The sequence below is a fragment of the Cetorhinus maximus genome, chromosome 21, assembly GCF_964194155.1.
Source record: "Cetorhinus maximus chromosome 21, sCetMax3.hap1.1, whole genome shotgun sequence".
Taxonomy (NCBI): domain Eukaryota; kingdom Metazoa; phylum Chordata; class Chondrichthyes; order Lamniformes; family Cetorhinidae; genus Cetorhinus; species Cetorhinus maximus.
Window position 1 is genome coordinate 71,104,743 of NC_135899.1, and position 288,358 is coordinate 71,393,100.

Below are 288,358 nucleotides of genomic sequence, written 5' to 3' on the forward strand. Positions count from 1 at the left end.
CTTCTTGAAGATTGTGACTCACACTTAGTATGCAGCTCTCTGCCATCAGCCTGCCCAATTGACTATTCTTCCTGTTTGACAGCATCTGTGGCCTATTCAACCTTGAAGGTTGCACAGCCGGGTTTAGTACTATCCTGTTATCACCAGTCTCTCACAAGCAAGTCCTTTCTAGTAGACAGGAGTCACTGACAAGTGAACAAGAACAAAAAAAACCTGACTGATTTTAATCCTCCCAGCCCCAGGACATCAAGACTGATTGTAGTGGACTTTCTGACATCCAGATGACACAAGCTTATTCAGGGCAAGACCGTGGCTGGGTCTGAGCCTTCCCTGGTCTATGGAGGTCTGGACAATACTGAGTGGCATGTTTACTTCTGAAACAACCAGGAGAAATCATACATTAAATGCTGCAGAGAGAAAATTACTTTTTTCCTACGTATTTTGCTATAATTATTACAAATGAATTTAAAATTTATTTGCTAATGCCAAGCATAGACATAAATTCATTAATTCAAAGTCGAATTATGCCTTAGTCTTGGACGCCAGAGTTTTCTTGTTTTGTCTTTATTAAGCTCAGCATGGAGAGAAGCAGAGTACAATCGAGCATAGTTGTGTACTTTTCAAATTTGGATACGCTTCAGATATGACACCAGGTACTTCTTTGGTTATTGTGCCACTAAAAACTAAACATTGCAGCCTCTTTATATGTTAATGAGTTCCACCCAAGTGCCTTGTTCTCCCCTTTAGCTCCTTTCTGCCTCATGAACACCAACAGTGCTTCTCCTTTAGTAATTTCTCTTCATGCTTTGACTCGCCTTTCATCCTGTCCTTATGCGGCAATGGATCCAAACAACTGGTGCTAGGCTAATTCTCTCGAACTTTCTTCCTACCCCCCATGTCTCAACAAATATAGCAGAGATATTTCATTAGTTATAAGTTATTTTAGTTACTATTTAACAAGGATAAAACAAAATGTTTATGTATATGACTGTGAGTTTTGGTAATATCTGCACAACTAAAGTCATACGTATCTGGTTAACTTCATGTGTAAAACTTTCATAACTGTCATAACCCATTTCATAACTGGCCATGACATATTCTCTTGATAAGAAATACGATGCTTTATTTAAATTGAGGAGCCAAGTTGAAAGGACAAGGCCTTTGTGCTGGACAGTATTGAGCTTAAACAGTAGAATACGTCAAGACGTGATGGTTCACTTTGGATATTATAAGCCTATAGTTCAGGTGGAAATAAAGGATTCCATTGCACTATTCAAAAAAACATAGGGAGTTGGCCCGGTGTCATGTAGGGTTGTGTATTTAGCGTTGAGGGGTGTTTTATTTAGAAGTATTATTGTACTTTATGACCCATGGCTCCAGGTTATGCTTTTATGAACTAGCTGCTATGGCCTTTAGTCAGTTGTAACCTTTATGTATACTTCACTGCTCTCATTCATTTAGTTCTTTGGTGTTTCTCTTGGTGTCAGCTTGGCTCAGTTGTAGCGCTCTTCCTTCCGAGTCAAAACATTGTGGGTTCTTTCCACTGCAAAGTTCACTTGGCCCCTTGACTGCCGTCTTAACAGTTCATCAGTGTCCATTCTAAATAAAAAAAAGAGGCAGTTCCAGAAGCTTCCGTACGAGCTCAGTCAATGTGTAAAGTTACCAAGAAAATTCAGAAGGTATAGCCTTACGATGTATTTTCATCATCATGATGCTGTGCCAGGAAAAATATAATTTTTCTTTCCTCTGATGTTGTTTCTGCACATGATAATTGAGTAGTGCAAAGCTTCCACATTTGAAGGAATATTGATCGTGCAATATTTTCTTTTTATTTTATGGATGTTGGCATCAAGCTTCAAATCATTCTCGAATTTTAAGTGATAATTCATCAGGATGACTACACCACCAAACAGCACAAATAGTAATAGAAAGAACAAGTCATTATATATGAAAACGTGGAGAGGTCTCAAGATTCAAAAGGTACCATGTCTATAGGTGATTCTGGGACTGGAATGTTGCATGACTGCATGGGGCAGTTTAATGGGGCTGCACCTAACTTTATGGGCCGCAACTTCCTCGAAGTGGCAATCAGCGTTGGATTTCCACTCCGTGCCCATTTACCTTTGCCAGATTTCTTCCGTGCCTGCTTTGCCCGACGATCCAACTCAGGCCAGGCGTGATCCAGGCAGAGCAGCTGTCTTCAAAGTCCAGCATCGAAGTCCAGCACTGTCGAACTGAAGGAGGACATGCCCTTTTTTTTTACAGCACTAGCTGCTGTAAAGCAGGTAAGTTTAAAGGTCCCACTGAAATTGACGGGACAAGGTAAGTGCCTAAGGTAAGTGAAAAGGATTTGGGGAGTGAGGGTGTTCAGAGGTCGGGTGGGGATGGGGGGAGGGGGTCAGACGTTGGAGCGGGGTGCCGGGGGTGTCGGACATCGGGAGGGCGTGCAGCAGGCCAGACATTCGTGGGGGTGGGGTCAGACATTGGGAGGGGGTGGAGTGGACCAGACATTTGAGGGGAGCTGGGGGGCTGGGTGTATTGGACATCGGGAGGAGGTGGGGGGGGTCAGGCGTTCGGAGGGGGCTAGGGGTTGGAATTTTGGGGGCTGTGTCGGACATTTGGGGGGGTGGGAGGGGGTCAGATCAGGGGTTAAGAGTCGGGTCCACGGGGATGTCGGGTGAGGTGTCCCATGTGAGCGGGGGGAATCCAATGTGAGGGGGTCAGCAGGTGGGGACTACCATGGGAGGGTGGTTAGTCAAGAAGAGTCCCCTGGGGGGTCTGGGCTGTGGGGGGTGTCCCGTGGGGGGGATCAGTCTGGGTCTTTACTATAGTTACCCAGAAGTTAGAAGTGGTTTTAATTCTTTTAACTTTTTCTGGGTAATTATTGGTATAACCCTAGCGGAACCATCCGAAGTTTGTGATTTAAACCGCATTTTCGGAAGGTTCCTAGCACAGCGCCATTGTCCAGAAGAAGTGTGCATTTCTGGACAATTGTCGTGCAAACTGTTACCTGGAAACTTCCCAAATCCGACACTGGGGAGCTCAGAAGTTTTGGCCCTATATTACTACTAAACCCTCAGTAGTCCATAAGTAAAAAAATCACAGTACTTAGTCATGGGTAAGTGCAAATGAGTGGAATCTATTAAATATAGCAGGTTCATAAATTCCGATACTGCCTTTGAAAGGTCAAGCGAATGCTTATTGAATACAAATGCTTAAGCAAGCAGTTAATAAAACAACTTTAAAATCTTTGTCAGGAAGGCAGTGATACATTATTTAAAATAGGCTCAGAGAATCTGTAGTAAAATGAGAATGCATTAATACAAATACCCCCTCACCCCAGTTTAAATCCTTACCCTATGCCCAATTTTGCTGACATCTTTATCATAAAGTGCTATTGAGCAAAGAAAGACCGATCTGCAATGATGCAAGTAATAGACAACCCTGTACTCCCCTAGCAGCATTGGATAAAACTTGGCCACCAGATCTTCAGGTCAAAAATAAGATATCTTGAAAACGCAAAGCATAGCAAATTACTACCAAATCCAACCCAAATCCACTCAGAGCAGAGATTAGGTACTGCTGCCAAGAGTACTATATACCAAAATTTAGATGAAACTAAACCCCTTCCTCCAATGAAAAGTGCCCAGTCTACCTCAGATTACCCTGGAAGGTATCCCAAAAATTTGAGCAACAGGTGAAACTGTTTCACGCTGTAGTAACACAAGTGGTATTCACCACCATCAGGATGCTGTGGTCAAGCCAAAAAGACGTTCTGCCTATCGCACAAATGAGCAATGTGGTATATGAATTACAATGCCCGTGTGATGCTGGGTATGTAGGCCGTACCTCTCGAAGGCTGGTAGTCGTATAAAACAGCATGTCTCAGCCGCTGTTCGCAATGGGCAAGGTACAGACCTTACCCAACCAGCTTGTGCTTGCAAAACTCAAAATACAATGTCCAACATTAGATATGATTCTGCGATTGGACAACATTTGCTAAATAATCCTCAGTGTGCTAAGAATTATGCTGACAACCAATTTAAGATGGTCAGTTGAGTTTGCAATGTGGTGCATTTGCATGTACTGGAAGCTACAAATATTAATACACAGGGCCCTGTTCCTTGCAGACAGAAAGAGCATGTACACACATTGCGCCTGTTTCAGCTAAACAAAATAAGCGATAGCCATTCACTGTCTCATTCCTCAGGGCAATGCCTTGACTAATCTGGGTCAAGCTGCCTGATTTAAATTTCAAACAATGCTTGGCAATTAACTGTCAGTCACCATCACTGGTGCATTCTCCATGTCTCTTTTTTCAGCATTACTCAAGTTGCGTAATCAAACAACTATCCTCCTGCTTCTCGGTCCAGTTAACCCATCACTGTCGAACATGTTTGACATTCATAAATGGACTTGGTCTTGATTCCCAGTGTGAAAGTCATAGCAGATCAACTAATGAATATATAATTAGCGTGTTGTCATTCAGTTGAGCAATTCTGGTAATATCATAAGCTGGGAAAGTGTATTATTTTTTAGTTAATGCATAATGTTACAATCCCCATTGTTACCGATAACTTTATGAGATATGAATATCTCAGTGACCTACACAGAGTCACACGGCAAGTTTTCACGTTTTAAGACTTTCATTTTAACGAGCAAACTAAAATCAATGATAACTAAACATTACTTAGTAGGCAACTAATACATTAAACTACAGAAAAGGTATTGCTTACTTACTTCTTACACATTTAAAAACCAAAGAAATGTAGGGTTTTGGTGGGGGGGGGGTCCCAGGTGGTGAAGAAGGAAGAGGGGTTGTACACATAGGGTACCCACCCATGAATGAGGTGCCCCCCACTCCATTCCTTCTTGCTGTTTTGGCCTCCCCATCCTGCCCGCCTGCCCATGCCAACAGTATTATGGCACTGGCAGCATATTATCCTGGACAGTAGGCTTACTAACAAGCTTAATTGACCTTTAATTATTCATTTAAGTATGGCAGGCAGGCTGCTGATTTCAGCACCTGCCTACCTAGTGATTTATGGGAGTCAGCACGGGATGGGTGGCAAGGTGGTGGTGACATGTTTTACCTGCCCCCTCTCCCCATGAATACACGCCCAAGAGGGGTTGTAAAATCCAGCCTGTAGTCTTGTGTTTAAAAATCCCAAGCTGCTCCTGGCTTTGGCAGGATCTCCTCTCCATGCTCCAGCAGGGTGAATCTTCCTGTATTTTTAAAACACAGTTCCCTTCACTCAACCTTCTGAGTGTAATCAAATGGACTTCCAGTAGCAAGGCACCCTCTGATGATTCCTTGGTTTTTAACTCTCCACAATCCTTGCTTCCTTGAACAGAGCTTCCGTCTTCACCAGCCCCTCTGCTTAGTGCTTACCTCAAAAGCAGCCCTTTTCTTCTGCCTGGCAAAGCAGCATCTGCTTTTGGCCTTCTCTCCCAAAACCTTTGGTCTGACTGCCTCTGAGGGTCAGTGAGTCTGGGCAGCAGTGGGGCCAGCTGCTTCTTCCTTTGCCCAGATGTTAAACCTTGCACCTTACTTGAAATAAGTTTCAATTAGAGTTTCGGTCCCATAATAAGCAGGTCACATGCACTTGTCCCTGGGCAAATCCCGTATGAGATCCCATCCCCCTCTCCCAAGTATTCCATTTTACCTTGAATTAAAGGAGACAGTTTAAAACGTAACTGATATGATGTCCAGTGGTCATAACAATATAATGCAAGCTAATAAGGTACTGGGCTATTTTGTTAAATATATTTTCCAAGTTCTTTGCATAAATTCAGTCCTAAGCACAGTTTTACAGTGCGCTCTAAGTAGAAGTAACATTGGATCAGAAATTATCATACGTGACAGGAATTAACAGTAACTTAAAGTTCTTGGGAGCATGAGTTAACCTGGTAAATGATAACTTGAAATTATGCAGTGCAACTATTATTTCGATGCAATCATATCAAATTCCTCTATCCAATAATTTAGTAGAGATATACATCCGTTTAAATTAAATGTGGTAAATATTTGCCCATTACACTATTTGCCCAGTATAATTTAAGACTACATTACACTGTAATATAGGATGCATCAGTAATTTTTCTTGTTAAAAAAAGCAAAATATCCACAAATTATTATTTATTTTATGTAAGTAAAACATTCTGAAATTGAAATACAAATGGGGAGATACCTGTCTGTTTTATTTCACATTTGAAACAAACATAGAAACATAGAAATCAGGTGCAGGAGTAGGCCAATTGGCCCCTCGAGCCTGCTTCACCATTCATTATAATCATGGCTGATCATCCAACTCAATAGCTTGCTCCCACTTTCTCCCCATATCCTTTGATCCCTTTTGCCCCAAGAGCTATGTCTAACTCCTTCTTGAAAATATACAATGTTTTGGTCTCAACAACTTTTTGCAGTAGCGAATTCCACAGGCTCACCACTCTCTGAGTGAAGAAATTTCTTCTCATCTCAGTCCTAAATGGTCTACCCCATATCCTCAGACTGTGTCCCCTGATTCTGGACTCCTCCACCATTGGGAACATCCTTCCTGCATCTACCCTGTCTAGTCCTGTTAGAATTTTATAGGTTTCTATGAGATCCCCCCTCATTCTTCTGAACTCCAGCAAATATAATCCTAACCGACTCAATCTCTCCTCACATGTCAGTCCCGCCATCCCAGGAATCAGTCTGGTAAACCTTCGCTGCACTCCCTCTATAGCAAGAACATCCCTTCCTCAGATAAGGAGACCAAAACTGCACACAATATTCCAGGTGTGGTCTCACCCTGTATAATTGCAGCAAGACATCCATGCTCCTGTACTCGAATCCTCTCGCAATGAAGGCCAACATACCATTTGCCTTCTTTACCACCTGCTGCACCTGCATACTTACCTTCAGTGACTGGTGTACAAGGACACCCAGGTCTCGTTGCACATTCCCCTTTCAATTTATAGCCATTCGGATAACAATCTGCCTTCCTGTTTTTGCTACCAAAGTGGATAACATCACATTTATCCACATTATACTACATCTGCAATGCATTTGCCCACCCACTCAGCTTGTCCAAATCACACTGAAGCATCTCTGCATCCTCCTCACAGCTCACCCTCCCACCCAGCTTTGTGTCATCTGCAAATTTGGAGATATTACATTTAGTTCCCTCATCTAAATCATTAATATATATTGTGAATAGCTGGGGTGCCCCACTAGTCACTGCCTGCCATTTGGAAAACATTGGGATGAATCTCCCTGCACACGGCACACTTTCTCAGCATGCTTCTGCAATGCATCTGTCCAAGATTCTCTCTATCTGAATTTGGTTGGCCAAGTCACTTCTGTGGCCCAGTCCCGACTTGGCACAGGCCTGCTCCATGGCTGAGCCAAATGCCTGGCAGTGGAGCAGAAACTTTGGCTCCTGCTGCAAGCCTGCACAGGCTTCAAGACTGGCAACGCCTGCCATATTTGAGGTTTTGCAGGCTTTTTTAATTCTTTCATGGAATGTGGACATCACTGGCAAGGCCAGAATTTGTTGCACATCCCTAATTGCCCTTGAACTGAATGTCCTACTCGGCCATTTCAGAGGGCAGTTAGAGGTCAACTACATTGCTGTGGGTTTGGAGTCACATGTAGACCGGACCAGGCAAGGACAGCAAATTTCCTTCCCTAAAAGGCATTTGTGAACCAGATGTCGTTTTTTACAAAAATTGCCAATGGTTTAATGGTCACCATTACTGAGACTAACTTTTAATTTCAGATTTCATCATAGGTTCAAATCCCACCATGGAGGCTGGTGGAATTTAAATTCAATGTCCCCAAAGCATTAGTCTGAGTCTCTGGATTACGATTCCAGTAACATTACCACTACACCACCATCTCCTCCAATCAGCAGCAATGAGGATTCTAGTATAACCCTGGCCTCAGTCCCTTGGCAGGAGGATCTTATCTGCAAGGCTGTTGTCAGCCACTCTCCAAACTGCAAAGGACTTGGGTCATAGCCTTTCAGAAGGATTTTTCAGCCCCCATTCCCTCTCATCTCAGAGAATGATCTACAAATCTTCAGCCTATGTATAGGAGACAGGGACCTAAAGTCATTTATCTCTGTTTTATTTCCTGTCACTTAGCACCCGCTGAGAAACCATTCTGTGTGCGCTAGTGACTGAAAAAATAGTCCCAGTGTCATTATGACAGGGAAAGGAAAACAAGTTTACAGTTTTGCACAACTTTTTGTTACAATTGTAAACTTTCCAACCAGAGAGGAATTTTATGAGTGAAGTCTCTGCTAAGATCTAAAGGTGAAAATTATCTGAATTTGCTGGGAATTAAGATTTAGGTTCCCTGAAGTTTTAAAAAATCTTTTTAGATTTATTCTGTTTGATACCAAATGCAACAACAAATTATGGTGCTCACCACCATTTTTATTGTGTTTGTGCACCTGTTTTAATGCCTTCTTCTTAGGCAGTCCCTCAGGATCGAGGATGATTTATTTCCACTCTAGTTCAATGGTTCTGAGATGGTTGATAAGTCTAATGTGTGACCTGTAGACTCTGCCACATGCGGGCAGTTGGTGCTTGAAGGGTCGGGAAAATGAGGCGTTTGGAAGTTTTTACACTCTCTCTGATGCCTCGACTTCACCTCTGCATGCTCCCAACGAAGTCTCCCGATGTGTTCAGTGCCTTCCTGAATAAACCTTCTCCATTTTGGTCAGTCACAAGCCAGGGACTCCATGAGTTAATGGGGATGTTTGATCTCTTCAGTAATGCATTGAGGACATTCTTAAAGCATTTCCGCAATGGAGTTCCGTGTAGAACAGTTGCCTCGGGAGTTTGGTGTCAGGCTTACAAGCGACATGCCCCACCCAGTGCAGCTGGTTCTGAATGATTAACGCCTTAATGCTGGTTTAGTTTGGGAGAGGACACTGCTGTTGGACTGACTTTCTTGTCACTGGATTTGGAAGGTCTTGCAAAGGCATTGCTGATGGTACTTCTCCAGTGCTTTGGGATGCCTGCTGTAGATTGTCCGTCTTTGAAGCATAAAGGAGCGTGAGGATCACTGCTGCACAGTAAACCAAGACCTTAGAGATCCTGCTCCTCAAATACTCTTTCCCTCAGTCAGCCAAAGGCTGAGCTGGCACATTGGAGGCGATGATGAATTTAGTCGTCTATGTCTGCCTTCTTTGAGAGGAGGCTCCCAAGGTACGGAAAATGGTCCACAAATTCCAGGATCTTGCCATTGATCCTCATTGACGTGGGGAGGTCTTATACTGTGGGAGGTGGTTGGAAGAGGAGCTTAGTTTTCCAAGGGCAAGAATTCCTGGTCGGCGTGCGGGGGGCGGGACCCGCACACCGACGCGTAAAATGACGCAGGATGGCATCAGGTGGAACTCCACGTCACCCCGTGTCATTTCAATTTTCAGGTCGGCGAGGGCGCAGCCAAATCAGCTGTGCTCCTGCCGATCCGTCAATGCCAATTGAGGCCATTTAAAAAGTAATTGCAGTAGTTAATAGACCTACCCGTCCAAACTTAAGGCGGGCTTCAGAGAAAGCATGAAACCTCATCCACGGGCGGGATGAGGTTTCATGTATGTTTTTAAAAATTTAATAAAAGTTTAACTAAAAGTGATGGACATGTCCCAACTCAAGTGACAGTGTCACATGAGGGAACATGTCAGGAAAATTTTATTTTTCTATTTTTAACATTTTTAAATTTGGATCCGATCTCCCTGAGGCAGCGCTCTTGGCTTAGGGAATCCCCCCTGTCCGCACAAGGAGCACATAGCACTCCCTGGCAGACGTCACGCTGGGCGGGCCTTAATTGGCCCACCCACGTAAAATGGCGACGCACTCCCGATCGGGATCGCCGATCAGAGGCGCGCCTGCACGCGCCCGCTCCTGAATGTCCCTCCCAACGGGGGGAGAATTCTGCCCCAGGTGTTTAGTGAAAGGCCTGTTTTCTCATGTGCTTCAGAGAAGGAGTTGATACTGATCTGGAGCTCAGTTTCTGTGTATTGTACTAATATAATGAAGCTCTAACATTGCTGGCTGCTCCATGTGCATCTTCAGGTCCTAATATTAGTCCATGCTAACTCTAGTATGAAGGGTTAATAGCTATTGTCCTAATAGCTAGTATACATCATCAGTGATGTCAGATCACATCTCTAGAACTCAGAATGGCATGGCTCTGAAGAGAGCCTCATGCTTATCTGTCCCTGTACATAGTTGTAAATAGTTAATAAATGTTTGGAAGTTCCTGGGTTACTTGTCTCCAGTAGTCTTTGTTAAACACACCTGAGTCCAATTCTGATATTACTTCATGTTGGCAGCGGTAAAGTAGCTGATTCGCAAGATCCCTGGAGAAATTACTGGTGGCGGAATAGAAAAAGCTATCGAACATACAGTAGTGAGGAACGACTGCAGCAAGGAATTGAAAAGTAAAGTGCCAAAGGAATCCTAATCAATCGATTAAAGTAACAGTTGACCATTGAATAAGCCCCATCTCTACCCAACATTTTTTGACTAGGTGGAAGGCCCCAGCCAAGCAGCACACTGAAAAAACTGGCATTGCAGGTTCAATGGGTATAGGACCACTTCAGGTTTAGCACAGAAGTCTGAGAAAGAGCTTGTTAGCACATTCCTCTGTTTCATTGGTCGCAGCACAGGCAACATGCAAGAAAGACAGAACGTTAATGAGGACACAGCAACCTATGAAGAGGCTGTTAAGGTCTTCGATTCGTATTTCAGTCCTCGGAGGAACATTGTCCTTGATGAAGGCTTATCTGACTTTCTGCAGTCCAGAGAAGAGCTAACATTGTCCAAGACAGTTCAATTAGTGAGACAGGCTGAGCTTTGGAAGCAGAACCAAGTTTTAATCCGGGCTGATGGGGAACCTTAGCAGTGTCAGACGACTAACTCAGTCTAGTTTGTAAACAATAGAGTTACCAGTGCACCCGCTAAAAAAGTAGAGCCAGAATGAAGAAAGGGTGATGGGCACCATTATACAGTGTCTCCGTTGTGGGACCAAAAGACTCCACAGGCAGGAAGAATGTCCCAACATATGTGCAGCATTTCGTGTCTCCTGGAGGCGGGGTCATTTTAAAGCAGCATGCTGCAGCCGACAGCTTCCTACTCAAAAATTTATAGGGAGACCATTCAGATCAAGCAGTATCCAGGAATGGAAAATACAGAGGAGCACAAAGTGCCTTTCTTAGGTGAAGTTGCAAAATCCAGGGAGACCTTTTGTAATGTGGATATCATAGCCAATGGCCACAAACCAATTTTAAATTTGGACACAAGTGCAGGATGCAGTACAGTGGCTGAACCCTGAATTTCGCCAACCATTTACAACGCAACTTCATGGTCTAGGGGCACTCCAGTCAATGTGCAAGGGCAGATGACTGCCACATTTTGATGTAATGGAAGAGAAATTACCAATACTCTCTATGTTATTCATAATTATGATCCTTGGCCAGATCCCCAAATTGTTGATAAGATCCAGTTAGAGACCAATAATGTTTTATTTAAAGTAGAGAAAGTTTGAGAATTAAGACACTTGCTCAGTGAACAAAGCCACAAGATTCAATTGGGTTTGAACAAACAAAAGTAAACTTTACTATACAAGGCCAAAAAGATAAAACAATTTACAATGCCTATTTTATACTCTAACATTCAGGGTAAGTATGAGGTACATGCGAATTAACAGGCTCACTGTGGTCAAACACCATATTAAACAATAAATGGCAGATGCGACCCAAGACAGAGTTGATGGATTTCTCAACAACCCACCCAGAGGTCAGTAAACACTGTGAGTCAATCAATCTCACTGGAACTCTGTCCCTTTCTCTGATGAGGGATTCCAGGCTTCACCTTCGAAGATCTAATCTAGGAATTCTCACTAAAGTTACACAACTTGGACGGCATTAACAATGGCCCACCTCGCAGGATTTCAATCTCATCTCCTGAGATTCCATTCCCCTGGATTCCTGAGTATACACTCAAACACCAACTCAGAAACGTAACTTCAGCTCTTCGGTTGAACCAAGTAGAACGCCACTGCTCCAAAGGGGTACCTTTGTCCCAATGGCCCAAATGACCAGCTTCTCCTGAGTGCTCTTCAATTGCCAGGGCTTCCCCTGGATCTCCTTCATTTAAAGTCTGCTACCACAGACCTTTCCCTACTTGGAGCCTTTTTTCTCTGCTCTTTTCTTTTTAAACTGAACTGGGACCTCTTCCTGACCCTTTCTGGGACTCTTCTTTTGGGACCTCTCCCTATCACCTGCCCGAGACTCTTCTTCTTGGTGGTGCTTCACGCCATTTTTTTTCTTCTTGTGAAGACACGCTGGGCCCAAAGAACATAAAAATGCTGATCGTGCATGTGCAGCCACTCCTGGTATGCGCATGCGCAAAAGCTCTGAGGCCCGTTGAGAGTTGAAGCTCCCGACCTCCACTCTCAACAGTAAGTCTGACTTTCATAACAGGCTGTATACATTTGCAGTTTTATTATGCACCAGATGCAATGTAAACTCAAGACAACTCAAACTGGCTTGAAATAGCCAGAGGAGGAAATTCGGAATCTTGCATTGCTTTTTGAAGAGAGAGAGTGACGAGGATCATACCCAAAATACCATTAACGACTGTGACCAGGATGCCAATCCACCTGGCTATTCTGGTACAGACACCGATGACATAGAACAACCTTATGCAGGCACTGACTTTAACCAAGAGAAACCAGGAACAGAAGCTCCAATAATGGCCAGTGAGAGAAGTGCAGAACAAAAATGCTGACTACCCAAGACTGCAGAGGTCAAGACTGAAGAAATGACAGGAGCTGCTGATATACTAGCTACTGATCTCACACACGCTTCAGAGGTACAAGGAAGTGTAACTTCTCTGAATCTGGTTAAGGCAGCATAACAACCTGACCCAGTAAAACAATATACAGCAGAATTTTCTGTGCCTGCTGGCGTGTTGGGTGGCGTGAGCAGACAATACGGTGAGAAGGCCAAAAATCAGTTTCATGACGTTGTGAAACCAGTTTGCGATTGTGTGCACAGCCCATCAATGGCACACTGTGTTTCTCACCATCGGATGTCAGGAGCCTCATTGTAATACAGCAGCATATCATTATCAGGCTAGCCCACCGGACTCATCCCGCCCCACTGGATCATCCACCCACGTTGGCATGATTGCACGCTGATGTGTTTCACAACAGCATATAAAAGGCATGCACTTGGTGGGCTGCACTTTGAGGGGAAGTCAGAGGTGAGTGCACAGTAACATTGTGGAATGCTCGCGAGGGACGCCTGTTGGACTTTGGTTGGGGGGGGGTGGTGGGTGGCAAAGGCTGTCCTACAGTTGAGGTGACTTTAGGGGTGGGGGAGGGGCAAAGGCTGCTCTGTGGTAGAAGATAGCGCACAAGCACATGCAGGTTTGGGGGGGGGGGGGTGGTGAAAGGTGAGGGAGCGGCCACGCATTAGGGACACCTTGTATAAAGTGACCATTCCTCTGCACCTGAGAGAGTTCGGGCACAGCCACATTGATATGATTGGAGTTGGACCTCTAGCTTATCTGCCCACTCAAGCAACGCAGAAGCATCAAGGTGCCACCAAGTGCTCCAGAGCTTTTCACCCCTCGGGCACAGGCTGCAAACTAATGAGTGTTTTAGTGGACTGCAGAACAGTTGGACGACTGGGCATGTTGTACAATCTCCTTGCTAAAGCCGGTCATGGAGCAGTCACTGGTGGAGGCGCTCACAGCCCCTTGCAATGTCATAATTCAGGTTTGGACTAGTCTCCCCCTGATTCAAGCTAACAGGGCAGCTTTGCAGTGCGGGTTAGGAGAATGCCTGTGCCTGAGCTGAGAGCACAGCTTGCAGTCCAGTGGGCAAAGCTGCCGCCAATCGGTCAGGTGGAGTGGGACGGAGGTGGTTGGGGTTTCGGGCTGCCATGCTGCGCACCAAACTCTGGCCATCCAAGTGGTCGCCAGCACTCTCCGGGATGTGTTAAGGGACCTTCAGACTTAACCAAGAGAGGTTCTTAGTATACGCATGCTAACCCACACGTCTCTCTCTTTCATGCTGCAGGAGGAGTAAATCAGGATCATGGAGCCTGGTGAACTAGCTGTATGCCTCATGGTGTAGAGAGCGAAGATGACGGAGAAGAGAGCGACTGAGGCATGTGGCTGTGCAGAGGGAGGAGCAGCACCCTCTGGAAGAAGGGGTGGCTGGGGCTCCCCGCACGTCACTGAAGAGCCACAGCGAGCCATTGCTGGTCCACGCCTAGCTAGAACCAGGGTCTGTAGACGCTACCTTTCATTCCTGCAGATGACCAACAACCAGTGTCACCGAAGACTGTGCGTGTCTAGGGAGCTGGTCGGTCACATCTGCCACCTGCTGCAGGATTTGGCGCCACGGGGACAAGGAGGCTATCCACTGCCAGTGGCTGTGAAAGTGACTGTGCAGCTCAAAAGTGGCTCTTTTCAGGGCTCCGCAGGTGTCCTCTGTGGGATATCATAAGCCTCCATCCACAAATGAATCCATGAGCTCATGGATGCCATCTTCGTGAGGGCACACAAATTTGTGCAATTTGCCCAGGACCAGGAGAGCCAGGATGTAATACCGATTGGATTTGCCCAGATCTCAGGTTTACCACAGACTGCACTCAAGTGGCACTCAGATCTCAATCACAACACACTGTCAACTATGTCAACTGCAAGGGATTCCATTTGGTGAAAGTGCAGCTGGTGTGTGACCACCACAAATGCATCCTGCAAGCCTGCGCACGGTTTCCAGGGAGTGTGCACAACTCCTAATTCTGAGTCAGTCAGAGATCCCTGAAGTCTTCCAGGGTTCACAGAGGCTGCAGGGTTGGCTCCTCAGGGACAAGGGCTACTCACAGAGGACGTGGCTGATGACACCGGTGCGGCGGCCTCAGACTGCAGCAGAGCGATGCTATAATGAGGCTCATGCAGCAGCTCGCATCTTGGTGGAGCAGGTCATCCGGATGCTGAACATGAGGTTCTGGTCCCTGGACCAGTCTGGTGGAGCCCTGCGATATAGTCCACAGAGGGTGTCACACATCATCGTCGCCTGCTGCACCCTTTACGACCTGGCACCGCAACGGGGAGACGAGCTGGCTGAGGAGAAGATGGAGGAGCTGCATGTCCCCTCCGATGAGGAGGATACTGACAGGGGTGAGGGTGAGGAGGTCCTCGAAGGTGAGGATGATGGCGATGAGACCCTTGCACTGGCCAAATGAGGCAGGTGCGTTTGGGAGGCCCTCATAGCTGCTAGATTTGTGGAGGATGATGACGACATGCAGTGAGGTGACAGTATAAGATCCTCACATTGCATCTATGAATGTTTGACTCCAGTATGGCTTATGGCAGTATACATACCCTCTGAGATAATGCTCCTGGCATGGAGACACAGTGGAGGCCCTAATATTCACACGACTGCAGGAGGATGATGGCGACATGCAGTGAAGACACTCCATACATCTTCACATACCCTCTGAGAATGTCTGATTCCTGTCTGGCCGAGGGCAGCTCGCTTGCGCTATGTGATCTGGGTCATATCATAGAGACACAGACATGAAACTTTAGAAGCATCTGTTCCTGTGTCTGCCTTCAGCACCTGACCCCCTTCAGAAGCACAGCATCACTGGTCACAGATGCTGAAGAGATGGGGGCCAGCCCCACCTTAGAGGTGCTGAGAGCACACAGAGAGAATGAGAGAACTCTGTGACGCCTGCCCATTACATTCTGGCAGCAATGACCAACACTGCCGAGGTGCAGGCATTAGTAATGGGTCCAGGGAGTGAGAGGCCGGACCATCACTTTGGTCTGAAGGCTGCACAAAGCACAGGGAAGAGGCCCTGGACCGGGACACCTGCCTTTATCTTCATATCTGAGTGACAAGAACACTGCTCATCAGAACAAGGAGCCATAGGCAGGGAGACATTCTTGGGAGTTTATTGACAATAGTGAACATCATGTACAAGTGATTAACACCTGTGTCCAGGCTGTGCAAGTACATCTTCTTAACCTTCCTAAACTCTGCTGCTACGCCTTTGTGCTCCCTGGACATCCACAGCAGAGACGGAGGCAGCCTGCTGATTGCTACGCCCTGTCTGTGATGACCTTGGCGGGCATCCCCTGGAGGGGTGAGCCTGGAGGGCCCTGGCCTGCATTCGAGGTCCTGCTGTGTGGCAGTGGCACCCTTCTCGGCCTGAGGAGTTGAAGCTGCTGAGGTCACAGGAAGATGGGAGTCGAGTAGGCCAGACACTCCTGGGGTCACCTGGATGAACAACTGTGACATGACTGAGTCCAGAGGCTCGTCATCTGACTCAGAGTCAAGGAATTTCTGGCCTCCAGCAGTCCTCAGAGTGCTGCACACCTGGGAACTCCCCGCTACTGCCAGCTGTGGATCAGACAGTGCGATGTGCTCATCGATTGTGATCCAGAGACTACTCTAAAGCCAGGTCCCACTAAGGTGCATGTTTCTGCGCTGTTGGAGGGTGTGGGTACGCACTGTGATGGGACTTCAAGGAGGGTGCCTCCAGGTTCCTCTTCAAAGGTTTCTTCGGGGCTTGATTGGAGGCTCTGGGTCGTGGGCTCTGTCGGCTGTTTGGCAGATGTGCCTGTGAAAGCAAAGAGAGATAATTAGTGCATGGCAGTGGCCTGTGAAAGAGGACACATTGCTCACAACATGCTTGTCTGGTGGATGTTGCAGTGCTGGATCCTCACTTGGTAGAGTACCACTGACCTCACCTTCAGCACAGGAACGGTCCAGATCCTCGCTGACTAGCGGGATGGCTCTATTTTCAAAGTCCGTGAGGACCTTGATTTCAGGCATTCCACCATCGGTCTGTGACCTCTCCCTCTTGTGTGCCAGCTTGTCCTGCATGAAGAGAGATGGAGAGAGTGTAAGCAGGACACCTGCCAGGCCAAATGCTAAGTATGCCTGGCATGTGTGGGTGGTGAGTGGTCCCATAGATGGGATGAGGATAATGAAGGTGAGTGACTGGTGATGTCCCTTGAACTGGCAGTGAGTGAGTGAGGGCCCTGTGGATGTGTGATGCGTTTGTGAGTGTGAGTTGAGAGAGATGAGAAGAGTAACTTACCCATGCAGAATGGAGATCATTCATCCTCTTGCATCACTGGGTGGCTGTCCTCTTTGTAGTCAGTTGGCACTGACTACCGCTGCCACTGCCTCCCAAGCCAGACTGGAGATCTTGTTGCCCATCCTGCAGCCAGAGTGGGGGTAGAGGAGATCACAGCGAGCCTCCACTGCATCCAAAAGGCACTTGAGGGACACGTCATTGAACCTGGGGGCCGCAGTCTTTTTACCTTTCAGGGTCATGTCTTCTTTGCAGCTGTCATGGGCTGGGAGCACTGAGAGGTGTGCACATGGCTGAACTTTGAGTATGGCACCCAGCGTGCTGAAGCGGCCAGGTGATGGCGCGGTGGGTGAATGAGAGCCCGCCCGCCGTGAAAATGGTGTGTTTCCCAGAAATGCATAATTAATGTGGTGGGTTTAGGACGATACGGTGTGAAAAGCTGCCATTGTGGCTGGCGGGTAAAACGTCGTTTAACCCGCCCGCTACTGCACTTAGTGCAAATCTGAGACAATTCCGCCCATAGTCACAGAACTCAAGGTGACATTCTGTTCTCTTCCAGATGTCGCCCTCATTGCTGAAACTCTTGAAATGACAATACCTGGTGGACAGCAAGCTCACATTGATGTGGGAGCAGAGTGTGCACATGCTGAACAATCACATGCAGAAAGACAAACCCCTACAGTATTGACAGAAGTATCAGTAGCTCCACTTGGGAATGATCTTCATTCTTCTGTTTGTCCATCGGATTGATTCTTGAATGTGACATTGGGAGTGTACAACACTTCATTCAGGGCACAGGAGTCACTGAATGTACCTAACCAACAGCAACTTTTGCCAGGCAATGAAATAACTGGATCAGAAGATTGTAGACCCCCTACAGCTATACAAACCTTAACAGAAGCTGACCAGGTGTCATCCCTTCAAGAAAGAGCAGCCAGCAGCATGACCTCTATAGGGGGTACGAAGAAGAAGAAGAAACAGAGAACAGATGATCATCACCTTTACACTGTACACCAGGATCGGGAATCTGTCTACTGATTCAAGTGTGTTCCAGGAAGAATACACAGGGCCTTCTACATACTCTAAGAGAGCCGAGAACATAGTTGGAGATTGATGCCACTGGTGCAAGAGACTGTGGGGGCTGGGGGAGGGGTGTAGTAGGATGTGTAAATAGTTAATGTTAACAAATAGACTTAAAGACTTGGGAGAGATGTAGTATAAAAGGTTAATTGCTATTATGCTAATAGCTAGTATACATCATCAGTGATGTCAAATCACGTAACTCCAGAACTCAGAAGGAGATGCCTCTGGAAGGAGGCTCATGCTTATCTGTCCCTGTATAGCTAACACACATTTGGAAGTTCCTGGGTGCCTTGTTTCCAGTAGTCTCTGTTCAACACATCCTGGACCTGTTTCTGATGTTACATCACTAGCCAGGTGATACCTTGCACCAATCAGATCATTTGAAAATAAATGCTGACTTTTTGAGCCAGTATTTTATTTTCTCATCCAGTGTATTATATAATTAATAAATACAAAATTCCATCATTCGCTAAATTTTTTCCAACTTCCTCAAAAGTTTCCTTTATGCTTTTCCAATCAAATCATTGGCCTCACATCTTCCCACAACTCTGTAATCAAGGACTGGCTAAATTTCATCCCAACATTTTTCAGGCCCTCAAGTGAAGAATGTGCAAATGATAAATGCGAAAAATATGTGCAAACACAGCAGACCAAGCGCATGTTCATGCTGATGATTTTACCACTCCTTATTGTCTGGTGCTGACTCCAGCTGCTTTGTACTCATTTCCTCAGCCACTTTCTGGCTCCAGAAAGAGAACAAAGATAGAAAAAGAGAGGATAACATTAATGGGGAAAAAATACATAGAAAATTGTTAAGTAAATTGCTACTGATGCAGTAAAACAAGGAGCAACAGACACACATTACAAGAATAACAGACGAGTTGACTTGCAATAGAGAGAAAAGCATTTAAAACTCTCATGGCAAACCACATAATGGCTCCTTAGGGAATCCTAAACTTCCTGGCATGGATATGCACATTAGGTACATCCAAAATAATCACATGGCGCCACAGTGACAAAGCTGTGACCTCTGTTATTTAAATAGTCACAATTCAGAATGCACAAAGCAATCCTGAAGCAGCCACACACAGAACAGGTCCGAATTCAGCTTCGGTGGTCTGCCCATCCCCAGCGAAGTCAGCAACAATTGCTACGAGAGAAAGATGTGGCATCAGCTCAAAGTAGCTGATGTAGAACACTGCATTCCACGCCAGAAGCTACCTACGAGCATCGCCACATTAAAAAGCAAACGCAATGGTTTGGAAACGTGGGTGTCAACTTCAAAATAAGGGTGAGTTGGAATATCTACAATTACGTCAGATGTCATCACATAAAACTATCCTGTGCTTTAAGTTCAATTGTGCAAAAACATCCAAGTATTTGGTGAATAAAAGTAGTTTGCAAGACTGCTTTTGACAACGGTTCTAGCATCTGTATTTGCTCGACACATGCTGGGAAGCCACTTCTGGATCAGATTCTGGCGTGATAGTTCAACATAATAAATTATTTATAAATTCACTGTAGCAAACCACCGCATGAATATTCATCCCTATTAAGGGAACGAATTCAATTTAATTTTGCTGTATACAACTGCATTTTCGCTCTGGCCTGTAACTTGAGGCACAACCTGCATACGTGGAAGCCTCTGCACACTCCCCGGGCAATGCGCCTCCCAAATGCACGACAACCTAACCTGGCTGCTGCTTGTTAAAAAAAAATCCTCCCGCCCTCTCGGCTGTCGCCAATTGGTTTGGCGCGTTTGATTGACACCATCAGGGAGGCGGCGATTACTCAGACGCTGCGCCAATCATGCCCACTAAGCTTGTGTGACGCTTTGAAGTCAGCGCGCCTGCGTGATTTCTCCGTCTTTCTCTCTCTCTCTCTCCCCCACCCCCCCCACCCCCGACAACTTGACGTCTCAAAGTGCCCGCCCTTTACGTCCGTCTATTGGGTCACCCCGGATGATTGACAGCTACCTGGTGCGGGTGCCTCCGGCGCTGATAGGCGATCAGCCGTGGCAATCAGGAGGGACGGGCCCCTATTGGCCAGCCGGCCGTGTTACTCACAGTGATCAATGTAGACAAGCGGCCTAAGTCCCGCCCCCTCCCCTCCGCCAGCCAAGAGACAAGAGACAGAAAAAATATTGGCTTGGACCGAAAGGGGTTGGTTTCGTTTGATTTAATTCTTTGTTTGAAAGGAGAAGAAAGCGGATGGAGAGTGAGGAGGGGGGGGACCGGGGGGGAAATATTATTTTCAAAATTTAAATTTATTCCAAATTAATTTATTTTTTTCCATTTTTATGTTAAAATTATTTAAAAAAAGAGGAGGAAACTGTATTGAAGAAGGGAAAGGCAGCGAAGGACAATGAAGAGGCGCAATGCTGATTGCAGCAAGATCAGGAGGCCGTTAAAACGGAACAGAATCACTGAGGGGATATACGGCAGGTAACAAAAAGAAAAGACGAAATGCAAACCTTCGACAACTGAAAACGTTTTAATAATAATCATAATTTGTAAAACAAGGGACCATTCGCCCCCTGTTCCACTGAGGGGGAAGTGTTGGTGGCGCTGGCACTGGGGTGTGTTTCCTCTGGACTAGGCCGCACAGAAGCCTGGGACTCGCGTAATAGAGATTGGGGAGGGGGGGGCGGGTGGTGGTGGCGTGGGGAAGCAGCATTATTTTCTTATTTAGTATGGATGTTCTGGAAAACTGCTCCCTTTATTTCTTTGTGAAACGCGTCTCAAAAACAAACAAACAAAAAAAAAATATAGAGGAATTTACAACCAAGTGCTTGTCTCTTTGTCGGGCTGCTTGTTTCTGGTGACATTACAATAAAAGCAGTGTGAGATGTTGCTGCTTCTTGAGATACTTCAGTCAGAGCTGTCATAATGTGGTCTCTGACCTGCCAGCTAAGGTTCTAGTGCACTCCTGAACTGAATTGTAGAATATTTTTGAAGTTTACGTAATGCATAACTGGAAATTTGGAAAAAATTATTCTATATTACATTTTAAAAAAAATATAGGGCTTCACACAGTTGGTTCTTGGAAAGGTAGTAAACTCTTCTGGAATGCTCATAACTATACTATTTCTCTTTGGTTATTTCAGTGGGCAAGTTTCCTCCCTCCTACCTTGCCTATTCTTTCTCCCCGGTTTTATTTATGCTGTCACTTTCTGCTCTAGCCAAGTTAGATCATTTTAAGTATGGTTTTGGACATCGTTGGTGTTTTGTGCAGGGAAGACCCGTATAATTGGTTATAGATGTCATTGTTGTTGACCGCCATAACTTTCTGGAATTTTAATCTCACTTATGTAAAAGTGTCTTGTTTCAATTTCTTCATTTTCCTTTTTGGGGTGTGGAAATTGTACCATGAAATCTATTTATTCTTTCTCTTTTTTTTTGTCCCATTCCCACACTTTATATTTTGCTACTTAATCTTGCCACTCAAAAGTAATAAAATGCATTTAATTTTAAAAATTGGTAAAATTGAGGTTACCTGGCAATGCTACGAATTAGAAATCCTGATTCTTTGTAATTTTATTTATCAAAATGATTATTTACAATCAAACATAGTTGTATGTGACAGAACTGCAATGCTCCAAGCCTGTATTATTGAACTTAAATAACTCACAACCAATGAAGTATTTCTGAAATATAGTTATTGCTAAGTGAAGGGATAAATGGCTGCCAATTTGTGCACAGCAGGATCACACAAACAGTAGTCAAGTGAATGACTGGATTTTTTAGGGGCACTGGTTGAGGAATAAATGTTGGCCTGAACACCAGGAGAACTCCCCTGTTCAAATAGTGCTGCAAGCTCTTTTATGTACACGGGAGAGGTCATGTGGTATGTCATTTTTATGTCTCATCAGAAAGATGGCACTTCTGATAGTGTAGCACTCCCTCAGTACTGCATTGGAGTTTGTTTGGATTATGTACTCAAGTCTCTGGAGTGGGGCATGAACCCGCAGCCTTCTGACTCTGTGAGATTGCTACCACTGACAAAGGTGACACTTAATGTCCTTGAAACTCTGACCTGCACTTTTAGGGTAAGAGTTGAGAGGCTGTTGTCAACAAATGAGATCTTTCAACTGATAGCTTTTTAATTGTATTTTTGCAGTTAAATATTTACACTATATATGTGGATGTTAATATTTAATTAAGCCTTTAAAAATCTGAGTGGATTCTTTGAACAGCTGATTGGCAGTAATGTAATGTTGTTGAAATTGTAGGTTAACAGTGCTGATGGCTTGATATCTCAGAGTAAAATTTGATCCCTGTTGGAAGTAAAGTTACAATTCATATTTTGTTGATGAGAAACAAGTTTTATTTGGGAACAGTTAGAAACTGCAGCAATGTATTGAAGTAGGAAGGAGAAAGTTACAGTTCATGCTTCCTTTACTGCCCCATTTCAGTGCTTGAAAATAACAGTGCAAGTCTAGAAAAGAAAAGATTGAAGTCTGATGACCTGCAATTCAGTTAGATCCAATGTAGTTAAAGCTAGAAGTGACAGTTTGCTTTTCTCTCTCATGTAATTGGTGGCCTAGCCCATTATATGGTTAACGTTACACAAATTGGGACAAAAATGCTCTGTCAACCTAGTGTTTAAAAAAAAAAGAAACAACTTTTCAGTTGCCTCTTCCCTTCCTCTATCTGAATTTTAGAAGACCCCATTTTTATTGCAGTCTACAGTTTGGTAGCAAAGTTGGTGTGTGAAGGCACCCTAAAAATCATCAGCAGTAATCTTGTGAAGCCCTGCCTATTTATTTCATTGACACTAATGCACTTAGTAGGTTTGACCAAAATACTCCTTGATGGCAGTAATATATAATATTGGTTGGATTCTTTTGGTGTTTGGAATGAATAATATTTACATAAGATTAATTTACAAGTTGCCCAATAAAGCTGCTGTAAAATAAATACTTTAATAATGCTTAAAAGTTGGGGTTAGCTAAAAGGAAATTTGAATCTAATTTTTATACCTGACAAGGCACACAGATACAGAAGGCTTTTTGGTACTGCACTGATAGCAAAGTGATTAATTGTTTGAAATCTATATTGTTGTGCAGTGATTACATCATGATGTCCACAATAATGCAATGCAAATTTGTTTTAAGTCTTTAAAATTCAAATTATGTGGTATGTTTTGAATTGCAAACTCACTCGCTAACAGTATCCACACAATGGCAAGTACAAAGGTGCTAGCTTGTCAGTTTTCATTGTAACAGTTCTTAGTTGAGGTTCTTAGTTGAGATATTTAAAAATTGTAATCCATCATTGGCATGCCATGACATTGAGAGCCATATCTGGGATCCCCACATAGGGAGACACATCAGGTTATTTCAGCGCTTTGTCATTGCCTATTCGTGTACATGGAGAAAAGAAAATTGTTTATTCCATCCAGTTTACAATATCATTCAGCACGAGTACAGGTCATTTCATTTTCCTCCTGTCATATCACTATGTTGTATTGAATCTTAGTTGATAGTTAGCCTTTTCAACTTCTGTGTAAACATATGTTGAAGCTTTTAACTTGTTAATCTCAGGCTGGAATGAATTTAAATCAGTTAGGCTTCTGACCTGTAATTTTGTGCATTTTATTTGTTAATATACTATAAATTTTACAGAAAAATGTATGAAGAAAATCTGGCCTACAGGCTGTTTGTGGTTTACTCGACATGCAGAATAGAATAGTTAGCGCCCACTCCATTTGGTCCATTGAAACACGTTGAGACCAATAGCGAGATGCCTTTTCCTGCTTGTAATGCAAACTATCAGAAAAATATGGATGTAAATGTATGGGGCTGAACCTTGCTGGAAAAAAAACTATGTTAATGATGCACATCATTATTAATTGACCAGCAAGTTTGGGGATTGAGAGGTAAATCATGAATTGTGTTTTGCATAAGCAACATCTTGTCCTTGGCTTCTATTTCTTTGAAGCAGTTGCGGGATTTGCACATTAATTTCCCTTTTAAGCTTACCACAGAAAGTAGGAGCTGGAACTTAGCATAAGTACCTTTTTAACAAGTGATAATTGCTAATATAATGCTAATCAACCCCTCTGGCCCAGAAAAAGGAAAATTTGAACTGTTCTTTCATGTACTTAATTGTTAGAGATGTAAAAATGTTTAATTTTTACATTTTTTTTCCCTTTTTTATCTTTTTTCTCTCTTAATCTACCTCTTTTCCTCTTTCTCTTTCTATACCTGATTTGATTCTAATTCATCCTCCTTCTGTGTTCCTGTTTCTTTCGCAATCCTTAAATATCATTGTTTAATAGACTGATGGACCTGCCTTTCACTGTGCTCCAAGATGTTTCATTGCCCTTGCCATGCTTTTATGAGCTCACACTTCTAGCAAGTTACAGTGCAAAACATTACTGAGATGAAAAGTGCAAGAGGCAGTCTACTAGGCTACACCACGAGATGCCCTGGTCCAGCAAGATCGGGCCCATAAATGCAGTTTTCCCACAGTAGCATGGTTCTGAAATGATGGGCCTAGCATTGGAGCGTATTGTAGGTTTTTTTTCTAATTTTTTTTAGAAACATGTCAGATTTTGTTAAAATGTTAAATCTTCCATCAATACCTTCTCTCGATAACTTACCTGTTACAAATCTAATTTTTATCAAATTTGGCAGGGAATGGAAAATTGTTCTCATGCAGGTTTTAACAAAGCCTTGATTTTTTATTCTTATTTATTGACATGCAAGACTATTGATCCCTTCCTTAAATCTGTTTATGTAAATTTCTTGTATTAGACTTTTTTTTATCTATCCATATTGTAATGGCAGATGGTACAAAAGTAACAAACATAGTTGATTGGTAAAAGAACCAGAGGGAAGATGAGGAAGAATTCTTTTACACAACAATTTGTTATGGCCTGGAATGTAGTGCCTGAATGGGAACTGGAAATACACTTGAAAGGGGGAAAAAATTGCAGGGCTATGGGGCAAGAACAGACAGTGGAACTGCTTGGATAGTTTTTTCAGAGACAAGATGGGCTGAATGGCTCCCTATAAGACTGCATAATAATGGTATGATTCTGTTTTTGTAAGGAGGTGTGATTGGCTGGTTCTACCATCTTTTTTCAAATACGAGGTTTTAAGAAATTCCAGATGCACAGCTGTTTACGTTCATGTGTTGCTACATGAATTAAATACTATGAAGGTGCAATAAAATTAAATTAGTTGCACCAATAATAAAGAAAGTGGTCTGAGACTGTCCCACTTACATCATGTGCCTTTCATTACACAAAATCTGTTTTTATTGTTTCTTGCTTGCAGGTGTCTTTATTTGTGCCATTTTCAGTATGAGCTGGGGTCCTGAATTAGTTCTCTTACAATTTAATCACTAGTGCTGAGTTAACACATTAACTCATTAGCTGTTGTCTTGTCATATTACAGTTGTTGCTACACTCTGTATACTGTGTCAAACAGAATTAAAATGTTGCCTCCTATGCTACTTGAAATGCATTTTTGTTTTCTGGGCATCTGTATTTTATTTTGTGTGCAGAGTTAAGTCGTGAAACTAAATTATTTTAATTTATATTTGGTAGAATAGAATGATACAGTAAAACCAAAGCAAAATACTGCGGACGCTGGAAATCTGAAATAAAAACAGAAAATGCTGGAACTACTCAGCAGGTCAGGCAGCATCTGCAGAGAGAGAAACAGACCCAACATTTCAGGTTGGTGACCCTTCATCAGAACTGAGCTGTCAGATCTGAGTTTTTCCAGCATTTTTGTTTTTATTTCAAATTTCCAGCATCTGCAGTACTTTGCTCTTGAATTATATAGTGACCCTGATTAACAGTGACTGAAATATGTTCTTTTAGTATTCATGTGGACATTCTTTTATGGGGCACAGTTATTGTGTTTACTATTTACTGCATTGTCACTAAGAGCATGTAATATATGGATGCCAATTTCTAATGTTAATATCACACTTTGGACCAATATCCTTTTGCTATTTTGTAGAGTGCCCTTCTGCAGTCCCTGTCCATATTTCTATTGTGGTTTCTAGAAATAAGCTTTTGCTGTATCCTACAGAATTGCATGTTTTAAGATATTTTGTGAATTCTCTTCTGGATGTAAGGTAATTCTTAACACATTATACAATGATGTATGGCCCTGTTACATAAAATTAATTTATAGAAGCCATTTGATAAGAATCCCATGACAAACAAATCAAAGCATCTCTGAAGAAGTCATACAGACTTGAAACATTAATTCTGTTTCTCTCTCCACAGATGCTGCCAGATCTGCTGAGTTTTTCCTAGCATTTTCTATTTTTATTAAAGTATTTCATTTTATTCATTTACTCCTTTATTGTTTCTTGCTCTTTATCTTGCTCGCGTTGTATAAACTAAAAAGCAGCAGCTGAAGGGCACAGTAGATTTAACATTTCCAAAAGACAAAGGAAAGTAAAAGATTGTGCCAGCAATTCATGTGACCAATTTGATACCGCAGGCACATTAAAAGGATTTTCTGATTTGTAAATATACTGAAATGGCCATCCTTGCAGATAAAATGCAATATTTCTGGTATTTTTTAAACAGTTTCCACATCTGAAAAGTTTCACTGAACATACTATCATACTTTCTTGGTCTAGTGAAGTGATTGGTTGACTTGTTAGGGAGGCTTCCATTGTGGCCAAGCTCTAAACTTCGGGCACAATATCAAAGCTATGATGGATGATGGACACAAGCCTGGCCGGCTCAGCTGAATTGAGCCCCAGTATTCTGCTTTACAAATACAATTCAAAACACCTGATGTGCAGTTTATTCTTTGAATACCAGCATTCTCCTCAGAAGCCTACTGTTAGAAAATATTGTTTTATTTTGACAACAACACACCCAGCTTTTAAAATCCCAGTGCCTACAGCCCTTTATTCTTTTCTGACTTTTCACCTCTGACCCTGTCTCTAAGATGAAGCTGTCTGGTATCTCATGGGGTTGTTTTCATTTGTAAACCTAATGAGCGCTGGTGGACATTTCAACTATGGGAAGTATTGCAGCTGACCCAATCCTGTCTCCATCATTAAATTCAGCCATCCCATTACCTTAGCTGCCAATCTCCAACCAATTCAGTTCACTCCAATTGATTTTCAGCGGCTAAGTGAACTGTATGCAATGACTGCAATAGGCCCTAACAAAATCACTGCTGTAAATGTGAATATATATGAACCAGATAAAGCTGGCTCCTAGTCATGACACTGGTAACTATCTGACAATGCCCCATCCACAAAAAAGCAAAGCAAGCCTAAACTGGGGAAGAGACCAATAAAGCAGTAATTGACCAATCATCAGAGTTATGGGAGGAGCCATCAGGGATACGTACCTCACCAGTAACCTGGAGAGGTAATGCTCAGTTCTGGTTGCATTGGGATCATTCTGCTCCAAATCTTAGTACAGCTTTGATTGAAGAATGGACATGCGCTGAATGCTAGAGAAGAGGCATCAAGGGAGTATTTGATTATGGCACCAAGGAGCTTTAGCAAAGCTGATGTCGGGGGCAAAAATCCTTCTGCCACTGTAGTCATACCTGACACAAGAAGATTGCTGTGTTTGGTGGTCAATCCTTGCAGCCCTGGATTATCATTGCTGGATTTCCTCAGGGCACATCCTCGGTCCACCATTTTTAGCTCCTTCCTCAATGGCTTCCCTGTTAGAAGATCGGGGGGTTGTGGGGCTTGCTCACAATTTTAGAGTTTTGGTCCTATAATGAAATAAGCCATGCTAACATGCATTGGAACCTGGTCAACATCATAGAAATGTAGAAAATTTACAATACAGAAAGAAATCATTTGGCCTATCTTGCCTTAATTGGCTGAGAAAGAGCTACCCAACCCAATCCCACTTTCTAGCTCTTGGTCCATACCCTGTAGGTTGCAGCATCTCCAAGGACAGGAGAGTGACAGGTAATTACGTCATGAACCTGATGCTTGTGGACCTGACAATGGCTTTCCCCAATAAGAAAAAGTCCAATAACCTTCCCTGACCTTTATCATTCCATTGCCAAGATCCTCACTGGCAACCTCCTGGATTGGAGGTGGGGAGAGCAGTGGTGGCACGGTATATCATTGTCCAGAAGCTAAGCTGAACCAGTCATGTCAACATTGTCAGCATGGAGAATGAGTACTATGAGTGACTCACTGTCTGACCCTTGAGGCTTCTCTACCATTTACAAAGCTCAAGTCAGAAGTGTGAGAGAATACTTAGCATGCAGCAGTATCAATATTTAATAAGCTTGGTCCCACCCAGGACATAGCGGTGTGCTTGATCATTGCCTTGGTGCTGAACTCTATCTACCACTACCACTGCTGTATAGAGGCAACTGTACTAGTTATCCATAGGATGTACTTAAATAGCACCTCCCTCCCCTCTACCTCCATTGCCAAGGAGGGCCATAGCAGTAAATTCTTAACGCCATCCCAAATTATATGTAAATCCTCATTCCCTCATTGCTGTTGGATCATAGTCCTACTTGAGATCATTGAGGGAGCTCCATCAACACAAGGGCTGCTTTGGTTCCAGGATAAAGCTTACCAACATCAAGGAGGATGGGCAATGAAGGTAACTTTGACAGTGTCACCAGCTACCCAAGAACAACAATTTGGGGGGGCAGGGGGAGGATGGAAAAAGAGATTGCCGCAATAGTTCAGAATTATACGCTGCACCTATTAGTATGGACAAGTGTTCTACTGTAAATTATAACAACGCATTATGATGTGATTTTGATGCTGATGCAGTTCAAAGCCTTCCTTGGCTTTGTTTCTATACAAATAAACATGGACTCGCACCCTCTTCTTTCAAATGCAAAGTGTATGAACCTTCAAAGACCAGAAAAGGATTTGTTACAATCCTGTTACCAAATTTGGTATGACTAACAGCTAAATAAGCTAGCCTTCTCCCAAAAACTTGCCTGAAAAGTAAAAACAGGGAGAAAAAATGCTGCCTATTTATATTTTTAAATGTTCTTTTACCGTTCCAAATGATTTTGCCTCTAGCTCTTTTCTCTAATCTTCCTTCCCTTTTGACATTCATAAGTTAACTCTGCTCTATAATCCTTTGACTATGAAGATGACAGGTCGTGAGTTATTCATTTGTTAATGACTCACTCATGGCTGTGCTGTCAAATCCATGAAACATATGGTTGCCCTCAGTGTATGTATACAAGAACTTCATTTTGAGCATTTGGTTTTGTTGCTCCTATTATTCCTGCAGCAACTTTCTTTGATCATATTGTTGACTGCGCCAACTGTGGCTCACCTCTGAGTCAGTTGTGGGTTCAAGACCCACTCCAAGGTTTGAGCACAAAAATCAAGACTGTCATTCCAGTGCAGCACCCAGGGAGTGCTGCACTGTCGCAGATACCATCTTTTGGATAAGATGTTAAACTCTGGCCGTTTGCCCTCTCAGGTGGATGTACAAGGTCCCACGGCACTATTTTGAAGAAGAGCAAGGGCACTATTTAAATACAAACCTTTCATTTCAATTTGAGAGTATTAAATATCGGCTTAGTCTACTGCAAGCATGTCCTAGCCCTTTGTGTCATTCCCACATGCGCTAGGTTGCATTTCAATCTGCTGAGCAAAACCCACCTAGTGCACAAACACTTGCCTCACTTTATCTCTCTGCATGAAACTTGCTTGGACATGGTGTCATCTATCCAGTCATGTCCTATCCATAAGCTGACCTGTGCTTCTATTAGCATTTTGTGTTGTTTCATTGTCCACATTTTAACACATTGCAATTGAAAAAGTTGTCCAGTCATTTGATTTGCACAAGGTGGTACAGCTGAAAATTGCCAAGCACTTTGTCGTGACAGTAGTCATAGGACTGGTTTCAAACCATAAGAAGTTGAGGTAAGTGGTGTCACGCCCAGTACCAGCATGAAGATATCACAAATCTTTAAAGCTATATTTTAAAAGCTACATTTTAAAAGACTGAAAATCAAGGTGGCTTCCAAGGATCACCAGATGTCTTTTGTGGATTAAGAAACTATCTTGTCTCCAGGAAGAACAAGGAGGACACTCTTTCTGATATTGACTCAATATTTGTCAGACTAAAAGGTAATGAAAACTCCATTGACACCTTAATTATAATATTCTGGTGTATCTCAAATACACAAATCTTTGGCTGACTGGAACCACAATGCAGACTGCTTATTGAATTACTATAACACCTTATTTGGAAAATGACTTGGCACTTCATGTGAGGTCACATGATAAAGTGGCCATCTTTCCTCCTTGCTAAAAAAGATATAGCAGAATTCAAACTGGATTCAGAGCAGATTTCCATCAGCGTTCAGGAACATCATCAAAAGCCGTCGGACTGCAGCAGTCAACTAAGCAGCCAACAACAATATATTGAAAGACAAAGACTCCTATTATCTGTTCCAGCTTCAAGTTCACCTGAGAAATTAACCCTGAGAAATCTGCTTTTTTCAAGACCTTCATTCCAACTAAAGCATCAACTCATCTAAGGACCATCAGGTCTGCAATAAAATAAAGACTGAGTTAAATTTCATTATTATAATTACCTTTTTTGCTTTCATCTGTATCTAATTTGTGTTTGTGATTTGATTTGCCAAGTTTTCATTAACCTTTGGGGCGAATGTGTGAGAAATTAAAAAATCCTTTTTTAAATATACAAAAGTTTTCTGCTGGTTAATTAAAATTGAACCAACCACTTGGAAGGTAAGAAAATATATACATCCACACAGAATTATATTGATCATGGGCAAACCAAAAGGAAACACCTGAATTTTGTTCATTACACTGATACCTAGCTCACTCCAGTCTCATTCTTTCAGTTTTCCAGGAGTTAACTGTAATTCTCCAACACTATCACTTCTATTCACAATCGGATGCAGATTTTCTGCGCCGCTTCAAGCATTCTTTTTCTCTCTCTGGCCCTTGTCTGCGGATGCTTCATGAACAGGAATCAAACCTGCACTATTGGCGTTATTTTGAACCACATCTAAGCTAACTGACCTCCAATTTCAAGTATATATTTATCAATAACCAGTAGTTCGTGAATGACCTCCTCACTAACCTCGCCTTGGTTCCACAGTCAAATAAAGTTGAAAAGCTTGCTTGATGTAGGAAATCTGATTCGCACAACTGTATTCTGAACTTTTGTAATACTGTGTATATTCCATTGATCATCAATTAGTCCGAAATATCCTGCAGAAGTTATTGTGGTATAATTTCATAATCATTAAATTCGGATTGACAAAGATGTTAATGCATATTCCCTGACTTTTCATGTTGAGAGCTGGCAGCCTCAGCATAGGGTACTAGGATTGGTTTGATAAAAGCTTTTTGATTAATTTTTTGATTAAAGCTCATGATGCCTTCTGCATCTTAATGAGTGTTGCATTAAATGATCCTCTTGGCCTCAACATCAGTTTCCTCCTATTCTGGTGTCTATTGGGTCCTGATGATTGATCTTGTTACGTAGCTTAATTTTGGAGTTTGGATCTTTGCGGCATTGATCACAAACCATTTTGTTGGTTAGATTTTGCATTTTGTTGAAGAAATTGAGCTTAATTTTGTGATGTTCAGGCTAACATGGATTGCTTTAATGATTTTGGTGGCCTGTCTTGTCTTGTTGCTGAGTAATGACATAGTCAATAAGATGTCAGTGTTTTGAGGATATAATCAAAGCACCTACCACTGCATAGATAAATGAAAGATTGCATTTGATAGGACAGATTTGCATTTTAGATAGTTTATTCTGAGCAATGGAAGTTTATTATTTTTATATCTTAAAATGTAATCAATTGCTCCACACTAGGTGGTAATTGTCCATGTCACCTTAAGGTTGACGTTAGTGTCACTCTTGAGAAGCTTATCCTTTTCAGGAGTTTTAGAAATAGTGCCCTAAGAGTCACTCATAGAACTGTTCCTTCATAACTTTTCTGATTATGTTTGCATAATCTTTGATCTGGAATTATTAATGTTTTATCAGCTATTGAATACAGTTTTGACTGACTTATCAGCTGTGGTATTCTAGTAGGACTAATATTTAAGGTATTCTTTCTCGTACCTTGATAAAATGAGCGCTGTGATTCTGGATGGAACTTCCCTACTATCTTGGGTGCTGTTGGTAGTGTTTGCCTTAAAGGCCAACACCAAATTTCTAGTTACACCACATGACAGTGCTACATCTAATACTTTGCCACTAGCCCATCAACATAGGACTTTGTTTCCTTGAATAGCCTGCACATGAGTGAATTCAACTGGAGAAGATTAGTACTGGGTCATATCACAATAAAACAGCTGGTGAACATTAGGATCTAATCTTTTCAGTCAACAGGTATTCAAGTGACACTCCCTAGCCTTAAGGTGACAATAGATATTACCAATTCTACTGGTCAACAGCATATTTGCTGTCTCCAGTGTTACCCTCCATTTACCCTGCACATTGTCAGTGCCTTTTCTACTGTTGAAAATCACAAACCTCTTGTGGCAGATATAGTGCCAGCAGTTACAACCACCAGCAATGCTCACAGGTTTACTCGATAATCTGAGCTGGCTGCTTGGAAAATAGTTTTTGCTGCCCAGTAACAACTTCTTGGGGTTGCAAGTGAACTCTGAATCTTCCTAGCACCAAAGCTAACAGTTATTCTTAATGTGCCTCCAGGAACCTGTTGTATTGAGTACAAGGAAAACTAATGTCTTGCGCATCGTTGTAAATAGCTTTAACTATCTTGGGGAAAATTTTTTGAAGTTCAGTGACTATCATAATGTAGGAAATTACGGCTTCTAATTTTCACAGACCAGGGCCCCCCCAAATGGCAGAGAAAAATGACCACGTAATCTATATTAATGTTGGTTGAAGGAACTTCAGAATTTACTCATGAGTTTACTTTGCTTGGATTTTAGATGTACCTTTTACTCTTGGGATAAACTGTGTATCCTGCTCTGCTGTGTGGTGCATCCTGTCTGAGTGTGAAATAAATCCCCAGTGTTTGGTACTTAGGAGTCTAAAACAGTTCTCTGCACCTCTGGGAAATGCTTCACCTCCAGGATCCTTTTTACTGTGCAATCAGTTGTGTTGATCAGATTTGAACACTCAATGTTTGCATCATGCTTTTGTCCAATAATTGAGCATATGAAATATCAAGTATTAAGTCTAATGTTCTAGGAATTGAATATGACAAAGACTGAATTCTAAAGTGTTTTTAGGAAGTTGGTGTGTGCAAGATTTTATTCTTGACAGTGTTGCCATTTAAAATTTCAGCAATGGGTGTGTAATACTTTGTGCTCAATATGAATTTGGTGAAATATATTATAGTAGTACAATGAGAGATTTTGTCTGTACATTTTTCTCTTCACTCTAAGGGAGACCTGAAAGGTGCTAAATACATATGCAGTTCACTCCCACTCGACTCTCCCACAACCCCCCCTTCGCCCCCGCTCTTCCCCTCCCCCCACTCTCCCCCCTCCCCCACCCGCCTGTCCCGTTCTAACCCGTTCCCCTGCCCGCCCATGCCCACTCTCAATGTTCAAATGAGGCTATGAGTTATTATATTGAAAACACATAACTGAAGTAGTGGAATGTTGTTTCCTGCTCTTTGTCAGCTGTTATGAACGGATTCCTCAAAGGGAGCCATGCTTTGGAGAACATACGTGGTGAAGTGAATTTTTGTATGCTTCTGGCCCATCTATCATTGCCTTCAAAAGCTATTTTGCCATAAATTGGTAACTGCAGCATTTGCCATTACAGTACATTTGGTAGAGGTTTTATTAGAAAGTGCAGATGTCGTCTTATTCCACAAACCATAACTCTGCTTCAGATACCAGTAGTGTTAAGCACTGCTTGTTGTAATACGCCTGTTTACATCTGGTCCTTATCAGCGAAGATCTTGGGAAAGGGCACTGTCTGGATTAGCAGTTGTCTGAGACAAAATTTCCATTCGGAACACAAAACCTCGTCTTAATGACTGGCAATACAAAGCTGATTGGAGCTGTGAGTGTACAATCATTTGCCAAATGTCTAAGTATTTGACCTTTTTCAGAAGGTTCAGGCTAGAGTCATGAAAATAAAATTTGCTGGAGACTAACTTGGGTTTTGAAGTAATAAAAAGCACTTTGGTGCCAATCTCTGATTTTATTTTGAGCTTTGGTACCTTAAGATTAAAGTTGTCTCTGTTAATGGGAAAATTTAAAGAGATTTCTCCTGAATATTGGTTTTTGTGCCACTGAAGGTGATTTAGAGAATAATAGGTGCAACAAGAGTAAGTAGAGATGTGGGAGGGGCATGGTGGAAGCAATAGATGGGGGAAGAAGAAAGGGTATGAAGAACTAAAAATTCCAGTAGCCAGTGATAATATCCATCACCTGACTGTGCAAAAAACTCAACAAAGTACAAATGTAGAGGATGTCAGTCTTCTGTTTGAATGTATGTAGTTTTTGAGCTTATACATATTAAGTTTTGGATAATTGCATTAAAAAATAAGCTGAGACACCTCTTCTAAACTTAATGTAATTAGGAAAAGCACAGTTTCATTGTAAAATATTTTCTTGGAAGCTTTTTGGCATTTAAATGGAACACTCATAGGAGTACATCAGTACAACATATATTTCAGTTTGTAACAAGTTTCCATATTTAACCATTTAGGCATGATCTGTTTGGCAAAAATATCCTGAGAATTCTATTGTTTATGAATAGAGTAGGCAGACTTATGAAGAGTATAAAGGCCTGTCAGAAATTTGCCTTGTTAGGGAAAGCCTTAAACTGCCTCATTCATTGACTTGGAACTGCTAGTATAGTTTGGTGCCATACTTGACGTTGTGCAAAGATTTGTTACCATAACTTTTGGTTCTGTATGCTTAAAACTGGGTTGTTTGAAAATTATTTTTTTCTCATTCATGGGGTGTGGGCTTCGCTAGCTGGGCCAGCATTTATTGCCCATCCCTAATTGCCTTTGAGAAGGTGGTATTGAGCTGCCTTCTTGAACCACTGCAGTCCATGTGGTGTAGGTATGCCCACAGTGCTGTTAGGAAGGGAGTTCCAGGATTTTGACTCAATGACAGTGAAGGAACGGTGATATTTTTCCAAGTCAGGATGGTGAGTGACCTGGAGGGGTATTTCCATCTAGCTGCTGCCCTTGTCCTTCTAGGTGGCAGGTACTGTCTAAGAGGCCTTCATGTGTCCTTGCAGTGCATCTTGTAGATGATACATATTGCTGCTACTGTGCATCAGTGGTGGAGGGAGTGAATGTTTGTGGATGTGGTGCCAATCAAGTGGGCTACTTTGTGCTGGATGGTGTCAAGCTTTTTGAGTGTTGCGGGAGCTGCACTCATCCAGGCAAGTGGGGAATATTCCATCACACTCCTGACTTGTACCTTGTAGATGGTGGACAGGTTTTAGGGAGTCAGGAGGCGAGTTACTCGTCTCACTATTCCTAGCCTCTGACCTGCTCTTGTAGCCGCAGTATTTAGTCCAGTTCAGTTTCTGGTCGATGGTAACCCCCCCAGGATGTTGATAGCGAGGAATTTAGTGATGGTAATGCCATTGAACAACAAGGGGCGATGTTTGGATTCCCTCATTGGAAATGGCCATTGCCTAGCCACTGTTGTGCAACTTGTGCTTGAGATACTTGGACTGAGTATCTATGTTACAGAGAATTATTTGTTTGTGGTTCTGGCCAATGTTATTGTGACCCTATGGGTTAACTGCCAGGCAAACTATCACAACACACATGAGAAAAGGTTGTTCCCATTTTCTTGCCTCTTATTCATGTGGAATGTTTCAAAGATTATAGCATATTTTTTGGCGCTTAATAAAGTTGTCTTTGTCCATTTGAATTTTTGTGCATTTTTCTATGTTCTATCTCGGCAATGCCCCATTTATTCCCTGACTGAATTTTTAACCCTTTTTTCTGTAAATATTCCTCTACATATGCCATGGAATTGTAGCTCAAACAAAAATACTTTATTAATTTTGTTAGCCAAATGGTGTTGTGATTAGACTAGAAATAGAAACAGAAAATTTTATTGTTGTGCTTGAATAGAGATGATGATGAGTAAATCTGAAAAACTTTGATCAACTGGAGAATTAATTTTGGTGAAGTTTAATGTACATGTAAAATATAACTATTTGGTCAAATCTTTCTTGTTTAGTAAACTGCTGATAACCATTTCAGAGTTATTTTCATCATAAGGTATTAGCTAGATAGTTGTCCCATTAGCTGAAAACTCTAATCTGAACAAATTCATTACATTGATCACGTGCAACCTTCATGAAACACAAAGCAAATACACTATTATCTTTATTGTTTTATCAATGAACAAGTCTCTCAGTTGACATTTATTAAGAATTGGGAAAACAGTATGCTGAAGAAACATTACCTTGCTGACCAGGCAATCTTAGTTTGGGTAAGTTCAGGTCCAGATGTTTACATCTTTTGAAATGCTGATCATTAGGTTGGCTAATTTTCTATTGGAGAGATGTAACTACATCTCTGGCATAGGCACTTTGAGGGCTTCTCCCTGGAAATTAATGTTCTCAGTCAGTATGTTTGCAGCCCATGAAGAGTGCTGGATCTGGGTGAATGATTCAATGGGAGATCATTTGGGGAAAAAGTGATCATTATATCGTAAGGTTTAGAATGGTCATGAAAAAGGACAGTGTACAATCAAGTGTAAAATTGGAGAAAGACTTACTTAATTTATAAAGTATCTGGCTCTGGGGGATTGGAATCAAAAATTGGTAGACAAAACAGTAATTGAGCAGTGGTAAGCCTTCAAAGAAGAGATGGTTCGGGTATCCATTACTATGAGAAGGAAAAGAAGTGTCCTTTGGATGACTGAAGACATAGATGTGAAAATGAGACCAAAAATGGACACTAGTAACAATTGTATTACAGTAGATAACCAAGCTGAATGTAGAAATCACAGAGGAGGTCTAAAAAACAGAATAAGATAAACAGAGAGATTGAAAATAGATTAGTGACTAACATAGAAGGGATTCCAAAAGTCTTGTGTAAACACACAAAGAATAAAAGGGTAGTCAAAGGAAGAGTGGAGCCAGTTGAAGACTAATAAGTGTAACAACCTGGTTCGGGGCCATTAACATTTAAAACAAAATCTGAACACCTTGCTTTCACCAATAGAGCTACACCTCAAGATTTCACATGTTAAAAAAATCAAAACACCAACTTTATTATACACAAAAGAATTAAACAACAAGCACTATTAACGTAACAATACGGGTTATAACTCTCAGTGTTATGCACTCTGGTTTGCTTCTAACTTCCCCAAGAATTGTCTTATAAGACACATCAATCTTAAAAGTTATTTACTTATGCAGGGACCAACCATAGGTATGCCACAGCCCTCTAGAAAATTCTCCTCAGCTCCAGCTATTCTCAGAGGTAGAACTTTCTTTTGTCATCTGTTGACTGTGGATGCCCTAGTCCCTTGGACTGGTTACTTTTCCAATACTTCCAAGTTAATCAGCTGATTATTTTTCACAATAAGACACTGTGAGGCCCACTGTAGATTCTCCTACTAGCTTCAAGCCAGGCAATCTTCCAGTTTCTCTCCTAAAACCTGGGATTAAGCCTCACTTGCAATCCACGCGGTCAATGATGACAGTCATTACTCTGCTTACAGTGCAGGTCTATCTAACTGTCATTTACTTTGGTTAACTTATCTCAGTGAGCTGCAAACTGCATCAGGTCCAAACTGCAACTAACTCTTTCAGCAAACACCCAGATAAATTGAAATCAGAGAAACTCCCTAATTTCCATCCATTTCCATAATGACTTAGCCAGCTCTGGGCTGCCTTCAAACTGACCTTAAGTTAATTATCTCTCATTTACAATTTCTTCTTTAATCTGATGAAGTAAATGGTTTTACAACCTTTCAGGGTTTGCTGAATGCTTTTAAACTAATTTAGCTGCAACTCCCAAAACAAAAGCACCCCTCTGGACTGCTATTGCGTTTGCAAGCATTGCAGACATCGCAACTTCAGCTCCTTAGCTAAGTAAGCCCACTTGCTGATTTATAGCTCTGTTTCTTCTATACTGACTTTATTCAACAAACATAGGTCAACTTTTGAACTGTCATTCCTTTAGGTGTTCTGGCAATCTCTAAAGCCCAGCATTTTAATTCCTTTGCCTTTCTAGCTATTAATCTCTTATGGCAACATGACCCCAATCTTTTAAGTGTAATAGGCCCCAAGCTTGTTTTAATTGCATTTACCCCATTTTCTACAGTTAAATTTTAATTCCTGAAACTAAAAATTATATTCTAAAACACGTGGCCCATGAACTAAATATTCACAAAGAAAAATATTGTTTTGTGAGGTAGAGAGCATGGCTGAGGTATTGAATAACCAATGGCTCAAATCTAAGCTCTGCAGTCCTGCCACACCCTGTCGTGGTGGTGAACAATTAAACAACTAACTGGAGGAGGAGGCTCCACCAATATTCCCATCCTTAAATGATGGGAGAGCCCAGCACCTTAGTGCAAAAGACAAGGCTGAAGCATTTGCAACAATCTTCAGTCATAAGTGCAGAGTGGATGATCCATTGCAGCCTCCTCCTGCGGTCCTTAGCATCACAGATGCTAGTCTTCAGCAATTCGACACACTCCACTTGATATCAAGAAACAGCTGAAGGCACTGGATACTGCAAAGGCTATGGGCTTTAATCCAGCAAAAGGACTGAAGACTTGTGCTCCAGAGCTAGCTGCACCCATGGCCAAGCTGTTCCAGTACAGCTACAACACTGGCAGCTACCCAGCAATGTGTCCTGTGCACAAAAAGCGGACAAATCCAACCTGGCCAACTGCCGCATCAGCAAAGTGATGGATGGGGTCATCAACAGTGCTATCAAGCGGCACTTACTCAGAAGCAACCTGATCACCGATGCTCAGTTTGGGTTTTTCAAGGGCCACTTAGCTCCTGGCCTCGTTACAGCCTTTGTTCAAACATGGACAAAAAACTGCACTCCAGAGGTGAGGTGAGAGTGACTGCCCATGGCATTAAGGAGCCCTAACAAAGTGAGTCACTGGGAATCGGGGGGGCATTCTCCCCACTGGTTGGAGTCATACCTAGCACAAAGGAAGACGGTTATGGTTGTTGAAAATCAATTATCTCAGTTCCAGGACATCACTACGTGAGTTCCTCAGGGTAGTGTCCTAGGCCCAACTATCTTCAGATACTTCATCAGTGACCCTCCATCCATCATAAAGTCAGAGCTGGGGACATTTGCTGATGATTGCACAATGTTCAGCACCATTTGTGACTCATCATACACTCAAGCAGTCCGTGCCCTTATGCAGCAAGACCTGGACAATGTTCAGGCGTGGGCTGATAAGTTGCACATAACATTCATGCCACACAAGTGCCAGGCAATGACCGTCTCCAACAAGAGAGAATCCAACCATCTCCACTTGATGTTCAGTGGCATTGCCATCACTGAATCCCCCACTATCAACATCCTGGCTATTACCATTGACCAGAAACTGAACTGGACCAGCCACATAAATGCTGTGGCTACAAGAGCAAGTCAGAGGCTGGGAATTCTGTGGCAAGTAACTCGCCTCCTGACTCCCCAAAAGCCTGTCCACCATCTACAAGGCACAAGTCAGAAACGTGATGTAATACTCTCTGCTTTACTTGGATGAATGCAGCTCCATTGAGAAGTACAACGCCATCCAGGACAAAGCAGTTCACTTGATTGGCACCCCATCCACCACCTTCAACATCTAGTCTCTCCTCCACCAATGCACAGTGGCAGCAGTGTGCACCATCTACAAGATGCGTTGCAGCAACCCACCAAGGCTCCTTCAACAACACCTTCCAAACCCAAAACCTCTGCCACCTAGAAAGACAAGGGCAGCAGATGCATGGGAACATCACCCCCTCAAGTTCCCCTCCAAACCACACACCATCCTAACTTGGAACTATATTGCCATTCCTTTACTGTCGCTGGCTCAAATCCTGGAACTCTCTCCCTAACAGCACTGTCGGTGTACCTTCAACACGTGCACAGCAGCGGTTCAAGAAGGTAACTCACCACCACCACCTTAGTTGAAATGTAGTAAGGGTTGAAATTGTGGAGGCTCTGGCCATCATCTTCCTATTTGGACATGGGAGTAGTGCCAGAGAATTGGCGGATTGCTAATGTTACATTCCAGTTTTTAAAAAAGAGGGTTGTAAACCCTGCAACCACAGGCTAACCAGTCTAATGTTGGTGGAAGAGACAATAATATGGGTTAAAATTAATTGGCATTTGGAAAAACCTGAGCTGATAAATGAAAGCCAGCGTGGTTTTGTTAAAGACAAATTATTTTTAACTAATACGATTCAGTTATTTGATGAAGCGGCAGAGAGGGTTGATGAGGATATGCAGTTGATGATGTGCACATGAACTTTCAAGATTGCTTGGCAAGGTACCAGAAAAGAGACTTATTCACAAAACTAAAGGCCACGGGATTGAAGGGTCACTAGCACCATGGATATAAAATTGACCAAGGGACAAAAGCAGATAGTAGTTGTGAAGTTATGTTTCAGTCATTACACCTGCATTGTTACTATAACAAATAATGAGACCATAGAACTGCTCTATAATCAATTGAAATGAATTGTTTCACATTCACCTGTTAGTGATGCTGATCATCCTTGGTGTATAACATTAGAAAAGAGCCAGATTAGTTAACATGGAAAAACAGTCACCATGATTTAGCAAAGATCAATAATTATGATAAACTATTATTTAGTGCAGAACATGAATAGACTCTTAAATGTGCTAATATGCTTTTTCACCTTTCAACCATTCAGAATACGTGGATACATACACATTCTTAACAGTAGCATTTCATGAATTAACCTGGCTTCACAAACTGTTAAGATAATCATATCAATACACATGATAGAATGCTGTCATGAACACCTCTCCATGGATTCACTTCAAAATAGGACTCCTCAAACAATTTTAAGTCGAAGTAAAATTATTTAATCTTTTAAATGTAGTTAAACTGAAAAAAAAAAAGAAATTTTCCAGTGTGAAAAATCTGCACATGTACAATGCAGTAGTGTTCACTTCACTGCTTTATATCTGTGAAACCTTTTCAGCAGCATATGAAGCAGCTGTGTTATTGTCACAAAACACCTCTATGGTCTGTCTTGGAAGCTAAACGGCAAGACAGTGATGACCATTAACGTGCTGAGAAAGCCACCATAATTAGAATCAAACTTGCTTCCTTAAATATGGCTCCAATAGGTTAGACAAAGTTGTCTGAATTGCTGATTAATGGCTTCCTAATTCATTCTTCTACAGAAGGAACATTGTGGTGTGGTTATCAGAGGAGGCATTTGAATGATAACTGAAGCAAAGATTGAAGGAATGTGACAATTATACAGAACTCCAAGTTTAGTCAAAGGTTGCAAACTGTTGGGATATGGCAATATATATTTTGAGGTTAACAGAAGGAAAGTATTATTGCAAAATCTCAACCAGTGATGGTTGGGAAATTAAATAAGTTCCCCATGTGATATCACATGCTTTCGACTATGGAAAACAAGAGTTAACTAACTTCTTGGTGTCTTAACAATTAGGAAGTGGAGTGAGAGGGAAAAATCCCAGCAGTTCTGTGTCGCTGACTATTTGCATGACATATCTGATCCTATATCATTCAAGATAATATCAAGTGGTTCCCCTGACATGAGAAACGTGTAAATGTTTTGCTTGTCACGAAGCAGCACAGTTCAAAACAAAAACAGAATTACCTGGAAAAACTCAGCAGGTCTGGCAGCATCGGCGGAGAAGAAATCAGTTAATGTTTCGAGCCTTCATGGCCCTTCGGCAGAACTGAAGCATAGTTAGAAGAAGGGAGAAATATAAATTGGTTTAAGTGGGGTGGGGGGGGGGGGGAAAGAGACACATTGAGGGTGTGGTGATTGTGGAGATGAGCAGATAATCAAAAGATGTCACAGACAAAAGGGTCAAAGAGGTGTCGAAGGTGGTGACATTTGTCTGAGAAAAGTGCTAATTAAGAATGGAAGACAGGATATTCAAAGTGCAGCTCTAGTGGGGGTGGGGTGGAAAGACTAACATGGTTTTAGTTTAGATTTAAAAATAATGGAAATAGGTGGGGAAAGAAGAATCTATATAAATTATTGAAAAAAAAGGGGGTGGGGGGGGAAGAAACGGGGTGGGGATGGGGGGAGGGGGAGTTTAAGATCTAAAGTTGTTGAATTCAATATTCAGCCCGGAAGGCTGTAAAGTGCCTAGTCGGAAGATGAGGTGCTGTTCCTCCAGTTTGCGTTGGGCTTCACTGGAACAATGTAGCAAGCCAAGGACAGACATGTGGGCAAGAGAACAGGGTGGAGTGTTAAAATGGCAAGCGACAGGGAGGTTTGGGTCTTTCTTGCGGACAGACCGCAGGTGTTCCGCAAAACGGTCGCCCAGTTTGCGTTTGGTCTCTCCAATGTAGAGGAGACCGCATTGGGAGCAAGGAATGCAGTAGACTAAGTTAGGGGAAATGCAAGTGAAATGCTGCTTCACTTGAAAGGAGTGTTTGGGCCCTTGGACGGTGAGGAGAGAGGAAGTGAAGGGGCAGGTGTTGCATCTTCTGCGTGGGCATGGGGAGGTGCCATAAGTGGGGGTTGAGGAGTAGGGGGTGATGGAGGAGTGGACCAGGGTGTTCAAATATCGTTTTTGCTTTGGGATAGGTTAATATTAGGAAGTTGTCAATAAGGTTATGTTTTTTTCCCAGACCTGGTTGTTTCTCAGATGTTGTACCTATATTTAATGAGTAAATATGAAACAGCTAGGGAAGTTGATAAGGATATAAACTACAAAATGAATGAATGGTACTCTTATGGCTGTAGAAGACTAGTGCTTTTCTGTAACCCTAAAGATGAGGCAGTGTGTTCCATAGCATGGGTTTACGTCTTCCATTGTTAGTTGCAATGAGGAAGAAAATTCTGGTACTGTAGTACAAAGATTAGTCAGCATCTAAAGAGAAACTGGAATTGGAAGGCTCAGTTGGTTGGACTGAGTTTACATGTTCAGGAGCTGGATTCAAACCTGGGCTGGACTAATGGTGATAGGTCTCCACTGTCTTCTGGCTGTGTAAGTCTCTTGTGCAAAATGTGTTTGGTTAACATAAACCTGGTTTCTTGGAGCACGGGCTTATGGTAATAATTGGCACTACTTGGGAGTCTTAATAAAAAAAATAGAAAGAACTTGGTGTGGTAGGGGGTGCCTTTCTGAAGTTGAAGCTGAAACCTGCTGTGCATTTGGTTCTGCTATACCTTTCTTGGGCTCCTTTGACAGCACCTTCCAAACCCAAGACCACTACAATCTAGAAGGACAAGGGCAGCAGATAGAAGGGAACACCATCACCTGGAAGTTCTCCTCTGAGTCACTTACCACCCTGACTTGGAAATAAATCGCCGTTCCTTCACTGTCGCTGGGTCAAAATCCTGGAACTCCTTTCCTAACAGCACTGTGGGTGTACCTACACCATGTGGACTGCAGCGGTTCAAGAAGGTAGCTCACCACCACCTTCTCAAGGGCATCTAAGGATGGGCAATAAATGCTAGTTCAGCCAGTGTAGTCCACATCGCATGAATGAATAATAAAAAAAATACTTGGTGCTGACACTGGATCACTCAGCTTGATAGCATAAAAGCGTAAAGATCAGTGAATGATTTTAGATGTATTGCAGACATTGAACTTGGAAAATAAACAGGCTGATTTACACGACTGAACAAGCCAAACATATAAAAGGGCTTGCTTATCATTCAGTTTTTAGTTCTGATGAAGGGTTTACATACAATGTTAACCCACCTTTCAGGTACGAATGAAGCTGTTGTGCATTTCAGAATTTTCTATTTCCATTCAGATTTCCAATGCTTGCAGTCCTTTATTATTTTTAATGTCAGCGTAATGTACCTTCTCAAAGGCAATTAGGGACGGCAATAAATGCTGGCCTAGCCAGCGACGCCCACATCCCATGAATTTGATGTGGGGGAGGGGAGGGTGCCAGGAGACAATGGAGCAACTAACTCACTCCTCCTGTAATGAGGTTGCAACATGCTTGCATTTAAAAGTTACTTCTCCTGGAAAAAAAGACTTGTACCAACATGTCTGCAAACGGTGTTTAAGTGCGAAATGAAAGAAAAAGCAACATTTGCAATTTTTTCTGGAAACAGCTTCCTGATTGTATGCCAACCATTAATTTCTCAGTAAGGCTAGTTCAGTATTCTCCCAAGATGCTGCAAATGGCAAAGTTCATTACAAAAGGAAGCTGCTGAGTTGCTTTGACTTGGAGATATAAATGTTCAAGGTTAATTGTGGTTTCTAACCAGAATCCTTTTCTGAAAATTCTGGAAAACTTGCTTTACAAATATTGTGGAAACAAAAGGTTAAAATTTAAAATTTCTATACCAAGGCTATATACATGACAGCATATTATACAACTATAATGGCAATGCAGATATTGTAAATGCCTGAAACGTTCAGTGCTTTTAAAAGTTGATGGCTGAAACAGCAAGTACATTCTGTAAACTAGAACTTGTGCCACTAATACATAAATGCAGTTAAAAATATTTTTTCAGCTTTCCACAAAGTACATTTTTACATGAATGCAGTATTATAAAGAAATTGTATAGTGCAATGAAACAGGAGCTGAATATTATTGCAATTTACTCATTTTTGGAAAGCTGATTTAGATAAAATATTGTAATTCTTAAAGGATGTTGTGTTCAGGGTTAAGAGTCATAATTTGAAATACTCAACCTGTCTCCGAATCCAGATGCTAGAAAAAATGCCACTTAGCTCAATTAAAGGCTGGCCGCCCCAGGTGCAAATGCATTCATGTGTGCAGACAAAATGATTTTCTCAATTTTTAGTAATCAAGTACATGTCGTCTGCAGCTCTTCCATGTAATCCAATTCTTCATACCTGGTGAAATTGAAATGGTGCCACAAGGGCATTGATTCCAGCTACAAGGGTGGTTTGCCCTTGTAACTGAAATGTATGTGGTAGGTAACTGTATGACCAAGTGCTAAGTGGGTACAACTGCAGCTAGTGAGTCAGAAACTGAGTTCTATATGTGAACTGTCTTTCGACATTAAGCAAATGAGTTTGGCCAGAATTTCCCCGTCGGCAATTTGGGGGCGGGGCCCGCTCGCCGACGGGAAAATGACGTCGGGAGGAACCCCCAACATCATCCCAGTCCCTTTAAATTTTTAGGAAGGCGGGCGGACAGCGAAATCAGCTGTCCGCCTGCCGACTTGTCAATGGCCAATTAAGGCCATTGACAGGCTAATTAAGATCATTAAAGACCTGCCCGTCCAACCTTAAGGCTGGCGGGCAGGCCAGGAGCCCCAGTGGGCTCCTGATAATACATGAAACCTCATCCACTGGCGGGATGAGGTTTCATGTCCATTTTTAAAAAGTTTAATAAAGTTTATCTCGTTTTTATTAACATGTCCCATCTCGTGTGACATTGTCACATGAGGGGGACATGTTAATAATATTTTTATTTTTCTATTTTTTAACTTCTGTGCACAGTCACTAATCTCCCTGAGACAGCCCTTAGTCTCAGGGAGCAGTGTGCTCTTTCGCACGCATGCACAAAAGAGCGCACTTTGACAGCTGGGGATTTCCCCCCCAAAGGCAGCTGGGTGGGCCTTAATTGGCTTGTCCACTCAAAATGGCGGCGGGCCCCGTTTCGGCAGCGGGGGTCGGCTGTCTGCCCGCCGCCAAGCCGGTGGGGCCCGCACGCCCACCAAGGGCAAAATTCTGCCCTTCATCTGTGCACTGTTTATTCTTATCTGGACTGTAACAAAATTTGCACCACTTTTTTTTGAAGAGAGTGTCAATGTCCCAGCTACTGGACATGAGATAAAAAGTTAACATAAAATCCATTCTCCTACTAGTGTGGTGTCCTCATACAAGTTTGGGGACAAAGTGGACTGCTTGGGACATTCAGGTTGGTTGTGGCCATGTTTCTTTGAAGTTAATTTTTTCACTACTGCTACAGTTTGAAAGTGGTAAAGGGGGTTTAGGGCTTCTGACTTGAAATTGCAAAAAAAAATGATTTGCTATGCTTATGGTAAACAATTTCTTTGAGACCATCTGATAACCCAGTTGGTCAAGATTGTGAACAACTCGGCCACAGGCCAGGAACATCCCCAATGTGTGCTGAGTATGCTGTTCTCAGAGGTTGGATGTTAGCCTCAGCATCCCTGTGTCAGGAGAGGAAGAAATTCGCCAAGGTTTCCTCTCCTGATTGCTGTCCAATTAAAGAAACTCGGTAAATGTAACAGGCTGATCATTGATGACATCTTAGTTGTAGCATTACTAATCTATAAGCAAGCAAGACATTTTTCTGTGAAATTTGGGAGTGTGTATATGTGCTTTGCAGAAAAAATCTTTACATGGAAGATTTAAATTTTAAGATTGGTGTAAATATTTTGCTTATCATGTATTAGCTACTTTCTTCAAAATGATCCCTTCACTTCTACAAAATGTCCTGCTGTCTTTTTTCTAGAAAAAAAGTTTCCCAGCAATTTGTGTCATGAATAAATTCAGTACATTTTGTTTTTAAGTTTCTACTTTCTTAAAAAAGATTCAGCTACCCTGTTGAAGAAGGCTTGCATTCACAGGCAATGAAGTACTTCTGAAGTGTTTTCACTGTTGTAGGAAAGAAATGCCCAGCCAATTTGCACACAGCAAGCTCGCACAAAAAGCAATGTGACAATGACCAGATAATCTGTTTTTGCGATGTTGATTGAGGGATAAATATTGGCCAGGACATTGGGGATAATTCCCATTTTCTTCAAAATAGTGCAATGGGATCCGAGATGGATTATCTTGGATTAACGTTTCATCCAAAAGACTGCACCTCTGACAATCCGGCACTCCATTGGTACTGCACTGGAGTATCAGCCTTGGGTTTTGTGTTCAAGTCCAGGACTGTGACTTGACTCCACAACTTCCTGACTCAGAGGCAAGGGTGATACCAATTGAGCCACAGCTGACATTTAATTATTGATTTCATAGGTAAACTTATCACACTCATATTCTTAATCAAATGGGTGAAAAGAAGTCTTATGATCACTTGTCTCTGCTGGGAGATTGGCGGGAGCACCTCAGTTGTGCTCAATGTCTCTGGATTAGGAAGAGCAAAATTCATGCAGAGCTCTTAATTGCTACCCACTAACCTTTATTGGAAAGTGCCTGTGTGTGGATGAATGAAAGGATTACGAATGGTTGCTGTCCCCTCACTGATGAATAGTCTGCTTGTTGGATCATCTTGGGTGTTCATGGCCAGTATGAGTTGACACCTCCGGAGGGTGAATGGGAAAAATTGGAAAGTAAATCAGATTTGAAAAACCTTATTAGCAGAAAGGTCAAGTGAAAGATGGGAGAACAGCTTTCTTCAGATTTCCGGAAGCGACCAGTCTCTTCGCAGCCTTGGTGTCACATTTGACTCCGAGATCAACTACCCTTTTCATATATTCACACGATCAATAAGGCTGCTTAATTCCACCTCTGTAACATCATCTGAATTTGCCCCTGTTTCAGCTCATCTGCTGAAACCCTCATGCTCTCTTTGCCCCTCCCAATGCACTCCTATCTGGCCTCCCACGTTCTACTCTTCATAAACCTGAGATCATCCAAGACTCCGCTGCCCATGTCTTAACTTGCAACAAGTCCTGTACACCTATCACCCCTCTGCTCACCTACCTACATTGACTCCTGGTCAAGCAATGTCTTGATTTTAAAATTCCCATCCTTGTTTTCAAATCCCTTCTTGGCCTCACCGCCTCCCTATCTCTGTAATCTTTCTCCGGCCCTGCAGCCCTCTGAAATATCTGCAATCCTCTAATTCTGGCCTCTTGAGCATCCTAAATTTTATTGCTCCACCATTGATGGCCACACCTTCAGTTGTCTAGGCCCTAAGTTCTGGAATTCCCTCCCCCTACCTCTCTGCTTCTTTACCGCACTCTCCCCCTTTAAGACACTCCTTAAAATCTATCTCTTTAACCAATGTTTTGGTCGTCTGACCTAATATCCCTTTTTTTGGCATGGTGTCATATTTTGTTTTATAATGCTCCTGTGAAACACCTTAAGACACTTCAATACATTAGAAGTGCTACATAAGCTTGTTGGTAACTGGCTGCAAGTTATTTTCTTATTTAAATGGAATAAATCCTGTTATACATGTTTCAATAAAATTCACTACCTTGGAAGTGGTGGATTAGGTTTATAAGCCCATCTCTATAAAAGACCTGTGGGAGCATTGGATTGCAAAATTGAAATTAGATTTCATTTTGGCAGTTTCATAGATGGAAAATGCATGATTAGATACTTCATAACTTCCAAACAGGTATTAATTTAACTTTTATTCTGTTGATTTATTAAGCTACAACCTCATTTTAGCTCTGAACATAAATTAAGAAATAGGAACAGGAGTAGGCCATATGGTCCCTCAAACCTATACCAGCATTCAACAAGATCATGGCTGATCTGATCTTGACCTCAACTCTACTTTCTTGCATATTCCCCATAATTCTTGACTCCCCTATAATTCAAGAATCTGTCCATCATAGCCTTGAATATATTCAATGACCCATCCTCCATTCCTCTCAGGGTAGAGAATCCCAAAGAATCATGTCCCTTGGAGAAGTAATTCCTTTTCATCTGTCTTAAATAGACAACCCCTTATTTTGAAACTATAACTCTCTAATTCTAGAGTCACCCATGAGGGGAAGCATCCTCTCGACCTGTGCTGTCAAACATCCTCAGAACCTTATTTGTTTCAATAAGATCGCCATTCATTCTTCTAAACCCCAATGAGTATGGGCTCAACTTTTCCTCTTAAGTCAACCCTTTCATCCCAGGAATCAACCTAATGAGCCTTCTCTGAACTGCCACCGATGCAAGTATATTCCTCCTCAGGTAATGAGACCAAAACAGTACGCAGCTCTCTAAGTGTGGTCTCACTGCTGCCCTGTACAGTTGCAGCAAGAATCCCCTACTTTTATACTTCATCCCCCTTGCAATAAAAGCCAACATTCCATTTGCCTTCCTAATTGCTGTACCTACATGCCACCTTTTTGTGTTTTGTGTATGGAGTCAGCCAGATCCCTCTGTCCACAGCATTCTGTAATCTCTCTTGAAATAATATTTTCCTTTTCTATTTTTCCTATCAAAGTGGATAACCTCACATTTTCCTGCATTATATTCCATCTGCCAAATTTCTGCCTTCTCACTTGATCGATCTATATCCCTTTGCAGACTGTTTTCCTCACAACTTGTTTTCCTACTTATCTTTGTATCAGTAGCAAATTTGGCAATGAAACAGTGTCCCTTCCTCCAAGTCATTAATATTGATTGTAAATAGTTGAGACCCTAGTGCTGATCTCTCTGGCACCCACTAGTTACAGTTTGCCAACCTGAAAATGATCCATTTATCCCAATTCTATTTTCAGATCGTTAGCCAGTACCCCATCCATACTAATGTATCATCCCCCAACACCATGAGCTCTTGTTCAGTAACTTTTTATGTGGCACCTTATTGAATGCCTTTTGGAAATCCAAATGTACTGCATCGAGTTCTCCTTTCTCCACCCTGCTCAATATTTCCTCAAAACTTTGTAATAAATTTTTAAAACACAACTCCCCTTTCACAAAATTATGCTAACTCCGTTATGATTTTCTAAATGTTTAGCTACTACTTCTTGAATAATGAATTCCAGCATTTTCCCAAAGACAGATGTTAGGCTAACTGGCCTATAGTTTCCTACTTTCTGTCTCCCTCTTTTTGAATCAGGCTCATTATATTTGTGGATTTCCAATCCGCTGGAACTTTTCTAGAATTTGGGGAATTTTGTAAAATTACAACCAATGCATGCACTATCTCTGCAATCACTTCTTCTTGAGACCCTAGGATGCAGGCTGTCAGGTCCAGGGGATTTGTCAGCCTTCAGTTCCATTCATTTCCTCAGTACTTTTACGTCTTGCGAAAATTGTTTTAAGTTCCTCCATCCCTTTTGCCTTCATTTTCTACTATTATTGGAATGCTCTTAGTGCCTTCCACCATAGAGACAGGTGCAAAACACTTGTTCAAAAATGTTTACCATTGTTAATTCCCCAGCCTCATTCTCTAAAGGACCAACTTTAGCTACTCTCTTCCTTTTTATATAGAAGCTCTAACTGCCTGCTTTTTATATTTCTTGCTAGTTTACTCTCGTAATCTATTTCACCCTTTTTTAGTCACCCTTTACTGGTTTCCCCAATCTTCTGGTCTACCTCTGATCTTCTCAAACCTTGTATACCTTTTCTTTCAATTTTATATGATTTTTAACTTCCTTCGTTAGCTATGGATACTTCCCTCTTCTAATAGAGAGACTCTTTCTCACTGGAATACATCTTTGTTAATAGTGATAAAATATTTTTCCTAAATGTCTAACACTGTTTATCTACTGTCTCACCATTAATTTATTTCCCAGTCTACTCTTTTTGGTGAAATATTTTCTACTTTGGGTTATGATGAACATGATTTATCTTGACCAATTTCATATTTAAATAACTGGCAGAAAGGCTGTTATGAGCAGTGTTGAAGAATGTTGGTTATCTGCAGGCTATGTATGCAATAACACTGGTTTATGTAATTTGTTTACTTTGCCACGTGTTTTGTAAAATAAAGCTTTCCTTGTCATAGTGTCTTATAGCTCTAATTGTTGAACGGTTAGCATTCTTATGCTATAGTACTGTACTAAGTTTGATGTGGTTTTCAATCTCCAACTGTTGGTTTTCTTGGAAGGAATCTAGCACTGATGTGCATAATTAGTCTTTAGCTGGGAATTGGCTGAAAAATGTAGCATAAACCAGCTGAAACTTGCTTGTAAACATGCTGTTCATCCGATTTCATGTCTTGCTTAATATCTTGGCAGCTGCTAAATTCGGCAACAGTGGTTGATTATTTTAGTAATTATATAAATTAGTTGGGTATTGACTCCAAAAAAGCAAAATTATTGATCTGACAGAAATCTGATCGATAAAATTGGGTTTTTAATTTCTTCATGGAATTTAGACGTGCTGGGAAGGCCAACCTTTGTTGCCCATCCCTAATTCCCCTTGCGAAGGTAGTGGTGAACCACCTGCTTGAACCGCTGCTGTCCATCTGGTGCAGGCGCACCTAGAGAGCTGTTAGGCTGGGAGTTCCAGGATTTTAATCTGATGACAATGAAGGAACAGCAATATAGTCCCAAGTTAAGAAGGTGTGTGGCTTGGAGGGAAACATGCAGGTGATGGTGTTCCCATGCATCTGCTGCTCTCAACCTCCTAGGTGGCGGAGGTCGTTGGTTTGGAAGGTGTTGCCAACGGAACATCGGTGAGTTGCTGCAGTGTATCTTGTAGATGGCATACACTGATCCATTGCGCGTCAGCGGTAGAAGGATTGAATGTTGAAGGTGGTGGATGGGGTGCCGATCAAGCAGGCTGCTTTGTCCTGGGTGGTATTGAGTTTCTTGAGCATTGTTGGAGCTGCACTCATCCAGGCAGATGGAGAGTGTTCCATCACACTCCCGACTTGTGCCTTGTAGACGGTGGACAGGCTTTGGGGAGTCAGGAGGTGAGTTACTCGCTGCAGAATTCCCAGCTTCTGACTTGCTCTTGCAGCCACAGAATTTATATGGCTGGTTCAGCTTCTGATCAATGGTAACCACCCCCCCAGGATGTTGGTAGCGGGGGATTCAGCAATGATATGCCATTGAATGTCAAGGGGAGATGCTTAGATTCTCTGTTATTGGAGATGGTCATTGCCTGGCACTTGTTTGGCATGAATGTTACCTGCCACTGATCAGCCCAAGCCTGAATGTTGTCCAGGTCTTGCTGCATGTGGGCACAGCCTGCTGCAGTATTTTGGGACTTGTGAATAGCACTGAACATTGTGCAATCATCAGCGAACATCCCCATTTCTGACTCTATGATGGAAGGAAGGTAATTGATGAAGCAGATGAAGATAGCTGTGCCTGGAACATTACCCTGAAGTCCTGTAGCCTGGGGTTGAGATGATTGGCCTCCAATAACCACAACCATTTTCCTTTGTGCTAGGCATGACTCCAACTAGTGTAGAGTTTTCCCACTGATTCCCATTGACTTCAATTTTGCTAGGCTGTAATGAGGTCAGGAGCTGAGTGGCCCTGGCAGAACCCAAACTAGCATCAATGAGCAGGTTATTGCTGCGTAAATGCTGTCGATAGGACTGTCGAAGACACCTTCAATCACTTCGCTGATGATTGAGTGGGGACTGATGGGGCCATAATTGACTGAATTGAATTTGTTCTGCTTGTTGACATACCTGGGCAATTTTCCCACATGTCTGGGTAGATGCCGGTGTTGTAGCTGTACAGGAACAGCTTGGCTTGGGGTGCAGCTAGTTCTGGAGCACAAGTCTTCAGTACTACTGCTGGAATGTTGTCAGGGCCCATAACCTTTGTAGTATGCAGTGCCTTCAGCTGTTTCTTGATATCATGTGGAGTGAATTGAATTGGCTGCAGACTGGCATCCGCGATCTCAGGAAGAGGTTGAGATGGATCATCCAATCGGAACTCGGTGAAAATGGCTGCAAATACTTCAACCTTGTCTTTTGCACTGATGCGGTGAGCTTCCCCATCACTGAGGATGGGGATATTTTTGGAGCTGCCTCTTCTGGTTAGTTGTTTAATTGTCCACCACCATTCACGACTGGATGTTGCAGGATTTCAGATCTTTGATCTAATCCATTGGTTTTGGGTTCACTTGGCATGCAAGTAGTGATATTGCACTACTTCGTAGCTTCAGGTTGACTCTTCATTTTTAGGTATGCCTGGTGTTGCTCCTGGCACACCCTTCTGCACTCTTCATTGATATACAATGAAATACAAAAGCATTGTATGATATATTCATCAGTTAACTATAAAATTTAATACGATGTTATTGGAGCTGTGATTCCAGAAAAACTTCCTCAGACCTCTGAAACGTATATTCCTGACTGAAATAACATTTAATTGTTATTTTGACCATTGTAATAGTCTTCTGCCTGAAGAAATAATTTGCATTTATATAGTTCCTATCATAAGCACATGACATCATAAACTGCTTTACAACCTAATGGGCTGCGTTTGAATTTCCGTCACGCTGTTACATAGGTGAATGCAGCAACCAGTTTGAGCATTGGATGATTGGTGATTTGCATTGGATGGTTTCTTTTTTCCCCACAAGAAATAAAATTCATTTTGATGACTTTGAACTTTATCCAGCTGTAAAGTGATCTTTTCTGCAGACAACTGAATTGGAAATTACACTTCTGTGTAAATCAAGCCAAAATAATGAGGTTTAATTTTTCCATTAAACCTTCTTGTGCTTCGGCAGTGAAGATGAACAAATGCTGGTCAGGTTTTCCAATGTTATGTGTAGTATTTAGTTTGTCAGCTGTGATAACCCATTAATTACTCTCTGATGCTTGTATTTTTGAATATATCTTATTGAGAGTAATCTTCTATTAATCAAAACAATTTTACAGCATTAGTAAATTTAATTTAGTAAAATTATCTAAATAAAATATTTAAACTTGGCTTCATTAGCTACCCAATTTGATGCAGGGATGCAGTATTTTCAATTTATTAGCCAAATAAAAAATAATTTGTTCCACAAAGCCTAATATAAATGACTAGTTTAGTCCCCTGAAAACTCCTGCAGCAGTTCTAGTCGGTGTGCAGTAAGCTATTATTTTATCACTGTAGAACATTTGAATGCAATTAATGCAAGATCCAACCCTCAAGTTTCATTTTTGCTGGTTGGTTGAACTTATTACAGGTGAAAGCTTTGTACCCCAAAAAACATTGAACTGGAAAATGATTGCATTTACAAATTACAAATTAGAGCTTTTAATTGAATTTCAATTGCATCAAATAATGCTAAATATGTGTGTAGCTTGCATTAGTTTTTAACCGGAATTCTATTTTTGTGGCCTTGCAGCCAACAACATTGGCAGAGTTGAAATATTGGCTACAAACCACACCACAAAAACCCAATTACCTTATTATGATTTGTAACACCAATCTAATGTGAATAAAAACTTAATTTCCTGCAACTACAATACACATGAATCACGACGGATCAGTTGATAAGATGAAATGAAGTAAGATAATAGGAGATTTGCATGGGGCATACATGCTGCCATTGATCTGTTCAGGCGCATGGCCATGTCTATACCATGTATTTCTGTGTACAATACAGCAGATGAAATGTCTGAGCTAAATTCTTAGGAATATGATATAAATTTTAAAACAAATTTTATGCCAATGTCAAACAATCTACACACTTTCCTAACTGACATTATATTTTGCATTAAATTATCTGAAATTACAAAAATTCACTAGTACAACTTTGTAAATAAGCTGTATGAGCTTAAAATTGAGTCTCGTACTCAATTTCTGTTTTTTTTAACATATATCTTACTATATGGAGTCGTAAATCAGTTTTGCTCATTAAATCTGCTTCCTAGATGAAATCAAAGAACAATCCAGGATATTGAACTAACATGACTAATATGCTAATTAATCCTAATCACAGCTAATATTTTGTTGATCCCAACAAGACTGGAATCATTGTGTTTCATAAAATATAGCTGGTTCATCCCTGACTGAATTTATAACCCACCGCTTGTTACTCACCAGATATTCATCCAACTCTTTAAAGCAATTGGCTAAAACAGTTTTGACGGGAAACTTCTTTGTATATATTTCTAAATGTGGTTTTGGGTTGTAGGAAGCTGATCTGTACTCTTGATGCAGGAGGATGCAACCTCTTTCCTAAGTGTGTATATATATCTTTGCATCTTCCTCCAACAATCTTATGGATTTTTGAGACCACAAGAGCTTGGCTTCAAGAGACCATTACTGTAAATGTATTATTCCAGCATTGTTTGCTAACATTTCAATTCCTTACTTAGTTAATGATTCTAAGATTGCAAACTATTCCCATTGCTATACATCATCACAATGGAAGTATTGCAGACACTGAGTTTGATGTACCATGACAATTTTGCCATTGGCTGTTTCACTTGTACAGCAACTATAAGCACAAATATGAGATGACTGGTTTAACATTTAGTTGCAGCAAAGAGCCATCAAAATAACACTAGAATATTATTATTTTGTACAAAGGTAACAGCACCTCATTTTGATTATATTCAAATAGCTACAAAGCTAGAGATAAAGGCTTGTTTGTTCTTTTTTCATCAGCACAGTATTCCTTGTTTTGTAGAACTGGTTTTGATTGACAAAATGTAGGTTTCTTCATCCATGCTAGGGCTAGTTGACTCAATGTATATTCTGTAATGTGTGTGCATGTGCTGTCTGACTTGTTGGCCTGGATTTTGCTGTACTAATAACAGTGAGACTGGATATTACAGGATAAAACTGATAGCAACTTCTGGCATCCACGCATGTGCCGGTAAACATGGAAATCCAAAAGTTGATGTCAGTCATGTACAGCTCCCCCACAGGCTGCATTGTTGCCATCTTTGCTGATGGTATCGGTACAGAGATCAATGTAATGGCATGAATATAGGCTAATTACCTGCAATTCTCACACTGAAAACAGATGAAAAAATTAGGGCTTGTGTAATCGGGCGTAACAGATTTAAATTGTGTAATAAATGATAATTATTGATGAACAACCTCTCTGGGCCTGAAATTTTTTTTTTAAACAAATGCAGAGGCACATTCCCTAGAGGAAAATTAGTGTTGTAGATATTGAAACTTTTTTTTGCTTTTCTTTTGTGCCTATTCTTTAATCTCATGTGCAGGTCCCAATCCGTGTTTTACTTCCAGTATGATGATTTAAATGTAATTTATATTTCCTGTTTTTACTTGCTGCTTTGCAATGTGTGTGTTTCAGTGAGGATTCTTCAATCCGATTGGTTGATGAGCCTTCCTGTTGTTTGGCCTGCCCATATATACCACAGATGCCCTGTAGAGCACACCACTTTGGATCAGATAGCTGAAAACTGGCTATCTCTGCTGATAAGCCCAAACAGAATCTCTGAGCAACTGTTCATGAGATGAATGACAAAAGCCATTCCTTTGTCGCTCACAGCGAAATGTGGGCCATTAAATGGGAATTCAGGAGTAAAATGTGAGGTATCCAAAAATCAGATGTTTCCTGTAAATAATGAGTCTTGATATCAGGTTTAAACATAAAAACTATCTCAAACAATTAAGGTCATGATTATTTTGTGTGTTTTTGAACATGAATTTCTTTTTAACTGTCCATTCGATCAGATCATTTAACAAATTTGACAATGTGAAATAAGAGTTAATAGCTGTCGTGATACTACAAGAAGATTTAGTCTAGCCATTTCTAATGCATGTTACTTCACTTCCCTTATATCATCTGGGTCACTAAGTTCTTCAGCCAGTTTCCTCACTTTGGACTCACTGGGTTAACAAAAAAGCACAATCAAATGAATCCCTGATGGTTAAGACAGAGAGTACATAGGTTATACAGAGTAGGAAGGTTCTAAGTTTGATCCTGATATCTGCTAGGTTAACTGATCTCAGCTGGAGCAGCAATCGGGATGCTACAGTTGCCCTCGGCACCACTGAATTAAGGATTGGAATTTCAGGCAGTGTTCTTGTGCCTGATTGTTGATATGATTGCAGAGTTTTTTCTTATGAATTGCTTCTTGAAGGATGAACATGTGGACATTGTGTAAAGACAAATTGGGCTCAGTTGTGATGCATTCCATGTTTGATCTCCTGCTGAGATTTGCTGTCAAGGTTGTTTGCATGACAATGGCTACTGGAGGAGGCACGAGAGGGTGTCTAGTGCCAGTTAAATGATATATAGGAATATGTTTCTTTGAGAGAACAAGAGGAGGGTGGAAAATTGACAGGAAAATATCAAGGGGGAGAAATATTGAAATAAGTGGATGTTATATATTATTGTAATCTTTCAAGCTTACCTGACATTTGAAAAGTGTGTTTTGATGAAAGCTCACAGACTTGAAATGTTAACTGTTTCTCTCTCCACAGATGCTGCCAAACCTGCTGAGTATTTTCAACATTTTCTGGTAATATTTCAGATTTCCAGCATCCACGGTATTTTGCTTTTGTTGATATATATTTGAAAAGTGAGTTCCTGTTTCAAATTTTACTTGAAGCCCTACTCATACTTGCTAGTTAGCTCAGTATAGTCTTCTAGTGCACATTTTGCACATGTTGACTGATTTATAGCTAGGTTTCTTTGTATTTTGGTTCACAAAAAAGTTGAAAGTGCCCCAGAACATTAGGACATAATGGTCAGTGCTAGTGTTTGTTATTTTTAACAGGAAGGATGGCATACTTGGTTTAATGGAGAGAGGTATAGAATATAAGTTGAGATAAATCTATATTAGATGTTAGGTAAGACCACTAATATGTAGCAAAGTACTGCAATTACTGGAAATCTGAAATAAAAATAGAAAATGCTGAAAATACTCAACAGGTTGGGCAATATTTCTGGAGAGAGAAACGGAGTTAACATTTCAGGTCAGTGACCCTTTGTCAGAACTTCGCCCTTTTCTATTTTTATTATGTTAATAAGAGCATGGTTGGAGTATTGTGCAATTTTTGGTTCCACAGCTATAGGAGTAGGTTGAGGCAATAGAAATGGTGCAAATAGTGGCTTGGTAGTACAGAATGCAAGTATTGCTGAAAAAAGAGACATTCTGTTGAAGCTTTTTATCTTGCACTCATCAGGACAGATGTAAAAATACCAAATTTCAAAGGGAATAAATTTATATCGCATGAAAAAGGGTGTTGATTGGTTGGCAAGTGGACTCTGGTGGAGGTGTTGCCATATATTCCCTGGTGCATTCTCCATGGCAACGCCAGGACCATTCAGAGTCCACTTACAAATCAGTACCCTTTTCTCATGCAGTATAACTTATTGTTCCCTTTGAAATTTGGTATTCCCGTGTGTGTCCTGATGAGTGCAAAACAAAAAGCTTTGACAGCATGTCTCTTTCTTTCAGCAATACACAAAAAATGGTAAAGTGAAGATTCACTAGGATGCTGCCTGTTATGTCGAAATGCAAATATGAAGGGTTCCTTTCATTACAGAAATTATGGGATGATTTGATAGGAGTGTTTAAAGTTATGAAGAATTAGGGCAAAGTATGGAGAAATAGATTGATTTGAATGGTCTGGAACAAAGAGATACAAAAGATACAAAATTGAATTTAATAATTTATGACAGTGAGTTGGAAAAACTTGGCTTAGCACAGACTCTGCATTACCAGAGTGGATTATTGAAGCAGACAGCAATACGAACATTTAAGAATAGTTTAGATGAACTGGTTGGACTTAATTGTTTCTATCTTGTGATTTCTATATAATTTTATAAAGCGGTCTGATAAATGGATAACTTTCTAAACTCTGTGCACTTGATAACAAAGTTAATTAATTGAAAACTATAGTTCAGTGTCTGAAGTAACTTTTTTTTCCCCAATTGCAGCACTTTCTTGTACCTTAAATTCCTTGTTGTGTGGGCACTGGTGTTGCTGGCAGATTTTGTCCTTGAATTCCGCTTTGAATATCTTTGGCCTTTCTGGCTCTTCATCAGGAGTGTTTATGATTCCTTCAGATACCAGGGTCTGGTAAGTTGGTTAAAGATTTCTCTGTTTCTAAAATGTATCAGTTCTGTATGTTGTGATATGTTTAACACACACCACTGCCAAAATCTTTGAATATGGTACTTGATTTAGAAGCTCTGATGAAATGCCTTTAATAAATTGTATAATTTTAAAGGGGCTGCAGGATCAGGAGACTTCGGCGGGTGTAGATATTAAAGGTCTTCCAAGGTGGCATGAAACATTGAGAAAGCTGTCAAAAAAAACCTGTGGCAACCTTGGCTTTATACATCTAAGCATAAGAATGGAAAAACAAGGGAGTTATGCTAAACCTTAATAAAATAGTGGTTGAGCCCCAGCCGGAATATTATAGCCAATTTTAGGATCACACTTTAGTAAGGATTCAAGATTTTAAAGAGTGTGCAGAGGAGATCTACCACTGTAACGTGGAGACTAGAGAAACTGGGGTTTCTTTAAAACACCAAAGGGTAAGGGGATATTTGACCGGTGTTCAAAATCTTAAAGGGTTTTGGTAGAGCAAATAAGGTGAAACTGTTTCCAGTGGCAGAAGGGTCAGTAACCAGATGACTGAATTTTAAGATAATTGGGAAAAGAACCAGAGGTGGCATGAGGAAAAAAAAAATGCAGTACGACATGATCTGGAATGTACTGTCTGAAAGGGTGTTTGAAGAAAATTCAATAGTAAATTTCAAAAGGGAATTGGGTAAATACTTGAAAAAGAATAATTAGCAGGGCTATGGTGAAAGAGCAGTGAAAGAAGACTTCTTATATGCCTCTTAAAGAGCCAGCGTTGGTGTAATGTACCAAATGTGTTCCTCCTAAGCAGTGTCATTCTGATTCTAAATTCGAAAGCAGTTTTTTCTTAAACAAAATGGAGCAACTTTTCCTCAGGTAAATAATGACCTTTGAAGAATTCTTATTTGCCAGAAATCTTTGAAATTTAATATTTTTATTTTTAGATTACATAGTCACATTTAAAGTAACTATAAAATATGATTCAAAATGTTCCCAACTGGCATTCTACATGTTACAGACAGGAACGGGGTTAATTTAAACAGCACTAATTTCTCCCATCACCACCTGTCCATAAACAGAAAGGTGTTTTGATTTGTTTCTGCCTTTATAAGCGATGACGCATTTCCCAACCGTAATCCAATTTTCTATTAATAACCCCACAACAGACTTGAGATAAGATAAACTCAAAGGGTTAGTTTATTTGTACACATTCAAAATGTGGGAGGAGGGTTGCAGCGTCGCCTCAACACTCAGATAGTAAAGAGAGGGATGGGAAAAAGAAAGATTTACTGCACATAGACCATAGAGAAAATAAATATTTGGTTCACGTGGGTTCCAGCATCCAGAATCAAAGTTCAATGAGGTATCCCTTCACGGAGGTCGGCGGGTCAAAAGCGATGCTGTATAATTCACTTTTCCAGTGGTGTTGACTTTCACACGATGAGATAGGCATGTAGAGATGAATCAGTCTTGTAGGTGATGGTACAGAATTTCCAGCAGAAGCAGGGTAAGTGGGGCCAGGTGCCAGCCTGGGCCAGAGATCCTTTTCTATGAGCCTGCCAGTTGGATGGTCAACAGCAGACTGGGCTTTGCTGTTCAGCAAGGTAATATTTACTGGTTCCACAAGCCAGAGGCCCATGTCACATTGACTCCCACCTCCCCTCCAGGTCTTTGACAAAGGATGTGTATCCCTCGTCTGGGCCCCCGAGATTGTTTAATGTCTCAGCTATTAAGAATTGAAAGGAAGGTTGTGGGGCCCTTTGTCTTAGAAGACAAGCAGACTTCTGTTGGCCTGCCTGGGTGCAGATGGCCTTTGTATTGTTCTCTTTGAACTTGGCTTGTGCAGCCCTCAGGGAGTCATTAATGGCTTCCCAGAGATAACGATTTGCAAGTTCCCCCGATACTGTCAGACAGCTCCTTTTGTTCAGGGGTCACAGACAGACACAAATTCAGCCATTTTAAGGATCTTTGTTCAGTTTTTAAAATTTTAGACATAGCCATGAGGATACCTATATATATTTTATAAAAAATATGCAGGGTGAGGTCTTCGTCCCTCACATACATTAATTATGTATTAGAACCAATTGTAAGCTTGTTAAATTTTTGTATGGCACAGAAATATGTCCAACGGTATATCATCATATAATCACAATGTGGCCATTGATGTTAGCTTGTCAACTGGAGCACTCTTATTTGGTTTCAAATGCCTATCTAAACTTTACCTATTGTGCCTCAATTGCCATTTGTCGTAAGAGCATTCTTCTATTGATAAATGCTGTCTTTCTATGCAATTTTTACTGGCAATTTATTGGCTAGCACTAAAACAAATGGATTCAGACCTGTGGTGTCTCAAAGCTTCAGTTAAAACAAGGAAGAAATTTTCTACTGATTACCATGTTATGCTCCCAATACCACCACCCCCAAAACACAGCCTAGGTGCTTTCACGTAGGACGCCATTTGGAGGAAGCAGTGAGGGAAGCAAAGTCATGGAATATTCTGATCAAGCTAGTTGAATCCTGAGAAAACGTATGAATACACAAATTAGGAGTTAGTAGACACCCAACGGGGAATGATAAATGTAACAGTAGGAGAACAAGTGCTTTTGAATTGTAGTAAGGGTTTGCTTCAGATCGGGCATGGGAGGTCCGCCACTATCCAGCCACCTTCAACAACTACTTTCACAGTCTGAGTAGAGATAATTGAAGCCCCTCAAACCACACCGACTGACCCATCTGGTCCGACTATGCATCCAGGACCGGCAAATAGTTTGGTACTGGTTAATCAGAAGTTATGTATGAGGGGGCTTTTGGCCCCTCGAGTTTGCTCTGCCATTCATTAGATCTTGGCTGATCTGATTGTGGCCTCAACTCCACATTCCCTTGTTAGTCAAGAATCTATCTACCTCTGCATGAAAAATATTCTCATCTCTGTATTAAATGGGAGATCCCTTATTTTTAAACTGTGCCCCTTGGTTCTAGTCTCTCCCACAAAAGGAAACATCCTTCCAGCATCCATCCTGTCAAGTCCCCTCAGGATCTAATCTGTTTCACCTCGCAATCTTTTCAACTCCAATGGATACAGGCCCAGCCTGTCCAACTTTCCCTCATAAAATAACTGCCACTGGCCCCCCCACCCCACCATTCATTCCAGGCATCAGTCAAGTGAAGCTTCTCTGAACTGCTTCTGATGCATTCATATTAGTATTACAGGTAAAACGGATGAGTTAAGGGTGAGGATTGACACGTGGAATTGTGATATAGTAGCCATCACTGAGATGTGGTTGAGGGAGGGGCAGGATAGGCAGCTCAACATTCTGGGATATAGAATGTTTAGGCGAGACAGGGGAGGGGGTAAAAGAGGAGGAGACATTGCATTATTAGTTAAGGAGTCAGTTACTGCAGTAAGGAGAGATGATATCTTGGAGGGGGCATCGAATGAAGCTTTGTGGGTAGAGCTTATGAATAAAAAAGGGGCAGCCACATTGTTAGGTGTTTATTATAGACCCCCAGGTAGTCAGCGGGAAATTGAGGAGCAAATATGTGGAAATTGAGCAGCAAATATGTGCACAATTTGCGGAGGTATGTATAAACAATAACAATAGGGTAATTATATTAGGTGATTTCAACTTTCCCAACATTAATTGGGATAGACATAGTGTTAAGGGCTTGGATGGAGCGGATTTCTTGAAATGTGTACAGGAGAACTTTTTAGGTCAATATGTAGAGGGTCCAACAAGGGACGGTGCAGTGCTGGAACTAATTCTGGGTAATGAAGCCGGACAGATGGCTGAGGTGGTGGTGGGGGAGCATTTTAGTGATAGCAACCACAACATGGTACAATTTAAGCTTGTTATGGACAAAGAAATAGACAAGTTGCAAAGAAATGTTTTGGGCTGGGGGAGAACGGATTTTAGTAAAATAAGGCAGGATCTGGCCAAGGTAGACTGGGAACAGCTACTTGTGGAAGAATCTACAGAGGAGCAATGGGGGGGGCATTCAAAAAAGAAATAGGGAGGGTACAGGCTCAACATGTTCCCTGTGGGTGATAGGAAGGAACAATAAGCCCAGAGAACCATGGATGACCAGAGATATTCAGGTTACAATGAGAAGGAAAAGAGAGGCTTTTAGCAGGTACAAGCGAAGCAAATCAGCAGAGGCATTAGTGGAGTACAGAAAGTGCAGGGTGGAGCTTAAGAAAGCAATTAGGAGAGCAAAGAGGGGATATGAGAAAGCTCTGGCTGGTAAAAGTAAAGAAAATCCCAAGATATTCTATAAGTTTATCAATGAGAAGAGGATAACCAGGGAAAGAGTAGGGCCCATTAGGGACCATGGGGGCAATCTATGGATGAAGCCAGAGGATATCAGTAGAGTATTGAACAAACACTTCACATCCGTCTTCACCCAAGAGAATGAGGATGAAGGTATCGAACTCGGGGAGAAAGACTGCGAGGTTCTTAAGCAAATTGATATAGGGGATGACAAGGCATTGGAGGTGTTGGCAGGCTTAAAAGTGGACAAATCTGCAGGTCTGGATGATTTGTGTCCCAGACTGCTGAGGGAGGCAAGGAAGGAGATCGCAGGGGCTCTGACCCAAATTTTTAATTCCTCTCTGGCCACGGTAGAGGTGCCAGAGGACTGGAGAACAGCTAATGTGATTCCGCTATTTAAGAAGGGTTGTAGAGATAAGCCAGGGAACTACAGACCAGTGAGTCTCACGTCAGCGGTAGGGAAACTATTGGAGAAAATTCTGAAGGAGAGAATCTATCTCCACTTGGAGGGGCAAGCTTTGATCAGGGATAGTCAGCATGGCTTTGTCAGAGGGAGGCCATGCCTAACAAATTTGATTGAATTTTTTGAGGAGGTGATCAGGTGATTAGCTGAGGGTAGTGCAGTCGATGTAGTTTATCTGGGTTTCAGCAAAGCCTTTGACAAGGCCCCACACGGGGGATTTATGAAGAAGGCAAATGCACATGGGATACAGGGTAATTTGATAAAGTGGATTCAAAATTGGCTTAGTTGTAGGAGGCAGAGGGTGATGACAGAAAGATGCTTTAGTGACTGGAAGCCAGTGTCTAGTATACCACAGGGATCTATGCTGGGTCCCCTATTATTTGTCATTCATATAAACGACATAGATGACTATTTTGGGGGGTAGGATTAGTAAGTTTGTGGATGACACAAAGATTGGCCAGGTGGTTAAGAGTGAGGTTGAGTGTCTTGGGCTACAGGAAGGTATAGACGGGATGGTCAAATGGGCAGATAAGTGACAGATGGAATTTAACCCTGAAAAGTGTGAGGTGATACACTTTGGAAAGAGTAATTTGACAAGGAAGTAGTCAATGAACAGCATGACACTAGGAAGTTCTGAGGAACAAAGGGACCTTGGCGTGTGTGTCCATAGATCTCTGAAGGGGGAGGGGCATGTTAGTGGGGTGGTGAAAAGGGCATATGGGACACTTGCCTTTATCAGTCGAGGCATGGAATACAAAAGTAGGGAGATCATGTTGGAGTTGTATAGAACCTTGGGTGAGGCCACAGCTGGAGTACTGTGTGCAGTTCTGGTTGCCACATTATAGGAAGTATATGATTGCACTGGAGGGGGTGCAGAGGAGATTCACCAGGATGTTGCCTGGGATGAAGCATTTAAGTTATGAAGAGAGGTTAGATAGACTTGGGTTGTTTTCGTTGGAGCAGTGAAGACTGAGGGGCGACCTGATCGAGGTGTACAAGATTATGAGGGGCAAGGACAGGGTGGATAGGGAGCAGCTGTTCCCCTTAGTTGAAGGATCAGTCACGAGGGGACGTAAGTTCATGGTTAGGGGCAGGAGGTTTAAGGGGGATGTGAGGAAAAACCTTTTTACCCAGAGGGTGGTGACGGTCTGGAATGCACTGCCTGGGAGGGTGGTGGAGGCAGGTTGCCTTATATCCTTTAAAAAGTACCTGGATGAGCACTTGGCATGTCATAACATTCAAGGCTATGGGCCAAGTGCTGGTAAATGGGATTAGGCAAGTAGGTCAGGTGTTTCTCACGTGTCGGTGCAGACTCAATGGGCCGAAGGTCCTCTTCTGCACTGTGAGATTCTGTGATATCCTTTCTTAAATAAGGAGATGAAAACTGTACGCAGTACTCCAGATGTGGTCTCACCAATCCTCATAGAACTTTGGCAAAACATCCCTACTTTTATATTCCCTTGCAATAAGTGAAAACATTCCATTTGCCATCCTAGACACTTCCTATACCAGCATACTAATTTTTTAGTGATTCCTGTACCAGAACATCCGGATCCCTCTGTACCTCAGAATTCTTCAATCTCTCTCTATTTAAATAATTTGCTGTTTTTCTGTTCTTCCTACCAAAGTGATATTTTTATTTTCCCACAGTATACTCCATCTGCCAAATTTTTGCCCATTCACTTAACCTATCCGTATCCCTTTGCAGACTCCTTATGTCCTCTTCAAAACTTACACTCCTACCTGTCTTTGTGTCATCAGCAAATTTAGAAACCATACATTTGGTCCCTCATCCAAGACATTGATATGAATTGTAAAAAGTTGAGGCCCCAGCACTGTCACATTATGCCAACCTGAAAATGACCAACGTATGCCTACTGTCTTTTTCCTGTTAGTTAACCAATCCTGTATCCATGCTAATATGTTAGCCCTTACACCATGAGGTCTTATTTTACATAGTATCCTTTGGTGTGGCACCTTGTCAAATGCCTTCTGCAAAACTAAGTATAGCACACCCACAGGTTCCCCTTTATCCGTGTTGCTTGTTACTTCCTCAAATAAAACTAATAAATTATTCAAACGTGATTTCCCTTTCACAAAACTGTTGACTCTGCCTGATAGCATTGAGGTTTTTTAAGCGCCCCTCTATAACCTCCTTAATGATAGATTTTCCCTGTGAAAGCTGTTAAGCTAACTGGCCTGTAGTTTTCTGCTTTCTATCCCCCCCCCCCCCCCCCCCGCCCGCCTTTCTTGAATAGAAGAGTTACATTCACCATTTTCCAATTTGATGGGACCTTTCCAGAATCTAGGGAATTTTGAAAATTTGAAACCAATGCATCTGCTATCTCAGCAGCCACTTCTTTTAAGACCCTAGGATGAAGTCCATCAGGACTTCAGGTTTTAGTTCTAACAGTTTTGTCAGTACCCTTTCGTAATGGCTTTAAGTTCCTTCCTCCGTTTCACTATCCTATTCACAATTATTTCTTGGATGCTATTTGTATCCTCTAAAGCAGGCTTCTCCAACCTTTTCGGGTGGGGGGTGCCACATTTCAAATTTTTCTCACTCAAGGGACTGATGATCAAATTTCGATAAGATAAGGTTTCACACAACATTAAACATGAATTTCAAAAATATCAATGTCAAAGCAATAAATTTCAAAAAAGAGTAATTAATAAAAATACCCATTAAAATATACCAAGCAGAAGAGTTCACCAGTGAAACCTTTTTTTTTGCATTTTGCTTAAGAAGCAGAGCCAGAGAGAGACAGAGAGACTAGGCTCCACGGAAGGGAAGGGGCGGAAACCAGGCCTTAGCTAAGGAGTTGGGTTTAACAAACGCTGACCTTTCATTTGCTTCTGGTGGTGCACATACCATGCTGGCCTCGGTGGAATTCATACAAAAGCAGGAGTCGCAAGTGGGTTGCCTTTCAGCCTGATTTTTCTTCTTCACCCGACCTGCTTTCTGGATAGGTTTTTGGGGAGAGGGAACAGGGAAGGCCTCGCGTGTGTTTCCGGCTCACTCCAAGTCTCGGGGTTCTCACTCTCACAAAACTACCCAGAGACACCTGCTCACCCTCACAGGCGCACGCAGACATCACACGCACACACACTCACCCTCTCTCTCTTTCTCTCACACTCACGCACACAGACCCACACTCTCGTGCACCTACAGACCCCCTCTTCTCGCACGCCCACAGACCCCCTCATTCTCGCACGCCCACAGACCCGCTCACTCCCTCACTCTCGCGCACCCACAGACCCGCTCACTCCCTCACTCTCACACGCCCACAGACTTGTTCACTCCCTATGAAGTTTGGACGCTACTTTAGGAGCACTCGTTCAGGAGATGATGGACAAGCCAATTTCTCAATTGGCGGGCCCTCCCGACCCCCGGTCACTCCGCGGCCCGGCCGATCTTTGGCTGTTCTGGGGCTACCCACTCAAACACCAACTTGCAAGCGCAACTTCAGCTCTTTGGCTGTGCCGAATGGAACATTACTGCTCCAAAGGAGTAATTTCACTCCAATGGCACCCAGCACGGAGTCACCAATCTGCTGCCTCCTTTGATTGCCAGGGCTTCTCCCAGGGCTCCCTTCGATTGCCAAGGTTCTCCAGGGCCCCGTTGGATCACCATGGCTTCTCCTGGCCTGCTTTGGATCGTCAGGGCTTCTCCTCTTCACTTAAAGTCTGCTAACCACAGCCTTTTCCCTGCTTGGAACTTCTTTCTCTAGTTCTCTCTTTTTAACAACTGGGGACTTTTCCTGCCTCCTGTCTGGGACTCTTCTTTTGGGACCCTCCCTCCTCCTTTTCTGTCTGGGCTGCTTGTTTTCAAAGAGACTGCTCATATTCCCTCAGCATAAGCTCTTTTCTAGTTCTACCTATGTCATTGGTACCCACGTGGACAATGACCACTGGATCCACCCACCCTCGCTTTCACTGCAAGTTCCTCCCCAGCCCAGAACAGAACAGATGGCCTGAACCCTAGCACAGGGCAGGCAGCACAGCCACCTGGGCTCTCGCTTTCAGCTGCAGAGAACTGTATCTATCCCCCTGACTATACTGTTTCCTACTACCACTACATTCCTATTTATTCCCCCTGTTTGAATGGCCTCTTGTACCATGGTGTCATGGTCAGTTCACTCATCCACGTTGCAGCTCCCACTTTCGCCCATACAAGCTAACCTCGAACCCGTTGGACAATTGCAAAGGCCTGAGGTTTCTCCACTTCTACCTTCTCGATCCCCATACCTGCCTCATTTGCAGTTACATCTTTCTGTCCCTCCTGTCTCCTAGACTTGGCATGTGGTGAGAGAACTGACATAGAGGTTGATCTGGTCTTTACCAACCTGCCTATCACAAACATGTTGGTCCACCATAACATTTGTGGGACTGACCGCTGCATAGTCAATTTGAAAGCGTTTCATTTTTACAGTATGCCCTCCACCTGCAGATTAGCATTGCTACTGTGTTAAATGGGACAGATTAGGCAGCCCATTAAGCGCTTGGGATATCAAAAGCAGGGGAATTATATGCCACCATGCCATAGTTCCCACCATGATAGATGTCAGTCTTCAGGTAAATTGACAAATTCCGCATGATATTTAAGGAACAGCTGATTGGATTTACCACAGCAAGGGTAATAAGCTGTAACTATCTTTGCTGAAGACCTGAGCACCAGAACTAGTAGTCCTACTACCAAAGCTTCTTCAGTGTAGATATGAAAGTGGTGGTTACGTAATATGGAAAATTGCCTATTCACATAAATAAAGACTATTTTGTCAAGGCAGCCAAGTACTGCTCTATTGGCCTCTTCTCGATCATTAGCAAAGAAAACAAAAGAGTCATCAAGTGATATTGTCTCAACAAACCTGCTAACCAGCACTCCATTTCAATTCGACCAGCACCACACAGCTTCTGCACTTCACACAACCTTGATCTGGGTATATGCATGAACTGAATGCCAGTGCTTAGTTTAGCCATTTTTTGAGGATGTTTTGACATAATATTGACCATATCCTGACAGGCTTATATTGCAGGTCATAATAACCCATATTTGAATGCATTTCCCTTCAAATAGTACACCCACCAGTATTTATCATACTAAATTAGTGTACTGGGTCAGGCTGGCCATATTTAATCCATTTAGCATTTTTAATTAGCACCTTCAAGTAACATCAGTTGAAAGAAGCCAATCAGGATTATTAAAAAAACATCATTTGGCTTTCTTTCAAGATACTTAATGTCCTCCTTGCAATTTGAAAGAAAAATTGTACAAGTTTTGTTCCTCAAGTGAATTAACAAAATTTATCCCAGTAGTTAATTTGTGATTAGCTATTTTAGTTCTAAATATACAAGTTGGAAACAATGGGATTGCTCAAATTTTTATAATTCATTAAAATATAAAGTATGAAGCATGCTTCAGGTGTTGCTTACAATACCCGACAGAAATCAGCAAAATACTACCAGTGTAGTTATTTGTTGCTAGAAGTTCCAATGACAAGTTGTTACTACATTTATATACACATGCACACACTAAGCAATGTGGATAGCATCACTATTAAACATTAAGGCAACATTCAATTGAGTAAAGCAATAAGGAGCACCAGCAAAATCGTGGTCAATCCAGGTTATTGGAAATGCCTTCCATTGTCTGGGGTCATACTTGACGGACAGGAAGATGGTCATAGTTGTTTAAAGCCAGCCATTCCAGTCCCAGGACATCGTTGGAGGACCCCTCAAGGCGCCAAGCTCAGCCTAACTATATGCAGTCTACAGAATCCACTGAAACAATTCACCCAAACTTATTTCAGCAGTAACTCTGAGTTGTGTGACCTCTGCCACTAAGGAGAACAAACAACAAGGTCATGGGTACATGATCACTTCCAAATTCTCTGCCAAGTCATGCACTGTTCTGACTTAAACATATGCTGCTTGGCCCTTCATTGTCAGTGGGTTAAAAGCCTAAAATTCCCTATCTACATATCACTGTAGGAACAGCTTCAGTATGGAACCTACAGCAGCTCAAGGAGATGGTCTACCACTACCATCGAGTAAGTAGAAATGGATAAAAATGTAGCTTTGCTAGCATTGCCCACATCTCGAATAATTTTAAAAAAACAGTTGATCTACAATAACCAAAATAAAAATTGAACTCTAAAGCATAATAGTTATGGTTCTTCAGCAAATTTCATTAGAGGGCCTAAAATTTACTTCCCTGTCCTTTTTTTATTTTTTGATCCAGAATCTGGGTTTTGAGAGTAGTATGCTTTAAGAAAGTGGCTTTTAAATAGCTAGTTCTAAAGCTCCCTGAATGTTTTTTTGTCATGAAAAATGTCCCTTGCCGTAAATCTGTTCTTGTGACACCACTACTTGTGCAGACTTTATGCTGTTTTGTGCTAATATGACTCCACTTCTTATTCCTGTTTGCTCCTCTTGCTTATTCACATGCAAGTAATTACAGAATTTGACACAAACCTTATCACTGTCCTGGATAAAATGGAAACAAAATTAGATTTAGGCTTTTGATTGTTGCTGAAATTCATGTGCCACATCTCTTGTTCTGTGAAACAGTGTAATGAAATAATTCACTTAGATGTAGAATTAGTGTTTTATTGATACTGTAAAATCTTGTGTACAAATTGTATGTTTTCATGTACAGATAGAGAGGTGTGACTTATTTGAGGTTTGATGAGAAACCAGCCATATGCTAACTGCACTGTATATCCATTACATTTTTGCTAATCTTGTCATCTCCTGTAATTTTCCAAATAAAATATGCATCTAGACTTCCATAAACTAAAAGTTAAAATTGCTTTATCACCATGCATAATATGCAACTTTTGCAATACCACAGTCAAAGTGTTGTTATTCCTGGGGCATGACAGGCCAGTTCCAAGTGATGGATGTCAGCTGCGACAGGTTGGAGGCCTGTTTGAGTGTGCCAAATTCAGGAGGATTCCTGCACTGCCTACCTATTACATGTTTTAACATATAATATACTAATTAACATACCTGAACCATGACTATCAAAGTAGTCATCCCATTAAATGTTTTGGATGACATCCTACTACTTATGACGTCAGTTGAGTCCGTTGTGGATTAAAGCCTTGCAATCCCCTGATAGTTTGCCTCAGGAGAGCAGTCACCAAGCCAATCTTGAAATAAATGCTAAGGATGCACTGTTGCAGGGAACAATTTTCTTTTGTATTTTCTCCATTTCCTTGTGTGAGTTTCCATCCTTCTGCCCTTGTTACAGGCAGATCTGGCCTGATCTCCTCAAAGGGCCCAAAACTTCACTAGGGAAAGATTGTTGATCCCAAACCGCCTTCCCTGTGAGGCCCACTTGCCAGCTTCTGTGGTTTGTTACCATGTATAATATGCACCCTAACTTCTTGATCAATTTTTAGGGAAAAAATGTGTGTGGTTCAGTACCAGGAGTGGTGGGTATTATAGGCGTTATGATGTATACGCAGAATAGCTTGCATCCAGTTAACTTTCTGGTGTCAGTTGAATTCAGGAATTGTACTCCCTCTATGCAAAATCTGTAATAAATCTGTCACGTCCTTGACACCCTGTTTGACTCCATAGTTAATTTTGTGCAAACCTCTACTTGACTTGAATATCTATTCTACAATTGCTTGCTCATAGCAGTAGTAACAGGTGACCTCAATGAATTAATCTGTCTGTTCCAAGGACTTCTTAAAATTGCAGAGTCGGGCCTTTGATAGCTAGCAGCTTTTTGGAACTGACCTACTCTGAGGAGCATAGAGGTGGTTGTCAGCTGTGCTGGGAATCTGTCCTCCAGAATTAGCTGTACTGGAGTGATTCCAGGTACAGTACTGCTGTAAACAAAATTTCAGCGGTTGCTAAGTTTTCTTGAAGACATAGGTTGTATGAAATTTGAGAGAGGGGAATCTTGTTTATAAACAGCTCTAGCAGTCCTTGATTTAATCAAATGCTTGGCTAGATACTGTAAGACACCTTTTGGTTTCACTTTAGAGTTGTCAGTTTTGACTTTGTGGCTGTCGCAAATTTTTGGAAACTCCTGGATCACATGAAGCTTGTGGCTTTCTCAATTTTGTTCCTTGATCTCTGGGTCTGTTTCATCTCCCAATTTAGATCATGCTTCTGAGCCAAATCTCATGCTGGAGTGGGGTAAATGACACCCTCAGTTGGGTGAACATAATTTTTAGTAGAGCTACTCGTTTGCTGTAAAGCTTTAGATTAACTTGTCCAATCACGTAAATTTAAGCGAAGGTAGCCTTGCTGCTTTCCTCCCCTCCCAGCACATTCTGCCAGAAAAGGGATTAAAGCTTAACTTTTGAAACCTTTTTAATGCTGAAACTAGTAATTTCAACTGTCTGCAAAAGGCACCTTTCCTAATAATGGCTTCTGTGGTGGGATCATTTGATCAAAAAATCTTAAAAAATGAAACTTACTGAAAATTTTGTCACAATTAAATTAAGAATGGCCTTGTCATATAAATGACAATGTCCATATGCTTACTGTGTGACAGCTTGATCTTGACTGTACATAAAGAGAACTAATTGTAAACCAAAACTTATTCAGAGGGTTTTAATTGGAAAACTTGTTTACTGCTGCTAAGGTGCCTTAAATTTGTTTTTGTATTCTGCCATCCAGGCTATTTTAGATGTTTAGTTTGAAAATGTCTAAATTGAAGAACGTAAAGTCCAACATATACTTGTCAATAAAGACATGGTGCTGATTATTGCACAACTGTTAGGTTTGGCATCAAATGAGCTCTCATTTCCTTCTAAACCATTTGTGTATATCTTTTCTCCCACCTATCCCGAAGAAAAAGTACATTTTTGTTTATTTCTTTTTAAAACTGTCAGATTTCCCGTTTAACTGAAAGCAGCAGTTTGCCTAGTAAAAGTGCTGTACGATGGTTCTGTTGCCTTATGTCTACAGAACATGTCAGATTCCATGAATTGTCTTTATGCCATGTTCCATAGAGAATTTGTTTTGGAAATGATATAACAGTTGCAACTGTATGCAAATAGAAAAATGGAAGAGTGAAATGAATACTGCCCTCTTAAACCACAGTATTTCTTTGCCACCCGCCTCAGTCATGATCTCCTTTGATATGAAATCCTGCTTAACTAATTTTTTGTCCCTAGGAAATTAGAATTGATCTTCAGGAAGCTCAACCGTATTAGTTTGAATGACTGTAAGGATTGAGCTTGTAATGCATTCCTTTGTTCTGTTTTTCTTGCAGGCTTTTTCAGTATTTTTTGTTTGTGTAGCATTCACATCAGATATAATATGCCTACTCTTCATACCAGTGCAGTGGCTTTTCTTTGCTGCCAGTACATATGTATGGGTTCAGTACGTCTGGCACACAGGTATGTTCAATTTTCTTTTCCAATTCAAATTGTATCTTTTGTAGAAAAAAAGAGTAAACTTTAGAATTATGAATCGTATAAAGAAAGGCACGATTTGAATTGTGGTTGGACAACTGTTTGAAAGTCAAGTTTCTAGTTAGCCTTACTGCCACAACTGCTGATCCATGCCAGGTTACTGCAACAGCCTGGGAGGGAAGAAAGGCATGTTCCTCTCCAAAGAAGAGCAAACTATCTCTGTACATTGCTTGCAATATGTATCTCGATAACTAACTTGCAACAGTCAGATTAATTTTTGGATATGAGAATTGACAAATATATACATTATCTCTCCTGCTAAATTGTACTGCATAAGTTTCACTTTGCAACCTTATGGCTTTAATGATAGGCTGGTAATAACAAATTAGCTTTTCTTTCCCTGTTTTGGCATGTTGCTTTTATAGTACTGAATAAGCATACTAATGCTTTGTCATTTGCTAATTAAGATGTGGTTAAAAGCCCAGATATTGCATGCAAATCAATATTATTCTATATAGTGTGGTGTTTCATGCAAAATGGGGATAAAACTAATATTAACTTAAAGATGCACTTTTTCTGAGATCTGTCCTCAACCAAATTGTAATGCACTCTGCCTGGTTTTGGGATCAGTATGTCAAGGAACCAACTAAGGAACAGCTTATTCAAGATCTAGTTTTGTGCAATGAGACAGAGATAATTAACATTCTTGTAGTAAAGGAGCCTCTGGAGAAGGGTGATTGTAAGATTTTATCTTGAATTTGAAAGTTATTTAGTTAAGTTCGAAACTAGGGCCTTAAATCTAGACAAATCAAACTATTTAGGCATGAAGGGCGAGCTGCCTTATGTTGATTGGGAACTAGATTTAACAGATTTGATGGCAGACAGGCAATGGCAGACACTTAAGGAATTCATTCATAATTTGCAATGATTATACATTTCCTTAAGGACAAAAAATCCTTATAGGTAGTGGTTTTTCCATGCCTACTTGGGGAAGTTAAAGGTAGTATTTAATTTGAAAGAAAGAGTATTATAATATTGCCAAAAAGAATAGTAAGTCTGAGGATTGGGAGGGTTTTAAAATTCAGCAAAAGATGACATAGAAACTGATAGAGAAAATAAGGTGAGAATAAACAAGCTAGAGACAGGAAAAAAAGCTTGTAAAAGCCTCTATAGGTATATAGATAGGGAAGAGATTTGTGAGAGTAAATGTGGGTTCCTTTGAGGCATGCACAAGAGAATTTATAATGGGGACTAAGGAGTGTCAGAAATGTTAAATGAATACTTTGTATTGTAGCCATAGAAGGCACAAGAAACAAAATGAGGAAGTTAGGGATATTAGTTTAGTAAGAACAAAAGTAGTGGAGAAATGAATGAGATTAAAAGCCAACAAATCCCCTAGACTTGGCCAGCATCCTAGGGTTTTAGAAAAAGGTGGTTTTAGAGATACAGGAGGTATTGTTTTTAATCTTCCAGAATTTCCAAATTTTACATTAGAAGGTAGCAAAAATAATCCCTTATTCAGGAAAGGAGGAAGAGAGAAAGCAGGTGACTATGGACAAGTTAGCTTGGCATGAGTAGCCGAGAAACTGCTAGAATCTACTATTAAAGATATGATGACGGCATACTTAGAAAATTATATGATTTGGCAGGGTTAATGTGGTTTTATGAAAGGTAAATTATGTTTGCCAAATTGGTCAAAGTGTTTTGAAGTTTAAACCTGCAGGGTGGATAAGAGGAAAATAATGAATGTAATATATTTGGATTTTTAAAAAGCATTCAGTAAGATGCCGCATTGGAGGTTCTCACACAAAATTAGGGCTCATGGGAATTGGTGATATATTAGCATGGATTGAGGATTGGTTAATGGACAGAAAACAGTAGAATAAACAGGTCATTTTTAGCTTAGGTTCTATCTGGCGACATACTGCAAGGATCAGTGCTTGCCTCAGCTTGCACAGTCTACATCAATGACTTAGATGAAGGGACCAAGCATAATGTGTATAAGTTTGCTGACAAGACAGCATTGGGAGGCAAAGTAAGCTGATAGGAGGGCACAGAGAGGTTGCAAAAGGATTTAGAAAGGTTAAGTGAACAAAAATGTGACAAAAATGCAAAGTTATCTACTTTGGTTGGAAAAATAGAATAGCAGATTCTTTTTCAATGGTGAGGGACTGAAATTTTGGTATTCAAGAGGATTTGGTGCCCTTGTGCACAAATCACAAAGTTAACATGCAGGTACCACAACAATTAGGAAAGCATATGGTATGTTAGCTTTTATTACAAAGGGATTTGAGTTTAAGAGTAAAGAACGTTTACTGCAATTGTAGAGACCTTGTACGGAATTGGTGAGGCCACACTTGGCGTACTGTGTACAGCTTTAATCTCCTTACCTAAGGAAGGATATACTTGCCTCAGAAGGAGTGCAACAAGGTTTACTAAACTGATCCCTGGGATCTATGAGAGGAGATCGAGTAGACTAGGCCTATATTTCCTAGAGTTCAGAAGAATGAGATGTAATTTCATTGAAACATATAAAATACTTAAGGGGTTTGATGGGGCAGGTGAAGGGAAGATGTTTCCCCTAGCTAGGAAGTAAAGAACTAGGAATTACAACATTAGAATAAGGGGCCAGTCATTTATGATTGAGATGAAGAAGACATTTTGTTTAGTCAGAAGATTGTGAACCTCTGTAATTCTGTATCCCAGACACCTGTGAATGCTGTGTTGATGAGTATGTTCAAGTCAGAGATCGGCAGATTTTTGGATATTAAGGGATAAGGGAGTATGAGGATAGCTCATGAAGGTGTAGTTAAGGTAGGTGAATAGTTATAGTCTCACTGAATAACAGAGCATGCTCGAGGGGCCAAATGGCCCACTGCTCCTAACACTTGCATCAAAAAATTGTGCTGTAATGGTTGCCAATTGCCAAAGCCACTGTAGGTCTTGTTGCTAAGGGGGAGTCCTGGTTGACTTGTCCAGCAGCTCCTTCTTCCATTGGGGAAGAACTTAGCTTCCAGTTGATTTATCTACCTGAGTATAGCTGATGTTAGTGTTTTTATTTTATGGACTGCTGCTAATAGCAACCTTAAATTTGGTGAAAGTGTTTTAAGATAAATAGTGCCTCTGATGACAGATATACTAGAAAAAGAATCGGCATCTTTTCCAGCCAATGTGGACTCAGTGGTCAGCTCATTTATACAGGTCAGTGATGTGGTATGCATAGTTGTTTTCTGCTCTAGGCTGTGGAATCCACTTCATGGTATAAAAGCAGCAAATGTCACAATGCCACCATTCTTCAGTCATATTGCCAAACTTGTTTGTGAAGGACATTGGATTTACCAAGCATGATGGGCCAAATGCTAGAGTGAGGTGGAACGGTAGCTGACGTTATTTAATTGTCCTGGTTAACGTCAAGTAGATTGATGCCCAATTTAATCTGTGTGTCGTTTCTGCTAATTTCATCACTTTGCAAGTTTTATTTTAAAACTGAGTACATTGTGAGTCAAACCTGTGAAGCATCAAAATTGTTTATCCTATTAATCCACCAAGTAATGGAAACTCGACCAGTCTCTGTTGCCAAAACAATTAATGGATGCTCAATGTTCAAAAAAAGATTTTGGCTCTTCCGATCAGTGTATTATAAATTCTAGGGTGAAGGATGAAAGAAATTTTGAGGGTGAATTGCACTGCCTTATGAAGTGATGCATTTTTAAAATTATCTATTTGTCTTCACCACAGAGGCAACACTTGACTCAAATGATAAAATGTGTTGATATTCTTTGGGCAAATGCAGTGGTAAAATGCAAACATTTTAGAAATAAAAATCTTATTAGGCTGGATTTCTTCCTTCAACTCAGATTTTCTGGTTGACGTAAGTTTTTTCAGCTTGTGAAATGACCAGTCTAGCTCTATTATGTTAATCATTATGTTAACAAACAAGCATGAAAGTTATTGTAGAGGAAAGCTCTGCTAGTTGAATGCATAGTTTGCAAACTGATCTAATTTTGGATGACTCTTGCCATATGGAGAAAGGTTTCTAATATTCCCCAGTCCACCTGTTGCTTTACTAATGCCAAAATGATAGTGAATTATCCAGTAGTGGCTTTACGATCGGCTAAGTTCCCTGAAGAAAGCTCTTCATGTAATTTACAAGCTGGGTTCAAGCTTATTGAAAGGGGGAGAAAAGCAGAAGACAAATTCCTAGCTCATAAATGGCACAGCGCCCTTCCTGAGGAATCTAATTACTTTGTTTAAAATTTTTCTTTCAATATTTGCAATTGAAGGTTGCAAATTTCAAAAAGTAGGGTTAGGTACTAGCTCATAACTAATATTTCCATTTCCCTATACCAACCTTTGCAGCTTTTCTGAGTCTGTACATTAATTTCTAATGAATTACTGGCGATTTAATTCAATAGGGACCAAGTTAGGTTACAAAATCGCAATTCACAACCCTTAGAACTTGCAGAGAGAGAGAGTTTAATTCTATCTCAGAAGCCAAATCCTGGACCTGCTTTGACTCTATGCTAATCCACTGCATCATCCATTCCCCATAATTGACTTTTAACACCTGCTGGTAAGTGGCCTAAAAAGAAGGGTGATGTAAGAAAAACGTAGTCATTATCTCACAAACAAATGACTTCCTTTAAGCTTATTTACCTCATTTGCATTGAGAGGTCACTTGCTACATTTCCATTGCTGGAATGTGGATGACACCTTGGGAATCAGAGATTTGTGGAATTTGCAATAAAAACAAGTTTACTGTAGCAAATGGCCAAATGGGAAAAAATATTTGAAAGCATATTGATTCCTTCGTGGTATCCTAGTTTCTGAATTTTTAGATCCAAATTTTTATCTAATGTTACTAAATCTGATTTATGCAACTAATGAAAATCATTCTAGAATGCAGCAGTTTGAGTAGCCTTATTTTTGTAAAAAGGCTTTTGGCAAACTTTTAACGTGTTATATAGCTAGTATGTGATGCAAGAAAATGACAACTATCTTTCACTTTTTCGTGAGAAAGGCAGTAGTACTGCTTTCACTGGAATGTTAATGGAGCATTGTCTCATCAACTAAAAATTTCAATTATATGAATAATCTTATCATTTTTTTCAGAAAGAGGAGTGTGTTTACCGACTGTATCACTATGGATACTATTTGTTTATATAGAAGCAGCAATCAGATTTAAAGATTTAAAAAATTTTCATGTAGACCTTTGTCGCCCTTTTGCTGCACATTGGTAAGTTATCTCTGTCTTCTTGACACATTATTTGTGAAGCTCTATACCAGTACATGTTATTTATGATCATGATTATCTTTTCAGGATCTGTATACCAAGCAGTAAAGTGAATCCAGTATCCCTGCATAACAAATCTTTGATTTGTGTAAAATTGTATTTTTTATTACTGTCCACCCAACACTCCTGTCACATGCCATAAGTGAGAGTTATAAAATAAAGGTTGCTAAATATTACACAGAATAACTTGCTGTCTGAGAGACTCCAGAGTAACTCATTTTTTGGATTCTGACACCTTTCATAGCTCAAGCTCAGGTTTTGCCATTTGTGATATCTAAACATTCGGATTAGTCTTTTTAACACATAAATGTGTGTTCCAACCATTTTGGTTAATCTGATTAATTTGTAGTTCTAGGGAATTGTGACTAATACATTAAGTTTTTTAAACCAATGCGTTTTCTTATCTGTGCACTTTCTGGTTAAAGTATTACACTGTATTTGTATTATCCCAAATAAAGTGAGAACTAGTTTATTTGGAAATTAGTTGACAAGGATTGTTAAAATACTAATGGGAACTGAAAGAGTGGTGTACATTTCTACACTACTTGAAATCTAATTTTTGTCTTTGTGAATGCCAATTATGCCACAAGAAAGACATTTTTTACCTGTGTTTTGGTATAATTGCATAAATGGCTAAGAATAATGTCTAAGTAGAATGATCTGCAAGCAAAAGTAACATACTGTGTAGATTAACTGCTTCAAAATGTAGATGGATAAATATCTGGTTAGAAATAGAATTAAGAGATAATAAAGATAGTAAAGGCCGAAGGATAAATTCCTGAATGGGATATAATGAGGACAGTAAACCAGGGCTAAATAGTGGCAATTTAGGGATGAATAGCACTTTAATTTCTCTTTATTGTGTTTTGATAACTGTGGAGGACTTGAAAATAACTTTATTCTAGGAGATTGTACAAGTGTGGTAGAGTCATAATATGGCTTACAGGCTATGGAACGATTGGGCTTCATTTTCTGTTTTTATAACGCCTTTATCTTAGAGAATTTGTTTACTGCCTTAATCATATTTTATGAGCTGTCTCTTGTCTCTCTCCAAAGGTTTGAAGAGAGCTGGGGTGAATATAGACTAGCTGCCTAAGTCACTAACTTTTGTAACTTCATAGTGTTGTAGTTTGGGGGCATTCTGAGTGCTGATAAAGATCATCACTCTGCCTTTCTTTTAACACAAGTATAACCGTTCCAGAACTATTCAAATTTCAATGCTGTGATTTAATTTTTTTTCCTGCCAGTTTATTTATTCAAAAGTTCAATTTCATGTTATAAAACTTCATCTGGTATATCAATGAATAAGTTTGCAATGTGATGTCATGCTGAGCCATACAGCCAAAGAAATTTCAGGCTCCAAATTCATTGTCAGGGCACTGCCATTGACCTTAACATCTTCAGACTAGAGAAGTAAAAACTGAACAAGGTTCCTCCTTTTATCCCAATCTATTCATTTGTGCAGGAAAATGCATGTGAGGATGACTGGCTGTGATGGCTCTTGAGGTCATGGACCTATGGCCTAACAAAAGTTGCCACCTTTAGATAGGAATCAGTTAGAAGAGAAATGGGATGATGGGGAAAAAAATTACCTCCTAGGAATCAAGGTTTCTTTGTTTGATTATGGGCTGGAGAAGTGCAACATTGCTAATGAAGTTAGAGGTGTAATTTACTTAAAAAGCTTTGATTCTGTGAAATTTGGTGAATACTTTTTACTGAAAGGAGTCACAGAAATTTAATTTGCTCTGTCAAATGCAGATTGTTTTCCCTAATGTGGCTTTTAAAGGTTGAATTTTTAATTGCTTGGTGACCATGATTTAAGATACCTGTTAAGAGTGTCTCTATTTTCTTCCCTTCATAAATAAAGCATTGGTTATCCTGTGGTGACCCTGGGATTTGGCTTCAAAAGTTATGTAAGCTATAAAATGCGATTGAGAAAACAGAAGGAAGTCCAGAAGGAGAATGAATTCTACATGCAGCTCCTACAGCAGGCCCTACCGCCAGAGCAACAGATGCTACAGAGGCAAGAGAGGGAAGCTGAAGAAGGTAAGAATTGATTTAGGTAGTGTTCATGAACACACTAGTTCTTTGGAATAGTGCATGCTTTACATCAGGGAGCAAGTAATAAGGGTTGGTAATCAGTGAGGCATTAGATTCAAAGATACCTTGTTCCACCACTAGCTATAGCAGTGCTGTGCCAATTTCCTGAGCTATATAAGCTCCAACTTGGCCAAAGCTCTCTCCCTATCCCATATTCTGTGCCAAATCCTTCTCTCAACCATTTTTTGCCCTTGCCAGCCTTCTTTGAATTGACACCCTATAGTGCATTGAATTCAGAATTTTTGTTTCTTGGGAAAAAGTATTGTTTGGGGCAGGGAAAAAGTTATACCCCTAATATTTTGCAGTCCCACGAAGTTTGGTTATTTTTTTAAAGTCAGCTGTCTAAGCATTGATCCTTCTGAACATGAATACATGGTTTGCTAACAAAACTGAGGCTAGATGCATCACTTCACCTTCAAATGATACTTTCTCTTTGGGGAGGACCACTCAAGTCAAAAGGAATTTCCAAAATTGTTGAAATCTTTCATTATGAAGGCATGAAATATTTATTGAAAGAGGCTTCTCCTCAGCATTGAGACCAGAGCAATGAATCCCTAGGATTTTGATAATTCAAGCTACTAGCAAAGGCCACTAAACCGGGAACTGTATCTAGGCTGCTTGGGGTTTGTGTATTACTCATCTTTGAATATGCCTTTAGCTGAGCAATCTGAACACCGTATAATGTTCTAATTTTTGAGGAAACTGCAGCCAGACCCATTCGTGTAGATTTGAGTACTTAAAACTGTTATTGTACCACCAGTTATTTAGCACAAGAATGAATGTACTATGTGGTTCCCAATCCACTGGATCTTCTTTGGATTGAGCATAAAATAGTGATCAAATTATGCATACCAATTGTTTTAATCAGTTGTATCTATTTCACTTAATATATGATTCTAGAATTTTATCAGCTATGTTGAGAACACCATTCTGCCATTCACAGAGCTTTCATGTTTTAGATTAATGGCATGAAGAATGCCTTAGAATTCCTTTCCTATGAAGGCAAACTGTTACACCCATTTCTAAGCAGATGTTGGAGAATTGACTTCCAACTGTGCTCTTCATGTAAGGGTTACTGCATAGATTCACCAGAATGATACTGGTGTTTAAGAGTTTGAATTAAGAGGACAAGTTGCGTAAACTTGTCTTATATTCCCTTGAGTATAGAGTATGGAGGGATGATTTGATTGAGATGTTTAAAATGTTAAGAGGCGTTGGTAGGATAGGTACAGAGAAATTATTTCCTCCTGTGGGGAGTACAGAATAAAGGGACATAAATTAGAGCTACAGTAGCCCATTCAGGATTAAGTTCAGCTACCAATTTTGCACACCCAGGATATTGGAAGTCAGGAGCTCTCTTCCTCAAAATGTTGTGGAGGCTAGTGCTTTCAAGATTGAAGTAGATAGATTTTTTATGGCTAAGGGTATTGAACAATATGGAGCAAAGATAGGTGAATGGGGTTGAGATGCGCATCAGCCACAATCTAATTGCTTGGGGCTCAAGGGCTGAATGATCTGTTCCTGCCCCTATGTTCCTAGCCTTTACTTAATGGTGCCATTTTTGCTGCTGAGCCAGAAAATTGTGGGTTCAAGCCCCACTTCAGACTTGGGCATCTAACTTAGGCTGACACTTCAGTGTAATAATGAGGGTGTGCTGCGGTTTTGAGGTTATCATCTTTCAGATGAGACATTAAACCGAGGCTGGTAAAGAGTACGAATCAGTAAAGTGCGGGATGTTGGGAATGGGAAATGGAGCATTTTTTTTGACTACTTATTCCCAGTTTTTTAAAATAAAACCTCCAGGTAACTATATTGTGGTGAGATGCAAGGTAAAATCCCTACTCAGGCTCTATATGATCTTGCTCAAATGTTGTCTAAGCACTACTTATTGAACATGATTTTAAATGCACAAAATGCAGGAAACACTTAGCAGGTGTGGCAGCATCTGTGGAGAGAGAAACAAAGTTAACGTTTTAGGTTGGTGGTTCTGATGATGCATTTTTTGTTTTTATTTCAGATTTCCAGCATCTATAGTATTTTGCTTTTATGCTTTTAAGTGCAATAGTTTACCTTTAATTTGATCATGTTTTTAAAAAAAAATTGCTAGGAATGATAAAAAGAAAATCCTCTTAACTTAGGAAGGTATATTTAATGCCTGTTATGGCCCTGCCTGTACTTTGCTTCATACATATCTTTTTAAGCATTTTAAGGTTCTCTTTAAATTAGTACATATGGATCGAAGTGCTTCATGTATTGCATTTATATAAGACCTGTTTAGGTCTTATATAAATTTGCTTTTCTTGTCTGTACAGTAACTATTTTTCCATTTTCTCCCAGCTGCAGCAGCCAAAGGTATCACAGATATGGATTCTACACAGCTCCCGCAACACAATGGAGGAATTCCAGCAGGTAGAAAATTGACGACAGCTTTACCAGAACTAGAATACAAAGAAAAAGGGAAAGAGAAGGACAAAGAAGCCAAAAAACCGAACCTTGGGATAAACAATAATATTTTACAGCCAGTAGACTCAAAAATACAAGAAATTGAGTACATGGAAAATCATATCAATAAAAGATTGAATAATGAGCTTGTAGGGAGCACAGAAAACCTGTTAAAGGAGGACTCATTTACAGCTGCTTCAAAGAATTACAAGAATGCTACTGGGGGAATCAATTCTTCACCCAGAAGCCACTGCACGTCCAATGGCAGCATCCCTTCATCGTCATCATCTGCTAAGAATGAAAAGAAGCAAAAATGCACTAGCAAGAGCATGAGTACACACAAGGAAATAATGGAAAACTGTATACCTAACAACCAGCTCAGCAAGCCAGACACATTATTAAGGTAATATCTTTTTACAATATTTGCAAAACTTTTTTTTGCCTCGCATGACTGGGAGAAAATGAGTCTCACCTAGTCAGAGAACAGTTAATGCCACCTAGAGTTGTATATAACCTGAGAGCATTACCTGAGGGTATTGCTGTGAAGTAGCACAAAATAAATCAATTTATAACTAGGGTGAGCAAGGGAGCTGAATGAAACTTTTGACATCGGCCATCAATTGACAAAGTGACTGCCACTACTGAAACAGTTTTTGTCATTTTTAGTAAGTGTCTTAACATGTGTACATTATAAAAAAAAATTGTGTGTACTATTTAAGACCTTGTATCATTGTTGTATAACTTTGAGCTAAATCTCCTTTGTTATTTGTATACCTCTTGTCATTGTGCACATTTCAGTTGTGATGGATACGATTCAAATACTTCAACAGAATTTTCATCACTGCAGAAGCATCTTGGTGAGAAGCTATTGTGTAAACTGATCAAAGCCAGCTGTGTTTCTTCTAGGCCTATTTCCCTTTAGCAGAAGAGAGTTTCGAGTTAGTAACCATTTTTAAATTTAGGTATTGATAGAAATTTGAAATTCTTGATGCCTACCTATCTCTGCAATCTCTCCAGACCTACAATCCTCCAAGATATCTGCAATCACATTCCGACATAGCAGGTTTTAATTGCTCCACCATTGGTGACCATGCCTTCAGTTACCTAAGCTCTGGAATTCCCTCCCTACAGCTCTCTGCCTCTCTACCCAACTTTCTTCCTTTAAGACACTCCTTAAAACCTGCCTCTTTGACCAAGCTTTTGGTCACCTGACTTAATAGCTCCTTATGTGGCTCAATGTCATATTTTGTTTTATGATGCTCTTGTGAAGTGAATGGGAATGTTTTATTACTTAGAAGCGCTTTATAAACATATGTTGTTAACATGACGTTGAAGTAATGTATGCAGCTATTGGTATAAATTTGTGTCTGTCACATGCTTTATGTTTTAACGTAGGAAATATAAGTCATGTGGGCACCCACTTTGTGTTGATCCCAGAGCAAATGAATTTCTTTAGTAACCGCATCTTTTAGTTTGAAATAGCTGAATGTGTGGTGCAAAATCAGGTTGTGTGAATATAGGAGCAGGCCATTCAGCCTGTCGAGCCTGCCCCAACATTCAATTAGATCATAGCTGATCATCTACCTCAATGCCACTTTCCTTCGCTATCCCCATATCCCTTGATGTCATTAGTATCCAGAAATCAGTCGATTTTTGTCTTGAACATGCCTAATGATTGACCTTCCACAACCTTCTGGGGTAGAGAATTCCAGAATTTCACCACATTCTGAGTGAAGAAATTCTTACTCATCCCAGTCCTAAATAGCCTATCCCTTATTCTGAGACTGTGCCCTCTGGTTCTAGACTCACCAGTCAGGGGATACATCCTATCCACCTCTACCCTTTCACACCCTGTAAGAATTTGAAAGTTTCAATGAGATCACCTCTCATTCTTTAAAACTCCAGAGAATACAGGCCCAATTTCCGCAATCTCCCGTCATAAGACAATCCTGCTATCCCAGGGATTAGTCTGGTGAACCTCCGTTGTATTCACTCCATGGCAAGTATATCCTTCCATAGATAAGATACCAAAACTGTACACGGTACTCCAGATGTAGTCTCAACCAAGGCTGTATACAATTGTAGCAAGACATTTTTACTATTGTACTCAGATGCCCTTGTAATGAAGGCCAACATACCATTTGCCTTCCTAATTGCTTACTGCACCTGCATGCCAACTTTTAGTGACTCATGAACAAGGACTCCCAGGTCCCTATGGACATCAATACTTCCCAAACTCCCTCCATTTAATAAACACTCTGCCTTTCTGTTTTTTCACACTTATTCACATTATATTCCACCTGCCACATACTTGCCCACTCACTTAGCCTGTACAAATCCCCTTGAAGCCTCCTTGCATCCTCCTCACAACTTACATTCCCGCCTAATTTTGTATCAACAGCAAATTTAGAAATATTACATTTGGCCCCCATATACAAATAATTTATATGGATTGTTAACAGCTGTGGCCCCAGCACTGATCCTTTCAGTGCTCCACTAGTAACAGCCTGCCATCCTGAGAATGGCCCATCTATTCCTACCCTCTATTTTCTGTCCGTTAACCAATTCTCAATCCATACCAGTATACCACCCCTAATCTCATGTGCTGTAATTTTGTTTCCGAACCTTCGGGACCTTATCAAAAACCTTCTGAAAATCCAAAGACACCACATCCTCTGGTTCTCCTTTATCTATGCTGCAGGTAACATCCTCAAAAAACTCCAACAGGTTTGTTGAAATAGTTTCAACAGCTCATAAGTTGATATCAATGCAGAGGTGTTGAAGGTGTAGTGAAGGGGATCTGATGAGCAATTTCATATTTTATAATTACTCTCTTGGGTTTAGAATTTATATTCTGAGGACTATTATCAGGGATTATGTCTTGGTACTGTTAAAGAAGTGCTTGTCGGCTTCTTTATTTGAGTACATCCATAGTGTGCCGATTTGTTATGAGAATGAAATTTGTCAGAGGTGAGGGCAATTGGCCCTCCTGGTTTCTTTTTAAACTGATCAAGACCAGGTCGCAGATGGTTTTCAAGATAAATTATGTCACAAGAACTATGTAACAAGTTATTGTAGGAAGTGTAAAATACTGCTGCTTGTTAAAATGCATTACATTTCTGCCTTGGTGAAAGGAGTGTTTTAACTTTTAAAGGGTTGTTTGATATCTATCATTAACTCCTGACTAGCGGATGATGAAATGCCAACAGTTTTTTCTTTGTCCTATTGTTTATTCTTGGAGATTAAACATTGAGCGCAAGTTACTGGCCATGAGTACTGGAAATTTATTCAATACTTTTTCACTTTGGAGTTAACTGGCTACTTGTAGTAATCATGCCTATTTTGGATGAACCATGCAAATAGATGAAATGAAGAGTTACAAAGGCAATGGATTGCCAGCCATGCAAAAACTTTCAATCTTGTAGTACTCCTGTTCCACCCTTGTGATTTCTAAGACTTTGGGCACATTTGAAATATGTTTTAAGAAATCAAAACTTTTTAGTCATAAAATTTGAAAACATGAAGAATAGGCTGTAGGTCTGACAGCATCTGTGGAGAGAGAAACAGAGTTAACGTTTCGACTCCGTTTCAAGTAGAAATATGATGAAATTTGTACTGTTTAAGGAGGGTGGAGCAGGTGAAGCTGGATAGAAGGTCAGTGATAGGTGGGGGCTAAGGAGAGATTGACAAAGCTGTCTTGGACACAAGACAAAGGGAGTGTTAATGGTACTGATAAGGGCTAAAGAAGGTGCTGATGGTGGCATAAAGGTCAGTACAAATTTATCACATTCCTACTTCTCTTTAGCTCTGAAGAAGAGTCATGCAGACTTGAAACATTAACTGTTTCTCTCTCCACAGATGCTGTCTGACCTGCTGAGTTTTTCCAGCATTTTCTGTTTTTATTTCAGATTCCTGCATCCGCAGTATTTTGCGTTTATATAAAAATGGACTGTAACCAGGTAAAATGGCAAAGTAATGAGCAAGAGCAGTAAAAGGGAATCATGTTCCATATGCAAAAATGTAGGCACAAGTACACACGATTGGAGATTTAGAGAGGTTAAAAATTTCCTCTACCAGAGGAATAAAATTTCCCAAAGTTCCTAAGGAAGGAGCAAGCCAAATGATAACCATTTCATAAACTGTGGCTAATGCATGACTGAGTGTTTATGATGCTGTTTGAAAAGTAAGTAGAATCGTGTGATATATTTGGGTACTGCTTTGCAAAACAGTTGAGCTGTGCTGCATTTTACATAGCTAATTTACCTTATTTCCATCGTTGCAGCATTTGATGGCATGTTTTAAGAAAGGTGAGATCATGCCTGATTGACGTTTTTTTAAGGAAGTGACATCCCATGTAGGTATCAGAAAGCTGTGTTTACTTGTGCACAACAGCAAAAGGGAGCACCTCCTGCACATGCACACATGTCAGAGTGTCAGCTGGTTACATTTAAACACTAAGTTGGTTTGACACTGGCTAACAATAAAGTTGAAGTTACCCATTTTTAGGCCTGTGCAGGCCTTAACCAATTGCAAGTTCTTGTATCTAATTTAGCTATCATTTATCAACTGTTCCCTCTGTAAAACATGCTTCTGATGATTCAGTAAATGACGAAGATAAATAATCAAGAAATTGCAGTAAATGAGATTCCCAACTTCCAATGAGGAGAATTGATTGTAATATATTATGGTAAAATTCAATAAAAAAGTATTTTGAATAAAATAATTAAGAGAAAAATAGTTACCTCATGTAGGATCCAAAACTATGAATCTGGGATTAAGAGTCCCATTATCTACCAACAGGGCTTCCTAGGCTGTGTAGCAGCTCCCTGCACAAAACCTTAAAATGTTGGGGGGGGAAAATAACATTGGAAAAAAATCTAAACCTATTTATTTTGTTTATTTTCATGGTCTGATTTATTATGGATTGTGTCAAGTTCCTTGGTCTTGTGGTGGGGGGGATTAATTTCTCTAAGTGCAACCATTTCTCTTTCAAAGCCACTGGGTGCATTTTTCAGACACACACAAGAATGGGTGTGAGGCATGAAGTGTCAGTTCACTTTTGGGGGTAAAAAAAGTAGACTTAAACTGTCTGAGAGTTACAAGACGTCATCTGCTGGACTGTTTTGATTGACAGGCCATCTGGTATAGGTTAGGAAACAAAGAAGGACCACCTGTTTCAATGTTTCAATAGAATTCTTTGTTTCATTTCCCAAGGGTGGTTGTTATGTCATTTATGAATGCTTAGCTGAGTTTCAAAAGCTACAATTATCTCAGCAGGGTGTTCTGAGTTCACAGTTTGAGGTTATTAAGGATTAACTGTCTTTGAGGCTACTGAATCGTGTATGTTTGTTTTTATAACAGATTAACCACTTGAGGTTTAAAAGCTTTGAATGGGTTTCATGAATGGGATTTTTTGTTTCAATATTAAGTGAGTATGAGTGAGAGATGTACTAGATTGTTAGGTGTTTACTTTCATCTCCACATGACTGCTGAAGCCTGCCCATGGTGGATACTGAGTGAGTGGCTATGGCAGTAGCATGGGGGATATGAGAGGGGTGGGAGGCTGGTGAGGGCGAGAGGGCCTAACAGCTTCTAAGCAGCCCGCCTCAGCACTTGCCCGCCTCCGTGGCCACCTATGATCTGCTACTGGGATCAGCAGGCCCAAATCTATCCCACATTTGCCTGCCTGCCTGTCCATAGAGAAAAATAGGTCCTCTGGGACCCTCTAAACTGAGGCAAATCTTTTGCGTTGGGAAATTTTGGCCTCGTGTTGTTAACATCATATGCAAAAAAAAACTTTAGATTCAAAATAGAGGGGTCTGGACAGAGTATACTGGGAGAAACTATATCCATTGGCAGAAGGACCCAAGAACCATGGGACATTGATCTAAGTGATTGGCAAAAGAACCAGAGGGAAAGCTTTTTTATGCAGCAAGTGGTTAGGATTTGGAATGCGCTGCCTGAGAATGTGGTGAAGCCAGATTCAATTGTGGCTTTCAAAAGTGATTGGATAGCTTATCTGAAAAAAAAATCAGTGCTATGAGGAAAATGTGGGGGAATGGGATTAGGTGAGTCGCCCTTACAGAGAGTAGGCACAGATACGATGTGTCCTTCACCTGTGGTGTTACAGTTCTCTGACTCAGTTCCTGATTAGGCAGCCTCAATCAAGGTAATTATCCAGGCATTAGGCAAAAATTCCATCCTGTTGCTAACCAGGAAGGCATTAGGAACAGCTGTTCACGTAGTGGCAGCTATAGTAGGGGTTGAGTGTGGGTGCACAACTGTTCCTGATGCATAATAAAAACAGAAAATGCTGGAAAAACAGCAGGCCTGACAGCATCTGTGGAGAGAGAAACAATTAACGTTTCGAATCTGTATGACCCTTCTCTCTGCGCAGATGCTGTCAGACCTGAGTTTTTCCAGTATTTTCTGTTTTTATTTCCGATTTCCAGCATCCCCAGTATTTTGCATTTATCTTATGTTCCTGATGCATTTCTGGTCAGCAGCAGAGTTAGTAATGTTGGAAAGTCTTAAGATACAGTGCATTTTGGCTTCCAGAAAACCTTTGATAAAAGTTTTGTGTGATAGGCTACGGCAATAGATATGATAGACAAAATTTAGAAGCTCGTAAGGAATTCACTAAAAGAGAAGAACCAACAGTTAACCTTTGCGGCTTTGTTGTGGATCAGTGCTGGAACCTGTACTACTGCCGCTTGATATATAAATAAACAGTCTACATTAAAAATGGAATGCAACTTTGTCAGATTTGCAGGTGGAACTAAATTTGGGGAGAGGAAACTGCAGTCCATTCTGAAGGAGTAGAAAGAGACTACACAAGGGAAGGGGATGGTCATAATTTGCAAGTGTTTAGAATTATAGCGTGTAAAATTCAATCAAAATACATGCAAATGTTGCATTTGGAAGGAAAAAACATTTTTTCAGTGCAGGGTTTGGAACTAACTAGGTGTGACGACCTTTGACCTGGAAGCAGTACAGTAAAGAAATTTTGTAATTCCTTTAAAATGTCTGTTGAATCTTTAATTGGCTTTAAGAATGTTTGAAAAAGGACTTTTAAGAGTTTGCATCAATTGCAAAGGGATCAATTGTAATTTTCTTGAATAATAAATGCTGATCCATGTGGTCTGGTGACCCTTGACCTGGAAGCAGTACCAATAGGAAGGAGGTTGTGGGGCTGGCAGGTACAAAGGAGAGCTACAAGCAGAGGACTGGAGGATGAAGATGCTCAGCGTACAGATGCAGACACAAAGAGAAAGCAAATACAGATAGAAGGAGGAACACGGAGAAATCCTGTGAGGAGAATAAGCAAATCACTCTTGGGAGTAAGTCGTTTTTTCTGTTTGCCAGAAAAGGAAACAGGAGCTCTTGGAGGCAATGTGCAAGCTGGATGAAAAAGATCTAAAACAAGGAAAGCAGTGTGAATATCTCAGAAATACTAAAGTGCTGAGTCTTTTCCCAGAAATGGCCAAACCATGAACCGGGGTTATTAGTTGGTCGGTGAAAAAGAATGCCTGGAAAGCTGCACCATCAAGACTGTTGTGACCCGTAGGAGACAAGGTTTGTAGAAGTGTGCTTTGCTGATGAAAGTGAAAGTTGTTGTTGGATAGGACTCTTGACCTACCCTGCAAGAATAAAGAACAGCATATTGTGGAACTGTGTTGCTCTGTAGTGCCACATTTGTGCAAGGAGTGATGCAAATGCTTGTGTTGTATAAGATGTATCTTTGTTGTATTGACTAGTTAAAGTGAAATTTACCTATTTATCTGAAGTATCATTTGCTTGTTAATTCATGTTTAATTTAAATTGGTTCCAATTTGTGTTGAAGTTAAAATCTACAAAAAGTAGAATCTTGTTAATTTCTTCATTGGGGGGGTCATTCAGTAAATTTGGATATTTTGGTTTACAGTTCCCTCAGAGGAATCGTAATACCAGGATTAAAGAGACCTGAACTTGATGTTAGACTTAACACTTTTATTCATGAAACCAAATGTTGAGCTTATACAGTCCACTTCTGTTAATTCAAAAGCATTGCAAGAAATAAAATTAGATTTTTCAATGATAGAACAGAAAATGCTGGAAATACTCAGCAGGTGAGGCAGCATCAATGGAGAGAAACAGTTATCATTTCAGGTCGATGGCCTTTCATCATTGATCTGGTTGACTCTGTTTCTCTCTCCAAAGGTGCTGTCTGACCTACTGAGTATTTCCAGCATTTTCTGTTTTTGTATATGATTTCTAGCATCTGCAGTATTTTGTTTCTGTTTTCTGTTTTTCAATAATTTAATAAAAACAATTTAAATAAAAGAGTGAAATGCATTTTTTTAACTCAAAATTCAGATGGCAGATCCAATGAAATCGTGATGAGTCAAACTTGTCTGACACGAAATTCCAGCTGTCAAAGTTGTTGACCATTCCCGCTGGCAGAATAGCAAATCCCATAGAACAATGCCCATCATAAAACGAAATTCTGCACTGGTAACTCTGGATTAACTGAACTCGTCTAAGCTTGTCATGTAACCGGACCGACGAATTAGTTAGACCATACAAGTGCAAAATCATGAAGTGCTGGGTAAGCCATCATTTAATATCGATATCTTCCTGTGAAAGACATGCAAAGCCTGAGAGTGTGGCTAAACCTGTGAGAGAGTTAAGTGTTGTCAATTGGAGAGAAGGTGAAGTTGATACAGCAAGTGGAAAACCATGGCATGAAGTAGAAAGCGGACATTGCAAAGAAATGGGCGGTTCCACTATCAAGTTTGCCCACGATTATGAAACACAAGACAAACACCTCAGAACAGTTCGACAAGCAGGCATTCTCTTCAACAGGGAAGAGGATGAGTACGGCTGTCTATCCTGACATTGAAGAAGCTCTGCTTACATGATTCAAGGCAGCCCAAGCAGAGAACTTTCCCATCACTCGTCTAAACTGCATAAAAGGGGAGTGCCCTAGCAAAGTAGCTGGGGCCAGATGGAGTTCACCTGCAGCAATGAATGGCTGGACCGATTCAAGACATGGCATCATCTTCTGCATGGTAAGTGGTGAAGGTGCAGCTTTTACAGCAGCAATAACAGATGATTGACTCCAAAATGGCCTTGCCCATATCTTGAACAGTTGTGCACTACGAGACATTTTTAACGCGGATGAAACTGGACTATTTTACTGCCTTTTGGTAGACTGCTCTTTGATGTGTAAAGGTGTAACGTATAATGGTGGAAAGCAGAGCAAGGAACATGTCACTGCTATGGTCTGCACTAACATGGATTGCACCAAAAAGTGGCAGCTCCTTGTGCTGAGAAAGCCCAAGAAGTCATGTTGCTTCACGAATGTCAAGACACTACCCATGCAGTACGAGGCTAGCAAAATCGCTTGGATTTTTGAGGCCTAGATCAGGAAAGTGGGCAAAGAATCAATGAAAGAAAAGGAAGATTGTCATCACTACAGACAACTGCCTTGGGCACCCTGACATCACTGGCCTGAAGAGTGTCATACTGCTGTTCTTGCCACCCAATACCACTGCCAAGCTCCAGCCAATGGATCAGGGGGTAATTAGGAACCTGAAAACCCACTACCGATAGCAGCTCTCAGATTATCGAGGCCATTGATAAGGAGCAGGAGTACAATCCAACTGTATGAGAGGCCACATTCATGATAAAAAAAAAGGCGTGGAAGATGGTGATGGAAGCCACAATTCCAGCTGCTTGCACCACATGGGTTCAAGTAGGTTACGACTGCACAAGAATTGAGAATGTGGAGGAGCAGGGTGAGTCCAATCAAACCGATGATGAGGTACTTTTCTTTCAGCTGCAGGAGGCCGGCGTGAAAATTCCAGCTGAGACAGCCATGGAATCTTACGTGGAAGTGAACGCTGCCGTACTTGCACGATGGAACTGTCCTTAATAGATTCAGTACTCTTCAGCCGAGGAGGCCGATGTCCCTAAAGAGTCCAGTGAATACCCATCCACCTGTATCCCTAGCTACTCTGCTGAGGCCGTAGAGACGCTGGGGAATTTTGCACTGCAGCATGACAATACCGAAAACATGTTTGACTGCAGTGGCGACATGGCAGACTGTATCGCGCATATCCAAAACGGCACAGTAAGCAGAAAAAGATTAGAGTTTTTCCAGAGCTAACTCCTGACATTTTTCAATATCAAGCCCCGACCTTTTACAAGGCCAAGCCATTGTGAGGTGTGAACAAATTGAATAAAGACTTTTTCACACAATGACTGCTTTACTGTGTTTTCATTCGGAATGTAAACCTGTTTTAGACATAGACAGTGTTTGGAATCATATCGGGTTACATAGAGATACGTTCATTTGGGATGTTATGAAGCTTCGTTTAAAATGAATTTCAGGGGAATCCCCTGGGTTCGACTCAGATTTTACTGTAATTCTAGTTACACAACTTTGAATTATATGGAATAAATCATCTTGCAAAAAACAATAAGGTCTGAATCAACATCGTGCTCCAATCAGGTGTCACTTTGAGTACTGAGATACACAAAGCATTTGTTTGGAAGTAATGTGGAGTAGGCACAGTACATTGATCCATTGTATTGAAGGACTCATCACCGTTAAAAGGAGCAACTAACTTTGTAGAGATTTATAATGGCTTGAGTACATAATCTAAACTGGACAGTGCTGCATAATCAGAGATGCTGTCTTGTGGATGAGAAATTGAACAAGCAGAAGCAAGCCTTGTTTTAAATAAATGTAAAAGATTTTATAACACTATTCAGGGAAGACCAGTTTGTCCATCTTCTGGCTTTCCTCAACCATCATCACAAAACACTATTTTTTGCTGTTTGGAACCTTGATGTGAACAGAATGACTGACTGCAGTGTTTGCCTTCCAAATGCTGACTACTCTTCAGAACAAATTCACTGCCTGTGAAGTACTTTGGGATATCCTGAGGACATGAAAGGTGCTATATAAATGCAAGTTTTTCTTTACTAAATAGTAAGTAGTAGAAAAGGTTAATCTGAAGCTTTGTTTCAGGCTCACCTGTGACTGCAAAAACATGGGGCATTGATACAAACTGGTAAGTTCAGGACTGATGTCAGGAAGCACTTCACACAAAAGGGTGATTAGTACTATCAGTAACCTTCCAGACAAAGTGGAAGGGGCAAAATTTCAAGTCACTGAGAAATCAGTCAGGTGCTGGGATGGTAGATTTCTGTGTGGATGTATGTAGGCTGTTTTAGATCTCAAAAGAAGAAGAGGAAAACTTACCTTTTAAAAAGTGAAGATTGGGCCCTCGGAGTTGAGAACTACAGTTCCTGATGGGCCTCAGTGGCTTATGCGCATGTGCCGACCAGAGAATGGCTGCATATGCACAGTTTGTTCTTTTTGGTTTTTATTTAAAGCTAACCCTGCGCCTGTGCAGAAAAGAAAGACTACCCCAAAAGTGAAAAAGTGCAAAAAAGGGGTCAGATGACTGAAGAAAAAAGCCATTACACAGAGAGACACAAACGTGGGAGTTACAGAGAGCAGATTTCCCAGAAGAAAAGAGTAAAGTCCCAGAAACCAGGGAGAGAGACAGGAAAAAGTCCCAGGAAGGCAGATAACTCAAGTAACAAGAACAGGAATCAGGAGCAGGTCCTGTTCAGTGAAGTTAAATTAAGGAGCAGAGAAAAAGGCTCTGAATTAAAGAGAGATAGCTGCAGGGAGCAGAATAAAAGCAAAATGGGCTTGAGAGGCTAGAAGATCTGAGGAAAAAGCCAAAGGTTGCTGGCTGCTTACTACGGATCTGTGAAGCAGTGGTTTTCTGTTAGTTTGGCTGAGTCTCTGAGAGAGTGCTTGGAAGGCGAAGATTGAATGCATGTGGCAGTCCAGGGCAGGGGAACATTGGAAGGAGAGATTGAAACTCTGGAGGTGGATCCTTGTTGAAGACATCAGAAAGCATCGTATAGGAGAAAATTCCAAGGCAAATTCTCCGTGTGGAGATTGAAAACCCTGTGCGAAAAAACAGTTTCCATGAGACTGGTTGGCTCACGTATGAGCATCTGGGGGAGTTGATGAGAGATCCATAGCATCTGCTTTGGGTGGCATCTGTCATTTGCACTTGGAGCGCGGTGTGTCCAACCACAAGTCGCCTATTGGTTTACATGGACTGCATACTTACTGTGAACATTACAGTATATAGATTTTTGTAACTTGTGTTATTCTTATGAAACTATATATATCTGTAAAGATATGATTGTGGGTGAAAGAATAGTGTAATGTAGTTCATCTTTTTCTTGTTCAATAAATGTTTTATTCTTTTGTTATAAGTACATCAGCAGACTTTGACTCTTGTTCAGTAGCTGGCCTAAACAAAAAAAATAAAAGTTAGGATCCATCAAGCCAGGTTCCACACTGGAATCTGACTTGTCCAGTTGTAACATCTGCTGGGATCATAACATGACTTATGTCTGATATACTGATTTAGACATACTGATGTCTAAAATGCCCCTATTTGTTCAAATGGTTAAGGGTTTATGCAGATCCACTTATCTGATTCTATAAATAACTCGTGCCTTGTTATAATTGCTTAGTTCTGTGTGTTTACAAAAAGATTAGTACCGTCTTCAGGGCAGGTTAGATAACAGGGCTTGTTTAAGAGCACAAGTTATTAAAATGTTGTTTATATCTAAGTTGCACTTACAAAACTTTCTCATGTTTTGTATAATGGTAATGAATGAAAATAATTTGGTACCTTGGGGTTGGGTGTTTATGCCGTCAGTTAAGTGCTCTACACAGAGTCACAGAATTGTTACGGTGCAGAAGGAGGCCAGTCGGCCCATCGTGTCTGCACCAGTTCTCTGAGTTTAACTTAGTGTCAATCTCCTGCCTTTTCCCTGTAACCTTGTATATTATTTCCATTCAGATAACCATCCAATGCCCTCTTGAATGCCTCAGTTGAACCTGCCTCCACCACACTTCTAGGCAGTGCATTCCAAACTCTAACTACTCACCGTGTGAAAAAGTATTTTCTCACCTCGCATTTGCTTCTTTTGCAAAACACTTTAAAACTGTGCCCGCCGTTTATGAGCGGGAACAGCTTCTCCCTATCTACTCTGTCCAGACCCCTCATGATTTTGAAAACTTCTATCAAGTCTCCCCTTAGCTTTCCCCTCTCCAAGGAAAACAGCCCCAACTTCTCCCATCTTTCCTCATAACTGAAGTATCTCATCCCTGGAACCATTCTCGTAAACCTCTTCTGCACTCTCTCCAATGCGTTCATATCCTCCCTATAGTGTAGCGCCCAGAACTGTACACAATATTCCAGTTGAGGTCTAACCAGTGTCTTACATAAGGTCATCATAAGCTCCCTGCTCTTATACCCTATGTCCCTATTAATGAAGCCTAGAATACTGTATGCTTTAGAAACAGCTCTCTCACCCTGTCCTGCAACCTTTAATGACTTATATACATATACACCCAGGCCTCTCTGCTCCTGCACACCCTTTAGAATAGTATTCTTTATTTTATACTGTCTCTCCGTGTTCTTTTGTACTGAAGTGCATCACCTCACATTTCTCCGCATTGAACTTCATCTGCCACCTATCTACCCACTCCACCAATGTGTCAATGTCCTTTTGAAGTTCTATACTGTCCTCCTCACAGTTTACAATTCTCCCAAGCTTTGTGTGGTCTGCAAACTTTGAAATTGTCCCCAGCACACCAAGATCTAGATCATTTATAAATATCAGTCCCAATACTGACCCCTGGGGAACTCCACTACAAACCTTCTTCCAGCCCTCCCTGGCGCTACCACTATCCCAGTCTATGTACGGGTAATTAAAATCCCCCATTATAACTACTCTGTGATGTTTACACCTCTCTGTAATTTCCTTGCAGATCTGTTCCTCTATATCCTTACCACTAGCTGGTGGTCTATATATTATGCCGAGCAATGTAATTGCACCCTTCTTATTCCTTAGCTCTAGCCAAATCAATTCTGTCCTTGAATCTTCTGACACATCCTCTTTCTCCAGTGCCGCAATACTCTCCTTAACCAAAAATGCTACCCCTCCTTTTTTTCCATGACATACCTTTTCTGAACACCATGTAACCAGGAATATTGAACACCCAGATCTGCCCTTCCTTAAAAGGAAAGTGGCATCAGAACTAAAAGTTCTGTTGAATTAGTAAACAAAAGGGACATTCAAATATTGGAGACAGTCAAGAGGAGAGTCACAAGGCTGATCCCTTATGCCAACGCTCTTAAGTTATGAGGAACAACTGGACAAAGTTGGGCCTTTTAGTTTAGAAAGCATGTATCTGCGATATGATCTTAGAGATGTACAAGATAATTAAAGGATTAGGAAAGGTCATTCAGACTATTATTTTAAATTCAATAGCAAGAGTAAGACCAGGGGACTTGGCTTCAAAATAGAAAACATAAATTTAAGACCGATGTCAGGAAATTCTTTACATTGAGTAGTCAATGTATCAGATTGTTCCTGGAAATCTAAATGGTGACAAAGACCCTGGAACTTCTCAAAGAAACAATTGGATGCTGAAAGAGGGCAACTTTAAGATCCTTCTGATGGATGAACCAATTTGGTCCGATTTGCCTTCCCCATCCTTAACCTATCTTGTTAATCAGTTTTGTAACTATTAAAGATAGTCGGTGGGCTGCACACCATAACCAAGATCCTCATCATTGAGACAGTCCAGGGCACGTTTCCCCTTTCTGGAATGCCTGTATGATAATCAATGGTTACAGATCTCTCTGCATCACTATGTAGCTGTCCTCAATAAATGCAATAAATTGACCCTTTGATTGCATAAAACAAAATATATCAAGGAGTAGATTTCTGAGGAGTATTCAGCCTATTAATAACACTAGCTTGCATTTGCTTGAAGCAACTTGTACTGTTGTAGGGATAAATCATGAAGCCAAAGAAAATGATATGTAGAGTTGTCAAGAGTTGTGTTTTAAGATGGCTCTTGTAGGGAGAAGCTGGAGAGGCATAGCAGTTTGAGAGGGAATTCCAAAAAGTGGGGCTTTGAAACTGAAGGTACTGCTGCCAATGGAAGGGAGAAGTGTGAGGAAACACGCAAATGGCCAGCCAGAGGAAGCAGAGTGCTGGTATTGGTGAGTGGAGTGGTGATGGTGCTGGTTGGGATTAGTGTTAGCACTGGAGGGGGTTATGGAAATGGGGAAGGGGAGGCCATGGAGGGATTTAGACAAAGCTTAAAATATTAAATTTGAGGTGATGGGCGACTAGGAGCCAAGTAAGCGAGGTGCAGTATAGAACGCAGGAAGCAGAATTTTTGGGTGCCATGGTGTTTTATGGAGGATAAAAGGTAGGTGATTGTTCAGGAGTGCATTGGAATAATCGAGTCTGGGGATACAAAGATCAGGCTGAGGGCATTGGCAGAAATTGGGCTGAGATGGAGGTAACCTTTGGTCACCCCTCCTAATTTGGTACAGCATAGACTCAGTTTTACTCGTGTGTCCAAAATGCCTCGCGCTGTATTTCTATACCAAAGTGTTATAATCTCGGTAGAGACCAGTAACCTTTTTTAAAAAGAAATATGAAATCTCAGTTATTTACTAAAAGAATGAAGCCACAAGATTCCATAGTTTAGAACAAAAGAATTTTTACTATACAAGAGTCAAACAAAGCAAACACTAAATACTATCTTAGCTAACCACCCATACTCTAAAACCCAGAATCAACATAAGTTAAACATGAATTCACAAGCAAATTGCAGTCGATTATAAACTATATATTATGCATTAAATGACAGTTACAACTAAGAAAGATCTTATGAATTGGTTCAGCAGTCCACTCAGCATATTCTTTCATGGGATGTGGTTTTGCTGGCAAGGCCAGCATTTGTTGCCAGTCCCTCATTGCCCTTGAACTTAGTGGCTTCTTAGGCCATTTCAGAGGGCAGTTAAGAGTCAACCACATTGTTATGGGCCTAGAATCACATGTCGGCCAGAGCAGGTAAGGTTGGCAAAGTTCCTTTCCTGAAGGACATTATTGAACCAGATGGGTTTTTATGATAATCAAAGGTAGTTTCATGGTCACCAATATTGAGACTAGCTTTATATTCTAGGTTTATTAACTGAATTCACATTCTACCAGCTGATGTGTTGAGATTTGGACCCATGTTCCCAGATCATTAGCCTGTGTCTCTGGACTACTAGCCACTAGTACATTACCACTGTGCCACTGTCTCCCCACTTATGTATCATAAATCTCGATCTCAAAAGACCTTCAAAACGCTGTCTTCCTCATGAAGGATTTCAGCTGCTCTCCTACTAGGAGCTAGCCTGATGCCTGGCCAAGTTCCAAATTCTACGAGCACTGGCACAGTCTTCACCAAAAATGGCACACGTCTGCAGAATCTCCTTCAACTCAGTCTGGATGGCCTAGATCCATTCATGTTATCTTCAAGTAAGAGAAATAGCTGCAGCAACTCTCAGCTTCTGGATATAGCCTCCATCTTCTTCAGCTTGCCTGTACTGCACCACTGGACTCATCAGCTTCTTCTGAGTTTGGATTGATCTTGATTTCTTTTATATGCTTTCAACCAGGTTCAGTCTCCCTCGAAGTTTTGGTTTTTAATTGCAGTTTCAGTTTTTGTTTCCTTGGAAACCGGGAGGCCCAATTTCCTTTCTCTGTTTCCCTCTTCGGTTTCCCTTTTCACTTCTGGTCTGTCTCAAAAAAGAATACAAACTTTAAAACCACAGATTACATCACAAAAGGCACAATATAAATGCATTTTGTTGTAGTAGTAATAGCCATCATTGATTCCTCTTGATTTATAAATCCCATTTGCCATCTTTAATGGATTTTTTCAATTTATGCACCCACTTTTAAGCTTTAACATACTTGCACACTTAGATTGCCTTGCTCCTCTGCACTGGAATATCTGCTATTTAAGGAGTATTTCAATTCTTCATTTTTATTCCTAAAATGGATTACCTCGCAGTTTGATATATTAAACAGGATTTGCTACTTATTTGTCTTAGCCTTTTCATGTCTTCCTGTATTCCATAACATTCCTCCTGTCAATTTGCTGCTATTTCCATATGCACCCTTACTGCTAAATCCAAATTATTTTTAGTATATTTATCTCTCATTCTCTGTCTCTGCTTCTGTTGTGTGGCATTGCTCAGATGAGGGAGGATGCACTGATTTAGAACAATAGGGATGTTTTGCCATGAACCTTGTATATAAAAAAAAGAATGGAAGCTTACAAAATAAATCTCAAGTACAAATAATGAAGGACTTTTAATCCAGCTAGCTCATCCTTGAATAGAACATCACCCCTTCCCACGCACCTCCCTCATCATTACATTAAAGTGACTTCATTTTGTACCAAAGTTTAAATAGAAGTAATCCCCTGATTAGCCATTTGTATTTTCTTGGTATCCTTTATGCCCCTAGGTGCTTCCCTCATTTATCTCCATTCAAGTCTAAGAATTGAGTAGTTCCAAGTTCTTCAAAGATTACAAGCACAGGATCAAATATGATGGAAATTAAGTTTTATTGTCTCAAGCTGGGAGAATTACTTTTGAGTTGTTTTTTTTAAAAAATGGAATGCACCTGGCACATTGATGCACAGCAGTTTGTGTACCAATGTGTTGCATCTGGGAGAGGTGCGGTGTGCATTCTTGTCTGTGATTTCCTATATGGGAAGCTCTTGTTCTTGATGTTATCAGTGTACAATAACAAATGGAGGCCAAATATTCAGTAGAGAATATTTATTTTATCTCTTTTAGGTAACTAAAATGTGTAAGATATGTGAAAAATTCATATAAGTTGTGACGTGTGTAAAGGGTGCTGGGAATTGTCACATCTGTTGAAATATGCAATGTAAAATTCAACAATGTGAATAGTGTTGCAGCTTCACTTCTTGATTATCATTGATTCTCTGCTTCAGCATTTCTCCATTCTGTTTTACTGTGTTCAGTGCCAAATGATTAGTACTCAAGAACTAATGTCATCATATTTTGTGGAAATGAAAAATTGCTGTAACCTGTCAGAAGAACGTCCATTCCCTGAATTTTTCTGTCTTGTATTACTATCCTGTGTTGGAAAAGGCAAATGTCACAAACTTGCATGTGAAACTGGATTTGGTAGGAAGTTGTGAAACATGAGGCACAATCACCATGTTGGCAACAACTTGTTTAACAGCAAGCTGCTAAAGCTTTACTTGCATTGAAGATCATTTGCATTTGGTCAGAATAATGCTAAAGAGAAATTCCTTTAAACACAATTACAGGTTTTGCTAGTGATTAAGCAGAAGAGGTGTTTCCTGATCATTGAGGGCTGTTGTCACAACAAACTCCTACATCTGTTATGTTCCAACAAGCAGCGTGTAATTATTCTATGACAAAAAGCTGGTGAAGATCTATACAGAAAAATTCATTGCTACTCGTGCACACATTTGTTATATGGAGATATTTTCCAAGGAATGTTTGTACAATTATCTTTTCACCCTCCTATTGGCAAAACTGCTTTATTTGTGTTCAGGTGGTTTTACCAGTACGTGGAAAAAGCAACTTCAATTCCTTTTCTTCTAGTGGGGAACATAATTTTTTGGCTATTTTTGTGCTAATCAAATGGGTGGCATTGTCTGTTTTATGCTAAATATGGATATCTGAATGTACATAATCCAAAGCAGTTAATAATGGTTGATCTCTATCAAGTGGGAAAATATTTCACTTTTTTTTTAATTAGTATAAACTTTCTGAAGTGCTCATCCTTCTGATCAAAGTTTTAGTATACCTTTTTGGAACATTAAACATCTAACAAGAACAACTTGTATTTATAGTACCTTTTAGTGTAATGAAATGTTAAACAAGGTATTTTGTGGTTGATGTGGCTTATGTTGACAAATCATTGTTGCAGATTTGTTATTTGAGTTTCTTGATTTTCTGGTTTATGAGCATATGTGCACTTAAAATCCTGCCTGCAGGAGTTTTTTAAAATGTAAAGCGCCTCCAAGATTTCTGATTGTTCCTTGCTAATCACATGGTCAAGACCAGCCAGTTAGATTTCAAAGACTGATACCAACCAAGACAAAATCCCACCATTTTTCCTTCCATTTTGACAGTTGGTCCCAGGAATCTTTGTAAACGGGTGCTATAAAATGACTTGAGCTCACCCAAGGACCCGTTTTATTTTTGTGTCTTGACTGGTGGGGCATTTTACATGTATGCAGCTGGATTAACTTGCTGCAGAGCAGAATCAGAGATCTGAAGTGTCCACACACTCACTCTGTGTGAGGACTACAAGACCATTTGTTTTCACGAAGGCTGTTCCTGCCACTTTTTAAACTCATGAGCAGAATAAGCCCTCCACATTGAAGTCTGTTCAGCCTAAATTTCCCCCTCTTAATGAGCAGCACTGCAGAGGTTTTGTACTGATGATTTTGCTTTTTTCAGGCTGGAACAGGACATTAAGAAGCTGAAGGCAGACTTGCAGTCAAGCAGACAGTGTGAACAAGAACTACGCAGTCAGATCAACTCACTGACCAGCACTGAACGTAGTATCCGTTCAGAAGTAGGACAGCTCCGACAGGAGAATGAACTGCTACAGAACAAGTAAGATATTTTTGATATTTTGTGAAATTTTAATGCATATTTTAGAAATATTCAGACTAACTGAAATGTCCTCAACTTGTTAAAATTTTGGAAATTGAGATGTTAGGATACACTGAAGATATTCTTCAGAAGGTTAAATCTCATATATTAGATTTGGTTAGCTTAATCTTAGTCAGATTTTTTTTTAGGTGTCCAGCATTTCCGTTTTGCATCTGGCAACTTTCAGGCATGACAGTAATAATGACCTATTTGCATAAATTGTGAAAACTGTTTTGAAGATCACATATGTGAAACAAGACGGTATCTAGGTGCTGGAATAATAAACCCTGTTGAATAATTGAAAATCAAAGTTTGATAATGTAGCTCTTTAAGTGACAAACCTCTGACAATTCCTTTTTCAGTACAAGACCTAAGCAGAATTTGATTGGAACTCTGTTGACTTTTTAAATTGGACCCTACCTCATTTGGTCCTAGAAGTTGTCTGTAGTTTGAACTCTCGCTGTAATTTTTATTTTTATCCAGATTACATACTGCTGTGCAAGCCAAACAGAAGGACAAGCAAACTATAAGCCAGTTAGAGAAGAAACTCAAAGCAGAACAAGAGGCAAAGACCTACCTTGAAAAACAGTTGATGGACGAGAAGAAGAGAAAGAAGCTGGAGGAGGCAACTGCAGCTCGAGCTGTGGCACTTGCTGCAGCCACAAGGTAATAACACCAAAGTTTGCACGAAGCATATCAATTACTGTAAAATAAATACGCAGAATCTTTATTTAGACCTAATTACATTATTAATATGCATCACTATAAGTCTGTTTTTGATAGCCTACTGCTTAAATGAGTGTTTTACAACAGTGTGATTATTCTACCAGTTTGTATGCCACTTTACACTATGCAGTACTTCAATGTTATTTAATTTTGTATTTCACTTTAATTATCGTGCAACTAGAAACAAATTTTAACTTTTTAATAACTGGATATTTGGTGATCCATTTTCAAGTGTCTCACAGCTTGGTTGAAAGTGGGGAGAAAATGAGTCAGTATAATGGCGCCTATATGTTGAGATTCTTGCAGTGGTTCACCACTCTGTTGACTTCATGCTGTGGGGAGATAAGAAGCTAGACATTCCTCTTTAGTGGAGTGCAAGAATTCAATAAAGCTGTGTTTGCAGGCTTCTTGGTGGCTGATTCACAGTGCAGGAATGCCTTAATCTCAGTCCCAATCCTACTAGGCAAGAGTGAACAACATTGATTTGGAGCCTCACTTGGATGCCATGTGAATGGCTGGTGTCCAAAATTGTAAACCCATATAATTAGATAGTCATTGCCTCAGGATGTGACAAAGACGATGTGGTAGATAGAAACCTTTGACCTGCATTTAGCCTTTGCAGTATCTGAGATCTGAGTATCTTGGCACTACATTGCCTTCTCAAAGAATGGAAAAACAAACCGTCTCTTAATACTTGCAGCACACACCTAACATTTTTGAAAATATTCAGTTTTCCTCTTGCTAATTTTCTTGTGCACCATCTGACCTGATGACACAGGAATCAATAACTTGTTTTTTCTAACTAACATTATAATTGAATAAGATTGTCTGGATGCTTTCTTAGTTTCACGCTCCGGTGATTAAGTTCTGGGGTTTCACATTTCACAGATATGTAAAGTATTAACTCCCTCTACTACATAACAACAAGAAAGGTTTACATTTATGAATGCAGAAAATGAAGAATTTGACACAATTTTATTTTTAAGAGGGGAATGTACCGAAACTCTAAGAAGTCGTATTCGAGACCTGGAGACCGAGTGTAAGAAGTTAACAATTGACATGAAAGTCAAAGAAGACCAGATTCGTGAACTAGAGATGAAAGTACAGGTAAGTCTGCGGTCTAAATAACATTAGTACAAGGTCAAATAGCTAATCACTATCTATCTATCTAGAAATATCTATCTAGAAATAACTAAGTGATATAATTACAAATATCTATGTTGCAATTACCCACCAGCTTCAAAGTATTAAGAGTAGCTGTAACATTGGTTGATAGATCAGAGTAGAATTAATTTTTTTTTACTTTCCTCTCAGCCCTCTCCCAAGAAAAATTATCAATAAAAACAGAGAATGCTGGACAGACGAGGCAGCATCTGTGGAGAGAGAAACATGAGGTGACGTTTGACGAAAGGTCATCGACCTGAAACATTAGCTCTGTTTCTTTTGATGCTGCCTGACCTGCTGAGTATTTACAGCATCCTCTTGTTATTTCAGATTTTCAGCATTTTTGCTTTTAACTCAAATAAAACTGATACTTCCACCATCACATTCGCCTGCTAAAGCTCACTGTCTAAAATTGTGAAAATTGGCCACATGGTCAAAATACTAGAATACTGCTAATATGCCTGTACAACTAGATGTAACCAGTATCTAAAGTACCTGCTTCAGGGGAGGGAGGAAGTCAATTCTGCTGAAAAAATCCTTGTTTAACCAAAATATACACCGAAATGAAAAGAAAGCACCTATTCAGCATGTTGGGTTTAAAGTGTGATTTATATGTTGTCCGTAGTAGTTCATTTTATTTTCTTTATGCAGGAACTGCGTAAATATAAAGAGAATGAAAAAGACACAGAGGTATTGATGTCGGCACTTTCAGCCATGCAAGATAAAACACAGCACTTAGAAAATAGCCTGAGTGCTGAGACACGGATCAAGCTGGATCTCTTCTCTGCACTAGGGGATGCCAAACGGCAGCTGGAAATTGCACAAGGTAAGGAAGCTGACAGATAACTGGATGGTTTAATTCAAGTGTTGTCAACTGAAATTTACATACATTTTCCATAATGGGCTCAGCATCCCAGTAGTTTGTATGCTTATTTAATAAGTTGAAAATGGGAAGGCTGAGGGGAAAGGCATCTCTCTCCGCGCCCGCCCCCTCTCTCCGTGCACGCCCTCCCTCTCCGCACTCGCCCCCCCCTCCGCGCCCGCCCCCTCGCTCCACGCCCGCCCCTTCTCTCCGCGCCCGCCCCCCCTCCCCGCTCGCCCCCCCCTCTCCGCGCTCGCCCCCCCTCTCCGCGCCCGCCCCCTCGCTCCGCGCCCCCCCTCGCTCCGCGCCCCTCCCATGCTCCGCGCCCTCCCATGCTCCGCGCCCTCCCATGCTCCGCGCCCGCCCCCTCGCTCCGCGCCCGCCCCCTCGCTCCGCGCCCGCCCCCTCGCTCCGCGCTCGCTCCGCGCCCGCCCCCTCGCTCCGCGCCCCCCTCTCTCCGCGCCCGCCCCCTCTCTCCGCGCCCGCCCCCTCTCTCCGCGCCCGCCCCCTCTCTCTGCGCCCGCCCCCTCTCCGCGCCCGCCCCCCACTCTCCGCGCCCGCCCCCCACTCTCTGTGCCCGCATCCCCGTCCTCTGCACCTCCCCGCCCCTCCCGCGCGCATTCTGCGCGTTCCCCCAGAGCCCGCCCTGCGCCTCCCCCTGAGCCCACTCTGCCTCACTCACTTATAGTGAACTATGATAGTTCCAGTTCAAGTATTTTATTTGTACCTTTTGCAGGTATGTAATGAAATAACTGAAAAGACTTTGTGTGCAGCAGAGAATCCCGAGATTTAGCTTCATTCAATTTTATCAGAGCTTTTACACTCAAGTTTTTATTTTAACATCTTTATCTGTTTCCCATAGATTTTATAATTCAGTGACATTATTCTACTAATGCCTAGATTTTCTCCCACTCTCTCTTGCCCTTTTCTTCCCTGATTTCCTCCTTCCTTTAAGTTGGCTGCTATCCTTCCTGCCTCCTCCATCACATAGATACATCTCATTTTTAATTTTCTTATAGTTACCCAACTAGTAATTTTTCGACAAACATTTGGTTACTATCAAAGGTCAGAAATTCCTCTCACTCTATTCCATAAATTATGCCACCTGCTGTACTGACCATGAGGATGTGCAGTGTCTGTTTACTGCTTCAGGTTCTCTTCAACAAAATGGAATATTTTAAAATAAGGAATAGTGTGGATCAATAGAGTGGCAATAGATTAATCATAACTTGTGCCAATATTTCTTTAACCAGGGACTTTATACAACTGCCTTTCATTCTGTAAATAAAATGCCAATGCTTTTTTTACTTAAAGAATTTTTTGTTAAACTTGAATGCTAGGAATTGACAAATTAGAGCTCATCTTTCTGAATATTCTCTGATCTTAATTGTGTATGTGTTATCTTTCTAGGGCAAATTATTCAGAAGGATCAGGAGATCAAGGAGTTGAAACAGAAAATTGCTGAGGTCATGGCTGTAATGCCCAGCATTGCATACACAGCAGCAACCAGCACACTGAGCCCTGTGACACCGCATTATTCCTCCAAATTTGTGGAAACTAGCCCTTCAGGACTTGATCCCAATGCCTCAGTTTATCAGCCAATGAAGAAGTGACTGCGCAGCTCTTTCTCCTGCCCTTCCTTCTCCCCCATCCTTTCCCAGACTTTATCGATGTGGTGACATCATGCAAGAGTGTTCTGCAGTCAAGATGACAATGTAACGTGTGACTGTACGTACTAGTTGTAGTCAAAAAAAAACAAAAATACAAAAAATGACATCATGGTGTCGACTAGAACTGCCCGATGGCTTCTTCCTTTCCTGTAAATTTTTAGAAAACCTCCCAGAACTTTGCAGTTTTTTTTTTTGGAAAGTCTGGTCAGTGCATTGTGACTTCTTCTAGGTTCGTTCTTCTGCCTTTTATTTTTTGTTTGGTTTCCTCTCGGAGAATTTTTTTAAAAAACAGATCTGCGAACCCACACTCATGCAAAAGGGTTGGAAACACGGCAATAAATTTTAGATTGATTTTGAATCATTGTTGCTGACTAGCTCTTTCACTGTTGGCCCATTTAATCTGTTGAATACCATAACCACCTGTTCTACCACAAGTGTAGGAGTTCAGAACGTTGAATAAATTTGCTCAACAAATTCATGTGTATCAGTCAGTGAATTGAACTATTTTACTGTAATCGCCTCAGCCCCTGCAACTCTCAGAACTAACATACATTTCTAGCTCTAAGCCAAAGTGGTGCTGATAAATATTGTTTAAAAAATCATATACTTTTTAACAGTGACTTTGTCACTATGTGCCTGAAATTGAGCAGTGTTTCAGTTCCACATTAGCCACGTTGAGGAATTGAAATCAGGAGGTGGGTGTACTCAGTTCATGTGTTTTGAATATATACAGTACCAGTTAGGCATGGAAATAGAAAACTAAATCTGCTCTGCCTACTAATTTGGTTGGTGATTTGGGACTAGTTGTATTCTAACTTTTTAGTTCCTATCTTCAATTAGAGGATATCCAAAATGGCGGCTAAAATGCCCAGAGAGAGAGATGAAGGCCTTTTCTAATGAAAGTACTGAAAAGTATCATTGCTTCCTCCTTGTTTATAAATGACTTGAATTTAAAATTAATATATTTTATACCACACTTGTAACATAAACACTCAACAATAAGTTATTGGCAACTGAATTTATCTGTGTGAGGAGGATGCTATGCAACACTAATAAGTTATGGCTTCTCTCCTTCCTCAGTTCTCATCCACCCACCCAAATGCATGCTTTTCTGTGGGATTACATTTATAGTTGATGATTTGCCAATCAGTATGCTATTGAGACAAATATTAATAAATTCATCACTATTCATGGACAAAGCTAGGGCGAGATGTTCAATAGCCAATTAGAACTAACCAATAGTTAAAAGTGGCTAAGGTGGAAAATGAGTGAAATGGATTGGGTGTCCAGTCTGGTGTAGTATCACTTTTGACTGTTTTGTTATGACTATTGCAAATGTACCTTTTTCCAAAAAGGACTTAGGTAAAATGATTATAAACACATTTATATCATTTTGCAGAGGTCAAATACTTCACTCGTTTAGCTGGACAGTTTGAAAGGCTAATTGATCATTTCACACAATTGATTTAGCTAAGATTTCCCATATAATTCTACGTATGAAACATGTCTTAATTTTGTTTTGACTTCAGAGATACAACACTATGGTAGGCCAAACAGGTTGTAATTTATAAAACCTGCATCAAACCTTGGCAGTTAAGTGGTTAATGGCATAACCAAAGGGGAATGGGTCATCTGGTTGTTTTCCAGTAAAATTTATAGAAAAGGAAACCAATGTAATCTCAAAGGTGCCATTTTCTTCTTCCATGGACGAATCATTAAATTGTAAATCTGTGAGTAACTGGTTAAATTACTACCATATTACTTTTTTAAAGTTGCTGTTTTCGAAAACCTGAGTACTTCTATTATACCATAAAAACTCTACCATGATATTTCTCAATTAACAACATAGTTCAGTTTTAATGAAAACTTTTCAAGTATTCTAGAAAGTTTAATGTATTACCATCTAAGGCCAAACTTCCTCCTATACTTTAGGACCAAACGAAGCTTGAAGCAGTGTTGCAGGCTTTAATGGATAACAACGTGTAACAAAGCCTTGTGATTAAGAGTAAAATATTTGGGAATCTCTGTTTCAAAATAGTAGTGATTGTAGTGCCTTCAAAATTTGTATCCAGAGGAAACCACATTTTCAGTAATGCACTCATTCTTTTCCTTTGCCGTATTCAGGGGTTCAAGTCAGACTTTTAAGCATATCTCCAGTGAAGACTGCTTGACACATATTTGAAACTAAAGTGTTATGCTTTATACAACCTTGAGTTATTGACACAGATATCTTTTCGTATGCTTGTCATCGCTTCCTCATTGTTAAACAAGAAGTATTAGTTTTTTTGTATTTTTTTGCACAGGTCAGCAACAGAGTTGTTAGATATTCTCTTTTCATTTGTCACTTAGCAATTCTGTTGAGGCGTGCTCATTTGAACCTTACTTTCTTTCTCTTCCAATATAATGCAGTCAACCACAAATTGGACTGTGCTAGATCCACCCAAAAAGAATAGTATAAATGATCATTGTTCATCGTGGATAAAGACAGGTGTTATTATTTAAAACCTTTGATTAACGATCTCTCTTAGTTTTAGAACAGCTTGTTGGATACTTATTACGTCCTGCAAAACTTGGATTAGAGGACAATATACAAACTACTTGAAATGTAAATTTATCCTGAAGGTACACTTCAAATTATATATCCTGATCTGGTACAGAGATCCAGTTTAAGTCCTCAAGAGCTAAATGCCTAGTGTTTTTTTTCCCATGAGGAATCTGCATTGTCATTACCTTAACAGTATACCAGAGTGTGAGTGTTTTGAGTGCAATAAGGGAAGGGGAAATCTATTTTGTTCAAAGGATGATGATTTATAAAACAGGCTGTAGATTTGCCAGTGAATGCTTTGTTTTAATTTTTTTTTTCTGTAGTGCTTAGACATAATCTAATTTTATTTAAATTCATCCTATTAGCTCAAAATTATAATCCGATTTCGTTGTGCCAAGGAAGACTTTTTAAAAAAGAAAGTGAGAAAAAAATGTTACTAAAGTGCACAAAATGTGTTTTTATTTTGAAATGGTTACAGCTATTTCATGGTATATAAAAGGTGCTTAAAGTGAGTAATTGTTCTTGAGAGGTTATACATAGGAGAGAATGAATTGGGTGATGAGAAAATTGTCCACTAAATGCTTCTTGCACTTAATCTGCCCAACTCCAGCCCCAGAAGTAAAGCCTTTTTTTTTTGCACGAGTTGAGTATGATTGACCCTCAGTTACTATCCAACAAGACATGTGCTTCTGGAAGGCACGACAGATTCAAACAGCTGCTTTTTCCAGTTCACTTCCCCTTCCAATATTGAATACTCAAATTTGATGAAACTTGCCTTTTAAAGCAGGTGAGAATTTGCCAGACCTCAACCACTTGTGTTGAAATTCTGCTTAAATCTCCATGAAATGAATCTTATTTTTTTTAAAATTTGAAGCTCTTTGTTTCGTCTGTAATTACTTGATGTTACTTTCATATCACAGAACAATATGTGATTTGTAATTGATTTGAAAAGAATGTTGGCTTTGTTCCCTGTCCTACAGTGAAATGGCATCATGAATGACACTGTTTTTTGAGCAGTGTAGAAAAAAACTTGAAATTTGAAGATATTTATTATCCAAAATATGGATATAAATTGAAATTGCTGCTGGAAATAGATATTTTCTCAGTAATATTGGTATAAGAATGAAAAATTGAGTTGTGTGATTATCTATAAATTTTATAATTTCTTCCTGACCTGCTATCGGCATTGAGAAGCAATGATTGGTTGCTATAATGATACAAGATGTATTATTTTTGAACTTCATTGTTCCCCCAAATCATTTGGTGTGATACTTTTTGGCAATTCAAACCTGTTGAGTTTCTATCCAAAGGAATTTTTCACCCATTTGTAAACATCTATAGCCAAAGCGTCCTCCATCAGAATAACAATGTGACAAGGTTTGCTTTGCACACTGAAATTTAACATTGCCCCTAGTTAACTATTTAGTAAATGGCTGCAGGATTGGACTAATTTGGGATTTAAAACGTTGTCCAGCAATATACTGAGCAATCTGTGGTAAGGAAAGCTCTAACCTTGCTTCCAATTTTGATTCTTGATTATTAAAAAGATGCAAGTATAGCTATTGTTCAGTGGTCCATGTCTTGTAGACATCTCTCCCTGTAAACATAAAGTACATACGTTTGGTGCTACAGAGAAAACTATCCCATCGTGATTGACATTATGTATCAAGCTGTGTTGGAATTTCAAACTCTGAACACAAACATGGGAGATAAGTATTCATCTATCTGTATAAAATGATTGGCCTTGGTAAGTTACAGTGAAACACATTTACAATGACAAAAGCAGTCGCTTTTGAGATTTTAAGTGTTCTATAATATTGTGAGTATTGATTATATTGTAGTACTGTCCCAATCTGGTTTACGAAAGACCTCAGAAACAATATTAGCCACATCTACACAAAACTTATTTAAGTGGTTCAAATAAAATTATTAAAGTGCGTCCAAGTAAAGTTGTTATAAGTGCGTCTTCTAGTCAAGAGCAAAGTTTTTTTATCTTGGGTTTTTGTCCATCCTTGCAGATAATATCATTTATACTTTGGAAATTGAGTAGTTAGTCCTGTGAGGTAATCTGGTAGCAACATTGCTACGTTTTAAAAGATTTTGAAATCCACAAAAGTATGCGATGAATCTTGTGGTCCACATTTCACACACACTTTCCATTGCTCTCAAGGTTCAACACTTATTTTGAATCCCAGGCTGTAATAAGAACACTTTGTATGCTTGCAGTAGACCTTGAGTGAATTAGCTATTTCCAGATTTATTTTTCTAAAGTTTTGTGTTTGATATTTGTCCCTCGGTTCAAAATGAAGACCCTGTTTAAACGTCAAATCAGGTTCTTAAGAACATAACTCTGTTGCAACCAGCAAAAAATTGCTCAGTTTAACTCATTTCCTTTTGACAGGATATTGACAGGATATTAGCTTCCGCCAAATCTGTGCAGTTTTGGCTGTCATTTTGGATTTTTGAATCACTTTGTGTAATTGTCATCATAAAAATGTTGCAGAAAATTGTCTCATGGATTCTTTGAGCATTGTGCAGAACATGAAGTATTGTCACTGACTTTTTGTGTTGAAATTAATAACTCCGTCTCCCCCTCGTTGCCACTTTGGCACTTTTCTTTATATAACTGGTCTTGGCTGCATTCTCTTTCTGTGGGGTTTACAAGGAATAAACGTTTTTCTTGCAGATAGATTCTGCTGTGTTTCATTAATTACAAAATGCATGTCTCGGGCACATTCACCCTGATAGTTTGCATTTCACTTACATCGATCTACATGCTTAGAAAAATACCTTTTCTTGTATACATTTGTTTTCTCTGTGAATAGCTGTTTTTTAATAGCCATTTTTATAAGCTTGCCTATAAAATTGGAGATAAATTGGTGTGTCTCAGCATATAGTATGTTCACAAGCAATAAGAGGAGAAACTAACTTAAAAATGAAAATGCTCAGGTTTTCCATATAGAACTTGGGACAAGATTTACTGTGCCACATCGATAGGTTCTTGTGCCAGTACTCTCTAAGCATAGATCAAGACATCTGACTGGATCTTTTCTTAAAACTTCAGAAAGTGAAATTTTGCGGTACCTATTAAAATGTTGACAAACACTTAACACTATTGGAAACTTCGGACTAACATTTGCAGTGCTCGTTTATATTTAAACTGTTCCGGCTTAATGGGGCACTTCTGTGGAATTAGGGAAAACATTTTGCAGATGGACTTTATAAAAATAATCTCGTACATAAATCATAAATTAAGATTTGGCTATAAAATTGACAATCTACTGAATTGAAAAATAGTTTTCCAAGCTGTCTCCTCAGCAAAATTGAATGCAAAGCAGGATGATGGAGCATTGCATTGGATCATCATGTTTAGAACATTAACAGAAGTGTTGAATGTATAATTCCCTTCAATCTCTTGTTACATTCACCAAGTGAAAAGTTAGGGATACATGTCTTCTGCCAGCCAGATAATATAGGATGTTTTTTTTCCCTAGTTCAGTGAATTAGGTTTTGGGGCTTTGTGATCACTCTGGTATCTACCAGTGACAAGCTTGATTATCAGTAGCAATCTAGAAGTTTGCAGTTTTGCAGATCACTGGGTTGTGATCATTGATGCTTAGTCAGTGGAATTCATCAGTCAGAGATATATAATTTACTTCAAAGGTCAACATTTTTGCTGGTTTCTGTAGGTGTTTGTTTAATAGTGTTAAATGTTTAAATGGACAGCTAAAAAAGCAGTCTCACTTTCAGGCTTTTGAAGTTTCCAGTAAATCTAAGTAATTTTCAGATGTGACCGCCCAAGGAAATAATTATGAACAATAGACCATTCCAATGTAGGTACTGGAAACCAACGCCTTTTAGTGCTGGGGGGGGCAGATTGCATCTTGGGGTCACCTGCACAACTTTTTCATTCTTGGTGAAAACGACACTTTGAAAAAATGCTAGTCCATGTTTTATAAGCCTCCACCTTGTTGCAGTCAGGTAAACTGTGAAGGTGCAGAGGGATACAAATTGGTTATCCTGAAGACATCTTACAGATCGGACCCAGAATTTGTGGTAAGTTTCCCAAATTTCAGGACTGATGTCTCCGTGGTATTAAGTTGATTTTGTTGCTAATATTCTTGTCTCCAAGTCTAAAAGTTGCAAGCTTCACTCCAAAACTTGAGCAAAACGTTCAAGCTGACTGGAAATGTATTGTTGGGAACTGTGTCCTTTGGATTACATTATTAGAATATGGTGGCACAGTGGACTTAGAAGATCCCTTGGCACTATTCAAAGAGCAGAGTGTACCTATATCTTGACTATTGCTCCTATAAGAGCACCATTGGTAAACTGATCATTCATCTCATTTTACATTTTGACTCCATACCAGCAGTGAATGTAAAGTAATTTTACTATATGCAAAGTATCTTGAGATCTGAGATTTAATTGGGTGCTGTATGAATGCAAGCCTTTTCCAACAATATTCAGCTCTTTGCCATCTAGATGTGATGCTTCCAGTTTTATTTTTAACCATGCCAAGTTCAACTAGTTTAGTTCGCTCTAGCACTACTTAAACCGTAAATAATTGCTATATTAATTAGTAGGATCTATTAGGATAGCAAATTTCAACTACATTTACTAGAAGAATGCAATTTACTATTTGAGTGTATTAAATCTGGCCAAATTATTAAGAGCATTACATAAAGTGAAACTTGATTACCATTCCACTCTTTCTGATGTTTTTTTCTCCCAAGATTTTACTAGAATTTGTTCTTTATGGCAGAGAAAACAGCTGTGAAGGGGTGGGACAAGGGTGAGCTATAATTTTGTGTATAGTTCTTAAGGTTTCAATTGTGTACTCATTATTCCACCATAACTGATACAGTGCCTCTTCACAATTGTTACCTTGGCTCATGCAGGAAGAATGTCCAGAGGTGCTATGATCACTGTACCATTAACTACTGCTCTTTGGATTTTTCTTATATATTTCATCAACCTTGCTTCCAGTTTCCACCCTTCCCTTGCCTTCAAGGGTATATTTCAGACTTGTTCCTTCCCTTCCCCAACGCCTCTGCTCCATTTCTGGGGATAGGCTATCGACCAATGTCCACTATAAGCCCACTGACTCCCACAGCTACCTTCACTACACTTTCTGTTAAGGAAGCAGGGTAGGAGACTATTTCTCCCAGATTCTGTCCATGTAACCTGTTCTGACAATGCCGCCTTCCATGCCAATAACTTTCAGTATGTCTTCCATTTTCCCCTCAACTGAGGATTTCCCTACCCCGCAGATGACCTCTTGACCATGTCTGTTCCATCATCTGCACTTGTGCTCCCCACCTGTTCCCCTCCCTTAGAGAACTGTGATAAGGTTTTCCTTGTCCTCACCTTCCACCCCATCAGCCTCTGCATTCAGTGTCTCATTCTCCATTTCCACCACCCCCAGCATGATGCAACCATTAAACACATCATCTCTCTCTCTCTCTCTCTCTCTCCCCCCCCCCCCACAACCCCCCCCACCCCCGTGCATTGAGAAGGGAGAGTTCCCTTCACAATACACTTAACTACCCCCTCGCATTCACGCAGCACCTTCCAATGCAAATGCAGGAGATGCAACTTCTGTCCTTCTACTTCCTCCCTTTCCACCACCCAGGGTCCCAACCATTGTTTCCAGATGATACAGCAACTTGCTAGTACTTTGGCTTCCTTCTGGGTCATGATGACTTTCAGTCCACTAAGTCCCTGCTTGTTCTGTATATCCAGAGATATCCAGTCAATGCCATTCCTCCTGCTATATCCCCACAGTCTTGCAAGTTTATTTCCCTCAAGTACCTATCCAATTGCTTTTTAAAATCATTGATCATCTCTGCTTCCACCATCCTCGTAGGCAGCAAGATTCAAGTTACTTGCTCGTCCTGCTTTCTATCCTTAATGTCACTATTAGCACATTCTTTAGCTAATCACCACCATCAACACCCATTTGCACTTTTGTCTATGAAATCTTTGACAATCTCTTCTTTGCCTCCACCTATCACTGGCCCTCTATCCAGCTCCACCTGTCCCACCCCCCTCAACCAGCTTATATTTCACCTCATTTCTATATTTCCTCAGTTCAGATGAAGAGTCATATGGACTCGAAATGTTAACTGTATTCCTCTCCGCAGATGCTGTCAGACCTGCTGAGTTTTTCCAGCTATTTTTATTTTTGATTCGGATTTCCAGCATCCGCAGTATTTTGCTTTTATTTAAGTTATCACTGTTCACTTTATTTTAAAAAAAAAGTTCTTTCTCACATCACCCCCTGCATCTCATACCCAAACCCTTAAATCTGTGTTCCTAGTCCTCGTACCATCAGATTATGGGACAATAAATCTGTCATAATCTTGTACACCTCCATCAAATCTCCCCTCCATCTCCTTCACTCCAAGGGGAACAATCCCAGCTTCTCCAATCTAGTCTTGGAGCTACAATCCCTCATCTCTGGAACCATTCTGCTAAATCTCTGCATCCTCTCAAGGACTTCTTTCAATTTCAAATGCTGTATTCACTGCTTATAACGGGAGACCAAATGCAGATTGAATAACTGCTTTGTGGAACACATCCATCAGTATGCAAGTATGACCCCCAAGCCGCTGGTCGCCTGTCATTTTAATTCTCCGCCCCACTCACATTCTGACCTCTCTGGAATAGTGTGAGACACCGAGGACAATGAAGTTCAATGAAGTGTTTTGGATTTAACATTGAGTTCAACAATTTCAGATATAAGCCACTGCCTCCAATTTCTTGTACAGCAGCTGTTGATGGCCCTGCTATTCCCATTTGCCCCACCTCCACCTATCCTTTGTACCTTTATTTACCCCATAGCTACCCCTTTTTTGCCTTGCCACCACCATCTTATTTGTCAAGTGCCTTCCACACGGTCACAGACCTTTCCTTTTTGACCTTTCACTACTTCTGTTTTGCTTGAACCCTGTTACATTACTAACTTTTTCCTGTTCCGATGAAGGACCATTGACTGAAATGTTAACTTTGGTAGCATCTTTTGGAGGCGTACAATTCTGCTGAGTATATCCACCATTTTCTGTTTTTACTTATGATTTCCAGTATCCACAGTATGTTTGATTCTTTTTTAAAAAAATTATGGGTTGACAACATGGGTGTTAGTTTAATTCTTTCATTTTAAAAATATAATTTATGTATTTACAAAATAGCAAGTTAAGCAGAAGAATCACAATCTTCTGTGCTGAGGGACGTGGGCTGTGCGAGCATTTATGCTTTAATCAAAACTTGCCGTTGTAAGGGTGAAGGTTGCCATCTAGTGAGACTTGCTGCGTAATGCATGCAAGCTCAAGATTTGTCCAAAATATAGTAAAGGCACAGGCATTCTCATAAGTTACTGGGTAGTTGGGAGATTGATCTTCTGATAGATGGAATAACTTTAATTGAAGAACTATGCCAGCTACAAATCATGCAAATTTTTTTTTTGCTTAAAAGCCCTAATAAGGCTTGGCCATAGGCAGGAGAAAAGGAGTACCATTCCAGGAAGTTTTTAAAAAATGGATTCCTTTCACATTTGTAACAACATTAATTTTATATTCATTGACCAAAAATAAAACTTCAACGATTAGCTGAGAGTGGTATTTGGATTTGAGGGAAAGGGAAATTAGTAAGTCATGCTACCCTTTTAGAAGGACCGGCATTTTTTGCTCTGTGGCATTTTCTAATTTTGAATTATTAATATTGACACAATGGAAATTCTTTGACTTACAACCTCTTACATGTAAAAGAAAATCCCTGTGTTATAATTTACCAAGCGCACCAACTTCAGTTAAAACTCTTAAGTAAGCTTTTTTTTATTTGGGAGGGCAAAGGAGTCTAAAGTGCATTGCTTTATCTTCACCATCATGCAAAAAAACCATCTTACAGTGTAGGGCAATTTGTAACATTCGTTGTCAACATAAAGGTTTGGCAGACAATCATGATGGTGGATGTGGCCTTAAAAATAACAAGGCTTCAATCTACTTGTTTTGAGTAAAAGTGCTTGGCAGGGAAATGATAATTTATTTGATTTATTATGGAAGTATGCCAAGAGTCAAAATTTAAAATTAATGTTTTATGTGGCTAGAGCAATCTTTTGGCTATACAGATCAGGCACTGCTCGCAAATTGGAATGAACATTAATTAGTACTATTGCGTTATGAACATGAGTAATGTGAAATAATTTTTAAATTTATCAAAAGCCAACAATTTTGAGTTTATTTTATGTACAGCTGAATTTTTAATTAAAAGGAAAGTTGGTACTGTGCCTGATATTAGGAATTAAACTCTAAATATATGAATAGAAAGACTTGGAGGTGGGACCTCTTGGAAATTTATATTAATTTGCAAGTTTCATGTTACTAACTATGGTCAGAATGCTCTCTGAGGAAGCCTGAACAGTTATTTACTATAATTGTGGCTTGAGTTGAAACATCTCCCTCCAAAGTTACTACAAAGTTAGTGATGTGGATCACGATTGTAAATTTACCGTGCTGCTTTCCAAGAATTGAATCTATAGGCAATAACTCAGGCTTTCGAAAATACCTGAGATATGAATTGAATAAATAGCTTCCCATATAAACTGCCACAGATTAAATCAACTTGATTCAAGTTGAATATGATTTCTGAGGTGTAAGTGGTCGTCCAACATTCCTGATCTTTGGCTATCAGGCACAGAGTGGAGCAGGCAGATCGGAGGGCTTCCTCATGGTACTATTGGTCCTGGCTAAGGTGGCTATGAACAGGTACAGGCAGCAGGCGGTTGAAGGGATCATTCAGCCCGGCTACCTGCCTCTCTTCCATGGCTATATCCATGCCCAAATGTCCCTGGAGAGGGAGCAAGTGGTGCCTGCTGGTACAATTCAGGACTTATGCAACTGCCGAGCACTGGGGGAGGCTCCAGTACATCATTACCCCTGGAAATGTCACTTTAATATGATTAGCTAAGTTTCCTTTAAGGTTTCTGGTATTTTTGTTGCTGTGTATTACAGGTGCCCCTTTCAGAAGAGGCACTTAGTTCCTCTTAGGTAAAAGCAAAATATTGCGGGTGCTGGAAATCTGGAATTAAAACAGAAAATGCTGGAAAACTAAGCAGGTCTGGCAGCATCTGTGGAGAGTTAACGTTTTGAGTCTATATGACTCTGGAAGACGAGTCTGCAAGTCGACCATGCAATCGAGATAAAAAAGCCAAACCGTGAAAGTGGGAGAAGGATTTGCTCCCAGTCTGTCCCGTGTTCAAGTTCACCTGAAAGTCAAGCTCCTGACCATTCAAGCTTACTGAGGATCCTCTGCTTTTACCTGACCTCAACTCCTGCTAAAGCATCAATTCAGCTAAATAACTACAGGCCTGCTGTAGGAGAGATTGAAATCATTTTAACATGTAATTGTATTGTCCTTTTCCCAAACCTGTATCAGTTCTTTGTGTGTATGACAGTATGTGTGGGATGTCGCATTAAAACCTCAGCATGGGGCAGGAGTGTAATAAATAATTTTCTTAATTTCCAGCAGCAGCCTTTTGTGAATTTAAAAATAATTTAAATTGGGACAAACCATTCTGAGGGTAAAAGAACACACTAACTTCACACACAAAAACACTGACCATAGACAGAGTTTGTGTTTTCTTTTATCCATGACACTAAAATAAGGCACATCGAAGCTATGTTGCGGGATAATGGCCACCCTGATCAGATCATTGATCACTGTATATCGCGATGCTCACGAATAGGCCAAAGACTGCCACTTTTGGACCTGAAAAGTGCCCAATCTACTTCAAATTACCCTGGAAAGATAAAGTGTCTTAAACATTTGAGCAAAAGGTGTGACTAGCCATTTCACACTGCTACTATGCAGTGGCAATATCAGTGGCGTGCTTTCCCGCTAACAGTTTGCTTCCAAACACGCAAATGAGTAATGTGGTATGTGAATTTCAGTGCCAGTGTGATGCCAGGTATGTAGGCCATACATCCCAAAGACTGGTCAGTCATATCACCATCAGTCAGGCTCACAATGTAGCTCACTTATACTTTCTAGAAGCTACATATATTCATATGCAGCGACCTGTACCCTTCAGCTGTTCAGAATAGGCAGAATGTTGACCTTGCTCTATAAACCTGTGCTTGCAAAACTCAGAATATAATCTCTAATGTTAGATGTGATTCCTTTATTGGGCAGCATTTGCTGAACAATCTCAAGTGTGCAAAAAAAAATTGCACTAACAACCAATTTAAGATTATCAGTCAGGCTCACAATGTAGCTCACTTATACTTTCTAGAAGCTACATATATTCATATGCAGCGACCTGTACTCTTCAGGCAAAAGGGATATGTCCAGACATTGCACCTTTCTTGAATAAACAAAAGCCTGGGGGATAATAGGTCCCTGGTGCAATGCCATGACCAATCAGAGTTCTTTTTCTCATGCAGTATAAATTGTTGTTCCCTTTGAAATTTAGTATCTGCCCATCTGTCCCGATGCAAGGTGAAAAGCTTCGACAGTCTCTCTCATCAGCAATGCTCGATTCCAAATTGGTTAGGTTATTCAATCACGATGAATACTTAGTTACCTCTACATATTCAAGTTGTCCAAGGGCCTGAATATTTGCTAATGAAGTTGGTTTGCTATCATTCTAGATATGGATGGGGGACAAGATAGACAACGTCCCTCATTATTCATTCTGCCAATGGCCTCGTTATTGTCGAAAACCCAATTCTATCTGTGTAAATGCTGAAGCTCCACCCATTACACCTGATAGGTATTTCCTATAAATTCATCCTCTTCGTTTGATGAAACATAGAAATCACAATTGGATGCCATCCTAGGCCTTTAGCTCCACTGAATGTCCTTCAACCTATTTTCCCAGCAGTTAGTTAAGGCCAACCCAATCTCTGTAGTGTTGATTAAAAAATACACAGATTTTACCTTTTCACCAACCATCCTTCTTTCATCATACACCAATCATTGTACCTTAACTAAGATTCCAATTAAACAACCAAATTTCATATGAGAAACCTTGTATTTATATAGCACCTTTCAGGACCACTGGATGTCCTAAAAGAATTTACAGCCAATTAAGTAATCTCTAGGTGTAGTCATTGTTATAATTAATAAACACAGCAATTGATGTATGCACAGAAAACTCTCACAAGCAGCAATGTGATAATGTGCAAATAACCTGCCTTTGTAATGTTGATTGAGAGATAAATATTGACTAGGACTACTAGGTCTTCTTTGAATAGTGCCATGCGGTCTTTTATGCTCCTCTGGAAGGGCAGATGGGGCCTGAGTTTAACATTTCATCCACAAGATAGCACCTCTAACTGTGCAGTGCTGCACTATCAGCCTTGATTGGTGTGCTCAAGTCCCAGAGTGGGAGTCAAGCTGACAACCTTCTGACTCCGAGATGAGAGTGCTACCAGCTGAGCCATGTCTAACATTCAGCATAGAGTCATAGAGGTCTACAGCACAGACAAAGCTGTGATGCCATGGTGTACAAGGCTATGGGTCTAGTGCTGGAAAATGGGATTAGAATAGTTAGGTACTTGTTTGACCAGCACATACCAAATTACATCATAAAACTAGTGTTCTGGGAAGAGAAGATGAGAGTGTGGTGTGCAGCTTGCAGAACCACAGAATTGCTGCAGCACAGAAGGAGGTCTCTGAAGGGGCAATTTACCTAGTGCTACCGCCCCCCCCCCCCCCCCACCTTCTGGCATTGAAAGCTAGTGTCAAATACGAGAGGTGGACCTGTCGGCTGCTCGGAACCGGCCCGCGCTGAGTTCAAAAGGAGAGTGAAAGAAACAAATTGTGATATGACAGGAAAGAAGCAATTTGATTGGTTGGAGAAGAAGCTAGCTGTTTTGTGAGTATCTGGTGAGTATCTAGTAAGTGTTTAAGGTTTATCCTATTCCTAAGGTTTAAAATAAAGTAGGATCTGCATCTGAAGCGCTGAAACCTGCAAGGCTACAGACCAGGTGCTGGAAAGTGGGATTACAATGAAGGGCTAGTTTCTTTTTCATCCTTTAATGGCCAACACAGACATGATGGGCTGAATAGCCTCTTTCTGAGCCATAATTTTTCTATAGTTCTATGGTACTATCATTGATTGTTGTAAAAACCCATCTGGTTCACTAACATCCTTTAGGGAAGGAAATCTGCCATCCTTACCTTGCCTGGCCTACATGTGACTCCAAACCCACAGCAATGTGGTTGAATCTTAACTTCCTTCTGAAATGGTCTCGCAATCCATGTGGCTCAAGGGAAACTTGGGATGGGCAACAAATGCTGGCCTTGCAAGGACACCCACTGCCCATCAAAGTATTAAAAAGGGTTGTTGGAGTACTACAACCGTAGCTGGAGTGAGTACAAAATTTACACAAGTTTCTGTGTTAACAAGTCTACTGCTTACTCAAACTGCAGTAAACATTGAAACACCTTCACATAGATTTTCCTCAGTTATTGATGCAATGTCAATGTTAAATGCCAATTCCATTAAATAATTTGGCAGATAATTGGACAATGGATACCTGGTATTGGGAATATATCCAGGTAAAAGCAGGTTAACGGCAAAAATTGCACCAATACGTTCTCAATCCCTCATTTCACAGAAAGCAGCAATGTTACTACATGGAGCTTATTCTGTTTCTTTTATATTTGTCTTTGGCTGATAGGGGGCAGGTGTTAATTGATGTGCTACTATGGTTATGTCAGCTATGAACGTCCTTTGCTTAAGCCACATGCAGACTACAAATGTCACACATTCAACCACTGGTCACTTGCCGAATTGATGTTAGTCGCAGCCATGCTGATAGTGGATACTACAACTGGCCTCTATCACTAGACTCAGAGGACAGTAACATATTGGTAATGTTACTGGGCTAGTAAGCCAGGGGCCCAAACTAATGCTCTGGAACCATGAGTTTAAATCCCAGTTGAGCATTAAGGAATCGGGAAGAAAAGGCTAGTCTCATTAATAATGTTGTAAAAACCCATCTGGCTCACTAATGCCCTTCAGGGAAGGAAATCTACTATCCTTACCTGGTCTGGCCTACACGTGACTCCAGACCCACAGCAATGTGGTTAACTCTAAACTGTTCCCTGAAAAGGTCTAGCAATCTATTCAGTTGTACCAAACTATTACAGAAAAGTTGAATAAGAATAAAATTGAATGAACCAGGTGACATTGATCTAGGCACTAGAAACCACAGTGGCACACACTTCCCAGTTGACCTCACTAACATTTGGGGTTCCTGTCAAAATTGGGAGAACTGTCACACAGACTAGTCAAACAACAGTCTGGAAAAATCATTCTCATTGAATCATACCTTACAGCCAATGTCCAAGGGGTTAGAGTCATACCCAACACAAGAGAAGATGGTTGTGAGTGCTGCAGGCCAATCATTTCAGTCCCAGTATCTTGCTGCATGAGTTCCTCAGAGCAGTGTCTTAGGCCTAACCATCTAGCTGCTTCATTAATGGCTTTCCCTTCAACATAAGGTCAGAGTGCACAGGTTCATTGATGATTGCACTGGGTTCAGCACCATTCAGAACTCCTCAGGTACTGAAGCAGTCCATGCCTGCATGCAGAAAGATCTGGATAACATTCAGGCTAATGCTAATAAGTGGCAAGTAATATTTGTGCCACACAAATGCCAGGCAATGACCATCTCCAACAAGAGAATCTAACCATCTCCCCTTGACATTCAATGACATTACAATTGCTGAATTCCCCACTATCAACATCCTGGTTACCTCCGATCAGAAACTTACTTGGACCAACCATATAAATACTGTGGTTACAAGAGCAAGTCACAGCCTGGGATTTCTGTGGAGAATAACTTGCCTGACTTCCTATTCACGATCTACAAGACATAAGATAGGAGTGTGATGGAATACTCTCCACGTGCTTGGGCGATTGCAGCTCAAAAACACTCAAGGAACTCGACACCATCCATAACAAAGTAGCCCGCTTGCTCAGCATCCCATGCACGACCTTAAACATTCATTTCACCACCGGCACATAGTGGCATCAGTGCGCACCATCTAGAAGACACACTGCAATAACTCACTGAGCTTCCTTCATCAGCACCTTCCAAACCTACAACCTCTACCATTTAGAAGAACAAGGGCAGCAGATGCATGGGAGCACCACCAACTGCAAGTTCCCCTCCAAGCTACACAGCATCCTGACCTGGAAATATATCACTGTTCCTTCACTGCTGCTGGAGCAAATTCCTGGAACTCCCTCCCTACCAGTATTGTGGGTATAGCTACACCACATGGACTGCAGTGGAACAGGAATCCACCACCTGCCCAAGGGCAATTAGGGATGGGCAATAAATGCTAGCAGGACACAGCCAATCATCTTTAATCTGAAATGTATCTTTTGTGTAGCTGACTGAAATATTCCATTCAGCATGACTGGTTAATATCCACCAGTGATATTGATTTTTTATAACCTTCAAGACTTTCCTAAAATGTCCCCTATGTGACAGTTAAAGCTGCGAATGTGGATTAGTTCCAAGAATGAGTCAAAGAAAAGGAAAATTCAGATTTCTGTTCCTAAACTGCTTTCAAAGAAGCAGCTGTGATGTTTCTACATGTTAGGAATTCCTGCCAATAGCTGTTTGGGCAAGCTCTCAATCCGCTTGTGTCCCTGTAGAGGCAAACAATTAGGTGCTGCCTTTAAAAAAGAACGAAAAGAGGAAAAGAAGAACAACAGCTGACAGACGAATATTGATGCTCATTTACTGAAAAGCTGCAGGCGATACAACACAGGGAAACCAAAGGGAAAGTAAACAGCTGGGGTGTTTTTTTTGTTTAAGCTTGAACTATCAGAACATCAGCCACTTTTAATATGAAATGTATCTTTTGTACAGCTTATTGAATATTCCATTCAATGAGACTAATTCACTTATCTTCCAACAGTGAGATTGATGTTTTCTTATCTAACCTTGAGCACTGGCCTAGAATGGCTCAAGTGGAGCTGTGAATGTGGATGGCTTCCAAATTTGCAGCTGATGCAAACTTGCAAGTGATCCATACTGCAGTTCCTTCTTGGTATCACATGTAAATCAAACTGGAGGGAGGAAGAGGAAAATACAACAATACAGCTTCAGACAGCCAAAACAGCAATGTGCCTTTAGTATCAGGCATGCTGTCACCTTTCTGGGTGTGTTGACTGCTTTCCCACAGCAAGGATTTGGAAAAAGAGTTACTTTAAAGGAGCGAGTTTTAAATGTGAAGCATATTCTCAATTTTTTTTTAAAGAAACCACCTGGAGAAAAGATGGTTCATTTGATGAGCGATTCATTAGTTCGCATTTCCTCTTCCTCATCTGCAGACAAGGGGCCAACTATCACATGTATACCCAGTGCTACCTCTCCACCACCTATCCTGACCCCTTTCACTATTTTTTATACTACATGTCTCTCCTATATCCAATCATTAATGAGCTACAATTTACTCCATCTAAACAACAGGAAGCCTGAAGCTATCACCATTGGCACCTAGTATAAATTCCATTCCCCTGCCACTGACCTCGTCCTCCTCCTTAGTAAGGGCCACAGGTTGAATCAGGCTATTTGCATCCTATTTGACCCTGAGTTGAGTTTCTGAGCCTGTGTCTTTTTCATCACAATTACTACTTCCAATTACATAATATTGGTTGAGGTGGGGCAGTTTTCCAGATATTTATCCCTAACTCACTCTGGGTTTTGTACGTCTTCCATGAGAATGTGAGGGTTTTGTGGCCTCAATCTCCTCCCTGGACAGTGCATTCCAAAAATTTCCCATTGTCGGTGTGATATTATATCGGATCTATCCATCGACCTTTCCTCAAGTAAGTTTCGTTCCCTGTTCCTTTGACTTTGGGGCAATGGTGCACAGTTACTCGGAGTTCAATTTGTTGATATATTTTAAAATCTGCAATATCTCAATAAGATCTCCTCTTAGTCTTTTTTCCAGTTTAAAGAGATCATACTTTTGCCTGTTGTTGAAGCTCATGCCTGATAGCACATGTGGCCCTTTATCACAGCAGTGCCATAATGTCCTCCTGTAATAGGGTGAGTAGAGCTGCAGGAAATGCTCCAGCTAGATACAAAAGAACAATGCTTTGTATAGATTCAATACCCTGTCCTGGGATTGTGTTCTAGTCCAAGTGCAGTGCAGCCCAAGATCTTATCTGCTTTACTTACTGCTGCCCTGTAGAATGCAGATGATATCAATGATTTAGTCTATCGGTACAGTGGGGTTAACTGTAAATTAATACAATTTAGTTTATAGCCCAATGCTGATAGTTTTCTCAACTCTTCACTTTGCATTTTTCAGCACCATATTTATGAAGGCATTAGAGAGGGTGCTGAAAAGATTAAGAGAATGGTTCTGGGAGTGTGAGACTTTAGCTACATGGATAGATTGGCAAAGCTGAGTCTTATATCCTTAGAGAAAAGAAGGTTGAGGAGATATTTGACACATATCCAAAATCACGAGGGGTCTGGACAGAATTGGCGGGGAGAAACTGTTCCCACTGGGGGAATTGTCGAGAACCAGAGGACACTGACTTACATTGATTGGCAAAAGAATCAGAGCCAAAATGAGAGAAAACAGTTTTCACACAAGTGAGTGTTTAGGATTTGGAATGCACTGCCTGAGCGTCTGGTGGAGGCAGAATCAATCATGGGCTTTCAAAAAAGAATTGGAAAATTATCTGAAGAGAAAAATAATGTGTGGGGTTATGGGGAAAAGGAGAGGGAGCAGAACTAGCTGAGTTGCTCTTGCAAAGAACTTACATGAACTTGATGGGCTGAATGGCCTCTTTTTGGGCTGTAACCATTCTGAGTCTATGATTGTCACTCTCTTTGGCCTTGCACCATGAAACCTTTTGTTTTTTAATCTCCACTGCTCCACACTACCACTGACCTTCCCTTTTGTTCTTTTTCCCACCGTCCCTTTTCACCTGCTCAAAACCTAATACACCTCTAACTTTCCCCAGTTCTGATGAAAGGTCACAGACCTGATATGTTAACTCTGTTTCTCTCTCCACGGACGCTGCCAGATCTGTAGAGTATTTTCAGCCTTTTCTGTTTTTAAATAGCTAATAACCCAGTTTACCATTGAAGTTTAAGGTTGATGAATAGGTTAATGTTGCCATAATGGTGGAGGAAAGAGACAAACACTAACTACTTTAGGATCTGAAGTCCGAACGTTATCGCCAAGTGACTCTGTGAAGAAAACAACTACCTTCATCTTCACTCAACATGGTGGCAAAGATGTGGCTAAAAATACGTGGGAAACATAAGGTCGATGCATCAAATGTCAAATATTTTCACCTCCAGCATTTCACACTATTAGGATACTGTAAGGAACATATCTTTTTATTTCTGTTGGACTGTTGTAGAGAGCATATCTTCTTATTTTCTTGGACTGTGACTTTAAAAAACTAACGTGGCTGCAGTTGAAAGATGTTCACTGGAGCAGATGAGGAATATCTACAACGTTGCTATCCTGGAACATAGGGTGCCATAGATGGTGCCAGAAAGGAGTTCTGGACTAAGGGGAACTGCCTGACAACAGCATTTTAATTGGCTCCTGACCCGGTGACCAGGGTTTTGTGTGGTAATAGTGCCAGCAGAATAGTTCATAGCCTGATAAGAGGGAAGACCTGAAACCTCTCTCTCCCGTGTTTGTAAGATTCAAGCAATTCTGCCATAATAGCTAGCTGGCTATCCCTCACATCTCTGTAACCTGCCTTCTCTGAAAATCCCTGTCAAGAGGAAAAGGGGGAAAATCACCAGACGAGACACTGAAAAGCAAGTTTTTCAATCAGTGAACCATAGACTGAAAGTGCTAGGACACCACCTCATTTCCTCAACAACAAACTGCAAGGAATTCGGAAGACATTAATCAGAATCAGCCCATCGAATCCTGTACTCCAGATTGGTGCTATTGAACTGTTTTATCTCACCCTTAAAATCCATGTTTTGTGTGTCATGTGTGTGTGTGTGTGTTTGTGTATAGGGGTTTAAGAAGGGGTAGGGTTTAAGTTATTGAGTTAGAAGTTAGCAGTTCATATTTCTTTCTTTTGTCACTAATTAAAGACAATTTGTTCAACAAAAAGTTATTTACTTATTAAGTTTACAAACCTGGTGCTCGTATTCTGTTAACTTAAATTAAACAGTTAGGTAGAATTGGGGCAATCTGATGGTTTGGTCAATCTTCTCACATTTGTCTCGGTTTGGGGAGCAGTGGAGCTTGATATTACAGCGCACTATCCCCAATGAGTCGTGACAAAGCTTGGGGGCTTGAGTTCAGGATATTTTGGAACAAAAGACAACAACGATTTGGGTGTAGATTTAGTAAGTAATAAAGTCTAAAAGGAAACACCAGTTTTCTATTATCAAAAATAAGATGGCACTGGAAACTGCTAAAGCTTTCCTGCAAGTGGAAGAGATGTCCCTGACAATTTTACAAGAGATCCCAAAAGCCAGGCTAATTGAATTGGCAAGTAAATTAAGAGTTGGGTTACCTGCCAAAGCTATGAAGGCAGAGATATACAAACAGGTAGCACAGCATTTAAAACTGGAAGGAATATCTAAGAGATCAAGTTCTCCGAGGGGTGATTCATTGGAATGTGCTCAATTTCAGTTGCAAATTTAAAAAGTGGTACTAGAGGCAGCAGAAAAGGAAAGAGAAAGGGCATTCCAAAGGGGACAGGCAGGAAGGCAGGAGAAAGAAAGAAAACAAGAAAGGGAATTAGACATGGTGAGGATAGGAGACAAGAAAAGAGAAAGAGAATTCCAGCTGAGAATGCTGGCATTTAAAAAAGAGACACGAGGAGGTGAGGCAGGACTTATGTCCAGATCAGAATCCAACGGGGGGATGTTTAAATTTGTACAAGCTCTTCCAAAATTTGAAGAAAGAGATGTTGAAGCATCCCTTATTTCATTTGAGAAGGTAGCTAAACAGATGAACTGGCCAAAAGAAAACTGGACATTGCCCATGCAGAGCAAATTGACAGGTAGAGCACAGGAAATTTATGCTTCACTGTCAGAGGAGGTTTATAGGGATTATGATGTGGTGAAAAAGGCCATTTTAAGTGCATTTAAATTGGTCCCTGAAGCATACAGACAATAGTTTTGAAATTTAAGGAATCGGCATGGGGGCAAACTTACATTCAATTTGAAAGGATTAAGCAAAATAGTTTTGACAGGTGGATACAAGGATTAGGAGTCAAAACTACCTATGAGGTTCTCGGAGAGACCAGCAGATACGTAAAATTAAACCTTTTTTCCATCACCCCCATAAATTTGAAGAGGATAGAAAGTGGGAGGGTGAAAGGAAGGCAAGTAGCCAGGGTAAAGAATGGATAGCTGGGAATACCCTGAGATCTCCTCCCCAGATCAGGAAGGAAAGTTCTGAGGATGGAGGTAAAACTTGAAGGCCTAAGTGATTCCACTTTAATAAAGTGGGACACATTTGCTTAGGATGCTGGAAGTTGCAAGGGAAGCCAATGGGACTTATTGGAGTTCGTAAGAGTGAGTCTGAAAAGGGAGCTCAAAAAGAAAATGCCACAAATCAAATTTTAGTTTTAACTACAAATAAGGGTATGGAGGTAACCACTGCTGTGAATGCTGGTGAAGTGAATAAGGTAGATGAGAGAAATAAAGGGTTTTTATCTAAAGGAAAGATAATCCCTTTTTCATCAAATGATGCAGCTAAACCCATAACTATATTAAGGGACACAGGAGCTACTCAAATTCTTTTGCTGGAGAAGGACCTAGTTTTCCCTTCAGAGAGTTCAATGAAAGCTAAAGTATTGGTAAACGGGATAAGTGGAGAGTATATCCCAGTTCCATTGTACAAAATGCAATTGGAATGTGATTTGTTGTCTGGATCGCTGGTTGTAGGAGTGGTTAAGAAATTAACCATGGATGGAGTTGATTTACTCCTGGGGAATGATTTGGCAGGAGTGAAGGTTATAGCTTTGCCCATAATTACGGAAAGTCCCAGAGAGGCTAAAGAGACGGAGCAGTTACAAGAACAGGTTCCTGGTATCTTTCCATCATGTGTGGTGACCAGAGCAATGGCTAAACAAAGTCCATTACCAGAGGTCAAAGTAGTGCTATGAGCAGATGTTAGAGTAGCCAAAACTTTCTTTAAAGATGAGGATAATTCAGAGGAAGTGTTTGGCACGTCTTCATTAATTGAGGCTCAGAAAGCAGATCCAGGGTTAAACAAGTTAACACAGTCAGCTCACACTGAAGCTGAGACAGGAGTTCCAGAGTGCTATTACCTTAAAAACAGAGTTCTGATGTGGAAGTGGAGATGCCCTCACAGACCTGTGGATGAGGAATGGATGGTTGTTCATCAGATAATGGTACTGCCCAAACATTGCAAGGAGATATTGCGAGTAGCACATGAAATCCCTATGGCAGGGCATGTAGGAACACAGAAAACCAAGCATCGATAAACAAGCATTTTACCTGGCCAAGATGTAGTGCAATTTTGCAGAACATGTTATACATGTCAAGTAGTCGGTAAACCTCAACATGTAATCAAACCAGCACCTTTAATACCCATACCAGTTTTTGAAGAACCATTTAGTCAGGTATTAGCAGATTGTGTAGGGCCATTACCCATTACAAAACAGGAGCATGTAGAGTAGCACCAGAGCAGACTAATGGAAAAGAGTTGGAGAAACAAGTCAAGTCAAAATCCAGCAGATGTGACCCAGAGCAGAGTAATGGTAAAGAGGGGAAATCCAGAAGTAGAGATCGTAAACAGAGCAAAAGCAAAGAGAGAGCAAAACGTGCCAAATCAAAATCTAAAAGTCGAGAATGAAGTAAAAGCAGAGAGCAAGAAAAAAGGGCCAAATCAAAATCTAGAAGCTGAGATAGAGAACAGAGCAAAGACAAAGATAGAGAGAAGAGGGACAAGAATCTAGAAGTAAAGATAGGGTAAAAGAAATAATAGAGAAAGAGAAAAAACATGCGAACTCAAGAAGCAGAGGCAGGGAACAAAAACACAAAGAAAACTGGGTTAAATCCAGTAGTAATGATGTGGAACAGGGCAAGAGTAAAGATCAAGAAAAAAAGAACCAAATCCAAAAGCAAGGAAAGGGATACTTTTCCAGGAAACTAAATCAATATCAGAGGAAGTTATCTACAGTAGAAAAAGAAACTCTAGCATTGTTGTTATCTCTTCAACACTTTGAAGTTTATACCTGACATGATATCAAAGAAACACTAATCTACACTGACCATAAACCGCTGGTGTTCCTGGGGAGGTTTAAAATTCGAAACGTGAGACTGTTTAGGTGGAGTCTATTGTTTCAACCATTCAATGTAAAGATTGTTCACATCGCTGCTAAGGATAATGTGATCGTGGATGCATTGTCCTGGGTGTAAAGTACTGAAATAAGTATAAGGGGGAAGGATGGCTGAATGAATGTAGGTCGCGTGTTTTGTTGTCCATGTCTCACATACTTTGTGATGAAACGCATTTTTGAAATGGCATTTCATCTCTTTTAAAGGTGGAGGCATGTAGGGGCCATATCTTTTTATTTCTGTTGGACTGTTGTATAGAACATATCTTCTTATTTTCTTGGACTGTGGCTTTAACATTGGACTATGGCTTTAAAAAGCTACCATGGCTGTAGTCGAAAGATTTCCACTGGAGCAGGATGAGGAATATCTACAATGTTGCTATTCTGGAACATAGGGTGCCATAAGAGAACAGGATGGTGCCGGAAAGGAGTTCTGGACTAAGGGGAACTGCCTGACAACAGCATTTTAATTGGCTCCTGACCCGGTGACCAGGGTTTTGTGTGGTAATAGTGCAAGCAGAATAGTTCATAGCCTGAAAAGAGGGAAGACCTGAAACCTGTCTCTCCTGTGTTTGTAAGATTCCAGCAATTCTGCCATAATAGCTAGCTGGCTATACCTCACATCTCTGTAACCTGCTTTCTCTGAAAACCCCTGTCAATAGGAAAAGGGGAAAAATCACCAGACGAGACATTGAAAAACAAGATTTTCAACCAGTGAATGACAGACTGAAAGCGCTGGGAGACCAGCTCATGTCATCAACAACAAACTGCAAGGAATTTGGAAGGCATCAATCAGAATCAACCTATCTAATCCTGTACTCCGGATTGGTGATATGGAACTGTTTTATCTCACCCTTAAAATCCATGTTTTGTGTGTCGTGTGTATGTTTGTGTATAGGGGTTTAAGAAGGGGTAGAGTTTAAGTTATTGAGTTAGAAGTTAGCAGTTCATATTTCTTTCTTTTGCCACTAATTAAAGACAATTTGTTCAATAAAAAGTTATTTACTTATTAAGTTTACAAACCTGGTGCTCGTATTCTGTTAACCTAAATTAAACAGTTAGGTAGAATTGGGGCAATCTGATGGTTTGGTCAAACTTTTCACATTTGTCACAGATCAGGGAGCAGTGGGGCTTGATAGTACAGCGCACTATCCCCAATGAGTCATGACAATACTTTAATAAAAATTGTTCTTTAGAAACAGTGCAATCCCAAAAATACAGAACTTAATAAACTAATTACAAGTACTGAGAACGAAGCTATACAAATGCTCATGGATTACAGGGAATTAAAGGCCTTGCCCAGTGTATCTCTGTGGTGGGCTTCTCTGTTTAGAAACATTGCTGCACATAGATTCCAGTTGCTGATAGTACAATGTATTTGCTCCAGGAGTACTGCTGCATAATGGTTATGTTGTTAGACTAATGATTCAGAGACTTGAGTTCAAATCCCACCATGGCCTCTGGGAAATTTAAATCCAGTTAATTAAATAAATCTGGAATAAGAAGCTAGTATTAGAAATTGACTTATGACTCTAACAGATTGTTGTAAAAAACCATCTGGTTCACTTAATGCCCTTGATGGAAAGGAATCTGCTATTCAGGCAGTCTGGCCTGCATGTAACTCCAGACCAACAGCAACATGGTTGATTTGTAACTGCCCTTTGGAATGACCTAGTCAAGAATGTGGCTCCCCAGCACCACCTCCTAAAGGCAAAGAATGGCAGAAAATGCCTGCATCCCATGAATGAGTTAAAAAGTAAAAACATTGATAAATGCTGTTTTGCTGTAAATACAACTTTGCAACCACCAAGTGATTGTGTGAGGAAAACAACTACCTTCATCTTCACTCGACGAGGTAGTAAAGATCTTGCTAAATATACATCGGAAACTGAGGTCGATGCATCAGGCAAGTAACACACCCTTGCACTTTGATGTAAAAGTGCATTTGTAAATAACAGCCTAACATTTTTGATCGGAAAATCGAGGCCATCTTATTTATGTGTTAGAATTCGCAATTAATTAGAAAATCTCTACATCAGCTCTATCTTTTGTTTATGTCAACTCACCTCTTTTTGAATGGGTAGATTTAAGTCACTGATGCCTTTCGTTTTCTGAAGGTTTTCACAAACTCTCTGTTGCACAACCAGAAAATGAACATCGTTTCCTGCAACAGGAAATTCAAGGTCGGCTTAAATCAAATCCTTTGTAACTGAGACCTTGTTGTTAATTTAGTCCAACTCATTATATTTAGTAGTGGACACTGAGGCAAAGGCTATTTTGAATTCATTACCAGCACCATAAACGCCACATCGGGTTTGTTCCACTGTTTCCATGTATTTTCTATATTGTAGGACAAAAGGTCAGCGTAAAGTGAAATCCACATTTTAAAATAGATTCGAAGTAATGAATCACTGCTAACTCATCTTCCATATTCACATGTGGTTTGCTTTTTGTTTGTGAAGCAAGGGCAATATGTGGTGAAATGGTAAAAAAATGTTCTGTCTAATTGTGTTTATTGTATCATTATACATAGAATGCAACCCCCGCACCACGCACCCAACTGCTACCTCAAGTGATGGTAAACTATTAGTTTGTGACATTGATCAATTCAGCTCATCTGCTGATGAAATCCTCATTTATGCTCCTTATCTCTTTTGTTGTACAAGATGTCACAATCCTTTAACTAAATACACTAGGTACTTCAGCACAAAATCAAGGCTGACACTCCAGTGCAATACTGAGGGAGCGCTGCATGATTGGAGGTGCCTTCTTTCAGATGAGACGATAAACCGAGGCCCCATCTGCCTGCTTGAGTGGATGTAAAAGACCCCATGGCAGTGTTTTGAAGAGGAGCAAGGGGGTTACACCCAGTCCTGGCCAATATTTATCCATCAATCAACATTACAAAAACAGGTTATCTGGTCGCTGTTACTTTGCTGTTTGTGGGAGCTTGCTGTGTGCAAATTGCCTGCTGTGCTTACTGCATTACAAAAATGACTACACTTCAAGAGTACTTCATTGGCTGTAAAGCACTTTGAGACATCTAGTGGTCATGTAAAGATCCTGAACCATTTGACTAGTGAAGGACTGAGGTTGATTAAATGGTTACAGCTGTATCAAAAAATAAATAAGGCATTGTTGCATCCTGTGCAAAGTAAAATCAGATTTAAGCAGAGCCTGGGAGAGGGAATGAAGATGGTCCTAATCACTGGGGTCCATGCCTGCAGGGGAGCCCGGACTCATGGCCAAGTATCAATCTGATAAAAGCAAAATACTGTGGATGCTGGAAATCCAAAACAAAACCAAAAATAGCTGGAAAAACTCAGCAGGTCTGACAGCATCTGCAGAGAGGAACACAGTTAACATTTCGAGTCCGAATTACTCTTCACCAGAACTAAGAAATTCCACCTCATTTCTATATTTCTTAGTTCCGATGAAGAGTCATTCGGACTGGAAACGTTAACTGTATCCCTCTCCCCAGATGCTGTCAGACTTGCTGAGTTTTTCCCAGGTATTTTTGTTTTTGAGCCTGTCAATCTGGGTGGTCAGTGTCCGAAGCACCCAATCTGGCTCATAGATCACCCCGACTGACAGGCTGACTGACCAATTATTGCTGTTGTTCTGAACGACAGCGATCGTTGTTCGAGTAGGAGGACGCACCAGATCCCTTTCTTATCTTGTGGAGTTCTGTTTGGGCCTTGTCAACATGGAGTGCTTCTTCCTTAATCATCACTCTTTTTTCTTCAGACCTGGGTGGAGGTTGTGGAGCGCAAGTAGGTTGGTGATGGTTGTTTCAAAGCAGGTTCCCCTCACACCCACGGCCCTCACCACCACCACCACCCCCCGCCCCATCATCCCCCACCTATTCCCCCTGTTAAGTGCAGGCAAGTTGGGCTAGACTTCTGTATTTCAAACCCCCAGTTTACTGGAAACAACTCCTGGGTCCAGGCTGTTTTGCGATATAAACACTGCTCCGTCTGCCTCTCCTTCTCCCAGCTCTGTGCGTCTGGCCGTTTTTGATGGCAACAAATGGTGGGTTGGGTGGCACTGGGTAAGAGCGGTGATGGCACGAGACAGGCAGCTCGAGGCTGCCAAGTTTGGCCATAAACGGAATTCGAGCCTGCCTTCAAATTCCTTCCAGTTAGGTGGAGCAAAAGGTGGTAAATTGAGAACTGGATGTCTGATCATCATTGAGAGCTTACCATGGGAAGTTCTATTGAATAGGCAGCTGCCTTGATGTCATCATCCTCTGGAAGTCCAGGCTGCCGCAGCTCTTATGTCCGAAAACCTGTGGATGGATTCTAGGGGGCAAGGGGTCTCCCTTGAAAGGATGGCTTCTCACCCCTTTATGTGACCACTAGATGGAGCCACAGAGAAGCTACAACTGTAGCCATCAGCTCACAAAGACCAGATCAATGTGGTTCCAATGCCTTGCCCGATCATATGGCACCCTACAATATACCCCTGCTCTTGCTCATCGTGATGGCCTGCTGTGCTCTCCATAACATGGTCCTTCAGAGAGGAATGAACCTTGAAGAGGGTGAGGAGGAGGATGATATGGATTGTGCCCGTGCAATGCATGGGGGCAGCCGGGCCTGCCTCAGGAGTCAAAGCACTCGTCAGGGCACCAGGCACATCTGATCCAGGCGCATTTCTCCTGAACGCTACTCATCCGGCTGTAAGGCATGCTCTGGCACTTAATTTGTTCTGCCTGTGAGAATGCACAGTTGAAAACACAATCTTGAAGAGATCCATTCTTAACACCAGCATATGGTGTACATCCATCCAGAGGTCTCATTGTTCTCATTCAAAAGACCATGGCTTCCCTTCAGCACTTCATCCCTCTATTGCAGTCGTGCCATGAAAGGATGGAGGCTCACCCTTCTGGGATCATGACTTGCCATTTCCAGTGTTAATAATAAATTACAATGTGCACATTGACAAGGTAAACAAACCCCAGTGAACCCAGTGCTCTGACCGACATGGTGGCAGCTGCTCTCGAACATTCCTATGCTGTACTCCCCTAGTGGCCTCGGATGAGGTGGAGGCAGCCTGCTCATGTGTGTATGCTTGCGGCTGAGATACACATGGAAGTCATCCTCACTGCACCCTCAGAAGCTGCTACACTGGCGTCAATACAGGGGCAACCTCCGACTCTGGACCATGTTGCATAGCTTTCTCTCAGTCAGAGGCGTGATGACGATGATGCTGCCCTGTGAGGGGTGGCTCCCTCGTCCTCATTGGTGACTGTCTTCCCCCTTGGATTGCTAGAGGGCCCCACCATCTGGGGTGCAACTGGCAGCCACTTCATGCCCCTTTGCATCATCAGCATCAACTAATCAGCCAAGGTTACAAAGAACTGCATGTACTCTGTGCATATCAGTGCGAATTCCTATGTCTACTCCGAGGGCTGCCACATATGGTTCTCCATATGGTGTTAACATCACCCTGATTAAGAGGTCACATAGAGGGGCGAGGAGCCATCTCTTCAAGGCGTATCCCTTGTCCCTTAGAATCCACCCACGGAGTTCTGGTGGTGACATAAGAGCAGCGGCAGCCTGGACTGCCGGAGGATGAAGATGTCAAGGCAGCTGCCAGGAACAGCTGTGAGTACACATGCAGGAAGCACTTGCTGAGGCAAAGTGGCTGCATACCAGCAGAATAATAAGTGAGTGGAAACATTTCCTTGTGATGAATTCCACTGGGTGCTGATTCAGTGTCCTGTCAGACATGAGTGCAATTGATGATGCCCTTCACCTGCGAGAATCCAGCAATGGAGATAAATCCTACAGTTCTTTGCTCTTGCAAAGCCCCTTCTGTTTGAAATTGTATGGCCCAGTTTTCACAAATAGGGCATTAGTGGCCTTTGAGATACAATGGTGCACCGCTGCTTGAGAGGTGCCATCAAGATCCACTGCTGACCTGTGGGAGAAGCTGAGGCAAAGAAGTTCAAGGCCACAGTGACTTTGATGCTACTGGCAAGGTGTGAGGTCATCTTCAATGAGATTGGCCACTCTCTCAATGGAGGAGCTCACTTTGTATCCATGAGTCAGGATGGTGTGTGTGTGTGTGTGTGCGTGTGCGTGTGTGTGTGGGTCTGACTGTCTGTGATCTGCGAGTTAATTAACTCCTCACTTGGACACACTGCCTCAGGGAAGTCCAACATATGGGCACACAGCTCGTGCTGCTGGTCAACATAAAGCCACCTTGCTTGTGACTCCCAAGGCCGTGCATCTGAGCATTGGCTGTGTCTGTGCTCCATCCTCTGAGGAGAATTTCCCACAGCTGTCTCTGCCTTCATCACTTCTCTTCCTCACTGGTGCTGTGCTCTTCACCCAGTACCACCCTTTCTAAATGGGCGAGGGGCCGCTGACGTGAGTGTATCTGTTGGAGGGTGTACTTGAATGATGTGACAGTGCTGGCTCTGCTGGTTTAGTTTCTTCAGGGGCTGTTGCAGTGGCAACCTCCCACTCCATGACTGGCCTGTGGGAGACAAAAGAAGATCACGAGAACCCTCGTATGATAGCAGACGCCCCTGCAGGGATGAGGATTCCCAATTGTTATGGACAGGAAAGAAGCAAACTGAACTTCTTTATCTTCTCCCCATCTGTCCAAGAGCAGGGGTGTTTTTGAATTGTTTTTAAAATAGACTGTGGCATCTTTCCCCAAACCCTCAGTTTGTGTGGTCCAACTTTATAGGTAATACACAGCAAACTCTCTTTATGATTACCTCAGAAGGTTAGTTTATTTCATATTCAAACTAAGAGCGGGGTGGGGAGGGGAATTGTATACACACACACGCACATACACATACACAGACACAGACACAGACACACAGACACACACGCACCCCGGCACACAGACACAGGCAGACAGACAGACAGACACACACACACACACACGTGCGCACATATACACACAGACACACACACACTGGCACACAGACACAGGCAGACAGACAGACAGACACACACACACACACACACACACACACACAGACATACACACAGAACACACACACACACACACAGAGTAAGTGGGGGATAGAAAAGAGGGAGCTTTTACAACTATGGCTAACAACAATAAAAGAACCACAGAAATGAATATTAGTTCGCCTGATTTCCAGAGTCCGGGAAGTCAAAATCCAGAGGTTGTTTCCCTCATGGCAGAGTTCAGTCCAGATGAGTTTCTGGAAATGAATGACAATGCAGCATGATGGGATTTCTGTGCTTAGATCGCTTGGCAGGTGCTGAACAGAGACTTTTAAAATCAAACAGACTTTGAGGAGTTGAGCGATGGTGGCTGGCTGCTTGATCAGCCAAGAGATTTGCTGGAGTTCTTTTCAGTTGGTGTTAAATCAGCAGACTGAGCTGTGAGGATCGAAATGTAATATTAAAATAGTCCAAAAGGCTAGAAGCATGGGGTCATATGATGTGGTCCATTAATGAGTTAATTTCAGCCTTGCAAGTAGTTTTTCTGCTTCTGGCCAAAATCCATTGTTTCCCTTAGGAGCGAAATGGTGACTGTTAGTAATGGTGACTCTTCAGGTATAATGAATTTCGATGTCTCCGTCTTTGATATCATCCTGGCTGTGGTAGTCAGTTCATATGTTAATTGTCTAGTTTCATTATTATAATGTGGCATTACAATGGGGTGTGAGGTTACACAAAGATGAGAGTCGAAATCTTTGGTTCTTGCAATCTCGGTTGGAAGATTCCAGAACAGATAGCCAACCTTGCGAGTCATGTATCCTATTGCAGCCATCTTATAGTTCAGCAAAAATCCATTTTAAAATTGCAAAAAAGGATTAAGTTTTGAAAGACACAGTTTTGATTTCTTTTCATGTCTGACTGACATGACACAATGTAACCAAAGCTGTTGGGTCGAGGGGGGGTGGGGGGAGGATGCAATCCAATCCCTTCATCTACATATTTCAGTATCTTTCCATTCTCTCTTCCAGGTATTCCCATCTTGCCGTCTGACATGTGATCATGTTGCACTACCCTTGCCATGTGCATTGCTGTCTGCTCCATAGTTATGAGGATGGCGAGCTGGGAAACTCCTCCTCATGTGCACGCCCTCTCCCTTTCACTTTGCACCCTCTTCTCCTGTAGGGATAAAGAGATGGAGAAAAGGCAATGCTGGCCCTTCTCACCGAATGGCTCATTTAAATAAGAAGCCGCATATATCAGTGCTGCCAAGTCCTCCACAGTGCCAGGGCTCTAAGCTTTGTTGACGGGTCAGTAATTACCCTGAGCACACATTCCTCCCATGTTCAGGAGCACCATCTACCTTTAGGCTTCTCAACTGCTCTTCTACTGAAGGCTACAGACCTTTCATCTGGGTGTCATACTGCACTTACCTTGCCAGAGCCGAAAAGGTCAGTAAACCTTTTGCAGGCCTGAGTCCAGATCCTCTGGACAACACTGCAGCTGCTGACTTTTTCTTCTACCTCCAGCCAGACCCGCTGAGTTTGACTGGGTGGCCTTCTCCTCCCACCCGTTGGGAACAAGACCCATGACCTCTCGCATACTGTCAGGAACAGAACCCCAGGAGTTGCATCAAATCCATGGGACAGTCATACTATGGATGCCAGGCCTCTGCCTTTCCTCCTTATGACTTTGGTTTCCATCGCTAGGCAAGATGGCTGCCACTATAATGGCTGCTGTGATGCCTTTAAATTGGGCCCACACTTTTAGACTCCCACATTCACTACTTAGCCATCAAACCCACCCTCCAATCAATTAGCTGGGCAAAATGGCAGGCTGTGACTACTTCACCCCAGGACAGGGTTGGAACCTGGAAATGGTTCCAATGTCGGGTTCCTGATCTCAGTTGTTTTCAGGAGGGGATCACTGGCTGTGGGGAGCAGGGGTGTCGGAAGAAAGGGCAGGCGGCGGCTCTCAGTGGGCGCCCCCCTGCACCCCCGTACCCCCACTTCCCGATGCTGGGCCCCTCGTTCAGGCACTGAACCCCTGAATCCCACCCACCCCAGGAGCCAGCAAGTAAACCTGGTAGGATTTGCTTTCAGGTTCCCCAGATGCCAAAACTGGTTGAATACCATTGGCAGCAGGATGAGGTTCTTAATTGGGCATTAATTGCTCACTTAATGGCCTCAGTTAGTGTCAGGGTAGGATGGCTGTCCGTGAGCCTTCCCACTCCGGACTTACTTGGGGCAGAGATGGGCAGGCAGTGTGGTCCCAATTAAGTGCACCCCCTGCCTCTAAACCTACCTCAGGAGAGGGTATTAAATTCTGCCCATGATTATGTTGTACCTTAACCAGCACTTCAGCCACCTCCTTTACCGATTCACAAGTTCTTTGTGTCCATGATTTCTCTCCTTATGCCTCCTAATGCCTCATGCTAATACTACCTGCCATTCAACCATCTCCTGTTTACTACTTCAACATTTTACAGGTCTCCCTGTTTCTCCTCTCTTTTGTTTGTGTGCATCTCCCCGCCCCCACCGCATGTTCTTTTCTAAATTAAGTGTTAAATACTGTCCGTCAGTAATATCATCCAGTTTTGAAATAAGGTCCTCATCTGAAATGTCAACTTCCCTGTTCTCTTAGCACTCACAGAGGCTGCCTGAGCTGCTGAGCATTTCCAGTATGTTTTGTTTCAAGCTTTTTTCGTGATGTTGCTTAAGGAATAAATGTTGGCCAGGACACCGGGGTGGGGAGCTGCCCTGGGATTTTCTGCATCCACTTGGCTAACAATGGGCTTTTTCCAGCATTTTCTGTTCTTAATTAATGGGCTATTGAACCTATTTTTCCCTCAAGCTGATGGTACTGTCAATAACACTCTTAGAGTTATGACTTTGACTACTGACAATAGGTACATAGACATATTAACATATGGCTAAGCAGAATACCTGCTTATTAATGCTCTTGGATGTTGCATGTACATATTAATGTTTTCATTCCTAAAGTCCAATGATCAGTGGACAACAATTGCAATTATCAGTTGGAATTGCTAAACACCTTTTTGTTATTACCGGTAGCACCATCACAGTACATTATGCTATTAAAAATTCAGTCCTGTTGCTGTTTTCACCGATTGTGGTTGTTCCACAGTCTCCAGCTTTTCTGTTAACAAATCCTTTAGTGGCGCAGTATGGCTAAAAACACTAATAGTCAGATCGAATTTACATGCTAACAAAAGATTTTATCAATGTGTTTGGACAGGCTTTCAATTGACACAAACATTGTCATATTAAATAAAAAAGGAAAAATCTGGAAATACTCAGCAAGTCAGGCAGCACCTGTGGAGGGAGAAACAAATTTAACATTCAGGTAGGTCACCTTTCATCAAAAGTCACAAAACGGAAACGTTAATTCTGTTTCTCTCCACAGATGCTCCTGACCTGCTGGATATTTCCAGCTTCTTTTTGTTTTTGTTTTGGATTTTCAGCATCTGCAGTATTTTGCTTTTGTATTGACATTATGGCCAGAATCTATGGGTCGGCATGCATGGGCCCTGCTCGCCAATGCGTAAAGTGACGAGCGGTGACATTGGGTGTGCATCCCAACGTCACTGCGCGTCATTCAGATCTTTAGTTCGGCGGCGCGCATCGGAGTCGGCTGCGCATCTGCTGAACTGTCAAAGGCCTATTAAGGCCATTTAAATATCAATTAAAATAATTAACAGACCTGCCCATCCAACCTTAAGGTTGGCGGACAGGCGAAGAGCCCAGGCGGCCTTTTCATTTATCATGAAATTTCATCCACGGGCGGGATGAGGTTTCATGAAGGTTTTTAAACTTTAAGAAAAATTTTTAATAAAATTCATAGACATGTCCCAGCTCATGAGGGACATGTCTTAAAAATATTTTTTTCCTTATTTAAATTTTTCATAATCAAACTAATCTCCCTGAGGCAGCTCCGTGCCTCAGGGAGATTTCTGCGCTCTTTCACGCGCATGCGCGAAAGAGCGCAGGCCCCGACTCAGCCTCCTCCCCCCGCCTGCAGAGAGAGCGCTGAGTGCGTCCGAGTGCGCGTCACACTGGGTGGGCCTTAATTGGCCTGCCCATGTAAAATGGCGGCACACAGTTGATCACGGGCGGCGATCAGCTGCATCCCTGCCAGCACCCGGTCCCGCTCAGCCCCCACCGACGAGGAGAAAATTCTCCCCCATATTCCTGTTGCAACACCAGGTTCCAAGGTAAGATGGTGCAAGATCCACCTCCAACCCCAACATCACTCCCCACCCAGTTCCTTAACAGCCAACCACTTGGAACTCCACACATTTACATTTTGCACCCACTAACAAACTTTCAGGATGCTCTGGGTCAGTCAGAGCCTAGGATGCTGAAGACAAGTCTGATTGGGCAAACACTGACATGTGGATAGCACTCCAAAAACACTGGGTGCCTGTGCAAAAAAAATAGATGGCTGGGAACCATGACTGACAGTGAATCTACTCTCTGAGTCAACCTTGGCATAAAGTATGCCCACCATTAGGCAAGATTCAATTCCAGGAAAAATCTGGAGGCCACACCCTGTCAACAGAAAGCAGGTTTTATACCATTGCAGCCAATGTTGCATAGAATCTTCAGATCAGCTTTTTTTTTTGGTTAATCACATCCTGAGGTTGTTACAGAAACAATGTTCAAAGGCCCATTCAAGTGCAAGACTACATACTCAGAGTCAAATGTTACCTCGGTGTACAAGTTGTGACCTGCCAATCTTGCTTTCTCAGCAATGCTTTTTGTTTGATTTCTTAAAAAAACATGTATTTTCTTTATTCATTCCTGGGATGCGGTTGTTCCTGGCAAGGCCAGCATTTATTGCCCAATCCCTGTCATTTATGTTGCATCATAGTCACAATGGAGACTAAAACAGTTGCTCTTGCTACTTGTACATGCCCAAAGGTGTTAGTACACTTGTAAGATCATAGTGGTGCCATATTGGAGAACCAACAATGAAAACAAACAAGATGCCACCTGCACTTAAGCCAATGTCAGTGCAATCAAATGGGGAGTTCAAACTAAAACACCAAAGGTATAGACAAGTTATATGCAATAGCCACTTTACACTGCAGCATGCAGTTACAGCCCTGCCATTATCCACACCACTGTAAAGTATATGAAAAATGCAGCTGTCTCATGGAGATTCGAGAACCAATTCTTGACCTCAACTGGAGTGTTTCTTTCAAAAAGAAACACTAGCTGCTTTATATTGTGCTAAGACCATACTTGTGGCACTGGTATATGACGATGGGTATTGTAAGACTGAATGTAACCAAAAAGTATACCTGCAGTATTTGGTGAGGCTGTTTGATATTGGGCTTTCCTAACTGCTGACATTAATGAATCTGGGCAAGTTTACTTTCTGCGTGCAGTCAGCTGAGTAAAAACACAAGGATCAGAATCCAGCACCACTTGCGTGGGTTTAACATTATATAAGAGAAGATACTAGCAAAAGCAGCAATGTTCACCAGACTACCTTTACAAACTAGCAATGCTGTCTTCCAATTGTGCAGCAGACCTTCCACAGTGACCATGATAGTTCCAGAGAAACATTAGGATAGGTATGGCTTTTTATTGACATCAAATTCGACAATACTGGTAATTAAAAAGGTAGTATTGGGTTCCCCCAACATGGAACAGATATATATATATATTTATATATAATATATATGATGTATATATATGTATATATAATATATATACATATTGTTTATATATATAAAATATATATTTTAAAACTCTATCCTTATTTCTATTTCTTATTTTTAAACTGGACTTTTCGCTGAACACAGGCACTTAAGAGGGTTGACCCTCTGTCTGGGAGTTATCCCCAGCAGTCTACAGAACAAAAGAATTCTCCTATATAACATAAAAGCAAAATTTTGCAGATGCTGGAAACCTGAAACAAAAACAGAAAATGCTGGAAAAACTCAGCAGGTCTAACAGCATCTGTGGGGTGAAAGACAGGGTTAACGTTTCGAGTCCACATAATTCTTCATCAGAGCTAAAGAGAAGTAACCATGTGATGAAATATATACAAAAGTATAAGTAATTTATACAAAGGTATAAACAATTTATACAAAAGTATACGAAAGTATAAACTTCATCACATTTTTACTTTAGTTCTGAAGAAGAGTCATACGGACTTGAAATGTTAACTATCTTTCACTCCACAGATGCTGTTAGACCTAAATTAATTCTCCTCAGTTTCAGGAATGTTACACCTCGTTATGCCTAAGCAGCTACTATGCCTCAAAGAGCTACTAACAGACAACTTGGGACTGGGCAGACCAATTTCAAAGGAAGCTACAGGAAGGCTATTTGCATTTGATAAGCTAATCTTTCTAATTGAATCAGTGGGTCTACTGAGACCATGCCTTCCCAAACGCCAGACCCTCAACATAAATGGCACCCCTTTCAACGCATAGGGCTGAATTTTGCCGTCGGCGAGCAGGGGGCGGGGCCCACTCGCTGACGCATAAAATGATGCGGGTTGACGTCAGGCGGAACTCCCGATATCACTGCGCCCCATTTAAATTTTCAGGAAGACGGGGGCGCAGCAAACTAAGCTGTGGGCCCGCCGACCTGTCACTGGTCAATTGAGGCCATTGACAGGATCATTTAAACAATTAAAGGACCTGCCCATCCAACCTTAAGGTTGGCGGGCATGCCAGTATCCCCTGCGGTAACTAGAAAAAACATGAAACCTCATCCACTGGCGGGCTGAGGTTTCATGTAGGGATTTTAAAAGCTTAATAAAATTTTAGGATAATTTATGAAAAAGTCCCATCTCATGTGACATTGCCACATGAGGGGGACATGTTAAGGATTTTTTTTTCTATTTTTAATGTTTTTAAAAGTGTCACCCTGAGGCTGCACTTAGCCCCAGGGAGATGTGCGCTCTTTCGTGTGCATGTGTGAAAGAGCACACTCTCGCTTTTGGGGAAACCCCCCCCCCGCCCACACAGGAAGCGCATAGCGCTTTCCGCCAGGTGTCATGCTGGGCGGGTCTTAATTGCCCCACCCACTTAAAATGGTGGTGGGGCCTGCTTCTCCGGCGGGGATCGGCTCCCCACCCACCGGAGATTGGGTCGGGCCCGCCCGCCTGGTAGGCAGAAAATTCTGCCCATAATGACTGAGACATTATCAGTCCTGAAAACAAAGCCAATTCCAGACATTGGTTAAAATCCCTTTTTGAAGACATTGTGGAAAAGGAAGGTCACATGACCGAAAACTCTGGCCTTTTGAACAGTTTAATATTACCTTTCTGAGCTGCACACGCGGTTTGCTGTTTTACCATTTGACTGGCAAACCATGAAGAAGCCGGTTCTGTCTAGGCAAGACAACTGGCCCATCTAACCTGACTCTGCTGGAGGATTTCATACTATCGCTTACAGAAATGACTCAATTTCTGTGTGCCTACTTCAGCTTGCGACATCAGCACCAACTGAAAATTGAATCTTACAACACCAGTCTCCAGCTAGACGAACTCTAAATGCCTACGTGAAAGAATTCCTCATTGGACTCTGATTTTGGGACTCTGGAACACACGTGAACCAATATTCAGTTTTTTCAGTGGTCCTTGTACTGTAAACCTTCTTTTCTCTATCCCTCCCTTTACTGTGTGAATGCAGAGAGGGACTTTGCAGACATTCCTTTCGTGGATTTTGAATGTGTGAAATCAATTAACCTGCTGAGTTAACCCTAACTCGAGTTTGCTGTGGATTATTAGTAAAATTGGATCGTACAAAAATCAAGGGTTTGGGAAAAAATGGCACCACTTATTCTTTAAAACAAACTCATTCAAAACACCAAGATAAAAGCAAAATACTGCGGATGCTGGAAACCTGAAACAAAAACAGAAACAAAAACAGAAAATGCTGGAAAAACTCAGTAGGTCTGGCAGCTTCTGCGGAGAGAGAAACAGAGTTAACGTTTCGAGTCCGTATGACCCTTCTTCAGAGTTTTAATTCTAACCACCTTCTATTCACGGACAGGTAGTAAGAGGAAAACAGGGCTTCTTGACCTGACCGCCCCCCCTCCCCCCCCACCCCCCACTCCTGTCCATAACAATAGATTTATAGATTTTGCCTTTCTTAAGCAGAATCTTGGTTCACATTTTTTATTGTAATGGAGTCTACATGTGACTACATGAAAAACGAGTGACGGACAGATTTATAGAATCCAAATGCTTACGAGCTGAGCAAAAAGCTACTAACGTTATTGCAGATAACCTGTTCTCACCAAATATTTCTGAAAGAGGTTATAATTAAATATTATAGACACAATAAACTGATACAATCTGATTTTTTTTTATTCGTTCATGGGTTGTGGGCATCACTAGCTAGGCAGCATTTATTGCCCATCCCTAATTGTCCTTGTTCAGAGGGAATTTAAGAGTCAACCACATTGCTGTGGGTCAGGAGTTATATATAGGCCAGGGCGGCAGATTTGCTTCCCTAAAGGGCACTAATGAACCCAGATGGGTTTTTACAACAATCAGCAATGGTTTTGTGGTCATCGTCAGACTTATAATTCCAGATTTTTATTGAATTCAGATTTCACCATCTGCCATGGTGGGATTTGAACTCGGGGTCCCCAGAGCATTACCCTGGGTCTCTGAAATAACAGTCCAGTGACAATGCCGCTATGCCCCACCATGCAGATCATCGCATGAAAAGTATACTTTCAAAACATTAATACCATAAAGATTTTGTTCAACAAAAACATAGGCAATTATTTTAGGCAATTTTACTTTAAAGTGTCATTTTTCAAATCAAGTGGAAGTTTGCAAAATACTTATTGCTTAATGTTATTTTGCTTTGTCATCCACAGGGGTTAACTGCAGCCACCTGGCAGTACAACAATGGCCTGTCTCGCTAATGAAGCATATTTTAGTCTGATATGGTCAAAAGTTATTAGGAGAACATCCAGTTTGTTAAAGAAGATATGAGTGTGACTTTTAATGAAAAGGAGTGAAAACTAATTTGAGCAAAAGAAGAATTTTCGGAGTAAAGTTTTTTTTAAAGCAAGGCGAGTGAAGCTAAATACTATGCCTGGATAGAACTGGAAACTCGGATGCAGTGCATATGTTTATATAAATATTGTGAAATTGTTCCATCTGCAATGTTATCACAAAATCAAAACCATGTTTATCACATCAGAAATCAAAACATATGCTACATCATTAACAATATTACCAGCCTTTTCCTTGAATTATGTATGTGTATACACTTAAGATAAATAACTGGAATTGTAATCAGGTTTGTGTAGAATCTGGCATTGTATATCTGTTGCTATGCTATGTTGCAGGCAAAATGGGCAACAATTCTTGCAAATTTGTTAAAAGTTCAAATACATCTTAAAAATTATTCTGCTTCACCATTGTAATTGGAAAACGATGGGAATAATCCATTGCTATGAGAATAAATATATTTGAAGAAATGCTGGCAAGTCTAAAGATGCTTAAATTCTTGCCTGGATGAAACTGGAAACTGCATTAAATTCCATCTGCAAAGGTCACAGTAGTAAACATGAATGCAGCCATTAACAATCGAGTTGCAATTTAAAAATAAACACATTTTAAACGTTTCACCATTGTTTATATAATGTGAAACAGTGGAAGGACAGAACCATGTGTTGCAGCCTGGGATCTAAGTTTAGTGTGTGAGCTCTCGTATATTTCAAGTGAGAGTGGATCAAGAATCCAAGAATAGGGCTGGCCAGCAGTTTGAAGTTTATGTCAGTACAGAATCACATAGACACTATTTTAATGATTTGGCACAAGAGCCACGCACTTTGGCTCCTACTTGATTGGACGGAGCAGACAGTGAGGGGATGCACTTCAAACTCCATTTCTATGTTGTAGGTCGAGTATCCTTTATCCATAAATCTGGAAACAAAACACATCCAAAAGCTGCAATTCTTTTGAACCTCATCGGCCTTCACCACGGGAAGTCTGGTTGTTTGTCTGCACAGTTTACCTTGTGATTTTTGTGGTGAACATGTCAAAAAGAAACTGATTACAGGTACCCTATATTATTCAGTAATACATCTTAATTTTCTAGCCATTTAATTTACTTTAAACTATAGCTAGCCTAGGCTTAGGCTATTTTAATGTAAGTTTACATGCGGCATCCGAAAATCAAAATTACCTGAAATCCGAAATACAATCATAGAAACATAGAAAATAGGAGCAGGAGTAGGCCATTCGGCCCTTCGATCCTGCTCCACCATGCAATATGATCATGACTGATCCTCTATCTAAATGTCATATTCCTGCTTTCTCCCCATACCTCTTAATGCCTTTATAATCTAGAAACCTACCTATTTCCTTCTTAAATATATTCAGTGATTTGACCTCCACAGCCCCTCTGTGGTGGAGAATTCCACAGGTTTACCACCCTCTGAGTGAAGAAATTTCTCCTCATCTCAGTCCTACATTGCCTACCCTGTATCCTGAGGTTGTGATCCCTTGTTCTAGACCCCCATCCAGCCAGAGGAAACATCATCCCTGCATCCGGTCTGTCCAGCCCTGTCAGAATTTTATACATTTCAATCCTTCTAAACTCCAGTGAATACCGGCCTAGTCGACCCCATCTCTCCTCATATGACAATCCTGCCATCCCAGGAATCAACCTGGTGAACCTTTGCTGCACTCCTTCTATGGCAAGAGTATCCTTAGGTAAGGAGACCAAAACTGCATGCATTATTCCAGGTGTGGTCTCACCAAGGCCCTGTACAGCTGCAATAAGGCATCCTTGCTCCTGTACTCAAATCCGCTTGCAATGAAGGCCTACACACTGTTTACCTTCCTAACTGCCTGCTTCACCTGCATGCATGCTTTCAGTGACTGGCGTATCCCTTTGTACATCAACGTTTCCCAATCTATCTCCATTTAAATAATACTCTGCCATTCTGTTATTCCTACAAAAGTGGATAACTTCACTCTTATCCACATCATACTGCATCTGCCATGTATTTGCCCACTCACTCAACTTGTCTAAATTGTCATGAAGCCTCTTAACATCCTCCTCACCACTCACATTCCCATCTAGTTTGTGTCAACGGTAAACTTGGAAATATTACATTTGATTCCCTCATCCAAATCATTGATATATATTGTGAATAGCTGGGACCCAAGCCCTGATCCTTGAAGTACCCCACTAGTCAGCACCTGCCACTCTGAAAAAGACCCATTTATTCCTAATCTCTGTTTCCTGTCTGTTAACCAATTCTCAATCCATGCATATATAATTACCCCAGTCCCTTGTGCTTTAATTTTGCACACTAATCTCTTATGCGAGACCTTATCAAAAGCTTTCTGAAAATCCAAATGCATCACATCCAATTGTTCTCCATTATCTATTCTACTAGTTATGTCCTCAAAAAAACTATAGTAGGTTTGTCAAACATGATTTCTCATTCATAAATCCATGTTGACTTTTAGAAAATATCAATGGGATTAGACAAAGTCCTGTTATCTCATACTTTATAATAGACTCTAGTACTTTCCCTGCTACTGATGTTAGGCTAACCAATCTGTAAATCCCTGTTTTCTCCCTCCCTCCTTTTTTAAACAGTGGGGTTACATTTGCCATCCTCCAATCTGCTGGGACTGTTCCAGAATCTGTAGAATTTTGGAAGATAACAATCAATGCATCCACTATTTCCGTGGCACCTCCTTTAGTGCCCTAGGATGTAGATTATCAGGCCCTGGGGATTTATCGGCTTTCAGTCCCATTAATTTTTCCAGCACTATTTTTTTTAGCAAGATTTATTTCTTTCAATTCCTCCTTCTCACTAGAACCTTGGTTCTCTAGCATTTCTGGGAAGTTATTTGTGTCTTCCTCCATGAAGGCAGATTGGAAGTAATTATTTAATTGCTCTGCCAATTCCTTGTTCCCTATTCTAAATTCTTCCAAATCGGACTAAGGGACCTATATTTGTCTTTATTAATCTTTTGCTTTTTACATACTTATATAAACTTTTACAGTCCGCTTTTATGTTCCTTGTAAATTTAATCTCATTCTCTATTTTTCCCCTCTTAATCAATCTCTTGGTCCTCCTTTGCTAATTTCTAAGCTGCTTCCAATCCTCAGGCTTGCTTTTTCTAGCAACTTTATATGAGTCCTCTTTGGAATGTAATACTATCCTTAATTTCTTTTGTTAGCCATAGTTGGGCCACTTTCCTTGTCATGTTTTTGCACCAGAAAGGAATATATAACTGTTGCAATGCATGCATTAGTTCCTTAAGTATTAGCCATTGTTTATCCACTGTCATGCCTTTTAATGAAGTTCCCCAATCTTTCGTAGCCATCTCACCTCTCATACCTTTATAGTTTCCTTTGTTTAGATTTAGGAACCTAGTTTCGGATCGGACTACTTCACTTCCCATCCTAATGATGAAGTCTATCACGTTATGGCCACTGTTCCCTAAAGGACCGCACACAACAAGCTCATTAATTAACCCTTTCCCATTGCACAATATCAAATCTAGGATAGCCTGTCCCCTAGCTGGTTCCTCGATGTACTGGTCTGAAAAACTATCTCAAACACACTCCAGAAATTCATTCACCACAGTATTATTGCTAATTTGGTTTGCCCAGTCTATATGTAGATTAAATTCGCCCATGATTACTGCAGCACCCTTGTTACATGTATCTCTAATTTCCTGTTTATTGCCATCCCCTACCTTACCACTACTGTTTGGAGGCCTATAGAAAACTCCCACTAATGTTTTCTGCCCCTTGTTGCCTCTGAGCTCTACCCAGACTGATTCTACATATAAATTTTCTGAACCAATATCCTCTCTCTCTACTGCACTGATTTCATCCTTAACTAACAATGTCACCCACCTCCTTTTCCTTTTTAAAAACAAAAAACTACTGCGGATGCTGGAAATCCAAAACAAAAACAGAATTACCTGGAAAAACTCAGCAGGTCTGGCAGCATCGGCGGAGAAGAAAAGAGTTGACGTTTCGAGTCCTCATGACCCTTCAGCAGAACTCTGAACTCAGTTCTGCTGAAGGGTCATGAGGACTCGAAACGTCAACTCTTTTCTTCTCCGCTGATGCTGCCAGACCTGCTGAGTTTTTCCAGGTAATTCTGTTTTTGTTTTCCTTTTCCTTTTTGCCTATCCTTCCTCAAAATTGAATACCTTTGGATATTCAGTTCCCAATCTTGGTCACCCTACAACCACGTCTCCATAATCACAATCATATCATGCCCATTTACATCTATTTGCACTGTTAATTTGTCTACCTTATTGTGAATTCTCCATGCATTCAGATACAGTGCCTTTAGATTTATGATTTTTAACATTTTTACACTTTTTTTTATACTATGGCCCTATTTTCTGCTACCCCTTGTTTCCACTGCCTTCCATTTATGCTTTCTACTTTTCTGTCTTTCATTTCTATCTTTGTTTTCCTCTCTTGTGTCTCCCCGCTCAGGTTCCCACCCCCGTGCCACTCTAGTTTAAACCCTCCCCAAGGATAAAGGATATTCGGCTTGTAGTAGTAAACCAAAATTGGCTACTGATGGTAATGGCAGAACATACATATAAACATACATTCGAAATAGGAGCAGAAGTAGGCCATTCGGCCCCTCGAGCCTGCTCCACCATTCAATAAGATCATGGCTGATCTGTTTGTATTTCGAGTTCCACATTCCCATCTACCCCTAATAATCTTTGATTCCCTTGTCTAACAAGAATCTATCTACCACTACCTTAAAATTATTCAGTGACCCTGCTTCCACCGCCTTCTGAGGCAGAGAGTCCCAAAGCTGCACAACCCTCTGAGAGAAAAAATTTCTCCTCATCTATCCTAAAAGGGCGGCCCCTAATTTTAAAACAGTGCCTCCTAGTTCTGGACTCACCCACAAGAGGAAACATCCTTTCCACGACCACCTTGTCAAGACCATTCAGGATCTTATATACTTCAATCAAGTCACCCCTCACTCTTCTAAACACCAGTGGAAACATGGCCAGCCTGTCCAACCTTTCCTCATCAGCCAACCCGCTCATTCAATCTAGTAAATCTCCTCTGAACTGCCTCCAACGCATTTACACTCTTCCTTAAATAAGGGGACCAAAACTGCACACAATATTTGAGATGCGGAACTGGAAGATCCAATTTTTTGCCCATGCCAAGAGAATCAAAAGAACGTGCTAATACTCTTAATTTTGTACATTGTGGTATTCATTTAACTTCACCATTGCAGGGAAGACACCAAAGACATTAGCCAGTTATTTCTTCCTGCATGTATTCCATTTTTAATTAATGAATTCTACTTCACATGACTGGATTATGCCTCTTGGAAAAAATATGTCAGCCTTAATATTGTTTGTTATGTCTTCTGGTCTGTAGGAGTGTATTTTTCACAGTTCCCTATGTGGCTGGTGAACTGATACGTTGTTGCTCAGCACCCGAGTGTAGTGCAGCTGTAAATGTGGCACCCTGGATGTACATTCTTATAAACAATTCGTTCCTAAACTCTTTACAAATAATATAACAATATAGCATTGTTAAAGAGAGGCAGGCTATTGTGGTGAAGATGCCAAGTTCTATTTGCCATTATTCAGAACGACATAAAGGGAATTATATCACGGGTAGAATTTTGCCCTTGGCGGGTGGGCTCAGCGAAGGCGGACGGGGTGGGGGGGGGGGTGGTCGGGAAGCAGACTGCCACCCGTGATCGACACCGCACTCCGATTTCATGCTGGCGGCCAATTAAGGGCTGCCCAGCGTGAAACGTAAGCAGCAGTGCTGAGCGCTACCTGTGCTGCCGGGAGGTGAAGTGTGGGGGGGGGATTGCGAGTGGGCTGAGCGCGGGTGAGTGCTGCATCTCAGGGAGATGAAGCGATATTTTTAAAAAGTAAAGAAAAAAAAGTGGAATAAAACATGACCCCGCTGTCACATGAGCAGGTACATAGGTACGATACCAATGACAGTCAAAGAGACAAACAATTAATGAAAAATTAAAATTACTATTTTATTTTTATTTGCTTTTGAATGAGGTTTCCAAAAAAATGCAAAGGCCGCTTGGCCTTTTCACCTGCCCGCCAATCGTTAGGTTGGACGGGCAGTGAAAAATTTACCTTAATTGATTACTTAATGGCCTTAACAGGCTTTTAAATTGCCGGTGGGTGTGCTGCTGACTTTGGCGCGCGCCCGCTGACCGAACTATCGTGCGACTGCACGTTGATGTCAACGCACGTCATTTCACGCTCGAGCGGGTCGGGCGCGTGCCTGCCAGCCGAGCGAAAATTTCTGCCCATGGGTTAGCTGTGTTGGTATTTTCCCTAATTGTTGAACAGTTCTCTCTATCTCAGAGGCTTGTGTGAAAATCCTGATGTTCAGACAGGAACATATAGAAACTGCAGTGAAAATGAATTATTGTCGAGTGAAAAGTTTGAATGCAGCCTTATGCTCGAATTGGGGAAAACCTGTACATTGTACATTGAGTTTAAAGGTGAGCTATGGTAAATGTCTACATAATGAAAGTGTCTGTGTATCTCACAGGGTAAAAAAAAATATCGACTTACTCCCATTTTTGGCCATGTGTATCCTATTTATGCCACAGGTTTAAATCCAGACATCAAATTGAATCTAATTTAGAAGCAAATTCTCTCACTTCTCTGAATTTCTGCTTTATTTTTCCTTCTGATTCCTCCCATCACACTGTAGCTCACAATGAGGTACAGTTCGATGTTGCAAGTGGATAGGAATATGTTGAAAGGGGCAAGGCCTGGGAGAGAGGTGTACTCAAGGTGCAAAGTGCTGGGGCCCATGCCCCAGCGGGCCCGGACTCAGGCAAATAGTTTCCACATATACGATACCAATGACGTCAAAGAGACAAAACAGAAAATCCTGTCAGGAGTGGGTCACATGTTGGGCTGCGATGGAGGGAGGGTGGGTGGGTGGTGATTGGTGATGACGGGTTCACATGCTAGGGGGTGTGTTTGTTCAATGGGTCCTGACAGCCCTCACTCAAGTTTTTTTCCCCCCCTGACACATGGAGTGTTGATTGGCGATTCTGCCATGGGATGCATCACAAGGTGTCCTGGTTCCATCCTCACCAGAGCAGAGATTTCCACTTCTGTACTCGCCAGCAGGCAATTTCCCACCTTTTTAATTGAATGGGTGAGAAACCCACGGATTGGGCATTGCAGATGTCAAAAGGCCACAGACCTAGTATCTACACACTCATTTTCTCAGAGCAATCAATGCACATCAGTTGGGAGCAACGAAGCTTAGTCCTCCTTAAAATGAGGTGAATTACAGTGCCTGGAACACTGCCCTGGCTGATACTCGTGAGGCCAGTACAAATCAGGGGTCAAACCTGTAACATTGAGGCTTCAGGGGAGCCCCTGTCCAATGATTTTATGGACGAGTCACAATTTGTAACATCTGTGGCACCCACTTATACCAAAAAGAAATGAAAATGCCCAGTAAAGCTGCCAGATGCACAACTACACATGCTGAAATGCCTCTGAGAGTTAGGTTTTGGATAGATACCATGTAATTGTTATTGCCTTGTAGCACAGTCCAGTTTAATCCATCTCTCCAAAGAGGGGCTCTGAAGAAGAGACACATTGGAGTCGAAACGTAAACACTGTCCCTCTCTCCACAGATGTTGCCAGACCCGCTGAATTCCCCCCACCCCCCCTCAGCATTTCCTGTTTTTATTTCAGATTTCCAGCATCCGCAAGTGCTTTGTGCTTTCATTCTTATCCCTTATCTCACATTCGCCACTCTTCACACTTTGCTGTGAAGTTTGGCCGGGTGCTGTCACTTTAAGAGCAACGTTTCCACCGATGACCCATCGGCCACAGGACGGACCAACCAACCAACCAACCGGTCGGATGATCTCATCGTCTCACACACCCTTGTAAAAGTTTGGTGGTTTTGAATTTCCGTCCCATCCAGCAGGGGATAACTTTTGAGTGATCGACGGACGTGTTGCGTCACGACTGGACCCAAGTATTTTACATAAATGTCACCTCCCCCTAAACTCTATTGAGGGGTTTTTTTTTGTTTTAAAAGAAAGTTTACAGGAGGCGATTGGGATAGAAGACGCGGCTCAAGGCTTCTGCGAAATAGTTTTGTTTTTGTTTTGTTTTGGGGGGGGGGGGAGGTTTGGAAGGATTTAAGGAACATGGACGCTTTAAAGTCGGCGGGACGAGCGATTATAAGAAGTCCCAGCATCGCCAAACAAGGCTGGGGAAGTAGCAAACACAAAAGTAGGTTTATTTACAACCTTGACTTGAGGAGCTCGCGTTTTGGGGGGCTGAAGAGTGGTGGGCAAAGTGGCTCAGCACTGAACAAGGTGCCGGGCTTGTGGGAATGTTGTTGCGATTTCGAATCTTTGTTACAGAATGTGTCCCCTTTTCCCCGACTTTGGCCCCGGATCTCGGTGTTCCCGGGCCCGGGATAGAAAGTTACACTTTCTGCTCGTTTGTATTTGTAGGTAAAAAGTGAGCAATCAATTCGATCCAAAGCGCGGCTACAAATGGAGACACAGGGACCATCATGTCTCTTGCGGTTCGAACAAACGTGTCAACGTGTGTGTGTGTGTGTAACTGACCAGGAAACTGTCAGTTTCACAATTCGTGAATTTCATTTTGCGCTTCAGTTAAACTGCGATCGTATCGATTCCAAACCCCTCCCCTTGCATTGCTCCGACATTTAATGATTATTTTTTAATTTTTAAAACTGCTCTTTCTAAAGGCGTCTCCCTGAAGCTGAGTGACTCCTCCCCTCCCCTCTCCTCTCCTCTCCTGGGTAGGTTGATGTCTTACTCCACCAGCGCAAGTTCCGAGTTCCGATCAGAGTTCGTGACTCTCCCAGGGCCCTGGACGGAATTTCAAGAATGCCCTGCGTAACTTTCTCGGTGAGGCCACACGAGCAGCCCCCACACTCCAGTCCTTTCAGTTTCATTAGGAGCTCTTGTAACCCATCCATTTAGCTTATTGCTTTTCGAGTTTATATGCACCGTGCAGCCAGTGGTATTATATAATATGGTAGTGCTCCCTGGGGTGGGGGTGTGGGTGGGACTGCAGATGTGAAAATAATGTGTGGACAGAATGATCTCAGAATATCATTATATTATATAAGAATATCTGGTGGCTGGGGGAATGGACTGGCCTAATCCTCCCGGGGACATGGTGTGCGTGAAATTATAAGTGGGGGACTTTGGTTGATTTGTACCCTGGCTGTGCTGACACGGTTTACAGTGTGTAATCTGTTGGGCTTGTGTGTGAGCCTCTCTTTTTTTGCCATGCGCTGTTAGCTATCTGCTCCAGATTTGCACAGTTGCACATGACACAAAGCAAGTCTGTGTCGTCATTGCCAAAATATCTCAACTAATGTCACCTATGCCTTCTGCTAATGAGATTTTTAAATGAATAGGTAGGATGGCCCGTAAGCCTGTGATTATTGAGATGAACTGTGGTTGGTATTGTTTTATGCTGAGTATCATTTCATGGGGAGGGAGGGATGGTAGTGTAGGCTCCGGTTTGTTCTCAGAATGAAGTGAGTTGCTCTATTCAAACGGCAAAGTAAATCACCATAGTGAATGTTTTATAATTGTGTCCCTGTTGTACCTGTATTTGTCTCCTGCAATCTCACTAACGGTTTTGTATAGTTAAAGATATATATACTGTATGTACATGAGCATTTATACAGTCCTGTATGCCCTCAGGGCATACCTAATTTCTACATAATCCGATTAATGTACTTTGCAAAAACCCATGACCAGCAAATAATTTGGTGATGGTTGAGAGAATGAAGATACTAAGGACATAGAAAGTGCCACAGAAATTTTTTTGGCCCACCTGAAAAAGCACCTTGTCTGAAATATGAGAGCACCAACAATATAGCACTCCTGCAGCGTTGCATTAGATTACTTGCTCAAATCTGGATTAGGGCTTGAACCCACACCTTCTACTTCAAAGGCAAGAGTATAATGCTGCCAATTATGCTATGCTGACACTATAAAGTTTTTTTGGTAAAATTTTATTTGGGGAGGGGTGGAGGTGGCCCAGAAGGGTCATATTTATTTTGTTGTAATAATGTGCTTGAGCTGTAGTGTTTCAAAATAGCTTGCACGATTATGTTGTAAACAGATTTAAAGGGAAATTTGCTGGAGTTTTTCACTGGGGTGGCACTCCACCTGAGTGCAAGACAGATGCTGAAGCATAAACACTCCCTCTGATAAATTTGCAACTTTAATAATCTGATGTACAAATTGTCAGTGTATGGCCCTTTCCAACTGTTTCACTGTCAGTACAAAGGCAGAAAATAGTTTCTGCAGCATAAGTGCAAGAAGACAAAATGACAGAAAGACAATTAGATTAATGGTGGAGATAGTAGAATTTATTTTCTGTCTTTCCCTAGCCTAACACATTATTGAAGAGCAGAATTTTATCCCTGATACCTGAAGTTGGTTTTATATGAACCAAAATTGGAAGTTTGGAGTTCTCCTTTAACAAATAGAAGATTATTCCAGTTGAGCTGAAAGATTATAGAATCATGTGATGAGTAGTAAGGTATTAAAGGCTTTCCTTCAGTTGTTTGCAACAATATTTGATCACATTTAGCAATTTGACTTCAAAATTTGAAATTTAGTTTAAAGCAACCAGGATTGTATCTTTGTAGTGCTAGAATAGTTTACTCATTCTGGATGTAGCAAACCATGCATAGCAGTAACGCCAATTAACTGAACTAACTGTGAGCAAAATATATGGATCTCCCTAGACAAGGCACTAAGCTCTTTGTATGCTTACACAGTTTATCTATTTTATTTAAAGGCCACAAAATAACCTGAAGTATTACATTCCTAAACCAGAATGTATAAGTGTGATGATAGACTTCTTGTTTCCATGTAGGTTACTGTAAATGCAACTATGAAGCTGACCAATGTGTGAGTGAGCCAGTGAATTAATATCACTTTTTGGTAATATTTTGGAATGGTGGCAAGATTAGTTAAATATGCACTACTCAAATGTTTGTTCAAAGATTGCCTAACCATTACTTTCTGGTAGTGGGAGGCTCATAGTAACCAGGTAAAAGCAAAATACTGCAGATTCTGGAAATCTGGGATAAAAACAGAGCATGCTGGAAAAACTCAGCAGGTCTGGCAGCATCTGTGGAAACAGAAACAGAGTTAATGTTTTGAGCCCGTATGACTTCTTCATAACCCAGGGCCTGATTAATCAACATAAACAGGAGAGTTAGAAACAAGCTAAGAATGTTTTTAATTTTGAAATATTGTTTTAGGTCCAAGTACAATCCCCTAACAGCAGATGTACACTGCAAAAACACTAGCTTTATCTAATCCTGCATGCTGTGTCTGCTGTATGGAATATTGTAGAGGTAGGTTGTCTGCACTTTGGAATTGTCCCTCCAAAACAGCACAGCAAATGGTCAACTACTTTATTCACCTACTTAGTTTCATTCAGCCCACTAAGGCTTGTTTCTCATGTATAATCCTTTGTTTGTATCTGGTAAACAAGAGCCAAATTCTCCACTTGTTTTGAAAGTTTGATATCTTTTACATCAATGACCATTACGAATTAGTTCAAAATAAACTTGGAACCACATTGTTTTTGCTGGAGCCCATTAATACAATGCCTGGTTCCAGCCCATCGACCTTTTAATGGTTTTGTTAGCATTGACTTAGAATATGGTCCCCCTTAAGTGGTGTGCAATAAGATTGGGGTCAACATGCCACTGTCTGCACAGGTTTTTTGGAAAAAATAAATATATTAAAAGAAGTTCTGGCTGTAACTCACTCCTCATCATTTGCCAAATCAAAAACCCTTTGTTAAATGAATCAAGGATTTAACTGGTACTGGGTGTGTCTATTTTTTTAAAAAGCAATAGTTTTTTTCCACATTATTAATGAGGTAGCTGGCGCACTGAATGTTAAACACTGATATAGTGCCTGCTGCTGATTTTGCAACTATGTTGTGTTGATTTAAGTCCTTGTAACCTCTCCTGTAACAAACATTAGTGACTGATGCAGTAATTGACACTGGAATATAGTTTTGATCAAATTTAATACCATAAGTAGCTCTCCTATATCTTGCCATTCTTGTAAGCCTGTAGGATGAGTATTGCTGGGCTGTTGAGGATCACTTACTCAGCACAAACCAGGAACTGAACTTGGACTTGTCCTTGTCTGTATGAGTCCTACCTTTCATTAGATTGGCCCAATAGTAGCATTCTTGCCTCTTCAGTCAAAAGGTTGTGGGTTCATGTCCCATTTCAGGACTTTAGCACCTAATCTCAGCTGACACTGAAGTACAATACTGAGGGAGTGCTGCATTGTTGAATGTGCTGTCCATCAAATAAAATATAAAACCAAGGACTCACCTGTTTAGGTGAACATAATAAACGAAGTCCACAAAGTCCATGGCGCTTCTTTTGAAGAGTGGGGATTATCCCAGTTTCTGGCCAACATCCAGCCATCAGCTACCAAAACAAATTTGTTGGTTGTTCACCTCATTGTTGCTTGTGGGATATTGTGTGAACACTTGCTTCCATGCTTTCCTACAAAACAACAACTACATGTCAAAAAGTGATTAATTGGCTATGACATTTTTTCCTGGGGTGGGGGGGGTTGCGGAGAGGGTTGCTTTTGAGGATGGACAAACTATATAAATGCAAATCCTCCCTCTTGCTATATTCAGCCATTGCGCTTTTGCCTGAGCCAGCATTACTGAGAGTAAAACAGTACCGAGCTATGTTTTTCAAATCCTTACCTGTATTCACTTGAATTACCACTGACCTTTTTTTATGTTCTCATCTTTTCTATGCTTTGCAAATGTATTTTAATCTGCTTTTTAAAACCTGCATTACTGTGAATTTTAGGGGTATATGCCTATCACATCCATTTCCTGCCATGCAACCTGTTTACTGACACCTGGCAGAATTTGATTTCAAAAAGTGCTAAAGTGACACTAAAGCCCAGAACTTCTGACCTCCAGGGGGGCGTACCTTGGAGGTACTCCCAAAAGGAACTCCCCTTCCTCCAGAAGTCCCCACAAAAGGATTGCATGGGAATTTCCCAGAAAGTTCAAACTTTTCTGTTGGGTAATTACCCTGCACTGGGAACCACCTGAAATTCCGATTTAAATCGGAGACCTCAGATGGTTCTGATTCTCTTAGCAGAATAGTTACCCGGGAAAAGTTAGAAGGATTAAATCCACTTCTAACCCCTGCCTAACTATGGGACTGACTCCACCCCCCATCCCCCACAACTACCCTCCAACTATTCCCTACCCATCTGACTGACTATACCCCGACAACTCAATTGACTAGCTGACTCCACACCCCAGCCCCGGACACTCTAACCCCTCACCCCCTTACACATTTACCTGCCCAATGGAGTTTACTCTTAACTAACCACTGGAGTAGCTTGCTAGGCCACTTCTGTGGGTAGTTAAGAGTAAATTCCAATGGTGTGAGACTGACATTACAAAGGTCAGACCTGATGAGGACCATTTATTGTTGACTTCTCTTTTTAACTGTTACTAGTTCTTTATTCTATTTCCAGATTTTATTTATCTAACTGAATTCAAATTCTCAAACCTCTATGGTGGAGTTTGATTTTGTAATATTTAGATCACTAGTCCAGTAATGCAACCATTATGGTACCTGGTCCTTTACACATACAGTAATTTATATACATGTGTTTTTAATCTTTATGGTGTTCATGTAGCATGCTAAAGCTGCATCCATTAATCCTTGGCTTGTCACTTCCTGCATTTTTAGGAATATATGGGATGTTTATAAAATCCTTGTGCAACTTTAAACTTTAATAATTTTGGATGTGTACATGAAAACATAATTTATGAAGTTTTTAAAGTTAATGTTAATTTTTTAAAAAATGAGCAGCAACTAGAGGCTGTTCACCTGATTTCACAACTTGTTGAAGTGGATTTGTTTAAGCCTGGACATTTAAACTGCATTGTTTTAAAACTTTATGAATTATGCGTTCATGTGCCATTTACAATTTGTTTGATGCATCCAAAGCATTCAATGCAGGACTATGCTTGAAGTTCTAGTACTTGTGATCTGAGCAGGACACCCACCCATATTTAAGTGTACATTTTATACATCTTTTCATTTCATCTTGAGTGGGAAATGATTACCAATAATGCACAGTGGCAGGAACCTTCAGGTAATGAATAAACTGGTAGACATGGAACAAGGTCAAAGGTCAACACCATGAACTGGCTTACGCGCGATAAGCAGCTATTCAATCACACTGCAAAGATTAAAGGTTTTAAAGTTCGTATTCCTCATTTCTTTCCCAAAGGTGTGCCAGGCAGAGCCCGTTACATCATTCATGTGCCTGTTTATTAATGCAATTCAGTTTTGGACAGGAAATTCAATCATCAGTATTGAGCTCAGTTTTGTCCTTGGGCTACCCACTTATCAACAACTAGCGGGGAAAGAAAAACACTTTGCCTTTGGCCCCGAAGTGTTGAGGACTACCTTGATGCACCAGTCCTGTAGCCTTGGCTGTAAACAGCAACTAGCAAAGTCCAAGCAACTAACCTAGGTGCTCCCTGTCAGCATGACTCTTCTTCACACATAGCAGTGCACGTATTTAACTAACTTTCTAGACATTATAATTATCCTTTGAGAATTTCAGAAATTAAAAGTAACATTAAAAGATAATTATTGCTTGCAACTAGACAGCTGGTTAAGTCCCTGCTGCTGGAGAAGTTGTTGAATGTGCTGTTTCATTTCGCACCTAATAAAAATTTCATAACCCACAGTGATAAGCAGAAGTGTTTTATAGTTGGACTTTACTGTATGGATACACTATGTAACAAAAATAAACAAATGCATTAAAAATATATTTTTGAATCCAACTCTTGTGCCTTATTCCAGGCAAATAGCAATGAATGGGAAGGAGCGGAGGGAGACGGGCGTGCAGAAAGAGGAAAGCAAAAGGTCAAAGGGCAGAATTTTCTCCTTGGCGTGCGGGGACGGGCCCCGCAAGCTGACGCGTAAAATGAAGCGTGGTGACGTTGGGAGTGCGACCTTTCGTTTGGCGGGCACGCGCCAGAGTCGGCTGCGAACCCGCCGAACTGTCAAAGGCCTGTTAAGGCCATTAATCAGTCAATTAACCAAATTGACAGGGCTGCCTGTCCAACCTTAAGGTCGACAGGCAGGCGTAGAGCCCAGGCGGCCTTTGCATTTTTCATGAAACCTCATCCACAGGCGGGATGAGGTTTCATGAATGGTTTATTAAATTAATAAAATATTTTTCGAACATTTCAAAAACATGTCCCAGCTCATGTGACGCTGAGGGCACATGTGTAAATTATTTTTTACCTTTATTAATTTCGCAATGAGAATTTTTAATCTCCCTGAGGCAGCGCCCTGCCCCAGGGAGATTTCTGCACTCTTTCGCGCGCATGTGTGAAAGAGCACAGGCCCTGACTCTCCCTCCTTCCCCCGCCTGCACAGGTCGTGCTGAGCGCTACCAGGTGTACGTCACACTGGATGGGCTTTAATTGGCCCGCCCACGTAAAATGGCAGCTCGCACCCACTCCCGACTGGCCCACCCGATGGAGAGAAAATCCTCTCCAAAGGCGTATAAGAAAGCTGAAGGTCTCTTAATAAAATTGTGTAGGAAGGAGAGGGGAACTAGGAATTGAGTGCTGATCTGCCACTCACAGCGTCGGGCACTGAGAGTGTTACAATCCTTGGCCAGACCCCCAAGTTGTTGCTGAGATCTAGTTAGGGACCAATAATGTCTTATTTAAAGTTTGAGATTCATGACACTTGCTCAGTGTTGTAGGGTGGCCAAGTTGTGTTATTAATGATAGAGTTGATCTGCAGACACTTCTTGGGCGGAAATATTAAGTTGATTTACAATATACTCAGCAGCAATTTCCTATCTCCAGGGGGGCGTACCTTGGAGGCACTCCCAAAAGATGAGTGCGGAACCCCCCTCCTCCCACTCCCCCCCAGACTTTTCTGTTGGGCAATTACCCTGCACTGGGAACCACCTGATATTCCGATTTAAATCGGAGACCTCGGATGGTTCTGATTCTCTTAGCAGAACAGTTACCCGGGAAAGGTTAGAAGGATTAAATCCACTTCTAACCCCTGCCTAACTATGGGACTGACTTCACCCCCCCGACAACTACCCTCCAACTACTCCCCACCCATCCGCCACCTCAACGTGTACTTTCAACTCTAACTTCATCTCTACACTGACTGCTGAGGTAGCCGACGCTACTGTTATTGGTTACAACACATCATGTGATCTTCCTTAAGTATTATTCTTAAAGGTACATTGCACACTAAATAAAACCATAATTACTACACTCAGCGAAGAAAGCTACAAGATTCTACAGATTTTGAACAAACAAAAATAAACTTTACTATACAAGTTCAGAAAGATAAAACAATTCACAATATCTATCTTATATTAACCCTGAATGTTAGAGTATGACGTATATATGAATCAACAGGCAAACTGTGGTTGAACACACCACACTGCACAATAAATGGCAGATGTGATCAAAACAGATTCCACAGATTCCACAGATTTGTCAACAACCCACCCAGAAGTCAGTAACACTGAGTCACCAATCTCACTGAAGCTCCATCTCTCTCGGTAGGGATTCCAATCCTCACTATTGAAGATGTAGCCTTGGAATTTTCTCCAAACGTTGTTCCAGTCAGACGGTTTCAACAGTGGCCCACCTTGCAGGGTTTCAATCTTGCCTCCCGAGATTTCGTTCCTCTGGATTCCTGGGTCTACATTCAAGCACCAAATCACAAGCACAACTTCAGATCTTTGGCCACACCGAGCAGAACGTTTATTGCTCTAAAGGGGTGCCTTCGCCTCAATGGCCTTCAGCATGGAGTCACCAACCTTGGATCTTCAGGGCTTCTCCTGAGCCCACTTCATGTAAAGTCTGATACGCACAGCCATTTATCTAATTGGAGCCTCTTTCTCTGCTCCTCTCCATTTTTCCCTAACTTAACTAGGACCTGTTCTGTACCCTGTCTCTGTCCCTTACCTGGAAATTCCTTTTTGGAACTCTCCCTGTCCTCTACCTGAAACACATGCTGGCTATGGCTCTCTGCACCCAGTCATCTGACTCAGGTTTTCACGCCCTTTTTTTTTGATGCACAAGCACAATGGGCCTCAAAGAACATAAATGTAGAATTGTGCATGCACAGAAAACCCAAGATCCGTTGGGAGTTGAAGTTCCCAACCTCCGAGCTCAAAACACTAAGGTAAGTTTGGGTTTCGTAACAAGAGTCATGTGAAAGAAAGGTAATATTTGGATGGTTCAGCACAGCTTTTAATCAAAAATAAATGTGGATTTCTCTGGCTCCTGTTAGCTTGTATTCCTAAAATTAATGAACTGACTGTCGGCAGTTTTTTATATGGAGGAGATTCTGGGAGTTGAAATCATAGAAATTTCATTGCAGAATGGTTTTCCTGTCTGTGTTTTCACTGGAGCTCTGTAATCCCATTACTCTGCTCTCTTTGGCTCCTCCTTAATATTTGTCTGTGTTTAATTCTCCCTTGTGCTTTTATTAACCAGGCTTCAATCGACTTCTGCGATTTAAGCATTCCAAATCTAATAATCTATTTTTGGAGGGAGAAATGAGCCTTCTTCCTCAAGTTTCAAGTACTAGTCTTTAGTTTATGCCTCCATGTTACAGATTTTCTGACCAGTGGAAACCTTTCATTATGTGCTCTTCCAAAGCTTTTTGATTTATTAAGTTATCTGTTGGCATTCATTGAACAATGGCAATGCACTGGTGATATCTGAGAGGAAATTGGATCCATGGATTGCACTGCAGCAAGGGAAAAAATTTGCATCTTTATTTGTCAAGAAAATGGTTTGCTTGTGACAACTTAAGCTCCATGAAAGTGTTGAAGGTCAGAATTTCACTTTAACATTTACACACACCCGTACAACATTGAAATTTCCATTTCATGCATGTTGCTCGCATGACCCTTAATGTAAACACAATTTATGTTCCTTTTAACATGCAGCTTTGTATTTCATTCAGATATTTAAAACAATCTTTAGACAGTGAAGTGAATGAACCTGGGCTGTTGTTGTTCTATTGCTAAGAGTTAATACAATATTTAATGTGTAACACCAAAAGGGAGGTCTTGTGGTGCAATGGGTAGCATCCCTGCCTCTGAGCCAGAAGCTCTTGAGTTCAAGTCCCTCCCTAGGAGTTGATGGCCAAGGAAGGTGCACTCATAATGCAGCCAAATAGATTGAGTATCAACCTGCAAATCCTTCCAACACATGCTCATTGCAGTTGGTAAGAGTGGGAGAGAGTCCTGGTCAGCCATGTGATGGAAAGAATGTTGGAGCCTCTACCATGACTATCCATATCTCTGGACTACAACATGCATGTACAGAGTGTTGCCACAGCAACAAAGACTGCCTGAGTGAACTGTAACACACCACTACTTAAAAGGCACCGCATTAACCTAACTTTACAAATGGAGACCTAAGGATGTGAATGTAAATGCCAGCACTGTCAATATATTAGTGTCCTTAAAATATTAAGGGATAGTTCTGTGCAGTTTTAGAATCTGACTGCTTTAACATAAGAGTTTGACAGTCGGAAACTAGGTCAGTTACAGTAACAATTGTCTATGCAATTATGTCGTTTCATGACTAGATCTTTTGCGGATGATTCCAACACCTCTAGGCAAAAAGGTAAGTCCTTGATGTCACTGGGTTATAAAAGTATACTTTAAAAGTGCTTGAGAGGCAGCAAAATTATTGTTTTAAGCTTAAAGTGAAATGCACTGCATTGGCAGTCCTTCAATTAGGTAAGTACCTTTTTTAACATTATTAAAGTGCCTAGCCGATAAAGACAGCACACTGTGTGAGGCAATATACACATGAAGTACTGTATGTCAAGTTGGTAGACATACTCTGTGCTGAGCACAGGATCAACCTGACACTAGTTGATAACCACAAGATACTATATGAGTGGGTTGCCCCTTGCAAAATAGAAGGGAAAGCTTGCAAGGTTGTAAGCTGCAGCATGTGATGTTGTAAAGGATTATGACAAGATTCATGAACCAAGGTTGTAATTGATAACTATTTTGGTGGAAAACAATAACTCTTATACCCCATCTTGCCTAATTACTGCACTCATGCCCGAGGCTCCAAACCTCCTTCGAAGCATAAAAATAGAACCATAGGGACTGGCACAACATCTGATCAGTTATTGGCAATCTAATGTCAATATTTAAAAAATATATATGACGGATAGCTATATTGGCAGATGCATTGAGCATAGCTAGGTTTAGCTTTTAAGGAAGATGTCTATTTATTAATTAGATCTAAGGTTCCATAGTGCCAGATGGTAAAAATTGTAGATCTGCAGAGATACATCATTTCATAATTAATTCAATGGGCTGTGCTCAACATATTGCTAATGTTTGCTGTTTGTCATTATCGTCAAATTCTGATGTTTTGTGAGGGCTCTAACCTTCGTAAAGTTTGGTATTCTCCATTAATTCTCAACTTTCTTTTATTCCCATGGTGATGTAGTTTAATTTTTTGACTTTTTTTTTGTTCATATCTTTACTGAGAAGTTTTATATTTATCCCTAATCTCTGTCTTCTACCTCTCCAACCTATTTCCAATCCATGGTGCAAGGTTACCTCCGATTCTGTACATTTTGCAATCTTTTATGTAGGTTCTTCTGGGAGTCGGTTTACTTTTTGTCGTATTGTGAACACTGCTATGTAATGTTACATTGATGCATTAGTTAACCTTTAAATAAACTTTATACTTTTTCCATGTAAAATGGTTCTCAATACAGACAGACATTCTGGTGAGATTATACGTTTGTGTATTAATTTGGTTCTTCAAGTTAACATGTAATTTTACTTTAATGGGTTTGTTACATGGAATCTGGTGCATTAAGCAGAATTTCTGTTCATGGATTCAGATTTTCTTCTGATGTGCTATTACTCCGAGAAAGAATGCTTTTAGGGGGTTTGAAAGTTGTGTAATTATTTCAGATAGTGTGGTGGATGAGGGCTGTTTTCTAACTGAGATTTAATTTAAATATTGTGTTAGCTTGGGTGTGCTTTAAATTAATGTCTATATTAAGGTTTCAGGGTTTGGTCATTTTAAAATCCTGTCTCCAGTAAATTACCTGTTGCAGATATTCAGTCTTCTCGAAGAATCCCCAGAATTGAAGTTGGAGATTAAAATAACTACACTTCTTTGCAGACTTTTAAAAAAAAAAAGCAGAGTAAATTGTCCATGATTCTAGAATCTGCACTTCTAAGTTGGGTTTGTGTCATGGTGAACTTTCATGACTGAAAACTTTATCTTGGTACATTCAGTTTTTCACATTAGTCCATCTTGATTTTTTTTAATACACTGGATAAATGTCTAGTAAGAAGCAGGATTGAAGGCTCCAATAATAAATTTAGATTAAATATGCTAATCAATGGATTCCTGAGCTGCTGATGTCATGGACAGTAAAAGAAGAAGTATTTTGTGTTGTAAGGATAGATCTGCCCAACGAGTCTATTCCTTTCATGAACTATATACAATTGACTCCAATGTAAACTGGCTTTTGATCTCTGGAAGAACTTTTATTCCCATAGAATTGTATAATGCTACAGAATTTGGCCCATCAAGTCTGTGATCTAATCTAATCTAATCCCTGATCTGATCAAATCCCTGCACATTCCTGTGCAATCACCACAACCTTTTTAGTATTTCTTTTTCAAGCAACTATCAAATTCTTAGAAATCACAGACTCTGCTTCAACAATCATTTGTGGCAAGGTGGTCCACATTGTTAAACACCCTCTAAAAAGAAAATTTAGTAACTTTTAAATTATTTTTGTAATCATCTTTATTCTTAGAGCTGCCTTGTGGGAATAATCAACCCAGTAAACCTAAAATAACTGTTAACCAGCTGTGGTAATCTGATGTGTAATATACCTTTTAAGACAAATATTGTAATAGAAAATCACATGATCTTAGTATCCAATAGCAGAGTAGCACTGGCTACCACTGTAGTCAGTAGTCTTGAGTTAGAGTCTGAAGTGTAAAAACATAGTTTTGAGTTGTAAGCACACAAGTGTAGCTGCTGAGTTCCTTTTGTAAATAAACAGAATGTGTTTCTTCAAAGGACGGTCTACTGATCTTCTCTGTCTATGGTACCTACTCGGCCATCTCAAAACAAGGGTGCTACCTGGATCCTTAAGTCCCAAAAAACCAGGGTGCAAGATCCAACACCAGCTAAAGTAAAAATGTTGCAAATATGACTACCAATTGGGGAAAAAATATAATTTCAAGTAATGGTAGTCCTAGGTTAGTGCAAAATATGTTGAGTTAGTTTCATGTCGCGGGTTTATTTTGTATTTAGTTCCTAGCAATTGCAAAACTTTAGGTCACCTCCTCCACTTCCATTTAACTAATATTTGAGCCAAAAAAATTTCTTGACCTGAATTGTCATACATTAGCTGACTCCACTAAACCTATGGGTGTTATTGGAGTCCATGGTTTCCATGATTTGCACAGTGAAATGAGGGTTTTTCACTGCTGTATTCCTCAATTCAATTTTTTGTCCTTTTAACAATGTAGAGTTTATGCTCTAAGTAGGTTCTGGCGGTGAAACAAAAGACTTGAAGATCTGGTAGGAAGAGGTCCGAACTTTAAACTTCATTCTTTGAAACTTCAATTACTAAATATCAAACTACACAAGTAATTGACCTGACCTTTTAATAGGATTGTGTATGGGTGGGGAAGTGGCAGTGCAGAGTGGGAAAGGAGGAAGAGAAACGACTGAAATTGTTTTCTCACTACAACTCGTAACTTCAATTAGTCTTTTTCTTCAGGTCTGTGGTAAAGCACAATTGAAATTGTGATGTTGGATTGTTGTCACAAAATCTGAATTGGATACACAATCTGCCATTAAACCAGGGTTAAATTTTTAAAAAAAAAAACAGTCATTTTAAATTATGTTAAGGCTTCTTTCATTCTCCGCAGAACTGAATTATTGGGGAACCCTCAAGCAGTTTTCATCTATTCCGTTCACTTTAGTTGTAGGTTTAAAGCTTGATATGGATGTGATGTGAATTTTGTTTGTGAGCATTGTTGCCTGAAATTTAATACTGCGTCATTTGAGTCTTGGGGCTGACAAATTCCTGGAATGGCTTGCTATTGAAAATTTACTCAGGCTGTGAGAGTTCATAGAGTTGAACCAATTGGCGCTAATTCCCTCATTGGGAATAGATGCCATTGTAGCCCAATCCAACTTGGTAACACACAGATGACCATGTAACCTCCTTTTAAAAACAAGTTCCTGATTATTAGTGGGTGGAATTTAATGTCTTTTCCCCTCACGCCCCCCTGTAGCAAGTTTGGAGGTGGGGTCATTTCATTGGGCCGAGAGGGTGCTGGGTGGGGACTCCTCGGCCTGATTAAGTCCAGGATGGGAACACTCGTGGATGGTTGGATGCGAATTGATGCCTTTAAATAGGCAATTAAGGACCTCATCCTACTGGTATTTAATCAGCAACAGGTGAGGTAGTTGCCACACGGGAATCTCGAAAAGCAAACTCTTGTGGAGTTTGCTTGAAGACTCCATGGAGGGGTGCATCCTTTCTCAGTCCCTGATCGAGGAACCCGGCATCAGGAAGGGAGGGTCTGCTGAAAGCCACTCCCCATGCCTTTGACCTTTTTTTAAATTTTGCTCAGCACTGGCTGGGCCAGCATTTATTGCCCATCCCAAATTGCCCTTGAGAAGGTTGCGGTGAGCTGCTTTCTTGAATTGCTGCAGTCCATGTGGGGTAGGTACACCCACAGTGCTGTTAGGGAGTTCCAGGGTTTGACCCAGCAACAGTGAAGGAACTGTGCTATAGTTCCAAGTCAGGATGGTAAGTGGCTTGGGGCGGAGTAGGGGGGAGAGGGGGTGTAGAATCTTCCAGGTGGTGGTATTCCCATCTATCTGCTGCCTTTGTCCTTCTAGGTGGTAGAGGTCACAGGTTTGGAAGGTACTGTCGAAGGAGCCTTGGTGAGTTACTGCAGTGCATCTTGTAGATGGTACACACTGCTGCCACGTGCATTGGTGGTGGAGGGACTGAATTTTGAAGGTGGTGGATGGAGTGCCAATCAAGCGTGCTGCTTTGTCCTGGATGGTGTCAAGCTTCTTTAGCATTGTTGGATCTGATTTCACCCAAGCAAGTGGACAATATTCCATCATGCTCCTGACTTACGCATTGTAGGTGGTGGACAGGCTTTTCGGAGTCAGGAGGTGAGTTACTCTCCACAGAATTCCCAGCCTCTGACCTGCTCTTGTAGCTACAGTAATTATATGGCTAGTCCAGTTCAATTTCTGATCAATGGTAACCCCCAAGATGTTGATAGTGGGGGATTCAGTGATGTAATGCCATTGAATGTCAAGGGGAGATGGTTGGATTCTCGCTTGTTGGAGATGATTGTTGCTTGCCAGTTATCAATCCAAGCCTCAATGTTGTTCAGGTCTTGCTGTATATGGGCACGGACTGCTTCAGTATTTCAGGAGTCGCAAATGGTGCTGAACATTGTGCAATCAGCGAACATCCCCACTTCTGACCTTATGGTGGAAAGAAGGTCATTGATGAAGCAGCTGAAGTTGGTTGGGCCAAGGATACTACCCTGAGGAACTCCTGCAGTCATATCCTAGGACTGAGATGAACCTCCAACAACCACAAGTATCTTCTGTTGTGCTAGGTATAACTCCAACCAATGGAGAGTTTTCCTCCTGATTCCCATTGACTCCAGTTTTGATAGGGCTCCTTGATGCCGCACTCAGTCAAATGCTGCCTTGATGTCAAGGGCAGTCACTCTCACCTCACCTCTGGAGTTCAGCTCTTTTGTCCATGTTTGGACTCGGGCTGTGATGAGGTCAGGAGCTGAGTGGCCCTGGCGGAACCCAAATTGGGCATCAGTGAGCAGGTTATTGCTATCAAGCGATACTTACTCGGCACTTTTAGTGTTGCTTTCCGTTACTTTGCTGATGATCAAGAGTAGACTGATGGGACAGTAATTGGCCAAGTTGCATTTGTCCTGCTTTTTGTGTACAGGACATCCCTGGGCAATTTTCCACATAGCCGGGTGGATGCCAGAATTGTAGCTGTACTGGAACAGCTTGGTTAAGGGCGCAGCTACTTCTGGAGCACAAGTCTTCAGTACTATTGCTGGAATATTGTCAGGCCCCATAACCTTTGCAGTCTCCAGTGCCTTCAGCTGTTTTTTGATATCACATGGAGTGAATCGAATTGGCTGAAGACTGGCATCTGTGATGCTAGGGATCTCCAGAGGATGCTGCGATGGATCATTTACTTGGCACTTCTGGTGGAAGATTGTTGCAAATGCTTTAGCCTTGTCTTTTGCACTGATGTGCTGAGGATGGAGTACTCGTGGAGCCCTCCTGTTAGTTGTTTAATTGTCCACCACTATTCACAACTGAATGTGGCAGGACTGCAGAATTTTTAGTTCTGATCCGTTGGTTGTGGAATCACTCAGCTCTGCCTAACGCAAGCTGCTTTCGCTGTTTGGTACGCAAGTAGTCTTGTGTTGTGCTTCACCAGGTTGACACTTCATTTTTTGGTAAGCCTGGTGCTGCTCTTGGCATGCCCTCCTGCACTCTTTTTATTGAACCAGGGTTGATCCCCCATTATGATGGTAATGGTAGAGTGGAGGATCTGCCAGGCCATGAGTTTACAGTTTATGGTTTTATACAATTCTGCTGCTGCTGATGGCCCACAGTGATTCATGGATGCCCATGGTAGCATTGGGCCTTATATTTGGTAGCATGCTTTCTTGCTTTCTTCCTGTCTTTAGAGGGTGAAAGACAGGAGAGTTTGAGTGACACACGTTAGTCTTCCAGGGCCAAAGGGAATTGAGATGGGATAAGAAAATAAACTGAGAAACAAAACATGTGCCTAGAGTGGGTGTGCTACTGACTGAAAGGGGGAAAAAAATGAAACCAGCAAAAAAAAGGAAACAAATTGAGGCAAAGATTGTAGTGTACTGGAGTATGTTAGACTAAGTTTCACAAAGGGTGAACTGTAGTAGTCTGTGAAGTCAAAAAAAGGAATGACATACACTCATGTAATGTGAAACTCTGGGACAGCCTAAAGCAAAAGTAAGAGGAAAACAAGCCTGGTCAGAAACTTGTAAGAGTGTGTTATGACGCAGCAGATGATGTGTATCAGGCGGATCAAATCCACAAGGGAAACTTGATCACACGATCACTACCGTTTTGCAATTTGTATTTATTTCGAGATACGTGCCTTAATTCAGAAGTAAAGTCTGCAAAGATTTTAGAGATTTTTAAGAAAACTAAATTAAACAATTTATTAACAAAAGAAAAGATTTCAAGTACATACATAGGTCTACAAATTACTGCTATAATAACTCCTAAAACCCCTAACTAATCTGGCCTCCAGTTACATCCCTGTTAAGGCAACAGTTTAAAAAAAAAAAGATTTAAACAGATCCAGGCAAGTCAAATCAATGCCCTGGACAGTAGAATTCATAGTGGCTTTTCCCAGCTTTGGTTTCTGTAGACAGCTGGCTTAATGCACAAATACTGGAGGCTTTTCACACTTCTGGTAGATCTTACAATGACACACAGCTTCATTCTCCTTTATACATGTTTCTCCCTTTTAATGTAAATCCCATTGTTCCCATATGTTTTTGGAAATTTACTTTTCTCCTAATATAACTCTTCATGGTGCTAATATTGTCAGTAACCTTTTGGGGGGAAAATAAACCCACTGCTTGGCCTAGCTTCTCTCGTTAAGTGTAACATCCTACCATCTCTTTGAAATTCAAACTGCCCTGATTTATCTAAAAATGCAAATTCTCCTCACTTCACATTCTAAGACTTCAGCCATGTTTACCAGACCAGTTGTCTCTAGTTCAATTAAATTCCACACACACAAACTATACAAACCCCACTATTAACCTACTTTTACAATAAATCACAATAATACTATGAGAATTGTTATACTTTCATGACAAGGTTCTCCACAATATGTAAATATGTTAAAATAACATTAACATTTATAGCTAACAGTTTTCTGAAATCATTGAAACAACTCCAACCCAACAACACAATACTAGAGATCTTGGTCTGAAATTGTTGAACTCAGCGCTGAGTCTGGAAGGCTGTAAAGTGCCTAAGTCTGATTAATTTAATAGCACTGTGGGTGTACCTACACCATAGGGACTGCAGCGGTTCAAGAAGGCAGCTCACCACCACCTTCTTAAAGGCAACTAGGGATGGGCAATAAATGCTGGCCCAGCCAATGAAGCCCACATCCTGTGAATGAATTAAAAAAAAGTCTTCATTGCCTTGTACGCGTGTTGCCTTAAACCTTTTATTTTTTTTCTATTAAATCCGATTTCAGATTTGCCTGTAACCTCCTAAGGCTGAGAGAACTGTGCTCACTCACCTTCAGGCTAGAATAGAATACAGCAGGAGTCATGTCAAATAGTCACAGCTATTGCTGTACAATTTACAACTGAATGCAACAGACTCTTTGAACTCCTCGACATGTTCTCGTACAGCCTATTATAAAACCAGAGTGCTGCATCAGAGAAATGGCGGTTACAAGATGCAGGTTTAACCTCTTGTCCAAATTCCTGACCTGGTGTGGCTGGGTCACCTCTATATGGAGCACCTATCTGAGGGAATATTGTCATTTGCTGCAATCCTGCACCTTTTACTGGTTGCTTGCTGCAAAAATGGCAAGGAAATTGCTGTCGTATGTGTGGTCCAACTGGAGAAGGTGAAACAGGAGGTGACCTTCTCCCAGGATAAACTCCGAACACTTCATGTTTTGAGACTTTATTACTTAGGGGGTCACCTTTGGTTGCAATCAGTAATCTGGTTGCAAATTTTGCCCAGAATTGGCTCCATTTTGAGGAGGGTTTTCCTCCCCTCCTGCTTTTGTTCAAACTCATTTGCATGTCACCGAATGGAAAATCTGCTATCGGGCGGTGTTTTGAAACATAATATTTTTAAAATCTTTTGAAAAAATTTTTTATCTTTTAAGATGAAAATAAATCCTTTATAAAAGACTAACGTGGTGCAGTTTGATATAGCTGAAAATGGGCTTATCACAGAAAAAAGCTGACAATTCACCTCCTGTGAGTAATCTGATTTGAAATGATTGAAATGGTCCTTGAAAATATTTCTGCATATATTTTCTAGTTACATTTGGGTACAGTAGTCAGTTTCTTAGTAAATTAAAATAGTCAACACCTTTTAAAATATGTCTGTTGGTGCTCTTGTGCCCAAAGGGATTAACTTAGTTTTAAGTCTCCTGGAAAGCCTCCAACGAGCACAGGTAGTTGAAATTTGCAGTGGTGGCTAGTTTGATTTGGGGATGTGGTGGGTTTTGTGTGTGGGGCTGGCTTCAAGATGGCTGGCTTGAGATGTTTTCTCAACTGGCGTAAGTGATTACAAAATCTTCACTCAACCCACAAAAAAGATTGCGGAATTTTTATGCTGATTCCGGGGAATTTGCAACGAGAAAACCAGCACGGCTAAGTGGAAACTCCACACCTTAAAACATAGAGATGGTGTATTAAATCTGTAGCTACTAGTTTAAAACAATATAGCAGAATCTGCCCTTTCTTGCTCGTGTGCTGATATTGGCTTTCATCTTGCATTCCTTAATGCACATTTTTTTAACTTTTCTTCAAGAGTTGCCAGAAAACTGGACTGATACTCGAGAATCACTCCAGGAAGGAATGGTATTTAACCTCAAGTATTTGGGTATGACTCTCGTGGAACAACCAAAGGGGGAAGATATGTCATCTGCTGCTGTCCGAAGGATTGTTGCTATGGTAATGTACAATTTTGTCTACGTTTTTTTGAATGGTTGGCTTGGGGTACAATTTGAATGCTGAAAGCAGTTGGTAGCGGCTTTGTCAGATTTGGTCGCTCAGCTTCACCTCTACATGGATTGATATCGGTTGTACAAGGCCTCATTGAGGCACTAACACAGGACAAACACAATATTAAAGGTGTCCATAGATGCAGCTACTTTTTTTTTGTTGGCAATGCTAACTGAATTACTGACACAAACAAAAATGACTCAGCTCCTGTCAACCATTGTGAACCTAGTGAACATAAAGGGCTGAATTTTTCCCCCATGGCGGGGGAAGTTGATGGGTGGGTGCGTGCGGGTGCACTTCCGATCAGCGCCCCTGATCGGAGGCGTGGTGCCATTTTATGTGGGCGGGCCAATTAAGGCCCGCCCAGCGTGACGTCCGCACGGAAGCGCTATGCGCTCCCTGTGTGGGTGGGGGGGGGTGGGTGGGATTCCTAAAATCGAGAGTGACTTCTTTCGCGCATGCACACAAAAGAGCGCACTCATCTCCCTGAGGCTAAGTGCAGCCTCAGGGAGATCGGCGCTACATGTGAAAAAGCTAAAAATAGAAAAATAAAATTTCCCTAACATGTCCCCCAAAGTGACAATGTCACATGAGTTGGGACATGTTCATCATTTCCAAAGAAACTTTATTAAAATTTTTAAAACCCTACATGGAACCTCATCCCGCCCGTGGATGAGTTTTCATGTTTTATCTGCTTCGTGCCAGGGCTCCTGGCCTGCCCGCCAACCTTAAGGTTGGACGGGCAGGTCCTTTAATTACTTAATTGACCCTGTCAGTGGCCTCAATTGGCCATTGACAGGTCGGTGGGCGGGCAGCTGATTTTGCTGCGCCTCCGCCTTCCTGAAAATTTAAATGGGGCGCGGTGACATCGGGAGTTCCGCCCGACGTCATCCCGCATCCTTTTACGCATCGGCGCTCCCGTTCGCCGATGGTAAAATCCAGCCCAAAAGCACGCAGAATAAAACACATTGGTGGCACCTTTGGAGATATAATTGTAGCAAGACAAGTTGACATTGTCCATTTCCATTATAAATATGGAGGTAAAATGTTCCAATGGAAATATTAAGAAATAAGAACATATTTTGTGACTTTAAAATAGGGACTATTATTGCCCTGGTCACATTCTTCATCTGGGGGCTTGGTCTTTACTCCCTGTGTGCAGTGCTACAGGAGGCCAACAAGTTGGCTTTCAAGTTTTAACATCACGTGCATTTTGGGGAAGTGGCCTACTGCTGGCGGTTTTGGTTCTGTTTTTAGATCTTGCAATACAGCTGACAACCTGTTATCAGTCATTGTGGAATGTGTAACTATTTTGCCACATCTTCAGCTTTTTGCCGTGCTTAATAAATTCAAAGATTGAGTTTATGATAATTGAAATTTAACATCTGTAACTGGCGTCAAACATGTATAGTCATAGTTGGTTGCAGTCAATGCACTAAGAATTTCAAATATGAAACAAAAACAGAAAATGCGGGAAAAACTCAGCAGGTTTGGCAGCAGAGAAACAGAGTTAACGTTTCGAGTCCATATGACTCTTCTTCAGAGCTTTGAAGACGCTGCCAGACCTGCTGAGTTTTTCCAGCATTTTCTTTCAGATTTCCAACATCCGCAGTATTTTGCTTTTATTTACTCTGAATTTCAGATGGTGCAGAAGGCCCTGTCTGAAAAGAAACATCTACAGTTTTAGTGAGCATCTGGGAATTGCCTTTTATCAATAAAATTGGGATGTTGTCACATTTTACCTTGCTTGGACCATCTGTAATTAATAAGAGAATTAATCTATTGTGCGTTCATTAGAATAGTTACTTTTTGGTCCTGTATAGGTTTGGGCATTGCATCTAAATTTAAGATTTTTCCTCCACACAGGCCAAAGCAAGTGGGAAAAAATTTCGGAAAGTCTCATTGACCGTGTCTCCACGAGGAATAATTCTGCATGATGGTACAAGTAATGAACTAATAGAGAACGTCTCCATCTACAGGTACAAAGCACTCCCACTCAAACACTTGATTTAGATACAAATATTGACTGGTACAAGATAGGAAGGTTGATTTGGAACTCATTACCATCTGAGATTTCTTTGCAAACAAAAAAAAATGTTGACAATACTCCGTGTTACTGTCAACCACTGAAAAGCGAATAGATCAGTTAATGTTTTGTGTGTCAACCCTTTCTTCACAAACAGTTCCTACTTATAAGGTAGCTGTGTAAAGAGAAAAACACATTGTTATGGAGTAATGCCTTCATGCATTAACCTTGACAAAACATAAGGGGATAATGCCTTTGATCTTCAGAAAAGGAAAATGGTCTCCTTTTGATGATTGTGTGAAGATTTGGAAGATCAAATACAAAATGTTGTAAATACTAGAAACAAAAATAAGCAAGTGTGAAATCATAAAAGAGAAAGAAACTCCTAAGAGGTTTAAATGGTTTGGCATTTCTGTTCACATTTTCTGCTCATTTATAAATGTTTCCCGGCCTGCATTGCAATCACTGGAAGCTAGTTTTACTAATGAATAGTTTTAGTATTGTTGAATACCTGTTGTGTTTTTACTTGACTCTGTTGCAATACCCCATGGCTTTCCACTACATGCTATGGGTGACTTGGAGGCTGAGAAGATTGAATTTTTATTCAAGAAAATTATGCGGGAGAGCTGCTGTACCTACCCTGTGGATGCAACCTAGCATCTAGGCTTACAGTTAGTGGAGACGTTCAGGATAGCAACATTTTAAAGCTTTGTTTTTTTTTTATTTTTGTGAACCCCTCTTTCACTACTGTCCCCAAAGTAGTGGCTACAAGGTCAACATTTTCATTGCAAGCTTTGTTAACTAGTGCAAACCTCTTACGCAGGTCTCAAAATTAACTGGAGACTATATTCTATAACCAGGTAACCTAACAATATGGGTCTGCCTTCACTGGAGTAAAATGCACACCAATGTTTAGACATAGTAAGAACATAATTTTTGGGGAAAGACGGGACTGCAGTGACTCTTTGTCTTGCTTCTGACATCTTGGCACATGCCAATGTTCTCTAATACTATGCCAAGCTGCAGTTCTCAAGTTAAAATTTTGAATAAAATCAAGGTGCCTCACACATCTTTGAACTGCAACCTGCTGTACCAAAGAGTGACAGGATGTGGGTTTGTATTTGCAATCCTCTCCCCAAACCACATATTTATTTCAAAATCTTAGGTCCGCTTTTGTAGGCCACATTTTTACACTAATGGTATTTTGATTTGGATTCTGGGAGACTGGTGTCAGTGAGTTGTCCCACTGACTTTATGCTTTTTAAATCCCAAGATATTTACAAATGGGGCAGACCACTTAAATGTCTTAATTCATCCATTCAGAGATACCCAACAATCTACCCTTTTCTTCTCTCTTCACCCCACCCCACCCCCAGTTGAAACATCCTCATCTTCCTGCTTCAGGTACCGTGCCTTAAAAGGTAGGGATGCTACTATTCTGCCACAAGACCTCCTTTACCCATCCCGTTGGCTCTTAAACGACTTAGGTTTTTGCCTCCGCCACTCTAATATACAGAATGAACACGAATAATCATTTTTGCATGAAGAAGGACTTCCTGATGCTAGCCCTGATTCTTTACAGGCCTGAATTCATATCCCCTGATTCTGTACAAGTATTTTACTTTGAAATATATCTGCACATTTCCTTTTTTTCATATTGTTAACTATTTTAATTCTACGAGATGAGTTCTTAAAGATCATCTCGTAAAGCTGAGAAGCCCAAGTTTATTCCATCTTTCCTCATAACTCCGGTCTCTTGTGCTCGGGGCTGTACTCTACACTGCCTCCACTGGAGCCTTCCCACCTGTACATCCATAATCTTTGTTCATGGATCAGCTTTACTTGTATGAAGGGAAATGGAAAAGTGCAGGCTGTCACAGAACACTTTTTTTTGTTTTATTTTTCCTTATCCAGTTTCTGCACTTTCATGTTTACACTCTTTTCCTTCCATGGGGAAGAGGCTTGAAGTTTTATTAGACAAGTGATCTTTTCAGAAGGATTTTCTCACTTTGACACACATCAGGTGTTCTCCATTAGCGCTTTTTTAAAATTCAGGTTGCAAGTGTTCTGTGCTGGCTGTGGCCCAGTTGATGGTGCTCTCAACTCTGAGTCAGAGACTGTGGGTTTAAGTCCCACTCCGAAAACTTCAGCACAGAATCTGTGATAACAGTCAGTAATGGGGGTATGCTGCATTGTCAGAGGTGCCATATTTCAGATGGGATGTTAAACCGAGGATCTGTCTGTCCTCTTGGGATGCAAGAGATCCCATGACACTACTTCAAAGCGGAGCAGGCGAGTTCTCCCCGGTGCCCTGGCCAATATCTATCCCTCAACTGACATCGCTAAAAAAAATTATTTGGCCATTATAACATTGCTGTTTATGGGGGCTTGCTGTGTACAAAAATGAGCTGCTACATTTTCTACTCTACAGCAATAATTACACTTTAAAAGTACTTCATGAACTGTAAAACACTTTGAGGTGCCCTGCGGTTGTGAAAGGTACTGTATAGATTTAGTTTCTTTACAGATTACAAAAAAGCATTATCTGTACATTACTTTGTTAATCCCATTGGTAGAATTATATGCCACAAAAATGTGGGTCTGCAACTGGTACCTCAATGCAGGTGAGCCAACTTTAGCAACAAAGCCCTGGGGAGCCATCCCATAGGTGTCTTCCCTATCTGTTCACCAGCTAAATCTACCTTATCCATTTCAAAGAGGCTGTTTTTTCAAGTCACCAGAAACTACAGTAAACTCTGTGCTATACGGCACTCTACCAACCGGAATTCTCTACTAACAGGAATTTCTGATGCTCCCTTAGTAGAATTCATCACTTTACCCACTGGAAGCAATTACGAAGTTACCCAGAGCCTGTGCCTGTATACTGTATGATTTTATGCTTTATGTTTCAATGTGCTGTTGAAGATTAGAAGTAAAAAGAATACTGCTTGTTACTTCCTGAGTACTTGCATGTCAGCTTATGTCACAAGTATTGTGCTGTATTCCATTAGTAAATGGAACTCCCCATTGATTGGCATTTTTGATTATTATCCGGCATGCACCGCATCAGTTAAAGATGTTGCTATAGCTTGCGCTAGTAAAGTAATTTTCGGTTGTGGAATTGACTGGATGAGTCCACATGAGACTGAGACTCCATTCATTCTGATTTGATGGCTTAGTTGCCCAATTACTACACAACTGAAGGCCATTTATTTTTAAACTTTTAATTACTAGACTAAATCTAATCCAAAGAAATTGGGATTGAAGGCAGGCTTTTGCCACTGGTGAGATTTCAGATGTTTTCTTTTGTATTAAATTTGTCTTTTTTTTTAAACAATGCCCTTTTTTCCTTTAACAGGATATCCTATTGCACAGCAGACAAAGTGCACGATAAAGTTTTTGCCTATATTGCCCAGAGCCAGTTAACTGAGACATTGGAATGCCATGCTTTCCTGTGTACAAAGAGAAAACAGGTAAGTTCATGCTTATTCATTCACACTGTAGCACTCCTGTTTCTCAGTATTTGCATCATTCGCACCCCATCTTTAGTATTCATGCGTAAGCCAATCGAAACAATCTCCAGACCTGATTTTTTTTCCTACCTGATTTTACCCTACCCCCTGTTGCCTTCAGAGATCACCAACAGCAATGTAAACACGAATGCCTGAAGCTCAGGTTCCAAAGAGCTAAGATTAATGGTGATGAGAAAAATGCTTGACATCTTAAAAAATACTTTCCCTAGTAGGCCGTTCCTCCTGGAAAAGCTTTTTTGAAAAAAAAAGTTACCTGAATAGCGTGGCATGTGTTGCAAAATCACAATATTATCATGAAAGGGATTAGATTAGGTTTTGGATATGCGAATGGCGCCACCAAACGCTAAGGAAGTTTGGAAGCAGTTCACTTGCAGTTCCATTGATGGAGTATGACTGTGCAGTTTATGCTAATGGACATGTGGTTCATTTATGTGCTTTGGATTGGGTAACCTTTTTTTTTAATGGGCTGAGTTCAGATCTCAAAATGTAAAAATAAGGAGAATTGCAAATGCTGGAATTGTGAATGGAAAGTTCTGGAAATGCAGCTGAGGATGTATCTGCACTCAAGGTCATAGCTGAGTTGGTTGCAGTCCCACCTCTTGAGTCAAAGGTATCAGGTTCAAGTGTCCCTCCAGGGCTCAAGCACAAAAATCAAGGCTGACTCTCAGTGCGGTACCAAGGGAGTGCTGCCCTGGCGGAGGTGCCGTCTTTCGGATAAGACATTAAATGGAGGCCTGTCTGTCTGCTTGGATGGATGTAAATGATTCCGTGGCTTTATTTTGAAGAAGAGCAAAGGAGTTATTCCAGGTGCCCTGGCCAATATTTATCCCTCAAACAACATCACAAAAACAGATATTGGGTCATTATAACATATGCTGTGTTCATATTGGCTGTCGGGTTTCCTACATTACAAAAATGACTTTCTCTCTTCAGGTACCCTCGCCTAATGGTAAAATCGATGCGGACTTTCTAATTTAATTTATGTTGATCCATGATTGTGCTTGACGAGGAACTGCAGTGGTTTGCTTTTGCTTTCTGCAGTGTGGCTGACCAGGAGACGCCCCCTGCTCTGGCTGCCTGCCATAAGGCATATTAGAAGGATTTACAGGTTGTTAATCTGTTTGGCCACATTATGAACGCATCTTCCGTGGCCATCCAGCCCTGGGGTGGAACTCAAACCCGGAGCTTCTGGCTCTGAGTCCGAGACGCCACCCACTGCACCACAAGACCTCCACACAATAGTGACTGTGCCTTTCAAAAGCACTTCTTTGACTGTAAAGTGTTTTGAGATGTCCGGTGGTCATGAAAAGCGCGCCAGAAATGCAAGCCTTTCTTTCAAGGCATACACCTGAAACATTAGTCTCTCTTTTTTATTTAGCTCTTTTGATGCTAACAAGCTTGCAGAGTATTTTCACTTTTTATTCTCTAGTCTGTAGTTTCTTAAAATGTAAATCTGGCATAATTTCACAAGTAGAGACTTTTTTTCTGTTTTTGGTGTCTCATTATGGCAGTCTTTAATTAAATGTTTAATGGATTTTCCCATTAGCAAGAAGGATATTAAGGAACTTGAACTATGATCCCAACTCTTGTTTGGATTGGGCATGTCAGAAAGTAGCAGTGGTAAATTTAAATAATAAATTTGTCTTTTGTAACTTGGCTAAATCCATTATTTTAAACCTGCAGAAAAGCTGCACTCTAATTCAAAAGCCTGAAAATATGGAGCTGATTTCTCCATATATTGACATCTGTCTTGGTTAGAAATGCTATTTGCCCCAAATGAAAGATAACATGTCTTAACTTCTGTGCCCTCTTCCTAGGCTCAAGCAGTGACGTTAACAGTGGCTCAGGCTTTCAAAATAGCTTTTGAGTTCTGGCAAGCTGCCAAAGAAGGTGGGTTTTTGTATTGCCAATTAATCACTGTGGCTGGGTCATTGCTGTTAAACTGACTATTTTTGGTTTTGCAATAAACTGCTTCAGATTTGCCGCAAAATTGTTTGTTTTCTAAAAAAAAAGACATCTGCCCAAACTGAACTTTTGACCTCTAGGTTTGCTTTAAGGTCATATCTTAATTATGCTGAGCAGTCTAGATGAACTCAATTCGAAACTTAGATAAAGTTTAGAAATCTAATACTGTATGTTAAATTCAGTGGAATTGCTGTTCCTATGTATAACGGATTCTAGCAATTTCCTCTATTTCAGATGTTAGACTAACTGGCCTATAGTTTCCTGCATTATGCCTCCCTTCTGTCTTGGAAGGCAGGAAAAATAAAAACTATTAGACCTAAGGGCTGAGACGGCTCCAGGAGCAGATGACCTGCAACCTTGGGTCTTAAAAGAAGTGACTGCAGAGATAGTAAAGGCATTGGTTACAATCTTCCAAAATTCCTTAAACTCTGGAAGCGTCCCAGCAGATTGGAAAATAGCAAATGTAACTCCTTTATTCAAGAAAGGAGGGAGACAGAAAGCAGGAAACGATAGACTAGTTAGCTTAACACCTGTGATAGGGAAATTGCTGGAATCTATTATTAAAGAGGTCAAGGCAGGATAAAGTCAACATGTTTGAAGAAAGGGAAATTGTGTTTAATTTATTAGAGGTCTTTGAGGAAGTACAAGCAAGGTGGATAAGGGGGAACCTGTAGATGTGGTGTGCTTGGATTTCCAAAAGGCATTTGAAAAGGTGCCATATCAGAGGTTACTACACAAGATAAGAGCACATGGTTTAGGGGGGTAACATATTAGCATGTATAAAGGATTGGTTAGCTAACAGAAAGCAGTGAATGGAGTAGAGATAAAGTAGATCTTTTTCAGATCGGCAAGCTGTAACTAGTGGAGTGCCACAGGGACCAGTCTTCAACTTCTTACATTTAGTCCCTTCATCTAAGTCATTGCTGTAGATTGTATGATAGCTAAATTTGCCAATGGCACAAAGATAAGTAGGGAAGTAAGTTGTCAAGAGGACATAACCTAGCTCTATCCCTTTGTAGACTCTTTGGGCTGAATTTTACATGCCCCTGATGGGTGTGTTTCCCTCAGGGGGGCACGTAAAATGGTGTCCACCATCTTCCTACCCACCCCTGAGCTCCCTCGCCCCCCCTGTAATATGGGACATGGGCGAGTGCCAAAATCGGCAGCCCGCCTGCCGTATTAAAATGACCATTTAAGGGTCAAATAGACTTGTTATCAAGCCTATTGAGCCTAATAATACACTGCCCATGCCATAATAGGTTTGGTGTGGGCAGTAGGGTGGGAATGGGAAGCCCGATTTTTAACCTCAAATGATTAAAGGGCAGAAAGGAAGGGAGGGGGTCACTCTTTTGGGGCTGACCTTTGCTGGTTGCAGCGTGGCCCCTCTTAGACTGAGTCCCCCCACCCCCTTCCTACCTGCTCCCTCTCTTAAACCCATCCTCATCGCCCCCCCCATCATTGCCACTTTCTCTAACGCTCCCAAACCCTCTCGGCTCAAGACCCTGGACTTACCTGCTTCAGGGATCCTAGGCCTTGGGCTCCTCTCTTCAGCTCTAGTCCTGGCAGCTGCCACAGATGCCCTCTTGGTGCTACCAACAAATCCGATTGGCTGGCAGTTCCAGAGGGCAGGATTGGGGCGGAAGTCCCATTGGGCCCTTGGTAATGATCCCTGCAGCGCTTTATTGCAGCGGGGCTGCTTGGCTTGTTGTCAGTTGGCTTCACGCTGACATGGTTTCTGGTGTGAGGTGAGGGGCGTAGAGTCCGCCCTTCCTTATTATTCAGCCCCTTAAGTGAGTGGCCAAAAATTTGGCAGATGGAGTGTAATGTGGGAAATGTCAACATGCCACTTTGGAAGGAAGAATAGAAAAGCAGTATAGCATTTAAATGGCAAAAGATTGCAGATTGTGGTATGGAGGGATCTGGGTGTCCTGGTACATGAATCACAAAGTTGGTATACAGGTACAGCAAATGATGAGGAAGGCAAATGACATGTTGGCTTTTATTGCAAGGGGGCTGGAATATATAAGTAGAGAAATTTTACTGCAACTCTACAGGGCCTTAGTGAGACCACACCTGGAGTACTGTGTACAGTTTTGGTCTCTTATTTGAAGAAGGATATAATTACATTAGAAGCAGTTCAGAAAAGATTCACTCTACTTGTTCCTTGGATGAAGGGCTTATCTTATGAAGAAAGCATGCATAGGTTGGGCCTATACCCTTTGGAGTTTAGAAGGGTGAGAGATGATCGTATTGAAACAATTTAAAAATAAGAGGTCTTCCTTTTAAAGATGGAGATGAGGGGAAATTTTTTCTCTCTCAGGGTTGTTAGTATGTGGAATTTTCTTCCCCAGAGAGCAGTGGAGGCTGGGTCATTCAATTTATTCAAGGCTGAATTAGACAGATTTTTGATAGACAAGGGAGTCAAGTTATGGAGGGCAAACAGGAAAGTGGAGTTGAGACCACAACTGGATCAGCCACGATCTTATTGAATGGTGGAGCAGGCTTGAAGGGCCAAATGGCCTACTCCTTCTAAGTCCCATGTTCCGAGCACCACATATGCAATACATTTATGCAGCATCTGTGATGGGTGTTGCAAGCTCACTGTAAATAAACATGCAGTTGACACAAGGTTAGTCTTCTGTGCATTCCTTTTTTTAATAACAGCAATTTATATTTATGTAGCGTCATTTAACATAATGAAATGTCCCAAACCAATTTACAGGAGCATTCTCAAGGGCAAATAGGGATGGACAATAAATGCTGGCCCTGCCAGTGATGCTCAAATCCAATGAATGAATAAAAATAAATTAAAAACAGAGTATGACACTGAGTCACATAAGGAGATGTTAGGTCAAATGACCAAATGCTTGGTCAAAAAAGCAGGTTTTAAGGAGTGTCTTCAAAGAGGAAAGTGAGGTAGAGAAACAAAGAGGTGGAGGGAGATGAATTCCTGAGTCTGGGGCCTAGGCAGCTCATTACAACCACCGATGGTGGAACAATTATGACTGGGGAAAATACAGGAGGCTAGAATTAGAGGAATCTAGATATCTCAGAGGGTTGTGGGGTTGGAGGAGATGAAAGGGATATGGAGGAGCAAGTCTATGGAGGGATTTGAAAACAAGCAAAATAATTGCAGAGCCACTCTCATAGAGTGAATTCTGCAAGAGATGGGAGCTCCCACTATTCTGATCAATACTCTATGGTCAAATAACTTAGTGGTGAGTGCTGTCTGGGATCACACACGTGCATAATGACCATTTTCGGAACTCTGCACCTGCTCATTCTTTAGAAGAGGATAGGAAGAGTTGAAGGCAAACCAGAAATAATTCCTATTGCTCTCAGTACAGCCACATTTACTGACCTAATGCAGTTGGAGACATGATGGAGTAAAGGTCAATAAAGCCTATGTGCCTCCATGATCTTGTAACCTTGGATGTTTTAGTTCATTGACCCATCATGTAGGAAAAACCATTTGGGCCACAAAAATATTCACAACACACAATTCCTTACTCCTGTTTCTAATGCATGATTTCTTATGTACTTTGCTGATCTACCACAGCTGGTCCTGTATATCCTTTGGCCTCTAGGGCAATGAATCATCCAATTTCTTTGCAGCAAAAATTACCATCTGCTGCGCAACTTTTATTTGTACTCATTTTTTTTAAAAACAAAAAATACAGAATCAGCAGGAAGGGTTTGTTTTTACAATTTAAATTCTGAAGAGAGCCTTGTGGTAGCATCCTCTAGAAACACAAGATATCCTGCTTCTTCATGCACCAGGCAATGTATGTTTTTCACACATTGACTCTTCTGATGTTTCCAGTGGGTGTGTCATCTTGGGGTGAAATCGGTTTAATTTTATTACAATTCATTTTGTGGAGAGTTTGAAATAAATGCAATGGTTAAGGCTGATTCCTTTGCTCCAGTCTATTACATTTTTAGCTAATGCACTCTAGGAACCAGAGAGATTTATTTTTTCTTCTTTTTAAAAAAAATATTCAGAGTGTGCACACTTTTTTTTGTTTCATCGTGGCCAGCACGTAATTGGTCCATTTTGAATGGCAGTGAAGTCTGTTTTGGTTTATGTCACTTTGTTAGGAATGGGCAAAGCAACCTCGTGCTTCAGCTCGAACAATAAATCGGATTTAAATAGGATTTCTTTGATGGTCATTTTAATCTGAAAGCTGTGCATTTTGCCAGTGCAGGTGTGGACACGGTTTGGTGGAGAGCGGGCTGGTCTCCCTATTCCTCACACATTATTACTTGCCATGTAGAGGTGAGTTATTTCACCAGAGAGAGAGAAGCAAATCCAGCCATTGCTTCAGTCAGCTTGCTAGCAACACTGGTAATGCTTACGATCTTCAGCCCATCCATTTAGGCACATGCAAGGAAGATGGTATTGAGAGACCACAAGAGGGAGGGTGGGGCAGGATAAGGAAACTACTTGTTATCAGTTGTACCCTTGCTGCCATGCAAGCTGAAGAACAAAGCCTTGACTACGTTGTGCTTGCAATTTGCTCTTGTAGTTTTCTCCCTTCGATAGTAACATTTTTAATATCACAAACTCCATTTGACCTGCACCCTTCAGACATTCCCATTGCACACAATGGCTTATCATTAATACTCAATGTAGAAGATTATTTCTACATTTCATTCTGAAACCAACCGATTTCAGTATGCAGGTATAGAGCTTTGTTCTATTTTTAGGATTAATGGTAACATGCTCCATTCTGAGACCTGGATTAATCTTCACAAAAACTAAATGCTCGGGAAGAATAAAAAGGAAATGACTCCCCTCATGACTTCCTCAAAGCCCTGCATAACTGCAGAAGTAATTCATCCGTAACTGCTTTTGTGGAGACAGACATGACAGTCACTTAGCCACATTAAGATTCAACAAATGCTAAGTGAGAAAGTATGGCCAGTTAATCCTTTTGTTATTGTGGTTGAGGGAGAATTCCCTGCCTTTCAAGTAGCTCCATCCATCTGAACAGGCAGATGGGATTGTGTTTTAACATTTTAGCTAAAAGACTGTAACTCCAACCATGCAACACTCCTTCACTGTAGTTCCTAGGTTTTGATTCAATTTACAATGCGACCAGATGAGAGAATCTGTTCAACTAGCATTAGAATTTAAATTTTAAAACTCCCTCATTGTTTTCCTTTCAATTCCCTTTGGTCTTGAAGTCCTCTCCAAGGGTGTTTTTCAGTAAGTTGCTTTCCTCCAGCTTTTTTGTTATATTTTACCTTTTGGTATTGGTTTCCAGTCGAGGCCTATAGCCAATCAGTTCTCTGATTGGGAAGACAGGATAAGGTTGTGCATGCATACTGCCAGTGGAACATTACCTGGTGCATGCTCAATAATTGTGGGAACTGGGAGGATAATAGATTATTGGGATCAGGTCTGCAGCTCAGAACGGAAAAAGAGAGGCTTGGGCATGAACCCTGATCGGTTGGGATTTGCCAGAACAGCTGATTGGCATTCAGGATCTATGCTGGCCTTCGAGAATGCATAGTGCTAACTTAGAGACAAGCTAACATGGGTGACAATGACTGTAAAATACATTTATGATTCAGAAAATTCCTTTTTTTATCTAAAACAAAAACATATAAATGGCTTAAACTGAGTCCTTGGCTCCATCTGACTTTTTGACTTGGATACCTTCATTTTACCTCTGTTCCTGTGGTAAGGGGTGAATATTTGAGTTTGCCTTTTTGTAGCATTCCTCGCTGAGAGGAAACTACTATGGTGGTATGATCATTGTAAACGTTTTGAAACAAGTTGTGCCCTTAAACAGATCAAAATATTTGCCTTGCTTTTTAATTTAATACAGCTTCAAAAGAAGAATGGTGCGCTTTTATCAGAGATAATAAAATCCAGCTTAATTACTGTCAATTTATCAGCAATAGATTTAACCTGTGTTTTTGGTGGAGTCAATGAGCAAGATTGAGGTTTTTTTCTCCTCAGTAGACTGGATAGTTAGCCACATCCTCCATTTGAGTGATGGTCTGTGTGAGCTGAATTCTATTTCTCTCTCTTTCTCTCCTTTCTCTCTTTCTCCTCTATCTTCCCCTCTCTCTCTCTCTCTCTCTTCTCTTCTCTATCTCTCTCCTCTTTCTTTCTCTCTCTTTTTCTCCTCTTTCTGTCTGTCTCCCTTTCTCTGTCTCTTTCTCTCTTTTTCTCTCTCCTGTTTCTTTCTCGGTCTCTCTTTTTTCTCTCTCTCCTCTTTCTCTCTCTCCTCTTTCTCTTTTTTCTCTCTCTCCTCTTTCTGTCTCCCTCTTTTTTCTCTCTTCTCTTTTTTCTCTCTTTTCTTTCTTTCTCTCTCTCTCTCCCTATATTATAACCTCACAGTTTATGTTTTGTGTGCCTCAGGAAAATTTACTTTTTTCTAAACTGGCCGTTCTTAGTAATGTTACCAGTCTGCTTAGAGTGAAATATTTAGTGGTGCCTCTAAATTAAATATTCAGTGGTTCCTTTGAATCAGTACATTTCATCAATGAGGAAATCACCCATTGTTTAACACTTCTATTATCCTTTACAGAGAGAGGGAAAAGGGCAACAGTCGGGCCATCCAACAATGGAGCTACTGGTAAATCCATATCGGAAGTCCCTACCAATAGCCGCCTCAAAACAGGTGAGACCAGCTTCTGCCCTTTTAGTTGGATTGGGAAAGGATTGGTGGTCCTATCCATGAAGAGTACAGGGCCAATGTTATGACTCCTCACTGCTAGCTTCTATCTAGTTGGCTGCAAGTGGGTCTTGGAAATGGGGCTTAACCATTGTAGCCGCAATTCTGTATTCTACATTCCACACGCTCATTTAACAAAACTGCATCCTGAAGCCTTGCAGTTTTTGCTTTTGCATATCCGCGTTATGTCCTCTTCACTCCCTCCAGCTTGGAAACAATTCATATGCTTGCTTTGCCATCTCATGGCCTTGCTTTAATACTTAAAAGACACCATGGGGTGGTGGGGGGTAGCGGGGTGGGTGGTGTTGATGTGCAGCTTATAATTTTTTAAAGTTAACTTCTTAAGTAAAATCTAAAGCTTCTGTATTTTCGGTAGCAGACTGTTATGCTCATCCACACTCTACAACACAATGAAGGGAACCTTTGTGCTAGGGGAAGTCTGCTAAATTTCCTGCCCCTCTAGTAAAAGACTTTAAAAAAAAAGTACTTGAAAATTTTGTCTTTGAAAATGTTCTTTCTTTATTGTAAAAACTGAATTTTAATGGAGACCTTTGCTGAACAGGATCTATTTGTGTAATTGACTTGGTGGGCCTGTGTTTTTCGATAGTTGCCACTGAATTGAACAAAATATGGGTAACAATTTCAGGTACAGGTTGCTGAGGATATTGCCTCTTAGACCATAATGCAAAGCATTACTAATCCTGTTAAAGCACAGAAAGCTGTAGCAACAAGTTTTGTGGCCTGGGCTACCTGAAGGAGACAAGAATCCTTTACACATAATATGGACTAAATTAAACCAAATCTCTGAGTGGCAGTGTGTGTAGTAAGGTTGTCGATTCTCTCTTGTCGACTATCTGGCCATATGCAGGTCGTCGTGTATTTTGCCTTTGAGGAGTGAATCGAACCTCTGTCTGCACACTCATTTTTATTTTCGCCAAAGTTAAATTATGCAGTGTTAAATAAAATGTATTTTTTTCAATTCCTTGCAGAAGTAGCTACAGCAAATTTGTTGGATTTAACTGAAGGAGCAATATCTTCATTATCGACAAACCATAGACATGACCTCTCTATTGCAGATACAAACTGTTTAGTAAACAACAATGTTGTAATGGTAAGTGTAACCTGTGAGGAAATGTGTGTTAATATTAATGAGCCTATTGTTTTAGGAATGGGCTGATGAGGTTTTTTTTAAAAAAAATACACATAATTACATTAATTCAACATTAACTCCTGCTGCCAATTAGCCAGGCACCAGGAACAGTTGCACATGCACTGCAGCTGCTGGCACATGTGTGGATTCTCCCACTAAGATGGTGGGTGCAAACTCTTTTGGTCAGTTTAACACTGCAACTTTAACCATGTAAATGGAATGTCAACTGCCAGGTTTCAAACATTTTTTTTTCCCCCTTCTTATTTATTGGGTGTTCACCTTGAAATTCTGTTTTCTCCACATTAAACAGCACAACCACATGACCGCATTATCTCTGAAATTTGCTCAGCAGTTAAAAGCTTGCTGTTTTGGTGCTGAGTTCTGGATCTGATAATGAGAGCGAAAGAACATCAATTGCTTTCACCACCTCCCGAGCACCGAATTGATACACAAAGATATCTAAATGGCAAATAATTCACTTATCTAAGTGGCGTATGCAATGCTTGTGTGGGAAGTGCTCCCCCTAGTGTTGTAGTGTCACTAGCTGCAGCCCAAATTCAATTACGGATAACCTTAGAATAGAATCAGACATAACTAAAAGACGCCATTTGACCCATCATACCTGTGCCAACATCTATCGATCCTGAACACCTCTTTCTAATGATCCTTATGGTACACTATGATGTTATATAAATAAAATTACTTCTTGAGGCGCATATACCCTCAAGCGTGAGGCTGGATCAGAAACACAGTATTTTATGCTCTTTCCCCCCCACCCATGGCAGGTTTGGAGGTGGGGGAGGCATCTTCCCGTGTCCACCCTGATTGAAGCCTAGGGTGGGAATACCTGTGGATGGCCTTCCTGCCCGCTGCCAATGAGGCCCTTGAGGGGAAAATAGTGTGGGTATTAACCCTTCAGGAGGCAGGCCTGTTGGGGAGAACAACATGCCAACCTGTATGGGTTGCTGTGGCCTCCTTGGGTGGGGTCTCACTCAAAGACCTCTCTCAAAAGTGCCTGAGTGAAGGCCCTGGCATTGGGAAAGGTGGGGGTGGGGGATGCTGAGAGCCTGCCTTTGCTGCTGACCACCTTCCCTTGTGAAACTCCTCCCACCATCACTTACCGCTGACCTGGGTCACTCCATGATTTGCCGGCAGCTGTCAGTGGGCAGGTTTTCCTGCCCCAAGCGTCCTGATCCGGTGGAAGCCCCCACCGGTGACTTCTCAACTGTCTGATTGCCTTGTAAAACTGACAGGCCTTCCCGGAGGAGGTGACGTTGGGGGGGCTACCACGGGTTCTCAAGCCAATAGTCAAGATCCCCATCGCCTCCATAAAATTCCCCCCATTTATCCAGTAACCAAGGCCGGGATTTTCCGGCCCCTTTGTGAAGTCCATGGTGGCAGCGGGTGGGTACGGAAAATCCTGCCTCAAGGATGGCTTCATTTCCTGATTTTGAGTTAAGTTTAAATACTGTTACTGCTGCCAGTAACTTCTCCAGATTGTGTTGAACGCAAAGGGGTTTGTTTTAATTTTTGTTTATCCCCTCCTTACCCACCTCTTTCACCGCCCGCCCCCCCCCTCCACTACCTCCCACCATTAAAATGTCATCCTACCTATTCTGTAGCAAAAAGATTCTTATCATGATGACTGAAGCCAAATGAATAATCCTTCCAAACACCTTTTGCCTCCTTTTCTTTAGTGGTGTTGGTTGGTGGTATGGAGGGCAAGTTGTTGGACAGAGAATTAGAAGTACTCTGCTTTTCTTTTGAATAGCACAATGGGATTTTTTCCCATTCGTCCGAGGGACAGGACGTTCTATCAAAAAGATGGCGCCATTGGCAATACAGCACTCCTTCAGTATTGCACTGAGATGCCAACACAGGTGATCTACTTCAGCCTTTGAAGTAGAACTTGAGGGATCCTTCTGACTCGGGCACCAAAGCTGACATCTAAGAAAAATTTCTGAAGAGCGATTGAAATTTAGAAAGGTGGATGATAATTTGCAACAACCCCTGTTTGCTGTTGGGAATTTTTATCCCAGGTGGTCTCTCTGTAAGCTGGACTTTTGCAAAGCTTTACTGTTGACCTGCCAAACACTTGGCTGGATCAGGCAGATGGATATTTTTAAAGTGTGGTGAACCAAATCCAATAGTTGCGGATTTTTGTTGTTTGGATTGTGCTGTGTTAAAACCTCCCTTGTTTGGGTGTATTCACTAAATACAGGAATGTATTGGTGTAAAAGTGCTACTTTAATTTATTTTCAGGAAATAAATGATGACCTGGATGAAGCTTTTGCAAGGTAATATTGCTTATTTTCCAAACTTATAACTTATGTGTAAAATAATCTACTTTGAGCACCTTTTCCTAGTGATCAATTTCATTCTTGTCACCTTTCTTTCGTTCTGACTTTTGCAAGCTGCAATTTGGATAGCTTTAACCCAGTGACAGGTAATTACAGTGAATGCATGCATGGTTCGAAACTTTCAGCCCACCACCTCTGCAGATGATCGTCTCTGCACTGTGTTTAGCAAATAACAAATCTGTAAAGTATTCCTGTTCCCTGTACTCATGCTTCTCACTGTGTATGCTGTCACCCTGCGGAGTTTAATTGCCTGTTGCCAATCTGACTAAGTTACCCTGTTGCGCGGAAGGAGTGTCATGCATCTTTTTGACTTATTTTTAAAAAAAATCTATTCATTTGAACCTATTGTACAAGAAGTATTCAGAATTAATTCATTAAAGATGAACTTAATCTGGAGAGAGAGATTTAATTCTAGATCAGTGATTTGGACAAAGTAGCTCTGAGCTCAAATGAAACATGAGCTGTGAATACGGAATGTGAAAAATTCAAATGTACCTTCCTGTTACATGGGTTTTCTTTTCCAATGGTCTCCTATTATAATGTTGTCTTAGTGTATTGCAATAAATACTTTTGACAACAGTCCATAAGACATAGGAGCAGAAATTAGGCCATTCGACCATCGAGTCTGCTCCGCCATTCAATCATGGCTGATAAGTTTCTCAACCCCATTCTCCCGCCTTCTCCCCGTAACCTTTGATCCCCTTACAAATCAAGAACCTATCTATCTCGGTCTTAAATACTCTCAATGACCTGGCCGCCACAGCCTTCTGTGGCAATGAGTTCCATAGATTCACCACTCTCTGGCTAAAGAAGTTTCTCCTCATCTCTGTTCTAAAAGGTCTTCCCTTTACTCTGAGGCTGTGCCCTCGGGTCCTAGTCTCTCCTACTAATGGAAACATCTTCCCCACGTCCACTCTATCCAGGCCTTTCAGTATTCTGTAAGTTTCAATCAGATCCCCCCTCATCCTTCTAACCTCCATCGAGTATAGACCCAGAGTCCTCAAACGTTCCTCATATGTTAAGCCTTTCATTCCTGGGATCATTCTCGTGAACCTCCTCTGGACCCTCTCCAGGGCCAGCACATCCTTCCTGAGATACGGGGCCCAAAATTGCTCACAATATTCTAAATGTGGTCTGACCAGAGCCTTATAAAGCCTCAGCAGCACATCCCTGCTTTTATATTCTAGTCCTCTCAAAATAAATGCCAACATTGCATTTGCCTTCCTAACTACCGACTCAATCTGCAAGTTAACCTTAAGAGAATCCTGGACTAGGACTGCCAAGTCCCTTTGCACTCCAGACTTCTGAATTCTCTCCCCATTTAGAAAATAGTCTATGCCTCTATTATTCCCACCAAAGTGCATGACCTCACACTTGCCCACGCTGTATTCCATCTGCCACTTTTTTGCCCATTCTCCTAACCTGTCCAAATCCTTCTGCAGCCTCCCCGCCTCCTCAATAATACCTGTCCCTCCACCTATCTTTGTATCATCTGTAAACTTAGCCAGGATGCCCTCAGTTCCTTCATCTAGATCATTAATGTATAAAGTGAAAAGTTGTGGTCCCAACACTGACCCCTGCGGAACTCCACTAGTCACCCCCTTATCCCCACTCTCTGCCTCCTGCCAGACAGCCAATCTTCTATCCATGCTAGTACCTAGTACTAACTAGTCGAATCTCTTTTAGTTGGTGGAGGGTTTTGAGAAGATGAAAGCCACTCCAATATTGGGGTTGTTATGGTGAAAAAGGCATGGTTGGAGGGATGAGGGGCGGGGGGAGGTGTGGAAATTGTGCCCCTGAGTGCTGCTTGGTTTAAGGAGCACATCAGCTGTTCTTTGTGTGGGTTATGGGAGAGCAATGTCTCTGCATCAGCTTTGTGTTTATAATGTTTCTGCCCGGTTCCGAGCCGGGGACTTTTCGCGTGTTAGGCGAACGTGATATCCACTACACTACAGAAACTGCAGTAGCTTTGTGTTTATGTTGCACAAAGTAACTCCTTTGTTCAAATGACAGACAATATGTTTCAGCTGGGAGAATGAGTTGTTTTGTTTTTAGAAATGCAAATACAGGGAACCAAGACACAAATTTATTCTCGCTACCAGCAACTGAAGTAGCAAATACAAAAACAACTTTTTATTTTTCTTCCTCTTATCTGGTCAGGAGGCCAGAGAAATGTGATACCCACTCCTGAAAGTGAGGAATTTCAAATGCTGCTTGTTCATTTTAAGTAGAGACTTGACAGCAGTTCACAAGACCCATCAGGTGTTGCTACGTCTTTGAATATAGCAGTTCTGGCTACTATGTTAACAGCTTTCTCCTAAATTCCTCCCCCTTGCAACTTGGTCAATGACCAACTTTTACTCTTCTTACCACCTCCACAATCCCTTCCTTGCTCTCCATGCTAGCTAACATTGTAAATAGTTCCATCTACTTTGCCCACTTCCCTTTCAAACAGCCCTTATTAACCCGTTCCTCAAAAAAATCTGTTCTTGAAAATTGCTGCCCCATCTTCAATCTCTCTTCCTCTTCCAAAGTCCTTGAACATGTTCTTGTCTCTCAAATCTGTGCCCATCTTTCCCCTAACTCCCTATTCGAACCTCTGATTTCTGCTCCTGCCACTGCAGTGCCATGGTCCTAATCAGTCCCAAATGACATCCTCAGTGATTGTGGTGTAATTTCCCTCCTCAACCTCTGTCAATGGCTTTATTAGTGTAATTGATTGAGGGACAGCGTAGAGTCCACTCCTTCAGTGTAAAGCCAGCTGTAGTTATGGTGACACGGTGCTAATCTTGTAGATAGAGTACCATAGATCACAGTGTATAAAGTGGACCTTTGAAGCCTCCAAAAATCCTTCCAAAAACTGGGGTCGACTTTTACATAGAGTATATAAAATGTGAGCGTGGGTGTAGGCGGTCACCATTTTGAACTGTGAGAAAGAAACATAATGCCAGTAATTCATGATTAATGTGGCACGTTTTATTGAATGAAGTCATTGTACAAATATACCTTTTAACCACAATAAAAGTGTTTTCGAATTAATTTTCTTTGGCATCCGAGTCAAAGAGTTAATAAAATTCATTGAGTCACTTTGGCTGTGGCACCATCGTAAGAATCCCAGAATAGATCAGAATTGGTATTTTTGCTTTCAGAATCATGCCTCCACAGCATCCATTGAACTGGATATTCTGAATTTTTTGAATGCTCTGATAACACTTGGTAAACAAATAGCATTCCACAATTTTGATCATGAAACCGTTCAAAGCAACAATGTCAAATACTGTTTTTCGTTTTCCTCTTTCCCTTTCAGACTGGCTCAGTCTCGAACAAACCCTCAGCTTCTGGACATTGGGGTGAGCCCTCAGGACATGCAGACAGAAGAATGTCTATTGCCTTCAGACTGGGAAAAAAGCGATCCTGGAGTCACAGATAAAGATGACTTGTTTGGGTTCTGATAACTCAAGAGCCATAGAGAATAGACAGCTTTGCCTACAAAAGAGGAACTGACCACTGGACGAAACCTAGCACCGTCTGGTATTAGGATGCAATACATGGAGGCTAGTTCAAGAATGGAACTTTGATTTGAGTGGCTGTGGTGTACCGTGACTGAAACAGAGGATTAATTATGTCTGCTGTTGTAGTGTTGCCTTTTAGGAGGTCCAGTTCAAAGCGAGCAAATAAATAGCTTTGACCTAAAACTCATTCAGGCTTATAGACCCAACCAACAATGCATAGTCGAGCCTTAGTTGGCTGTCAGTTAGGCACTGAGCTGCCTGTTCATTTGGACAGAAGGTGTTAGTGGAAATAAATCCAAATAAATAAGCGCTACAAGTTTATATCTATATATATATATATATTAAATTCAGTTTGTGTTAAATATAATAAAATGTCTTTTTTTTAAAAAATCCTCCTTCCTAAATGAATGAGCAGCTAAATTCTGTCCTCAGCATCTGCTGTTGTCATCCTAACAACCCAAGTGACCCTTTTAATTTGCTGTGTAAGTGCATAGATGAACACCTTCAATTGTCGCCAGGTAGAATTGCAATTTGAAACATTAGATGTAAACACTTGTTATGTTAAATGTGGGAATATGTATAAACCATATTTAGCTTGGCCTTTTGTGTTCCATAAGCAATCTATTATTATAATTAATGGTAATGCATTTTAAATCCATCTCATTTCAACACCCTGATTGCCTTAATTTCACCTGGGTATTTTGGTGAAAAGTCTTGGAGGATAAAAACAGGGCTCCTTCTACATTTTTTTTAACGGAATAAATAGAATCTGATTTTTTTTTTAACTTAAGTGTGATGATCCAAAAGCTTGAGTTGACATCCGGTGGATGCATTTACTGAAGATGTTAATATAAAATAGGAGCAAAATTTCAAAGATGGCACCAAATGTGATGCGATGTACCCCTGTTAATTTGTGTGGGAAATCTGTTGCACATCTACTTTATTGACTGAAAAGGAGTACAAAGTATAATATACAAAGGGCATAAGTTTTTGCCGAGCATCCTGACATCAACGCGCAGTCGCGCGGTAGCTCAGTCGGCGGGCACACACCCGAGTCGGCTGCGCGCCCGCCGACAATTGAAAGGCCTGATAAGGCCATTAAGTTATCAATTAAATTAAATTTTTCGTTGCCCGTCTTAACCTAGCGGCTGGCGGGCAAGCGAAAAGGCCAAGCAGCTTTTGCATCTTTTTGGAAACCACATCCATGGCAGAGGTTTCCAAAAAGCAAACAAAAATAAAATAAAAACTTTAATTTTGCATTAATAACATGTCCCTGTTCACGTGGCAGAGTCACATGAGGGGACTTGTTTCATTACATTTTTATTTTAAAATTTTTTTTTATATCTCTTCATCTCCCTGAGGGGTCAAGGAGATGATGCAGCGCTCACTCGCGTGCATGCGGGAAGCTCGTGGCTCTGTGAGCTCGCAGTTCCCTCTCCCCTCCCGCCCCCCCCCGCCTCTCGCCACAGGCAGCGCTCAGTGCTGCCGCTGGTGTTTCACGCTGGTCGGGCCTTAATTGACCCGCCAGTATGAAATTGCGTTGAGAGCGGGCGGCGGTCAGCTTCCCCTCCGTCCCCACTGAGCCTGTCCGCCAAGGGCAAAATTCTGCCCAAAGAGTTATTTTAAAAATCACTTTATATTTACAAGCAGTTTTGCAGTACTGTTGAGCTTTAAGGATGAGTGACACACTCCCTACGTGCTAGTAGGCAAATGTAATCAACTCGCGTTTGCAATGGCGAGTATAGAGTATATAAGAATCCAAATAATTTTAAAACGCTGTCAGCCACTTAATAGCAGAAGGAAAAAAATGATGCTCTACATTCCCTCTACTTTTCTTCACTTTTCCCTGCAATTGATCAGACAGCCCAAAATTAATGTTGCTTTGTGCTTTCTGCTCATCCAACTCTATCAATGGGAAAACTGACCATTGTAAAGCAACTGAATTGGCCAAAATGGTAACTCGATCCAAGCTGTCTTTTGTGTAGAAATGATTCCTCTTTTAACAATTTGGTATTCTGTTATTATTGTTAACTTATTATGCATGGCATCTATTGGATTACTTAATGATGTAAAATGTAGTTCTCAACTGTACATTTCTTACTGGAAGAATGTTTATGGATTATATCAGACGGAGCGGTTCAGAGTTGTATTTGTTATCCTGTGGAAATTTTTGTTTGGAAGTTGATCGCTCACATTGAAGTTTTAAATCAAGTGTTTGTAATACCTGGTAGAGAACTTTGTTTTTAAATGGTGGCAATATTGTTGGCACTTTTAACAATGTCCAATAAACGCACTACTGTTAAAATCAAGAGGCTGCCACAAGCCTCAGCTGATGGCCTTTTAAATGGTATTTTAGACAATGCTTGCTCCTACTTCTTTGATAGGATTAAAATCAGTGGTGTGCGCACATCCTGTTGACGGCAAGTGATCTAGACAAGATTTTACTGATGCTTCGCTGATGTATTTCTTTGCTATTTCCACTTTTATCGGGGCGGTGAGGAGGAACGGAGAGAGAAGAGAAACATGCTTTAAGTGAGGACTGAGAGAAAATACATCGATAGGAAGGTGTCATATACTTTTTAGGTTTATTTTAAAATTCCCCCAGCACTGGGGTGTACATGAGAAATGGGAGCAGGCAGCCCCTCAAGCTTGCTCTGCCATTAAATAAGATCATGGTTAAACTATTATATCAACTCCACCTTTCTCCTCCCACCCGCCCCCACCGCCCCCCCACCATTCCCTTAGTGCCCAAAAATTATTCAATCTCTGTCTTGGATACACTCATTCACTGAGCATTCACAGCTCTCTGGAGTAGAGAATTCCAGACATTCACAACGCTCAGTGAAGAAATGTCTCCATCGTGGCCCATCACTTCTCCTGGGCCTATAACAGCTAGAGCCGAATTTTACGGCCACCCCTATGGGGCATGTTTTTGGCGGTGGGGTGCATGCAAAAAAGACAGGTGATTAGCCCGCTGCTTTCCTGCTCATCCCTGACCCAGTCCTCCTAATAAGGTAATAATGGGTAAGTTCTTCACTAGCCTGTCTACCCTTAGTCCTGTTGAGGCCCTCAAATGCCCAATTAATGGCCATTTTGAAGGACCTCAGTCTGCTTCCACTGCCATAATATGCTGGGAAGTGGAAGTCAGGTTTTTTTTTCATTCATTCATGGAATGTGGGCTTTGCTGGCTGGGCCAGCATTTATTGCCCATCCCTAACTTCCCTTGTGAAGGTGGCGGTGAGCTGCCTTCTTGAACCGCTGCAGTCCATGTGGTGTAGGTACACCCACAGCGTTGTTAGGAAGGGAGTTCCAGGATTTTTATCCAACGACAGTGAAGAAACGGTGATATATTTCCAAGTCAGGTTGGTGAGTGACTTGGAGAGGAACTTCCAGGTGATGGTGTTCCCATCTATCTGCTGCCTTTATCCTTCTAGATAGTAGTGGTCATGGGTTTGGAAGGTGCTGTTGAAGGAGCCTTGGTCAATTCCTGCAGTGCATCTTGTAGATGGTGCGCACTGCTGCTACTGTGCGTTGGTGGTGGAGGGAGCGAATGTTTGTGGATGTGGTGCCAATCCAGTGGGCTGCTTTGTCCAGGATGGTGTTGAGCTTTTTGAGTGTTGTTGGAGCTGCGCTCATCCAGGCAAGTGGAGAGTATTCCATCACACTCCTGACTTCTGCCTTGCAGATAGTGGACAGGCTTTGGGGAGTCAGAAGGTGTTATTCGTCACAAGATTCCTATCCTCTGACCTCCTCTTGTAGCCACAGTATTTATATGGCTAGTCCAGTTCAGTTTCTGGTCAATGGTAACCCCCAAGGTGTTGATAGTGGGGGATTCAGTGATGGTAACGCCATTGAACGTCAAGGGGTGTTGGTTAGATTCTCTCTTGTTGGAGGTGGTCATTGCCTGGCACTTGTGTGGAGTGAATGTTACTTGCCACTTGTCAGCCCAAGCCTGGATATTGCCCAGGTCTTGCTGAATTTGGACATGGACTGCTTCAGTATCTGAGGAGTTGTGAATGCTTCTGAACATTGTGCAATCATCAGCGAGCATCCTCACTTCTGACCCTATGATGGAAGGAAGGTCACTGATGAAGCAGCTGAAGATGGTTGGGCCTAGGACACTACCCTGAGGAACTCCTGCAGTGATGTCCTGGAGCTGAGATGACTGACCTCCAAAAACCACAACCATTTACGTTTGTGCTAGGTATGACTCCAACCTGTGGAGAGTTTTCCCCCTGATTCCCATTAACCCCAGTTTTCCTAGGGCTCCTTGATGCCACACTCGGTCAAATGCAGCCTTGATGTCAAGGGCAGTAACTCTCACCTCACCTCGGGAGTTCAGCTCTTTTGTCTATGTTTGAACTAAGCCTGTAATGAGGTCAGGAGCTGAGTGGCCCTGATGGAACCCAAACTGGGTGTCAATGAGCAGGTTATTGCTAAGCAAGTGCCGCTTGATAGCTCTGTTGATGACCCCCTTCCATTACTTTTCTGATGATGGAGAATAGAATGATTAGCCAGGTTGGATTTGTCCTGCTTTTTGTGGACAGGACATACTTGGGCAATTTTCCACATAGCCGGGTAGATGCCAGTGTTGTAGGTGTACTGGAAAAGTTTGGCTAGGGGTACAGCAAGTTCTGGAGCACAAGTCTTCAGCACTATTGCCAAAATATTGTCAGGGCCCATAGCCTTTGCAGTGTCCAATGTCTTCAGCTGTTTCTTGATATCACGTGAAGTGGATCGAATTGGCTGAAGACTGGCATCTGTGATGCTGGGGACCTCTGGAGGAGGCCAAGATGAATCATCCACTCGGCACTTCTGGCTGAAGTTCGTCACAAATGCTTCAGCTTTATTTTTTGCACTGATGTGCTGGGCTCCTCCATCATTGAGGATGGGGTTATTTGTGGAGCCTCCTCCTCCATTCATGACTGGATGTAGCAGGACTGCAGAGCTTAGATCTGATCCTTGGTTGTGGGATCGTTTAGCTCTGTCTATCACTTGCTTCTTATGCTGTTTGGCACCCAAGTAGTCCTGTGTTATAACTTAAGGTTGACACCTCATTTTTAGGTAGACCTGGTGCTGCTCCTGGCATGCCCTCCTACACTCTTCATTGAACCAGGGTTGATCCCCTGGCTTGATGGTAATGGTAAAGTGGGGATATGCCGGGCCATGAAGTTACAGATTCTGTTCGAGTACAATTCTGCTGCTGCTGATGGCCCATAGCGCCTCATGGGTGCCCAGTCTTGAGTTGATAGATCTGTTATTAATCTATCCCATTTAGCACAGGGTAGTGCCACACAACATGATGGAGGGCATCCTCAATGTGAAGGCGGGACTTTGTCTCCCCAACGACTGTGCGGAGGTCACTCCTACTGATTCTGTCATGCACAGATGCATCTGCGGCAGGCAGGTTGGTGAGGAGGAGGTCAAGTATGTTTTTCCCTCTTGTTGGTTCCCTCATCACCTATCGTAGACCCAGCCTGGCAGTTATGTCCTTTAGGGCTTGGCCAGTCATGGTGCTACTGAGCCACTCTTGGTGATGAACATTGAATTCGACCACCTAGAGTACGTCCTGCACCCTTGCCACCCTCAGTGCTCCCCCCAAGTGGTGTTCAACATGGAGGAACACTGATTCATCAGCTGAGGGAGGGTGGTATGTGGTAATCAGCAGGAGGTTTCCTTGCCTATGTTTGACCTGATGCCATGAGACATGGGGTCTGGAGTTGATTTTGAGGACCCCCAGGGCAACTCACTCCTGAGTATACTACTGTGTCGCCACCTCTGCTGGATCTGTCCTGCTGGTGGGACAGGGCATACCCAGGAATAGTGATGGTGGTGTCTGGGACATTATCTGTACAATGTGATTCCGTGAAGATGACTATATCAGGCTGTTGCTTGACTGGTCTGTGAGACCGCACTAGCCCTCAGGTGTTAATAAGGAGGACATTTCAGGGTCAATAGACTGAGGTTGATGTTGTCGTTTCCGGTGCCTAGGTCAATGCCAGGTGGTCTGTCCAGCTTCATTCCTTTTTTGTGGCAGCTTGATACAACTGATTGGCTTGCTAGGCCATTTCAGACTCAACCACATTGCTGCGGGTCTGGAGTCAGACATAGGCTAGACCAGGTAAGGACGGCAGGTTTCCTTCCCTGAAGGGCATTAGATGGGTCTTTATTTCATGGACATCATTAGACTTTTAATTCCAGATTTTTTTTTTATTGAATTCAAATTCCATCATCTGCCGCCATGTTGGGATTTGAATTTGGGTCACCAGAGCATTTACCCTAGATCTCTGGATTACTAGTCCAGCGATAATACCACTACACCATCACCTCGCCAGTGAGATTGGGAAGGGCATTTTTTTTCACCAAAGTTTGGGAAGGAAGTGTGGGGGGTACATACTTTGGGAGTGCCCTGAGCACACTGGGGGCACTTAACACTCCTAACATCGTGTGCCTCCTTTGCGCAACCCCGACTGGCTTCAAACCCACACCCTCCCTCCCTGGGGGTCTTTGAACCCCCCCCCCCCACCCGGGAAATCCCAGACTCATCTTGTCCAGTGTCTATCTTCAATCTTTGCGGGACTGCTTTCAGTTCTCAGCAGTGTCCGCTATTGAGTTCTGGTGCTACTGGGACTGCAAGTGATGCCAGCCAATCGAGTGGCTGACACCTCTTGAGGGCGAGACTTCCTTCTACTGAGGGGCCGTAGTCCCACTCAGCTTGCATCTCTCCTGTGGCACCTTTATCAAGTGTCTTTTGGGAAGTTTAATACAATACAACCACTGGTTTCTTGCCTCCCGTCCCCCCGCCCTTATCTATCCTGTTAGTTTACCCTCCATTAACTCTTAATAGACTTGTCAAACATGATTTCCCTTTCATAAAATTGAGTTGACTCTGGTGAACCATATTGGCCCAAATTTTCCGATCGGTGCCAGAACTGCTTTGTCTGACACTGATCAGACAGTAAACGACCTACTTACTTGGATATAATTTTTCTGGCCAAACTTCCAATCCACGATGCAGAACATCTCCCTCAGTGCAGGAATCCACGGGGAGAGCAGCGAAGAGAATCAGTGCAGAAACCATGTTCCCTTTTTACGGCACTAGCTGCCGTATTCCGGTAACTGTTTAAAGGTTCAAAAGATTTTTAGTATGTTAATGAATGGATGAGTGAATGGGTTGGTAAGTTAGTGGGTAGGGTGAGAGGGTATGTGTGTCAGGGGCAGTTGATGGGTTAGGCGGGTAGCTGTGGAGGGAGTCAGATTTTTCTGTCTAACTTTTCTTGGGTAACTATGCAGGTAAGTAAATCGGAACTGTCCGAATTCTCTAACACAGAGTCGGAGACTTTCTTGGAGGCTCCTGGGGAGCAGGGAAATTGCCCATTGGATGTTCAAGCTTCCCAGGCAGTTGTCACCGAGTCAAAAGCGCGGGGTCCTGGCATGCATCTTGGGTTATATGTAAGGTCTCCAACGATCCAGAGACTGGACGATCTGGGCCATTGTGATTGTCCAAGTGGCCTTTTACCACGTTTTTCATGAACCCTAGCATTTTCCCTACTACTGACGTCAGGCCTATAATTCCCTATTCTCCCTTTACCTCCTTACAGTTGCTACTTCAGACACTGTTCTGGTATATGGAGAATTCTGGAAGATCAAAACCAATGCATCCATTGGATTGAATTTAATGGCCTTGGCAGTGGCCCAGTCCACCAGCCAGAAAGCTGGTAGTAACCCATTCATAGCCATTTTCAGGAGTTTGTTAATCATAATCAGGCAGTTACCTGCCTGCTGTTGGAGTTCCCAGGCTTTTGCAAGCAAAGATCCTACCCCATGGAACGGTCCATCCCTGGCTCCCTGCCCGTTCTCCAGTGGGTGAAATTCTGCCCATTATCTCTGCCTCCATCTGTTAAAACCCAAGGATGGAGACTATCAAGTCCAGGGGATTCATTCGGTTTTTAGTCCCGTTAATTTCTCCAGTACTTTTTCTTTCCTAAGTGATTGCTAAGTTCCTCAGACTCATTAGATCCTTGATTCCCCACAATTTCCAATATTTTTTGTGTCTTCTACTGTGAAGAGAGATGCAAAATATTTGTTTAATATATCTGCCAATCCATCAAGCTCCATTATAATTTCTCCTGTCTCTGTTTCTAAGGAGACCAGGCTTACTTTTGCTAATAAAAACAGAATGTGCTGCAAATATTTTTGATGATCTCTTTTTATTTATTTGAAAAAGCTCTTGGAACCTGTTTTTAGGTATTTTGCTCGTCTGTTGTTATGATGTGGCAGGCGATGTGTGCCAGGCAGACTAAATCCACAAGGGAAACTCGTCCACGCAAACACAATGGTTTTGCAATTTGTATTTATTAGAAGAAGGTGTGTGCATTGAATTCAGAAGTAATGGCCTGAATTTTCCTGTCGTCAATTTGGGGGCGGGGCCCACTCGCCGATGGGACAATGACGTGGAATGACGTCGGGAGGAACCCCCAATGTCATCCCGGTCCCTTTAACTTTTTAGGAAGGTGGGCGGACAGGGAAATCAGCTTCTGATAAAGCATAAAACCTCATCCACTGGCAGGATGAGGTTTCATGTCCGTTTTTAAAAAGTCTAACAAAGTTTATGTCATTTTTATTAACATGTCCAATCTCGTGTGACATTGTCACATGAGGGGGACATGTTAATAATTTTTTAATTTTTCTATTTTTTGACTTTTCTTACCTGTCACTAACCTCCCTGAGACAGGACTTTGCCTCAGGGAAACAGTGCGCTCTTTTGCGCACATGCACGAAAGAGCGCACTTTGACAGATGGGGAATCCCTCCCCCCCCACCCCGCACAGGAAGCCCATAGTGCTTCCTGTCGGGCAGGCCGCTGGGTGGGCCTTAATTGGCCCACCCACTCAAAATGGTGGCGGGCCCCGTTTTGGTGGTAGGGGTCGGCTGTCCGCCCGCCGCCGAGCCGGTGGGGCCCGCCCGCCATTCGAGGGCAAAATTCTGCCCAATGAGTCCACTAACACCTTTAGAGATTTTAAAAATTAAAGCATTTATTAACAAAAGAAAAGAATTCAAACACATACATAAGATTACAGTTACTTAATATTATGACAAATCCCAATTAACCTGACTCCTAACTAGAAACCCCCTTTAAGGCAACAGTCCAAAAGGGATTTTAAATTTAAATAAGCAATCCAGCAAGGTTACCACAGCCCCCACTTGACAGTGGAATTCCAAAGACTTATTAACACAACTTTAGTTACTGGAGCAGTACTTCTTCTTCAGGGTGTCTAGAGCCTTTTTTTCCCCCAAGTCTTTCCTACAGTGTATCTTTTAGATCTTAAATGGCCAAACCCCCACATAGCCTTCCATTCTTCTTTATATAAGTTTCTCTCTCTTTAATGCGTAAAATACCAATGTTCTACATGTCTTTGGAAATTTACTTCTCCCATATAAAAATTTTTCATGGCATCATTGTAGTCAGCACTTTGGGGAAAAATAAACGTATTGTTTTGTCTTACTTATCTTGTTAGTAGTAAACTTTATACCATCCCTTTGAAAATCAAACAACCCCTTCATTTATCTAAAAATCCAAATTTCATTCACACCCTATCTGTGGAACCCTTATCCTAGCTTATCCATCTCCATTTCAAAAGCCTATTTATACCTGCTCCTTTGATAATTTTAATCTTGTAGCCTAAGCGTCTCTAGTCTAATCAAATCAGTCACACAGACAGAACAATCCACCCTCACAGCTATAAGCCTACAATAATGTTATGAAAAATATGATAGTTTTGTGACACTATTCACATTCTATTTTCTCCCCCTTTATCAATTTCTTTGGGTGTTAAAAATCAGCAAAGAATGACAATCTTCAGGCTTGCTACTCTTTTCTGACAACATTGTAGCCTTTATAAAAAAATCTAAGACTATCCTTAATATTTCTATTTATCCAAGGCTGTACCATTTTTCCAATGGCGTTTTTATTTCTCAAAGGAATGTATATTTCTCGAAATTGTGAATTTTTAAAAAGTGTTTACCATTGCTTATCTATCATCATATCTTTTAGTCTAATTTTCCAATCTACCTGAACCAACTTACATGACATACCTCTGTAATTATCTTTGTTTAAATTTAGGATCCTAAGTTCAGACCTAATTACATCACTTGTAAACTTAACATTGTGGTGACCTTTGATCTGGAAGCAGTACAGTAAGGAAAATTTGTATTTTTTTAAAAGGTCTGTGGAGTCTGTAATTGTTTTTAAGGATGTTTGAAAGGGATTTTTAACAGTTTGCACCAGTTGTAAGTTTTAATTTTCTTGTATAATAAAAATACTTATCCATGTGATTTGTCAACCCTTAACCTGGAAGCAGTACCAATAGGAAAGAAATTAAGACAGAAGCTGTGTGGCCAAAAAAAAGGAGAGCAGCAGACAAAAGAAGAGTTGCAGTGGGGGCATGTGGAAAGAGAAGGCACATTTACAAGGAGCTGTGTGTGTAATACAGTTAGAAAGGACAGAAAGCTGAAGACAGGGTTAGGGCAGAAATTGTGAATTGGGGCAATTCTAAAGCTATGCTTTAGTTTTGCCAGACCAAACCAGAATGTTTAATGAGGTTTGTTAAAGAAATAAGATAAAGGAGTCCCTGAGGAATTTGTGCCATCAAGACTGTCATGAACCTAGCTAAGAATGTTCTGCAGGGGCAGAATTTTCCCCCTGTTGGGGGGAAGTTGAAGAGCGGGTGCATGGAGGTGTGCCTCCAATCGGCGCCCCTGATTGGGGGCGCGCAACCATTTTATGTGGGTGGGCTAATTAAAGCCTTCCCAGTGTGACGTCCACACGGAAGCGCTGTGCGCTCCCTGTGCCGGCGGGGAATCCCTAAACCCAAGAGTGAGCTCTTTCGTGCATGCGCATGAAAGAGCACACTCATCTCCCTGAGGCTAAGTGCTGCCTCAGGGAGATCAGCTCTACTGTAAAAAATATTAAAAATAGAGAAAAAATAAAAAACCTGACATGTCCCCTCAAGTGACACAGTCACATGAGTTGGGACATGTTCATCACTTTTAAAAACACTTTAATTCAATTTTTAAAACCCTACATGAAACCTCATCCCGCCCATGGATGCTTCATGCTTTTTCTAATTCCCGCCAGGGTTCCTGGCCTGCCCACCAACCTTAAGGTTGGACGGGCAAGTCCGTTAATTAGTTTAATGACTCTATCAATGGCCTCAATTGGCCATTGACAGGTCGGTGGGCGCACAGTTGATTTTTCTGAGCCCCCGCCTACTTGAAAATTTAAATGGGGTGCGGTGACGTCGGGAGTTTTGCCCGACGTCACCACGCGTCATTTTATGTGCTGCCCCCTGCTCGTTGACGGGAAAATCCTGGCCCAGAAGTGTGCCGTTTAGGTAATGACTTTGTCCTGGGACCTCTGATGGAAGGTGGCTGCCCGTGAACATGACCCATGGGCTGAATTGATTGAGTGGGAAAGTGAGAGATCCCAAGTACAAGAGGCCAAGTTAGAGAACTTCGGAACTGCACATGGTGCCACATGGACAGAGTGATAAAAGCAATTTCTATAAAGGGTCAGTGGCAGTAAATTGAGCATTACCCATGATATATTAAGAGGTGTCGTCTTTCAGATGAGATGTTCAAACTAAGGCCCATCTGTCTGCTCAGTGGATGTTAAAGATTTCCTGAAATTGTTTAAATAGAAGAGTGTTTCCAGAGTACTAGGCTTTGTCCTTTTCTTTTCCTTGAAGTGTTTTCTTTACCCCCTCCTGCCCTGCCCCCATCCTCAACCAACACCACCTAAAATAAAATTGCAGGCCATTCAATCCCTCTATCTTCCTCTATGAAAAGTAATGGCTTCTTTGTGTAATAACAATGCATGTTTACATAATTCAATACAAGTAAAGAGCTTTGATGTGAGATGCTAGTTAAACATAAGACCTTGTTCCGTGCTTTACCCATGTAATTATACATTTATTTTTAAAAAAAACAAGTGAACCATTACTTATGGTTTCTCTTTTTAAAAGCACTCCCATTTGTGAACAGAGAATTCTTTCACTTAAATGATCAAGAGTGCTGTGACTATCCTGCTGAGAATTGCAGGTAACTCACAGTTGCTTCCTAAGCCCACACTTAACAGTAATAACTTGTATTTATGCAGCTCCATTACTGTAAAATACCCCAAAGCACTTCACAGCAGTGTAATCAGACAAAAAAGAAAGCTTCATGCTCTCGTCTGGACCTGGAAAAATTTATTAATTTTGCTTCCAACTTCCACCCCTCCATCATTTTCACATGGTCCATCTCTGACACTTCCCTTCCCTTCCTTGACCTCTCTGTCTCAATTTCTGGTGGTAGACTGTCCACCAATATTCATTACAAGCCTACCGACTCCCACATCTACCTTGACTACAGCTCCTCACACCCCGCTTCCTGTAAGGACTTCATCCCATTCTCTCAGTTCTTTCGCCTCTGTCGCATCTGTTCTGATGATGCCACTTTCAAAAACAGTTCCTCTGACATGTTTTCCTTCTTCCTTAACCGAGGTTTTCCACCCACGGTGGTTGACAGGGCCCTCAACCGTGTCTGGCCCATCTCCCGTGCATCCGCCCTCACACCTTCTTCTCCCTCCCAGAACCATGATAGGGTCCCCCTTGTCCTCACTTATCACCCCCTCAGCCTCCGCATTCAAAGGATCATCCTCCGCCATTTCCGCCAACTCCAACATGATGCCACCACCAAACACATCTTCCCTTCACCCCACCGGCGGCATTCCGCAGGGATCGTTCCCTCCGGGACACCCTGGTCCACTCCTCCATCACCCCCTACACCTCAACCCCCTCCCACGGCACCTTCCCATGCAACCGCAGAAGGTGCAACACCTGCCCCTTTACTTCCCTTCTCCTCACCGTCCAAGGGCCCAAACACTCCTTTCAAGTGAAGCAGCATTTCACTTGCACTTCCCTCAATTTAGTCTACTGCATTCGTTGCTCCCAATGCAGTTTCCTCTACATTGGAGAGACCAAACACAGACTGGGTGCCCACTTTGCAGAACATCTTCGGTCTGTCCGCAAGCATGACCCAGACCTCCCTGTCGCTTGCCATTTTAACACTCCACCCTGCTCTCATGCCCACATGTCTGTCCTTGGCCTGCTGTATTGTTCCAGTGAAGTTCAACGGAAACTGGAGGAACAGCACCTCATCTTCCGACTAGGCACTTTACAGCCTTCCGGACTGAATACTGAGTTCAACAATTTTAGATCATGAACTCTCTCCTCCATCCCCACCCCCTTTCCGATCCCCCTTTTTTTCCCCAATAATTTATATAGATTTTTCTTTTCCCACCTATTTCCATTATTTTTAAATGCATTTCCACGCATTGGAGTTGGGCAGGAAAGTTGTGGCTGTGATGCAGAGCCTCCCTGTTTGACCAGGAGGCTCATTTATAGCCTGCCCATACCTGCTGCATTATCAGCTGACAGCAGGTTTCACCAATGAAAAGCATCCCCAGCCGCTGAATGACATGTGTTTCTCATGCATGCCACCAGCACTTTAAATTTAAATTGTAATCATGTGGGAAACGAGAAAAAGCAAGAGAGTGCAAGTGACACATAGTTCCGATTCTGCTGTTGGGAATGGTGTGCTGTTGACAATGTCCTGACCTAAGACTCTAAGGACATGCTCCTTACTCCTCATTAAGTAATATGTTTTATTATAAATAGTGCAGTTCATGCCGTTAACTTTATCAGTTATAATAATAAGCCTTCCTTATTTAGAAGAAGCTGGGCGGGGACTCATTGAAGTTAGATTTACTATTTCAGAGAAACAGACTTTGCTGTTTACAACCAAGCCTGACTTTCCATTAGCACTTTTTTTTCCACAGATGCACAGTAACCTTTCTCTGTGTCTCATTGTTAAGTCACCTCAAAGGGTTTGATACCTGTGGTATTGTCGTTCTTTCAAAAAAAAACCTGTTCCAACAATCTGAGCTTGGTTGCTGAGAGTGTTTTGTTAAATTAAACTGAGGCGCATAGTATATATTAAAAAATTACTCCACTTAAAATTCCCGCTATGGTTTAGATTTGGGAGCATGCACATTGCCGTGACATACCGACATGGAGCATAGCTTGTGTAATAAATTGTCCTTTATTTCTTCGCCTTCTAAAGTAGTGATTAAATTATAATAATGGGGTAGAGACTTATGATCAGTTTATTTATTTTTCTAATTTTAATTTGAGTTCACAAATCAGCGAAACTAGTAATGGCTTTTCCTATACAGAAATAAAGACCATTTCGAAGCTGAATAGCTTTTGGAACTGCAGCCACTGTTGTTTTGTTGATAAATGTGGCAGCTGGTTTTCACATAGCAAGATCCCACAGACAAAAAATGAGTTAAGTGACCAATTAATTTGTTATTTGAAGATTTTGGTTGAGAGATGGAAGTGTTATTGACAAAAGGAGTGGTTGAGGTGAATGATATATATGTGTTTAAGAGGATGCCAGACAAGCAAGTGAGGGAGAAGGAACAGAGGGCTACACTGATAGAGTTAGAAAAGCAAAGACAAGAGGAGGCTGAAATGAAACAAAATGCTGTCATGGATTGGTTGGGCTGAATGGCCTGTTTCTGTGTGGTATATTTTACGTGAAGGGAGAACTCCCTTGAAGATAGTGCCATTGGATCTTTCACAACCACCTAAAAAAACTGGCAGATTAGTCTTTGGTTATAATCTCACCTCCAACAAGCCCTGGATGAGATTCTGCCTGTAACTTTCCGACTCAGATACGAGAATGTTATCACTGGGCTAAACTGGAACTCTAACTACCATTCCATTGTTGTACTTAGAATAAATTAATTTAAGTTCAACCAATAGTTGTCCTTCAATTTCAAGTGGTGTACATGCAGGGAATTTCTATTTCTGTTTAAACAAAGTGCACTCCAACAACAATTCAAGCGCAAGTATTATCCTGAGGTTACTAAGAAAAACTTTGGAGCTCACCACCACCTTCTCAAGGGCATTTAGGGATGGGCAATTGCTGGCCTAGCCAACGATGCCCACATCCAATGAATGAATGAAAAAAAGCACCTTTCACAACCATAGGGTGTAAAAATGCTTCACAGCCAATGACATTCTTTTGAAGCGTAGTCTCAGTTGTAATGTAGGGAAATGTGGCAGCCATTTTGCAACAGCAAGGTCCCCCAAAGGACAATGAGATAAATAAACAGATAATGAGGAGGTGGTATTGTAGTGGTAATGTCGCTAGACTAGTAACCCAGAGGCCCAGGCTAATGTTCTGGGAGCATAGGTTTATATTTCACCTCTCTCCTAACTATACTTCAGTTCTGCCGAAGGGTCGTGAGGACTCGAAACGTCAACTGTTTTCTTCTCCACCGATGCTGCCAGACCTGCTGAGTTTTTCCAGGTAATTCTGTTTTTGTTATAGGTTCAAATCCCACCCTGGCAGCAGGTGGAATTTGAATTCAGTTAATGAATCTGGAATATAAAACTGATCTCTGTGATGGTGACTGTCAGTAAGGTTTTAATGTATATAATATTTTGGAAAATATTTTTCTTTTAAAATAGAGATTTAGTCTGCAGGTATGTCTTAATTGGATTAAAGCCAGCTAGTCTGGGTGCTTTTATATGTACTAGTTTTGATATGTAAGAGAGATAGCATGAATTTGCATTTTTTGAATAGAGCATTCAAGAAGTGGGGTGAAAATTGACACCTTTCTAACAGCTACCAAGCCATATGTTTATATTACTAATAAAATTGGTATTATGAAAGGGGTTTCATTGTTAAAAGATAAAGTTCAAAGAGGTTGTTGATACAATGAGAATTAACATTCAATGGGGCTGGTAGGTATAACTTCAGTAGTTTTCGGGTGTGCAGGCAGAGGCAATGTAAGATCAAAAGGCAGCTGCAAGCCTCCAACTGGCCCCACAGTGAAAAGAACCTCATTTTGAATTCGTACGGTGAAAATGCTTTGTCTGGTCTTTGGTTAAGTCTATGGGTTGCTGTTGTCTTAATGGAGATTAGTTTGGGCATTGGTTAAAAGCTACGATAGTAGTAATTTGAAGCCATATGTACATATATTTTAATCTGTGTAAATTAATAAAAGGTTTCATTTAGTTTAATGTAAAACCTTGAGAACTGGTGGTCTGATTCCTGAATTTATAGTCGCATCTCAAACATAAAACTTAAAATTATAGGTTATGACAGTTATTTAAAGTTTACCTCTGGGAATTTTAAATAACTCTGCTTTACCAACTACATCGGTCATAACAGTGACCTTGAAACTATCATCGATTGTCATAAAGACCCATTTGGTTCACTAATGCTCTTTAGGGAAGGAAATCTGCCAACCTTACCTGGTCTGGCCTACATGTAACTCTAGACCCATAGTAATGTGCTTGACTCTTAAATGCCCTCTGAAATGACCTAGCAAGCCATTCAGTTCAAGGGCAATTAGGGAAGGGTACAACAAATGGTGGCCTTGTCAGCAATGCCCACATCCCTTGAAAGAATAAAGAAAAAACAATTGTTGGCAGAATTTTCTGTGCCCGCTAGCATTGGGCGTGTTTGGCTGCATGAGCAATATGACAAGAAGGCCAAAAATCGGTTTCATGACGTTGTAAAATCAGTTTGCAATCATCTGCTCTGCCTGTCAATGGCGGGCCACATTTCCCACTGTCTGACGTTGGGAACCTCACTGTAATAAAACTGCATGTCGTTATAAGGCCAGTCCGCCGAAATCATCCCCCCCACACCGGATCACTTGCCTATGTCGGTGAGAAAACATGCCAGTGCAGAACACGTCTTGACAAGTGGGACATGCAGAAGTCAGGACTTACCGCCAGGGCCTTGCTCACATTGCAGACATCCGAGGAGCAGCAGATGCTGGAGCCCCACAGCAAAGGCACACTGGAGGAACGTCCGTGACATGCTGGGTGGATTCTCATGGATATAGCTCTGCTGCAAAGCAGCCCACGGAAGTTGGGAAGTCACTGTTGAGGGTCTGCTCACAACGGATGATGATTGAGGGGATGGAGCGGAAGGTCCCACTGTGTTCGGGACAGGAAGATGGACCGGGGGGTGGGCGAGGAAGGCCTAGGATCGACCAGGAGAGGAAGAGGTGTCAGGAGGCTGAGGTTGCGAGGTGGGGAACCAAGATGTCGGTGGGTGAGATTGGGAGAGGGGAGCAAAGTTGTCGGGGGGTGAGGTTAGAGGAGGATCAAAGGTGTCGGGAGGGGTGAAGTTGGGGGGGGGGGGTTGAGGTTGGGGGGAGGAACGGAGGGGGAGGGACTACTGCGGGAGGGGTTAATGGGGGAGAAGACAGCAACTAGGGAGGTAGGTGTAAGTGGGGGTGGAAGGTGTAAGAGAAGGAGTTTGTTGGGGGAAGGAATGCGGAGAGGGGAAGGAGTCCAGGGAAGATTAGAGTCCGGGTGAGGGGAGGAAGGAGTCCGGGGGGAGGAAAAATGCAAAGAGGGAAGGGAATCTGGGGGAGCAAGAAGTCTAGGGGAAGGAAGGAGTGGGGAGAGGAGAGAGAGTCTGGGGGAGCAAGGAGTCCAGGGGAAGGAAGGAGTGGGGAGAGGGGAGAGAGTCTAGGGGAGCATGGAGTCCAGGGGAAGGAAGGAATGGGGAGAGGAGAAGGAGTACAGGGGGAAGAAGGGGAGAGGAAGGAGTCTGGGGGGGGGAGAAGGAATCCGGGGGGAGGAAGGAGTGCAGAGAGGGAAGGGAGTCCGGGGAAGGAAGGAGTCCGGGAGGGAGAAGGAGTGTGGAACGGGAAGGGAGTCCAGGGAGAGGAAGGAATACAGGGGTGGAAGGAATGGGGAGAGGGGAAGGAGTCCAGGGGGAGGAAGGAATCCAGTGAGGGGAAGGAGTTTGGGGGTAGGAAGGAGTGCGGAGAGGGGAGGGGGTCAGGGAGAAGAAGAAGTGCGGAGAGGGGAAGAAGTTCAGAGGGTGGAAGGGGTGCGGAGAGGGGACGGAGTTAGGGGGAGCAAGGTGTCTAGGGGGGAGAGAATGGCATGTGGAGAGTGGAGGGAGTATTGGTGGAGGAAGAAGTAAGGGTGCCTGAAGGAGACAGGAAGATGGAAGGACTAGGGTGGGGGGTGGGTGGGGGGGTGGGGGGGTGGCAGTCCAGGGTGGGGAAGGACTATAGTGGGGAGTTCGAGGGGGGAAGAAGTTCCAGTTGGGGGGAAGGAGTTCAGATGGGGGAATGAGTTCTTGCCGGGGAAGGAGGTCTTGGGGGGGAAGGAGTCCGGGTGGGGTAGGAGTTCCAAGGGGGGAAGGAGTTCCGGTGGGGAGGTGGACGGTGATGCCAGGGGGATCGACAGTGATGGGGGCAAGGAAATGGCTGACTGGGGGAGGGGAAAGGATGCGGGAGCGAAAGAAAAACTGTAGCACTATGATGCCGCTAAATCAAAAGTGAAGCGAGAGTCATGGTGGGTGAGATCAGGTGCTGCATGGGAGTGTGATCAGTGGGTGGGCGGAGATGCAGGTCAGCTCAGATGGACAACTGAAAGTGATCCCCAGCAGGCAGCATTGAAAATGCTCAGGACGGTGAGATGAGTATGATAGATGAAGGCTCCGCGTGTGTGGGAGAGGCTTGCACAAGGCTCCGAAAGGCCCTGCCACACACACACCTCTCCCTCCAGAATCATTCATGGGCCGGCTGCATGTAGCTGAATTGCCAGTGGGGCAGGGGGGATGCAGTAGGAGGACTATCGCAGCCTGTTAATGAAGCTGAAATACAATATTACACATTAGTGAAAGTGAATATATTTCCAGATTGTAAAATGACAAAATGTGTTCACCCGTGCAACCAGCTGTGTTCATAATTTCTTAACTTTTGCATGCCTTAGACTTCTAGTTGCTGTTCTAACATCCGCAGCAGGAGTGAAGACCTGCGCAATGGTTGGCCCTGTTGCCTCTGAAGCCTTTGGCGTGGGTCATCTAGCGAGCAAAGGCCTTGAGGGCCCTGGCTTTCTTTGATTGTCCTCCTGCAGGCGTGCTGCTCCCTCTGCAGCTACAGAGGATGAGGTTGAGGGAGTCACAGGCAAAGGGGTCTCAGGGGAAGTGGACAGCCTCTGAGATTCCTGAGTGGGTGACACAGGGGTGTCCAACTGCCGCTCCTCCTCTTTTCGGGTGCTCGAAGACCCCAGCCTGACTCCTTGAGGGGAAGGAGCAGCTGGAGGGACGTTGAGGTGCCCCGTTTCCCTCTCGCGTCACCACTACAGGAACTCACCCATGGCTACTGCGATGGAGTGCAGGTCTGCACACATCTCCGCATTTTGCTGGACCAGGGTCTTCATGGCATATGCCATCCTCCCCATGGAGACCTCCGTATGCCCACATGTGGGCACCACTTCCTCAGAGAGCAGGCGGACCTACTCCTCTGACTCGCATGTCACTCTGTTGAGGGCTTCCAACAGCTCTGTGTGATGTTCCCCCATCTTCTGCTGGCTTTCCAGGATGAGTTGGAAGGCCAAATCCAGAGGCTCATCATCTGACTCGGACCTGACAGATGCCTCTACCCCAGCAGTCCTCTGAGTGCCAGTGCGCTCGGCTGAACCTGCCTTCTCCTGCTGCGGATACATATCCATGTGGTGACCCCGAGATTGAGAACCTGAGCCTGCTCTAGATCTAGGTCCCACTGAGGTGTGTGTCTCTGTGCTGGTGGAAGGTGTGGGTAAGAGCTGTGACAGGTCTCCCAGGCTGCTTCATTCCAGCTCTTCAATGGAGGAGGTGTCCTCTTGGCTGGAGGAGAGGATGTGGATGGAGCTGAGGGACTAGCTGGCTGAGGGTGCCGGTAGCTTGGCAGAGCTCCCTGTGAACCAAAGTAGAGATAATTAGTGCATGGCAGCAGAGTCAAAAGCAGGACAGAGAGCACTCTCATTTGCATTGAGAGAGGGATGATGTGGTGCAGGATCCTTACGAGGGTGTTCACCGCCGACCTCACTGTTGCCACAGATACGGTCCACATCCTCACCAGTCAGCGCAATGGCACGCTCCTCAAAGTGAGTGAGGGGCCTAATGTGGGCATCTTCACCCCCGGTCTGGGACCTCTCCCTGCTGATGTGAGCAGGCTTCTCCTGCATGAAAACAGATGGAGAGAGTGTGGGCAGGACACATGGCCCTGCATGGAATGTTTGTGTGGTGAGCGGAGCCATGGACAGGATGAGGATGTGAGCTCCAGAGGATATGAGCCTGAGGAAGATGTGAGGGTGTGTGTGAGAGTTAGTGGTCTTGGTCCTTGAGGTGTGAGATCCCTGTGGATGTGTGATGTGTTTGTGGGTGTGTGAGTTGAGAGTAATGAGAAGAATGACTTACCCTGGTGGAATGGATGAGACCATTCATCCTGTTGCAGCAGCGGATGGCTGTTCTCTTTTGCAGGACATTGGCACTGACCACTGCTGCCACTGCCTCCCATGCTGGATTGGTGATGCAGCTGCCCAGCCTGCAGCCACAGGACATCACGGCCGGCCTCCACTGCATCCGAAAGGTACTTGAGGGACATGTCATTAAACCCGGGGTTGGGGGGGTGGAAGGTGCAGTCTTCTTGCCTTTTGGGGCCATGTCTTCTTTGCAGCAGTCCTGACTGGAAGCACTGAGAGGTGTGGACATGGCTGCACATTAAATATGGCTCCCAGCATGATGGAGTAGCGAGGTGATGGCATGGCGGGTGAATGAGAGCCTGCCCACCATCGAAACGGTGTGTTTCCTGGGAATGCACAATCAATGCGGCGGGATTGGGATGCTAGGGCGTGAGAAGCCATTGCGGCCAGTGGGTAAAACGTAGTTTCTCCTGCCCGCTACCGCACTTGGTGCAAACCAGGGATGATTCTGCCCAAAGTGTTTGAGTGGTGTTGGTTCAGGGAACAGTGGCTAGGACATTGGAAGAACATCCTTGCTTTTCTTTCAGTCATGGGATTGAAAGGGGAGATAAAGCTTCTCATTAAAATCTAATTCAAAAAATGGTACATCTGACAGTGCAGTGCTCCATCAATACTGCAACAAAGTGCCAGCTCAGCTTATGTGCTCAAATCTTAAATCCATGATATTCTGACTCAGAGGTGAGAGTGCTCACTTTGTTCTTTCAGCTGTGGCTCAGTAGATAGCACTCTTGCCTCTTAGCCACAAGGTTGTTGGCTCAAGTCTTAGAGTGATACAAAAAGCTAGGCTGATACATCAAGGTGAGACTAAGGGGGTGCTGTACCGTTGGAGGTGTCATCTTTCAGATGTGGTGCTAAAGCAAAGCCCTCTCTGCTGTCTCAGGTGGAAATAAAAATTACCATGGAGCTATTATGAAGAAGAACAGGGAAATTATGCGTGGTGTCCTGTCCAATATTTATCCCTCAACCAAAATCACAAAAACAGATTATCCAGCCCTTATTACATTGCTGTTTGTGGGAGTTTGCTGTGTGCAAATTGGCTGCTGTGTTTCCTACATTATAAAAGTGACAAGAAATTCTTCATTCACTGTAAAGCACCTCAGCATATCCTGAAGTCATGAAAGGTGCTATATCAATGAAATCTTTCTATTTGTTTTTTTCCCTTTTGCTGTGCTACATGCTGTTCCTGGTTCAAGGGGCATTTACAGTGACTGAATGATAGCAGGTCTTTCAAGCCAAATGGAAGCTGCATAACACTGACCAGGGTCCTTTTACCTTCTTCCTCCCATTCCCCTATCCCTAAGAATGGGGAGGCTCCTGGTCTCTCTGCAGCATTTCCCCAAATGAGAACAACTGAGAGTGAAAGAACTTGCCATACAGAAATCGAGTTCACGAAAGCCCTTTAGGGAAGGAAGTCGACCCCCCTTACCTGAGTCTGGCCCACATTTGACTCCAGACCCACAGCAATGTGGTTGACTCTTAACTGTCCTCTGAAATGGCCCAACAACTGATTTAGCTGTACCAAACTGCTAGAGAAAATTCAAACAGTAATAAAACCGGATGTTTACCCCGGCATAGATTAAGGCACTGGAAACGACAATGGTACAACCAGCTCTGTCAACCCTGCAAACTAACATCTGGGGCTGTGACAAAATGCGAGAGGTATCCCACAGACTAGTCAAGCAGCAGCCTGACATTGTCATACTCACCAAATCACACCTTACAAAGCTAACAAAAGAAAAGAATTCAAACACACGCATAAGATTATAGTTACTTAATGTTATAACAAATCCCAAAATTCCTAATTAACCTGACTCCCAACTACACACCCCCTTTAAGGCAACAGTCCAAAATAGATTTTAATTTAAAACATGTAATAGCAAGGTTACCGTTGCACCCACTTGAAGTGGAATTCCAAAGGCTTTTTCACACAACTTTAGTTACTGGAACAGCACTTCATCTTCAGAGTGGCTAGAGGCTTTTTCCCAAGTCTGTTTCACACAGTGCATCTTAAAAATCTTAGATGGCCACACCCCCACTTAGCCTTCGATCCCTCTTTATATATGTTTCTCTCTAATGTGTAAAAGCCAATTGTTCTACGTGTCTTTGGAAATGTACTTTTCCCAATAAAAATCTTTCATGTCATCATTATGGTCAGCACTTTATGGAAAAATAATCGTATTGCTTTGCCTCACTTATCTTGTTAGTTGTAAACATTACACCATCACTTTGAAAATCAAACAACCCCTTCACTTATCTAAGAATGCAAATTTCATTCGTACCCTATCTGTGGAACCCTCATCTTAACTTATCCATCTCCATTTCAAAAGTCTGTATTACATCTAACTCTTTTGATAATTCTATTCCTGTAGTCTAAGCATTTCTAGTCTAATTAAATCAGTCACACAGACAGAACCATCCACATTCACACCCATAAGCCTACCATAATATTATAAAAATATGATAGTTTTATGATACCCCCCACTCTACCCCCCATTAAGCCAATGGATCTACGGTGATTTAATGATGAGTGTAGACAGACATGCCAGGAGCATATCTAAAAATGAGGTGCCAAACTGGTGAAGCTACAACACAGGACTACTTGCATGCTAAACAGTGAAAGCAGCGTGTTATAAGGCTAAGCAATCCCACAACCATGGGATCAGATCAAAGCTCTGCAGCCATATCTACTCGTCAATGGTGGTGGACAATTAAGCAACTAACAAGGGAAGCCTCCTCCTCAGACATCCCCATCCTCAATGATGGGGCAGCCCAGTACACCAATGCAAGGCTGTAGCATTTGCAAACATCTTCAGCCGTTCACCTCAGTCTCTTCCCAGGGTTCCCAGCAACACAGATGCCAACCTTCAGCCAATTACATTCACCCCATATGATATCAAGAAACAGCTGAAGACACTGGATACCACAAAGGCTTTGAGCCCTGGCAACACCCCAGCAATAGTACTGAAGACATGTGCCCTAGAACTAGCCGTGCCCTTAGCCAAGCTGTTCTAGCACAGCTACAACACTGGCATCTACCTGGCAATGTAGAATATTGCTCAGATATGCCCTGTTCACAAAGTGTTGGACAAATCCTATCTGGCCAACTACTGCCCCATCAGCCTCTTCTTGATCATCAGCAAAATCACGGAAGGTGTCATCAAAGTTCTATCAAGTGGCACTTACACAGCAATAACCTGCTCATTGATGCTCAGCATGGGTTCTGCCAGGGCCACTCGGGTCCTGACCCCATTACAGTCTTGGTCCAAACATGGACAAAAGAGGGGTGGAGGAGGTGGGAGTGACTGCCCTTAACATCAAGGCAGCATTTGGCCAAGTGTAGCACCTGGCAAAATTGAAGTCAATGGGAATCAGGGGACAGTTCTCTACTGGTTGGAGCCATAACTAGCACAAAGGAAGATGGTCGAGGTTATTGTCAGACAATCAGCTCAATCCCAGGACATTGCTGCAGGAGTTCTTCAGGGTAGTGTCCTATGTCCAACTGTCTTCAGCTGCTGCATGTTTGCTAATGATTGTACAATATTCAGTACCATTCAGAATTCCTCAGATACTGAAGCAGTCTGTGCCAATGTGCAGCAAGACCTGGACAACGTTCAGGCTTGTGCTGTAAATGGCAAGTAACATTTGTACAACACAAGTGCCAGGCAATGAGTAGCTCCAACAAGAGAGAATCCAACCATCACCCCTTGACATTCAATGGCATTATCATCGTTGAATTCCCACTATCAACATCCTGGGGGCTACTATTGACCAGAAATGAACTGATCTAGCCATATAAATATTGTGGCTACAAAAGTAGGTCAGAGACTGGGAATTCTGAGGCAAGTAACTCAACTGATTCTCCAAAGCCTGTCCACTATCTTCAAGGCACAAGTCAGAAGTGTAATGGAATACTCTTGATTTGCCTGGATGGGTGCACCTCCCACATCATTCCAGGACAAAGCAGCCCACTTGATTGGCACCCCATCTGCACTCCCTCCAACACTGACACACAGTGGCAGTAGTATGTATATACAAGATACTGCAGCAACTCACCAAAAGGCTCCTTCGACAGCAGCCTCAAAATCTGTGACCTTGACCACCTAGAAAGACAATGGCAACAAACTGCCGACAAATGAAACCCCATCCATGAACTTACTGGGTTGGAAAGTTTGTAAATTTTAAGTGTGCTCGCACAATGCTCTTTCATGTTATCACCACCGTCAACACCTCTTTGTCTTTTTTTCTATGACATCTTTTGGCAGTCTCCACCTATCACTGGCCCTCTATCCAGCTCTACTGTTCCCACCCCCCCCCCTTAAACCAGCTTATATTTCATCTGGAAAAACTCAGCAGGTCTGACAGCATCTGCAGAGAGGAACACAGTTAATGTTTCGAGTCCGTATGACTCTTCAACAGAACTAAGGAACTAGTTCTGCTAAAGAGTCATATGGACTCAAAACATTAACTTTGTTCCTCTCCCCAGATGCTGTCAGACCTGCTGAGTTTTTCCAGGTATTTTTGTTTTTGTTTTGGATTTCCAGTATCTGCAGTTTTTTGCTTTTATATTTCACCTCTCTTCTATTTTTCCTTAGTTCTGTTGAAGAGTCATACGACCTCGCAACGTTAACTGTGTTCCTCTCCGCAGATGCTGTCAGACCTGCTGAGTTTTTCCAGGTATTTTTATTTTTGCTTTTGTTTTGGATTTCCAGCATCCGCAGTTTTTTGCTTTTATCTCTTTCATGTTATGTAGGTCCCATTATGAAGTGTTTTGTGAAACAAAGCTCTTTTGTAGCAATGATTGCTTTCAACCTGAAGGGTGGTAATTTTCCTGTTTGATCTGCAGTAGCTCCTCGAGATAAATAAACATTAAACCCCTGCACAGGGGAGGAGGGGAAAAACAGATCCTTGATGGCAGATAGATGATGAGCTTCTTCATTCCTCTATATAAAGTCCCATCAATCATTCCAGACTTGTGGAATGTAATGGTCTCCATAGATTGTAAATATTAAAAGAGTATAAGAAGCAGAATGTTACAAAATACTACAGGTCATAAATGTTGAAAAGTTAAGTCTCTGCAAAGAAACCACCTAGACATTTAATGCCGAATGCACCTAGGTGGGTCACAGACAAAAGAGAGGTTTTGGCATTTAAGCAGCTTACATTTGTAGCGGCACCTGGTTGTGCTGAAAGGATCTGCCATTAACATGGTGAGGAGAACGCTGAAAGGAAACTAACAGGGTAATAACTTCTGGGGTCAATGGGGGTTGGGCTTGACTCTCTGGAAAAGAGTGAATTATTTGCAAACAGCATTAAGAGAGCATTAATCTACTTTCAGGCACTTCTGATGGCAGAAGTCAATTATGCTGACAGGTTGTGACCTGCTGTGTATTTCTAGCATTTTCACTTTTTTATTTTCATAGTAATCCATTTCCTGATTCGAAGCTCTGTAAAACAATATTAACGGTCGCAAAGTGCACCCATAGAACAAGAGAAAGTGAAAATGTTGGGTAAGACCACTTTTACAATGCTTCGTGGGGTTACTGGGACCTGGGTCCTGTCAGCAGCAGATTTAAGCTGTAGAGTCTACTGGTAGATTGTGTGAATCATTTAGTGGGATTGACTTTATATAACTTATTTTATAGGTAATTTGTTTAAATTTAGGTTTTAAATGGAGTTTCCAGTTGTTAAAGAATCGCCATCTAAAATGTCAGTCAGTCTTTCCTCTCGGCAACTGGTAAGTTGTTATGTATTTCCAGCAATTTGTCTTCATTTCAGATGTCCAGCATTTTCAATTGCTTTTTCTTTTTATCTTGCTTGTTGAAATTGTCTGCATAAGAATGCTTTTATTGCTGGTGGCTAAAGCTCATTTATGTTGTAATACATTAGCATTCAATACCCAGTTTTTATTCCATCAGAGTAACCAACACTGCAGTATAGACAAGAAGACATATATGCCTCTGATGATTCAGATAGGAGCGCTAACCCTCCCAGATTGTTTGGGAGACATACTCCATTGCTATCCTGCCTAACCACTGTTTCCCAGTGAGCAGCTTTATCAGAGAAACTGCTAATAGTAAATGCATACGAATGAGTGAAGCACGGTCTGTGCTGTGTAATGACCTAAGCTGGACAAACTCCAGCTACAGTTTACTTGGGGTCTGTCACCATAACTCTTCACCCCCTACATTGAGGCAACTTCCTGAAAATGGTCAGGGGACCTGCCTCCTTTACTTAAATGACCTTGGACCTGAAATATGGTTCAGTAGGACATCCCCAAGGGGTAGGTGATCCTCAATCAAGGGCAGTGGTGGAAGGCCTAGACTATGAATTCTCCATGGTCATTGTCAAGTAAATGTGTCAGGGCCTGTGATGATGGTTAAAAGCATCTTGCTGCAAATCAGGGTATGCTGGCTGTTGATCACCTTGGCATGATTACTTTCACATAGTGCAACTGAAACCATGACATACTGTGATTGAAGTCCTTCCAAAGATATAACTTAGTTACTGCAGCAATCAAGTAGCTTAGAGGTGCCTTTGGGTCTGTTGGCTCAGTATTTGAACACACTAGAAGTGAAGACACAGGGGTGGGAGAAGAAGGGATTGCAAATGATAGATTAGTTAAGCTGATTTAGGTATAATGAAAGTGTGACTTGGAGGAAAGGTAATACCTCTCTCCTTGCATTCACTCATTGTGAGTAATTTTCTCATTCCCTATATGTTTACCATTCTGCTCTTTACTCCTTTATCTCATTCCTTCACTTTATCATTCCCTTTCTCTTACATACCTCATACCAAGTCCCGTTCATCTATCACCTCTGCACTCACTGAGCTACACTGGCTTCAGTTCAAGCAACATCTTGATTTTAAAATTCACACCCTTGTTTTGGAATCCTTCTATGGCCTCACCACTTCCCCATCTTTGCAATCTCCCCCAGCATCACAACCCTCTGGCCTCTGGAGCATCCCCGATTTTAATCACTCCAAATTGTGACTGTGCCTTCAGTACCTATGCACGAAGTTCAGGAATTCCCTTCCTACATCTCTCTGCCTCTCTACATTGCTTCCCTCCCTTAAGACACTCCTTAAAATCTATCTCTTTGACCAAGCTTTTGATATTCGGACGTAATATCTCCTTATGTGGCTCAGTGTCATATTCGGTTTTATAATGCTCCTGTGGAGCACCTTGGGACGATTTATTTTAGTAAAGGGTTTAAAAAATATAAGTTATTGTTGTTCATTTCATGTAGCAATTCTTTGTCTTATAAACCCAAGCAAAGCTTCCGCTACAGATTGTTATAGAGTTAATCTTCAAACAACTTTTCTTAGTGGAAACATTTAACTTTATTTACAAGACAGCAGCAGCAACTATACATGTGCATCAAGCTCCAGAACTAAAGAAGAACTCCCTTCTGCAGAGGTTCCTGCTCTGTTAACACATTGGTTTACACAGATCATGTGATCTTGCAACACAGGATTATTCTTAAAGCCACAGTCCTACATTTCCCAAAACTATAATTACTACATTACTCTCCCTTTAACTTTTCTATACATTTTGTATTTACAAGGATATTTATCTCACGACATTACAATATTTACACAGGTCATGCATTTACAAGTTCAGTCTTTCAGGTGGTTTCCTGATCTGTGTGGAACGCCGTAGCCCCATGCCTTCAGATTCTTTTGTAGGAAACACATTATCTGGAACCGCATTAACTTCAGGTACCTCATTAGGCACATGCAGTTCAGTGTCCTCCACTCCGACAAAGACATCGGACATGCCTGTCCTGGGTTGAGCAACTTCAACAGGAAACACTGGTTCAGTAATGGTTACAGGTGGAACATCATTTTGTTGGGGTATCTCTCCTTTTCTTAAATGACCACATGTTTACGGGTGATCCAGCCTTCCACTTCCACGTGGTATGACAATGGTCCGGTCACCGAACTTACTTTGCCAGGTAACCACTTCGGACCTCCACTGAAATTCTTTACATATACTGCTTCTCCAACAGTAAATTGTCACCCACGACTATGCAAATCATGAGTTGTTTTTTGGTTCCCTTGACTTTTCTCTACCTTCCCCTCCAAATTTGGAAGTATTAGGCTCAGACTTGTCCAAAGACAGCGCCTCATCAGTAATTCTGCAGGTGCTGCTCCTGTCGTAGTGGGGCGGGGGGGGGGGGGGGGGCGGGGGGGGGGGGGCGTGGTGGTGTCGTTCTGTAGTGAAATAGAAAACAAGCAAGTTTGATCCCCAACGAATCACCTGTTAACTTTTTCAATCCTTCCTTAAAAATTTGTGCTGCCCTTTACGCCAGTCCATTTGATGATGGATGGTATGGTGCAGCCTTTGTGTGGTTGATAACGTTGAGGCTGATAAATGACCATGAAACCATTGCTGATTGTTGTAAAAACCCATCTGGTTCACTAATGTCCTTTGGGGAAGGAAATCTGGCTTGCTTACCTGGTCTGACATACATGTGACTCCAGACCCATAGCAATGCAGTTGACTCTTAAATGCCCTCTGAACAAAGGCAATTAGGGATTGACAATAAATGCTGGCCTAGCCAATGACACCCACATCCCATGAATGAATATTAAAAAAATCATTGGAACTCTGTGCTTGTAAATGCAGTACCATTATCCGAGAGGATTATCTCTGGCAATCCATGGGTGGTGAAGCTCTGGCGTAGCTTTTCTATAGTAGCGCCGGATGTTGGCAATTTTACCTCATAAACGCCTAACCACTTGGAATGAGCATATATAATCAGTAGAAACAAGGTTCTAAGGAAAGAACCTATGTAATCAATGTGCAATCGCACCTAGGGTCTACCAGGCCACTCCAATGGGTAATGTAATGGGGCTGCCACCGGCAACTTTTGCAGCTGTTGACATTGCAAACAGTGTTTTACCACATTTTCAATATTGCCATCCATCCCTGGCCACCAAAGATAGCTCCGCGCTATCGTCTTCCGGGAGATCCCTGGATGGGCACTGTGAAGCTCTACTAAAAGTGGTTTCCTGCCTTGTGCAGGAACTACTACCCGTGCACCCCATAATAGAATACCTCCTGACTGCTTATCTCGTGTCTTAGGTTGAAAAAAGGCTTCAATTCACCAGAGGTTGATTCTTGGCACCAACCGTGTAACACTTGGTCTCTCACTCAAGACAGGACTGGATCATGATTTGTCCAGTTTCTTATCTGCCTGGCACAGTCTGGTGAGGAATCTAGAAAATTCATCACTAATACGAGCTCCTGTGGGATTGGGACATGTTCATCATTCTCTTGCAAAGGAAGGTGACTTGGGGCATTAGCATTTGCTATATGAATCCCTGGTCTATGTACAAAGGTGTATTCATATGCTGCCATAATTAGGGCACATCTTTGTATTCTTGCACAAGCTATGGGAGGTATAGCCTTTTCCTAGCTAAACAGACCCAAAAGTGGTTTGTGGTCTGATACTATTGTGAAATGTTGCCTGTGCACTTATTGGTGGAATCTTTTTTACACCAAAAATAATCAACAGACCTTCCTTTTCGATCTGAGAATATCCTTTTTCATCTGTGATAAATGTCCTGGATACATAGCCTATTGGCCTATGTGTGCCGTCGTCCATTTTGTGAGATAGTACCGCTCCCACTCCATGGGGGGATGCATCGCAGATTAGCACCAATTCCTTCGTCTGGTGATAATGCACTAACAAATTTGAAGAGTGTAAGAGTTTTTACTTTCATGAAGGCTTCTTTTTGGGGTGCCTCCCAAAACCAATGTTGTTTTTTTCTTTAGCAGTGAATGTAGAGGGGCTAGAACTGTGAATAAATTTGGTAGAAATCGCCCATAATAATTTTTCATCCCTAAAAATGATTTCTTGGGTGTTCTTGGGTGCTTTAACCTTCTTTTCAACTGGGTGTAACCCTTGGGCATCTACCCGGTGGCCCAAATAAATGACTTCATTTGCTTGAAAAGTGAATTTTTCCTTCATCAGGTGCAGTCCTGCTTCTAAAAATCATTTCAGGACTTCCTCTAGATTAGCCAAGTGTTCCTTTTCTGTGAATCCAGTTATCAAGCTGTGGTAGTCGTTGTAGCAAGCTCTTCATTGTCCTCTGAAAAATGGCATGGGCTGAGGAAACACCGAAGGGCAGACGTGTATATTGATATAACCCTTTGTGGCATTTATGGTTATGAATTCCTGGGAGGCGTCACCCAGCTCCAATTGTTGATATGCATGACTCTTGTCAAGCTTTGTATACGTTGCTCCTCCTGCTGGTTTAGCATAGAGGTCTTCAATCTTGGGAATAGGATACCTGTCCAGTTTGGCTGCTCTGTTGACCGTAAGTTTATAGTCCCCACAGATCCAGACAGTCTGGTCTGGTTTAAGGACAAGGACTATGGGTGCTGCCCACTCTGAGAACTGAACCGCTTTTATGACACACAGCCTCTCTAGCCGGTTCAGCTCAGTGTCAACCTTCTCTCTCAGGGTGTATGGCACCGCTCTTGCTTTCAAGAAGCGAGGGGTTGCTTCAGGGTCTACATAAATATTGGCCTGTATCCCTTGGATTTTTCCCAGTTCATCCTTGAAGACGGTGTCATTTTTTTAAGCAGCTCTGGTAGTCCACCTGCTCGCAACTGGAAGATTTCAGACCAGTTTAATTTAAACCTCTTCAACCAATCACGCTCTAGAAGGCTTGGCCCTTCACCTTCTATTACCATCACTGGTAGCTATGCCGATCGGTGTCTATAATGAACAATTGCTCTGGGGATACCTTTTACTTGGATTTCTTCGCCTGTGTACGTTTTCAACTTGGCAAATGTTTGTTCCAAATTTAATTGTTGATCACCTTTAATTAGATATCTGAGAGTGTGTTCTCCTATTACAGTCGTAGAAGCACCTGTGACTACATCCATTTTTAATGGTTTACCATTCACTTGTACTGTAACAAATATTGGCTCTGTCTTCTCAACTTTCATGTTGGATAATGAATAAATGTCAGAATTGGTTGTTTCTGGCTCTTCTACACTATAGGCTTCATTGGACTTTGTTTGTTGTTTGGAGGCTTGTTTAAATCTCGCTCTGCACTGCCTCATTATGTGTTCACTTCTGTGACAAAAATAACATTCTACTTTTTTGCATTCCCAATCGCTAGAAGACTGATTGTTTCCACATTGCAGAAAGTTATTTTTTTGATTTAGTTGCTAAGCTGTTTCCTCTCATTTTTCGGTTAGCGAGAGCTGTTTCCTGCTTTGCGGCGGAGTCCCGGCTTTTTGTGCCACGTTTAGCTGACTGTTCCTGCCTGACTAGGAGAATGGCACCATTTTGTGCCCCTTGAATTGCTTGTGAATCCCTCACAGCGCTTTCCATCGCCAGTGCTATTTCTAACACTTTCTTAAAATCAAGATTCACTTCAGCCAACAATCTTCGCTGAATAGTGTCTTCCTGCACGCCACACACTAAACGATCTTGGTATCTTGGCATGTCATTCAGAGTTTCACCAAAATCACAATATTGCGTTAGTCATTTTAATTTCACCACGTAGGTAGCAATTGTCTCCCCCAGGGCTCTATTCCGTGAATCGAACCTGAGCCTCCACATCGTGACTGAGGGTTTGGGTTGAAAATGCCCCTTAAGGGAGGTCTACTAATTCACTGAACATCTTCAAATCTGGAGCACTGGGGGCTGTCAAGCTTCGAATTAAACTGTAGGTCTTGCTCCCACAAATACTCAGGAGAATCGCTCTCCTCTTTTCCTCCTCCGTGATTTTGTTTGCTTGAAAGAAGAACGCAAGATATTCTATATATTGAGACCAATCATCTGTGGTTGGCTCAAAGGTATCGATTCTGCCAGACTGTGGTATTTCAGATGAATATATCTTCTTTTATTTTTAACGAACTTAGATACTCTCAATCGCTGGACGAGGTACAGCACCGAATCTGATTTATCCTCATCGTCAGTTTGTTGTAGAGTTGATCTTCAGACAACTTTTCTTAGTGGAAACATTTAACTTTATTTACAAGACAGCAACAGCAACTACACCTGTGTCTCAAACTCAATAACTAAAGAAAAGCTCCCTTCTGTAGAGGTTCCCGGCTCTGTTAACACATTGGTTTACAAAAATCATGTAATCTCACAACACAGGATCCACAGTCCTACATTTCCCAAAACTACAATTACTACACAGTTAAAACTTTTTTTTCTATCATTTCTTACCTAAAACAAAATTGTATTTATATAGTGCCTTTCATGACCTCGGGTGTCAGTGTTTCATAGCTAATGAAGTACTTTTGAAGTGCAGTCACTGTTGTAATGTAACAAACGCTGCCCAGTCCTAGTCATTTATTGAGTCTCATCAATGCTGGTGTCATCTGTGAATCCTTTTTAATGAATCTCAGCTGACAAAGCTCCATAAATTTAAATAGATGTGTGATCACAAACCTCAGCCATAAGGGTTTCCTGAGCTTACCATCTAGATTTATTGCACGATGAATAGCACCAGGTCATCAAATTGGATAGTATTTGTAAACTAAGGTTAGCACCTTGAACTCTCTAACTCTGGCTCCATGCCACATGTTACAGGTTAGAACTGTGCACGCAGCCTCGCTCACGCTGTGTCAGTGTGGGGTTGGTTACTCGCGTAGCCTGCAGCCAAGTTGAACGTGTGGAGGTGGAAACAGCTGAGTGAGTTTGGGAGGAGCGGGGGAATTGAATTGGAGAGAGAGAGAGAGTTACTGACAGCTTTTAAATCGGCACGGGGTAAAAGGCCGGGAGGTTTTAGTGCATATATATCTATTGGTAAAAGAAAAGACAGCTCCTTGCATGCCCCACCAGACTTAGTTTGTGCAACCGGAGAAATATTCATCTAGAAACTTGGTCCGCTGGTGATTCAGTGCTTTCGCCGGGGTTGTTGGTAACCAATGTGTGAATCAAGATTTTGCATGCTTTGTAGAAATTAAAACACCCAGAAGTAGTTAGCTACGTAAAAATATACAGCTGAATAAATCTAGTATGTTATGAAGTTGACTAAATGTTTCTGAATGTAGAACCATTATGCAGCCTGGAGCATATTTCATATTACAGGGACCATTATTATCTATGGTGATTGAAACGCACTAGCTTACATTGTGACCTGGGAATTCAACTCATTGAGTGTATCCTGTAGACTTGGCAGCGATAATGTGGTTGGTTAACCTACTAAGGGAAATGGCTAGATTTAGAAACAGAGTTTTCGAACTGGAATGAAAGAATGCAAGTCTAACATACTGAACAAAACTCAGCCTTTAAGATCAACATATGCCAGATGACCAACCTTAATTCTTGAAGGATCAAACTGTCAAATGTTTTGATGTCCCTTTTTCCAAAATTTGAGTGTCCTGGCTGATTGTAAACTGCGGCCACTTTGGAACAAGAATGTACCTGGTTTACAACTAACTAGAGAAACTATTGTCACTAAGGAAAGGCTGTTAACATTGGTGCCCTGTCTGAGTGTTTTAGATAATAGATTTTCAAACTGCTGTCACTGTACATAAGGTGTTTGCCAAGTCATTGGATTTCTGTCCATCTGGATTTTCAAAAGACATTTGATAAGGTGCCACACAACAGGTTAATAGGCGAGATATGGGCTCATGGAGTTGGGGGTAATATATTAGCATGGATAGAGGATTAGTTAAGGGATAGAAAGCAGAGAAATGGACATAAAATGGGCTTTTTCAAGTTGGAGGATCAGTGCTGGGGCTTCAGCTATTTACATTTACACTGATGACTTAGATGAAAAGACAGAGAGTAATGTGTCAAAGTTTGCTGATGATACAAAGCTAGGTGGAAAGGTAAGCTGGGGAGGGGGGGGGGGGGGAATGACACAGCCTGTAAAGAGATATAGACGTGTTAAGTGAGCGGGCAACAAGGTGGCAGATGGAATATAATGTAGGGAAGTGTGAAGTTATTCACTTTGGTTGTAAGAATAGAAAAGCAGATTATTTTTTTAACAAGGTGTGAAACCTGCAAGTGTTGATATTCACTGAGATTTAGATGTGCTCATACAAGGAATGCAGAAAGTTAGCATGCAGGTGCGTCAATCAATTAGGAAGGTAAATGGCACGTTGGCCTTTATTGCAAGGGGATTGGAGTACAAGAATAAAGAAGTTTTGCTACAGTTGTACAGGGTTTTGGTGAGACCACATCTGGAATACAGTGTGCAGTTTTGGTCTCCACATTTCAGAAGGGATTTATTTGCATTGGAGGTGGTACGGTGAAGGTTCACTAACATGGTCCCTGGGATGAGGGGCTTGTCCTACAGTGAGAGGCTGAGTAATTTGGGATTACACTCTATGGAGTTTAGAAGAGTGAGAGGTGATCTCATTGAAACCTACAGAATTCTGAATGGGCTTGATGGGGTGATGCTGAGAGATTGTTTCCATTGGTCGGGGAATCTTAAACATAGGGGCACAGTCTCAGGATAAGGGGCCGATCATTTAGGACTGAGACGAGGAAAAATTACTTCACTCAAAAAGTTGTGAATCTTTGGAATTCTGTACCCCAGAGGGTTGTGGATGTCCCATCGTTTAATATATTTAAGGCTGAGGTAGACAGATTTTTGGTGTCTCAGGAAATTAAGGGATATGGGGTGCAGGCGGGAACATGGAGTTGGCCCATGATCGTAATGAATGGCGGAGCAGGCTTGGCGGGCTGCGTGGTCCACTCCTGCTCCTATTTCTTGTGTTCTCATTTGTTTTGTATACTTATCTCTATCCATTCATTTATTGGCATGTTATCTTTAAAGGGTTTCTTTTTGTCAGTTAGGCAGCGCCCATGCTGAAGGGTACCTGCAAACCACAGCTAGTCCGTCAGGAAGATGTTAGACATAGTTTTGAACAACGACATGGCAGTGGAAAGGTAACATTCACTGTTCTGTGGAATAAAGAATGTTGTTCGGGGCGTTCCAGGGATTGCCTTTGAGAGGTTACTGAGGAACATTTGGGCCATTCTTGATCTAGCTACTGGCCTTTTTTCTCTCCCAGGCAATAAGTTTAGCATCAAATGAGGTGAGTGCACACAAGCCTGATCATTTCTTATCCTAGGTACATAACATTTTAATGTCGAACTAATCCATCGAAGAAAGAACCAAATACTGGGAACTAATGAAGCATATGGTTTGCCATTGAAATATTGTAAAGCATTTTACAGTGGTTGTTGTGCAGATTATAAAGTGAGACATGTTTTGTTAGGAATGAGCTGTGTGTGCTTGTTTAGTTTTATCATTGCCTTGGTTTGTTGTGTAATATTGTCATAACCAATTGAGCATTCTTAGCTATGGTGTATTAGACAACTTTGGTTGTGGTGAGAAGGACAGCAGCAATGTGGTGGATGCTGATAGGCCCCAAACTAAAGTTCAGGGGAGCTTTTTGGTTGGATCGGTTTGTTGTACATCTACTGTTAATGTCAAAGTTGCTTATTTGCCTTATCTACTGGATATGATTTTATCAGTATTCTGAACTGGTTTGGTTGATGCGGCTACGGGCATATCATTATGTAAGTTGCAGGGCTGGATTTTATGGCCCCTGCCAGGTGTGTTTTTGGTGGGGGTGTGGGGCACGTAAAGTATGACAGGTGGCAAGCTTACTAACTTCCCGCCCACCCCCCAAAGCTGTCATCCATTAGACGGTACTTGGGCAGGTGGCGATATCGGGAGCCCATCCACCATTTTAAAATAAATAGTTAAAGGTCAGCTGAGCTTGTTAAACAATTAACCCAGACAATATGCTGCTCACGCCACAATATGGTTGGCATGGGTGGGAGTTGGCAGACTGTTTGGAATGAAGGGAGTTTATGTCCTCTTGGTGGGGGGGGTGTCCTGTGTGCATCGGGGACAACCCCCCAAATTTTGCATTCCCCCCAATTCTCTCCTGCTTGGCCTCCAAAACCAGCTCCCTTGTCCTCCCTGCCCCCACCCTTTCCTAGGCAGCCCGATCCTTCCCCACCCAAAAGGCCCGCCTTACCTGGCTTCAGAGTCCATCTTCTCTTCCTCCAGGGCCTGCTTGCAGTCCCGGCAGCTCTAGAGCTGCTGGACAGTCAGATAGGTTGGCAGCTCCCAGGGGTGGGACTTCAACCCACTGAGCCTTGTTTAGCCCACCTGCAGCGTGTTATGGCTGCGGGCCGAGCTTCCTTCAAGCGCATTGGCTGCTGCCGAACTTTCATTCTGAGGGAGGGGGGACGAGCAGTCTGGCCCCACACCTCCCTGCCCGGTCCCCTGTAAACTCCAGCCCATAAGTGTTGTTCGCATCATAAAATGACAACATGTCAATGTAGATCAAGGTCTGAAATCCTGGACTGGGGCTAAAATAAAAATACATTCCCAAGATGTAGGTGGCCGGCAGGTATTTATTGCCCACCCATAGTAGCCTGAAGTAGTAGTGAGCCACTACCTCGAACCACTGGTAGTGATTTGATGCAACCAAGTGGCTTCCTAGGCTAATTCACGGGGCAATTGTGAGTCAAACCACATTGTTGTGGGACTGGAGTTACATATAGAACAGACTGCGAGGGAGTAGTTATGGTGGTGGGGGCAAGGAAGGCATGTTTCCTTCCCTAAACAACATCAGTGACCGAGTTGGGTTTTAAGGGCAATCCGACAACATCGTGATCATTTTTATGGTCACACAAGAATATATCTGGCCACTTCCTTGTCTCCTTTATTGCCGACATCATTCCTTCCTATGATACCAGCACTTTCACTATCTGCCCATGAAACCATTCACCATACCCCACTCGTTGCCAATTCGCCTATTCTGGACCCCTACCCATTGACACCAGTACTTAATTCATTTAACTTCTCACTCACTTGCCTTCAGATTCCATTGTCCATTGTTCAAAATTGCTCAAAGAAAATAGCGAGAGAAAAGCACCATTTTTCATAATGCCCTGTTGATTTTTCTACTGGCTTGTTCATAAACAGTCCTCAGGAAGTTGATTTTTTAATTTCTGGAGGTCCCAGGACAATCCCAGAGAATTGGAAACCCTACACACAATTTTCCCTCTTGGTACGTGGTTGGATAGGATGCCAGTCAATTCTGCACTCCCTAACCCCTTCTCAGTGTTTGTCTTGTACCAATTCACAACTTTTGTTTAATTGGATTTTGGAGGTGCGCCTAGATATGACTTGGGGCTTAAAACTGACAGTGGTTTGTTAGTCCTGTGAAACTAAAGATTGCCAGCTGGATAAGCGAACTGAAGGTGTGAAACAGAGTGGCGGAGGCACTATAGATGATTTATACCTGGGCCGTAACCAAATGGAATGACTTCCAGAACCCACTGTTTCAGTCTGTGTTGAATAAATGAATAGCCTCAACAACTGGTGGTTATGATCAGACTCGGACTCCCAACTCGGTTACTGAAGGTGGAAAGCCTCCAGGCAACTTCATTGGACCGAACTGAAGGGACAGGTTAATGTGGAAGCCATGGGAACAGGGATGAGGGCGGCTAGATCAACTATGAGCTCATGAATATGAGCTCCAATCGAGTAAAATCTTCGAGGCCTGAGCTCCTGCCACACAGGGTAGGTTACTGTGTGGGGTCAAGTGCTCAGAATGTCCCCAAATCAGCCACTGCCAACACTGGAGGCAAATTATAAAATTAACAATTTAAGTTGATGTCAGATGTTGGAACTATTAGGAATGAGACACCCAGTAACATTTGGGTCCAAATTATGGGCTACAGACATCCTTCACTCTGCACATTTCACACTCTCTCTCTGTCCTGAAGAGATATTAATGTGTATAATGTTATTGGAAATTAATTTTAAATTGAACTTGTACTAGGGGCCTGTGTCTGTGTGTGTCTTAATTGGATTAAAGTCAGCTAGTCTGGGTGCTTTGATGTATAGTAGTTTGAGATGTTAATTAGATAAAAGTAAGTTAAAAGGTAAAGTGCAACTGCATTTGTTGAATGAACCATTCAAAAGAATGGGTAAAATCTTGCACCTAGCTGGAAGATGCCAAGCAATGTGTTTATATTACTAATAAAATTGGTGGAATGAAAGGATTATTGTTAGGAGAAGTAAAATTTAAAAACCTAGTAATACAATGGAAAACTTACATTCAAAGGGAAAGCTAGGTATAAACCGAAAGGAGTTTGTGTGTATAGGTCAGAGGCATGTTACATCTAACCAGCCTGTAAGCCTACAACTGTCTGCAAAGGAACCAAATTGCAAGGGACCTCATTTTGAATTCGTACGGTTAAATGTGCTTTGCCTGGTGTCTTTTTAAAGTCTATGGGTTATTGTTGCCTTGGTGAAGGTATATCTGGGAGTGATTAATTTGGGAATTTGTTAAAAGTTATTATGGTAGTAATTTGTAGACGTGTATGTGTTTAAATTAGTTAAATTAATAAATGTTTAATTTAGTTTTATACAAAAAAGCCTCTTGAGGCTTGGTGATCTTATTACTGAATTCAGAGCTGCATCAAAAAAAACATACCAATTGAAAATATAGATTATGACAGTTCAAGTTTCCCTCTGGGATTTAAACAACTCAGCCTTTACCAACTGCTGTGTCATAACATTCTCATAGTCTCAAAAGTTGGTTTTATTTGTTTACTCCTGGCATCTATTTGTCTTGTTAATCCTTGCCTTATTTGGCAGGTGAACACAGTGGACCTGATAAGTTGACCTTAAATTTTGCTAAAACTGTATGTCTGGGATGGGAAAGAAATGTGCCAGAAGGCAGAAGGGAGTGAGTTGGCCTAGCATTAGCTGCATATTTAGATGGATCTGTGGGAGTTTGCTTATTGGCTATTAAGAAAAGAAACAAATAAATGATGTAGATTTGGCACTGAAAAATTATGGGACACAAAGAGATCCCCAGGGTTATGGGGAAAAGGTAGGAGATTGGCGCTAAGTTAAAATGCTCGGAGAGCTGGTGCAGACACGATGGGCCAAGTGGCCTCCTCCTACACTGTAACGATTCTGTGATAAGAGGAGAAATTCAGTTTCACTGCTCTGTTTTTGGAGGTATCCCTACTGGTTCATTTTTGGTTAGGATGTGCAATCTCTCGTATGAGATTTAATTCTTTGTGGTTTTGTGGGCACTTTTATCAAAAAAGTTAATTTCCTCTTGCCCATCCTGACATCAACCAGGTACCTGTGGTAGAAGGGGAAACAACACAGAAGGATCACCGCATTGCAATAAGGACAGCTACAGGCATTTTATAACTCCCCTTGTAGAGTAAACCATTTAACCGATACATGCCTAATGCAGAATCTGGGTGAAAAACTTATCGACCTGTTTCTTTTCTTGTAATGTTGCTGGCCACTTTGTTGGATTGCTTTGGGTGGCAAAACCTGAGCCAGCTGTCCTGGGGGAGTCCTTGGCAAGGGCCCAAGCATTGGCAGGGCTTGACAACACCTGGGTCAAGAGTTTATCTCTGACTCCTTCGGTGTCATTGTCTGAGGCCAAACCCAAGCTCTAGCTTTTGTAAATGTTTAGTTGATAGAGAGGCAGTGCATCAGAATACTTTTCCAGAATAAAATAATTTGAGAGAAATGTTTCCATTTTGTGTTTAAGACAGACGCTAATATCCAACTGCCATCCCCACCCATGCCTCCCCCACTCCCAGAATACAAAATTTTCTGTTTCAGGTGTTGCCTATAGCTGGGCTAGTGTTGGCCTGTGTGGAGGTGCTGAGCTTGGTCAATCCAGCTCCAGTGGAAGGACTGCCACAGAGCAGTTTGCAGCTCTAGGTGTCCACTTGGGCGGCCAGTGAATATTAGACCTTGTGCGGGGAAAGTCACAGGAGATGTCACAGTGACAACAAATAAAGCACTCGACCTTTCTGGATCTCAGTCTTGCAATGTTCAGAAGGTAGAATCTGCTGGATTTACCATTTGAAACAAAGATGACCATACCTACTGACCATTTTAGCTGAATCCCCATTTACTGCTCCTCCATTATAGCACAGAAGGAGACCATATGGATTGTCCACAAGTACAAGCTCTCCAGTTCCTTGCCTTTCCCTGTAACCTTTTACATTCTTCCTTTCCAAATACCGTGTATCTGTTTCCTAACTAAATGATTTTACAGATTCATCTCAATAGCCACTTGTTCTATTAACTCACTTGTGTGAAAATTTTTTCAACTTTGTTCCCCACCCTCTGCTCCCCTTCATTGCTTGAGTTTATATCCCTGAGATTTCGGTGTTGATGGATGCTGAGTAGCGATTATTCAGTTGTTCTCCCTCTCGGCCTCTCCCCTTATTTTGCCCGATTCGTTCAGTCCCAAAACTGCACTCTTAGTGGGATGCTGATCAACATTCATCAGAGGCTTAAATAGGGAGTTTCTCAGCTGTCTGAATTGTTGGTTGGGGATCTCTTCCTCCTTGTTTAAATTGATGGTTCAGCCGAGCTGTTCCAAAGTCTATCCAGAGTCCGGGACAAACTGATGAGAACGACAATTTCTGTATTTGAGCCTTTATATCTGTACAGTCACTGCAGTGGATTTTACTGTTACTCTGACTGCCCCAGGAAATAATACAAGCTGCACCTGCAGGTCTAAAAAAATCTTCTAAAGCAAATACTTGTTCAATTGTCAGTTGCTTGGGGATATTTTCAACGTTCAGGCTCTCTTCGTGAAGCAAAGCTGTTCAGATCTTCGACATTTTCTGCTATACAGATCAGCCAGTTAGTCGGCGCAGCTCCCTTTCCTTCACTTAAATTTGATGCACTAAAACACAATAGGTAGTCTCCTTGTGACTATGATCTTGAGCATAGGGTACAAAGGCGATGGGCGGTGATGGGATTTGTTTCCTTCTGCATGTCACCTTCTCTTACTGGTATGGTCTCGATGTTACAAGAAGGAAATTAAACACCGGAGGGAATTGTCATGGACAGAATTCATATGTTTGCTTTTACTGCTTGTGATCAGTATGTTTGTATGTAGGAGTTGTGTGTTTTCTTACCCTCAAAGTGAGTGTCCCAATAAATTATTCCAGTGGGAAGCTTTTTGTGAGTTTAACAATAAGTTATTGTCACACACTTAACCCGAATTTAACGCGATGTTTCACTCGCCTGTTTCCTGTGCACATGAGCACGCACACAAATACACACACACAGATTAGATACCAATGAAGGTAATATAAGCTTATAAGTATCCCAGTCTCTTTCGTGGCAGGCCTGTAGTTTCTTGGATGAAGTTGATGCTTTAGTTGAAGTAGAGGTGTGGTAAAGTGAAGGATTCTCAGTAAGTTGAGGTTTCTTGTCGTTGAATTTCCAGGAAGTTGGGTCTCAGCTGAACTCAAATTTGGAACAGGTTGGGAAGTCTGTGTCTCTGTCAGAATCTACCACTTTCAAGGTATTGCTGTTTATTACCTTGGCATCTTGGATGACCTTCAGCTAGTTCAATGGCTTTTGGTGGAACTCTGACTACAAGCAGCTTCTTGCTGATTTAAAAACAGACAACAAAAATGGCTCCCTTATCATGTGATTTCCACTAGTTCAAAGCCATCTTTCCAAATAAGAGGTGGCGTGTATGTTGATTTCAACCATTTTGTGTTGTTGTTTGACACCTTGAGATTCACCCACTCGAATTTGGATGAGGGAATCCATCATAATACAATGGAAGGATGATGGAATCTATTCACATCTGTCTTACACACATTGTGTTTGGATGTCCCCTTTTGTCTGGGATGAAACAAAGTCAGGTTGGCTGGAATTCTATAGTCCTTTGTGTTAATCCATCTTTAAACAAAGGGATGTGTGAATTCCCTGGATGGCTCTGAATGTCCATATTTGATTAGGAATTTGCTTGAGACTTAGGACTATCTGAAGCTCAAAATGGTAAAGGTCACATGATTTGCAGTTGCCATTTTAATAGTGTGTGTGTGTGTCCAGCTTTAAAATATAAAATTTAGTTTGAAATTCAGAATATACTGGGGCATGGCAGAATGCAGAAAAGATTGAAATGTTGTCAGACTGTTTTCACGGGTGGTTGTTCCAGAACAAGGAAACGTAAATATAAGACAGCCCCTAATAGACCAAATAAAGAATTCAGGAGGAATTTCTTCATATTTTGTGGTAGGTGGTTGAAGCAGATAGAATTGACACATTTAAGGGTAAGCTTAAAGCATGCATAAGGAAGCGAGCAATTGAAGATCTGGGGGCAGGGTAGGCGTAGGTCATTATTTTGCTCCATTTATTGTTCGAATTGAATGCTGCTCAATTGTGTAAAATACTGGTGTCTGCATTGCTGTTGCTGTAGAGTTTGGTCAAGAGTAATCAGTGCAACAAAGCAGCTATACCATTTGAAACATTAGGACTAGTGTGTGAATGTGCTAGAGGCTACAGCATTGGGATTCAGCCAGAAGTGCTGCATATTTAATCTTTACTAAAATTTAATGTTGGGCACCTTTTTATGTTTAAGGCTTTGTTCCTGCTACCTCCATACATTGCTCTCAACCCTCTTATGTTTTGTCGAAAACTGCCTCAGTATTGAGTTTTTTCCCATCAACAGTGTTGTAGACCCATAAACACAGAGAGGAGGCTCATGTAGAGCATAAATGCCAGCATTGACCAGTTGGATCAAATGGCCTGTCTCTATGCTGTATATTCTATGTAATTAGGCTGTTTATTTAATAATCCAGTCCTATTTGGCGTTACAGGGTTTTAGTGTAGTCATTGCAAGTAGGTCTACAGTTCAAGTAGTAGTTGGGAGGTTGATTAATGAAGTTCAGTTCATATAATATTGGTGGTTGGCAGTGTTGCAAAGGAGATGATGGAGTTTGGTTGGGGGAGGGTGGGGTAAAACATAGGGTTTAATGTAATGGATGATTCCTGGAACGTGGCAGTATTACAATGAGTGGCCTCAGATTGGTAATAAAATGAGTTCCTGGAGTATGTTAGTTTGAGTGGGGAGTGGAGATGGGTAGATATGGTTTCTCGTGGCATTGATGGATTTACTGGACTCCTTAGCATTGGGCAGAGAAAATAATAGGATTTGACAGCACCACCAAGGTACTGGTGTTTGGAATGTGAAGGGACAGGGAGCCAGCTACACTTGGAGCAGTTGTTAAATCCTGGAAATGTGGGTGTGGCTGTGGAGGTGGGGGTTGGGATTATGTGGCCTGGAATAAATGTGGGAAGCTACCAGTGTCTGGGGACTCTTGGGTATGTCTGAGGAGGGAAATCTCAGGCCCTGGGATAACTTCAAAGCGAAGGTCTCAGTACTTTTGAAGCACTAGAGAGTGAGGCCTTAACAATTGGCAATCCTGGGAAAGTAGTCCAAGGGTGTTGCACCCCTGGAAGGTGGTTCTGAAATTTGGGAGCAGATGGAAGATGACCAAGAGTCTGCAGGAAATAGGATGTGTTTCATGATATGCCAATATTGACATTTTATTTGTTCTACTTCTCTCTTATTAGTGAAGCTCATAAACCATCTAGTGAAGCTTATAAACCAACTAACAATCAGTCAACTATCAATTGTATCCTCGATTTTCATTGCTCTGGCATTGGTAGCTGTGTTTTCCGGTGCCAAGGCCCCGAGCTCTGGAATTCCCTACCTAAACTTCACGCCTCTCTATCTCTCCCTCCTTTAAGACATTGCTTAAAACCTGCCCCTTTTATCAAGCTTTTAGCTTCCTCTCCTTTCGAGGCTCAGTTTCAAACTTTGTTTGACAGTGTACCTGTGAAGTGCCTTAGTACATTTTACTGTGTTAAAGGTGCTGTATAACTGCATTGTTGTTATGGTGACAGTGCAAAACATTGATCAATTACTTATCCTTTTCTGAGCTCAATAACTTTGATTATTTTAAGTCATCAAATAAAGATACCATTTTTCAATTAAAAAAAAAGCCTTGTTTTTCACACTTGCCAGACAAAATCTTGGTAACTTTACCAACAAGATTTTTTTTTTTGTAGGACAGGAACCAAATCCATTATGAAGGAAATGACAGATGAAGATTGACTTGGTGTCTTTTGCAACCTAAAGTTGAAGGTTGAAGGTAATATGAATGTTAATACAATGAACATTAATTGTGCTATTGCAAAGGGGCTGCTTAGTTCTCCGTTCAGGAGAGATCATTCACTCATTGCTTCTCATGTACATACGCCACTTAAAAGGCCTGGTGTAATTGAGGAAATGCACTCATCACTTTGTGGTAATAAAGCACGTACTGAAAGCATGGAAACTCCAGCTGGCTTCCAATGCTGCTTCCAGTCAAATAGCTTGATACTAGGAGATGCAGATATGTCAGCGTGTGCAGATACAAGACATTTCACCTTGCCTGTTAATTCGTTAGCAGATGTGCAGTTTGATCTGTTTAAAACACCAATCCCAATTAAAAGATCCACTCCTTTAAAGGAAGCATATTCTCGTCATTTGAAAATGAAGACTGCACTAAATGACATTGAAGATCTTGATACACTACTGGAATTTGAGGAAAGAGAAATTGATGGTGAGGGTCCAATAAACATTACACTCGAGGAAATAGATGTCCTTCTTCAGGAATCAGATGATGACAATGTTGATAATGCCGTTTCACCTGTACTCAAATGTGGTGATGAGAGTAGAGTAATAGATAAAACAGCCTGTGAGTGTAAATATACCAGTGACAGTCTGCTGTCTTTGTCTCCTCCAAATACATCAGATTGGCCTGACAACTACCTTGTTATTGATGAAACTCAGGCAAGTTATTTGTGTGATGTCTCATCAACAGATGTCACTATATTGAAGATGGAGCAAGAAATTAATCAAAGTCTCAGTCCTGTACAGCATAATCTCAATTCTGTTCATGGAAGTTGTGATGTAAAAAAATCAAATCTGCCTTATTACCTATCAGCTGAGGAAGTTGCCTTGTTCAGCCAAGTGCCAATTTGCACAGATGAAGCAGTTGATGAAAGAAACCATGCGGGAAACAATGATGAAGTGGATTCCAGCAATCTGGCCAAGATACTCCTAGCTAACCCAGCGAGCAGCTCACCAAACTTACTCAAAGATCTCAATAAGTTGACATCCTGCGAGCAGAAGATTTCTGAAAGAGTTGTATGGTTTACTGAAGAAAAAGCTGAGATAAAAGAAAACACCCGCTTTCCTGTATGCAGTAAAGATAAGAAACAAAAGGTAAGCTAGCCATAAATGCATTTTTATGCTTTGTTAGAATTTCCCATGAGTTAGTTATTATGAGTTTGTGTAAAACAGCTGAAGGAAATTAAGGAATTTGTGGATGCCATTAATCATGTGCGCCAGTCTGCAGTCTGACAATATTAAACTGGCATTGCATTAATGTGGTTGATTTAGAGAACACAGTCTCTGGGTTAAATAAAAACGATGGATGAATTTGTCTTGAATCTGATTAGTTTTATGCTTTAGATCCATATTAATTGGATCCTAAACTAAGGTAGTCTATCTTAATATTTAAAATACAATTTCCAAGTCATTTATATAGTTAATGAATGGTTATGAAATCTTAGAAATGTTGCAGAACAGTTAACAATTTATTAAGCCTGCTGGTACTTTTTTCTACTTGATCCAAGTAGTTTAATCCCACATTCGCCCTTGCTTCCAGATGTCCTGATGTCCAGTATTTTGTGGACAACACCAAAGGGATGTTGTTCGCTGTTTATCTTGCTGACAACTGCCCACAAAGTTCTGTGGGCTTTGGAACACAGTTGCTTTAATCCAGCATCTTGTCTCAGTGAAACGTCTTTGAGCAGAACAAGGAGCACCAAAGTGCTTCAACCAAACCTATTGAAGAATGCCCACTTGAGATATACAGAGTCCAAACCAGCAAGTACAGGAATTGTAAATTGGATTTAAATGACATACAGAAAACAAAATAAATATTAGGAAATACAGATGGAATTAAGGCTGAGGGCGTCAAAAGAAAAAGTTTTTAAAAAAAAGAATTTTAATTTTTAAAATCTCCAATGTTAATTTTCTTCTGAGGGAATGAGGCTCCACATCTGTAAAATTAAACTTTCAGCAACAGAGGTTGTTCAGCAGTAATTATCGCTTATCCTGCTGTTACAAACTCACTCACTCCTGAATGTACCAGCCCTAATCGTTTCAGCATTTTAGTGCAGAACTGTAAGTACCCTAAGCACATGCATTTGCAATCATTTCAGTGCCGAGTCTAACAGCGAACACTGCAAAAGAGGAGTGGGTATCTCTGACAGTAACTAGCTGATTTACACATTTGTCTGAGTGTGTGCAGGCACCCAAACTTGCTGTTCAGTTTACTTTATTATAATGATCAGCGCTGTTTGGCTCATTGGTCCCGATTTTGCAATAGGAAAAAAAAACATTTTTATTCTTAAGTAACTTCTGCCCTAGTAAATCTGTACCATGGCTTTTACACTGGCCTGTTATCCTTCCTATAATGGGGTACAAAAAAACTATACATAGTTCTCCCAACAGTGTATAAATGTATTTTTTTTTCTTTATTGCACTGCAGCTGCCACATACCTGAGCTACTAGTTGATCTATGTCCTTATTATAATGAGGTAGCTAAAATATATTTTAAAGACAACTGTTTTTCTATTTCCATCTCCCTCCCTTCCCATTTTCCTTTTCAAATGTAGATTGGTGGAATAATCCAGATTGCTGATTTGTGTTGGGCACCAGTAACAGCTCCCCTTCTGGTTTCATTCCTGCAAATAAATGCCTGTTATCTGACACTTATTATATTAATATGTGTATATACATTATAACATTATATATAAAGTACATATACATGTATACCATGGAAAAGACCTTATCCTCTTGCAAACAGGATGCCAGCAAGCACAAGCACAGTATTGTGGAATCTGTAAAAAAGAAGAATTTGCAGAAATGTAAACGAGCCAAAAAAGCAGCAGAACATAAAGAAAGGCAGCAGAGAACAAGGTAAGCCGTGACATATGAATTTACAAAACTGTGCAAAAATCTGCTAGTCATAGAATTCACATCCAACCCAGAAACAACAGGTGAAGTTATTTATCTGTCATACTAACATACTAACCTTTCACATCTATGATCTCAGTCCTGCTTAGACAGACACCAGAGTTGTATATTGTCAGTGAAACCGGTCAGCATGGTCTCAATTAATTGTTTTTCCCAATGAACATTTCACTATGTCTGGAACTTGCTTACTGAGAAAATGCTATTTTACTATTATATTGATGCCCATTTTGTTCACTACATATCAGCGTGTACCTGGTTTAGTTGCTGTGTCTTAATCCATTAGGTTCAATATTCAGTGCAGCCTGTAGATGGGAGCATTGCATAATGCCAACTCAGCAATTATGGTGCCTCTGTAGACATTGATTTGCTATAGCAACAGGGCATATGATTTCTCCAGCATGCCTTGCCCACACATTGTCTGGACCGTTTTGTTTGGAATGTTTCTGAACCACATAGTCTTGTTCCTGTGCAAAAATGAAGTGTTGCAAGTTACTTGAGATGTGGAAAACAGCCTTGCCTGGGATTAGTAGCTGGCTTAAGTTTTCCTTTCCGCCTTTCAGATTGAACTTCATGCCTGATGCAGAGGTAGAACGGCGGAAGCATTTATATCTTTGGCTTGTTTCAAACCATGTGAATAATGGTCATGAGAGTCAAGGTAACCTAATATCCATGAAATAACAAATGTCTTGACAAAAATCTGAATGAAAGTGCATGAAATCATGAAATACTTTGGAGATTTAAATCACCCTTTTCTTCTTCCTAAACTACAAATGATACAAAATTGTACAGGGAGAAAAAAATTGATCTTCTGAAATTGGATTGCATAGAAATATACTTCTATTTGTAAACTATCCTTGGTTTATAATCATTTTGGTTAAACTATAATAGGAGAAAAATTCTTTATGTTACAGATAGAGGAATCAAACGCATTCTGACTCAAATTGATTCAGTTTCATTACACAGAGTGCAATGTGGAAACCCCATCCCTTTAAAGATATTTTCTGTTGCCTCTTTTTTCATGTCCTGTTCCCCTTTTCTTTTGCACTTTCTGGTCCTTTTAAAATGTAACATTAGTCCTTGGCTAAAAGAAGTGCACAAAAGAGCTTAGCAGTTGTTTCTTGACCCTTGTCAATGTCTTATCAATTACATTGTTACGGTTTAATGACAACTACAATGTAATTGTCATTAAACCTCTTTACAGTGTAAAGGTTTAATGGCAATTACATTAAGGTTTAATGGCAGTTACATTTTTAAACAGGTGATGGCTATTTGTACACCCATAAGTGGGGATAGCTGGGACATTGGGGTTGGAGTAGTTTTGATTGTGAACTAAGTCAATAAACTCTCCCCAGTGAAGAAAGCAGCTGTGTCTTGGTTTTAATTTCACCAATCAGCATGGAACTGAATTACAGTGGTAATAGAGAATGGTTAGCCTAAAGGTGAAGTTAAAATTAAGACACAGCTGCTTTCTTTGCTGGAGAAAGTTTATTGATTTAGTTCGCATTCAACACTACTCCAAGAGGTGTCAGCTGTGGCTCAGTTCATAGCACCCTCGCCTTTGAATCAGAGGGTTGTGGGTTCATGTCCCACTCCCGGAAACCAAGAACTGTGATTGTACTCAAAAGAGTTGCAATCTGTGACTGTTGATAACTCGAAAGAATTTTGAGGTGTCAGCTGTGGCTCAGTCCATAGCACCCTCGCCTTTGAATCAGAAGGTTGTGGGTTCATGTCCCACTCCCGGAAAACCAAGAATTGTGATTGTACTCGAAAGAAGTTGCAATCTGTGACTGTTGGTAACTCGAAAGAGTTTCAACACTACTCCAATCCCCATTGTCCCAGCCAGCCCCATTTATAGGTTCATAAATACCCATCACCTGTTTTGACACCTCTGGTGTCAAAAAGTGGTGGCATTGAATAAATTTAAGGAGGAGATAGACAGCTTTTTAATTAGTAACGGGTTGAAGGGTTATGGGGAGAGGGCGGGAAATTGGAGTTGAGGCCGAAATGAGATCAGCCATGGTCGTATTGAATGGAGGGGCATGCTCAAGGGGTTGAATTGCCTACTCCTGCTCCTAGTTCTTATGTTCTTATAGGCCTAACTTAGGGTCAAAAGTGTATCTTTGCTTCTAAAAATGTTTGAAGTACAATCTTTCTAGCAATGGAGCTGATTGGCTTTTGTGTTGCTGACTTTTAGGCAGCCTGCAACTGCGCAAAAGTTGTGCCTGTGATAAAGAATGAACTTGCATTTATATATAACGCTGTCGCATTTACACCATTTCTGCTTATCCTGGACAACTGCCAATATCAAGCACCATAGGTGTCAATTACCAGAGTGCCACTTAAACTGTAATTTGGGCTGTTGAAGTCCTGTTCATGCCTTGTAAATGTGTTTTATCTGTTTTAAGTCCTGACATATTCAGTCACCCTTGTGGCCTCCACAACTCCTACAATCGCAGCTCACAAACATTTGCCTGCTGTAATGGTGAAACAGACCAAGGCTCTGCAAGTTTCAGTCCAAAACTTCAGAACTGCTTGTGCATAATTCTTCCCACATCCTCCTTTGGAGTAGTAGATATGCAGAGTGCTTTCTCACCAACAGTAATTAATGTTACGTTACTTAGTTACTTTAAAAACGTCACCAGAAAACACACCTGTCCTGCAACAGCAAGAGTAGAGCAAGGGACAACATATAGTGGTGAAAAAACATACACAAAAAGTTGATGCTGTAGTTAGTGTTCAGTCTAGATCTGTGGAGTTTATAAAGTTTATCTCCATAATGCCAGCAAGTTTCAACAGCAGCTGTTCACAATATATATCAATGATTTGGATATGGGGACCAAATGTAATATCTCCAAGTTCACAGATGACACAAAGTTAGGTGGGAATGTGTGTTGTGAGGAAGATGCAAAGTGGCTGCAAGAGGATTTGTACAGACTTATTGGGCCGAATTTTTCCGTTGGCGAGCTGGGGGGGCGGGATGACATCAGGGGGAACCCCCGATGTCATCCCACCCCATTTAAATATTCAGGAAGGCGGGCGGACAGCGAAACCAGCTGTCCGCCCGCCGACCTGTCAATGGCCAACTGAGGCCATTGACAGGATCATTAAGTCAATTAAAGGCCCTGCCCGTCCAACCTTAAGGCTGGTGGGCAGGCCAGGAGCCCCAGTGGGCTTCTGAAAAAACATGAAACCTCATCCACTGGCGGGATGAGGTTTCATGTCGATTTTTTAAAAGTTTAATAAAGTTTTAGTCATATTTATTAACATGTCCCATCTCGTGTGAAATTGTCACATGAGGGGGACATGTTAATGATTTTTTTATTATTCTATTTTTGAAGCTTGAAACACTGTCAGTAATCTCCCTGAGGCAGCACTTAGTCTCAGGGAGATGTGTGCTCTCTCACGCGCATGCGCGAAAGAGCACACTCTAACAGCTGGAGAATCCCTCCCCCCCCACCCCCCACACAGGAAGCGCATAGCGCTTCCCGTCGGGTGGCCCGCCCACTTAAAATGGCGGTGGGGCCCGTTTTGGTGGTGGCAATCGGCTGCCCGCCTGCTGCCAAGCCGATGGGGCCCACCCGCCCATCAAGGGCAAAATTCTGCCCATTGAATGGGCAAGAACATGGCAGATGGAATATAATGTGAGATTATCCACTTTGGTAGGATGAACAGATGCAGAGTATTTCTTAAATGGTAAGAAATTAGAAAGTGTCAATGTACAAAAGGACTTGGGTTTCCTCATCAATTTGTTACTGAAGGCTAACATGCAGGTGCAGCAGGCCAATTAGGAAGGCTAATGGTATGTTGGCCTTTATTGCAAGAGGATTTGAGTACAGGAGTAGCAAAATCTTGCTTCAATGGTATAGAACCTTGGTTAGATCACACCCCGAGTACTGTGTGCTGTTTTGGTCCCTTACCTCGGAAAGGATATTACTGCCATAGAAGCAGTGCAACGAAGGTTCACCAGATTTGTTTTCGGGATGGGGCAGGACTGTTCCGTGAAGAGAGATTGGGGAAACTGGACTTGTATTCTCTACAGTTTCAAAGAATGAGAGGTGATCTCATTGAAACCTACAAAATAGTTAAAGGAATAGACAGGGTAGATGGAGGTGAGATGTTTCCCCTGGTTGGGGAGTCTAGAACCAGGGATCACAATTTTAAAATAAGGGGGAAGCCGCTTAGGACTGAGATGAGGAGAATTTTTTTTTACTCAAGAGGGTTGTGAATCTTTGGCATTCTCTACCCCAAAGGTCTGTGGGAGCTCAGTCATTGAGAATGTTTAAAGTAGAGGTTGACAGATTTCTAAATGCCAATGATGTAAAGTGTGGGAAATAGGCATTGCAGTGGATGATCAGCCTTGATCATATTGAATGGCGGAGCAGACGCGCTGGGCTGAATGGCCTACTCCTCCTGTGATCTTAATGCATTATAAGCAGTTCAGAGAAGATTTACTAAACTAATGCCAGGAATGGGTGGGTTGTCTTACGAGGAAAGATTGAACAGGTTAGGCTTGTATCTGCTGGAATTTAGAAGAGTAAGAGGTGACTTGATTGAAACATACAAGATCCTGAGGGGTCTTGACAGGGTCGATGTGGAGTGGATGTTTCCTCTTGGCAGCTTGGCAAATACATGAATAGGATGGGAATAGAGGGATACGGACCCCGGAAGTGCAAAATGTTTTAGTTGACGGGCAATATGATCGGCGCAGGCTTGGAGGGCCGAAGGGCCTGTTCCTGTGCTGTACTTTTCTTTGTTCTTTGTTCTTTGAAAACAGCTCTCCTGGTATGATGCCCTCTTTCAACATTGTTTAAAATTAAGCCCATTTAAAACTGAAGGTCAAATCTTTTAAAAGCCTAGTGATCTGAATGCACATTTTTGAGTATATAATAGCCAACTTCACATCACCTGTTGAAGCAATTGTCCTCCTTTGCACAAGAAAGCTTTCCAGCAGGAACTGCACCTTTTTTTCCTTTGAAACAAACATTGTTCTTGGTTTTTAGTTTGGTATTGGGATAAGGAAGTTAATTTTTGCATTGTAAACATGGACACTATCCTCTCTGGGTACTGGCAGGTTTTCTGTGCCTGATCCAAGTTGCATTCTTCATATGCGAGCATGCACAGTAAATCTCAGACTGTTCAACCTTGAAAAGCTTAATAACTAAGCACTTTGTGTGCTCCTGATATCCTTCAGGTGCAATTCCCAATAGGAGCTAAAGGTCAGAAATTGGGAATAAAGACAAGCAAGACGGGGAGATGGCTTTGGGAGGGCTGTGGTATGGGAGAGGGCAGCATGGGGGTTGGTAAATGCTTGATAGGGATGACATAGGAAGAAAGGGTGGATTTGGGGATGATATGAGAGAAATCAAAGGGATGTGTATGGCATGAGGGTGAAGACTTAGGAGGATGGAATGGCTAGGGATGGGGATTTTAAAAAGTACTGTTACAATAAAGATATTAATTTCACAAATGTTTTGTGGGTCTCTGCTAGTTTAAATTATTGGCACGCCTGAAAGAGCTGAACAAACAATCAACAGAATTCTGAATGAACTCTGAGATTGAACAAATCATTTTTGGCAACCATATATTCATTTGACTGTAGGCACTCTTGAATAATTCTAAAAAATACCGACACAGGACCAGGCTCATTTCATGGCATATTTGATTGGCTAAGGATGCAACATTACTCTTAATTAGAGATTGGAATATTCCCCAACTTGAAAATGTTTTGTTATGAACAGCAGGCTTATTTTTAGAATACATGTTGATACAAGTTTTGAAAATACTTCTTTGTATCTATTTTAAAAAATACTCTTATTTTAATGAGGCTATCTCTGTCTATCATAGATTTTATTACACAAATGTTTGGGGGGAGGCTAAAGTTGTGACTGTCTTCACCCTCACAGCTGGCCATTTTATATGTAGCATGGTGTCTTGGGAAATCCATGACTGATTATTCCGCTTGTATGTCAGGCTGTTAATAACATGTCTTAATGATTTAATTTAGGATTCATCCACCAATGAGGCAGTGGTGCTGAGCATAACTTTATCTTAAAATCATGACCCACAAAATTCAAGTAGCATAACTCAGTGTACAAAATATACAACAGGATTGAGTTGATTGGATTTTAAGAGACACGTGATTCGCAAGCTATAGTTCAGACACCCCTAGTCTAATCAGTGACTGTCAACAGTAATTAACTTTCTGTGAATGCTTATTATACAAAGCCAGTTTTAAAGATTCCATGTAGGAGTTCTGCATTTTTCAATTCCAGAAGCTGGATAAAACATGCTTTATAAAATGAGCACAATTTAACTATTTATTTTGCAGGACCAATGCAAGAATTACTCTGCCTAATGGACCAGGTGGCCGAAAGAGAATGCAGATATTATTCTAGTTCTTGGCAGCACCCGTCAGACCTCACGACTAGGTAAACTCAAAAATATAAAAGCATTGCTCTTAATCTGAATGACTCACTACCAAAACCCATTTTTACTCTCTTACTTTTTTTCTCCTTGCCCATTCCATGAATTATCCTCTCCGTTCCATGAAGGCTTTATTAGATCAGCGCATGAGTTGGAATGACGCAGAGCTCTGAATGACCTTCTGTTATAGGTTATTGGTGTTAATAGAAGCTAAGCCAGTTGGTGAAGTCAAAGCCAGGACACAGAGCTGTTCTTTGTTCAGTCTCGTACCTCTCCTCCAGCACTGTCCCAGCTGCCCCCTATTTATATGTAATCAAAGTACTTAACTAAACAATACCCTTCATCTGTGTATCTTAACAATATTATTAGCAACTGGGACAAGGCACATTTGCCATTCCATTCCCCTCCTTGCGTGTATTGCAATGCATATAGTGTGATAAATAAACTGGGCGAACTGGAAGGAGTTATTTTACAAAAGTCTAGACTTTATATCGTTAATGGAAACCAGGCAGCAAATTAGACAAGGAATGGAAAATAAACCCATCAGGGATATAATATTTTTAGGATTGGTGTTTTTGTTTTGTTCACTGTGTATGTCAATAATTTGGATATCGGCCTGGAGGAACTGGTGTCAAATTTGCAGTTTATGCCAAAATGGGAGATGCATTTAATTCTTCAAAAGACCAAAAGGATATTGATAAATTGGGAGAATTGTCCAAAATGTGACAGATGGAAGTCAATTTCAGTAATTGTGAGGTGATACATTTTGCTTTTTTTTTAAAAAAAAGACTCATTTTATCCTGAATGGGAGTGAGTTCAGTGGTGTGTAAGAACAGAAACTAATTCTCAGGACATTAAAGGAACAATCCTGGAGCTGTAAGAAAAGCTAGCGAAATTGTAGATTTTATCACCAGGTATAGAACATAAAAGCTAAGAGGTGATGATGTGCCTATATTAAACTTAAACATGGAGTACTGTGTGCATTACTGAAAGGACATTGGAGTTTTCTCCATTCCTCTATTGAGAAAGTTAAGAACCCCATATGTTCTATGACCAGACTTACTGTCTTTCTATGACTGTTATCCAGTCCTAAATATCTGAAGATTTTTCAAATCTCAGTCACTTTCTTTTGCGTATCTTGTGTTGTTCTACATTTTTGCCATTAAATGGCTCTGAAATTTGAGAAAATGAAAGAAGCAAAAGAGACAGGCAATCTCAAAGGAGAGAAAAGCTGAGAAGGTCAGTGATTTGGATAACCACACGAAAATGGCACATTCCTCATATTTTATGGACCAAACGCCTCAAAATTGGGAGCAATAACGTTGCAGTTCCTAGTAATCTTACACAAGTCATTGGAGAGAAGCAAAGACAACTCAAAACTGACTTGGGCTTGGAAAATTCTTTTATTGCATGTTGCTTACAGTGAAATAATTTGGTATAGAAAAACGTTTTTGAGTATCTTTTTAAAATTGCAACACTTGTTTTCTCAGCAATTATTCCAGGCGGAACATGAATTCATTCAACAAGCCTAATCTCTACCAATGGGCAAACAGCAATGGATGTTTTTGCCGTTTCAGTGGAATACCAGATCGCTTTCAGCGTAGCCCCATACTTTAGTTGCAGAATATACTGCCTGGAATCAGTTGTGTTCTTCTGCCCTGACACCAGAGTTGCAAGTTCATTTTGCATGGATTTGGTTTCCAAGTTTCTGGTGGGATGTTTGGGTACATCAATGAGTTCATTACAATGTAATTTGGTGCTGGTAAGATAAATTTCTTATTTAGTCTTAGTGGGAGTTTTTTTTTCTGCAGGAAGATGCTGTTGAATGTCTGACAGAGGGGGAAGGTATCTGTGTTCTATAGGAATTAGAGAAGAGAACTTGGCAAGTGCTTATTAGAAACTGCTCATTACAAAAAATCACCTTGTTCTTCGTAAAATAATTTGGTTGAGATTAAGAAAATGCAGGAAAGAACTGTAAATGTGACATTGTAATTTTATTCTTGAGGTATACTGTGCAATCATAAAATTAATATTTAACTTGCATGGCAATGAGAGGTGTTATGCTTTCACCAGTCATGGCTCTAATACTTAATGTAATAAATAATGACTGAACTTATACTCTAAAATTGCACAGAGCCTGAAAGGTCAATTATTAATGTTTCCAACTGAATGTATTTGAGTTTAGAAGTTTAAGTTAACTCGTCAGGCTATTTAGAAACAGCTTTCTGGTTTGATTTGTTTTTGTTCTACAGGCTTGGAAGTTCTTTTCCATTTGTCTCTAGTTTGCAATATATAACCAGCAATAGCGTATGTTTAATTTGGCTACTGTTTCAAAAGCATAGTACTTTTGGTAGTCTTAAGTAGTTGATATTTGATGGAAGGAAATAATTGCAACACAATTTTCTGTCTGCCTTTGACACTTCAAAGACCTAGCACTAGGAAGACAAAAAATAGTGTGTAGCTTTCAACTTTGCATCATGTATTCCATTTGAGCTCAAGGCACTTTATGTATGAGTTATGATTGGTGGCCTTTTAAATTCTACACAATAGTAATTGAAGTTAAATTATTCCAAACACCATTGTAGCAATGATCTGATGCCCATGGCCTTATCTCTGTATATTGCTGTCAGTCTCAAATAATAACAGTCAATAATATTAATATAGGTACTGGACTGGCACTGAACTACATATTACGACTTTGAAGACATTCTGGAGCCTGGTAGTGAGGGGCAGCGTTGTTGTACTTTGTGACAGATTTACTTTTCAGTAAAATGAATCTTGCAAACATGATCAATTTATATCCAAGCTCCAGAATGAGAACTGGATGTAGAGTAAAGCAAACTCGCTCCATTTAATATCCTATTAAACAAAGAATTCTGCTTTTTTAATTTTGAACTGTCAAACATGAATAATTTGTCATAGCTTATTAAATCATTTTGCATTTGTTATAGAAATATAACAGAAATATAAAAGGATTTAATAAGGATTTGAGCTAACTACAACTAATTGACAAACTCGCTTATTCACACACAGTCTAAATGACTTGGCATTAATGTGAATAGTGCTTAATACTCATTTAATGGTTTACCTGTGTCACATGTTTGTATGTTCTTTTCTGAGCTATTTTGTGTAATAACATTTTTTGCCTTCTATATTCATCTATCTGGTTTTAGTTACTTGAGAGAATATTCAGACCACAACAGTGGCATTGATGTGAAGTGCTTTTGTTTCATGATAATGAAAAGGTTATAGTGCAATTTCTGGGCCAGGCTCAATCTGTTTCAGGCTGTCAAGTGATGGTAATATGCATTTATTCAGGCATAATTCAGTACACAGGGGATACCACTGTGAATCAGACTGGTTCAAATAATGCATATTCGCATTAAAATATTTTAAATGCAAGCATGTTGATTGTACCAGTGATTATTTTATAGTCTTAATATTGCAACATCATATTGTACAATTGCAAATTGCCGTTATACTGTTGAGCCTACGAAGCATTGGTGTAATATATTTGGATTATGTAAGAGTAATGATACATTACCCAAGCCCCATTCCCCAGAGGAAAGAGTTACATTTATTATTGTCGCAGCCCTCCTCAACTTGTGATGTATTCATGAGAGCTGGACTTAGTTGGTTCCCAACTCCAGCTCTCAACTTCCCGATCAGCCTCTTTTGTGAATTCCTGCATTCTAAAACATCAATCTTGATAGTTTTGTTAGGATGAGGTATTGCTACTTGCAGCAGGTGGGAGAGTCTCTGCTTCTGGAGCAATGCAGAGGAGCAATAAGGAGTGCGTCAGTGGGGATTGGCAGCTCTGAGAACTGTGGGAGCCCTCTGTATGGAGAGGATCTTTTAGACCCAGAGATAGAATGGTTGTGATGAAAGAAAGGTACAAGGAAAACTTCTGATTTTGCGAAAAGGTTTGATATTAAAATGGTTGAAAACTGATTGCTGTTCTCCTGAATTGCATATAAATAAGAGAGCACAATGAGTAATTATATACTTACTTGAGGGTGCTTGTGTCCATCTATCATTTTGCTTTATGGGTTGGACCTAATTAGAAACAGACATTTTGTGTCATAGCCTGCTCACAATCCATTGTTCAGATTTTTATTAACAGAGTAGAACTTCTTAACACCACAAGAAAGGCAAGTGCTACACAATGTTTCTAACTTATTGGCTCTCCCAATAGCTTAGCTTTTCAAACACTTAAATGGATGAGCAAGGGACATCCATTTTCAAGTTTTTTGCCCAAGAGCATTTAAGGTCATTTGAAACTCTGGCAGCATATTTTACTTTTAAGTGGGTTGAGGAGACGAGTCTGAAATGGAGTTTTGCGACAATCTCTTTGTTTTTGTCATTGCCCAAACTATGTGGTGAAAAGATACATCTGTTAGCAACTAGTGTTTTGTTTTTCTGAGTGGAAATTTCAAATTATTTTCCAAAAAGCCACTTGATTGGCTGAATACCTAGGGCTATTGACAAAGAAACTGTGTTTCATTAAGAATACCAGTTGACCAAGACAGCATTGTATAATAAAAAGTTGTGTCATTGTGGTCCTCCAATGCTTTAAAATTCTTTGCCATTTTTTGTTACAATTTTAGATTTGTGCTTCAAGTATTCCATTAAAGTTTTTCTAACATTTGTTAGTTGTGTATTTTTTTACTGTTAAGTTTGTTGAACATCCTAAGGTTTATGCTCAGCACATTCTAACATGAGATAGTTCTGACAAATTATGTATCTGAGTACTTCTGGTATGATATACAAGTCTCTCAAAATGCACAGTCTGAAGATCTTCCCACTACCTTGTGAAAGCAATGGTAACTGTAGCCTAGTGTGTATGATTTCTAAATGGTTAGTGGGTCTCCTGTGGCACTGGTTGACTTGGATGATACTCAATTTTATAATTTCAAATGAAACCAGTGTTATCCTCTTTGTATTATACAGCCATTTACTGTGACAATTGCTTCTAAGGAAAATTGAAGCACAATTGTATCTCCCTGCATCTATTTTATCTGTTTTTCGCACTTCGAATGTTTCTGTATCAATCACTTCTATGTCTCTCACTTTCTATCTCTCATGCTTTCTCTCCTTTTTATATGATTCTATCTGTCTAATAGGCTAAATCATTTTTACTCCAGTACACACACCCTTTCGTTCAGATAAAGAGTAAGTTGTTATGAAGATGTGCTGTATGGAATATTAAATTGTAATTTCATCAGCGGGTCATATATATATATATATATATATATCCTTTTTAAAAAAAAAGACACTTTTGCTAAATAAAGGACACTGACTTGAAGTAGCTGCTAATTTGTATCTGTGAAGCCACATTCCATTCTATGGAGATGCAAAGTCTATGGAGATCCAATAGAGACAATGGCACCCTTGGAGGTGTGAACAGCTCCTTCCTATCCCATCAAGATGGAGGATTGGTCATTAAGGAGTTAATGGCTGGGACATTAAAAACATTTAATCACCTTGGCTGTGAAATAATAGCCAAAGGGAAGCCAAGTGAGACATGAGCTAGTTCTCCGTATTCTTTGAGATATACAACCTGTTTCATTGTGTGGTAAGGGGTCTTGACAGGGGTTTTGGGGATTGTCTATTCTTCCAAAGTATGCTGCTCAAGTCTGTAGTTTCTTAAAACCATTACTCTTTACTTACAGCAAGTATTTATGCATTTGGACCTCTATATAAGGTTGAAGTTTCTCCTTCCAGATCGCACACACTTCTCAGTCATGTGATCTGATATCATTATTATATCAGCATCATGTATTCTTCTGATGTTAATCCTTTACACCGACATGGAGAGAGATTATTTGATACAACCTTTTGTGTGGATGCTGAAATTGGAACCTAAGCAGACAACACAGGGAGCAGGGGTGTCTCTCTCTACCACATTTCATCTAAGTCTGCACCCTGTTTTGCTGAGAAAAGTGTCTATCCCTGTAGCAAACAGAGACTTTACTAAAAATCCGTTGAATTTTTTGCGCCAGTGATTTGAGGAGAAAAGGGGGGTCTACCGGGCATGACTGAAAAGCCACTGCTAACGATGAAGAACCAGAGTCCAGACACAATCAGTGAATCTTTATTGACTTTTTTTAAAATCTGCATCTTACTTGACCAAGTTTAACATCTGATACTATGTAAAGTTGCATTTTTGGGATTTGAGTGTGTTTGTGGGCGTTGGTGGGAAGTCGGACGTATTTGTACATCTTTAACATTTTTAATACTTTTACCTGGGTGGGTTTTAGTACAATAATTACATGTTGAAGGAAAATTATCTGTCTGGCTTAGTTCTTAAAATTGCACACAGTGAAGTACATACTGAATTGGCAATACAGCGTCCATTTAAAATTCAAAACCTCAGCTACAACTAAATGAGGAGTGGTAAAAGAAGAGAAAGCATTGCACCCCTCCTCACCCTGGTAGTAGCAATGTTTATTAGAAACTCTGTTCAGTAGAGTCCTTTAACTGTACTATAAAATATTAAGGATAACCATGTTGCTTTTGTTAATGCAATAAGGGGAGTAAGTGCATATGTGTTGGATTACAAAAAAAATTACCATGTCCCATCTATAATTCTTCCAAAGGCAGTCCTCGGAAGACTGTTGTAATGCTGGGTATATTGCACTGAAGTACTGGAAACTCCTCTTGGTGCAGTTTGCTGCAATTCACTATCTCCCAATTGATTGAGAGGAAGTACCACAGAAGCTGTACATCAGAAATGTGATGGGACAATTCTTTCATGAGAACAGCAATGTAAGAAATGACCACAATGTTCTGCTGAATGCAAATTTTAGTCTTATTCCTATTCTTTTACCAGATGGAATGTATTACCCTAGAACTTTTGATGCTGTTGGAAGCCCCTTTAGTTACGAAGATACTTATGTTACGAAGATACTCCATGAGCAACTAAAACAGAAAATTTGGTCATTTATCTCTCTTTTTTCTTTATGGGACCTTGCTGATTGTAATTTGGATGTTGTGTTTACACCTCAAAAGTACTTCATTAACTGTAAAGAGCTTCCATCCTGATGAGAATTCTGAAACTCATTTTTCTTCCTTTGTAATCCAATTAGCCAGAGATTTTAAGATTTTATATACAAGTAGTTTAGTACATAATTCAAATTATATATTTACTCCATCTTAAGCTTAATTATAATCCTGTGTAGCAAATCATTACCAAGCAGATTGGTGATGCCTGTAAAATAAATCTCGTCTGAAATATCGCATTAGTAACAACATATCATTAATTTGTTCACCTGAAAGATGTGTTATAATTCAAAGGGTTTAGTTGTAAACCTTTCACACTTTTGAAAGAGCTGTTATAACACTGTCTCGCTCCTTAGCATCCTATATTTCCCACATGTTCTCAAATTACATTGATAATATAAATCCAAATCTATTAAAGAAACAGTAGCTCATATCTTTTTGAGCATTCCAAATACTTCAGTTAAAATGTGTTATTAGGTAATAAGTAAAAGTGATGGGTCCTCACTAGAGGGAGGATAGATACATTTAATAAGATTGGTATGATATAAATGCATGAATAGATTCTACACACAATATAGTACCATAATTTTTATTTTCAAAATATGTTTGTACATTTGTAGAATATTACATTATGTACAGTCATTGGTAAAAATGTAAAATCTTTTCATTCATGTACAGAAAGAAGTAATCATGCTAGCCCTCTTAAGAGTTCATAATTTTTAATATGTTTGCAAATTGCTTAGTTTTTTGTTAATTGAATTAATGTTTGAATTTGTTTAACCTCCATGCCAATATTTTGAAGTTTGTAAACAAAAGAATCCATTATCAATGCATCTTTAAAATGAAAGCATATAACACAGCGGTAAATTAAATGTACATCAAGCTTGGGTACATTGTTTAACAGTTACTGGGATGGAAAATAATCCTGAAAATGTAAATACAGATGGAGATAATTTCTGACATGGCTGAGATTCAAACCATCAACCTCTACTTTAGTCACAATATCTTTCTACTCTGTTCTCATACATTTTTTTCCTAATGTTTTTAGTTAACACTCAAAATGTAATTGCATTGGCTTCATTATCCATTTGCGACAACATATTTAACCCTTATTCTAATAAACCCCTGGGATTCTTTTCATCTATTATTTTCCTGCTGCTTGTACTAATTCTAAATTTGCATTCCAATTGTTTCACTTTCCAATGGAAATAACGCCTCACTGTTATAATACAAACCATTTCATGATTTTGAACACTTAGACATTAGCACTCCTCTTAACTTCAGTTACAAGTCTAGTTTTTCAAGTTTTTCACAACTATATCCTCTCATTGCTAGTTAATCTAAGTTGCACCTTTTCCATGTCTTCAGTATTTTTCAATAATTCAGTGCCCAAAACTGCACATAGCACTCCAACTGTAGCCTGAAGAACACCTTCGATGGATTCATCATTGTCACCTTGCTTTTGTATTCAGTGTTCCTTTATATAAAATCCAGAATCCCATTTGCCTTTTTTTAACCCTTATTAAAAACCTGTATTCTAGATTTTTTTTTGTCTCCACTCCATTGAAAATGATAACTCAAGATTTCTGGATTTAGGGAATATTTTAATTATCTGCTTTACTCCCCTCCCCCCCGCCCACCAATCTCCCTCTAAATGCACTGCTTTACATTTATCTTCATTGATCTATTATGTGTAGCCCACCAATCGATCCAGGTAGTCTTTTACATTTTCCTTAGTTTGCCATAACCCTAGTTCACCTGTTCATGAGCACATTTTGATATTCCCTCTATGCCCATGTCCAGATTATTTATGTACTTGGAGAGCCATTGAAAATGTTTGGGGCACAAAACCAGCTAATTTTTGACAGTTCAAAAAAAACATTAATTTATTCCCACTTTGGTCTGTCCTATGCCTTGACTCATACCACTGCTTTCTTCTGAATACTATAGCCTTAATCTTCAGAAGTTTCTTATTTGGCATTTTCTGAAGCACATTTCGAAGTTTAAACTGATACATCCATTGCTTTGTCCATGTTGACTTTTCCTTGGTTCAAAATTAATGTTTTTCTCATGTCTTTCTTCCGCCCCCCCCCACCCTCCATAACTTGTGTGAGACTAATTGGTCTATGGTTAGCTGGCTAATCCTTTCCCCCTTTTCAGAACAGCATAAAGCATTTGCCACTATCAATAACTTTGGTACAATTGCTGTTTCTAAAGAATTTTGGAAAGTCATGGTTAGTGTCTGTTGTTTTCTTGGCAACATCTGGCAGTTGTCAGGATTGAAAAGCCTATACTCCTATCATCTATAATTAATCTTTCTAATAGTCTCCTTTTACATATTAGCTGTTCCTTCAAATTGGTCCTTATAAATATAGAGGCAGAAATACTTATTCAGCATCTCTTATTCCACAAGATTGGCATCTTCATTCCTTAGAGATGCCACACTTTTATGCCTTGTGCTTAGAAAATACTTTAATCTTACACTTTATATTTACTGTTGGTCTTCTTTCAAGCTCTTAGCCTCTTAAATCTATTTACATTTCTTTGTGCTTTCCTTTTACTGGTGTTCATCCTTATCTGTGATAGCCTTGATTTAATCTTAATGGTCCAAGGAAATCTAGACATACGTGCAATTCCTTTGCAGCTGGTCAAGATATTTTAATTTGTACCCAATTCATTTTGAATTTAAATATTGCAGCTGGACTGCAATATATGATGAATTAAATTATGGAAAAACAGTCTGATCTCTTCATTCAAAAATGTTTTTTAAATGTTTGTATTGGAACCATTTAGAATGTTGGTATCTGAGCCATATAGATATAAATGCTTTGTATAACAGACGTTATAGTATACTTGATTTAGTGCCATTTTGCTATTGGAGCAATGTCATACACCATGCTCACTTGGAACTAGATTGCTGTTCCTTTGCTGTCGCTGGGTCAAAATCCTGGAACTCCCTCCCTAACAGCACTGTGGGTGTACCTACACTGCATGGACTGCAGCGGTTCAAGAAGGCCGCTCACCACCACCTTCTCAAGGGCAATAAATGCTGGTCTTGCTAGTAACATGCACAAATGAATACATTTTGTTTTTAAAAAGCTGCCAGTGCAGCATACCTCAAAATTCTTGGGCATTTCAGCAGAGTCAATGCAGCTCTGAGATTCTAATTTTGCTGATTGTAACTGAGTCGCCTTTACTTGAGTAGAGTTATGGCAGATCAGCGTGTTCAGTCATAAGGAAATTTCTCACCTACGTTATGCTTTCAGGTCCATTGTGATGCTCTTAAATTAACACAGTATCTCAGAGGCATCAGGACATATATCAATGGAAATCAAAAAGACATTTATATAGCGTTTTACAACTAATGAAGTACTTTTGAAGTATAGTCATGTTTGTAATTCAGTGGGGTTGGAAGGTGGGGGGTGGGGTAAGATGTTGGCATCAAGAGGCCAGGAGGGAGGATTAAGGGGTGGGGGGGAAGAATGACTTTAGGGAGGGCCTCTGATGGGCCCAGGAGCCCCCCCTCACCTGACACTAACCCATACAACTAAAGCTGTTGGATTTCCCATGTGGCATGGCGTGGTCCTCCCCACTCCCCCCCTGCCCAACAGTGAAGCACTTCCTCAGCACTGCATTTGAATGCTAGCCTGAATTTTTGTGTTCAAGACTCTGGAGTGAGGCATACAACAGCAATTTTGATACAGAGGCTCTGAACCACAACTGATACACTGGTAGAAAGATTAGAGGGGACATGAGGAAAATCCTTTTCACCCAGAAGGTGGTGGGTGTCTGGAATTCACTGCCTCCTAAGTTGGTGGTTGAAACTGAAACAGTCAACTCATTTGAGAGGTACCTGGATCTGCACCTGAAGTGCTGTAACCTGCAAGGCTATGGTCCAGGTGCTGGAAAGTAGGATTAAAAATGAGCAGCTAGTTTCTTTTTTCTCTTTTTCGTTGGCGCAGACACGATGGACTGAAAGGCCTCACTCTGCGCCGTAAACTTGTGGTTCTATGGTACACGAAATCAGACTGACCGTACAGCAGAAGCAATGGTTAACTTGTGTGAGCTACATTAAAATGGGTTTCTTTAAATTTACTTCTGATAAGTAAATGGCCATTTTTTTTGTTGCTCCAATCCTTTTAAACTTATGTACAGTTGGGTTGACCTACAACAAAAGTACGTAACCAGGACCAAGCCTTATGGAGAAAAAAGCAAACAATTTTCAGCATCAGTTTTGCCTCAGAAGGACTTGAGTGTACAGTATAGTGTAGGTTGATACTTCAAATGCAACACGGAGCGAGTACCATATTATTGGAGGCGATGGGCTGGATTTTACCTGCCCCTGCCAGGTGTGTTTTCAGCGGATGCGTATGTAAAATAGGGTGAGTGCCCTGCCCACTACCCTCCCACCCACCCTGACCTCACTCCCATAACACGGAAGGTGGCAGGTGCCAAAATCAGCAGCCCGCCCGCCATATTGAAATAAATAATAAGGGACAATTGAGCTTGTTAAGCCAATGGACCCTCAATATTATGCTGCCCATGCCATAATATGATTGGTGTGGACAGTTGGGCGAGAGTGGGCGGGCTTTTTGTTAAAAAGTTTTTAAAAGGCCATGCAGGAAGGGAGGGGTTGTCCTTTGCACATTATGAGGAAGCCCCCCTGAAGCTAGTACCCCTCCTTCCTACATGCCTGCTCCCCAAAACCCACCACCCCCAACCCCTGCCTCCCCCAACCCCTGCCTCCCCAGGCTGGTCAAACCCTCCCTGCCTAATATCCCAGACATACCTCACACTGGGTCACCTTTTTGCGACTGGTTGCAGTCCCAGCAGTGCCCACTAATGACATGTTGATGCTGCTGGGACTGCCACTCAGGACTGTTTGTGGGGTGGGGGGTGTATATGGGTGAACCATCCACCTCCCCTCAACATGCAGCCCTCTGTCTTTCAGAAGAGACATTGCAGCAAGTCTTTATGTCCTTTCATGTGAACATGGCATAGCATTATCTGAAAAAGCACAGGGACATTTTGCCAATATCTCAGTCAATATTTATCCATCAAATGATATTACCTAAAGTAAGCTAATTGTCCATTGGTCATCTGTGGGAACTTGCTTTCTATATTTACCAATGTAACAACAATGACTATACTTCAAAGATAATTATGTTGAATAACTTCTCAGAATAGTTATTGTACTGTCAATCTTAAAGAATGGATATTTTGGTTTGGCATCCGGGTATTTTCAGAAGGTCACATTTTTTTGAATTCTTCAAATTTAGATCTGTCTATCTGCCTGCTAGTGCCTTGGAGTATGGAAATCTCTCATTTTTAACTCCCTGGCAGAATCTAATAAAAATATATCTTTAAGCAATTTTACATATGTAAAAGAAGCAAAGATGAATTCATGTCAGGCATTCATTAACTTGTACATGCTTCTACCAATATAACCTCCAGTAAAGGTTGATAAATTATCATTCCATAAAGGAAACAGCATTCGAATTAAACAAACATTAATTTGAAAGGCACAGGCTTCGGGCTTATTCAATTAGAACTTGATTTTTAAAGATCATTCAATACTTTGAAGTTTTTGTACAAGTGCAAAAGTTGAGACATAACATAAGTTTCATCTTATTGCTTATGTCATTTGCTCTTTATATTTACTCTCTGCAACATTAATTTTTAATTATTTGCTCCTTGTGCTTACATGCTGTCTATGACATAATGGTCTGCTCCCAGGCCTTTACCATTGCCTATTTGAAGGTGTGCAGCTTGGGGTTTTAGACATGCCACTCCATCTTTGCTTGGCATCATTCTGCAGCAGCACTGTTAAGATCATCAACTCGACACAAAGGAGATGACAGTCACATAGCACTTTGTATGTTGATCATGAATATTGATGGAGTTCGGGAAAGCACAGCTAGCTAACTTTAAAATAAGAATTGTGAGGTAGCTTTTTTTTTCAATGTTCCAGGACAAGTACTACTATGAATATAAATGACAAATAGATAATTGCGATTCCTTGTAACATAATCAAGCGGCCTGAAGGGAAATGTAACACTGGGTGAGTGAAAATGACAACTTATCCTCACAAATATGTTCAATCTACCCAGCCAAATCTATAGAGCCCTTTCAAAAATCTAAACTTAGTTAAATTGCAGCCGCAATATAAATTTCATTCACAGATATTGCAAAAGGCCTTGCTGAAATGCAATATTATTGTTTCAGAAAGTGCTTAAGTTACAGAAACTGGATGCTAACTATTACCTCAAGCTTTTTAAAAAAAAAAACATTATGGAGCTCCTGCAGGCTTACTAATTTTCTCTCAGCCAAGCAGCTCTTAGAAGTCAGCTGGATACCCCCGGTAGGCACCCAAATTTTGTTTTATGATAATTGAATTCATGCTGATTGATTTCAAATACCTTGTAGCGTTGCTTATGTAGCTCTCCATACATCGCTAAGAGTTATGCTCTTTACAATATTTATCACCACCATCTTCGCGTTTGTAAATGTTTTTTGTTGAAAGATAACTTGATCACAAACTGAGAAGACATTTCTGTGGTAAGTATGGAATTGTCCTCTGCCACAGCCTCATGCCAGATTTCTTCTGTGTCATGAAACCCACGGAACAGATTTTTCTATTCTTCAAGATGAGAAACAGTCGGTTTTTTTTTGTATGGATGTGGTAATGTTGTGGATCAAGGTTTTCTGCTTAAGCCCTGGTTTGGTTTGCCATTAAATGTTTGCAACAAGAAGCATCCCCCTGGCATCCCACCAATTACTTTTAAGAAAATGATAACTTTAAAAAAACATCCATGAATGTGGGCACCATTAGCAGGGTGGGCAATTATTGCCCAACTCAAGCTGCCTTGAGAATGAGTTGGTAGGTCTCCTACCAGCAACTTTTTATACAACTGAGGGTAGAGGCCACATCAGAGAGTAGTAAAGAGTCAACAATGTTGATGTGGCACTGGAGTCACATAGAGGCTGGACAGGCTGAGGAGGGCGGGTTTCTATCCTCAAAGGACTTCAGTGAACCAGTTTGGTTTTTACTATAATCCGAAAGTTTTGTGGTCACTTTTACTGATACCAGCTTTTTATTTCCAAGTTTTCAAAAACTGATTGCAAATTGCCAGACTGCTATGGTGGAATTTGAACTTGTGTTCTCTGGATTATAAAGCTAGCCCTCTGGTTTATTAGCTACATAAAATAAGCAATATGTTACCACGCACAACCCCCAAAAACCATCGTTATCTGTGATTACAGCATTCATTTGCGTTTGGTAATACCAGTCAGCAGCTATATGAAAGGCAAACTACTATTCATTTCTAAAGTCTGCACCTTGCCTGGAAAGAACAAAAGGCATATTTAAACAAAAGTTCAAATGAAATTGTGGCTGACATGTAGAGTTCCAACATAGCCAAGAACAATTAATTACATCCCTTTGAAGATTTTATTTTAAAATATGCTTTGGTTGCTATTAAGATGAATGCTAACTTGTTTTTATGTAAATATCTGTCTAATATGGCATCAACAACTTATATTTAGTGCGTTAACATGATCTCACACCCCTAGATGTCACACAGGAGCATAAAAAAGCAAAGCATGACACTGAGCCATATAAGGAGATAATAGGTCAGATGACCAAAAGCTTAGTCAAAGAGTGTCTTAAATGAGGCAGAGGGATGGAGAGTGTAGGGAGGATATTCGAGAGCTCAGGGCCTAGGCAAATGAAGATACGGCACCAATGGTGGAGTGAATAAAATCGTCGATGCTCAAGAGACAAGAATTAGATGAGTGCCGATATTTCAGATGGTTGTGGGGCTAGACGGGATGACAGAGATAGGGAGGGGCGAGGCAGTGGATACAAGAATGACAATTTGCTTGACCAGGGGCCAATGTAGGTCAGTGAGCACAGGGGTGATAAATGAATGGGACTTGGTGCAAGCTAGAGAACACATGGGCAACAGAGCTCTGGATGATCTCAAGTTTATGGAGAGTTGAATGCAAGACACCAGCCAGGTTTGCATAGGAATAGTGAAGTCTCAAGGCTAGAGGATCTTACAGTCTGCCAATTAGATCTGTCGGACACAAAAAATGACCAAAATGAGCACTAGCTGCTCAGCTGTGTATTGAATTCTGTTTCAAACTGGTAATTAATCTTGAATTCACTTCAGGATGAAGTGTAAGACCATTATACTTTTTTGCTTTAGTGCTCACCTGACAAATCCAGATGGTGCCCAATAAGTACTGGCTACCTGGATATGTGACATGTTTATTCCCATTTTTGCTGCAATCTTGGGAACAAATGAGACAATGATTTCCTTTACCATAAAGCACTCAAATAGAACATTTAAACACATCTAAATATTTAAGCATAACTAACTGCATGACCAGAAAGAACTGGAACAAGTCATTGAACTTAACATGACCCTGTAACCTTCTGCTTTGAAATACACTTTTGATTATGTCAAAAATGAGGTCGTGGGAGGTAAAGGCTTTGAAATTTTTCTGGGCAGCTAGTTCCATCTGCATTATTCAGTGGTATAAAATCATAAATATAATCAGTTACCATTCACTGTAATTGAGGATTTTTAATTACATCAGAAATTGTGCTTACATGTGCTTATTTTCTGCTGCATAATTAGACTTTTTTTGAATTTTGGATGTTAAGGAAATCAAGGGCTGTGTGGGGGCAGGTGGGAAATTGAAGGTGAGATCAAAGATCAGTCATAATACTGTTCAATATCAGAGCAGGTTCGAGACCCCTGCAGCCTATTCCTGCACGTTTCTTATGTTCAAATGCCATCAAATCTTTTGCAGAGAGTTAACGAGTTCTATACATATTTTTATTTCAATACGCAAATGGCTTGATTCGATTATTTTCAGGCCATGCTACACTTCCACGAGAGCGTATACCCTCTCTTTTCTACCTCACCTTCTCCCCCTTCCCAACTAATTTTCTCTCCTCGCAGGTCCTGCAGGGGTATGTTCTTGTTAAAAACAAAAAACTGCGGATGCTGGAAATCCAAAACAAAAACAGAAATACCTGGAAAAACTCAGCAGGTCTGGCAGCATCGGCGGAGAAGAGCAAAGTTGACGTTTCGAGTCCTCACGACCCTTCAACAGAACTTCTGTGTCTGAGGTTCCTGCATCTAAGAACTGTATCGACAGCAGTGAGAAGTTCTCTACTTTAGATACATTAAGTTATAACACTTCCACATTGAGACGAGGGCTGCTGGCTGCACTATCAGCCTGAACAGGATGCTCCCTCCTGCGTAATAATGAACCCAGCATTTCTCCATTGCTATGAATTTTCTAATAAACGTGCAGAACTACAGGATTAAAGCGGGGAAATGCGACCAGATGGATTGCTCCACAAGGAGCTGGCATGGACTTGATGGGCTGAATGGCCTCATTCTGTGCCAAGACTATGGGCAGAATTTAATACCACCTGCCAGCAACCCACCCCACCACCATAGGCTGTGTGATCAGACAGGAAGGTGTGGAGTAGAGATTCAGATGATTAAATCTGGGCCTGCATTGCTCAAGGAGGAACTTCCTACGTGGGGGCCAATTGGGGCCCTTAAGTGACTACTTAAGGTCCACTTTTGGGCCTCATTCCATCGCCATTGGTATTTAGCCAGCAGGGCCTCATAATGTAGGCATACCACCAGGAATACTCTGACAGGTAGCCCTGGAGTCTAGGTGGAGGGTTGGGGGGTTGGGGTCCCTCCTCGCCTGACTCTCTGTGTCCAGTGTAGGCACTTACCAATGGGGAAGGAAGGGACCTAGAGCAAGACCCCTTCCCCCTCCCCACTCCCCTTCACTGCAACATCTCTGTCTAGCCCCAGTGAATTCACCCCACTCAACATATTCCTGGGGCTCCATTGCCGATCCTCTGCCTAGGCCACACTGCAGTACTGGCAGTGGCCACTGATTCTGGTGGCACTTCTGGTACTGGAGAGCTGCTGGCCTGTGATTGGTGGGCAGCTGTTGGAGGTGGGGCATCTGACCTGAACTAGGATTTCTGGGGGAAGTTCCCCTCACACTACCCAGGAAGGTAAGTGCCCATTTGGGACTTAATCCCAAAGGGCTTCTCAAAAGTGGCCGCGGCATCAGTTTTTAAGCTGGGGTATGGGTCCTCCTGCTGCGGCCATTACATTCCGCCAATGACTCTAAATGTAAGTCTCTCTTTTCTATGGAAATTCTCAAAAACAATGATTGGAAACAAAGTTCAACAATTATTAGTGGCATATTGCACTTTGAGGAGTGAATATTTCAATGAATGTCTACTTTCGCATTATATAAATGTACATGAAAACTTCTTGTATTATAAGTTATACATTTAGAGGCAATCCAGTTAACATTGTTAAAACAAACAGCACTGAGAACTGTTTCATATAATTTATGAATACATTGTGTATGCAGTAATGTTTATAATATGCCAGGCCTAAATTAAATACTGTAACTTTTTGATGACTTGTGTAAGCCCCAGTGAAGTAAGTTTTAAAAAGGCTTAAAATCAAACCTATATAATGTGTTTTTTGAACTAGTTATTCTAGTGGCTCATGTTTATTTCATGTATTATTGATTAAATATGATTGTTCCAGAACAGTTATCTTGCCAATGTAGCGTGGAAGAAGATTTCTTTTGAATACATTCTGCTATCGTTGCCTTTATGTTCATTCCAGTGATGCTGCTTACTCCGATAGTGGGTATGGTAGTCTAGTAGTAATATTGCTGGAACATCCAGAGGACTGGATAACCCTCATGTAAGCCCTAAGTGTCTATCTTGGGTACTCATTTACTTGCCTAATGATCTGGGGGCATTAATTCAAATTCCCACCACGGAAGTTGGAGAATTTATATTCAGTTAGCTAAATAAACCTGGAATTAGAAAAGCTAATATCAAAAATGGTGACCATGAAACTGCTGGATTGTCATAAAAATCCATCTGGTTCACTAATGCCCTTTAAGGATGGGAATCTGCCATGCTTACCTACTCTGGCCTAGAAATAACTGCTGACCCACACCCACAGCAATGTTGACTCTTAGATAAAAACAAAAACTACTGCGGATGCTGGAAATCCAAAACAAAAACAGAATTACCTGGAAAAACTCAGCAGGTCTAGCAACATCGGCGGAGAAGAAAAGAGTTGACGTTTCGAGTCCTCATGACCCTTCAGCAGAACTGAGTAAAGTTAGGAGAGAGGTGAAATATAAGCTTATATTTCTATATTTCACCTCTCTCCTAACTTTACTCAGTTCTGCTGAAGGGTCATGAGGACTCGAAACGTCAACTCTTTTCTTCTCCGCCGATGCTGCCAGAACTGCTGAGTTTTTCCAGGTAATTCTGTTTTTGTAATGTTGACTCTTAACTGCCCATGAAAAAGTCCAGCAAACCACGCAGTTATATCAAAACATACTAAGCACCACATGAACAGCAGCAGTTCAAGAAGGTGGCTCACCACTCAGTGGCAATTAGCAGACAGTTAGGGATAGGCAATAAGTTGCCTTGACAGCCATACCTACATCCCGTGAAAAAGCAAAAGAAAATAGAAAGCTGAAATATCTCAAATCTCAACCATTAGGCACACTTTTTCAACATGTCTCTACTGAAATCCGTAAAGTCATGACAAGCTATGTTAAATAAAACCACCTCCCTCTGAACGGCAAAATCCAATATCCAGTAGAAAAAGTGATCTCCGATGCATTTATTTTATGGGTTTTAAGATTTGAAACTTCATGGCTGGCCCTAATCTATGTGTGACATGATCATAGCACTGTAAAATAGCTTGATATTTAAAGAATACATGAACTGCAGAATTGAATGTATAGATGTGTGTGCGTGTCACAAAAAATGAATGTTCAAGAATTCAGCGGTACCCTTAAAAATAAAGCTCATATCAAATGATTTTGTTTTGCCTGCAAAGAAGCAGGTGTCAATCTCCTTACAAGCTCTAACTTTCATTGATTGAAGATGTCTGAAGGGGAGTGACATAATTCATCTCTGAATTCCATGATAATCTTTGTTAAGTGCTCACTTGTACTGTGTAGAGGAAGAGACTCTGCTATGATTGCGGGTAAAGCAATATGATGCTGTATCAAGGGAATTATGTTAAACGAGTAGTAACAGAAACCACCTTAGTTCCAGTTTGATATTTCTCAAAAAGGCAGCTAATCCTCTGATTTTCTCAGTTGTATGGTTCACCTAAATACACAAGAGTTTGCTAGAAAATGATTTAAAATAGTTGCATTTATATAAGGTTGTAACAACACAAACATCACAAATTGCTTAACACAATAAATTACTTTTGAAATGCAGTTACCAGTGTTATGAAGCCAAACATAACACCTTAAAATAGTTCTCAGATACAAACAACTTATGAAGTGAGGAATATTTCTCCTATACATACTTATTTTTCTCTAAAATATTCCGTATGTAACAGCAGTAATGAACATGACCACATACATAGAAAATATTTGTATATAAAATAGTATATTTTGGGTATAACACTATAATAAACTGCGGTACCAAGATAATGGAGCACACAGTGGATAGGGAAAAACTGTTCTCACTGGTGGAAGGATTGAGAATGAGAGGACACAGATTTAAGGTCATTGGCAAAAGAAGCAATGGAGACATGAAGAGGAACCTTTTCACGCAGCGAGTAGTTAGGATCAGGAATGCGCTGCCCGAGAGTGCTGTGGCCACAGGTTCATTTGAGGCATTCAAGAGGGAATTGGATTATTATATGAAAAGGAAGAATGGGCAGGGTTACAGGGAGAACGCAGGGGAATGGTACTAGGTACATTGCTCATTCGGCGAACTGGCGTGGACAGGGGTGGGCCAAATGGCTCCCTTCTGTGCTGTAACAATTCTGTGATTCTGTGGGTGAGCCTGAAGTCCAAGTCTACTCAAATTTGGAGATTTGATGAATATGAACTTTTTAAGAAGGAACGGTGTTTTATAAAGCACATTAGGAGAAGGGTTACATTCGCAAATCTGTCAGTCCTTTATGCAGGCATGAGATCTTAAAGATCACATTTTCAAAATCTAAAAAAAATTGCATTTAACTGTGTGGAAAACAGTTTTGATTTAGAGCAATTTTAAGGGATAATTTGACTGGACAGGACAGTTCATTGGGAATTCAGAAAAAAAGGTGGAAGGAAGCCAGACTTCATCTAAACTCTCAACTGACTCATCCTGGATCGGAATATGGATATCTATGTCGAGCAGAACCATCTGTTGTTTCCCTGTTGTGGCACATCATAACAATTGTGAATGATTAACAGAAGGTAAGTTTAGAGGACCTTTTGACTTGGATACAGCTGGTTCATTTATTGAAAAAAATTGATAGGAGTTCATTGTATATGGATAGTTTATGCAGTACTTTAGAATAGTGTCATGAAGCATATTAAAAAAAAACCATGCCCCTAATATTTGCCAGAAAGACACAATGCCAACAACCAAAAGTTGCAGGCCTGGCCTGGTTTCTAGCACTAGGCCCAGGGAGGTACCATGGGAACATAATAAAAAAATAAGAACAGGAGTAGGGCATTTAACCCCATGAGCTGGTTCTGCCATTCAATTAGATTATGGCTCCAACTCCATTACCCTCCTTTTACCCATGTCCCTCGGTTAACAAGAATACCAATGCTAAGGGTGTGCCACAAGTGAACATGAACAGGAAAATAGCAGGATTCTTCCGCCATTGATGTAGCACACTTGAAATATGTTGCACCTATCTGATACTTACAGGAGGAGGCCATTGAGCTCCTCAAGCCTGTTCCACCATTCAAGTAGATCATGGCTGATCTGTATCTTAATATTACAATCTATCCACCTTTATTTCAGAGCCCTTGCTATAGCATACACAGTGAAGGGCCTCAGAGAAAAATATAACCTATGGGCTAGAGAAAACCAAAGTACAAAAATGCTATTTTGACTTCTGTACTTTAGTGGAATGTGCAATACTTTATTTTTTAAATTTATAGTTGAACATTTAAAAGAGAAAATTGGATGGCCCAATTTTATCATTTAACTCTAAGACATGTTGCAGATTCAAAGTACTTTCGTAACTTTTGCATGTAAATTGTATTGATAAAAAAATTAAGCATGATTTTTTTGTTTTCTTTGTATTAACGTTTAGTTGCACCACAGCTACATAAAATATAAATGAAATGGCAGGCAGCACAAATATAGCCACAACTCATTTGTGCCGGTAACTGTTGCAAAGCACAGTACACAGTAGCAGTGAATAAAGAAAAAAAAAGATTAAAGCAGGTCCTCAATGCTTTAATCCCAATCATAATGGTGATTTTAATGCACGGTCATGAATACATCTAAGGGTCGCTCCAGGTACATGTGCCCTTTACAGATATCATTTATTTGTCATATATGTTTGCCACTGGTCAGGAAAAATTACCATGTGGTTGTCATACCTTGAATAAATGAAAAAAAGAATATGGATTTTGAGAAGATTGTGTGCTTGAGAGACTAAGGGCAGAAATTTTCCCTCATCGGGCAGGTGCGCACCTGACCCGAACGGGAAAAAAATAGTGCGTGATGATGTCAGGCGAGCAATATTTAGGTTGGCCGGCATGCGCGAGAGGTGGCAGTGTGCCCGCCGACAATTAAGAGACCTGTTTAGGCCCTTAATCAATAAATTGAATTGAATTTTTCGCTGCCCATCCAACCTTGAAGTTAGCAGGTGGGCGAAAAGGCCAAGCGGCCTTTGCAGTTTTTGCAAAACCTCATCCACAGGCGAGGTGAGGTTTCGACCGCTGATTTAAAAAAAAAACTTTAAAAACTCATTTTTAACATGTCCCTGCTCATCTGACAGAGCCACATGAGCGGCCACATGTTTTCCTTATTTTTCCAGTCTTTATTTTTAATGTCAAAAATCTTCAGCTCCCTGAGGCAGCTCTGTGCCTTCAGGGAGCTTCCAGTGAGTGCACCCCCCGCCGCGCATGCACTGACGTCCGTGCTCGCCCTCCTCCCTCCCTCCCCCTACCCAGGCAGCGCCGAGCGTTTCAGCATGAGATTCACGCCCGCTGGTGGGGCCTGATCACGGGCGGTGGTTGATTTTGCTCCCGGGCCTGCCTGTCACACCCACCCGACGAGGTAAAAATCCTGCCCATAGGCCCTAAACTTTGTGCAATTTTCATAATGTGCATTAAATTAATTATGTTCTGAAATGTATCTATGCATGGAAAATGAATACAAATCATCAAGTCTTTAGTAAGTGTTCTCTGCTTCCTAGTTTGACTGAAGTCCACATTTCAGTTATGAAGAAAAGGATAAAGAAAAGTTCTTAAAATGCCCAATTTTTGTAACTAGTAGTATGGTCATTTTTTATATTAAAGTTAAAGGTGCTCTATTCTTTGTTATACGAATAACTAAAAAGCTACACAACTGCTATAATATGTAAGCAAACACTTCCAGAAGGCTGCTCAGAATTAATGGTTCATGAGCAGAGAGAAATAAAAAGAACTCATTAAGAAAGTGCTACCTCTTTCTATATATCTTTCATATTTTCTTACAGTTTGAAAACCCCCAAAAAAATCATTTTTATAAGCAAAGCTGGGGGGTTAGGGTCATTGAAGGTGGCGATAAAAAATCTAATATCATCATAATCTTTGCAATAAAGATGTTCTTGAACTTCAAAAGTCATCTTGCCAGTCCTTGTAGAAAAACTAACTCAGCCTGTACTGAGCAAACCCTCACTAAAGTGGCACCATTTTAGAAACTGTTGCCAAAGTCACATTCCTCACTGTGAAGAGATATTGGACATTTGAAATATGCATAATAGCCTGTTGTTTAAGATTCGCAAGACAGTCCTCTGGCAACCATTTAGAATTCTTTTGTAAACCATTTATAATTCATTCGATGAACTGTCAGTGAGAAAACTTTGTACATACGTAACCATTTCTTAAATTATTTCTGTATTAGCGAGTCCCTTTGCAAGAACACAAAGATAAAAATTTTTATTAAATTACCTTTTGTCGTATTATATAAAAATGCTCAAAACTTTAGGGGTCTTCTTTTTCACAGGTGAGAAATCAAATAGTCTCCTGTCCTTGATGAAGATGATCATTTCAATAAATCTTGATTGTTGTGTGCTTTTAAATCTATTTATGAAGCAGGACTCTCCTTCTATTCAGAAGCCAACGGCTCCCTTCCAAGAGAAACCAGGTTAATGGATTAATTAAACCATCTTCTTAGCTGTACAGCAGTCAGGCTTCAATGATATTTACAGAAGGCTTGTTCTTTGGAAACTGAATAAAAGGATGAAATTGTTATTTAGAACAACATTTCAATTATCAGCACTTCAGACCACACATTGTCAAGTCCGGCTCTATGACTGGGGACAATCTGTATGATCCTTGCTCATTTGAGAGCTCAAACATTTGTTAGGAGATATTTCATCAAGAAAATGTCAATCTATCATAGAATATTACAAGAATCAAAGGAGGCCATTCAGCCCACTGAGTCTGTGCAAGCTCTTTTGAAGATTTAGCCCATTCCCACTATCTTTTCCCTTTACAGGTGTTAATTGATTCTACTGTTTTATTTTAGGTTTCCAACATTCAAAGTTGTTTTTGTTTTATTTAGAAAGAAGGCTTTTTAAAGTTATATTATTCTGCCTTTAGGTCAGTTCTGCTATGTACCAATTGTCATTCTTTCCCTTTCTCTAGCTTGAAGTTTTGATCAGCCTGGGTCACACCCTATGATTGGTTGAAAAGATGTCTACGTCTGATTGCCAGGATTGGGTCTGAAATAACCTCTTCCTTCTAACACTCAATCATGTATTTAAGACAATCTATTGATTCTGTTGATCAATATTCTGATCTAGGGCTGTGTTTATAAGCATTGAGAAAATCAAATTTCCTGAGTACAAGTCACAGCCTCTTTGAGAGCTGTTTTGAACTATCTAATTCTCCATCAATCGCACCAGGTGACAGTTTTAGCCATTTTGCTTTTACGCTCAACTAAGCTGAGCACAACAGACAACACCTAATTTTAAGCCTGCCATTCATGTGCAACTAAGGCAGACATAATAAAAATCTAGAATGTTTACACAAATCCTGACTTCTATTTGGTGATAAAGAGATTGCATCTGTGATATCACTAGCATTATTTTGACTGTCACATTAGCAATATTTACACTACCTGCATATCCTATGAGTCATCAATGTAGCCATCTGTCTTTAGTTGCAAATAACGTTGTAGAGTTTAATGCTTGGAACACGTTTTCTACAAGTCATCTTTGTACTGTCTAGTTCAGTCTGATGGCAGTCCTAAACAATGTAAAACTTTTGGCTACCATTTCAAAACTTTATTTATTTTCTACATTCTGATGTAAGGCCTTTATCCAAAAGGTAAACTTATCCTTTCCTTAAGTTCTGATGAAATATTCCCAGAATACTTTGACTTCAGTTGTTTCAAATTTCCAAGATGCACTGATTTATTAAAATACTTCACCTTTCGGCTTTTGGAAGTATGAGCTCAGATATCCTATGGCAATGCTGAAAGGTATGAAATGCTATTTATGGAAATATACTTATTCTTCGGTCCAGTTGAGTATCCGTGAGATTATTATACTTATATATCATGAAGCATGTGTTTGATATTCCATTTCTTCCACATTTGCTGACTTACTGCTATGTTCACTTTTATTTCCATGCAGTACGACAAAAAATTGACGATGATACTACTACTTCCCTTTGGGCATCATCCATTGTCACTGGGCATTTCCTTAGGTGTCCTACTACTTGTGAAAAGGTTTTAAATTGGAAACAAAAACAGAATTACCTGGAAAAACTCAGCAGGTCTGGCAGCATCGGTGGAGAAGAAATCAGTTAACGTTTCGAGTCTTCATGACCCTTCGGCAGAACTGAGTACAGTTAGGAGAAAGGTGAAATATAAGCTGGTCTAAGGTATATTTAACCTTTCTCCTAACTATACTCAGTTCTGCCGAAGGGTCATGAAGACTCGAAACGTTAACTGATTTCTTCTCCACCGATGCTGCCAGACCTGCTGAGTTTTTCCAGGTAATTCTGTTTTTGTTTTGGATTTCCAGCATCCGCAGTAGCTTTTAGCTTTTTGTTTTTAAATTGGAAGCCATTTGTGGAAATATTTTAAATATTCATAAAAGTTCCATGCACACAATGCACTTTGCAAATATTATATGAATAAAATCCATTTGGGCATCCTTTGCTTTTGAGGCAAAATGGCTTCCAATTTAAAACCTTTTCACAAGATCAAAAGGTACGGACTCTTAATAAGTTCAGATTTGAGAGACACACATCAATGAGCTTTCCAAAACCATGACCTTTACTGCCTAGAAGAACAAGGGCCTCAGGCACATGGGAGCACCACCACCTGCAAGTTGACTCAATTCACACACCATTCTGACTTGGAAACATATTGCCATTCCTTCATCGTTTCTGGGTCAAAATCCTGGAACTTTCTCCTTAAGAGTACACACCTTAAAACCACACAAACTGCAGGGGCTCAAGAAGACAGTTCACGCGCACCACCAATAAGGGTTGGGTAGTAAGGGGTAGGCAATAAATGCTGGCCTTGTCAGCGATGCCCACATCCTACGAGTGATTAGAGAAAAATGCCCAATGTGTGGTTGCGCCTTTAGGATGAGGGAACTGAATTTAACAGTATAGAAGTGAAGGCCAAGTTCATGTTATTCCAAAATTCAAACTCATTCACTTTTCTGAGAACTGCTTTATCCAATTCGGGGTTTTGGGGAGTCAGAGCCTATCCCAACAGGCAATGGGCACTAGGCAGGGTACACCCAGGACAGGGTGCCGGTCCATCACAGGGCACACACACACACAGGGACACACACAAACTGGGGGGCAATTTACCATAGCCAATCCACCTAACCAGCACAACTTTGGACACCGGAGCACCCGGCAGAAACCCACACAGACACGGGGAGAATGCGCAAGCTCCACAGAGACAGACACCTGACGTCAGGATCGAACCCAGGTCCCTGGAGCTGTGAAGCAGCCGTGCTAACCACTGTGCCACCGTGTCACTCAGAATTCAAACTAAATGATGAAAATATAATAATGGTTATGATATCGTTGAAGGAGGCCATTGGGCCCACCTCACCTATTCAGAAGTACGCCACAATCGACCATGACAGCAGCCATTTGTTCCTGTAGCCACTTTTATCATTGATGGATGTCACCAGCTCCTGAAGCATAGCCTACCTACTGTTGTAAATTTAGCAGTTTCTCTTTGGTGTTCACTTGCTGCATGGCACTCGCGCAATATAAAAGCAGCTTTAAATTAATTAGAGATTTTGCTTTCATTACACCATGTGGAGATTTGTTCCATATGTTGATCACTCTTAAGGCATCAGTCCCGAACTTACATTGTACTAATTTGGACCTGCATTTCTTGTTTTACGGTCTGAATCAATGCACTAAATGTACTTTTTCAAGACATTTACAATTTCATACAGTAAAGCGCTGATGCCAGTACCACAACATTTTATATACAAGTTAAATAAACCTAAGTGCTTAAAATCAGGAATCAAACTACCATTACTTCTAATTCACAGTAACTACTAGCCAGTGTGCACAATATGGCAGATATATAACCTCATTTTAGTTATTCTGAGTGGATGACAACGCTAACACAAGGAAAGCTACTTGGCCAGTTATGTGTCTAGTTTATACTAGCGGCTTATAATTATTGCTGTACATGACTCACAAGATGATTTACAATGCTTTACATGGATTAGCCTCAATGTACTTCTCATTCTGATTGCAAACAACAACAACTTCCATTTATAAAGCATCTTTAATGTAGTAAAATGTGCCAAGGCACCTCTAAGGAGCTTAACCAAACAAAATTTGATATCGAGCCACGTGAAGAAATATTAGGGCAGATTGGTCAAAGAGGTAGTTTTTGAGGAGAATCTTAAAGTTGGATAGAGAGGCAGAGTGGTTTAGAGGTGGAATTCCAGAACTTTGAACCAAGAGATACCAAGAGAGGCCTGTGTAAAATGGCAGCGCGGAGCCGATCACGTGAGGTGATCAGCCAAGGATGGCTCCAGGAATCTCACCAGCCTCAACTCTCCAGCCTGGGAGGTGGCCACAAGGGAGGTCAGTTCAACAGGCACCCGCCCCAGAAACACCACCCAGTGTAGGAAGAGGATGAATGATCTCATCCACTCTGCCAGGGTAAGTCAACCTTCAGCTCACTCCAATCTCACACCCTCATCATGGCATCATGCTCTCAAAGGGTGACACTGCTCGGGGATCTCACACAACATGAGCAGGAAGCACATCAGCGCTGATTGTCTCATGGACACTTTCACATTACCAGCATCTCATAATCATGCTGCACACACTCCACCCTCAGCCCTTACTAGGGAGGGCTCAGCACATACAGAGCAGACATGCATACTTCCCAACCTCTGCTCCATCCCCTCTCATCACATTCCATCCATTTGTCTTCATGCAGGCCAAGCTCATCCGAAACCAGAGGGGGAGATCCCAGATGGGAGGAGGCACGGCCGACATACAGGAGCTCTCCAAATTCGAGGAGGAAGTTGCTGAGTTGGTGGGGGAGGACAGAGGTCGCTCCTGTGGGAAAGGCGAGATCAGCATCTCCCAGCAAACCAGTACGGATGAGCTCTCCATGAGGTGATCACATCCTGACATTCACAGTGAGTGACTTACAATCTTGTAATCAGCCTGTTCTTGAACTAAATCTATCTTCTCTCTCTTACAGGCACTGGCAGGTCCAGTCAGACCAGCAGAGCCAACATAAGCCCCAGCCTCCAGCCCACCTCAGGGGAGGATGCTGAGGGAAGATCTGAAGAAGATCTGTCATTGCGTTTACCTGCACTCTCCACCAGCGTAGAGACACATACCTCGGTTGGTCATTGTTCTAGATTACGCTCAGAGTCACTTTCTGGGGAACACCTCACAGGCACGTCTCCACAGCAACCGGAGGCAGTGACAGCCCAGGTCTCTGGCCCTCAGATGACTGCTGGAGATCAGGCACCCACTGAGTCGGAGTCAGATGATGTGCTTCTGCAAGTGACTGTCGAAAAAATGCTTGAGATACAAAGAAAGGTGGCGGAAAATCGGGTAGAGTTGCGAGAGGCAGTCAGCACACTAGAGCGAAAGATGGAGGTGTCCGTCCGCATTTTGTCTGAAGCCATGGCTCCAACATGCAAGTGCCTCGAGGTCGCCAAAGCAATGGTGGCATCTGCCTTGGAGACCTTGGTCCTGCAGATCCTGCCGGATTTGTGCTCGGACCTGTACTCCATCACCAGAGGCATTGGTGGGATCCAGCAGTGGCTAGGCGGGAGGGGGGGCAGGGCAACTCAACCTCCTATCAGGTCCCCTTCTCCTCAGGGAGTCAGGGAGGGGCCCTCGGGCACTGGCAGGGAGGATGAGTGTCAGCTGGACACCCTGGGGGCCTCCACACAAGACACTCCAAGGGTGCCCAGACACTCTAAATCCCCTCTGCCTGTGACCTAATTAACTTCAGCTGGTCAGGCCAAGGAGCGCACCTGTCCCACAGCAGGAGACGCTGATCAGGCCGGGGCCCTCGAGGCTTTGGGCCTCCAGAGGACGTTCACTAAGGTAATCTCAGACCAGGGTGCCTCCACCTCTGCTGCGGATGCTGGGGCTTTACCCAGATGTAGTGGTAGTGTTAGAAAAATTAAGAAACTTTGACATCACTTCTGGGTCATCTTCTGTTCAATCATCATATGTATCCTGCACCTTTGTAAATACCTTTGCTGTTCATGAGAATGGCCTGGTCATTTGAAGGTGTCGTGCATATGTATCTATGTTCCCTCTTATTGCAGGGGTGAGCTATGCTCCCACTCAGTGATTGCCTCCCTTTGAGAGCCTCACATTTATGTGATGTGTAGCTGACTCATGATAGTTACTCAACCTTTGTGTTATGTCAGGGAGTTGTGTCAAACTCTTTACTGGAAGTGTTTGCAAAATGCGTTAGTAACCTGTACTCCTTATAAGACAACATGGAGTTAATCGTGCTCAATAACCCTGGAGGGTTAGCTGTAATTGTTCTCAAAGTGAGATGGCTTTCTTCATTAGTAGAGGCAAAGGACAAGACCTGCAGTCAAGATGGTCTATCCAACCAATTTGCTATCATTGTGTCATGGGCATGTCTTCCACGTTGTGCTTCTTCGATGGTATCCTCATGTGGAATCTGACCCTCATCTCCCTTTTCACTTTCTTGCACTTCCTGGTCTTCCTGGATCCGAGGGGCTCTCAGCTTCCTCCATGTCTCCCTCTGGGATCCCCCCTTTGAAGCACCAGGTTGTGAAGGGCATAGCAAACCATGATTATGTGGGACACGCTCTGTGGAGAGTACTGCAGAGACCCAACTGAGCGGTCCAAACTTTGGAAGTGCATCTTCAGGATGCCAGTGGTCTGCTCGATGATTGATCGTGTTGAGCTATGCACCACATTGTATCCCTCCTCCGAGGCACTCTGAGGACAATGCTCGGGGTGTTTTGAGCCATTGTTTGAGTGGGTACCCCTTATTCCCAAGAAGCCAGCGCTATAATCACTGAGACCCTTCAAATATTGACCAGGAACTGAACTAGACTAGCCATATAAATACTGTGGCTACAAGAGCAGGTCAGAGGCTAGGAATCCCGTGGCGAGTAACTCACCTACTGACTCCCCAAAGCCTGTCCACCACCTACAGGGCATAAGTCAGGAGTGCGATGGAATAATCTCCAGTTGCCTGGATGAGTGAAGCTCCCACAACACTCAAGAAGCTTGACACCATCCAGGACAAGGCAGCCTGCTGGATTGGCACTCCATCTACAAACATTCACTCCCTCCACCACCGATGCACAGTGGCAGCAGTGTGTACCATCTATAAGATGCTCAGGAACTCACCAAGGATCCTTAGGCAGTACCTCCCAAACCCATAACCGCTAACATCCAGAAGGACAAAGGCAGCAGACACATGGGAACACCACCACCTGGAAGTTCCCCTCCAAGCCACTCACCATCCTGACTTGGAAATTTATCTCTGTTCCTCCGCTGTTGCCAGGTCAAAATCCTGGAACTCCCTTCCTAACAGCACTGTGGGTGTACCTACAGTGATTCAAGAGGACAGCTCACCACCACCTTCTCAAGGGCAACTAGGAATGGGCAATAAATGCTGCCCTAGCCAGCGATGCCCACATCACAATAATGAATAAAACAAATTTTATGAGGCACCTGGGGAGTGACTCAGGATGTGTGAGTCATGGGAACTCTCAGGGTACCTGGCATAAATGTGCGTGATGTGCTTCTGATGATCACACACCAGTTGAACGTTCAGGGAGTGGAACCCTTTCCTCTTGATATACATCAGGGGCTCCTGCCATGGAGCTCTCAAAGCCACATGTGTGCATTCGATTGCGCACTGTACTTTAGCGAAGCCTGAGATAGCTCCAAACCCCAGAAATCTAGCAGACTGACCAGCTTCATCGAGTGTGAACTTCACATAATGATGAGCCTTACTGTAGGGGACATCTGTCACCTCCTTGAGATATTTATGTGCTGAGGACTGTGAGATGCCATGTAGATGTGGGTCCCTGGAACGAGCCGCAGGTAAAAAAATTGAGTGTGGTGGTGACCTTCAGGGGCACTGACAGGAGATGTCCTTCCAGTCCATGGGTTATTAAGTCCTCCCATAGGATGTGGCAAATGTGACCCAGCACATCTTCTTCTCCTCCTCAATTGGATTGCTGCCATCAAGAAGGCAGCATTGAGCGCAGGCTCCATTATTCATCCTCCTTCTTCCAGTGGACTGCTAGATGCAACAGATTAAAGAATACTGGGCAAATTTAGTAGACCTCCTACTCGCACACAGAAAGCCACTGTCATGCCCTAGAGCTGTGTCTGCACTACTAGCTTGTCACTGATACAGCCTTGTAGCTGAGGTACAAACTCCCAGATCTAGGTGACCAAGATGCCAACCCTGACACTTGACATCTCAATCCCACAGATGTTGGAAGAGGTTTGGACACATTCATGAAATGTGCCACCTTACCAAAGGTACTCCTGCAACCTCTTGTATACTAATTCAGGTTTACTTGCACATGAGCAATGGCTGGATGCCCTTGGTTCATTATCCATGCCAAATGGAGAAAGCACATTAGAGGGTTTCATTGATGATCTGGCAGATATGCATCCGCTGTGCTTTCTTTACAGTTGCCTGCATTTTCCTCTCTGTTAATGCTCAAATGGAGCAGCTGTATTGTGAAGCCAATGACTCCTGCAGTCTCTCGTTAAAGCGCACCAAAAGGCAATGGCTCCAATTACACCTTGCCAAGGAAGTCTCCTTTTTTCTCAGCTCTGACTCTATTTCAATGTTGTGACTCTAAGCAGTTTGAGGGTGCTCTCTGAAAGGACCTCTTAGTCCAGCCGTGGGCTCCTCCCACACTGCCTCAGACCCCTCCCATGCAGATTCTTTTCCAGTTTTGATTTCAAACTGCACCATAACTTTGTGCGTTCAAGATGGTGGTGCTGCATTTTTATTTTGAGACCAGCTTTGACCCTCCCCCCGTCAGTGTTCGGGTCCCTCCAATCTTCCTGGAATCTCACCAAGTGCAGGTAGACCTCCCTCCGGTTATTCTCCAGCCTCTCCCGGTAACTCTGGATCCCATTGTCATTGTGGTGGACATTCCAGCCTCGCACCACACCCCCCCTCCCCCCGAACCCATCACTGTTGACATCCGTGTGCCCCAGGTGGACCTCATCTCTTCCCATCTCGAGGCTGTGTGCATGGTCACATAAACAGGAGAGGCCCCTCAGGAGAGCTTTGAGTACCCCCCTCTTTATTATGTTTTCCCCATTTACAGGCTGCAGATGCCTCCGCTAACCATGACCATACCGTCTGCAGCCCAGTACCAATCCAGGCAACTCTATGGCCACTGACCGTAAGACCATGACCATGCCCTGCACACCAAGTTGTGCCTTGTCCCAGCACAGGTCTAGCCTCTCCCTGAAGCAGAATAACAATGTGCATGCTATGCATAGCTCTGTGGCATGGCCCGCAAAGCCCCAGGACTGTCTTTAATCTCTCACCCCAACCTGTTGGCCCCAGACCAGGCACTATGACTGTCTTTCAGGTCCCTCATGACTGATCACAACACAGTCTCCCTTTCCCCCACCCACCTCCATGAGTCTCTGTGCAATCCATTCCTCTGGTGCCGCACTAACACAATTCCCCCTTCCTATTCCGGAGCCTGCGTACACCCCCTCCCATTCATACAGTTCGATTCCCACACACCCCCTTGTGTATCTGCATTCCAGTCCTCCTCGTCGAGCTCCAGCTTCACCAGCCTCAGTCTCCCTTCTGCCTGCCATCACCCACCCCCGCCCCTCCATACCGCATTACCCCCCATTTCTCTGTCATCCTTCACACACCCATGCACCCCGCCCCACTCCCCTCAACCTGGTTGCATTGCTGTCTCTGTTTGAGGATGCAGTCCTGCCTGAGAGCCGCTGCACAGTGGTGTCCTCCCAGAGTAGGGAGGCACCATCGTGAGCAGACCAAGCCTACATCCTCAGCAATGCGGTGTTACGCTGCCATCGTGAAGAAACCGAAGCAGCACTGTTGCAGGTAGGCGTTGAATGTTGCGCTCACCGCGAAGTCACGAGCAAAGTGAGGGCGGGCCATTGCACGCCACTTATTTCCAAACGTGTTTTAGAACACGTCTAACCGGTCTAAATTCCCGTTGGCGTGACGCAAGATTGGAAGGCGGAACGTGATTTTGGCAAGTAGCCTTTTTAATGAGTATTCGTGACATGGTAATTCATGCAAATGGCGCTCCCGACATTGATCTGCGGGAAACCAGACCCGCCATCAGCCCGCCCATGAAAGGGTGAGGGGAAAATTCCAAACCGCTTTCCCACTGGCAGGAAGCCGATTTTTGGCCTCCCTCTGAATTTTCCACTCCCCCAGCCACGAAACCCGTCGCTGGCAGGAGGGGAAAATTCCGCCGTGAGTTTCTTGTAGCGATCAAAAGATTTGTTTCTGCTTTTGCCATTCACTTACACTTCGTAAATGCTGCAGGCAAATTAATATCATAACCTTGTAAATTAGAAAGCTTTCAGAAGATGCACGTATTTCTTTTGCCTATATTGCTCCCTTTCTGTGCTACACCTTTTACCACAGGAATCAATTCCAGCATGAGCTGTTGTGACAGGGTTAACATTGCAAATATCGCAGTTAATTCTGACACTGTGACAAAATTTCAGAATTCATTAGGAGCTAGCTCCGGAGCATCTTTCTATTGTTATTTGCTGTTGCTTCTGTCACTATAGCGATCCTTACTCAGGCTCCCAATAACTTTTTCTTGCTGAGTTCCTTCAACATCACCTCCTAAACCATACTTTGATGGTCCATGACCTTTGCCAGGAATTTTTGGGCAGGGTAAAAAAGAGCCGTCTATGTACTTTTACCTGACTAAAACTTTCAATGGACAGCAATTTTCATACATTGCTGGTTATAAAAACAACATCCTGGAGAATTTCTGTTCCAATGAATTGACATAGCCATTGACCTCTCAATCTGAGGGGGATTTTACGAGGATGACGACTAAGCCAACTGCTGAAAGCATGAGGCACAGGCAAAGTGTGTCTAAGTACAGTTTTCTGTATACAGCCTTCTGAAGATTTGGTTTGGATTGTCACTAACATCATTTATTCCGTCTGATACAAAATGTACCAGTGAATGAAATATTGATGTAAACATGTGTGCAAATGATAAAATAAAAGGCTTGTAATGGTGAACAAACTGAAATAATGGGTGGAATTTTATGTGGAGATGCAAACCCCACCCATCTCCCCCCCCAGCTGAAAAGGTGGGGACAAGCCCATCTCCACTTGGCTGGGTGGCCCTGCAGTGATCTAACCATTGTTGGGCCATTAATTGATTCAGGGCGGATCTTCTAACTCCACCTGGGAGCGGTGGCCACTGCTGGATGTACAGACAGTCCTCAGCAAAGCGGACATGGCAGGAGAGGGTGGAGGGAATATGAAAGGTGGAGGGAGCTACCTTGGAGTAAGGCCTCAGTTGGGCACAACGTGCCTGAACAGGAGTGACCCCCCCCACCTCCCCTTCACTTCAGCCCACAAATGTAACATGGTGTGGACACCTCACGTGAATGGTAAAATACAAGCGGTGGTGGGAGAAGGACTTTAAGTGACCATTAATTGACTATTTAAGGGCCTCAATTGGCCCAAGGGCAGGTGGGCCTACCGATGCCTCTCCTGCCGCTGGTAAAATACCAATGGAGGCGGGGAGGCAACAGGCATGTATCTGCAACCATGGCACCTGATTTTCTGCCCCCCAGACCACTCCTGAGATGGCAGGGGTGGGGGCTGTAAAATTCTACCCAATATTATTTGCACCTAACTTGAAGGCAAATGAAAAGGACAGCCATAAGTATCATTGTTTTTAAACAATGCATAAAGACGTGGGCCTAGGAACCGGCTGCCATTTTCCACCTGAATATGAATGTGATACAATCCAATTTCTAAGCCATGATTTTTATATATTGGAGGCACTGAAGTATATTTATTGAAGTCCTTGGGTCAGCAGTGCTCTCATCTCCTGCAGAGTAAAGGTCAGGGGTGCTGTTACTTAACTTAAGTACAGAACCGAACAGATGGTGATGCCCTTTTCCAGCATTGTATGGTTCATTCACCATTCTTAAAAGCCGGCCTGGAGTTATGCTTTCCATTAGGCTTTCTTTAAGGTATTACATCCCCTCACTTGCTCCCAAATCGATGTAATTAAAGTAGAAAGGGCAGGAAAAATTTATTTCAAGGTCTTTCCAGATGCTGCTCTGATACAGGCTGCTAGGAAGTGCATGAAAGCGAGCTATTAATAGCTCTCTCTCCCTTATTATCCTTCCATTAATGCTTGTAGAGAGGCGCCTAACCTGTGTGCAGTGATGCGGCTGAGATCTAAACTCAACTGCATGGGAGAAAACCAAAGCAGCAAGTTGTCAGCATTTTGTTTCCTAGGTAGGGAACTGTCAGCAGCTAGCGTGAGTCATTCGACCTCGGCTTCACCCAAAATATATAGGTAAATATATATATAAATATATATAAATACATCCATAATACATATAAATTCACTTGTGGATTATATTAAAAACATTTTAAGGTAATTGGCAAAAGAGCCAGACAGGATGGAAAAATGCTTTATGCAACAGTTGTTATGCTCTGTGATGTGCTGCCTGAAAGGTTGATTAGGGATGGGCCACGCCAGCAACATTCACATCCCAAGAAAGGATGAGGCAAAAAAGCAGATTCGAGTACAACTTTCAAAAGGGAATTGGATAGTCTTGAAGCAGAAAAATATCCAGGGCTATGGGGAAAGAGCAGGGGAGTGGGACTATTTGGATAGCTCTATCAAAGAGCCAATATAGGTATGGTGGAATAAATGCCCTCTGTAATTCTATGATAATTTTAAATGAAGTTGGCACTATCAGGAAAACTGTCATGGGCACAAAACTCCCTAGTTAAAGGAGTAGGTGAACTGACTGTAATAGGGCAATTTTTACACCTCCAGATATGGTACAATCTACATTGTTAGATAACAACTGCATCAGGTAAATTTGGCCTGTTAGCCAGCTGGACAGTGGGATATAATAATTTAGGAGCTCCAGCCAGTGGAACAGAAAGCTGTAATGCCTTTTTTTGACAATGTGCTGTGGAAGCCCTGCCTTTTGTTAAAGCCTTTAATGATGTCAACGATCAGTGCATCCTAGTGTCACATAAACACTGTATAAGTACTTAACGAAAACTATTACCCAATATTCATAAGTTCGTTGCTGGCATTCGACTACCACAGCAAATTGCCACTCCCACACTTGGTTGAGGCAAGGGAGCTCACCAAAAATAATTAAATGACCCCTGAGGCTGGATCCTAAACCCAAAATCAGTGGCTCATGTTTGTAGTGGGCAGAACCTCACCCATGATGGAAATAAGCTCCAATTTTGCAAAGAATGGACAATTTGGACCTGCCTGTTGATTTGTGAGGATAGAGAGTAAAGGATAGGTTTTTGAGCAGGGAAGTGATGACGGTGCTTTTGAAAGGAATTGGAATAACGCCTACAGAAAGAGAAATGTCGGTAAGTATGAGGTTGAGAAAGGAAAATTGGTTGTTCAGAAGCTGGTTGGAAGTGGGTCAAGGGAACAGGTGCCATGTTTCATGGAGGGAATGAATCCAATGAAGCCTTCATGGAAATGAGGAGAAACTGAACAGTTTGGAAGGTGCGGCTACTGAGGGGGTGGTGGGGGTGGGGCGCGGCGGGTGGTATTGTGTGTCGGGGATGGTGCAATAGAGGAGAATCCAGAGGAAAAGGAAATAGCTGAGCAGATGGACTGCGACTTGTAAACAGAATAAGGTCTGACAAAGTTGACTTCTGTTATACTCTCTTATTCCTCACCATAGGGCTGTTCAATCTAATACTACTGATGACGGTAACTGGACGGGATGACTGTGTTAACAATTCATGAATATTTGTCTTTTTATTTTTGTATTGACCTGAAAATGGAATATTCTTAACTTCAACTGATCAAGCGCAGATAGTATTCTGTACACTTGGAGATACTACAAGTGGCTCTAGATAGGATTAGCTGCTCTTATAGTTCTATTCAAGGGTTTATTGAAGTTCATCTGCTTTCATGTTATTCATTGAATGCCGCAGAGAGGCTTATTGATTGCAGTGTAGGAAACAGTGCAAACTGTCATATTGCTTATTGTCATCCTCCAGGATTTTCATTAAGCTTACATGTAGGTGTGATGGTAAAGGAATTAATGATACAGTCAAATACAAGTCATCCGAAATATTGCATTTGCCTCATTCGGATCCTTCAGCAGCCCCCATGCTTTGTAACAAAAGTATTATGTTTCCTTTTAGAAAGCACCTTCCTGTGGAACCAGCAGAATAGGAACACTCCCTTAACTCCACAGGCATTGCAACAGGAGAGTAAGAGAGCAAGGATCTGGCAATGGCAGAGATGCACATATGCCTACAGAGAGAAACAGTAGAAGCTGGTACTGTAATAACAAAATAATTGTTTGTTCAAATATGTGGTCGAGGGAAATCAATTTACGTGCAACTCGAGGCTGAATTTTATCCATGCAAAAGTTGCTTGAATTTATATCCAATTCTAATACTAGTAAATTCCTGATTAATGTAAATTGTTAGAAATTCACAATTTGCTGCAGGCATTAATACTAATTGTAGATTCAGCTGTTGATATGGTTTCTTTGCCATTGAGTTACAGAGTTTAGACATATTTAGATTTCGCTTGTATGTCAGCCAATGATTCCTCTTACCTTGCTGCGTAGTAGCCCTCCTGTTGGGTGCTCTGGTGTGCTGTACTCTGAAGAACTCTTGGCTTTGTCCTTATTATTGTTAGGTTCATTGTCTTTGATGATATCATATTGCCTACAAAATAAGGCTATCACACCTGGCAGACAGATGAAAAGGAGCAATTCTCAGAAAGTAGCAATGTATATGAATAACAACGCCACATTGGGAAAACCCCTCTACGAGAAACCAACGGAGCTACAGATCAGTTTTATATTCATTGAACACTGCCTTATCAGCAGAATTCTTTTGCATTTACTTACCACATCAATTAGTCACTTTTGCTAGTTCTTGAATAGCCAGAAGGTTCTGGGTTTAAGTCCCACTCCAGAAGCTTGAGCACAAAATCTAGGCTGACACTCCAGTGCAGTACTGAGGGAGGGCTGCACTGCTGGGGGTGGGGTGTGCCATCTTTCAGATGAGACTTTAAACCTCAGCCATGTCTGCCCTCCCAAGTGGATGGAAAAGACCCCATGGCACTATTTCAAAGAAGAGCAGGAGATTTATCCCAGGTGACTTGGCCATCAGCTATCCTTCAGCCCTCATCACTAAAAAGTAGGTTATTTGGATCTTATGTCAGACTTTGCTGTACATAAGTTGGCTGCCATGTTTCCTACATTATAACAGTGTCAGCATTTCAAAATACTTCATTGGCTGTAAAGCACTTTGGGGCATCCCAAAGTCATGAAAGGTTTTATATAAATATCTATATATCTTTTAAATTTTATTGTTTGTTATAGGAATACCATTCTTTGCTTTCTCATCACTGCAACATAACTGAGGTGATTTGCTCTTTTAAATGTTCTGCAGATAGCAGTTGAATCATAGGTAGCCATTCAAAAATAAAATTGTATTTGCATATTCTTCATAAAATTGCCGAAATGTTTTCCTCAGTCTCCCTGCGCTCTGTGGTATCCCATAGTAAAGTGAAATCTGTCTGGTTCCATGGATTTGATATTCTACTTCATATTATTCAGTGTGTTACATTAATGTAGGGACTACATCATTCAGTCCATATAATCCATTTTTTATGTAGATGACAAACGCTAGAATTTCTGATTTTATATCTTTTTTTTGTAGTATAAAGAGTTAACAGATGGGATATGCTAATGTATGACATAGGTGATGATGTACTATTGACATTGTCAGCCATGTGTTAGTCTCTGTCTCTCTCTCTCTCCTAGGACCAACATGTCTACTTTGTAACCTATAGTACTAATAAACAAGTGTTAAGCAGATACCAGAGAATGTCTAGTCTGTCTATTAAACAAGTCCCTCGCCTAGAGTCCAAGAA

The 288,358-nt window shown here is 41.5% G+C and overlaps 3 protein-coding genes and 1 long non-coding RNA gene across 5 annotated transcripts in view; 2 read left to right on the top strand and 2 right to left on the bottom strand.

Annotated features, from left to right (window-relative positions):
• The first annotated feature begins 20,308 nt into the window (after positions 1 to 20,308).
• LOC144695980 (macoilin) lies at positions 20,309 to 112,102 on the top strand. 2 transcript variants are annotated; one of them, XM_078567119.1, is made up of 12 exons: positions 20,309 to 20,365; positions 20,526 to 20,647; positions 58,738 to 58,879; positions 72,858 to 72,984; positions 78,112 to 78,235; positions 80,160 to 80,338; positions 82,730 to 83,237; positions 102,253 to 102,411; positions 102,934 to 103,116; positions 104,163 to 104,283; positions 104,992 to 105,166; positions 106,613 to 112,102. In XM_078567119.1, exons 2-12 carry the CDS (start codon positions 20,568 to 20,570, stop codon positions 106,813 to 106,815), a joined length of 2,001 nt encoding a protein of 666 aa, XP_078423245.1. In that variant the 5' UTR covers positions 20,309 to 20,365; positions 20,526 to 20,567; the 3' UTR covers positions 106,816 to 112,102. The 2 variants fall into 2 exon arrangements, with proteins under 2 accessions (XP_078423245.1, XP_078423247.1); XM_078567121.1 differs by lacking the exon at positions 20,309 to 20,365 and adding an exon at positions 57,276 to 57,313 and having other exon boundaries at positions 20,428 to 20,647.
• On the bottom strand, positions 98,431 to 132,908 carry LOC144695981 (uncharacterized). Its single transcript, XR_013580043.1, has 3 exons — positions 132,824 to 132,908; positions 103,028 to 103,153; positions 98,431 to 99,513 (listed from the first exon to the last, which is right to left on the bottom strand). It is a non-coding gene; the product is annotated as an uncharacterized LOC144695981 (long non-coding RNA).
• Positions 132,909 to 154,874: 21,966 nt separating this feature from the next.
• On the top strand, positions 154,875 to 198,228 carry ldlrap1b (low density lipoprotein receptor adaptor protein 1b). The gene is made up of 9 exons (XM_078567122.1): positions 154,875 to 154,975; positions 174,491 to 174,633; positions 176,551 to 176,663; positions 180,069 to 180,183; positions 182,061 to 182,133; positions 188,751 to 188,843; positions 189,887 to 190,008; positions 192,310 to 192,344; positions 195,715 to 198,228. The coding sequence occupies exons 1-9, from the start codon at positions 154,891 to 154,893 to the stop codon at positions 195,857 to 195,859; spliced, it is 924 nt and encodes a 307-aa protein (XP_078423248.1). The 5' UTR covers positions 154,875 to 154,890; the 3' UTR covers positions 195,860 to 198,228.
• Positions 198,229 to 271,678: 73,450 nt separating this feature from the next.
• LOC144695401 (fibronectin type III domain-containing protein 5b-like) overlaps positions 271,679 to 288,358 on the bottom strand; it is a 96,955-nt gene continuing 80,275 nt past the window's right edge. Inside the window, exons 5-6 of the mRNA XM_078566290.1 lie at positions 287,031 to 287,164; positions 271,679 to 272,925 (exon numbers count right to left, since the gene is read on the bottom strand). Of these exons, the coding sequence (XP_078422416.1) occupies positions 272,884 to 272,925; positions 287,031 to 287,164 (176 nt within the window). The 3' untranslated portion in view covers positions 271,679 to 272,883. The remainder of the gene's footprint in view (positions 272,926 to 287,030; positions 287,165 to 288,358) is intronic.

Excerpts from the sequence above, each read along its gene's own strand:
- ldlrap1b (XM_078567122.1), top strand. The coding sequence starts at position 154,891 with ATGGACGCTTTAAAGTCGGCGGGACGAGCGATTATAAGAAGTCCCAGC. Across the intron at positions 190,009-192,309 it reads TAAACAACAATGTTGTAATG|GAAATAAATGATGACCTGGA; the intron begins GTAAGTGTAACC and ends ATTTATTTTCAG. Across the intron at positions 192,345-195,714 it reads CTGGATGAAGCTTTTGCAAG|ACTGGCTCAGTCTCGAACAA; the intron begins GTAATATTGCTT and ends TTTCCCTTTCAG.
- LOC144695980 (XM_078567119.1), top strand. The coding sequence starts at position 20,568 with ATGAAGAGGCGCAATGCTGATTGCAGCAAGATCAGGAGGCCGTTAAAA. Across the intron at positions 20,648-58,737 it reads ACTGAGGGGATATACGGCAG|CACTTTCTTGTACCTTAAAT; the intron begins GTAACAAAAAGA and ends CCCCAATTGCAG. Across the intron at positions 78,236-80,159 it reads CGCCCTTTTGCTGCACATTG|CATTGGTTATCCTGTGGTGA; the intron begins GTAAGTTATCTC and ends TCATAAATAAAG.